Source organism: Bos javanicus, chromosome 22 (genome assembly GCF_032452875.1).
Source record: "Bos javanicus breed banteng chromosome 22, ARS-OSU_banteng_1.0, whole genome shotgun sequence".
Classification (NCBI taxonomy): domain Eukaryota; kingdom Metazoa; phylum Chordata; class Mammalia; order Artiodactyla; family Bovidae; genus Bos; species Bos javanicus.
This window is the reverse complement of record NC_083889.1, coordinates 57,754,343-58,036,392: the sequence shown is the minus strand read 5'-3', so window position 1 is coordinate 58,036,392 and position 282,050 is coordinate 57,754,343. Positions and strand designations below refer to the sequence as shown.

The window sequence follows — 282,050 nt, the reverse complement described above, 5'->3', positions numbered from 1 at the left end:
TCCACTGAATATGCAGGATTGATTCCCTTTAGGATTGACTGGTTTGATCTTGCTGAAGACTCTCAAGAGTCTTCTCCAGCACCACAGTTTGAAAGCATCAATTCTTTGATGGGGTTAGATTGGATTCCCCACAAAAAATACACTGAGGTCCTAACCCCAAGTACCTGTGAATGTGACCTAGTTTGGCAATAGAGTCTCTGCAGATTGAACTGGGTTAAGGTGAGGTCATTCGGCTGGGCCCTGATCCAATATGACTGTGGCCTTATAAAAAGGGGACATGTTGTTTTTTAATTTCAAAGAACACAATTCAGTGGGGTTTTTTTTAGCATATTTACAGGGTTAAGCAAACGTTGAGTGAGTGAGTGAAAGTGGCTCATTCGTGTCCGACTCTTTGTGACCCCGTGGACTACACAGTCCATGGAATTCTCCAGGCCAGAATACTGGAGTGGGTAGCCTTGCCCTTCTACAGGGGATCTTCCCAACCCAGGGATCGAACCCAGGTCTCCTGCATTGCAGGTGGATTCTTTACCAGCTGAGCCACAAGGGAAGCCCAACAATTACCACTATATATAATGCAACCTTTACCACTATATAATTTTAGAACATTTCATCACCGCAAAGAGATGTCCATTAGCAGTCACTCTCCATTTCCCCCTCCCCCAGGCAGATATTAATCTGCTTTCTGTCTCTGCGGATTTGTCTCATGCCTGACTTCTTCCACTCAGCATAATGTTTCCAAGGCTCACCCATGTTGAGCTTATATCAGCGCTTCATCCCTTTTTATGGCTGAGTGATAGCCCATTTCAGGGAAAGATCGCATTATCTTTATCAGCTGATGGGCTTTGGGGGTTTTGCCATACTTTGTCTAATGCTTGACAAAATAATGACTGTTATGAACATCTGTACACAGGTTTTTGCTTGGACACGTATTTCCAGTTCTCTTGGATAAGTAACAACTTTCAGTTGAAAGGTGATGCCGGCACATGGTGAACAAAACTACTGTGGCAGAAAGAAGTGTGTTAATACACAACTGAAAGCCAGACTCTCTCTCCCTGGTGGAGTCTCCCTCCCCAGAGAACACCGGTCTGTGTCCTTCCCATCCTCCCAGAGATGCTTTCTGCGTGCACACACTCAGGTAAGCGAATGTTTCCTTTCTTGAGCAAGAACGCACCCAGTGGTGTCAGGCCTTGTTCTTCCCGCCCGTCAGCACCTCCGGATCCTTCTCATCGTTGTGTAGGGCGGCACTTTGTTCTTTTAGCGCCTGCCTCACTCAACTGTCTGGACGTAGCTTTGAACATACCCTTTGTCATTAACCACCTGAAGGTCATTTAGGCGCTCTTAATCTTGGTCTTGTGCGCCCATGCAAAAGTTTCTGGGAGGTAGACTAGAAGGCCCAGTGGCGAACTTGCCAGAATCTAGAATGTGAGCTTATTATTATTTTTTTTATTTGAATAAGGAGATGGCCCTGAGTTTCTTAATATTGGGGCTGCGTCTTGGTCACTCTCCTGCCCCACAAAGACCCATGAACAGCTCAGACATGCACCTAGTGGGGAGATGGGCGGAGCTTGCCGTGGACCCATTTCTGCCCCTGAACCTATGTGTTCTGAGCCCTGTGGGGTGAGCAGGAAGTTATGCTGGACAATAACTGCTAAGTCATTAGCCGATTGGTGACTTCCTGTAGACGTTTCAGCCCGCCTGCAGAAATGTCAGATCCTTCGCAAGCCCACAAATGCTACAAACCAAGCTCAATTAATTCTCTTAAAAATAGTCACTTCTGAGAAAGTGGAAGATTGCAACCTTGAAACCAGCCAGACGAACAAAAATAATCTTTCTGAATTATGAACTTGGTGTGATGGTTGTTGTTCAGTCGCTCAGTCACTCTGCGACCCCATGGACTACAGCATGCCAGGCTTTCCTGTCCTACACTATCTCCCAGAATTTGCTTAAACTCATGTCCATTGAGTCAGTGATGCCATTCAACCCTCTCATCCTCTGCCGTCCCCTTCTCCTCCTGCCCCCAATCCTTCCCAGCATCAGGGTCTTTTCCAGTGAGTCAGTTCTTTGCATCAGGTGGCCAAAGTATTGGAGTTTCAGCTTCAGCATCAGGCCTCCTCTGAATATTCAGGACTGATTTCCTTTAGGATTTACTGGCTGGATCTCCTTGCAGTCCCAGGGACTCTCAAGCGTTTCCTCCAGCACCACAGTTCAAAACCCTCAGTTCTTCGACGCTTAGCCTTCTGTATGGTCCGTGATATCATGGTATAGAGAGGTTTTTTTTTTTTTTTTTTTTTAAACTCTTGCTAACTCAAAGATAGGCTTTGAAAGCAAGCCTCGCTGACTCTGCACCCAGAGTTGGTCAGTTCGACGTTTTTTTTCTTTGCAAATCTGGTTTCCTGTACAGTATACCTGAAAGGTGACAGTCCAGCGAGCCAGCCCCATCCCACGCCTGACCCTGAATCAGCCCGGTTGGCCTTGAAAGTGTCCCCTGTCTTCTCAAGGTGGCGGTGTACTTCACAAAAAAGTGAGGGGGTAGATAAGACGGAGGCTCTGGGATCTTAAACTTGGGGATCCAGCTCCTTTCTGCATTTTGAAAGCTCTCCTGTGCCCACAGGTGGATGTGAAACCTTACCCGCAGGTGAGGGGTTAATGTCAGATGGAGTCTCTTGGTAGAGCTTAAAGTGCGAACAAAGGGTTAACGGCACATCGGACCATCAGAACGGGCCCTTGAGGGGCCTTGTTCACCCAGAGAAGCACAGCACCAATCCTGTTAGCCCATGCAGGGACCTTTGGCAGAGGTTTCTGGGTGGAGATGGAACTGGGGAGTAGCCCGGGGCTCGTAGATGAATTAGCATTTCTTCCCTGGCTCATTACCGGAGGATAAAGGCTGCCTCCCGCAGCTCCCAGCAGGTTGGGAGCAGGAAGTTGGGTGGTTTGGACAGCAGGAATCTGGCTCCACAAAGCCTGCTGCAGAGCCATTGTTCTAGGGCTTAATGGGCCTCTTTCGGGGGCAGCTCCCTCACGTCTTCACCCAAATGCTGATAAGCAGCAGATGGATGCCAGAATAAGCTTTGAGACACTCCTGTGCCAGCCAGTCACTCCCCTGCTCAAGAACTGTCCATGACTCCCCTCTTCCCACCCACTCCCCGCTTGGCACTCCAAGTTGACAACAGTCCAGCCTGATCACCTGGCTGACCTTCGTGCCCACGCCTTCTCGGAGTTTCATTTTAGCCAGCATGCGTCCAGCATCCAGCCCGAGCCCGGCACTGTGCAGAGTGCTGTGCAGGCACCTCGTTTCATCTTGATGCACGTTCTTAAAGAAGGTCTTAGCGGGACTTTCCCGGGAGTCCGGTGGGTAGGACTCTGCGCTTCCACCACAGGTTTGATCCCTGGTCAGGGAACACGTGCCACGGACCAACCACACTCAAGTGCTGTGACTACAGAAGCTGCAGCTAGACAGTCCACGCGTCGCAGCGAAAGATCCAGTGGGACACAGGAAGCAACTGAGACCGACGCAGCCAATTAATCAAATTAATTAAAGCATTTCCTGAGCACCTACTATAACCGTATGTTATAACTGTACTTACTGAGCACTCAGCATGCCCCAGATCCTATGCCAAACCCTTGATCATAGGACTGCATTTAATCTTCAGTCAATAGAGATGAGAACTGCTAGTGGCCCCATTTGACAGGTGAGGAAACTGAGGCTCCTGCAGCTGAGCCTGGCCCCCTGCTGGCCTCCTCGTGATGCCCCTCCAGTCCCTCACCGTTCTTGCTCCTCTCAAACTGCAAAGCGGCAGCCGTGTGCCACCCAGCACAGGCACACCTGGTGCCCCCTTCCTTTGTCTTGGCCTGGGAAGCCAGGCCCAGGACACCATATTTCACTTCCTTCCCCCAGAAGGGACTGTTGCTGTGCCAGGTCCCAGGGCCCAGATTCCTGGCCCATCCGCTGTTGGCATGGTGACAATGTCACACGACCCAGGTCATGGCCCCTGACGGGCACCAGTGCCCAGGCAGACACCGTCCTCAGAAGGCGGCCATGCACCCGGCTTCTACAGCAGTTCCTGGATTACTGTGAAAACCCGTTGGAACTGGCTTGTGAAGTGAAAGTCGCTCAGTTGTGTCCAACTCTTTGCGACCCCATGGACTGTTGGAATTCTCCAGGCCAGAATACTGGAGTGGGTAGCCGTTCCCTTCTCCAGGGGATCTTCTCAACCCAGGGATGCAACCCAGGTCTCCCGCATTGCAGGCAGATTCTTTGCCAGCTGAACCACTGAGAATCCCAAGAATAATGGAGTGGTTAGCCTATCCCTTCCCCAGCAGATCTTCCCAACCCAGGAACCCAACAGGGCAGGTGGATTCTTTACCAACTGATCTATCAGGGGCTTAGCCCCAAAGTAGAGTTTAAGGCAATCACAGAATCCACGGGGGTGTTGAACCAAAACCTGGGATCAGGCACCCAGACCACCACAGCCCTCCGTGTATCAGTCCGTCTGCTTCTTGAGGACCATCGCAGGGCAGAGGTAGGCAGCTGTCTACCCAGTGTCCCCTCTCCTTTAAAACAGCCCTGGTTACGTTCAGCTCTGCGCTCAGCTAAACGCTCTTTCCCGGCTTCCTTTGCTGCAGCCACGTGAGACACAGTTTTGGTTAATGAGACATAGCAGACATCTGCTGTGGGTTCTGGAGAAGTTTCCGGGGGTTTTTTCTTGTTGTTGTTATAAAAGGCTTCCACTATAGCTGGCCTAGCCTTCCTCCCCTTCATCCTCCCTTGAATGCAGATATGATGCCTAGAGCTGCAGCAACCATCTCATAGCCAGGAGGGAAAGCCAAGGAAGTCACAAAACTCCAGCTCTGATCTCACTGAGTGAATCAATGCCTATGCTCACCTCCCTCTAGATTTCTCATCATATGAGAAAAATATAATTTGATCCACCAAGCCACTGGTGGCCAGACTGATTTTGACTTGCAGATGGAAACTGTCCTAGTGGAGACAATTATGGCCTTCACTACAGCTGCATAAGTGGAAACATAATCGCCCCAGCCCCTGAGTTTCACATTTTACAGCATCTGGACTTGACCTTCTGGGTCCCACATTCAAAAAAACATTCCTGGGTTGAGACTCATTGTCCCAAATAGATGGCTCATGCCTGGGCCAGTCAACCCTGACCAGGGAGGGCAGGCTGTGACTGGCCCAGTGGATGTGAACCCCTGGACCCCTCCACCATGGCCAGCTCAGCAGTGGGAACAGGACAGTAAGAAAGCCTCTGGGCAGCTTGACCCGTCACTGTCCGCTCCCTCAGCCGAGGGCCCTGACTGGGATCTCCCCTCACCCCGTCCAGCTTCATTCATTTCGCATTTAGGAGGCATTTGCTGTCTGCCGCAGGTGCTGGCCGCGGGGCAGGACAGGGAGCCGGTCCACAGCCTGGCCCGTTTCCACCGCTAGACCCCAGGGCCGCCTGGCTGTGTGCAGGCCCTGGGCTCAGTCTGCAGGCGTGGGTTCGGGCCTGGTCTCTGCCTCTCCCTGGCTGGTGCTGCCCGTTTCCTGGCTCAGCTCCGTATCAGGACACCCAGCTAAACCCCATCCTCTCCTGGCTTGAGGGAGCTCTGGAGTCAGCAGCTGGCTTTTATTGCTCCTCTGCCCCTTCCTGGCTGTGTGACCTCCGGGCACCTGCCTCGCTTCTCTGCCCGTGAGCCCCCATCTGTAAACCAAGGGACTAATCCTGACCTCCCGGGCCGTTGGAGTAAGAAGATTTATGAGAGAACTCTGGGTCACCCAGGAGGTGCTCAATAAATCCTAAAAATAAAATTTAACAGCCCCGAGGGAATGTATGACAAGTCAGAGTTCCCTGGGGCCAGCTGCCCAGGAAGAGGTTGGACTCTGGGCAGGGTCCAGCGCCTCACTGCACCCCCCTCACCCCTCGTCCAGAGACCCCACTGGGGCGGGCAGATAGCACAAGCGAGGGGCCGCCCAGACCCCCACCCTGGGCCTGCGCGTGCGTTTAGGATGGGTTGGCATTCACGGGTCAGCCGTGCATGCCAGTCCCCAGGGTGAGGGCGGCAGAAAGCTGCCCCGGTCCAAAGGAGGGCTGGCAGCCGCCAGGGCCACCTCCTCGTCCGAGGGAGACGAAGGGCAGCTCTCGGGGCCTGTCGGTGGCAGCTGCTGGCCACGCAAGGGAGGCTGACCTTCTCTGTCCTCCAGGAGCTGAGCAGGCTGGGCAGGCGGACAGAGGCTCCCATCCAGGCGTTTGGACAGCCTTCCCTGCGCTCTGGCCAGGCACTGAGCAGCGTGCAGAAAACAAAGCTTCCGGCCTCCTCCCGGACCAGGCCACGCACAGGCTTCAGAGGAGGGCTGCCCTGCCCTCGGGAGGCTCGCTGACTGATAGGCGAGGAAGCCACAGGCCAGGTGGAGACAGCTCCCGTTTTATCAGGGGTCTGCTAAGCGTCAGGCCCCATGACCCGCATGGTCAGGGAGTCGTCACTAGAGAACCCGCCTTTTTCTCTTTAAACGAACGTTTCTCGTGAACACTTCCAATCGGAAGCTTTAATGTGATGTATTTATCTGGGGCTGTGCCAGGTCTTCATTGCTGGCGGGCTTTTCTCTAGCTGGGATGCAGGGGCTCCTCGCTGTGGCAGCTTCTCCTGTGCGGAGCACGGGCTCAGTAGTTGTCAGGCTTAGTTGCTCTGATCTTCCGGGACCAGGGATCTTCAAATCCGTGTCTCCTGCACTGGCAGGCAGATTCTTTCCCACTGCGCCACCAGGGAAGCCCTGACATGCTACGTCATGCTAAGTCGCTTCAGTCGTGTCCGACTCTGTGCGACCCCATAGACGGCAGCCCACCAGGCTCTGCTGTCCCTGGGATTCTCCAGGCAAGAACACTGGAGTGGGTTGCCATTTCCTTCTCCAATGCATGGAAGTGAAAAGTGAAAGTGAAGTCGCTCAGTCCTGAGGACCTGCTCTTATCCCCATTTTACAGAAAAGGAAACCGAGGCCCAAAGGAGTGAGCTGGCTTGCCCCGGGTGGTATATTTGGGAAGCAGGAGCCAGAACTCCTGACCAAGAGCGGAACCCCAAAGAGTGATCTCTTTTCTCCAGCACGGTGGTCCAGGGAGCAAGCAGAAAGTCAGAGTGGCATCAGGGTGTCATGGGAAGCAGCTGGGCTGGGCATCAGAGGACAGCCCCTCATCCCGCTCATCCGCACAGCCAGGCCTGGCCATCTGCCTGAGCCGCCTTTCCCCTCCTCTCCGCAGCCAAGCTCTTCCCTCCACCTCCAGGTCTCCATTTAGATGCCGCCTCCTGTGGGAAGCCCTCCTTGATTCCGCAGGTTGGAGGTGCCCCCTCCAACCTGAACCTTTGGCTGAACCCATCTGTCTGCTGCAGGGGGCCAGACAGGGTCTGTCAAATCCCCGTAGTGTCTTCAGGGCGTAGCAAGGCGCCTGGCACACAGTAGGCCCTCAGTAACCGTATGTGGAATGCGTGGGGTAACGGACGCCCACCAGACCCTCTCCCCAGAGAGCGTGGACTCATTTCTGGGGGTGAGGACGGCATCTCTGGGCCCAGGGGAACAGGGCAGGAGGGGTCCAGGACTGCCTGTCAGGGCCCTCTCCTGCCCGCAGGCCGAGATGTCTCCCCAGGCCTGGCCCGTTGTGTTCTGTCCTGCCCACTCTGCCTGCGATTCATTCTCAGCCTCTGGCACACCGGGCCGACCCAGAGGCCACAGGCCCCCGTGCTAAGTTTAGTGACTACATAATGCGCCCGTGAAATTCCAGGCAGAGCCGGGGGCTGGCGGCACATTCCACCAGCTGCCTTAGGCCTCCCGCTTAGCGCCGGGGCCTGAAGGGAAACCAAGTGTCCTTCCAGTGAGTGGCTTGGAAGGACTGGGTCACCCCCCCCCGTCTTGGGCCTTGACTCACCACAGTGCTCAAGGACAAAGGTGTCCTGATCTCGGGTGGCCTCGGCCAGCAGCGGCTTGAAGCAGGATTTCAGTCCCTGGCCAGAGACCGAGGTCGGGCTCCGGCAGTGGGGGTGCTGAATCCTGGCCACTGGACCAGTGGCCGGTGACAAGGCCCTGGCCCTTCAGCTTTGCAGAAAGGAATTCCCACAGAGACGGAAAGTAATAAAACATGTCCAGTGTTTATTAGGAGGAAAAAGTGTACTTGTGGATAGACAGCCAGGCAGCCTGAGAGGGAGAGCCGTGCCCTCGTGGCGGCCTGAATCACTTACGGGGCATCTCTTCCGGGCTTCCTTTGGCCAGTCACCTTGCTTGGCCGGGTTCTGAGCCTGGATTCGGTCCACCCAGCGTCCTCCCGTTCGCGCCTGGGCTTCTCTGAGCCAAGAGGGATTCCAGGAAAGAGGCCGGTGGATGGGTTGACATCACTCTCCTTTTGACCTCCAAGGAGCTCTCCTATGCATGTACAGTTGGCAAGGTCTCCTTGACTTTGAGAATGAGAGCTGTGGGGTCCCTCTCTCTCACCTGGGCAGGGCTCAGGTCCTCCTCCTCCTCACCTGGAAGTATCTGTCCCCTGGGGACACACTGCTGCCGTTCAGCCTGGGGCGCCGCTGTCTCCTGCCTCCCGTTCACGGTCAGGGGAGATTGGTGTGGAAGGATGGGAGCCCGGGAGCCTTCAGATGATTGTATCCCGGGGAGAGGGCCCCGTCCAGGTTTGGGGCCAACCCCATGCCCTGGGAATCCCGACAGGTTAGACAATCCTAGAGTCAAACTTTTCATCCTGGGGCTGGGGTCTTCCTCCCCCGTGCCTACCTGGGGGATAAAAGTGTCCTGCCCTACCCTCTGCGCCTCAGACCCACCTTTCTCCTGCTCTTCTGAGGACAGGCCCCCCAGCCCCTTCCCTGTTCTGTAGCCCCCTCCAAGTGTTCCCGCTCCCGGAGACGAGTCAAAGAGCCCCACACAGGGTTGGACAGAGGAGAGGAATGGAAACAGGGGAGGGACTCCTGCATCTCTACCGGACACAGCAGAAACCGTGTGTACACCGTGCAGGCAGTGGATGAGGCCTTGCACGACCTTAAACCCTTGACTTGGGTTGAGCCTGTGGCCCACTGAGACCTTCAGATCGTGTTCACGTTAACATGCTCCCCGGGAAGGCCTCCCCAGACGGTGTTTCGGCAACTGGTTCCAATCAATTCATCCTCCATCTTGGATCTTTCCCAACAGGAGAAACCACATGCGCCTCGTCACAAGTCAGAAACCTAGGTGGCCTGGCGGGGCTGTCTGCTCGGGGCGTGGGAAGGGCTATTAGGTCACCGCTTTCTCCATGGCCCTGAGCACAGGGCCTCCACAGAAGAGGGACAGAGAGGGGGGTTCTTTTTTTTTTTTTTTTTAATACACATACAAAAGAGGAGTACACAATTTAAAGAATAATAATTTTTAAACGACAAAGCAAGGCATTAAGTCAAACCCATGGGGAAAGGAAAACACCTTTAACAAATGCGGAAATGGGATTTCAGAGTGGGGAGAAAAGAATCTCAACTGCTGCCTCACTTCCCAGACAAAAGTCAGTTTGAAAATGATAGTAATAGTAGAGGCAGGAGAAAGCTGGGAGGGGAGAGGTATGTCTATGGCCTTGATGATGGTGATGGTTTCATGCATGTGCACTTACCCTCGAATTCACCGAGTTGTATACATTATTACATGTTAAAAAAGAAATCAGTTTCAAGTGGATCATAGACCTAAGTGTAAAAAGGAGAACCAAGATTTCAGAGGACACAGAGCTGAGTGTCTTCCTGTATCAGGAAGGCGAAGGTTTTCTGGTCAGGATACAAAAAGCACTGACCTTAAAGAGAAAAAAACTGAAACTCCCTGATGTTTTAGGGGGAGAAGTTTTTAAAGTTGGGGTGAGGGCTGCGGGGTCTGTGACTTTCTTCTGATTGGTTGGTGATGTGGTCACAGGGCGGTGCTCCAAGGATCCTGGGCTCTAAAGTTACCATCCTTCACCTGGGTGAGGGCTTCACTCCTGGAGAAGCGCTCCAGGACATTGTTAAGTCACCAACTCGATGGACGTGAGTCTGAGCAAGCTCCGGGAAGTGGTGAAGGACAGGGAGGCCTGGCGTGCGGCAGTCCATGGGGTCGCAAAGAGTCGGACGCGACTGAGCGACTAAACGACAAGGTTGTTTCCTGACGGCTGCTCCCTTGCTTCTGTATTCCCTTACTTCCCTGGCGAGCAACTGTTTGAATCTGCCCTCTGGTACTCTGGGAAGGTCTAAGAGGGGAAGCCTTTATCCTGCAAATAAGAAATGGGAGGGACTTGAAAAGGTGTTTGCATCCAGGAGGGCCCCATGGGAGCCTGTTCGGTTTCAATTCCTTACATTTTAGGGGGCTGGGTGTGTCTGTTGGGGCGCACTAGATAAGTGGAATGGAGGATTGTCGTAGCTGTACCGCGTTCACTGTCATGTTCTAGGTGGGGCTCTGGGTGGTCTGTAGTACAGCATGTTTCTGGCTCTTGCTGATGGACACTGGGGCTTGGGTGTGTCCTCTCTGGCACATGTGTACAAGCTCCTCTACCGTATTGATTTTGGACACAGCAGCAGCAGCTGGAAGTGAGGCCTTCGTTCCCTGACCAGGAATCGAACCCTGGTTACCTGGGTGTAAACCAGAAGCCCTACTGCTGCCCACAAAGGCCAGTGGCTGGAGCCTAAATCCCCAGTCCGTGCCTGCCTTGACAAGAAAGTGCTGATAAGGAGGCGGAAGGTAAAGAGAATACAGCAACGATTGTTGGAAAAACAATACGTGCAGAAAGACGCACAAGCAAACTCAGCCAGAGAATCTCGAGAGCCGTGTTTGGGAAGTTGAAACCATTGACCAGGGGACAGTCTGGGTCTGGTCTGCCCTCTGGCCAGTCGTCTTGCTTTGCCCCCTCCCCCGGCTAGTTTGTCTTAAGACCCTCCCCTGGGTGTGCTGGCGCCCCCAGCCAAGACGGATTTCAGTGCAAGGGTTTCTGGGGAGGGAAATGGCAAGACTTATTATGGCCTGGCGTCCCCTGCCTTGTGACCCCGGAGGAGCCTTTCTGCACCTGAGTAGTGCCTCCCTTGCCCCACGGAGGGCAAACATGTCATCTCTTGATCTTTTTCTCAGAATTTAGCCTTTTTGTCCCGGCCATCAGAAGGTTAGTTGTGAGTGTCTGGGCTGAAACCTACCTTTCCTCTCCCAAGAACTGAGGAGGCCAGCTGCCTAACATGCCTAACCTCGAGCCCGCTTGTCTCCTGCCTCCGTATAAACCCAGGATAGGAATTGCAGGGTTATGGCAAATGCATGTCTTCAATCCACAAGATAACTCAAACTGTGCTAGAAATGACAGAATTCTTTGCAGAGTGACCCTGGACAGCTCTTTGCAGCTTGCACAGCCACAGCTGTGGATGAGAGCTCCGGTCACTGCACACCCTTACCAAGCCTGGGAATCAGCAGACCTTTAAGAACAAGCTCAGATGCCTTGTGGGCCATGAGAGTAGCCAGTGACTGGGCTGGGGGGCAGTAGGGAAAGGTGGGGCCTCTGGCAGACTGAGTCACATCTGAAAGAAATGGCCTCGACTCTGTGCGCTGACCGAGTGTGTATCCAGGACTGTCAGCGTTCTGGAATGTTCCAAAGAAGCCAGAAACCCAGGTGTGTTTTTTTTTGTTTTTTTTTTTTGTTTTTTTTTTTTAACCTGGACTCCAATTTTAAAACGTGAACGACTGTTTCAGTTGAATTTGTGGCTCTTAGAACTCATTGCGACTTTGGTAAGTGACCTCAGCTCTGCACGGCTTGTGCGCTTATGGGCTCTGTAGATTGCCATTGCTTGTCGGCAGGAGCCCTCTCTACTTCCCTCTTGTTTGCTATTCAGAAAGCTCAGTTTTCCAGAATCCCGTCGTCTCCGAGGAACAGGGTCATGCGCTGCTCTCGTTGGTGGTGAAGTTGATCGTTTCAAGCTACCGGGGGGAGTCTTTCCCTCCCCTGTCCCCGGGATCCCTTCCGTAACTGTTCTCCACTCAGCGGCCAGATGGGTTCTTTCAGAACAGAAATCAGATGCTGTCACCTCCCTGCTTGAACCCGCTAGTCCATCCCTGTCCTCCTCACAGACAGTTTAAGCTCCTGGCCCAGGGCCTTTCACGGCATCTTTGCCACACGCAGTCCTTCCCTCCAGCCCACCAACCCTGCGCGCTCAGCCTCCGCACAGCGGGTTTGCACGGCCTCTTCCATCTGCCTGAGTACGCCTTGCCTCTGATCCTCCCCTGGCCGGCTCCTTTTGAGCCTCCAGGACCAGCATGAACGTCTCCCTCCCTCAAGGCCTCCCCTGACCACTGGTCTACGTACCAAAGCCCTCCCCCAACCCTGCACTGTCCCTCTCGGGCCCTGTGGACGTCATCCTTTGGGCTCCACCATCACACAGCTGTGTTCGCGTTGCTGACCACCTCGCCCAGCACAGGGTCTGCCCCCGAAGGCCAGGGGCCTGGAGCCGCCGTGTTCCCAGCCCCTGCTGTGCCAGGGCCATGGGGGGCGAGGCAGCCCAGGCCTCAGGGAAACAAGGCATGGGAGAGGAGGCCCAGCCATACACAGAGAGCCATGGGGCAGGACAAGTGTCTCCCAGACAGGGTGCTGTCAACTGTCCCAACACGGCCAGCAGGCGTCCGTCCTGACTGCTGGGCTCTTCAGAGAGCTCGAGCTGAGATCAAAGTCCAGCAGAGCAGAAGGGACTTGGGGGGTGGATGACACGGGTCGGGATCCCAGCTGCGTGGCCGTGGGGAGCCCCAGTGAGGACGGGTGTGGGAAAGCACCATGGACCAGCGCCTGGTACAAAGTCAGGAGGTCAGAGTGCAGACTGGGGTCGGGGGACGCCTTCTGGTGGACAGAAGGAGGTGAGCAGGAGCCAGGCGACCAGGTGAGGGGGTGCTGAGACTCAGGCAGGCAGGACCTGGGGCGCCCAGGCCTCACACAGGCCTCGTGGGGTCCCGTCTGCCCTCTGACCCTCCTCTAGACCCTCGAGGTATTTCCTCTCTGAGCCTGAGAGGCTGCTGGCCGTGGGCTTCCTGAGCAAGACCGGGGTGCCCCTCACCTCGCAGTCTCCAGGGGCTCAGGTGGCCCCTTGGCAGGCTCAGTGACCTCCAGAGGCCGCCCTGCAGGCAGGGACCCCCACTTGCGGGAACACCCCCGAGGAGGCAGTAAAAGGACCACATTTATGGAGCGCCTGCTGGATCCCAAGCCACGAGAAACCAGATTTCGAAGTCAGGTTAGTTGCCCGGGGTCACACAGCGACGGCTCTGAAGAATTGCACTCTTCTGACCCTCAGCCCCGGGGTGGGTCTTGATAAAGAACACTGATTGCACGCCCGGTACTGTGTGGTCACTTATGAGAGCGGGAGTTAGCACGGCTAATCCTCATAGCAACCCCGAGAGGCAGGTAATTAGCCCGGTTTTCCAAAAGAGAGGTCTGAGGGTCAGACAGAGACAGGTGGGAAGTGGATGAAGCAGGATAGTGATAATACGTGTGGAATGGTGGCGGTGGTGGTGGCCAGCGCTTTCAGAGTGATGACTCTGTGCCCGGCCCTGTCCTGGGTGCCGCACACAGATTCACCTTTCCAGTTCTCATACCCTTCAGAAGTGCAAGTCAGAGTGTTAGTCGCCCAGACGTGTCTGATCCTTTGCGGCCCTGTGGACTGCAGCCCGCCAGGCTCCTCTGTCTGTGGATTCTCCAGACCAGAATACTGTAATGGGTTGCCATTCTCTTCTCCAAGGGATCTTCCGGACCCAGGGATGGAACCCAGTCTCCTGCATTGCAGGCAGATTCTTTATCATCCGAGCCACCAGGGAAGCCCCCACACCCTTCAGGATAGATGCTACTTTTCTTCTCACTTTAAAATCAGGAAAGTAAGAAAAAGCCGTTAAGTCCTTGAGCCCAGGTCTGTCTGATGCTGGAGCCTGGGCTGAAGGAGCCAGCTCCCGGCTCAGCCCTGTGTGCTCTGAGCCAGTCACCTCTGGCCTGTTATGCCCCTTGCGCACTGTGTATCCTCAGGCTAGTTTCTCCCACTCTGTGAAATGGGTCAACAGCTCGGCCTGTGCAGGGCATAGCTGTGAAAGTTCTGGGGACTGAGACCCTCTGCGGGGGCTTGCCCGAGATCGCCCGAGTGAGCCAACGCAGAGTCGGTGCTCAAAGAAGCCCTCTGGACTCTGTCTCCAGTGCTGTCCTCAAAACAGGCTCTCCAGGGGCAGCTTGGAGACAGCTGGTGAAGATCTCCACTTGGAAGTTTGAGGGACTTGAGACTGAATCCCAGCCGCCTCCCAGCTGGGCTGAGGTCAGCTCATTCCACACTTGCGAAGCTCAGTCTCTGCATCTGTAAATGGGGGTGGCAATCATGTTATCATTAGGGGGTCCGAGGCCCCAGGCCCTCGGGGCGGGAGCCGGAGAGGGGGCCGGCCATGGTGAGCATAGACGGAAGCCCAGGCTCTGGAGCCCGACTGCCTTGGTTCAGAGCCACGCTTCTTCCTTGCCAGCTGTGTGATTGTGGACAGGTTACTTAACCCTTCTGTGCCTCAGCTCCCCATCTGCTAAAACAAAGCACAGAACCTCTGCTTGTCAAGGAGTTAATAATTGGGAAGTGCTTGGAACGGGGCCTGGTACAAGGCTTACCAGCAAAAGAAAGTGAAGTGAGGTCATCCAGTCACGTTCCAACTCTTTGCAACCCCATGGACTGTAGCCTACCAGGTTCCTCCGTCCATGGGATTCTCCTGGCAAGGACACTGGAGTGGGTTGCCTTTTCCTTCTCCATGAGATTTTTCCGACCCAGCGATTGAACACGGGTCGCGTGGTAGGCAGATGCTTTACCGTCTGAGCCACCAGAAAATGCAAACATCGGCCCAGGCTTCTCCTGCAGGAGGCTGGAGGTTGGATGCCTTCCTGCCTCCAGGATTCACGGCCTGGTCCCAGAGCCCAAGGGAGGGGTCTGGGCCACCCGCCCCTGGCCTAGCCCCCTCAGCCGTCCCCCTGGGTGGAGGCTGAGCTCTGGACGGGGCAGGGAGAGCAAAGAAAAGATGGTAATGTTTGCGTACACTCATGATCCTTTGAAAACTTCCATTCTGAGGATGTGTTTTATGATGGATGGAATGTGCTAGTTCAGTAACATGTGTCTGTACTTTATAAATACACACACATCGACGGGGGCCATGCGCTCATTCAGGGCCGGAGACCGTCTGACCTAAAATAATCACCATCGGGACAGCACGCCCTCGGGCTCCTTGCCCAAGCACCTTACGTGCGCCTCCACTCGTCTGATCCCCCTGGGAGGTGACACTCTTGTGATCCCCACCTTCCAGATGAAGCGATGGAGGAAAGCAAGTGGCTCCCACGATCCCATAGCCGGGCGGCCCGGGTTCACGCCCCCACTGGCCCACACCCCGCGGGGGACCGCTGGGCTGAGCTAGCTGCGGGCTCCGGCCTGAGAGTGGAGAGTGAAGGACAGGAGTGCCGGCCGCCGTGTGGATTGATTTGTCTGCGTCCCCAGCACACACGCACACCAGCTGCCTGCACCGTCTGGCTTGTCTTGGGGAAACTGGAGGTCCTCCTGCTAGCGTGCCTTGGACCCTGTTTCCTGGAAACCAGGACCGGCTCTGTGAGCTGGGGGAGCCTCCTCCCCTGCGATGTCTGGGCCTCCCCTTACAGGGTTCTCCCGAGACCACCCTGAGGGAAGAGACTTTTGTTCACTGCACCAGGACAGGCAAAGAGGGTGTGGGTGACAAGCTGGGCACACAGTCGGTTTGTCTGTCTGTCTGTCTGTCTGTGAGAGGTGGTCTTACTCACCTCCCCAGCTCCCCTAAGTCAGAGGCAGGGCCCACTTGACTCAGCTTTACGGCCTCGATCAGGGCATCAGCAGCTCCTTCGAGGATGCCCCTCTCTGAAAATAAAAACTCCAGTCTAGTCTCCAGAAGCTGGTCAGGAGGCGGTTTGAGGTCCTGCTGCTGGCTGAATTCTGAATGAAGCTCCGGAGGAGATTCTTAGCATGTAAGAGGAAGCCAGAGGGACTTTGAGAGGCCAGTGCCACAACCTCAATCGATGAAGGAGAAACTGAGGCTCCAAGAGGCACCGGGAGGCGCCTGGAGTCTTCAAGCTCCGTATGATACTCTTCCTGATAGCCAAGGATGCTGAGGTCCAGAGAGGCAGGCACCCTTGGACAAAGTCACGCAGTGACTGGCAAAGCCAGGGTCTGAACTGACATGACTCACTGAGGTGCCTGGTCCCCTCAAGGACCCTCTTTTTGGGTTCTTGGCTCAACTTGGCAGAAGCTTTAGTACTACTTAGGCATTGGAATGCATTTTTAAGTTGTTCAAGAAAGATTATTGTTCTTTCCCCCCCAAATTGAGAGGAAGCAAAATGTTAACCATAGAGTTACCATGTTGCTGCTGCTGCTAAGTCGCTTCAGTCGTGTCCGACTCTGTGCGACCCCATAGACGGCACCCCACCAGGCTCCTCCGTCCGTGGGATTTTCCAGGTGAGAGTACTGGAGTGGGGTGCCACTGCCTTCTCTGTAGAGTTACCATATGAACCAGCAATTCTCCTCCTCCGTGGATACTCAAGAGACAGAAGAACATGTGTCCACACAGATCTGTACATGAGCGTTCATAGCAGCATTACTCAGAGTAGTAAAAAGTGGTTAAAAAGCCACATGTCCGTCAACTGATGCCTGGATAGACAGAATGCAGTCTGCCCACGCCATGGAATACTCTTGAGCCGTGAAATGTGCGTGTGCCACACAGGCCGCAGCGGATACACTGTGACCATCGTGCTCAGTGAAAGGAGCCAGTCACGAGCACCCTGACCCTGTCTGTACGAAATGCACGGAACAGGTGAAGCTGTAGAGACAGGAAGTGGATGAGTGATTGCCCCGGGCTGGGGGAGGGCGGGAGAGACGGGCAACCGCTGGAGCCGGCAGGGCTTCTGCTGGGGGATGAAATGTTTTATAGTTAGGTTGAATGGTGGCTGCGTGGCTCTAATCATGCTGGAAAATGCTGAACTGTGCATTTTAAATGGACCAATTTTATGGCGTATGATTATATCTCAGTAAAGCTGATTTTTAAAAAACTAAAAGCAAGCAACTGAATGTGGCGTGTGCTGGACAGGACACCCTCTCTGCGAGTCGGCACGGCCCCTCCAGGTGGGCCCAGGCCCCTTCCTGCCTGCGCTCCTAGCTGTTTGGACACATAACGAAGGTCATGGAAATGAACCTGGGGCCCAGGTGTCACCAACTGTGGCCTCATCAGGAGAGAGCTTTCTCGGCCACCTGCCTCCTTGTCCGTCTTTGTAGGCTGCAAAAATGAATGAAGTCTCTTCGGCTTCATTCATTCTTTCGTTTATTCATCAAGCATTTGCTGTTGTTCTCTCATTAAGTCGTGTCTGACTGTCTGCAGCCCCGTGGACTATAGCACGCCAGGCTCCTCTGTCCACCGTGTCCCAGAGTTTGCTCAAATTCATGGCCATTGAGTTGATGAAGCATTTCATCCTCCACCACCCCTTTCTGCTTTCACCTACAGCCTTACCCAGCTTCAGGGTCTTTTGCAATGAGTCAGTCCTTCAAATCAAGTGGTCAAAGTACCGGAGCTTCAGCTTCAGCATCGGTCCTTCCAATGAATATTCAGAGTTGATGTCGTTTAGGATTGATCTCCTTGCAGTTCAAGGGTCTCTCAAAACTCTTCTCTAGCACCACAGTGCAAAAGCATCAATTCTTCGGTGCTCAGCTTTCTTTATGGTCCAACTCTCACATCCATACATGACTACTGGAAAACCCATAGCTTTGACTAGACGGACCTTGGTCAGCAAAGTACTGTTTCCGCTTTTTAATGCCCTGTCTGGGTTTATCATAGCTCTTCCTCCAAGGAGCAAGCGTCTTTTAATCTCATGGCTGTACCTACCGGGTACCAAGTTCTGTGCTGGTCGTGACACAAACCTGGCCGAGTCCCTGACCTCAAGGAATGAACATCTTGTCAGGGAAAGAGACCAGGAGAGGTAAAGCGCCATCTTATATGACACATCCGCCCATGCATGTGATCAGTGTTTCTTGGGCACTGACTGCGTCTGGGCCCATGTTGGGGGAGGGGCCATGACCATGGCCGTGCTGCCCGGGTTCGGGCTGCTGCTCAGCCGCTGACCAGCTGTGTGATCCGCTCTGTAACGTGGGGACGGAAGTAGAATCTATGCTCTAGGGCTTCTGTGAAAATTCCACGTGAGCTGCTCGGAGCTGGAGCCGCCCGGTCTGTGTAGGGCAGCGATCATCATTGCTGGTGCAGTTCCACTAGATGGGACAGTCTGGGGGAAGCAGCTCAGCTGGGCAGCGGGCGTAACAAAAAGGGGGCAGCTTCCGCAGAGCACCGGGGAGGCGGGCCGCTGAGAAGAGGCGAGGTGGTCCTGGGTCTCCGGTTCTCCCTGCGCTGGGCCTGTGTCTGCCTCTCCCTGCAGGTCCCCAGGCAACCTCACAGCCCGGGGAGGCCTCCGGAGCCACCGCTCAGAGGCCAGGTTTCCCTCGCTCTGTTGTCACTACCTCCGGGAGGTGGGCGTGTCATTATCCCCATCATGCAGATGAGAGAACCGAGGCTCAGGGGTGGGGAGCGCCTGGCCGGGGTCACTCAGCCAGTGAGCAGAGGAGCCGAGGTTCACACCCACGTCGGTTCCACTGAACCCCACATCGTTAGCCACCAAAATGGAGGCTGGAGCCTTGGGGGAGGGTCAGGGTTAATGAGTCAGGCCTTTCGTTAGATGGGGGTTAGACTTCTGGTGAGGGCCTCCCACGGGCCTCAGTTTCCTCCTCTGCAGATGGAAGCAGGAACTTTGACACTGGGTAGTGGCCCAAGGCAGACGGGGAAGTGCCAAGCGCCCCCCAAATGACCAGGATGGACACCTTCTGCTTATGGGACCTCGGGCAAAGCTCCTACTGTCTAAGGCTCAGATTGCTGATGTGGAAAAGTAATCTCTAAAGTCACTCTCATCTGGAACTTTTCCTGACAGTTGCTTGCCTGGGCTTGTACTGGGGGAGCTGATAAGAATGATTTCAGGGTTACTGACAGCAGGCAAAGCATGCAGGCTGAGTGGGCGAACGGTTTCCAGATTTAGGAAGTAAAAGTAAAAGATACTCACCCAAGCGGGAATTTCAGATAAACAAATACTTTCTTAGTTTAAGTATGTCCCATGAAATATTTGGGACCCACTAATACTAAAAACATTTGCTTGTTTATCCGAAATTCCTCTGTAAGTGGGCATCCCACGTTTGACCTGCAGCCTTCGCAGGAGTAAGGTTGGCCGTTGGCTGGCGAGACAGTCTTGACCTCTTCCTCCGGAGAGGCATGGCCCCAGGACGCCAGAGCGGTTGGAAGGTCAGAGAGCAGACAGGCCCCTCCCACCCCTCCCAGCGTCCTCCCCGCTCTGTTCTTGTTCTGAAACTCACCCCTGCGGTTGGCTGAGCCCTGGCTCAGCACGTCACCTAGAGAGACGGACATGCTGTAAGACAAGCCTTTACCTGATGGGCAGGCTCGCAATGGCTGTTCGGGGTTCAGGACCGGTTCCTGACCCCAAAATACTTGTCACCCCCCACCCCGCTTGCTACTCTTCCACTATGACAGGCACCCCAAAAGCACTGGGTTTGAGGCCAGCCTGCCTCCTCCCAGGAAACGCCGCTTGTGCCCCGAGCTCTGGTCCACAGCTCAGCGGGACTCCCAGACCTCTTCGTGGGGAAGAAGCCCTTCTCTCCCCCGGCCCCGCTCTCCCCACCCCTGTGAGATAGGATTGACTCCCTCTGACCACTCCTGCCTGGGGAGAGGGTTTCTAAGCCCCCGGCCCAGGCCTGGCGCGCAGCGGCCTGCCCCCGGCCATCTCCTGTCCAGCCATAGCACCCGCCCCGAACTCCTCCGCGTTTTTCTGTCCCAGGACTGGCTGCTTGATCTGGTTGGGTCTCATACAAAGACAGGAATAAGGTATCACTCAAGGGACTGGGATATAAACTTTTCCATTCTTTCGCAGTCTCTGTCTCTATTTTCTTCACCCATCTCCCTCTCAACCCAACATGGTAATTTTTATTTGCTACTCAGTGGTGCTCTCTTGGGAACAAGGAGACTGATGGGGGAACCACACCCTTCCCTGGGGCCTCGCCTACAGCTCAGCCCCCACATGCCCACCAAGTCCCAGGTTCCCCCACCTGCAGGGTACCTGCCCGGCGTGCCAGGCCCCGGACGAGGACGGCTGACCAGGTATCTCACCTTCCCGGGCTCCCCTACCGACCGCTGGGTCCTGAACACTCCCTGCTGGGCAGTGTCCTCCCCGTGGGGTACCTGGCCCCCTGTGGAGTTGCCCCAGGTGCCTTCTGGGGCTGCCAGCTTGGGGCAAGAACACTGCTGCTCTGCCCTTCTCTGAGACACTTGCAGGCTTGTGACCCTGAGCCTCTCTGCCTGGGCCTGGCCCTGGGGAAAAGGCACCCGCGGTCACTGCACAGGGCCCGGGACGCAGGGGTAGGTCATGGGCAGGAACTTGGATGTCCCGGGAGGTGGCAGGAGGCTGCAAGTCTCAGTGCAAGCTCCACATCGGACTTCAGCAGCACAAGTGCAGATACAACCGCCGGGAATTTCAAGTCAGCACCTGGGAGCTTTCAACCCCAAGCATGGAGTTCTTCTGAGCGACTGCCCTGCCTGGATCTGCTCCCTCCTGCTTCACAGCGTTTGCAAAGGCTGTTCCCTCGGTCTGCAGTGCTGTGCCCGCCCCTCCTTTCCCAGTGAAACTCACCCACACCTCACTTCCCGGGAGGCCAGTGTCAGCACCCCCTGGGCTGGAAGATCCGGAGAGCAGGAGCCAGGGGTCTGCTCTTCAGTCCCAGGGTTCCCGGGGCCTGTCCACAGAAAGCGCTGGCTCCGTCTGGGGTGCTGAGCTACTGACCCAGCGAGGGGCCCAGGGGAGTGGGAGGAGGGTGTGGCCCAGGCAGTAGAGACAGCCAGGCAGGTGGAAGGCGACGAGCCTGCGTGTCTGGTAAGACAATGCACCGGGCCACTGGGCACGTGGAGGGCTGGTGGGCGAAGAGCTGCCTGCGATGTCCAGCTGAGCACTAATGCCGGGCTGTGCTGGAGAGAGTTGCTCCCCAGGGGAACCCTAGCCGTGGCGTCTTGTGGTGGAGCTGTGCTGAGGGCAGACTGGAGGCGGGGGGGTGGCCCTGGGGGGCTACAACAGTCATCCAGACTGGGGCAGTGATGGGGGGGTGGGATGGGGAACGGGGGGCAGAGCCGGTGAGCAGCCGCCCTGGCGCTGGGCCCGCGCGGCCTAATCCCTCCCCCTGGCATGGGGTTAGATGAGGTTCTTAGGAGTCACGTGGCAGCCCAGCCTGTGCTCCGGGATTACCGTGGCTCGGGTGCTTCCCAGGACCCTGAGGTGGACGGGCACGCACACGCAGGACCACAGCCACGTCTGAATCCCTCACTGAACCAGGGCCAGGGGTCAGCTCTGAGTTTGAAAGAGGCCCCCTCTGTGAGGTGGGGGGCATAGGAGACCTCAAGGCCCCAGACCAGGAAGGCTGGGCAGAGGATGGCGGGTGTCCACCCCAGATAGCAGGCATTGGTTTCCGGGGTTTCAAGGTTCAGGAGTCCTGTCAGGGGTGGAGGGACACCCTCGGAACCTAGGTACATCCTCGACAGGCAGATGCGCTGAGCAAGGAGATGCTGCGGGGGTGGGTGTGACTCTCATGGGAGGGCAGGGCTGATGAGTCAGAGAGCTCCTCGGCTCCTCCAAGAGACCCTGATGCAGGCAGAGGCACCAGGCAGGACCCCACACCGCGGGCTGGACCGTCCTGGCATCCCCCGCGGGGTACCGCTGGCCGCCTGTCCTTCCCGTCCACTGGAGTGCCCAGCGGTACTTGGGGGCACTTTGCCAGACGTTGGGGAGGAGCGAAGGGGTCAGAACGGCAAGTGAGGGGAAGAGCTCATTTAGTAAGAGTTAGTTTAGTAACCACATGCCTGAGATGGGAGAGAGACCCCCAGGTATGGCTTCTGCCCTCGAGGGGCTTCTGCTCTTAAAGTCACTGGGTTCCTTTCCAGGCCAAAGAGCTCACTGTCTCGAGAGAGAAGTCCAGCCATGGAGAGTCAGAGGAGGGAGGGCTGGAGCTCAGTACTCCCGCAGCCCACCCTGGGCTCTGTGTGAGCCAGGGGGAGGCTCCAGGTGTGCGTGTCCCCTGCGTCCCTGGAGCAGCAGGTGGGCCCGGAGGGAGCATGGAGGCTCTGGGGGCTTGTTCACACCCCGGCTGCGACCCCACCCCTGGAGCACCAACCACGAGGGGCAGGTGGACCCAGGAAGGAGGGTTTCCAACAAGGTTTGGCTGCTGCAGGGGGTGGTCTCAGAAATGCCCCTTGAGAGTGATGGACCGGCGTGTCTTTAAGCCTTGCTTCAGCCCCATAACCTGTCTTCCTGCGCTGAGAGCAACACCCCTTCGCTGCCGTGCTAACTGCCCATCTGTCCTTCCTCCTCCCTCGCACAGACGCGGGCTGAAGCAGCCCTGGGTCAGGCACCCCACGGGGTGGGGACCAACAGGGGGCCCTCTCTGGGCCCCCACTTCCCTGGGAAATGGGCTGTTCCCAGGAGTGAGCGAGAAGGAAGACGCTGCGGTGGGGGTGCAGGCAGCACTCCCTCCGTCTCTGGGCACCCGGCTTCTGGTGCTCGGAGCCAGGGATCCAGCCAGACCTAGCTCTCAATGCCCCAAGCCACAGGCGTCCGCCGCCCTCAGTGGGGAGGAGCAGGCCAGGGTTAATGCGGCCCTGGGCATCCCTGGCCACTGGCTTCAGGACAGGCCAGCCCCAGGGCCTCCCAGAGCAGCAGCTGCCTGGGGTCCACCTCTGTCTGCCCACAGCTTACAAAGCCCTGTGGCCGGGGGCTGCATGGAGTGGTAATGGGCGTTTTGTTACCTGAATTCTTCCCGAATAAAGAACCCCTGAGTTGGCCATGCCTGGAGGCTGCCAGGGCAGGAGGCTCAGCACCCGCCTCCCTCCTGCACCAGGTTGCTGAGAGGAGAGAGCTCTGGGGGCTTGGCTTTCTTCTCCGAGATCACCTTCCTCCAGGGAGCAGCTACCAAGAAGTTGCTGTCACTCCCGCTGCCACATCCTGGGCTTGGCATTTGAGGCCCTGGGCAGCCCATTCCTCTTCCCTCTCTCTCCTCCCTGCTCCCCCAGCTCGGCAGGGCGTCCACCACTGAGGACCTCATTCCCACCTCTTGCCTTTGCTGGGGCTGTCGGTGCCCGGGCTAGGGCAAACAGGGCAAGAGGGTCCTCCTGCTGCCCCACCCCTGTCCACACCCTATCCAGGCCCCGCACCCCCAGACGGAAGGGGACACACACATGGGATGGAGTAGAAATTCAGAGTCCAGCCAGTCTGAGGGGACCTTAGATTCCAGCCCTTGATTCATGGTCAGATGACCTCCTCTGGGCACAGGCTCGGTCCTCTGCTGCCCGTTGCCTCACCTCGTGGGGCCTATTTTATGGTGAAAAGCACAAGTCTTTGGGAAGCCAGAGGGACAGAGACTTGGCGAGGAGCGTGGGCGGCTGCGACCGGCGCACTAGAGCGCGGTCGAGAGGAGCTACCCCACATCCGAGGTCAGGGGCAGCAGCCGAGACAGCCAGGCTGCGACGGCGCAGGAACAGCCGAGAGGAGCTACCCAAGTCCGAGGTCACGGGCGGCGGCCGGGAGGAGCTACCCAAGTCCGAGGTTAGGGGCAACGGCCGGGAGGAGCTACCCAAGTCCAAGGTCAGGGGCGGCGGCCGGGAGGAGCTACCCAAGTCCGAGGTCAGGGGCGACGGCCGGGAGGAGCTACCCAAGTCCGAGGTCAGGGGCGACGGCCGGGAGGAGCTACCCAAGTCCGAGGTCAGGGGCGGTGGCCGGGAGGACCAACTCCCACGCCGTGGCTGCGCGGGCACAGGAGGGCCTAGAGGAACTATCCCACGGTGAAGGTCAGGAAGGGTGGCGGTGAGGAGATACCCCTCGTCCAAGGTAAGGAGCAGTGGCTGCGCTTTGCTGGAGCATCTGTGAAGAGATACCCCACGCCCAAGGTAAGAGAAACCCAAGTAAGATGGTAGGTATTGCAAGAGGGCATCAGAGGGCAGACACACTGAAACCATACTCACAGAAAACTAGTCAACCTAATCACATTAGGACCACAGCCTTGTCTAACTCAGTGAAACTAAGCCATGCGTGTGGGGCCACCCAAGACGGGCAGGTCATGGTGGAGAGGTCTGACAGAATGTGGTCCACTGGAGAAGGGAATGGCAAACCACTTCAGTATTCTTGCCTTGAGAACCCCATGAACAGTATGAAAAGGCAAAATGATAGGATACTGAAAGAAAAACTCCCCAGGTCAGTAGGTGCCCAATATGCCACTGGAGATCAGTGGAGAAATAACTCCAGAAAGAATGAAGGGATGGAGCCAAAGCAAAAACAATACCCAGCTGTGGATGTGACTGGTGATAGAAGCAAGGTCTGATGCTGTAAAGAGCAATATTGCATAGGAACCTGGAATGTCAGGTCCATGAATCAAGGCAAATTGGAAGTGGTCAAATAAGGGATGGCAAGAGTGAATGTCGACATTCTAGGAATCAGCGAACTGAAATGGGCTGGAATGGGTGAATTGAACTCAGATGACCATTATATCTACTACTGCGGGCAGGAATCCCTCAGAAGAAATGGAGTAGCCATCATGTCAACAAAAGAGTCCGAAATGCAGTACTTGGATGCAATCTCAAAAACGACAGAATGATCTCTGTTCGTTTCCAAGGCAAACCATTCAATATCACAGTAATCCAAGTCTATGCCCCAACCAGTAGCGCTGAAGAAGCTGAAGCTGAACGGTTCTATGAAGACCTACAAGACCTTTTAGAACTAACACCCAAAAAAGATGTCCTTTTCATTATAGGGGACTGGAATGCAAAAGTAGGAAGTCAAGAAACACCTGGAGTAACGGGCAAATTTGGCCTTGGAATACGGAATGAAGCAGGGCAAAGGCTAATAGAGTTTTGCCAAGAAAATGCACTGGTCATAACAAACACCCTCTTCCAACAACACAAGAGAAGACTCTACACATGGACATCATCAGATGGTCAACACCGAAATCAGATTGATTATATTCTTTGCAGCCAAAGATGGAGAAGCTCTATACAGTCAACAAAAACAAGACCAGAAGCTGACTGTGACTCAGATCATGAACTCCTTATTACCAAATTCAGACTTAAATTGAAGAAAGTAGGGAAAACCACTAGACCATTCAGGTATGACCTAAATCAAATCCCTTATGATTATACAGTGGAAGTGAGAAATAGATTTAAGGGACTAGAGGTGATAGACAGAGTGCCTGATGAACTATGGAATGAGGTTCTTGACATTGTACAGGAGACAGGGATCAAGACCATCCCCATGAAAAAGAAATGCAAAAAAGCAAAATGGCTGTCTGGGGAGGCCTTACAAATAGCTGTGAAAAGAAGACAAGCGAAAAGCAAAGGAGAAAAGGAAAGATATAAGCATCTGAATGCAGAGTTCCAAAGAAGAGCAAGAAGAGATGAGAAAGCCTTCTTCAGCGATCAATGCAAAGAAATAGAGGAAAACAACAGAATGGGAAAGACTAGAGATCTCTTCAAGGGAACATTTCATGCAAAGATGGGCTCGATAAAGGACAGAAATCGTATGGACCTAACAGAAGCAGAAGATATCAAGAAAAGGTGGCAAGAATACACAGAAGAACTGTACAAAAAAGATCTTCATGTCCCAGATAATCACAATGGTGTGATCACTGACCTAGAGCCAGACATCCTGGAATGTGAAGTCAAGTGGGCCTTAGAAAACCTCACTACGAACAAAGCTAGTGGAGGTGATGGAATTCCAGTTGAGCTATTCCAAATCCTGAAAGATGATGCTGTGAAAGTGCTGCACTCAATATGCCAGCAAATTTGGAAAACTCAGCAGTGGCCACAGGACTGGAACGGGTCCATTTTCATTCCAATCCCAAAGAAAGGCAATGCCAAAGAATGCTCAAACTACCTCACAATTGCACTCATCTCACATGCTAGTAAAGTAATGCTCAAAATTCTCCAAGCCAGGCTTCAGCAATATGTGAACCGTGAACTTCCTAATGTTCAAGCTGGTTTTAGAAAAGGCAGAGGAACCAGAGATCAAATTGCCAACATCTGCTGGATCATGGAAAAAGCAAGAGAGTTCTAGAAAAACATCTATTTCTGCTTTATTGACTATGCCAAAGCCTTTGACTGTGTGGATCACAATAAACTGTGGAAAATTCTGAAAGAGATGGGAATCCCAGACCACCTGACCTGCCTCTTGAGAAATCCGTATGCAGGTCAGGAAGCAACAGTTAGAACTGGACATTAAACAACAGACTGGTTCCAAATAGGGAAAGGAGTACATCAAGGCTGTATATTGTCACCCTGCTTATTTAACTTATATGCAGAGTACATCATGAGAAACGCTGGACTGGAAGAAGCACAAGCTGGAATCAAGATTGCCAGGAGAAATATCAATAACCTCAGATATGCAGATGACACCACCCTTATGGCAGAAAGTGAAGAGGAACTCAAAAGCCTCTTGATGAAAGTGAAAGTGGAGAGTGAAAAAGTTGGCTTAAAGCTCAACATTCAGAAAATGAAGATCATGGCATCCGGTCCCATCACTTCATGGGAAATAGATGGGGAAACAGTGGAAACAGTGTCAGACTTTATTTTCTTGGGCTTCAAAATCACTGCAGATGGTGACTGCAGCCATGAAATTAAAAGACGCTTACTCCTTGGAAGGAAAGTTATGTCCAACCTAGATAGCATATTGAAAAGCAGAGACATTACTTTGCCAACAAAGGTTCGTCTAGTCAAGGCTATGGTTTTTCCTGTGGTCATGTATGGATGTGAGAGTTGGACTGTGAAGAAGGCTGAGCGCCAAAGAATTGATGCCTTTGAACTGTGGTGTTGGAGAAGACTCTTGAGAGTCCCTTGGACTGCAAGGAGATCCAACCAGTCCATTCTGAAGGAGATCAGCCCTGGGATTTCTTTGGAAGGAATGATGCTAAAGCTGAAACTCCAGTAACTTTGGCCACCTTATGTGAAGAGTTGACTCATTGGAAAAGACTCTGATGCTGGGAGGGATTGGGGGCAGGAGGAGAAGGGGACGACAGAGGATGAGGTGGCTGGATGGCATCACTAACTCCATGGACGTGAGTCTGAGTGAACTCTGGGAGTTGGTGATGGACAGGGAGGCCTGGCGTGCTGCGATTCATGGGGTTGCAAAGAGTCGGACATGACTGAGCGACTGAACTGAACTGAACTGAACTGAGTGGCAGGGGTACAGAAGGAGCCTTCCTCTGCCCCGCCGCGGGTGGCCTCGGACAGGCCGCAGCCCGCCCTGAGTCCAGTGTCCTGTGACGTCAGGCTTATGATACTGTTCTTTTAGGGGCATCAGTGAACAGCAGATCGTTTTATTACGAGGTTCAGCCGGCAGCCTACGGCACACAGAGGGGCCAGAGTTCTGCAGCCCAGTGCCCTGTGCTCCCCAGGATGTGAGACGCGGGGCCCACCACCCAGGAGAGGTCTCCTCCCTGGGCCCGAGACCTCCCGGCAGGAGGAGCAGCAGGGTTGGGCTGACCCCTCACCTTCCAGAGCGGCCAGGGACGCTGAGGAGGCGACCTTTGGACTGAGACACAAAGATGGGGAGGGACCAAGATCTCGGAGGAGCGTTTCAGACCCCAGTGTGGGAACCAGCGGGATGCGGCCCAGGCCAACGGGGCGGCGTTAGGAGACAAGGTCAGGGAGCCCCGTGCAGATGTGTGAGTGACGCAGATGTGGGTCACGCGAGGTCGGGTGAGCCACCCAGGGCCACACAGCAAACTCAGGAATGCAAGGCTGCAGCGAGAGCCACGCACGTCTGGGTCGGGCCCTCAAAGCTGCCTGTGGGGCTCTGCAGCCTGGGCCCAGTGGAGGAGGCTGGTACCTGTGGCCAGGGGATGTCAGGGCCCAAGGCCTGACCACCCGTTGCCCTGCTCACCTGGGGCAGGGCGCCTGGATCTGACCCAGGATGGTGCAGCCTGGGGAAGGGGGCCGAGCAAGGAGGAGCAGAGCCCAGAGCCCGGAACAGGCAGGGCAGACGCCTCAGAAGGGCCGGCTGCACCGTAGGGCCTGGGCACCGGCTTCCACGTGTTTCTGAGTAACATGTGGCTTGTCAGCCAGGTGTGCCTCTGAGACTGAGGTCTGCTATGCCTGGGAGAAGGCACGGGGCCCAGTACCCCCCACCCACTCTCTCGCTCACTCCTGCATTCACTCATTCATGGGCTTATTAATTCATTCACTCACTCATTCATTCATTTAAAAAGTTTCATGGAGAGCCAGGTCCTGAGTCAGGAACCAGAGCCTATTTGTAGCCACAGAGCCTCAGATCCCATCAAGGCCCTTAAAAACATTTCCCAAGAGAGACTTGGCCCCAGGAAGGGGTCCCCTGAGGTGGTGATCCCATTTGAACTAAGTCTGCAGAAGGTCTCTTGGAGAAGAGGGAAAAGCATTCTGAGTATCGGATGCAGACCGCAAAGGCGCAGAGCTGTGTGCTAGAGTGGCTTTCAGGGTGGGAGTCAGGGCGTAACAGCACTACAGGGTGCAGGGGTGCGGAGGAGAGGGACGGGGAGATGGGGGCGTGACAGGGCAGCTTCGTCTCCTGGGCCTGGGGAGCCGCCGAGTGTTATGGCTCCTTGACTGATGTCCGAGCTGGCCGGAGCCCCTGGGATCTCACCCTCCTCTGCAGCTCCGCCACTTCTGTCTTCCCTTCCCACCCTCCTGTGAGCTCCAAGGCTGGGCGCACAGCGTCCCCACACCCCCCGCCCCACACCCACACTCACCCCAAGTTAGGGTTTTTCCAGGCCTCAGCCCGCCCATTTGCTGGAAGGAGACATCGAGGCCCAAAGCTCAGAGCTCTCCTATCAGACCTGCCCCAGCAGGGCTGTGGATGGCCCTATAGTTCGGTCTTTAAATATGTACCGAATAGGGGCTGGGCCCCTTGTGGGGCTCAGCGCCCATGGACAGCATCTAGAGGAAGGGAGAGGGCTCACCCTGTCCCCGGTTTATGGTTCACGTGAGTGAAGCACGCGCCGAGGGCCTCCCTCATCCGTTCAGGGGTTTGCTCTTAACACCCTCACGCTTCCTTATGACCCCCTCGTGCTCCCCTCCCAGTTCGGCTGGGTCTCAGCCTGGTGTGAGCCTACCTGTAAGATCTTGGCTGAAAGTTAGGATTGGCTAATGACCAAATATTAGCTGATCACTGAGGTGTTGGCTGAAACACTGCTCAGTTAACAGTTAACTAAGGTGATAGTTGCTAAGAAGTTCGCTGTCTCTCCACTGTGCGTGCGCTCAGTCGTGTCTGACTCTTTGCGACCCTGTGGGCTGTAGCCCACCAGGCTCCTCCATCCACAGCATTTCCCAGACAGGAATACTGGAGTGAGTTGTCGTTTCCTCCTCCAAGGGATCTTTCCGACCCAGCGATCGAACCCGAGTCTCTTGAGCCTCCTGCATTGGCAGGCGGATTCTTTACCACTAGCACCGCCTGGGAAGCCTGTCTCTCAACTATAGTTGGTAATTAACTGTTAATTCAAAAATAGGATTTCTATACCTCAATAATGAAATGGCTAACCATCTAACATAAATTCAGAGATATTTATATATTCATGTACTTCACAGCGTTATTCATTATTATAGGTGAACATGTCCATTGACAGGTGGCTGGATAAACAAAATGTGGTCATATGTCCAGTGTAATATTTAGTTCAGTTCAGTCCAGTTCAGTTGCTGAGTTGTGTCCGACTCTTTGTGACCCATGAACCGCAGCACGCCAGGCCTCCCTGTCCATCACCAACTGCCGGAGTTCACCCAAACTCATGTCCATCAAGTTGGTGATGCCATCCAGCCATCTCATCCTCTGTCGTCCCTTTCTCCTCTTGCCCCCAATCCATCCCAGCATCAGAGTCTTTCCCAGTGAGTCAACTCTTCGCATGAGGTGGCCAAAGTATTGGAGTTTCAGCTTTAGCATCATTCCTTCCAAAGAAATCCCAGGGCTGATCTCCGGAAGCAAGTTTTGACACCAGGTTAGATTGACATGGAGGATATCGTGCTAAATGAAATAAGCCAGTTATAAAAAGACAGATACTGTAGGAATCCACCTAGTTAACGTCCCTAGAGGAGTCAAATTCACAGAGACAGAAAGCAGAATGAATAAAATTGTAAGCTTTATGTTATATATCTCTTACCACAATTTTAAAAAGTCAACACAGTTTAAAAATGGGCAAAACAAAAGATATATGATGGCCAATAAACACATGGATGCTTTTGAACTGTGGTGTTGGAGAAGACTCGTGAGAGTCCCTTGGACAGCAAGGAAATCCAACCAGTCCATCCTAAAGAAAATCAGTCCTGAATATTCACTGGAAGAGCTGATGCTGAAGCTGCAGCTCCAATCCTTTGGCCATTTGATGTGAAGAACTGATTCATTTGAAAACACCCTGATGCTGGGAAAGACTGAAGGCAGGAGGAGAAGGGGACGACAGAGGATGAGATGGTTGGATGGCATCACCGACTCAATGGACACGAGTTTGAACAAACTCTGGGAGATAGTGATGGACAGGGAGGCCTGGCATGCTGCAGTCCACGGAGTCACAGAGTCAGACACGACTGAGCGACTGAACTGAACTGGAACACATGGAAAGATGTTCAACATCACTTGTCACGAATGCAAACTAAGCCCCAAGGAGGTACCAGTACTTTTGGAACTGAAGTGAGAAGACTAACCATGCCAAGCGCTGGCAAGGAGGCGAGCGACTGGAGTTCCCAAACAAGCTGGTGGGAGCGTGACCCGGCCCAGTCACTCTGAGACCAGGGCTCCGTTCATGACTGAGTCGAGGGGTAGGTCTACGAGCCGAACCAGGGCTTCGTCTGGGAACAAATCTAGGCCTTAGACTGTGACGAGGCTCAGGGCTCAGTCTGGAACCAGAACCAGAGCTCCATCTGGGAGTGGCTTCAAGGCCCAGGTCAGGAGCAGCATCACAGCTTGGCTTCTGTCTGAGGCGGTGCTGTGACCAGGCTGTGTCTGGGACCAGGAATCCTGCGAGAGTTGGAGCAGGACTCAGCCTGCGTCTATGCTCAGAAGCTCCCCCATGGGTGCCTGGTGAGGCGGAAGCCTGAACACAGCTTCCAGAACTGTTGAGCTCCCTCCCTCCCTGCAACCAACTGAAGCTGCCTCTACGCCTTCCATACCTAGCTTCTGTCTCCAGAGACTGTCCTGAAAACTGCCCACATGGCCAGAGGACCTGCCTCTGTGTCTGCTCCCAGACCCCAGCCTCCCGCCTCCCTGCCAAGGAGCCTCCTGGCTCCAGGGCTATTAAGGGAGGGACCTGTGGGAAGCCCCAGGCGAACAAAGTCCAAGCTGAGGAGCTGCCCTCCCCCGGCTCGGTGGGCTGGCTCCGAGAGAAGCCCGGAGTGCGGAGCGGGTGAGGTTGACAAGGGACTTAATGAAATCCAGAGGGAGGCGCCCTGGCAGGGCCCACCTGGACGGAAGCCCGGGACGGTAATTAAATTAATTCTGGGGTTTGTTCCAACAAGTGCAGAAGCAAGAACTGAGGCCAGGGCCCACTCGCTCGGGGCTCCAGGAGTTTGTCATAATTACAGGGAAAAATAAGTTTCGGAATTTATGTAACCGCAACGCTTCAGGCCCTGAAGGTTGGGCCCAAATTGCTTTCTTTTTCCAGGAAATGCACAATTGCACGGCTGCACCTGCACCCCAGGGTCACCTCTGCAGCTCCCAGGACGTGCCAGAGCACAGGGCAAGAGCTTGGTTCTTGTCCCCATTTCTCAGAAGAGGCCAAATGAGGCTCAGGGGCAGAAGGGTCTTGCGCAGGGTCATACGATCTGAACAGAGGACAGTCTTCCGGCCCCAGATCCCAGTCATCCTGCCCCAAAACCTCTCTGGTGGGGAGACTGAGGCTCTGGAAGCAGTGCCCTCCCTGAAGGATGAATGGGGTGGGCAACCAAGAAGGCAGAGGAGTGGACATACCAGGCGGAGGCAACAGCTTGGGGGCTGGAAAGAGCAGAGCGCAAAGAGAGGAAGGGGCGGACCCTTCGGGCTGGGGAGGGCGTTGAGGCAGGCTGAGCCCCAGAGCGGGGTGGCGGGGAGGTGCAGAAAGGCCCGCCCAGCTTATCTTATTCAGCCCTGTGAGGGAGGTGCCTCATTGTTCCCATTTGACAGATGAGTAAGTGGAGGCTCAGGGAATTTAGGACACACAGCCAGGAAGTGGTCCTGCTGGAGTTAGACCCCATGGCTGTAGGGCTAACACTGCCCCCTTAACCATGCTTCAATACCACTAACTCTCCTGGCTTCCTGGTTCAGCTCAGCCCGGGTGTCAAGGCATGAAGGTGCTCCAGGCTGGGGTGGAAGAGGGGAAAGGGAGGGAACTGTTTGCCAGGGGCGGGGCAGCGGCAGGGAGCTAACTGCTGACCCCAAGCCTCTGCAGGGCACTCCCCAGGGCGAGGAAGCCCAAGACCCTTCACGGCAAGGGAGGGTGAAGCCGGTTCCAGCTGAACTGTGTGTGGGCTTCCTGGCCAGGAAGTGAGCCTCCCATCCCGGGAGGTATGTAGGCAGACGATGGACAAAGGGGCACGAGGAGGCGGTCTTGGATTTGGTCGTGCCCATCGGAACTCTCGGGAGCCCCCACTGTCCTGGAAAAAACCCTTCCCGGCCACTGGCCGTTGAGGGATGCATCAAAGGAAGCTCTAGAAAGAGGCAAGGCCCCCCGCCCCCCTGCTCCCACCCTGAGGTATCTGTCTGCTTCCAGAGCGTTTCCCTCTCCTCAGATGTCTCCAGCACCTCGAAACACAGTCCCTGAACAGCATCTGGAGGAAAACATCTGTCTAGTGTGCGGAGACCTCTCTGTGGGGGCCTGTCTCCCTCGAGCAGCCCAGGCGGGCCTCCAGGACAAGGGATGTGGCCAGGCTCAGCCCTCCGGGTAAGGCCTCTCTTGGTTAGAGGGCTTGAGGGTCCTCACCATCGCCCTTAATCAGGGACGAGAGTGTTTGTTTTCCGGTGAACATTTCCTGACCGCGGACAAGACCAGACAGAACTGTATGCCCCAGATTTCTGGCAGCCTGAGACCCTGCACTGCGTGCCCTGCCTGCTCACCTCGCCTCTTCCCAGTGGCCTAGTACTCACCCCTGAAGCCTGAGGTCTGGCCGCCAGCTTCTAGGAGAGCCCTGCTTGTGGCATAAAGTGTTGGCAAAACTCCGTGCCTCTCCTTTTCCCGTCCTTCCAGTCTCCCTGGTCCCTCCCCTCAGATCTCATCTCCACAGCCCTTAACCTGGGTGGTTGGTGGTTGGCATCTCGTTAGACCCAGCAAGGACAAGCATCTCGGGCAGGGGAACCGCATGTGCGGTAGCCCAGAGGCATGACCACAGTGAGGGCTCCTCAGAACAGAACACGTGTGCTCTGTGGCTGAAGCCCAAGCTAGGACTTCATGCCTCCTGACTGCTGAATACTTGATCATGTGTCCCCAAAGAGCAAGGACCTTGCTCAACATAAGTACGTCACCATTAATACGAGAGAAAATTAAAACGATCTACTAATTCTCCATCCAGACTCAAGTTGCGCCCGGGTATTCCACGTGGCTGGGTCTTCCCTCTGTCCTCTTTTCTTTCCCAGAACCAGGATCCTCTTATTGATTTTATTTTATTTGGGCTGCACTGTGCAGCCTGTGGGATCTGTTTCCCGACGAGGGATTGAACCCACGCCCCCTGCACTGGAAGCACAGAGGCTCAACCACTGGGCCGCCGGGGAAGTTCCTGGAACCCAGGTCTAGAGAAGGGGTATATGTCGCACGTGATGACCAGGTCAGTCTCTTTAAGCTAGAACAGTCTCCCAACTGTTTTCCCCGACACATGACTTTGTGAGAAGTTTATTTATCAGATTCCCTTATGAGACTGAGGTCTGTTGCACATTACTGCTGCTGTCAAGTCAAGTGGACCTTAGGAAGCATCACTATGAACAAAGCTAGTGGAGGTGATGGAATTCCAGTTGAGCTATTTCAAATCCTAAAGGATGATGCTGTTAAAGTGCTGCATTCAATATGCCTGCAAATATGGAAAACTCAGCAGTGGCCACAGGACTGGAAAAGGTCAGTTTTCATTCTAATCCCAAAGAAGGGCAATGCCAAAGAATGTTCAAACTACCTCACAATTGCACTCATCTCACACGCTAGCAAAGTAACACTCAAAATTCTCCATGCGAGGCTTCAACAGTATGTGAACTGTGAACTTCCAGAGGTTCGAGCTGGATTTAGAAAAGCCAGAGGAACCAGAGATCAAATTACCAACGTCCGCTGGTGGGGAGGAGACAGAAGGGCAGGGGTGACCAGCTCCCCAAGGCCCAGAGCACAAGGACCTGGGTTTCATCCTGGAGCAATGGGGAGCCCCAGAATTTGAGCAGGGGACGCGCCACGTCAGAAATGTGTCCCAGAAAGCTCCCGACGGATTGGACAGGTGAAACCTTGGAAGCTGGGAGACTGGGGTGGTGGTGGGGGGACTGGACTGAGAGCCCAGCACAAGCAAGGACCAGAGAAACGGGCCAGACAAGCACTCCCAAACAAGGAAGGGAGGGCCGGGTGATGAACAGGTGGGGAGCCTGACACGTGGACACTAGGGCCCCCATTTTCCAGGAAGGGAAACTGAGGCGTAGAAGGAAGTGACTCAGTCACGCTCACTTGTCTAGGGAGTGATGGAGCCAGGTTCAGCAGCGTCTCTCTCCCCTGCAGCCTCCTTCGCCAAGGTCACCAGCTCGGTCTTGTGACTTGTGAGATGATTCACTCGCCCTGGCCAGGCCCCGGTGACCTCGGTGGCCTCGGCCCGCAGCGACTTGAAGCAGGGTTTCAGTTCCCGGCCAGAGACTGAGCCCAGGCAGTGGCAGGGGGTGCGTCGAATCCTGGCCACCAGACCCCCGGGGACCAGCGGCCAGTGATGAGGCCCAGCTTGTGGCCTGTGTGGAAGTGAGTCTCCACACAGAGGTGGACAGCGGGGAAGCGAGCCCAGTGTTTGTCAGGAGGAAGACGTGTGCGTGTGCATAGTCACATGGGCAGGTCAGAGAGAGTCACGCCCTCGTGGTGGCTTGGCTCGCCTTTCTGGGGCACTTCTTCCGGGTTTCCTGTGGGCAGTCCCCTTACTTCACCTGGTTCTGAGTCCGTGTTCGGTCTGTCTCGGCGTCTTCCTGTGTGCTTCTCTCTGAGCCAAGATGGATTCTAGCGAGAAGGCCGGTGGGTACGTTGACAGCACTTACTGTGAGGCAATACCCCCGCTCTTTTGACCTCCAAGGAGCCTTTCTGTGCGTGCGTAGTTAGGAGGATGTCCTTGACCTTGGGAATGAGGAATATGTGGTATTTTCTCTCTCATCTGGGCAGGGCTCAGCTCCTTTCTCGCTCCTGCTAGTTTGGCTGCCCAGCCTGGGACCCATCTATCTTCCGCCTCACGAGTGAACTCCTGTTCATCCCTTGATGCCCAGCTGAAAGCTGGGTGATGCCTCTCAGTCCCCTCCTCCTCAGGGAGGCCCTCTCAGTCTCTGTTTTCTCCAAATTCCAGGGAGATTGCTTGTTAGTCTGCCCCACTGCCTGGGATGGCCTTGGGGGCAGAGGGCCTGTCTCATCTCTGTCTCCCCGGCACCCAGACCAAGGCCAGGTTTACAGTAGATGCTCTAAAGTGTTGATGACACAGAGAGAGAGTGAATGAATAAATAAGTGAATGAAAGGATGAAGGAAGTTCTTGTTTTATTTTTATTGCAGTATAGTGGCTTCTCGGGGTTGCTTTAGTCTCTGCTGTACAGCAGAGTGAATATACATGGACTCTTTCTTTAAATTTTTTCCCATAAAGGTCATTACAGAATAATGAGAAGCGTTCCTTATGCTGTTTGGTAGATTAGACCTTTATGTAGAATCTAAAAATATGGAACAAATGAACTTATTTACAAAATAGAAATGGAGTTACACGTATCGAAAGCAAACACGACTGCTGGCGGGGAGAAGCAAGGGGCTGGGGGGCAAGGGATAAATGGGAGACTGGGACTGATATAGACACACACTGCATGTGAAATGGATAGCTAATCAAAGCCAGGCTTTGACGTCAGACAGGCCCGGTCCAGAGTCTGGCTGGCCTGTGGCCCTGGGGCTGCAAAGCCCCAGAGCTCAGCCTCCTCCTCTGTGGAGCCGCCTCTGTGCGCAGCCACCCTGATGGCGGACGGCTCAGGGAGCTCTCCGTGCTTCACGGAGCGGGCCGGCCTGGGCTCAGCCCTTGCCTCTGCCACTTACCGTGCATTGGTTTGCACAAGGTGCTTGCTTGACTGCTCTGCGCCTCGGTTTTCCCATCTGCAAAATGGAGCCTAAGGACGCTCACCTCATAAGGTAGTTTGGAGGAGCAAATGAGGCAAGGTATGCAAGGTGTTCACAACAGAATGTGGCGAGTGGAGAGCGCCAGACACGGCTTGTTTCGTCAAGGCACGTGGTGTGTGCATCACCCTGGCCAGGGCGGGGGCTGCTCTCCCAGCCCCTTCCTCCATCCTGCGACCCAGGAGGGGTGCTGCAGGCGCGGCAGGGCAGAGGGGGCTCTGACAAGCTGCCAGAGCCGCAGCCCTGCTCTGGGAAACATCCCTGGTCCCACACGGCAGGACCCGCTGATTCCAGACAGAAAGCCCACGTAGCCCTCGAATTCACCGCCCACGTCAGCGACACTGGCCTTCACTCCCGAATCCTCGAGGAGGAAGGCATCAAGCATGTCTGGCTGTGATGGGACTTCAGCGTAACGGTTCCAGCCTCCGAGCTCGGTTCCAGAAGTCCCTTTTTGACGTGCTCCTTTGAAATCCCGAGTCAGAGTGTCCCCTTCCACTCAGCAAGGTCGATGTTGCTGTGAGCAGGATGAATTTAGGTGCCTTTTTTTTTTTCTTTTGAGCTCTAAGTTCCAAGCTATGGACCCAAATCATATGCTTTAATCCCTTCAGGCCCATGACAAGAGTGTCCCTCCCAATAGAAGGAGGAGACAAGGCTCAGAGAGGTTGCCAAACGTGCCCAGGGTCACCCAGCACACAAGCAGAGTCCGGAGTTGAGCCCGCACACATGTGATCCCAAAGGCAACGCTCTTCACGGCTGTTCTCAGCGCCAGCCACGCGTCGGGATCAAATGAGGAACTTTGATGGTGCTGGCTCTGGCCTGCGGCCTGGGTGTCAGTTGTTGCCGCTGGGTTTTCTGATTTTTGTTGGCTGTGCAGGGTCTTGGTGGTAACACGTGGGATCCTCAGTCTTAGTTGCTGCATGTGGGGTCTAGTTCTCTGACCAGGGGTGGAACCAGGGTACCCCTGCCTTGGGAACACGGAGTCTTAGCCACCGGGCCGGCAGGGATGTCCCTGGGCGTTAGTTTTTATAAGGCTCCCCGGTAGATCCGCCAGGCAGCCAGGTTGGCAGGACAGATCTGGAGGATGGACACATGTGCCCAGGAGAGACAGAGCCTATGAGATGGTAACCCGTAGCCCCTGAAGCCCCCCAGGGACAAGGTCATTGTTCAAGCCCAGACCCTAGGCTGAGGACTTCCAGAAAGCTGCACCTCCATCCGCAGGCAGCACGGAGGCAACAGGGGCTGGGGCAGAGCCTCTTCCAGGAGCCGCTCCTGGGCCGGAGGCCTGGCTGCGACCCCCAGACCTGGCTTGGGCCCCTCACCCCGTCATAGCTCAGCACAGGCCTGACTCTCCAATCTTTTATTCCTGTGTGAGCAGTGGGAGGATTTCTTCAGACAAAATCTGGGAATTTGGCTTGAGTGGACTTTGACTCAGCCCATTCCTTCTGACATTCCAATGAGATGTCTCTGACCCCGCAGCCTCCGGCCCAAAGCTCCTCAGAAATCCGCAAATGCCAGACCTGGTGGCTCATCCCCAAGGCGGGTGGATTCCACAGCCTCCAGGAAGGTGCCGACGTCCAGTCCTGCTTCTGCGGTTTCCCAACTGAGAGGCCTTGGGATGGTGGCTTACCTTACCTGAGAGTCTCAGTTTCCTCATCTGTAAAATGGGCATCTACCTCATATTCATAGACGATTACAAGAGAGGATGCCACACTCTTCGCCAGTGTCTGGCGTGCAGGAGGCCCTTGGTAAGGACCGCTGTTGTTCCTGTCAGCCTGATGGTGGTGGGGGAGCCTGGGCTGCAGGCCTCTGGGATTCACACCCCACGTGGCCTGCCACTCTGACCCCGTCATGGCCCTGCTGCCGAAGACTGACCCCAGGCGGCCATCCTATAGGTCAGAGGCTGTTCCCTTCCCCCCAGCCGTCACACCAGCTGCAGTAATACAGTGAGCCTGGCCGAGAGACCCAGTGGTACCACCGCCCACAAAGCTCTCCCTCTATCCCCACTGCCACCACCCTAGTCCAGGCCCCCAGCGGGTCTCATTCTTCCCACCCGCCTGCAGGCTCAGCCCCTTGAGTGCACTGCCCACCCGGCTGAAGTTGCACAGCACTGCCATCATGTGTTACGCTTCTCCCCAGCTGCCCAGGCCCTCCCGCTCAGCCAGCCTCCAGAGTCCTCTTGGGCCCTGGCCACAGGCACTCCATCCCCTCCGGCCTCCGTGGCGTGCCCTGCCCCCCACCCTGCACCTCTTGGCACTGCCCAGGTGCGCCAAGCTCTCTCCTGCCTCTGAGCCTCTGCACATGCTGCTCCCCTTGTCTGCTGGGTACCCTTTCCCCGTCCCGCCTACTGGTCAACTCCAGGTCATCCTTCGGCTCAACTGGCAGAGCCTTTGAGCTTCCCCACATGGGTCTCCGCAGATTACCTGGGCTTCCTGACAGCTCTGCAGCTGGGTTCCAAGAGCAAGTGTCCCAGAAGAACCAGGGGGATGGTGCCTTGCTGCTATGACCTGCCCTGGAAGCTGCTCAGCATTGTTCTATCTTCGCCAAAGACTCAAGGGAAGAGAACACAGGGACTTTACCCCTCAAAGAGAGGAGTGTCAGGGTGATGTCATACGATGAGCCCGTGCAAGGGAAGGTGTTGTAGTTATTCTTGGAAAAACCAAGGGCAAAAAGAGGGCAAAGGAAAGTGACAGAGGTCAGCGGCTAACTGGGGCCACCCGTGTGGGGTCAGGAGTCCACAACCTCACTGACTTACAGCTGGTATTTCAGTTGGCAGTGCGGCTCTGACTCGGTCAGGAAAGCTTAGCGGTGTGAGTCTGCTCAGCAAAGCGCCTAAGGAGCCAGGGGAAGCTTTCTGTCCATACTGGAGATATCCCCAGTTCAAAGCTCTGGGTATTAGTGACCTCGAAAATCTCCCTGCAGGGCTGGAACAGGAGGAGGGGCCACAGGTGATTTCAAGAGGCTTGGGCAGGGAAGAGGGGGTAATGGTCCCAGTACTCCTGGCCCACTGGGGATTGCGTCCTCTGAGGGTTGTCAGGAGAAAAGGCTCCGCCTGGTACCCAAGGCCTGGAGTGTTCTGAGGGGGAGGTCTCATGGGTCCAGCCATGCACACCCTCCTTGCAGAGGCAACAGAAGGAAATTGTGGGGCGGGGCAGAGGGTGCTGGCGTGAGCAAAGCCAACATCAGATTTCCTCTTTTTCTTCACCCTGGGTTCTCGTTCCTCTTTCCTTTTGCCAGTTGGGCCCGGACAAATCAGGTGTCCAGAACATGAGGACTCTCAGGCCCCATGGTGTGGCCGCTGACACGCTGTTCCGGCCATCGCAGCCGTTGCTCCGTCACCCTTGAGCCGCGTCGCATGGATCTCCGGGCCTCCAGCGCTGACACCTGCTGCATCTTGGCGGCCATCGCAGGCGAAGACTTGTGACCCGGAGCGCAGACAAAAGGGCTTCATGAAGACAGTCTGGCGGGCTGGACGGTTGGCCCTGCTGCCTGACAGTAACGGAGCTCCATCCCTAGAGGAGAGCAAGCGTGAGCAAACCTTTCGCTGAGCATTTACTGAGCACCTCCTGTGTACCAGGGCCCAGGAAGCACCGTGGACACGCTCATGCTCGGGACATATGTGGGCCCTACCCTTGAGGGCTCACTATCTGGACTGTTCCAGAAACAGCAGGTGAGGTCTAAGCAGAGGAAGAGGAAGGAGAACTGGCCAGATGGGAGGGGGGAAGGGTTGCTTTCCTGACAGAGGGAACAGCGTACAGAGGGCTCAGGGGCCAGAGAGAGAAGGGACTTCAGGAGTATAGAGTCTGAGCACAGAGGGGAGGCTGGAGGGGGGTGGATAGTAAGCTGTTGTTCAGTCACTCAGTCGTGTCCGACTCTCTGCGACCCCACGGACTGCAGCACGCCAGGCCTCCCTGTCCATCACCAACTCCCGGAGCTTGCTCAGACTCGTGTCCATTGAGCTGCTGATGCCCTCTGACCATCTCATCTTCTGTTGTCCCCTTCTCCTCCCGCCTTCAATCTTTCCGGGCATCAGGGTCTTTTCCAATGAGTTGGCTCTTTGCATCAGGTGGACGAAGTACTGGGGCTTCTTCAGCTTCAGCATCAGTCCTTCCAGTGAATATTCAGGACTGATTTCCTCTAGGATTGACTGGTTGGATCTCTTTGCAGTCCAAGGAATTCTCAAGAGTCTTCTCCAACACCACAGTTCAAAACCTACCAGCCATGATCCCCACTCCTCAAGACTGAATCCTGAATGAGGTTGGAAAGACATCTGGTTCACCCAGGGATGGAAGCCACTATGCAGGACGTCCACTACATGCCTGGCACTAGCCAGTTGCTTTTATCTTTATTCATTATAATTTTTAAATTAACCATGTAATTAAGTTCCACCTTTCTTGAGATCTAATTGACGTACGCTGGCTGTTTTTCAAACTCTCTGATTTCAGAATTCCCATTTCACAGATGAGGAAACTGAGGCTCTGAGAGGCACAGAGACCGGCCCAGAATTTCCCAGTTAGGAAGCTGAGCCCCAGGGTTCAAACACAGCTGTCACTTATTCCATTACCACCACGCCCCCAGCCCCCCGACCTGACACCCCGCTCCCCACCCTGAGCAGGACTCACCCACCACACCTGGGCCTCCTGGCCGTGCCAGGCTCTACATTCCAGCAGGCTGGTGGAGACAGGTGTGGGCAGAGCACGCCTGCAGGCCTAGAGCCCCGCCTGCCAGCCCCCAGGCCCTCACTGGGCAGTGAGCATGGAGGGGTGCCTGTGACAACCTCGAGAGCCAGGCGCGGGCTGGGGGCCGGCCCCCGCCCTGCCAAGACGGTGTTGTCAGTCTCTGCTCTCCTCTGACGCACCTACAAGTTCAGGGCCAAGACTTATTAAGGAAAAGGTAGGGCTGCGGACGGCAGACACGGCGCGGTCAGTGCCTGGAGGTGACGCCAGCCTCCGGGAGGGGGGCTGGCTGCTGCCAGCTGAGCACCGTCTCCTCCAACGGGGACTCTTCCACGCAATTAGAGTTGGGGTGTGTGTGTCTGTCCTGGTGTACTGTCGCCTGGGAGGACAGAGAGACTCGATTCCACGGGGGCGGGGCTGCAGAGCTGGACAACCTGGGCTTGGCCACTAACCTCTGCAGGGCCTGGAGGCAGTGACTTTACCTCTCCGGGCCTCTTTCCAGGGAAAGAGGGAGGAGGATAGCGTTCAGCTCCCAAAGCTTGTGAGTATGCTGGGGAGTACTACAGGAGAAGTGTTCATCCCCGCAGGTACCCAGGACGGTGAGCCATTACTGCTAGTGGTACTGTTGAAAGTGAAAGCGTTAGGCACTCATCAGGTCCGACTCTTTGCGACCCCATGGACTGCAGCCCATGCTGCAGCGGAGAGGCTCCTCTGTCCATAGAATTCTCCAGGCAAGAATATTGGAGTGGGTTGTCATGCCCTCCTCCAGGGGATCTTCCTGACCCAGGGTTTGAACCGCGTCTCCTGTGTTTCAGGCAGATTATTTACCATCTGAATCACCAGGGAAGCCCAGCAATGCTATTAGTACTTCATCATCATCGTCATCATTCAGCCTTGAGTCTTTAAGATCCGCGCGGACCTGAGCAGGTGCCCTGTGATTCTGTGCAGTGACACAGTGACAGCCAACCTCCTTGAGGTGGAACCGGGGGCTGGGGCCTGAAGGGGTGAGGGAGCCGGCTGTGAGCCCGCGTCTGTCCCCACCTTGCTGTGTGACCCTGGCAAGTCCAGCACTCTCTCTGCACCTCGTCTGCCCTTTGTTCACGGGCAGATGTGCACGAAGTCCCTCCCAGCTCTGCGGCTCTGTGACTAGACTTGTTAAGGGCACCTGCTGGGGGCCCAGCCCAAGGCCAGGTGCTTGGTGGGGATTTGATATCAGATGTGGAGGGGGCTTGGGACCCCTGGGCCTCCCAGTCCCTTGGAGGGGTGCCTGTTTTCTGAGAAGGAGGGATTGGGTCTTGCTGGTTATTTGGTTCCCCCGTGTGCACCCTTCCACCCCCAACAGCCTGAGGTCCATGCTCTTTCCCTGCTCTGCAAAGCTCCAGCCTTTTGGGACCAAGCCAGCCCTTCCTCTTCCTTTCACGCTCAGGTCAGCGCCACCTCCTCCAGGAAGTCTTCCTTGATTCAGGACTGAGTTAGTTGCCTTCCTGGGCCAAGGTCCCGGCCTCCTCTCATAAGATGACAGCCCACCCCGACTGGGCAACCTAACCAACAAGCAACCAACTTGTTGGCAAGTAACCAACACCCCTGAGCCTTCGTTTGGTCAACTGTTACGTGGGGACGTTCAGTGCCATCTCAAAGATGAAAACAACCATGGACGCAGAACCAAGCAGGCCCTCGCGGAGGCTCGGCGCAGGGCGGGGCGTCCTGGACGCCTTTGCACTGGCTGTCCTGTCCTTCCAGCAAACCGAAAGTGTCCGGCAGTAGAGGATTTGAGCTCAGGAGCCCTGGGCCCTCAGTCCCGGTTCAGATCCCATCTCTGCCCCTCCGTTGCCCTGCCTTCAGGACCCCCGTCTGCCTGGGGGCTGTTATGAAGGTTGATGTGTGTGCAGTGCCCGGAGCCTGGCCCAGGGCGCGTTACCCCTTGCTGTGGAGACGGTTTAAAAAGGGAGTTGACGCAGAGCGTGCTTGGGGCTTGGCCTGGCGGCTGCAACCCTCACACCCAGCCTGCCTCCCTCCGCGGGGCTGCTGCTGCCTGCCAGCCTCCCTAGTGAGCCCCCGGCTGCATGGAGTTTAATCTCCCGGCCGGTAAACACGCAACCACGTTTCCCAGGCTTTGTCCTGTTACTTCCGGCCGTTCTCAGGCCCTGCGCACTCCTCCCACCCTGAGTCCCAAGCCCCCCCCGGTCCCCTCTGTCCCTCACCCACGCATCGATTTCCTCATCTGTGAGGGGGGGCGGGCAAGAGACCAGCTGTCACCCCAAAAACGGGCCTCACACTGTGCTGGGCGATGGTGCAAACCCTTGGTGGCGGGCCCCCAGAAGACGCCACTGAGCCCCGCACCCTCCTCTGCTCACTCCCCATCCCCCCACCTGGGACCCTCCCCCAGAACCCCCTCCCGCTCTCTGCTGTCCCTGCACCCCCCGGGTCTGACATCCCACACTGTGGAACCCGGGGATTCACCCGCCATGTGGCGGGTGGACTGGGGCCAGGAAGGCTGGCAGAGGCAGGCCAGACTGGGGGTTAGTCACTCACACGCCTCCGCCTGCCTCGGTTTCTGCATCTGTAAAATGGGAACAGTAGCGCTCGCCCCCTCTTGCCGCTGTCCTCGCGGGGCCCGGCGCCCCCTCGCGCTCCCGAGGCTGTGTTACTGGCATCGCCATCGGTGAGAGATGGGAGGTGGCCCTGCCTTCTGCAGGTGCTTTCTGGCACTGTGTTGCCTCTCGGCAGGGATGGAAATCTGCCTCCGTCGCTGCCTGCACGCAGCTACTTGGGCAGGGCGACGGGGTACCTCTCGTGTCTTGTCACCCCTCTCCACCGAGGCCAGAGCGTGGGAGCACGGCTTCCAGCCCCACCTCTGAGCGTCTCCTCACCGCCCCTGCCCTGCGCCTGGTGCCCTGGCCTATGGCTCCCCCCAGACCTGCTCCAGCTGGGGCTCCAGCCCCAGGCCTCCTGGGCCAGCCCGGCCTGTCACCTGCTGAGCTCTCCCTGCTCCTGCCCCAGCGCCTCGGGCTTTCTGGACAGGGCTGGAGGCCGGGAGTGGCCAGGCCTGGTGTGGACCCCATCTCCACCACCCACACCCTGCCCAGCCTTGGCCAAGCCGCCCGTCTTCTCATAGCCTCGGGCTCTCCCCGCCAGGAAAAACGGGGTCATGATGGAGATCAAGGAAGCATGATTTACGGAGCAATCCCCAGGCACCCAGCCAGCATTTCGCGTGCATGATCTTGTTTTCCCTTCCTGACGGCGCCGTGACATGGGCAACGCCTAGTGTTCATGGGCGATGGCGTTGCCAAGTGCTGTTCCCAGCGCGTGAATCCATTTAATCCTCGGGACAATGCCGTGCGCGAGGGCCTGGCGTCATCCCAGTCACGCATCAGGGGACTGAGGCAGGGGGGCGGACTGACAGATCCGGATGGGCGGGTGGGCTCCAAAGCGCACGCCCTGGGCCCACGTGGGTGACATGACCTCTCAGGAGACCCACAGAGGGGCAGTGACTTGTCCACACAGCTGGGACACAGCAGAACGGAGCTCAGGGTTGGGACAGTCCAAACCCTATGCCCATGAAGCCGGCACCTGGCTGAGCCTCTGCAGAGGGATTGACTGGGGGTCCCACTGACTGAGGGGAGGTCACTCCCCAGGAATCTGCAGGCTCCTCGTAAGGGCCCCGAGCCTTCCTGCTTGGGGTGGAAGTGAGCTGTGAGCAAAAGCCACCCCCCTACCCACTGGGGAGCTCCTTAACCATAGAGACTTGGGTTCATTCATCCATCCACTTACCTACCAGCTCATCCTTCCACCCATCCACACACACACCCCATCCACCCCTCCACGCATCCATCCATCACCCACCCATCCACCTATCCACCTGTCCACGCATCTGTCCATCACCCACCCATCCACCTATCCACCCGTCCACGCATCTGTCCATCACCCACCCATCCACCTATCCACCCGTCCACGCATCTGTCCATCACCCATCCACACACTTATCCATCTATTGCCCATCACCCACCCTTCCTTCCACCTGTCCACCTGTCCACACACCTAAGCTCCCATCTGCCACCCCTTGCCCACACTTCCTTCCATCTCTCCACCCATTCACACGTCCATCCACCTACTCATCACTCCACCTCTGTGCATCTACCCACCCGTGCTTCCACCTGTTCGTCCACTCTCCCTGCCTTCTTTCCTGCTTTCCTCCCATGGCGCATTCATCTATTCATCTTTCCAGCCAGCCAGTACCTCGTCTGTGCAAGACCCTGTGCTGGGCAGTGCTGAGAACTTGGGTAAATTGTCTATAGTCCCTAATGTGCAGAACTTACTCCCTAGGAAGGGAGTTTGACTTAAAATTCAGTGGAACATGGTGTGACAAATGCCATAACTGAGGCAGCATGAAGGGCCGAGATAGACCAGAAAAGCAGAGGACTCTGCTTAGGGATCAGGGAAGACTTGCTGGAAGAGGTGTCCTTTGAAGGATATTTGTATGAGTCAGAGCTCTCCAGAGGAACAGAATCAGTAGAAAGTAGGTATAGAGAGAAAGATTTATTTTAAGACATTGGCTCATGTGAGTATGGAAGCTGGCGAGCTCTCAATCTACAGTGTGGGCCAGTGGGCTGGAGTCCCAGGAAGAGCTAGTGTTACCGTTCAAGTGTGGAAACCATCCACTGGAGAATTCCCGCCTGCTCAGCAGAGGTCATTCTCTTTGTTCTCATCCGGTCTGCAACTGATGGGATGAGGCCCACCCACATAATGGAGGGCAATCTGCTTTACTCAAGGTCTGTTGATTTAAATATGAATCCCATCCGGAAACATCTAGAATAACAGTTGACCATATACTTGGGTACCGTGGCCCAGTCAAACTGACATAAAGTGAACCATCACAGCACTTGACATGCAAAGGCACTGGGGTTTGAAGCACTCTAGGCAGGGAAAACGATTCTTCCATTGGCCCAGGGGTGGGCTGTGGCTTTGGGACAGTGGGTTCCGCTCAGGGTCGAGAATGTGGGCAATGAGACCAGCGAGTAGGTGGTCCCATCCTGACACCTAGGAGGGGCAGTGGCTGAGTTCTGAAGCTGGAAAAGATTGAGGGCAGGAAGAGAAGGGGGTGACAGAGGATGAGATGGTTGGATGGCTTCACCGACTCAACGGACACTAGTCTGAGCAAACTCCGGGAGCCGGTGAAGGACAGGGAAGCCTGGCGGGCTGCAGTCCTTGGGGTCGCAGAGCTGGACATGACTGAGCGCCTGAACAACAAGAGGCAGATCTGGGGGATATAAGGCTGCTCAGATATAGGGGATATGCGGCAGGTTGCCCTGCCCCTCCATTCCTCTCCCCAACCCCATGCCCTGCCAGGCCCAAGCCAGATGTGGTGGGCAGGGCAGAGGGCCTGGCAGGCTGGGCTGCTCAGCGACCACTTCCAGCTGCTCCAGCTTGGGGCCCCTGTGCCTGCTGTCGGTGAGAGGCAGCCCCGGCCGGGCTCCCCTGTGCCCATCTCACTCTGATTGCTCTCACCCCCACCTCCGCGCCTCAACCCGTGGGCCTCCTCTGTTCTCTCTGCCTCCATGCCTGGCTGTGTCTGCCTCTCCTTCTCTCCTTCTCCCCATCCCTGAGATAAGCGGGGCAGACATCAGTGGCTCTCTGCCTCCCAGACATCCAAGCATCCCCAGGACAGAAACTAGCCAGCCGGAAGCATCTCAGAGACCACCTTGTCCAACAACTGGGACGACTGAGGCCTCTGAGTCCTGCCCAGAGTCGCTCACCAGTCTCGAGGGGGTAGGGAATGCCTCCCCAACCCCAACTAACCCCCTTCCCTCCAGCTCCCGCAGCAGCTAAACCTAGAAATGGCAGTTAAATCCCAGGCATGCAGGAGGGGCTGGTTGCCAAGGGCCAAGGACTCTGCTAAGGTGAAAACTGGGCTCCTTGCAAGTCTTAGAGCAAGAGAACCCGAGGCAACCCGGGAGAGGCAGTCGGGCCGCTGCAGCCTGTGGGCCTCTGTCTCTTGGCCTTTGTGACCCTGACCACCCTTGGAGGCCAGGGCTGGGGCCTCGCTGGGACATCGCGACCCAGCCCCTCTCTGACCTGCACCCTCAGAGGCCCCCCCACGCCCTGCACTTCTCTCCGCCTCGGACCCCCAGTCTGCGGTCCAGGACATGAAGCTCTAGCTGGGTGGCCCTGGGCGAGGCAGGCCCCCTCTTTGTAAGGATGGAGCCAAACCCCATCCTGGGCAAGACTCTGGGGGCCACCAGGTGCACGTTCCTGGCCTTATCCTCCGTGTGCCTCGCTTTTCCTCATCTGTAAAATGGGGAGACTGGCACGTGCTTCCTGCTTTCCTAGAGCGGCCGTGAAATCGAGGGAGTCATGGTAGGAGAACCTCGAACAGAGATGCTGAGCGCAGGGGCCACGGCTCTGGTGCTGCTGTATTCCTACTCCTTCCCGGCCCCGGTAGGGCGAGACACTGAAGACGCGGATCCCACGTGTGTCCGCTCTGGAGAAAGGTCTGCTGCTCTGATCGCACTACCAGGGCCTCCCCAGAGGGAAGGAGGCCTGGACGCTCGGCTCAGCTGTGGCTCGCTCCATGCCTCAGTTTCCTCCATCCGGGTCAGGATTGCACCCCAAAGCTTCTTCCAGCTATGACATGATTCATATCTGGAGATTTGGGCAGGAGTCTCAGCCCACCTATTAAACGAGCATTGTTGGCCCCAAGAATGGCAGCAGCGAGATCAGACCCAGGCTGTGTGACCCGATCGTCCCGGAGGTGGCAGTGGGGGGGGGGTGGGCCTTGAATCGCCTCTCAATGGGTCATTCTGAAGGCACTGGGGACCTGGGGGCGGAAGGAGATGGAGGCTTAAATAGATGAACCAACAGGATCGGGGTGGAGGGACCTTGGCACTTGGTGATGCTCCAGATGAAGTTCCCCGCGGGCCTGCTGCGGGCGGAGCCCTGAGCCGCCTCTGAGGGTGACCTGAATCGGCTCCTGGGCCCGGGTTTGTGTCGGTGGCCAGCCAGCGCCTCCTGCCTGAGTGACGACGTGAGGGTGGGCAGGCTCCCCTGGCAGAGGCCACCGCTGGCAGGATGCTGAGGGCTGAGGGTCTGTCGTGCGCAGGTGGGTGGAGGGCCGTGGAAACTCCGAGAAGCCGCTGCCTGCCCCTGGGCTTTGGAGGGCAGAGGCGGAAGGGGAGGGGTTTCTCTGCCCTCAGCCTTGGGGCAACGTGCCTGAGCATCTGGGGCCTGAGCTCACTGACCACTGATGGAGTCCACGGCCGCATCCCAGGGCCCGCCCAGTGTGGGGACTGTGCCAGCGGCCAGCAGCCCTGGGCACCAGTGTGCTCACTGAGGCCTGGGCAGGGCCGTGCCCTCTGCCCAGATCGGGGCGGGGAGAGGTGGTCCACCTTCCTGTGGGCACGCAAGGGTCAGGGGAGGAAACAGGTGCAGAGACAGCGGGGCGGCCCAGCGTGGCACCGCCAGCATGCACCGTCTGTGATGGAAGCCCTGTCTGCCGTGCCCTCTGCCCCTGTTCTCATCACCGCTGGGCCGTCACGGCTCCACCGAGCATCTGGCCCAGAGCAGGGGCCCCGCGCATGTTTGTGGAACGAATGAATGATGAACCAATTAATCAGTCTGGGCAAAACCGGAATAGAAGCACCTCGAGATCCTTCAAGATCAGACGCTCTGAACAAGGCTCAGGCCTCCCTCTGAGCACATGTCATGATGTCTGCGCAATCTCAGTGGAGATGGGGTCTGGGATGTTGGACTTGTGCTCTGAACCTGAAAGTCTTAGTTGCTCAGTCGTGTCCGACTCTTTGTGGCCCCACGGGCTGTAGCCCGCCAGACTCCTAGGTCCATGGAATTTTCCAGGTAAAAATACTGGAGTGGGTAGCTGTTTCCTTCTCCAGGGGATCTTCCCAACCGAGGGATCGAACTTGGATCTCCTGCATTGCAGGCAGATTCTTTACTGTCTGAACCACTAGGGAGCAGGTACCATGATTATCCCCAAATTACAGGCGAGAAAACCAAGGCTTCAGGTGGAGTCTGCCTCAGGGCTGGCTTCTTCGGCAGTGTGGGAAGGAGGGGTCTTATGCAGCCAAGCAGCGCCCCTGACTTGTGTGACTTGTGTGTTGTGGCCCTGGGCTCCACCTGGGGTGGAGGCGGGCCCATCAATGGGGTGGGGTTGGGGTGGTTCCCGACTCTCTTGCCATGGTCCCAGTGGGCGTCACATCAAGGTTCCCTCTTGGCCACCTCCTGAGGGCTGAGATTGCCCCAGGGCTTAGTCCGGCTGTGTGGTCTCTTCTTCTGCTCAGGGAATTTTATATAAAGGAATTGGTTGAGCGCCATCATTTGGGACTCAGCAGGGGAGTTTCTGCCCCTTAGAAACGGACTATTGCCAGACAAACCCCTTAATCTCACTGAGCCTGCTTTCTCACCTGTGACATGAGAACCAAAAATCACATCCGTCTGAAGCAGTGGGAGTGAAACAGGAACAGCTGTTTGAGTAAGAGCCTTTCCGCGGAGTACTATAGAGCAGAGAAGAAGGGTTGTCCTGAAGGTGCAGGTAGCAACTCGCTGAACCTCAGACACACACTGCAGAGGGAGAAGAGGCAAGCTCCAGAAGACAGAGCCCCTGCGGTCCTCTTTATATAAAAACAGAAGACACGAGCGACCTTTGGTGTGACACAGACGTTAAGTATTAACAGGAAAAGAGTAACAATACATTTGAACAAGAAACACCCAGTTCAAGACCCGGTTACCTCTGCAAAGACCGAGAGGCGCCCAGAGGTGTGTGTTCAGCTTGTCTAGGGTGCCCGGATGTCTCCGTGTCCGTTGTCCCGCCTGGGCCTCATGCAGGCGAGTGACCCAGGAGGACGGGCCAGCATGGTGGCCAAGGAGAGGGAGAGCGGGCTGCTTCCCCGCTGGATTTGGCAGGCGTTGCTTCATGGTCCCCTGAGCCTTTGGGCGCCTGGCCTGACCTCACTGAGCTCAGTCCTCTGGTCTGTGAAATGGGGACAGCCCCGCACGGAGGGTGGTGCGGACTCAGTGCAGTCATGCCCCTAAGACCCTCGGGACATTGCCTGCCTCGCCCAGGTGCCCGTTCAGCCCCAACGGCCTTGACCACTGCTTTCTCTGCGAGTAGGGGGCGCAGAAGAGGGGAAAGCCTGCAGAAGGTTGTGGGACTCAGGGCTCTGAAGCGGGGGCGGCCCCCCAGGAGCCCAGAGTCTCCGCGGCTCTCCCCGTGGAAGGAGGTCAGGCCTGGGGACATTTTGCTTCACTTCAATCCGCAAAAATCCCTTCCCATGTGACTCATGGGCCCCCGCTAATCGGTCATAAGGTTGACTGTGAGCACGGAGGCTGAGCCACACGACTCCATGCCACCCTCCTTCCACGGTGTGAAGCCCTGGGCATGGCGGGGGGTCTCCTGCCTGGTGGAGGACATGCAGACCAGCACACCCCAGAGAGCCAGGCCACGGGCACTGGGCCAGCACCTGCCTGGCCCTGGGCACCCACTTTCAAGGCTTGGGAGTAAGCCTGGTTCCCTGACCTTAGCCAGTCCTTCCAGCCCTGAGCCTCAGTTTCCTCATCTGTCAAATGGGGATATGGTTGTGTGCCCATGGCCATCAGATGATGGGTGGACATGGCTTGGCCAGAACCGAGTGACTTTACTGATCATTAGTAACAATCTCAAGGGCATCTCCAGGCCCTGTCCCTGACTCAGGACCATACTGTGAAGCACCAGGAGGTCCGTTTTGTCCACAGCTGGATCCCAGTGGCCAGCTCAGGCCGTGGCACAGAGCGCAGCATGTGAACCATTGTGCTGGGGGCTGGGTGTCTCCGGGGGTGTGGGTCTGAGCCCCACCCCTGCCCCGGCCCCTGTGTGACACTACGTATCCCCCATCTGCCCAGTTCTCCTAGACGTCAAAGCCAGCTCGCAAATGCCACCTGCTCCTGGAGCCCTCCCTGATTGCTGGGCCGGGAGCTTGCTCTCTCCTAGATCCTGCTGCCCTTCGTCCCAGGACTCCAGGCACGTCGGCCATGTACGTGAGGCCCTTTCCAAGGAGGTTCTGTGTAGGGTTGGTAGGTCATTCATCCTGCGTGGCCCACAGGGCTTTCCCACCTAACGGACACTCTGAATGGATGGAGGCCTTTCTCTGCCCACCTCGTCCCTGCACGCCCAGGCCTAGCAGAGGGCCTGGTGCGCACGGGTGTGACTGGACGGTGGACGTCTAGTTAGAGGTTCTGCCCCGTTCACGGCAATCGATCACGCACGTGCCTCCCAGGTGGGTTCCACGTTCTCCCCTCCTGACGGGAGCCTCTCCCACCACGCAGGACTGTGTAAGCTTGCAGCATATTGCAGAAGTGCCGGCGCGAGACTTCCGAGCTTGAGTCATCTGGCTTCTCCGGGGCCACTTCCTCCAGGGTCTACGGCCTGTGCAGAGGACCCGAGGCCTCCCGCCAGCGGCCGACACCGCCGGCCAGCCCTGTGAGTCGGCCACCAGGAGAGCAGGGCCTCCAGCCCCCGTCACGCCTCCTGGTGACAGTGAGCTCATGAGTGACAGCCTCCAAGGCCACCAGAAGCACGCGGCAGAGCCACTCCCGAATTCCTGGCGCACAGCAAACACGAGCTGTGACCCATATTTGTTGATGACGGGGGTAATGTGTAACAGTGATGGGTAACTAACCCAGGCAACCTCGGGCCAGAAGGATTCAGGAAGGCACCGCCCACAGGTCACGCAGGGGCCTGACCCTCACCCCCTGGGCCCCGGGGCCAGGGAGGGGGCTGTGGTGTGGGCCTAGGGACGGGGAGAACTGTCCGTCTCAGGCCCCAGCGGGAACTTTCCATCCCCAGGAGGCAGATCTGACCCTTGTCAACATGGTTTGTCCCTCTGGGGCGATGTGAGTGGAGCTCCCTGAAAGCAGGGAGGCCTCTCTGGTGATTCCTGGTGTCTGCAGGGAGGGACGGGAGTATTAACAGTCAGAACCGCTGGAAGGCCTTGCAGGGTAACCAGTTCAGACTCTTGTTCTGTTTTGTTTTTTTTGTTTGTTTGTTCTTTTATTTTGCAGCATCAAACCCCACAAGTCACTGTTGCCCCCAGTTCAGGCACACCCAGGTATGACTGGGACATCCTCTCTGCCAGGCCCCAGGCTGGGCACTGGGAGCTGGGAACGCAGAAATATGTGAGCCACAGCCCCTGCCCTCCGGGAGCTCAGCCCAGACTGGCCCACGTGGGAGGCAGGGCTGCCGGCACCCCCAGGCCCTCCACTCCCACCCTGCAGCGCTGCTCAGCGCTGGACTGTTGCCGTAGCCCCCTCCTCGGCCTCCCGATCCATCCTTGCCCCCTAGAGCCTCTTCTCCCGACAGAGCTCAGAGCTGTCCTTACAAACGGCGGATCAGACCACGTGACTCTCCTGCTCAAAACGCTCCACTGACCCTGGTCGGAAACTTGCCTTAGCAGTGGGAAGTCCCTGGGCCACTGCCCAACCACCTGAGATCACATACGGGGCACCGCCTGCCCTCCAGGGATTCTGGGTGCGACGTGATGCCAGGGGCAGCTGCGAAGCCCTGGCTGGGGGGGTGCTCAGCGTCTCGGCCACATGAGATCAGGACACATTAGCAGACACCGTGAGGAGCCCAGCACCACTGCTGCCCTGTACCCCTTACCCAGGGTCATCAGACACACCCCAAAAGCCCCCAGCAGGACGACAGGAACGTGTGTTCTGCCCGGGGCTGAGGCCCCAGCCACACGATACCTCCCGCAGGCACTAGGCTGAGCAGAAGCAGGCCTGCCTGGGAACCACGTGGTCTGGCCCCAGCTCCAGGGAGCTCCAGGACCCCCAAACCGCGTGGTTAGGAATGGACCCGTGGCCTCCTCGGGCGTCATGGGATCGCTTGAAAAGCGCGGGGGAGCCTTCTGGGAGGGTGGTAATGTTCTCCCTCTAGACGCGAACACAGCCCCCACGCCTCATCCTGGAGATTTGTTTATGAAGTGTGAGACAATGAACTTGGGCAAATTCCGGGACTTGGTGATGGACAGGGAGGCCTGGCGTGCTGCAGTCCATAAGGTCGCAAAGAGTCAGACACGACTGAGCAACTGAACAACAACAATAAGTTCATTCAGTCGCTTGGTTGTGTCTGACTCTGTGACCCCACGCACTGCAGCACGCCGGGCCACCCTGTCCATCACCAACTCCTGGAGTTTACTCAAACTCATGTCCATCAAGTCAGTGATGCCATCCATCTCATCCTCTGTCATCCCCTTCTCCTCCTGCCTTCAATCTTTCCCAGCATCAGGGTCTTTTCCAAAGAGTCAGTTCTTTGCATCTGGCCAAAGTATTGGAGTTTCAGCTTCAACATCAGTCCTTCCAAAGAACACCCAGGGCTGATCTCCTTTAGGATGGACTGGTTGGATCTCCTTGCAGTCCAAGGGACTCTCAAGAGTCTTCTCCAACACCACAGTTCAAAAACATCAATTCTTCGGCGCTCAGCTTTCTTCACAGTCCAATTCTCACATCCATACATGACTACTGGAAAAACCATAGCTTTGACTAGATGGACTTTTGTTGGCAAAGTCATGTCTCTACTTCTGAATATGCTGTCTAGGTTGGTCATAACTTTTCTTCCAAGGAGCAAGTGTCTTTTAATTTCATGGCTGCAGTCACCATCTGCAGTGATTTTGTAGCCCAAGAAGATAAAGTCTGTCACTGTTTCCATTGTTTCCCCATCTATTTGCCATGAAGTGATGGGACCGGATGCCATGATCTCGGGTTTTTGAATGTTGAGTTGTAAACCAGCTTTTTCACCCTCCTCTTTCACTTTCAAGAGACTCCTCAGTTCCTTTTCACTTTCTGCCATAAGGTTGGTGTCATCTGCGTATCTGAGATTTTTGATATTTCTCTCGGCAATCTTGATTCCAGCTTGTGCTTCATGCAGCCTGACATTTTTGCATGATGTACTCTGCATATAAGTTAAATAAGCAGGGTGACAATATACAGCCTTGACGTACTCCTTTCCCAATTTGGAACCAGTCTGTTGTTCCATGTCCGGTTCTAACTGTTGCTTCTGGACCTGGATACAGATTTCTCAGGAAACAGGTCAGGTGGTCTGGTATTCCCATTTCTTGAAAAAATTTCCACAGTTTGTTGTGATCTACACAGTCAAAGGATTTGGTGTAGTCAATAAAGCAGGAGTATATGTTTTTCTGGAATTCTCTTGCCTTTTCTATGATCCAGTGGTTGTCAGCAATTTGATCTCTGGTTCCTCTGTCTTTTCTAAATCCAGCTTGAACATCTGGAAGTTCTCAGTTCATGTACTGTTGAAGCCTGTCCTGGAGAAAGTTGAGCATTTACTTTGCTAGCATGTGAAGTGAAGTGAAGTGAAGTGAAGTGAAGTGAAGTTGCTCAGTCGTGTCTGACTCTTTGCAACCCCATGGACTGTAGGTTATCAGCTTCCTCTGTCCATGGGATTTTCCAGGCAAGAATACTGGAGTGGGTTGCCATTGCCTTCTCCAGGGATCTTCCCCACCCAGGGATCGAACCCAGGTCTCCTGCATTGTAGGCAGACACTTTTACCATCTGAGCCACCAGATGAATACAATTGTGAAGTAGTTTGAGCATTCTTTGGCATTGCCCTTCTTTGGGATTAGAATGAAAACTGACCTTTTCCGGTCCTGTGGCCACTGCTGAGTTTTCCATATTTGCAGGCATATTGAGTGCAGCACTTTAACAGCATCATCTTTTAGGATTTGAAATAGCTCAACTGGAATTCCATCACCTCCATTAGCTTTGTTCGTAGTGATGCTTCCTAAGGTCCACTTGACTTGAACAGCAGCAGTAATGTGCAACAGACCTCAGTCTTATAAGGGAATTTGATGAATAAACTTTTCACAAAGTCATGTGTCGGGGAAAACAGTTGGGAGACTGTTCTAGCTTAAAGAGACTGACCTGGTTGTCACATGCGACATATACCCCTTCTCTAGACCTGGGTTCCAGGAACTTCCCCGGCGGCCCAGTGGTTGAGCCTCTGTGCTTCCAGTGCAGGGGGCGTGGGTTCAATCCCTCGTCGGGAAACAGATCCCACAGGCTGCACAGTGTAGCCCACATAAAATAAAATCAATAAGAGGATCCTGGTTCTGGGAAGGAAAAGAGGACAGAGGGAAGACCCAGCCACGTGGAATACCTGGGGGCAACTTGAGTCTGGATGGAGAATTAGTGGATCGTTTTAATTTTCTCTCGTAATAGTGGTGACGTACTTATGTTGAGCAAGGTCCTTGCTCTTAGGGGACACATGATCAAGTATTCAGGGGCATGAAGTCCTCAACTTTCCTTCAAATTCTGAGCAGGAAAAAAAAAAGACATATGTATGTGAAGATAAGGAAAATATGCCAAAATATCAATAGTAGTTGAACTTAGGTGAAATATAGACAAGCATCTATTCCGTATTCTTTCAAGATGTCAAATTTTAGGACATTTTTATGATAAAAGTTAGGGGTGTGTGTATGTGTATGTGTTAATGACTCGGTCATGTCTGACTCTTTGCGACCCCATGAACTGTAGCCTCCAGGCTCCTCTGTCCTTGGGATCCTCCAGGCAAGAATACTGGAGTGGGTCACCATGCCCTCCTCCAGGGGATCTTCCCAACCCCAGGATCGAACCTGGGTCTCTCGCATTGCAGGCAGATTCTTTCCTGTCTGAGCCACCAGGGAAGCCCCAAAAGTTAAGGTTAGGATGAATAAAATCTAAAGCTCTGGCTGTGGTCCTGGGTCACCCAGCCCCTGCCATCCCTGACCTCACCCCGTCACTCTCCCCCTCACTGTCCCTACTCAAGCCGCACACACGTGTGCACACACACATATGCACACGTGCACACACACAGGCACACACACGCTCGCACGCACATGCACACTGGCCCAGGATACACCAGGCTCCTTCCTGCCTGGGCCTTTGCACCGGCCGTCCCTGTGCCTGGAACACCCCTCCCCTTGATTGCCACACGTCTGGCTCTTCTCACTCAGGTCTCAGCTCCGATGGACCCCAGGGGGCTTCGTAGCTCAGTCCCTGTCGCAGGGACGCCAGCACCTTCTGACTGCCCCCGCGGTGATGACACCGTCCTCGGCATGTCAGAGGTACCTTCCCTCGTGGACACAGAGGCGGCTGCGGCTCCGGATAGCAAAGTGCCCTGAGCAGCGAGAGGTGGGGCAGGGCCATGGCTGCCCCCTTGAACCATAAGGTGTCTCCCTCTCCACGAGGAAAACCTTTTCCCAGAGCCCCTCTGCAGCCTCTGTCTTACGTCTCATCGGCTGGAACCCGGTGGCTCACCCAGCCCAGACCCGACACTGGCCATGGGCAGAGGGAAGGCTGGGGCTTCCTCTCCCAAGAGCAGAGTCCTCCCGGCCAGAGCGGGTGGCTACCGTGAAGACCCCGCCGGGGTGACCTTCCCACACGTCTAGAACTTGGAGATGACAACACTCACCTCACATCGGTGCCTTCTGTTCATTCTTCCAGCCGAGGGAGCAGCTGGTGGTCTCACATCCCACTCTACAGATGGGCAGATGGGTCCTGGACCAAATTTGGGGTCCAACCCCAAATGCTCTGTAAGTGGAGAGGCTGCGAGGACAGGGTGGGCAAAACGTCCGGGACGTCCCGGGGGTGAGGGGTGAAATTCTATGGGGCTGGGAAACGCAGCAGACTGTCCAGAACGGGTGGCCCTCCCTGGCACCCAGAGAACGGAGGGGATTCAGCAGGGGCTGCATGAAGCGTCAGGTGGGGGACCAGCCAGGGCGAGGAGGATCTGAGCGCAGGCACACCTGGGCCCTGAGGATGGAGGGGACGGGCTGGGAGGGGTGGCTGGGTGTCAGGCTCCTGGAGGAGGACCTGTTCCTTGTTCTGCAGGCGGCAGAGGGCCACTGACGGTTCTGGGGGCCACGAGCGTAGCAGAGACAGCCTAGAGAGGACTGGAGGGGCGAGGGGGATGCCAGGAGACCACGAGGACGATCGGGACCACTGCAGGGAAGGTCTCGGCTTCCTGGGTGCTGGGGCCGCGTCTGCCAAGTGGCATCTGCAGTCCCCACACTCTGAGGGGCTCCTGTGAGGACTGAGGGCCTGGCAGCTCTCCGGGGCGCCCCCGCCCTGGGCCCTGTGCTGAGAAGGGCGCTTGCTTCACCTCGAACCGAGTTCTGCAACCTCCTGTGAAAGTGAAAGTGTTAGTCACGCAGTCGTGCGTGACTCTCTGTGACCCCCAGGACTGCAGTCTGCCAGGCTCCTCTGTCCAAGGGATTCTCCAGGCAAGGACACTGCAGTGGGTTGCCTTGCCCGCCTCCAGGGGATCTTCCCGACCAGGACTGAACTCGGGTCTCCTGAATTGCAGGCAGATTCTTTACCATCTGAGCCACCAGGGAAGCCCCCTGAGGGTCTCGTTATTTGGAAGGCCTCCTCCACAGCACACAGCTAGGGAGGGAGCCTGGCCGCCGCGTCCTAGAAATCAGAGCGTCTGTCCCAGCTGCCGTGTGACCTCTTGCCTGAAAGCCCCACTGAGTCCGGTAGCCCAGCTCAAGGGCTCCCGGGACCGCAGGGGCGTCCGATGACCTCACCTCCCCTCCAGCCCAGCTCCAGGCCGCCCCTCGTGTCCCCCAGCCTCATCTCCCGGCCTGGGCTCCCTCTTCACAATGCCACTGCCCCGGGGCCAGGCAGAGGGATCCGAGCCTCCTGGAGGCCAGGAAGCTGGGCTCAGTGCCAGGCACCACCTGCCAAGCCCCGGGCACCACAGTCCTGCCCTCAGGGCGACCTGCCCCTTGGAAGAAACACCTGGAGTCGGTGAGCAGCGGGGTTCTTTCCGCCGAGACTGCCATGGTGCTGCAAGTCGTGGGAACGGGCGCCGGGCGCCGCTTCTCAGGGCAGAGCCCGCGCGGGCAGCAGCGGCCTCAGGTAAGCCTCTGGCGGGCGTCTCCCGGGATGCGGCAGGTGCAGGATGCGGGGCTCCAGTTTCTGGGGTTCGCTCAGGGTCGGAGGGCCCCTGAGGCCTTAGGCACTCAGTCTCGGCTGCTTGACGGTCCCCAATGAACAGCGAATCCCCCGGGGGCTCGCTTCCTGTGGCTCCTTGGGCCGAAATCCCACTGCCATCCCGCCTTCCCTGTGAGGGGGTGCGGGGTTGCAGGGGCTACAGAGAGGGCCAGCCTCTACACCCACCCCCCCACCCCCCCGGCCTCAAGGACCTCGGGACTAAATGGTGCAAAATGCATGGTGGTGAGACAGGGTGCCGACCTCTGTTCCCTAATTCAGGAGGAGCCCTCTGCTTGGCCTGGGGAGCTGGGGGGCTGGCTGGACCCATGGAGGAGCTGCCCAAGCAGACACAACAGTGGGAAAAGCCAAAGGAAAGAGAATCCTTCCGTGTGACCGGTCGGAAGAGTCTAGTGCGGCTGGCGGGCTGTCCGGGGCGAGCGGTTAGGCTCTCTAGGTGAGTGAGACCTTGAGGGCTGGACTGAGGGATTGGAGGACAGCAGGGAGCTGCTGAAGATTGTTAGCAAGAAAGGGACTAGTGAGTTGGCTTTTTCCCTGGGGGCTCCGGGGAGCCAGTGAGGAGGCTTCCACAGAGGCCAGGCCTGAGTCAGGGACAGGCCTTGAGCACCGCACCTCCCGCGGACAGCATCTCTCAGGGCGTGCGGGCCTGCAGGCAGGGGCTGACTCGGGGCTCACTGCGCGGGTGTTGAAAGCCCCAGCAAAGATGAGGAAGAGGCCAAGGGAGGTGGGTGTTTCAGGACAGCCGGGCTCCGCCCCTCTCTGGTCCAGAGGCAACCAGGGTCCGTGAGAGTTCTGGGCTCCGACCAGAGGCTGGTCTGCTCAGACCGCCACCCCCTTTCCCGACTGCTCTGGGATCGGGCTGCCAGGATTCCCGTCCCGCCCTGCTCCCCGGGGCCTGTCACGCGGGGCGGATTGCTGGGCGGATTGCTTCATTTCCCTCTTGGCGCAGTGCCGATGACCACAGCACCTGCCTCGCCGGGCTGCCGTGGGGATTAAATGCACTGATGCCATCAGAGAGCCGCGAATGGGGGCTGCGCTGGGGGGAGGCGTCACTCTGGAGCCGCCCCCCTCCCTGTCCCTCCCACCCCACCTCCCTGTCTCCACCCCACACCCCACCCGGCCCCATTTTCTTCTTCCCTCCTTCAAAACCAAAAACAAAACCTACGAGCCACTGACCCAGTCAGGTGTGTTTCATGAGAACAAGAGAGATCAAACACAGCTCCCAGGAGCTCTGCCAGCCGGGAAGAGCCTCTCACAGCCACGTGCTGACCCCCGGGCCGCCCGTCCACCAGGCCCCCGGCTCCTCCTCCAGAGAGCCTGATGCCCGCCCCCCACTCCACAGCCAAGAGAGGTGCAACCACCTGCCCCAGGTCACACAGCTTGTCAGTACGGGAACTGGGGCCGTCCGACCCCAGAGGCTGTGTGCTGGACTCAGGGCTATGCTGTGGGGGGGGGAGGGGGGGCAGGGCTAGCCCTGGAGAGCGTTTTCCCGAGAAAGTTTCACCCATTCATCGGTTCATTCATTCACTCGTCCACGGTCTCCGTGTCTCCTCATGGACCTCGCGTTCCTTGAAGATGTAGACTGTGCTGTTTACTTCTGTGACCCCAGGTCCCCGGGGGTTGGAGGTGCTCCTCATGGAAGGGGCGAAATACATACATAAAGGAATATTTGGGAACATGACGTGTCCGTGCTACAGGCCTTCACTTGCCCACCAGCTCAGCCCCCGGGCCACTGCGTCCAGACTTCCGTTGCTTGCTCTCCATGGAATCCCGTCTCCAGGGCCGCCGGTGGCTGGTCTCCAGGTGGACATGTCCACTTGTCACTGTCAATCCTGGTCACTGGCTCCGTTAACCCCTCGTCCTTCATGGCTCACACGCTTCTCTCTGGGCTCCCAGAACGTGCCCTCTTCCCTTGATCCACCCGCTCATCTCGAGCCCCGCTTACGCGGTCCTCTTCCGAGAGCCGCCCCGTCAAGGCTGGGGTTCCCGTCTCTCTCAACACGCTCTCCGGGGTGTCCTGCTAGATTCCCTGGCATCTAAAACACGAGTCAGCGAGGGTATGAAGGGTACCTGTCGCCAAACAACCCACAGGAGCCCCTGTAACCGAGATATGGAGAAGGTGACCAGTCGCAGGTGAGATGAAATAGGTGATAAAAATCACCAAGTCCACAAGAGGCCGCCTCTTCTTTCTTTTATTGAATATTTTTGGCTCAGGAGCAGAAGACCAGAGCTTAGTGGGCATCATCTCCATGGTGGGCATGGTCCAAATTGTTCCTTGTTCCTCCCCAGGATTGGAACAGGGGGTAGTAGTTAGCTCTGGTTGCGTAACAAATATCCCCAAACTAAAGGGCTTAAAACACTAACAGCTTATTTGGCTCACAGTTTGGTGGGTTGGCAGTTTGGGCTCGGCTCAGCTGGGTGGTTTAGACTTAAACTGAAGAAAGTGGGGAAACCACCAGACTGTTCAGGTGTGACCTAAATCAAATCCCTTATAATTATACAGCGGAAGTGAGACATAGAATTAAGGGACTAGATCTGATAGAGTGCCTGATGAACTATGGATGGATTTTTCACGTGGTAGGGGAAAGGTTCTGAGACAGCAAGAGCAGAAGGTGCAAGGCCCCTCACGTGGTCACTCCACCTCATTCTGTTAGCACGAGCAAGTCCCAGGGCAGCCCCAGATCAGGCAGTAGCAGCAGATGCCACCTATTGATGGGCAGGACTTCAGAGAGTCAAGGGCATCGCCCAGTCTGCTGTGGAGACAGCCTTCGTTTTACAAAGGAGGCTGGTGGGGACGGAGCCGCAGAGTGGACTCCAGCCCGCTGACCCTTCTGCATACCCAGGCCCCCGCGCCTTTGAGCTCGGGAAAGGCAGGCCTTGCCGAAGAGAGTGCTCCGAGGGGTCCCAGGCAGGCCGGTGACAAGCAGGCGCTTGACTCAAGAGGAGGATTAAGGACACTAAATCCGTCCCCGCGGCTTGAAGGGTGGCCAAAGCAGCAGGGCACCGCTCCAGGGGCAGGCCTCCCCACCCGCTGCCTGGCTCCAGCCTTGGGGGCCCCTCCCTCTGGGAATCTGGGCAGCTGGCATGTGCCAAGCCTCCGATGACAGGGGCCATGGGGCCTGCCCAGACCAGCAGGGCACACAGGTGCCAGCAAGAGCTCCCGGTGCTCCCCGAGCATGTGTGTCCTGAGGGCCAAGGCACCAAGGGCTCCCGGTGCTCCCCGAGCGTGTGTGTCCTGAGGGCCAAGGCACCAAGGGCTCCCGGTGCTCCCCGAGCGTGTGTGTCCTGAGGGCCAAGGCACCAAGGGCTCCCGGTGCTCCCCGAGCGTGTGTGTCCTGAGGGCCAAGGCACCAAGAGCTCCCGGTGCTCCCCGAGCGTGTGTGTCCTGAGGGCCAAGGCACCAAGAGCTCCCGGTGCTCCCCGAGTGTGTGTGTCCTGAGGGCCAAGGCAGAGAAAAGCAGGGCTTCCGAGCCTGCCTGTGGGGAGTCCAGGGGGGTCAGGCCTTGGGCAGCTCCTGCGCTCTGGGCCCAGGTCCCTCCTCCCTAATGTGGGGTAAAAGGTACGCTTTCCTCACAGGGAGGGGACGAGGGTCGAAGAAGGCAAGCACGTCAGTACTTCTCCCCGGGCTGGGCAGCTGCAGTGGCGTCCAGAAATGTTAGCCATCCACAGATATAGCCCAGGGGCTTCCCTGGTGGCTTAGCGGTCAAGAATCTGCCTGCTGTGTAGGAGATGCAGGTGACGAAGGCTCGGTCCCTGGGTGGGGAAGGTCCCCTGGAGGAGGGAAGGGCTACCCACTCTGGTATCCTTGCCTGGAGAACTCCATGGGCAGAGGAGCCTGGTGGGCAGCAGTCCACTGGCTTGAAAAGAGTGCGCGACTGTGAGACTGAGCTCACACACACACAGCTCTAGCCCAGGGCGCTCAGTCCTGTCTCTAAGCCCAAGTCCAAAAGCGACTGGGGATATAAAAAGCCACGTGGTACCTACAGTACATAGCATCTCCCCTGGGAGCTGGAGCAGCCCCCCCCCCACCCCCAACCCATCAGATTGACTTTTCTCTACTAATGCCTGTCTATTCATAACACCTGGTTCAAGTATCCAGATAGTTTCATAGAATTTCAAGTTTTCCCATGAAAAAACAGCCTCCCCCCCCCACCCCATTTCACATTTCAAAACATTGTTGGCTATGAGAAGTACAGATGAGAGGTCCTCTGGATCAGGGTAACAATTACTCAGCAGTTCTGCCCTGACTGCGTGTTAGAATGAGGCGGGGAGCAGGTTTTCAAATGTTATTCTTGCGCCTCTCACCCGACCAAAGGAATCACATTTCAGGACTCTGATGCGTAGCCAGGCATGAAACATCCTCTAGAGATTATAAAACAGGGAAGGGCTTCGCCGGTTTAGGAGGGTCAGGGGAGACTTCTCTAAAGGCAGGACCAAGCTGATGGGGTAAGAAGCGGGGAGGAGATGGTTCCCAGCAGAGGGGACCGTGGGCGGCAGCGTCCCTCGGCAGGGAGACACTAGACAGCGAGTCTTCAGGGAATTAAGGGAGTGGAAAGGTCCCCAGGGGACTGGGGCAAGGTAGCTGCCTCCCTGGGTTCTTTGGTGGGGTTCAGGGGGGCGTTTTGAGACCAAGACCTTCCTGCAGGCGAAATCTGTGCAAAGAGGCTGTTTCTTCCCAGAGAAAAGGGAGCGACAAGGCCAGGAAAGGAGAATAAATTAATATCAGCATGCGTCAGGGGTCACACAGATCCAGTAACCACATGGTTTTTCAGCATTTTTACCTTTTAGGTTATTTTGGTGCCTTTTTGTTGAACTAAATACTTTGCCACTGTCCCTACAATGGTTGGAGCAAAGCGGTGGTCATGTAGGGAGTCTGGAGTCCTACCTCCTTTGACCCTTGGGACTCTGAGAAACCCAGTTGGAAAACCCCAGGGCTGGGGCAGGCCGCTGGGTCCCTGGCTTCGCTTCCTGTGCAGCTTTGACCTGGGCAGAGTTCCCCAAGCTTTGTCAGTTAGGTCTCCCTGTACAAGTTTTTCTTTGGCCACACAACTCATGGATTGAACTGTGTCCACAAAAAAGATATGTCGAAATCCTGACCCCAGTACCTTATTCAGAAATAGAGTCTGTGCAGATGTCATCAAATTAAGATGAAGTCATTAGGGTGGCACGCTTTAGGGTGGCCCTAATCCAAGTGACTGGGCTTCCCTGGTGGCTCAGCAGTAAAGAATCCGCCTGCCAGTGCGGGAGATGCAAGAGACACACGTTCCATCCCCGGGTCGGGAAGATCCCCTGGAGAAGGAAACGGCAACCCACTCCAGTATCCTTGCCTGGGAAATCCTATAGACAGAGGCGCCTGGCAGGCTACAGTCCATGGGGTCGCAAAGAGTCGGGCACGACTTAGCAGATAAGCAACAGCAGTCTGAGTGACCGGGGTCCTGATGAGAAGAGGGAAATTTGACCGCAGAGGAGGGTGGCCATGTGAACTCAGAGATGCACAGAGAGAAGGCCAGGTGACCTCAGAGGCAGAGGTCAGAGCGATTCAACTGCAAACCAAGATATGGCAAAGGTGGATGGAAACCACCAAAAGCTAGGAAGTGGCAAGGAAGAATTCTGCCCAGAGCCTCAGAGGGCGCACAGCCCTGCGGACACCTCGATCCCAGACTTCCGGCCTCCAGAAACAGGAGGGGAAACAGGTTAGTGGTTTGAAGCCATCCAGTGACTGGTGCTTCATGACGGGAGCCCGAGGTGCTAACATACTCCCTAACTCGTCGCTCAGTTAATTTTCCCCCTTCAAACAGACTCGCGTTTAAACAACTGGCACACAGTTTGTTAAAAAGTAAATCTCCCACTGCTGCTATAAACGCAAGGCCACACTCCTCTCCAGAAATAGAAGGCGCCTTAAAAGTAAAGACAATGAAAACCAGCTGGTGGAGCACTGTGCAGTTGCCTGAAGGCTCTGATCTGGGGGCATCCTGGTTGGAGAGGAAGATGACCAGGTGAGGAAGGGCGCTGAAGATATACAAGCACCCAGTGGAGGCCACTCGACGTGTGGGAGAGAGAGAAGGAGGACGGAAGAGGGCAAGCTCCCTCACTGCCCGAAAACGTCTCACCCTGAGTCGCCTCCCAACGCTCAGGATTCAGGGGTGGCCACCCATCGGCCCCCACCAAACCCACCCCCTCTTATGTCCTGAGCAGCTCGAGGCCCAGAAAGCTTCAGGGATTGGCCCAAGGTCGCACAGCAGTGGTGGCCAAGGCTGGACGTGAGCCAAACTCCTGGGTGTTTTCGTGAAAGCACACGGAAAATCACACACGGGAGACTCCGTGGTCCCATCCAGCGGCCTCAGGTCAGGCCTGGGCTGCCACAGACCGAGCACAGCGACGAAGAGCAGGGACAGTAAACTCCGAGGGCCAAGCAGACAGACTCAGCCCGCCCTAATCCCGCAGCAGTTGAAGCCGAGCGAAGGCCTTGCAGAATCATCACCGCTTCAAGGCCGTCAGACGCTAGCACAGCTCGGTTCACCCCGAGGGCTATAATTCAAGTGATGATCACAACATCTTTTACTTCTTGCTTCATGGGACTGTCCGTATGGAAAATCACGGTCGGTGCAGACAGCTTTCCCGCTCCACATGTGTGCGTGCTCAGTCGCTCAGTCGTGTCCAACTCTCTGTGACCCCACGGACTGTAGCCCGCCAGACTTCTCTGACCGTGGGATTCTCCAGGCAAGCATACTGGAGTGGGTTGCCATGCCTCTCTCTAGGGGAGTTTCCCGACCCAGGGATTGGACTGGCATCTCTTGGGTCTCCTGCATTGGCAGGCGGGTTCTTTACCGCTAGTGCCCCCTGGGAAGCCCTCTGTTCCACGCAGCCACATGCTGAACAACAGCAAGTGTGGGGCACATCCGCACGGGTCATCTTCCCTCTCATCTGGCCAGGTGACCACCCTCTTCCGTGTTCCCCGGCTACCGTTTGTCTCTTAGCTTCCACTGCCTGCTCTGGCCTGGGTAAGGGTTGGCAAGGCTTAGAACGTAGAGTCTGATGCCCTCGAGTTCACACCCCAGCTCCACGGTGCGGCCTTGCGTAGGTGGCTCAGCGTCTCCGAGCCTCGGTTTCCTCATCCGGGAAATGGGTCCCTTCCTCCGAGGTCGTGTCTGTGGGTGTTTGGCTCGACACCTGCCACGTGGCAGAAGCTCCGTAAACACTGACTGTCTCCACCTTCCAGGATGAGCCAGAGTCCTGCACGAGCCAAGGAGAGGCACACACAGGGCCGGCACGCTCCAGTACCCCAGGGTCCCCTCTCGGCCTCTCTCCTGTCCATCCACCTGAGGGTGGAGAGGCCCATGGTGTGCAGCAGGCCCAAGGCGGACAAGAGGGCTCTTTGAGGGGGTGCGGGTGTGGTTGAGCTGGAATGGGAGGTCGGGATGTCCACACAGGTCGTGTGCAAAGCTGCTCAAGGGCGAGGGTGGAGCCAGGGGTAGCAGGAGCGGGGGCAGTAGCCACGGCCGCAGGCGGAGGGTGGGTCCTCCCCTGCCCCCACTTGTGGGGTAGAACTCTGAGGAGACTGAGGAATTTTCACTCCAACCTGGCCCCTGGCTCACAGCTGGCAAGGCAAGAGAGCGGGCTGGCCTTTACTCAGCGGCACGGCAGCCTGGCGGGTAGCTTGTTGGGATCAGGACAGATGCTTGCGGGCCTCTGCAGGTGCGAGGGATGGCCTGGTGTCATCTGGGTTTGCGCAGCTCCTGACCCTAGACGACAGCACATTCATCAAGTTAAGGGATGTCCTGGGCCCAAGGCTTTCCATGGGCTTCCCAGGTATAAAGGACCCACCTGCCACTGCAGGCAGATGTAAGAGACGTGGGTTCGATCCCTGGGTCAGGAAGATTCCCTGGAGGAGGGCATGCCAACCCACACCAGTATTCTGGCCTGGAGAATCCCATGGACAGAGGAGCCTGGCGGGGCTACAGTCCATGGGGTCACAAAGAGTCAGGCACGACTGAAGCGACTTGGCACACAGGCTTTCTGTACACAAGTGGTGAAGACGAGGCTTAAAAGCAGCAAATAGTGTACAAGCCCAGGCAGTGATAACACTGCTGGAGACCAGGTTCAGGGCCCACGCAGCAGCCACCGCCGCCCTTGCCGCCTCGGGTTCCGCACTTGCATGAGGAGGGCACCAGCTTCTGTCCTCCTGCACGGCCTGGCTAGGATCCTCCTGGGTAACCCAGGCCTCTGTCCCCCTCCCACCCACCAAAACGAGCCTCTCACGCCCACATCAGGGACCAGAGATCTGACCGATAACCTCCTTTCTCACCATCCTCCACACGGTCTGCTCACTCGCTTACACCAGCTGGTTTTGTCATCTTGGCAAAAAAATGATCAGAATGAAGGAATCATCATAAGGACTCACCTTGACTTTGACCTTCACAGTAACCTTGGGAGGGGCCCCAGCGCCGCCCTCATTTTACAGATGGAGAAAAGTGCAGATGTCAGTCGCTCAGTTGTGTCCGACTCTGTGCGGCCCCACGGACTGTAGCCCACCAGGCTCCTCTGCCCATGGCATTCTCCAGGCAAGAATACTGGAGCGGGGTGCCATACCCTCCTCCCGAGGATCTTCCCGACCCAGAGACCAAACCCGGGTCTCCTGCATTGCAGGCAGATTCTTCACCATCTGAACCACCAGGGAGAAACCAAGGCTAGTTTGGGACTGGTCCTTTGCCTAAGGTCACGGCTGGTAAGGGGCAGAGCCTAGAACCGAACACACATCTCTCTGAACCCCAGAGCCCACACGCCTGCCCTCCGGCTGGAAACCACAGAGGAGAGAGGCCTTCTCAGCACTGCTGTTTGTCCTGGGACAAGCCGCTTGCCCTCTCTGAGCCTCCATCTCCCCAGAAGTGGCCACAGAGGGCGCCTGGGGTCACCTCAAGCTGGCGGGTTCTGAGATTCCAGGAGTGGAGCTGGGGCGGCCGGCACGCCGGGGGCCCATACCGGCTGGCTCAGACAACCAGTCCTGAGACCCAATCAGGACAGCCTTGGATCAGGCCATAAGTGGGAACAAAACAGTCAGGGAGCTTGCCTCCTCAGCTTTGTTTATTGTCTGGGAGCTGGGAATATTTTGAATTGTTGTGTTTGGGGAGGGAGGGAAAAATAACCAAATATAAGAAGGCAGTCAGTGAGCGGCCCGGGCAGGAATGCAGAGGAATTAGGCCTGCCTGGGTATGTCTGGGAGACGGGGATGCTCCCAGAGGCCCAGCACCCTCTGTGGCAAGAATTTTCGACTCTGACGAGACGTCCAGATTGCCTGGACAATGTCAGTTTAAAAAAAAATCTCGTTTCCAATTAAATTAGGATTTTGGAGGGTAGGAGCCAGACAAGAAGGTTTTTAAGCTTCCTGGGTGAATTGGGAGGATGGGCATGGAGGCTGAGAGCCAGGGCCGCCCACAGCACCACCCGTCCGAGGGCCGGGGGGTCACAATGGCCGGCCTGGCCTGGAATTTCAGGTTCGGGAGGGCTGGGCGTGGCCTGGGACTGGGCATTCCTCGCAAGCTCCCGGGCACCGCTCCTGGTCTAGGTGGGGAGGGTCACCCTTTGGAAGCCTCCCCGCTGTACTCATGACTCAAAGTGTGGTCTGGGGAGCTGGAGCATGTGGACTCATCAGAAATTCAGAACCTCGCCCTGCTAGCGAAACTGCCTGTGAACCCGTCCCCAGGAGAGACCGTGTGGACGCCGCAGTTGAGGGGCTGGCCGAGGTCACCGTGGCTAGCCCATGGTGCCGTAGACGGGGAAACCGAGGCACAGAGAAGCAGGCCATTAAGGATCCCTCAGGGGCTTGGATCTAGGTCTCTCTAGGGAGGATCTCCCGTGCAGGGTTGACTGCAGAGTCTTCAAGACGGGCGCAGCGAGGGGCTTTAGCCCCAGTTCCACAAACGATCAGTTTTACATTTGTGGGCCCGAATGTGTGGAAGGGTGGCCGCACAAGCGTGGCGGGGCATCTGGGGGTGGCTCCGCGCCCACTCACTTGCTCAGCAGAGGCCTAGGGGCACACCCTGAGGGCCGGGTCCCGCTCTAGGCCTGAGACTTGGCAGACTCAGCTCTGCCATGAGAGGCTGGCAGCCTAGACATGGAAGTGGATATGAGCAGATGGACATAAAAACCGTCGAGGGGCACCGACATGGTTCGCCAAGTTAGGGTGGACCTATGACCCGGTCTTGAGGGAGGAGACGCTGGACGAAAGGACAGGAAGGAGCCAGCTTGCGGAGGGCTGGGGCCAAAGCTCTCTGCGGGGAGGAACAGACAGCAAAGACCCTGAGCCTTCGCTTAGGGTTTGCAGGAGGCCTGGAGGGCTGTGTGGCTGGAGGGGGAGGAAGAGGCGCGAGACAGAGCTGGGGGTCTTAGAGGCCGCGGAGACTGTGGTGCTGGGCCAGCCGGCCACGCATGGGCTGCTTCGAGGGAGGAGGAACTCAGTGCATCAGTGGCTCTAACTTCTGATTTAAAAAAAATACATATTTAGATCAGTTCAGTGGCTCAGTTGTGTCCAACTCTTTGCAGCACTCCAGGCCTCCCTGTCCATCACCAACTCCTGGAGTTCACTCAAACTCATGTGCAGGGAGCTGGTGAAGTTATCTACTTATTTGTTTTTGCTGTGCTGGGTCCTCACTGCAGCGCGGGCGTTTCTCTCGTTGCGGGTTCACGGCTCGCGGGCTGCAGGGCACACCCTCGACAGTCGTGGCGCCCAGGCTCGCTGGCTCTGCTGCCAGTGGAATCTTCCCAGATCGGGGATCAAACTGGTGTCTCCTGCATCGGCGGGCGCGATTCTTCACCACCGAGCCACCAGGGAAGCCCTTCTTTTTGATTTTTATTGGAATATTCATCACACTGAGGGATAAATTCAGACCCTACATGTACAGCATGGGTGTCTGCAGAGGCACACGTCCCCTGGGGTGGGGGGAAGGGCATCACCAGATGGGGAGAGGGCAGCCTTCCAGCCCAGGAGGTGGTCTTTCTGGCCACCCCTCCCTCACTCCAAGGGCCACCACTGCTCCTATTTCCAAGACCACAGCTTCACAGCACTGACCTAGAGGCCACATGGGTGGCCATTTAAACAGTGGTCTGTGGTGCCCGGTGTCTCTGCGACGCCCCCTCTAGTCTGGGGGTGTCAGGAGGGCCCCAGCCAGGTTGTCCGTCTTGCATCCTCCTGTGCGTGTCCCAGCCTTCGGCTCTCTCGGAAATAACGCTGCCATTCACAGCTTGTACAGTCCTGTGCGGGCCTCTGTTTTCCTCTCTCTCTCCGGCCGGTGCCGCTGGCAGCACTGGCGGTTCAGTTAAATGGATGTTTCACCTTCTGAGACATCGCTGAACAGTTCTCCGCAGCCTCTGTGGCATTCCTGCTCCCCACCATGCAGCGAGGGGAGTCCCGGACCCCTCCGGCTGCTCAGCAGAGAAGGGCTGGGCGGGAGGGCGATGGGGGAGGAAGCCTGAAGTCACCAGCATGAGGGGGAAGGGTGGCCTGGCCTGGGGGGGCTGGACAGCCGAGCTGCCGGGTGAGCGAACAGGGGCGCACTGCCCCCTCCCCCGCAGGTCTGTCTGCCGCACCATCACCCTCCCCTCCCTGGGGCAGACCTGCTGTTCCCACCAAGGGAGACAAGGAAGGGTGCCCTGGAGGACTGCCACCCACAGCCCACAGCCCACAGCAAGGGCTTCCCGGGATGTGCCGGGCACGGCTGGGCACCTTTGCCTTCTTTCTGGGTGCTCCCAGTCTGGCTGAGATCCTGGCGGCGGGGAGGGCAAAGGGCAAAGCGCTCTGGGGGAAGGAACAGCATGGAGCAGGGAACTGCTTGGGCAAAGTCCAGGCTATAGAGAAGCCCAGAGCACGCAGGCGGGAGAGGGTCGGCGAGCGTCTGATTAACCAAAGGCTGGGCTCTGTGCCATCATCTCCCTGCACGCTCAAGTCTTCACTTACTCTTCAAGACAACCAGGCACAGGGGTTCTGCCCAGTCTGCTCTGACGGATCAGGAAGCTGAAGCAGAGAGGTGATACGATTCCTTTGGGGTCCTGCAGCCTGTGAGAGACGGAGCCGGGGATTGACTGTGGGCCGGAGGAGGGTGGGCGGGCGGGAAGCCAATTCCCGAGGCTGCGATGTGCTGAGGAAGCCTCCGTGGTGCCACCATCTGTCCATCCACATCCAGAGACGTGGACACGGCTGTGCCCGAGAGAGAGGGACCAGGTTGGGGGCCGCCCGGCTGCTCCCCCACCATCCCTTCCTCTCCTCCAGGAATGAGGGGCACGGCAGCCCACCACACAACCCTCGCGCCGGCCTGATGGCCCGGCATGGCTGGACCCCAGCAGTATCTCAACAACTCAGCCTGATACACGGATGAGACGGACCATTCCCTGGCCAGGGACGAAGGGTTTTGTTCAAAGGCCTGGATCGATTTGGCCTTATTATTGCCAGCTGCTGAGAGGGAAGCATTGGAGAACAGCCTTTTCAAAATCTCATCCAGTCCCTTGGAGTCCAGGGCCTTCCGTGAGCCCTCCCCAGTCGATTTCCTTCCGTTCCTGGAATAGGAAGTTACTCCCCAGGGAATTTCAGGCCAGAATGGGGCTTCCAAAGGGAACCTCTGCCCGGGTTTCCTTGAAGGTCCCTCCTCCTGCCAACACGTCCGCTTCCTTGGTGCTCACAGCCGGATCCCGGAGCCTCAGCCTCCCCCAAAGCCCCAGCCTCACACTCAGCCCTCCGCAGGGAACTGGCCGGGTGGGGACTGGCCCCCTGGGGAGCCACACCCCCTGTGAGGGGAAGGCAGACACCTCTGAGCTCCAAGCCACCGTAGATCAGGGGCCAGAGGTGGCTCCATCTTGCCACCATTTCCAGAGAAGGCAGATGTTCCAGTTCGTAAAACTCTTGCAATTTTTCGTTTACAGCAATTAACCCAAAATATTTTGAAGTCCAGTGGAGGCCAAGTCAGTGCAGACCTCCCCACCCCCAACCAAGTTTGAGACCTGTTGTCACAATGAGGCCAGACTCTGATCATCCACTCAGGCCCAGCAAGCAGTCCCGCAGGCCCGCAGGCCCAAGGCCCACAGAATGCGGTGGTGGGGTGAGGGGGGAACCTGAGGGGTGGACCCTGGGGGTCTCCAGGCTCCGGGTGGCTCTGTTTCGCCCTGGGTGGAGGTCGGAGCACTTCCCATCACCTTTCCGCCTCCGCTCTCCTCCCCCCTCTCCCCCTTCTGCCCTCTGGGGCTGGGTTTTGTCCAGCAGCCACTGAAGCAGCCCCCCCCCCCAAACCTTTCAGTTAAGAGTGTGGCCTCTGGAACTAGGTGGCCTGGGTTTGAATTCCAGCTCTGCCACTAGCCCCTTGGCAAGCGACTTCATTTCTCTGTGGCTCAGTTTTCCTTTCTGAAAAATGGGGGAGATCACTAATGCCACCCTGACAGTGTGGTCTCAGGAGTCGGCAAGTTAAGGCATTTAAATGTATCTACAGTGCCCCATGGGCAGCGGTGTAGCTCAGCGCCACTCAAGGGTTCCTTAGATAAACGCAACAAGCATTTGTTGAATGCACACTGTGCCGGGCCCAGGGCTTGACCAAGGCACACAGGACAAGGTCCTGTCCCTCGGGGAGCGGGTGGGCCGGAGGAAGAAAGCAGGCCGTTGAAAGCGCCCCATCCGCAGTCCTGTGCCCATACGGGCTGCGCTACACTGACCCGCCCAGAGGTCAGCTGTCCCAACAGCCTTTCCAAACTGAAGCCCCAGACAGGACACTGCCCAGCTCAGCGTCAATGGCCCCCCTAGCCCATGCTCGCTGGCTCAGTCCAAGCCTCCTTGCAGCTCAATCCTCAACGCCACAGTCACCTCCCCGCGTGGGGACCAGCTGCTCCGCGCTGTGTGCAGTGATGCACAGGACTGCAGGGAGGTTTTGCGGGGTGTCTGCTCCTTCCTTCAACTCAAGCCCCATGCGCCCCAGGAGGGGAGCAGGGTGGGGACTCAGCCGCCCAGCCTCCAGACTTTGGTCTCCTCACCTGTAAAAGGGGTACAGGTGCTCTGAACTCAAAGGAGAGAGCTGAGGGGGCCAAGAGTGGGCACCACCCAGGGCGGCTGCCATGCTGCAGGCACTGCCAGCCCCTGGGGGCTTCCTGGAGGAAGGGGCACCTGGGTCAGCAGAGGGGGTCAGGCAAGGCCTGGAGAAAGGTGCGGGAAGGCAGGGGCCAGGGGCTGGCTGGGCTGGAGCTGGGGGGTGGTGGCAGCCTCTAGAAACTCAAGATGGACAGCAGGGGCCTCAAAGAGCAGACCAGGGAGAGTTGGAGGGTCACTCCCACCGTCTGCTTTCTGGAGGGCGCTCCAGAGTGCTTCCAGGTGCTGGATTCGGGCTGGGCCAGGTCTGCCATCAGGGGTGGCTCTCTGCGGGGCCCCTGTTGGGTATCTCTTCTCTAAACCTCAGTCTAAAAGGTTCTCTGCACAGGGCTGCTCAGCTGAGGAGGCGGCCTGAGAGAAGGTGAGAGGTCAGCGCTGGGCTCAGAGAGAGGAAGGGCGGGCTGGAAGCCACACAGCGCGGCCCTCAGGCTGGGCACGTGGTCTCTGCAGCCCATCCATGCAAATAAGGACAAGAATAATGGCACATTCCCCATTTTCATTTAAAAATAGACACTTGCTTGGCACTTCAGTGCCAGGGAGCTGCTGTTCTGAGCTGTCTGCACTCTTCACCTCGGGGCTTCCTCGCAGCCAGGGAAAATTTATCCCCGTCCCTCTTCCCCGTGTTTCCATTTGAGAGCTGAGGAAACTGAGTCAAGGGAGGGAGCCCCAGCAGTGGCCTAAGGTCACCGAGCGGGGCAAAGCCCAGAAGCCAGGGCTCTCTGTCCCAGGGTCAGGCTAAGGCCCCCGGGGAGGATGTGGGAGGGCAAAGTGGTCGGGCGGGGCTTTACTGGGGAGTGGGGGGCATCCAGAGGCTCAGAGAACCTGGGAGGAAGCAGAGGCGTGGTTTGGACCCCACAGGTCTCGGGGAGCCCCGGCCGCACCCCCTGAGCCAGGTGGAGTGCTAGCTGTGGGCTTGGTGCCTCGCGCTGGGTTGGGCTCTCCCGCTCCCCATCGGAAGACCGGAGGAGGGGGCTGAAGACCCCCCTTCTTGGCCCTCCAACCCGCACCCCCGCCCCGCCCTCCTTGGCGCCAGGCGGTAACTGGGTGCCTCGAAAGGCGCGTGCCACTTGGGGGAGCGGGGACCGAGCGCTCGCCCGCCGCACGAGTGCGCGCGCTCGGCGAGCCCGGGGCTCTTTGTGTCCGAGCCCCAGCGCGCGTGCGTGTGCGGTGTGTGCCTGTGCGTGTGTGTGTGTGTGTGTGAGAGAGTGAGCGCGCGCGTGTCCCCCGTGGGGGCGTGGCCGGCGCCCCAGACCCGCCCCGGGCCCGCCCCCGGGCCCCGCCCCCGGCCCGGCCAAGCTGGTATTTTTCCACCCAGCAGGATGGGTGATGCTGAGAGCTGCCTGCTCAGACAACAGACACGCGAGGTCAGGAAGAAGCCGCTTATAAATTACTGCTTCCTCCGCGCCGCCACCAGCGCCGAGCTCCGGGTCCTGGCCGCAGCCCGGCTCACTAGTCAGCGCCGAGCCCCAAGGACCGCGAGCTCTGAGGTCGAGCCCCGCCGAGAGGGAGCCCGAAGCGCGGACCCCGCGGGCCAGAGATCGCGCCGGCGGGCAGTCCCTCGGCGCGCGGAACTGAGCGCGGTCGAGCGCAGCGCCGTGGCCGCCCCAGGTACCGAGGGAGACGGAGCCGGGCGCGCGGAGCCCCCGCCTAGTCCCCGCGCCCCCGCCAGCCCCAACCTCCTCCCCGCCCCGGGGGGCCCCCAGTTCCACCAAGGGCGGGACGGAGGGTCGTTCGCTCCGTCCCCCAGCGGGGCTGTTATTGTTCCCCTGGGAAAGGGCTGGGGCATCTCGAGCAAGGAGCCAGGTGTGTGTGTGTGCGAGTGTGTGTGTGTGCGAGTGTGTGTGTGTGTGCGAGTGTGTGTGTGTGTGTGTTCCGGTGTCTCCATCTCACTGGGGGTCTGCAGATATCTCCGTGTCCCCGGGGTGTCTGTGTGTTTCTAGGGGTGGCTGTTTCTCCCAGCACTCGGGTGTCCCCGTGTGTGTCTTCTGTTCTGTGCTCTGGGCAGTGCGTGTGAGGTTCTGGTGTGTGTGTCTGTGATACCTGTGTGTCCGTGTCTTGGGATGCGTGCCCTTGTGCCCCCTGGAGTGCATCTGTGTGAACCTCTGTGTGTGTGTGTGTGTGTGTGTGTGACTGTATCTCCGATTACCTGTCTGTGCACGTGTGTGTCCCCAAGTGGGGCTTCTGTCTCTGGCTCCCCGTTGCGGACACTCGCGTGTCCTCTACTGTACCTGAGGGAGTGTCCCCGGGTGCCTGAAGGACCAAGCGCCCAGAGCTGGTTCTCCAGGGCAGAGCTGAGCAGGTGGAGGTGACAGGGCGGCGCGGCTCTGAGGGTGCGGCGGGCAGGTGGCAGTGCCAACGTCCAGCCACCTGGAGCGGCAGGACGGAGGCCCCCAGGGACAGCCGGCAGGGACAGCGGGACACATCCTTCTCGAGATCTCTCCCTTCCTGCTGGGGGTTCCTCTTTTGCACTGGAGGCTCTGGTCCCCCTCCCACCTGGGGAAGTCAGAGAGAGGCTCGCAGGGGCCTCCGCCGGCGGCTGAGGCTTCGTCCTGGACCAGAGGGGAACCTGTGGGCTGCCCTCCCGGGCACTTGGAGGGAGGTGTGTGCTGGGCCGGGCTATTTTGGTCACTGCTCAGGCTCTGCCAGATCCTGGCCTCCCCCAGGACCAGCCCCAGAGGCTTGGGAGGTAGCCCTGGCCCCTGTTTCCTGCCTGGGGAAATAAATCAGCTCAGTAACTGCCCGGCCACTTGAACAGAGGGTCTCGGGGCTGAGGTTGAGTGGTGCGTGGCTCCCTTGGACTTGGGAGAATTGGCCCCTGCTTTGGTACTGCTGCCATTCAAATAAATGTCATGGGGGAGATCTTTTTTTAATTTCTTTTTAATTTTTTCTTGGCTGGAAAGGAGGGGAATCTCATCCAGAGACTCCCAGCCAGAAGGAGTTTATTTTTATGAGAGCGAGCGGGTGGTGAGCGCTTAGCAACCGCCTGCCTCCCTCTCGACCAGGGAGGCATCCGGGGAGTGTGGGGTGGGCACACGGCGAGCGGGGTGCTATGGGGGTGCAGTGGGGGAGGAATTCCATCAGAATGGCATGGAGGGGCTGGCGGGCCCTGGAGGAGAACCCCCCATAGGGTAAGAGTAGGGAACTGGCTGGAGGTCTTGGGCCTGGCTCAGCACCCCCTGCCCCCGTTGACCTTGGGCAGCCTTTTGGGGGGGCCTCAGTTTTCTCATCTGTAAAATGGGTGGAGTAAACTGGTTAAGGGGTTATTGGAGAATGAGAGGCAGGAGCTTGTCCCCAGGGAGCCAAGACCAAGGACTGCGCCTCTGTCTTAGCTGGCAGATGACCTTGGGTGATTTCCCCTGTCCACTCTGAACCTCAGCTTCGCAGTCCAGGCAGCAAGGACGCCAAGCCGGCCTCACGGCGTCCTTGAGGGGATTGAGGGAGATGAGGCTGAATAAGCCTGTGGTAAGCTGTAAAGCCGGGCTCGGCTTCGGAGCTGCCGATTAGAGGGTGTCACGAGGTCCCGGGTCACTGTGGTGTGGGCAAGGGCCAAGGCGCAGCCTCGGGCTCGTGTCCTCTGGGGCTGCCCTTGGACGACCTGTGGTGCAGCTGCGGGCGCCCTGCCCTGCCCCGTCCTGCCCATCTCACCCTCGGGAGACCCGGCACCAGCTGTGTAGTTGGCAGGCCCCAGTGAGCGGGTGGCGCCCATTTTACAGATGGGCAAACTGAGGGCTACCCAGAGGACTTGGCCTCGATTGGACAGCGCCAGGGTCAGGCTTCAGGAGCGTTGCCTCAGCCAGCCTTGAGTCTGGGCTCTGCGGAGCTTTCGTCACTGCAGAGTTGTAATTGTACCAGCACCTGGGGAGCATGAAGGACAAAGGTCCCCAGGGTTGGAGGGCGAGTGTGTGGGCCCCTCAGCACCTTGATTCTGCCCCTAGTCACTCATTCGGCCTTCTCTGTGCCTCTCCGGGGGCCCTGCCTACCCCAGTGTCAGCCCCCCCCTGCCCCCCTACCCCCGCTGGCAGGCTCTGAGGGTGGTGTTGGCTCACTCTCCACCTGTCAGCTTGTCAAGGGATTCAGGACCCTGTCAGGCTTTATCTGAAGGTCTTTCCAAAGGTCCCGAAATGATAAGACACTCGCAAGTCATTCAGCACGTTCCTGTATACAGGAAAGAGCTGGAAAATAAATGACTGAGGACACCTGGGGTGCAGCCAGGCTATAGCTGGGAGGGGTCTGAGTGGGAATTCAGGCTGGCCTTGGAACCCCAGGGTCAGCGGGCGGGTGTGGGCTGCCTCCCGACCTCTGCCAAAGGTCATCAGTGAGGGTCGGAACCCCAGGGTCAGCGGGCGGGTGTGGGCTGCCTCCCGACCTCTGCCAAAGGTCATCAGTGAGGGTCGGAACCCCAGGGTCAGCGGGCGGGTGTGGGCTGCCTCCCGACCTCTGCCAAAGGTCATCAGTGAGGGTTGGAACCTCAGGGTCAGCGGGCGGGTGTGGGCTGCCTCCTGACCTCTGCCAAAGGTCATCAATGAGGGTCTTCAGGGTCACGTCTCGCTCCTCCGTGATGGCCAACTTATCTCTGCCAAAGTGAATTTACAGGTTCTCTGGGGAGGAGCCCTGTGTGCGGAAATTCCCGGCGGGGGGCGGGGGGGATGCTTTCAAGTGTGAGTGGGAGCTCTTTTTTTTTCTTAAACGTGCCTCATTTCTTTGCTCTGGTCTGTTCTCACCGGGCTCTGGATTTGGAGTAGAATATTGGCCTTCAAAGAGTTCGCAGCCCAAAGAGAGGGAGGGAGCTTGGCAGGATGACTGCCCCTGGTGACCCCGCCGCCCGTGACTGCTCTCACTGGGTGTGAGATGCCAAGGGTGTAGGCAGGAGACGTTCCAGCTTCTCAGAGGAGGTGATGCTGGAGCTGGCAGAGGGACAGGGCGGGCTGGCATTCCAGGCAGGGGGGCATAGCGGGCGCAGAGGCACGGCGCAGGCAGTAGACAAGCCTGTGTGTCGAACAAGCCTCGCAGGGGACCCAGCTGGAGAGAGGAGTAGGAACCAGGTGGTGGAGCACTGGGCACATGGGCCGTGGAGATAGAAATAGCATCAGGCCGGGTTTAGGGGCAGCGGCGTAGAAGCCAGGTCAACCTGAGGGGGCAGGAGGCCCTCACGGGGAGTGGGGGGACCAGGCAGAGGTCCGGGATCCAAGGCGGCCAGGCTACTGCTCGTCAGGGCATAAAAGCATTTTCCATGCCAGCGAATCTTGCCCTGAGCTCTTGTAAACACGGGGTGAAGGCCCGGACATGCTGTTTAACAGATACACAGGCCATTAACCGTGCCTCTGGCCTCCCCAGAGCAGGTAGCCCTGGCACCTGAGCTGGAGTGCATCTGCCCTGGACAAGGCGTGGATCAGGGCGTCCCTGCCCACCTCACCTGCTCAGAGGCTTCGTTTGGAGACCACGGCTGAGGGGCAGGGGTGGGGGGGCAGGGAGAGGGCAGAGAGGATGGAAATTGCTCTTCTGTTTCTAAACACCGACTTGCAGATGAGAACTCACCCAACATAAGCAAAGGGGAGGGGGTGTGCAGGCAGTGGGGGCAGGTCACCCCAACCAGAGTCTGGTAGCAGAATTAACCTGAGTGACTTGGTACACATTCCGGTTCCCAGGCTTGGACTTACAGGACCCAAATCCCCAGGGGATGGAGCCTGGGCATCGGTATGTTTCCAAGTTTTCAACTGTGACTGTTTAAAAAAATATATTAAAATTGAGATATGATTTGCATTCAGTGAAATGCAAAGATTCTGTTACAGTTTGTTGAGTCTTGTCGGATCGCTACACCTGTGTAGCCACCATTCAGGTCAAGCTGGAGAACGTTTGCAGCTCCCCTGGAAAGTGGACGTGTGCTCTCCTGCTCCCAGAGACAACCGGTTTCTGATTTCTATCACCGTTAGGTTTGCCAGGCCTAGAACTGGGTGGATTTATATGGTACATACCCTTCTGTGTCTGGCTCCTTTCCGCTGGATGATTTAAGATCCATCCACGCTGTTGAGGGTGTCAGTGGTTGGTTCCTTTGATTGCTGAGGAGTGGACGGATGGGTGGACGCCCCTCGGTTTGCTGTGTCCACTCTCCTGTGGATGGACATTTGGCTTGTCTCCAGTCTGGGGTGGTTATGAATGAAGCTTTTATGGGCCCTTGTGTACAAGTCTCTTTGTGGGCATATATTTTCATTTCTCTAAGAGTGGAGCGGCTGGGGCGTAGGGTAGATATTTGTTAACTTTATGAGAAACTGTCAAGAGTGGCTTTTAATTACAGAAACAGTAGACCTCAAGCAATACAACACTGTACCAAGTAAAAGTGGTTCTTGAAGAGGATTTTTTAAGAAGCGCAGTCTGGGCTTCAGCCTGTGCGTCTGGCTGACATTCTGTTCTCTCGTCCCTGCCGTCTGCCCCTTCCTATAGTAACAGTGAGGCCTTTAAGAGTACACGTTGCCCTCTGCATGCAGCTTTGGCTCTACCCCTCAGATGTCTAGATGGACATGTATTCCTTCTAATTCCCTTTTAGATCAGTTTTCATTTCAGTTCTGGTTTCCCCTTGGACCCAGGGTTCGTTAGGATCTGTCCAGCGAGCGAGCTGTGGTTCTGTTTTGTTGTTAACGACAGGGGCGTCATCCTGTTCTCAGTTCTGCCAGTTTCACTGTTCAAAGAGCAGACCGCTGTGGAGCCGACGTTCATCAGAACGTACAGGTCTCCCAGCCATTCTGAACAGCTAGTCTGCATTTGGGAGTCATTGACTGAGCCTGGCCTGTCTTATTCACCCCGAGAGCCGCCAGCTCAATGAATGAAATGCCCCCACCCGACGGCTTTGAACTTACCCTGAAAGTGGGCAGAGAAGCCTCCGAGGGCCGGAACCGATGCTTATTCAGCCCCGACGGGTCTCTTAAATCCCTTCCTGCGTTTAAGCCCTGTGCCTGACTCGGGGGTTCTCACCTCCATCTTCTGGAAGACTTCGTCCACCCTCAGAAAAGAGCCTTCTCGCCCACCACATGTTGGTACCAGAAGGACAACCAGTGTCTCTGCCCCTCCTCCTCCTGCTGCATGTGCTTTTTTCACTGAGCGTCTTCAAGGCTTCTGGCCTAGGACAAAAGCCAGAGGGAGGGATGGTGGATAGACCAGCCCCTGGGCTGAAGGCGCTCCCAGTCTGGGGAAAGAAGATCTGTATCAGGAAGGAGTTAATGAACAATCCCAGGGCATCACGCCAGGGGCAGGGAACGCTAGGGAAGGTGGCTGGGGGTGTGCAGACTTTGGGGTCACGGAGTTAAGCGGACCCCACCCACCCATTTAATGGATGGGGAGACTGAGGTCTGAAGGAAGGCTCCATCGACAAGAGGCCCTTGTTCACAAACTTGTGGTTCTGCCCGCCCCCCTCACCAGCTCGGCCCTCAGCCCGCCCTCCCTGAGCGGAGGCTGGGACCACGTCTCTGCGGGCTCCCTGGTGGGGACATTCTGCGAGTCTTCCCCTTCCCACCACTCTCCCCTCCATACAGGACGGAAGAGCTGCAGCGGGGTCCGCGCAGAAAGTCCTTAACACCGCCAGGGTGCTGCTGCCCGCTGGGGGTGCAGGGTGCGGCTGGCCTTGGGTTTCAGCCGAGTCATGCTCCTTTGGGGCAGGGCTCAGGAAGGGGGCGGTCTTAAAGGCTCTGCCCTTCCGCCCCACGGCCAGTCAGCACCTGGAGACCCAGGGCCGCTCGTGCCTGGTGGTGGACTCAGGCCTTGGTCTTCAGAACAGCCGTTCTGTTACCCGATGGCACCTGGTGACTTCTCTCGGGGCGAATGCTATCCCAGCCCAAGACCACAGCCTGCTCACCCAGCCTCATGCCTCCTGGGCTTCGCTTTCGTTTGTGGGGTTGCCAGGAAAGAGGGGGCTGGGAAATGGGGGTGTTGGCTCTCAGCAGCTCGTCACTGTCTGGCTCCCAAGCCGGCAGGGGCTCCCTAATGCTTCGTGAAATCAGGTCCAAACTCCCCAGCCTGGTGTTCAGGGCCTCACCTGATCTGGCTCCCGCCCAGGGCATATTCTCTCCTGCTCCCACATCTCAGCGCCCCGCCCTATGATCCGGCTGGTTTCTGCTCCTAGGCCCAGCCTCCAGCTCTCAGCCCACCCCATACCTCAACCCAAAAGCCCCTTCCTTCCTTCCTTCCCTCCTAAGTCCCACTCCCCCAGGGCCAGCTTGAGGCCGCCTGCTTCATGAAGGCTTCTTGCAGCCCCTTAATGATGCTGGCACATCATAAGCCCCCCCAAAGATGATCTGCATCCAGGTGGGCTTAATCTCGCCTTCCTCTGAGCCCCGGAGGACCTCTTCTCTGCCTGGAACCCAGACCTGTGAGGTCTTGCCTTTTGTCCAGTCACCTGGCCGACGGCATGGCAGGCCGCAGTGGCCATCCGTGCTGCCTGAGTCCCTTTGTCCTGAAATAAGAGCCTGCAGTTTGACCGTCTGAGTAGGTCCTTGGAAATTACATCCACCCATCTCCATACATCCCTCCAACAAATGTTAGTTCCAGACCCTGTCCTGGGCCCCAGGCATGTGGCAGGTGGACAGGGCAGACCAGCTCGAGCCCTCATGGGGCTGACCACAAGAGTTAAAGGACTTGTTAAAGGGCACCACAGCATCAGGGTTTGGGAGCCCTTGGCCCTGGCTTGCTGTGTGACCTAGGCAAGCCCTTCCCCCTCTCTGGTCCTAACCTGTAAGGAAGCGTCACTTCCAAGGGAAATGCCTGCTGAGTGAAGCTGGGAAGGACCCTTTTTCTTTCTGTTGGGGAGCACACACCATCAGCACAGGGGTGATGGGCCTCTGGGGCCCCCTTTAAGGATTCAGCTGTGGTCCCGTCGGTTTTCAGCATGTCCGAGCCCTTGCTCTACAAGGGGCCACCTGATCTGGGAGTTAGAGTTCAGAGATGCTCTGTTCAGAGCTGTCGAACAGGTCTTTAATGAAAAACTCTTCCTTGGGGGAAGAAAGTGGGTTTTTATTCCATCATTGGTAGAAGGTATGTTGGTGTTCAGTTGCTAAGTCGTGTCCGACTCTTTGCAACCCCATGGACTGCAGCCCACCAGGCTTCCCTGTCCTTCACTGTCTCCGGGAGCTTGCTCAAACTCACGTCCACTGAGTCCACTGGATGGAGTGATGCCATCCAACCATCTCATCCTCTATCGTCCCCTTCTCCTCCTGCCCTCAATCTTTCCCAGCATCAGGGTCTCTTCCAACGAGTTGGCTCTTCGCATCAGGTGGCCAAAGTATTGGAGCTTCAGCTTCAGCATCAGTCTTGAGAGTCCGTTGGACAGCGAAGAGATCAAACCAGTCAATCCTAAAGGAAATCAACCCTCAGTATTCTTGGTAGAAGAATATAGCTTAGAATGAATCTTAAAAAAAAAAAAAAAAGACCTGCCCTTCCAGCCTCTGTCAGTGAGGACTGAGCAGAATTTGTTGCTGCTTCCACTTCTCATCGGTAGAAGTGGTGAGTTTGCAAAGATTGCATCCCAGGCCTGAATAAAAGGGTACAGTTCAGTTCAGTCGCTCAGTCGTGTCCGACTCTTTGCGACCCCATGAATCGCAGCACGCCAGGCCTCCCTGTCCATCACCAACTGCCGGAGTTCACTCAGACTCACGTCCATCGAGTCAGTGATGCCATCCAGCCATCTCATCCTCTGTCGTCCCCTTCTCCTCCTGCCCCCAATCCCTCCCAGCATCAGAGTCTTTTCCAATGAGTCAACTCTTCACATGAGGTGGCCAAAGTACTGGAGTTTCAGCTTTAGCATCATTCCTTCCAAAGAAATCCCAGGGCTGATCTCCTTCAGACTGGACTGGTTGGATCTCCTTGCAGTCCAAGGGACTTTCAAGAGTCTTCTCCAACACCACAGTTCAAAAGCATCAATTCTTCCGCGCTCAGCCTTCTTCACAGTCCAACTCTCACATCCATACATGATCACAGGAAAAACCATAGCCTTGACTAGATGGACCTTTGTTGGCAAAGTAATGTCTCTGCTTTTGAATATGCTATCTAGGTTGGTCATAACTTTCCTTCCAAGGAGTAAGCGTCTTTTAATTTCATGGCTGCAGTCACCATCTGCAGTGATTTTGGAGCCCCCAAAAATAAAGTCTGACACTGTTTCCACTGTTTCCCCATCTATTTCCCATGAAGTGATGGGACCGGATGCCATGATCTTCGTTTTCTGAATGTTGAGCTTTAAGCCAACTTTTTCACTCTCCACTTTCACTTTCATCAAGAAGCTTTTGAGTTCCTCTTCACTTTCTGCCATAAGGGTGGTGTCATCTGCATATCTGAGGTGATTGATATTTCTCCCGGCAATCTTGATTCCAGCTTGTGCTTCTTCCAGTCCAGCGTTTCTCATGATGTACTCTGCATATAAGTTAAATAAGCAGGGTGACAATATACAGCCTTGACGAACTCCTTTTCCTATCTGGAACCAGTCTGTTGTTCCATGTCCAGTTCTAACTGTGGCTTTCTGACCTGCATACAGATTTCTCAAGAGGCAGGTCAGGTGGTCTGGGATTCCCATCTCTTTCAGAATTTTCCACAGTTTATTGTGATCCACACAGTCAAAGGCTTTGGCATAGTCAATAAAGCAGAAATAGATATTTTTCTGGAACTCTTGCTTTTTCCATGATCCAGCAGATGTTGGCAATTTGATCTCTGGTTCCTCTGCCTTTTCTAAATCCAGCTTGAACATCAGGAAGTTCACGGTTCACGTATTGCTGAAGTCACTGCAAAATAGTCTCCAAGGGGCAGCTCTGGGCCGCCCGCGTATTTTAAGTTGTCCACTTGGTTTTATAAAATCGAGCCAGTATTTTTTTTCAAGGTGGATATGTTTTTATTACCTCTGGCAGCTCAGTTTCTCTGAAGAGCCCCTCCGCCTCACCCAGCACACCCCTGGGACTCTGAAGCCTGCCCAGCCCACCACCCCTTCTTAGGTATAGTCCAGCTGCTGGTGGATCCCAGGCGGGTGGGAGCCTTCCTGCTGGATTCCTTCAGCAGGCTGACAGGGTGGAAAGGGTAGAGGAACCCCCAGCCCTTTGAGGGGCCCCTTCGTGCTTTCAAGGGGGTGTTTCAAGGCTGGAACTGGAGGAATCCAGCCACCCCCACCCACCTGCCCACTTCCACCTGGGCCCCGCTCCATGGGCCCAGGGGGCAGGGCTGGGCCTGGCTGCAGTGGGCACCTCTCAGGGCAGCCCCCCTGCCAACCTCTGCTCTGACTGAGGCTGATCCGCCTCCTTAAATGTAAAAGGTTCAACCTGCAGAGAGGACCAGACAACCAGCCTCTGCTGAAAGCCCCCACGCTGAGACCTGGAATGTTGTTGCTGTTTTATTACCTAGGCTGAACCATGAGTTAAGGCCAGTGGTCCACTCACTAAGCCTCATGTCCCCTCCCCTCTCCTGAGCCATCCAGGGGCTTGTCGTTCGTTGGGAGGCTGGGAGAACCTGGAGGATTTTTCTCCCCTTGCTTACCCTTTCATGACCTCTGACCCCTGCCCACTGTCCCCCAGGCCTCTGGGGGTTGTCGCCTCTGCCCTGGGATGTTGCAACAACCGGGGGTGGTAGCTGAGCCCTGTGCCAACGCTCAGACCCGGAAGGCGGAGGCTTCACTTGGGATCTTGTTAGAACGCCCCTTCCCTGGCAGGAGGACGAAGGTGGGGCCTGAGAATCTGCATTTCTCACCAGCTCCCGGGTGCTGGCAAGGCTGCTGGTCTGGGGTGGGTGGGGTGGGCATGCTCTGTAAGCCAGGTCCTGAACCTTATGAGAATCCGTCTCCCTAATCACCAGAGGCAGCTTCTTCCCCTTTGCATTGGAAAGCGCAGGCCCCAGAGAGCGCAGGTAACTTGCCCGAGGTCCCGAAGCTGGGAGCTGTGAGCCAGGCCAGGCCCTCTGGGCCAGTGCCACCTTGGAAAGGCGGTTAGCGGGGAAGCCGTTTTCTGTTGAACGGTGTCCCTAGTCCAAAAGCCCCAGGAGGCTTTTCAAGGCAGCCAAGTCGGATGTAAGTCAGGGAGAGCCAGGGCCAGCTAGGCTGCGCGGGATGGGGTGCTGGCGTGTGGCCTGGTAGGGGGAGAAGCTGGAGACGGGGTGCTCACAGCTCCTGGCAGACCAGCGTGGGGCCTGCCTCCCCGCTGTTTAGATAAATCCCCGGGTGGAGAGCTGGCTGGAAGGGTCAGCAGTGGGACAGGCCGAAGCTGAGACCCGGTGTGTTGTTTAAAGGCTGGCCTCTCCTCATAGTCGCAAGGGCACTTTTCCTTAACTGGGAGTCTGCTTTGGGGACTGAAGGGCTATGTTCTCCCACCTGGCTGGGCCTTCACTTTTGCGCTGGGCACCTGCCCCAAACAACTGGGAAGAGTGGAATAGATTTAGGGTCTGGGTCCTCGAAATGTGGTCACTGGCGGGAGCAATCCGAATTTCGAGGGGAGCCTGTTAGAATGCAGAACCTGGGACCCTGCCCCAAGCATCTCCACCCCAGCCCTGCTGACTCAGACCCTGGCGGGAGTGCCCAGTCCTCTGGGTTTTAACAAACCCTCCAGGCTTCACTCAGGAGAAGGGCTGATTTCTCCATCTCCAGCCAAGTATCCAGGGGTGGGGGAGGGTCAGTTCTAACCTTTGCAACTGGCTAGAGTACCAAGGCTGCCAGGGGACCTCAGACGTCATTTCCTCTGTGGCTCCCTTTTCTGATGGCCCGGGTGGCAGAGAGAGAAAGGGACATGCATAAACTCACACTGCAGATTCAAGGCAGATGGGGTCTGGGGTCCTAGGGCTGCAAGTGGCAGGAATCAGTTCAAACATATTCTGACTCCGTTAAGGGAAGAGCCCAGAGTCGCACTTCAGGTGTGGCTGGATCGAGGTGCTGAGAGAGGTCTCGGGGCCCCGTTTCTTTCTTGTTCCTGTGCTCCGTGTCGCTCCTCTGGTGGCCCCACTCTCCCTGGGGTGCCCCCAGCTATACAGCGTGTTACCCACCCCCACCCCCAGCAGAGCCACCTCAGCCTAGAGAGAGCTTTCCTTTTTTCCCAGGATTTTGCACACAAGCGCCTGTCATCCTTCTCAGTCTCCAGTCTTGGTCACGTGCCTGTCCTGGAGCCAGTCATGACAGCCCTCTGATGGGCTCAGTCCAGCTTGCATGCCCACCCCTGGAAGTAGGAGATGGGCTTAGCCCACCCAGAACCCCGTGGGCTGAGAGGAGCGGGGGTGGTCTCCAGGGAGAACAGATGCGGGGAATAGCCCCAGAAAAAGGGGTCCAGGTGCCTGCACGCTAGCTTGATGCAAAGGGACTTGGTGCCATTTTTCCCTCTTCTCCGAGCTGGGCCGGCCTCATGTACCTGCTAAGGTCTCATTTTGGACCAAATTTTCTTCCCCCGTGTCTGGTTCCTTGAGCATTGCACCTGTAATTGTGCACTGAACATGCTAGCTTCCTCACCCTCTTTGTGTCTCTTCCCTGGGCGTGGTCCTGGATAACATCCATGCCGTTTCCACCGCCTGCACCCACTGCAGACATTACTAATCCACCCAGAGTTCACAGAGCCACGTGTCCACCCAGAGGAGGAAGCCTCCGCCACTGGATTCCAGGCTCCAGGAGAGCGAGGCCCTCAGCTGTCTTATTCACTACCGGGCTCCCAGGGCCTCCAACACTGCCTCCCATGTAGTCGATACTCGATAAATAACTGACTCAGCCTTCCTACGCCCAGCGCCCAGGACACAGCGGGTGGCCGTGTGAGCCTGCGGGGACGGGGGCCCCATAGACTGCTGGAACCCAGCTCTGAGTCTGGGGAAGAGGCCCTACAGGCAGGGCTGCAGGTACAAAGAGGAAGTAAGTGCCCAGTCCTGGAGGCCTCTCTGCTCTAACAACCCCTCCCCCCACCCACCGCCCCCACTAATCCATTTAACTGTTCATCCAAGTGTGACGCCTTCCTTGATAAGGAAGCACTTCCTGGTTTTCTGCATTTTTTTCAGGAAACCTGGAGAGCCTTTCAGGACAGCTCTGCAGGTGAAATGAGAGGCAGACGTGATCCACCCCCACTTGCCTTGTTTCTCAAACCAAGTCCCAAAGAACCGAAGTGGTCTATTTAAAAAACAAAAAAAAGGTTTTGAGGGTCAGTCACATCCGGGGACCACTTGACTCAGCCCAGTTCAACAGGTGTCCCTGGAGCACTGAAGCTTAGCCTCTAACCAGGAGATGAGTGTTATTAATACATTCTTCATCTAGACAGTCACTCACAGCCCTGGGCACATGGCTGAGCCAGGGGGCAGCTCATAGGAGCGTAGGTTTTGGGGTTCGAGCTGGGGGTGGGCGTCCCTTACCCCTTCTCAGACAGCAAGAAGAGGCTTTCCCCCTCCTGACTGCCCCTCCCAGCTCTGCTTCTCGCCCCTGACTATTTTAGGGACCCTGCACCCGGGCAGGGGGTGTGTGAGCATGTGCCCGTGCGTGAACATGTGGTGTGTGTGTGTGCACTCGTGTGTGAGTGTGTGTGTGCACTCGTGTGTGAGTGTGTGTGGAAGTATCAAGTGCCCCCCGGATGTGGACGGGTTCCCAGGGCCCAGAGCAGTGTCTGACATAGTAGATGCTCAATAAGGGACTGACTCAGCGTTGCTGCCCCCAGCGTTGCGGGCTGGGTGGTCACGTGGGGAACAGACCCCAGGGTCCTACGTGCCTCACAGCCGACCAGACCTCTTCTTCCCTTCTCTGCTGCCTCCCCTCACCACAGGTCCAGAGCAACAGCGCTTTGTGAGAAGCCTCCAAAACGTAAGTGGCGTCTGACCTCCCCGCGGTCGCGGTGTCTCGCCGTGGGTGGCAGGGACCCATGGGGGTGGGGGGGTGATGTGTTGCAAGATCCCAGATCGAAGTGCCAGGACGCTGTCTGCAGGTCACCTCCGGACGTCCAGGACCCTGTCCACAGGTTACCTGGGGATGGCGGGTCCATGGTCCGGCTTGGCCACCTGTGCGCGTTGGCGGCAGGGAGACAGCCCTGCAAAGCTGCGTACACTGATTCTGGAGTCCTGGCCCGGCTCCCCGCCTGGCTCTGCATTGGGCACGGAGGGGGCCCTCGCGGGGTCGATGCTGAGGTTCGGGGTCAGGCGCATGTGAAAGGGGCTCCCAGCTGATGGGATGCTCAAGGAATCGGGCTGCCATCCCAGTCATCTTTTCATTGCATTTTCTCTTTATTAAAAAAAGAGGAAAACCTTCAGGGAAGTTGCAAGACTGTTACTGTGAAGCCCTGTGTGTCCTTCCGTTGGATCTTCCCACTGGGAGCAGCGTCGTCCTTGGCTTCACGGCTTTACCACGAGCTGTGAAAACAGCCATGTTTGCGTTTACTGCGGTTGCCTCTGCGGGGAGTTTTGGGCGTGATGCCTTTTACCTCTAATCCTTCCACCTGCCCTTCGTGAGTGCAAGGACTTTCGTTCTCGTGCAAGCCCACAGTGACCAGCCCTGGGACATCTAACGTTGACACGGTTCTGTTATCTAATCGACATTAATAGCGTTTTGAGTTTTGCTGATTGTCTCGTGTGTGCAGAACTTCCCCCTGCCTCCACCCCAGTTTAGGATCACAATATGCTTTTTTTCTTTTTTTTATTGGAGGATGATTGCTTTACGGTGTTGTATTGGCCTCTGCCGCATTCCAGCATGAGTCAGCCACAGGTACACTTATGTCCCGTCCCTCCGGAGTCAGCCTCCCATCTCCCACCCCACCCCACCCCTCTCGTTGTCACAGAGTGCAGGCTTGAGCGCCCCGTGTCACGCAGGGCATTCCCACTTGCTGTTTATTTTGCATACGGTGGGGTGCATTTTCCATGCTATTCTCTCAATTTGTCCTACCCTCTCCTTCCTCTGGGCTTCCCCTGTGGCTCAGCTGGTGAAGAATCTGCCTGCAATGCGGGAGACCTGGGTTCGATCCCTGGGGTGGGAAGATCCCCTGGAGAAGGGAAAGGCTACCCACTCCAGTACTCTGGCCTGGAGAAAGCCTGGAGAATTCCTAGAGAATTCCATGGACTGTGTAGTCCATGGGGGTCACAGAGAGTCGGACACGACTTAGCGACTTTCACTTTCACTGTTTCTCCTTCCTCCACTGTTTCCACAAGTCTGTTTTCTATGCCTGCATCTCCATTGCTGTCCTGCAAAAGGTTCACCAGTACTGTCTTTCTAGATTCCACATGTGTGCATTAATGTACGATACTTGTCTTTCTCTTTCTGACTGACTTTAGTAGTGCTTTTAATGTGTTTGTTAAAAGGGTTTGGTGGGGGCAGGAACCTGACTCAAGCCACTTTTCTGCAGTTGCCTTCTAAGCCTTGATTTAAACATCCCCACTGTGTGTGTGTGTATGCTCAGCTGTGTCTGACTCGCTGTGACCCCACAGACTGGACCCCGCCAGCCTCCTCTGTCCATGGGATTCTCCAGGCAAGAATACTGGGGTGGGTTGCCATGCCCTTCTCCAGGGGATCTTCCCTACCCAGAACCCGGGTCTCCCACATTGCAGGCAGATTCTTTACCATCTAAGCCACCAGGGAAGCCCCTAGGGGTTTTCAAAGAAGTCTTTGAGTCGTGTGTTCAGTAAGAAGCACACTTCATGACAGGTTGCGGCGAGTACTTACACACGCATGAGACTGAAACCAAAGTTTCACAAAGTGATGCGCGCAGCCTTGTCGTCTGTAGGACTCTCTTCTCTCCTGTTCGCCTTCTTAACAACCATCACCCTGACCCCCTCGGTTGATTTCATGACCCACTAGTACATCTTTGTCTGGAATTTGAAAACCTGGCTTCCTAGGCAGAAATTTCTCCTGCGGTTCGAGCTTCCCAGGGCTGGGTTTGGTTGACTGGGGTCACCTGGGAAGCCAGGACTGGGAGAAATGCCCGAAGACCCTTGGTGGATCCGATTCCACCCCGCCATCAAGCCACCAGCCCTGAGTCTCTGTCACCAGCAGCCACGGGCCCTGGCCCCACCCAAGACCTGTCCTTCGTGGCTTGACTTCAGGTGCAGAGAGCCAGGCTGGCACATCCCGGGTGGCTCTGGACACCTCCCTGGCCAGCTGCCAAGTGGCACGGAGTTGCCCCCGCTCTGGGTCAGCCTCCGGAGTCATCACTGCCATAAATAGCGAGAGGAATCATCTCGAACATGGACGGAGCTCTTTAGCAACGTCCACTGTGCCTCCGAAGGTTTGCACGATAGTGGATTTTCTCCCGCTGTGGCCCTGGGACGGGCACGGTGCTGCCCTGTGTAGGGACGACCACCAAGCCCTGCATGCCGTCTCTGTGTCAGACTCCGCTGGCACCGCAGGTGCCTGCTGCCCTCGCAGTAACCATCCATGCCATGGTGGTGCTCCACCCCACAGATGCGGAAACTGAGGCTCAGAGTGGTGATGCGACCGCCCGTTCACCCCCGGGTCACACAGGACATGAACTCTGGTCAATCTGACTGGTGCCAACACCACCCAGCAGGGCCCTCCCCCGCCCGCTCCCCCAGGCTGGAGCAGACTCTGGTCCAGCCCTTCCCCCCGCCCCGAGGCCTCTCACTGGTTAATGAGTAGCCCAGGGCAGCCTGGAAGCCAGGTGCCTACCGCCCTGAAGCTGGAATGTGCATTCTGCTCCAGATAAAGACACTCTTGTGCAAGGGGCTTGGCCCTTAGAGGCAATCCACAGAGGCAGGCCACACGTTCCTCTCTTCCAAGGCTTGCTGATCCGTCCACACTTGGTGGGAGCCCATTTGACAAGAGAGGCTTATCTGACGCCTCCTCCAAGCAGCCCTTCAGGTTTAGTCTTCCTGCTGGGTCTCCCTGGCCGCGGACTGGCAGGGAACAGGGTCTGGAGGGCGGTGTCTTTAGAGAACAGTTGCCTTCTCTGACGTCTCGGCTCCGCTGGGTGTCTGGACTTAAGTTCCCACCTGAGAAAGGGCACGATGATCACTCAGGGGCCCCCACAGAGTCGAGGATCTGACCGATGTGTGTGTGTCTGTCAGCTGGTCAGCAGACCCTGGGTTACTAATGAACCCGCCAAAAGCAGTATTCCTGACCCGGAGGGCAACCCATGTGGTGGAAAGTCCATGGAGCTGGAGAGTCAGCCAGGCCGGGCTCAAATGCCAGCTCCAACCCTGGCCAGCTGTGTGACCTCGAGGGCGGTCACTGGCCGAGCCTCTCAAAGCTTCCTCTTCCCTACCCAGCTGTGAAATGGAGCAGTGAGAGCCCCGGGAGGGGGAGACAGTGGAGAGTCAGTGGTAATGACTGGTCCTCCCAGGGGGTTTGGGAGGGCTGGAGCTCGTAACAAAGTTGGTGCCAGAACCAAGTAGCATTTCTTATCTCCTCTCCCAGGTGGGATCCCTGAATAACAGCCCCCACCCCGCCGACCTGAAAATCAGATCCACCCTCTTGGGTGCCCCGGAATCTGAGGAAGGGGGAGTCTCTTTGGGCTTATCGTAAGAGTTCCTGTGGGCCTTCTCCATCTGCGCCTCCTCAACCATCCCCACCCACCCCGCCCCAGCTTGTAAACTCTGACGGAGGTAGGGGTGTCAGTACAGGCAACCGGCGACCACCCACCAAACTTGCTGCTTCGAAGGGCCTAGACAGAAATGTCTTTGTTCCCTGATTATGTTATACGATTTTTTAAAAACAGAGACACCTTTGACATACAACGGTAGTGTAAATTTAAGATGCGCAGTGTCTTGATTTTGTCCACTGCTGTTGCGGTACGAGCGTCACTGTAGCATTTACTTAACACCTCCACTCCATCACTGAATGATTTCTTCTGGTGTGGAGACGTTACACGCTTTTCATACAGAAGTTCGGAGAGCACAGAAAACTCGTAAGAAGAAAATCAAGTTCGTCTCTAGTCCTGCCATCCAGAGATAACCAACCTCAGTTCAGTTCAGTTCAGTCGCTCAGTCGTGTCTGACTCTTTGTGACCCCATGAATTGCAGCAAGCCAGGCCTCCCTGTCCATCACCAACTGCCGGAGTTCACTCAGACTCACGTCCATCGAGTCAGTGATGCCATCCAGCCATCTCATCCTCTGTCGTCCCCTTCTCCTCCTGCCCCCAATCCCTCCCAGCATCAGGGTCTTTTCCAATGAGTCAACTCTTCGCATGAGGTGGCCAAAGTACTGGAGTTTCAGCTTTAGCATCATTCCTTCCAAAGAAATCCCAGGGCTGATCTCCTTCAGACTGGACTGGTTGGATCTCCTTGCAGTCCAAGGGACTCTCAAGAGTCTTCTCCAACACCACAGTTCAAAAGCATCAATTCTTCCGCGCTCAGCCTTCTTCACAGTCCAACTCTCACATCCATACATACCACAGGAAAAACCATAGCCTTGACTAGATGGACCTTTGTTGGCAAAGTAATGTCTCTGCTTTTGAATATGCTATCTAGATTGGTCATAACTTTCCTTCCAAGGAGTAAGCGTCTTTTAATTTCATGCTGCAGTCACCATCTGCAGTGATTTTGGAGCCCCCCAAAATAAAGTCTGACACTGTTTCCACTGTTTCCCCATCTATTTCCCATGAAGTGATGGGACCGGATGCCATGATCTTCGTTTTCTGAATGTTGAGCTTTAAGCCAACTTTTTCACTCTCCACTTTCAATTTCATCAAGAGGCTTTTGAGTTCCTCTTCACTTTCTGCCATAAGGGTGGTGTCATCTGCATATCTGAGGTGATTGATATTTCTCCTGGCAATCTTGATTCCAGCTTGTGCTTCTTCCAGTCCAGCGTTTCTCATGATGTACTCTGCATATAAGTTAAATAAGCAGGGTGACATTATACAGCCTTGACGTACTCCTTTTCCTATCTGGAACCAGTCTGTTGTTCCATGTCCAGTTCTAATTGTGGCTTTCTGACCTGCATATAGATTTCTCAAGAGGCAGGTCAGGTGGTCAGGTATTCCCATCTCTTTCAGAATTTTCCACAGTTCATTGTGATCCACACAGTCAAAGGCTTTGGCATAGTCAATAAAGCAGAAATAGATGTTTTTCTGGAACTCTCTTGCTTTTTCCATGATCCGGCGGATGTTGGCAATTTGATCTCTGCTTCCTCTGCCTTTTCTAAAACCAGCTTGAAAATCTGGAAGTTCACGGTTCACATATTGCTGAAGCCTGGCTTGGAGAATTTTGAGCATTACTTTACTAGCATGTGAGATGAATGCAATTGTGCGGTAGTTTGAGCATTCTTTGGCATTGCCTTTCTTTGGGATTGGAATGAAAACTGACCTTTTCCAGTCCTGTGGCCACTGCTGAGTTTTCCAAATTTGCTGGCATATTGAGTGCGTGCATGTATCAGCGTTTGGGTAACGTGCCTTATTTAAAATTTTCCAAACCGAACTCATAACATGGCTTTTAGGAGCCAGTTTCTCCCACCACACACACACACACCCCAAACTATTTCTAGGAGTCTTTTGGGGTCTTGGATCTTCTATCTCCAGGGTTGGCAAACTTCTTAAAGGGTTGGCCAGTATGTACTGTGGGCTTGGGGGCCGTGTGCTCTCCCCTCTGCTGTTGCAGCTAGAACCCAGCCAACACAACAGGCACAGGATGGGTGGAGCTCTGTGCCAATAAAACTTTATTTACAAAAGCCGTGCTGAATCTGGCGGGGCAGGGGTGGTGCCGTTTGCACATCCCCTGTTCTAGTTTGTTTTCATTTGTTTGGGCAAACTACCATTTCTTTAAGTAACCCCCTCGTGAGGAGAGATGGGCCGTGTGCAGTTTCTTTCTTGAAAACTGCTCTGCTGTGAACATCTTTTTCTTTTCCTTCCATCTTTAATTGTGGTAAAATACACGTAACATAAAGCCTGCAGTCCTGACCGCTTTACGTCTTTACGTCTTTACGCTTTACGTCTACATCTCAGTCTGCTGAGTGTGTTCACGTTGTCGGGCAATCTCCGGAACTTTTCATCTCGCGAGACTGTAGGCAGCAGTGCACGTTGGTCTGGTCAGGAATCGGAATGTCTAGCCTGAAGGGGCCGTGCATTTTTAAGATGCTGGCACTCGATGCCAGATTACTGACCCTCCAGAAATTGCCCTGCTGTCATCAGTGACAGCCGCAGTCCCTGAGAGGTGGCGCGTCCCTGGGGAATGTACCTTCAGGGTCTCAGAGGGCAGAAGATTTAGACCAGTTCTTCCCAGAAGAGGGGGCTTCCCTGGTAGCTCAGCTGGTAAACAATCCACCTGCAATGCAGGAGACCCTGGTTCGATTCCTGGTTCAGGAAGATCCCCTGGAGAAGGGACAGGCTGCCTACTCCAGTACTCCCAGGCTTCCCTGCTGGCTCAGCTAGTAAAGAGTCTGCCTGCAATGTAGGAGACCTGGGTTCGACCCCTGGTTGGAAATCTCCCCTGGAGAAGGGACCGGCTACCCACTCCAGTATCCTGGCCTGGAGAATTCCATGGACTGTATAGTCCATGGGGTCCCAAAGAGTTGGATACAACTGAGCGACTTTCACTTACACTGTTTAATCCCAGAGGCACTGCTCCTTGTCTACCAGCCTTCCTTTTTGGGGGAAGAACATAAGAACTCAGGAAACAAAAATGCTGTGAATCCTAGACCTCCTCCTCCAAGGCTGATAAATACACTCTTTAGAGAGAGCAGAGGTATATTTAAGACCTATTCTCACAGTGAGGCTGAGTGTAAGTGTATTTATATATATGAGATGGCATTGTGGTAAGGGAATCCAACTCGTCCATCCTAAAGGAGCTCAGTCCTGAATATTCATTGGAAGGACTGGTGTTGACGCTGAAACTCTGGTACTTTGGTCACCTGATGCAAAGAACTGACTCATTGGAAAAGACCCTGATGCTGGAAAAGATTGAAGGCGGGAGAAGGGGACAACAGAGGAGGAGATGGTTGGATGGCATCACCGACTCAACAGACATGAGTTTGAGTAGACTCTGGACAGGGAAGCCTGGCGTGCTGCAGTCTATGGGGTCACAAAGAATTGGCCGTGACTGAGCGACTGAACTGAACTGAACTCAACTAGTGGTAAAGAACCTGCCTGCCAATGCTAGGAGACATAAGAACCATGGGTTCAGTCCCTGGGTTGGGAAGATGCCCTGGAGGAGGGCACAGCAGCCTATTCCAGTGTTCTTGCCTGGATTATCCCATGGACAGAGGAGCCTGGCAGGCTACCATCCATAAAGCTGCAAAGAGCGGACACGACTGAAGCGGCTTAGCACACATAGCACGCGTGTATTTTAAACTATTTGTTTTATTTGGCTGCATGGGTCTCAGTCATGGCGGTCAGGCTTAGGTGCACAGCAGCGTATGGAATTTTCCTGGATCAGGGATCTAACGCATGTCCACTGCATTGCAAGATGGATTCTTAACCACCGGAGCACTTGTAAATGTCTTTTGGCCTCTGCCTTGCTGTGTGTTACCCAGGGCCTGTCGTTTAACCTCTCTGGGCCCCAGGGTCTTCAGTCAAAATAGACGTGATGTAGAATCTCCCTTCTCCGGTTGTTGGGAGGATCAGGGGAGAAAAACTGTGAAAGTTCTCAGCAGCAGCCAGCGCAGGGCAGTGACTGCACATGGCACTTACTATAACTGGTCTTCCACTTGCTGTTATTGCTAATACTTTTGATGCCTCCATCAGGGTAGGCTGAGCACGTGGACAATCGCGTGTGCAGCCGTTTGCAGTTCTCAAAAAGGCCTCCCACCTGTAATACTCGCAGTGTCATACCGCGTAGTTCTTACTGTCCCCGTGCGGCAGGGGAGAGACGTGGGGCTGAAGGCGGCGGTGGCCAGCTTGAGGTCAGTGCATTTCGGGACGGAGCCTGGGGTGAGCCACGGCTTTCTAGTTGAAGTCAGAGCTGCTGGGAAGCCTCCGGACCTCGGGGTCTCAGGCTGAGAGGAGAGTCCTTGGATGCATCTTCCTGTCTCAGTTGTGAGCCCCACCAGGGATCACACCGGGATTTCTTCCAGGAGAGAGCTGATTCCTATAACGTGTGCGGTTCTTCCCCCGACAGCACCAAGCAGTTCAACACCAGCTGAGCGTCCCACAGCCTGAGTCAGTACTCACGCTGTTCCTGTGGTGCTGGTTCAGTCGCTCAGTCATGTCCGACTCTTTGTGGCCCCATGAACTGCAGCACGCCAGGCTCCCCTGTCCCTCACTGTCTCTTGGACTTTGCTCGAACTCCTGTGGTAGACGCTCAGACTCCCCAGGGGAAGGGCTCAGTCCCACCAGACGCGCCCCCCCCACCACACCCTTCAGCCTGAATGGCTAGGACTCCAAGGCTCCTATGACCCGTCCTTGAGTTGGGTTAATTGGCTCCAACAGCTCAGTGACCTCAGAGAATCACTGGTTTCAGATTGAAGGTGTAACACAGGAAGCAGATAAGGGAGACCCACAGGCAAGGAGTGGGGAAAGCTCGGGGCTTCCATGCCCTCTCCGTGCCCTCTCTGTGTCCCCGAATCTCCCTGAGTTCACCAACCAGAAGCTCCCCAAACCCTGTCCTTTTGGGATTTTCTGGAGGCTTCATCACCTAGGCCTGATTGATTCCACCTCCCCTCTCCCCTCCCCAGAGCTGGGGGGTCGTGGGACTGAAAATTCCAGCCCTCTAATCACAGGCGAGTTCTCCTGGCAACCAGGCCCCCTTCCTTAGCCGCCTCCAAAGTCGCCTCATTAACATAACAAAAGACACCTTGCTTGCTCTCGCCACTTAGGAAATTCCTAGGGTTTTAGGAAGTCTGCTGGAACCTGGGATGAAGACCAACTTTATCTTTCTGATTATACATCGCAAGATCACAGAAGCTGACGGGGCCTTTCAAACACCAGAGCCTCTCACCGCAGTAAAATCTGAGCGGTTTCTGGAAGACATTGTCATCTGTTAGTCTGTGCTCAGGCAGCAGACAGCAGGTCCAGAAACCCAGGCTCCTAAAGCAAAATGGGCACCTCCCAGCCCCTGGGCTGTCCCCTCCAGTACCTCCTTTATTTACCCATTTGCTGGGCACCTCAGACAAATCCCTCCCCTTCTCTGGGCCCTGGGCCTGCCCTGTAAGACTGGGGGTCTGGAATCACCTCCCTGGGGTGGCTGTGCTGAGCTTTGCCCGCGGAGGTCAGCTCTGCCGTTTCAGAGCGGTGTCCGAGTGTGAGGGGTCCCCCTCTGTGAGCGGGGTGTTCTCTGTGAGAGCTGAAAGCACGCTGCCCCTCGGGGTCTGCATCCTTAGGAAGGGGGCCGCCCCCATGGCAGCCTGGCCCAGCCTCCGTGGGGCCTCACGTGGGGACCCCTCCCCTCTTCACCCCCCAGGTCTCCCCCCACCCCCTTCCTCTCCCCCTCCCCTCTCCCCAGCTCTGAGAGTCCACCCGAGACTCAGGCTCCCTCTCTCAGTCCTGCCACAGTGAAGGGAATGTGGCTCTTAGGTCTGTTTTCAGAGTCAAGTACCGTGAGCTTCTGCTTGTCTCACCGCCACCCTTGTCTTTTCTGGGCACCTGCCCGCCCCTGACCACCTCCTTACCCCGTCTTTCTCTCCTCTGTTAAGTTCCTGAGGCCCAGAGACACCTGGTTCCGATGAGGAATCCCAGGCTGAGTCCTGCTCGGTGGGAAGGAGGCCGTGATGGGTTAGTAATGTCTGTCGGGGGCGGGGGAGGAGAAGGTGTGTGTGTGGGCCTTCCAGACCCGCTTTGGGAGCAGACACCTGCTTTGGAAAAACTAGGGGAAAAAATGGGAAGCTGCGAAGACTGGGAAAGGTCTCTGCAGCCACCAGACAAGAGGCTTCCTCTGGGCAGGGAGAAAGGGCCAGGACTAAGGAAGGTGGTGGCCGCTGAGTCCCGAGTGACGCCATTCATGTTTGGGTGGAGGTTTTCAGACCAGGCAGGCTCCCCTGGTGGCTCAGACAGTGAAGAATCCACCTGCAATGCAGGAGACCCAGGTTCGATCCCTGGGTCGGGAAGATCCCCTGGAGAAGGGAATGGCCACGCATTCCAGTATTCTTGCCTGGAGAAGCCCATGGACACAGGAGCCTGGCGGGCTACAGTCCACGGGATCACAAAGAGTCCGACACGACTGAACGACTCACATGTTCGCTTTTCACGTTTTCCGACCAGGCACCCAGAGTGTTTGATTCTGTATTTACTGGGTCTCATGTCCTGTGCTGCGTAATGAGTGGGGGCGGGCGATCATACATCAAGACCTTCCAGATGAGGTCGCCAGATAAAACGCAGGTGCATCTGAGAGGCGCGGCACCCTGCCCGAGGTCACACAGCATGTTGATGTTGGCATCTCCCCCGCACCCCGCTGCTTCCTGGCTGTGCGACCTCAGGAGTGTCCCATCCCCCTTGTGAGCCTCCGTTGCCCCATCTGTCAAATGGGGACTGAGGTGGGGATGCCCACTGGGTGAACCGGCGCACACAGGAGAAAGCAGCCTGGTGTGTTAAAAAGTTGAGGCGATGATTTCTTATCAGCGTGACTTCTGAATACCGGCTGTGATAGAGTGCTTTCAGGATGGGGTTAGTCACACTAAACGGAGCAGACACCCGGTGAAGTCTCTTGCTCTAAAAGAGACAGAAGTGGAAATGCTTGGAGTGTCTCAGGTGGCTGCTTCCAGGCACTGATTCCCAACACCCTGGACCCCCACGTGGCCGGGCCTGAGCGCGCCATGGCTGGGGACCCAGCCTGTAGGGCTTCTGGGGAGAAGGGTCCCCCTGACTTTATTAAATAAATTACTTTTATGTCATATTCATAAGCATCATGACAAGTGCTGGTGATACAAATATAAGGAAGACATAGCGTCAGTGTTTTAGAATTTTACAGTCTAGTAGATGAGCCTGTGTGAACATGTAAATTGCATTAAATTTGGGTGGGTTTTTCTCCCAGTTCTATTGAGACTAAATGACAGCGTATGAGTTTCAGACGTCCGGCGTCGTGGCTTGATTCACACGCATTATGAAACAATTACAAAGATTGGTTCTCTTAACGTCCGTTACTTTGTGTCATGCTGCTTATGAGTATCAGCTCCCAACTTAAGGGCTCAGAGGGGGCAGACCTTTGTCTTCTCTTTAGTCCTTCCCGTCCATTTAAGAAATTTGCATGCTTTGCAAACCCGTTCCAGCCCTGTCGAGTCAGGGGAAGGCCCAGGTAAGAACGTTTGATGTCAGGGAAAGTTTGGGGAAAACCTGTAAGCATCTGAAAACCGAGAATTGAAAGTCTGCTCGTTCAGTTGTCAGGAAGTGATGGACTTTTCCTGTGGGTCAGGGATCATGGTGGGCCTTGGGTCCCCAGAGATGAGCCTCGCTTTGTCTAGCTTAGGAACCGCCTGGCCAGCGGGGAGATGCTGCAAGTCGGGCGTCCATTGGTGGGGTCTCTTGAAGATGCTCGGGCACCCAAAGTTCAAAGCGCTTTCCCAGAGGCCTTGAGTGACAAAGCCATGCCAGGTGGGCACAAGACGGGAAGGGTGTGCCGGGTGAGGAAGCCTCCCATGGAAGGGCCGGCCAAGCGTGACATGGAATTTGGGCCCCCAGGGTCCTAGGGGGCTGGGCGGCTGGGCTGCGTGTTCGGGGGCGGGCAAGGAGCTGCATGGGTGATGGTCTCGCCTGGTGACCCCAAGGGCCCTGCTAGCTCTTTGCTCACTTTGGGGACCAGCCTGGATCCGAGTCCTTACTTAGTGTTCCCCGATGGCCCTTCAAGGTGGTGACTGTGGAGTTGTTTTCACAGCAGGCTTCTGCACAGGAAGAGAAACAGACAAGCCCAGCTCTCACCCAGACCCGCTTGTAGGAGCATCACGGGCATGGTCAGAGGTCCCAAGAGGAGACCACTCTGATGAGACGTCTAACCTCGTCCTGCTGACTCACGGGGTTTTGGGAGGGGATGGTGGTGCCAGGGGGGCTCGGCTGCTGGCTGGACGTAGGACACCAGATGGAGAAAGTGTTTATTTGGTATTTTCTCTGCCTGACAGACCAGCCCTGGGTGTTCACTTCTACCTTTCCCAGCATTTCACGGGATGATGCTAACGAGGGGTGCAGTCCGTGTTTGCTGATTAGCTGCGCGCAATGCAGGGACAGACTGTTTCTCCTGCGAGCACAGCCAGGCACACACTGAGGCACTTCCTGGTACCTGCCCTTGGGTAACGTGAGGTGGCCCATTTTACAGACCATACAGCTGAGGCCCTGAGGGGAAGAGATGCACCAGACTTGCAGCTGATAAGGGACAGAGTTAGGCTCCAGCTGAAGTCTCTGACAGTGGCTTACAATAGGCAGAAGTAGAACGAGGCAAAGGGTGTTTGGGGAACACAGTCTTATGGGCGGGGCTGGGGGAGGAGGCAGGAGGCTCACTTGCGGGGAATTCAGAGAACAAAGCTGGAGAGGCCAGGTAGGTCCTTCCTCTCCACTGACCTTATATACACCTCGGCCACCTGGGGGTCAATAGGAACCGACTGACCGAACAGAGAGATGAGTCAATGAAAGGGGTCAACAGGTTTCTCAGGTATTAATAGCTGTGGCCCTGATCTCGGGTATCCTTGCCCCTCCAGGAGGAAAAGGAGTCTTTGTCAGATGGCCCCTACACACCCTCCTCTTCCTCTCGTCAGTTCACTGAGATTAGCCCGTCCGCAGACCTTAGGTCGGGACAGTCTGAGTTTAAAGGGTTAAAAGCCGTTGCTGGCCTGAGGGGCTGGTATTTCCCCAGCCCAGCAGGTGTACAGGATTAAATGGGAAGGTCCAGGCTCAGCACCATGGTGCGAGGTTGTAGTCACTGCGGTCCTGTGGTTGAGGCCACTGGGTCCTAGTCGTGAAGACATGTGTGACCTGGGCCGGCTCAGGAGACCTGGATTTTAATCCTGTTGTTCGGTCGCTCAGTTGTGTCTGACTCTTTGTGACCCGTGGACTGCAGCACGCCAGGCTTCCCTGTCCTTCACTATCTCTCAGAGTTAGCTCAAACTCATGTCCATCCAGTTGGTGATGCCATCCAACCATCTCATCCTCTGTCGCCCCCTTTTCCTCCTGCCTTCAGTCTTTCCCAGCATCAGGGTCTTTTCCAATGAGTCAGCTCTTTGCATCAGGTGACCAAAGTATTGGAGCTTCAGCTTAAGCATCATTTCTTCCATTGAATATTCAGGTTCCTTTAGGATTGACTGGTTTGAGCTCCTTGCAGCCCAAGGGACTCTCAAGAGTCTAATCCTAGTTCTGATCCTAGCTGGTGAATTTTCAAAATGACATCCCTACCTCCTACTGGCCTCAGTTTCCTTCTGTGTCAGGTGAAGAGGGGTCCCTCCTAAAATTCAAGATCATGGCCAGGAGATGCCCCAGAGCCCTGTGGTTGAGGACTCGGGGCCCCCAGTCCTGCCTTTCCTGGCTGGGCAACCTGGTGAAATCGATCCATCTCTCTGAGCCACAGAGGTGGGTAAGATCCTTCATCCCATAGGGTGGTTGGTAAGGACCAGATAAAATATGGAACTCAGGTGCCAGGTGACACCCCAGGTACCCGTGAGCTCAGCCCAGGGAGCTGGTATTTCTCTCTGGAACTGACTGTGCAGCTGGAGGACTTTTTCCATACATTTGAGGCATTTCAACAGTGCATTTTCTTCTCTTAGGCTCTCTGAAAATGCTTTAAAGTCCCATTACCTTTGGACTGGCTATAGAAGAAAAGTGAGCAGCAATAATCAGTGAAAACTGATTTAAAGAAGTAAAATATTTAGCATGATTTTTTAAAGTTACTGTTAACTAGAATCATATCAAGTGCCTAACAGTGCCAGACACATAATCAGTTCAGTTCAGTTCAATCACTCAGTCGTGTCCGACTCTTTGTGACCCCATGGACTGCAGCACACCAGGCTTCCCTGTCCATCACCAAATCCCGGAGCTTGCTCAAACTCATGTCCATTGAGTCAGTGATGCCACCCAACCACCTCATCCTCTGTCATCCCCTTCTCCTCCTGCCTTCAGTCTTTCCCAGCATCAGGGTTTTTTCTAGTGAGTCAGTTCTTTGCATCAGGTGGCCAAAGTATTAGAGTTTCAGCTTCAACATCAGTCTTTCCAAAGAACACCCAGGACTGATCTCCTTTAGGATGGACTAGTTGGATCTCCTTGCAGTCCAAGGGACTCTCAAGAGTCTTCTCCAACACCACAGTTCAAAAGCATCAGTTCTTCGGCACTCAGTTTTCTTTAGTCCAACTCCCACATCCATACATGGTCACTGGAAAAACCATAGCTTTGACTGGACGGACCTTGTCAGCAAAGTCATGTCTCTGCTTTTGAATATGCTGTCTAGGTTGGTCATAGCTTTTCTTCCAAGGAGCAGGAGTCTTTTAATTTCATGGCTGCAGTCACCATCTGCAGTGATTTTGGAGCCCCCAAAATAAAGGCTCTCACTGTCTCCATTGTTTCTCCATCTATTTGCCATGAAGTGATGGGACCAGATGCCATGATTGTAGTTTTTGAATGTTGAGTTTTAAGGCAGCTTTTTCTCTCTCCTCTGTCATTTTCATTATGAGGCTTTTTAGTTCCTCTTCACTTTCTGCCATAAGGGTGGTGTCATCTGCATATCTGAGGTTATTGATATTTCTCCCGGCAATCTTGATTCCAGCTTGTGCTTCATCCAGCCCAAGGTTTCTCATGATGTATTCTGCATGTAAGTTAAATAAGCAGGGTGACAATATACAGCCTTGACATACTCCTTTCCCAATTTGGAACCAGTCTGTTGTTCCATGTCCGGTTCTAACTATTGCTTCTTGACTTGCATACAGATTTCTCAGGAGGCAGGTCAGGTGGTCTGATAGTCCCATCTCTTTCAGAATTTTCCACAGTTTGTTATGATCTACACAAAGGCTTTGGCATAGTCAATAAAGCAGAAATAGATGTTTTTCTGGAACTCTCTTGCTTTTTCCATGATCCAGCAGATGTTGGCAATTTGATCTCTGGTTCCTCTGCCTTTTCTAAATCCAGCTTGAACATCTGAAGTTCAGGGTTCACATACTATCGAAGCCTGGCTTGGAGCATTTTGAGCATTACTTTACTAGTGTGTGAGATGTGTGCAATTGTGTGGTAGTTTGAGCACTCTTTGGCATTGCCTTTCTTTGGGATTGGAATGAAAACTGCCCTTTTCCAGTCCTGTGGCCATTGCCACATTTTCCAAATTTGCTGGCATATAGAGTGCAGCACTTTCACAGCATCGTCTTTTAGGCTTTGAAATAGCTCAGCTGGAATTCCATCACCCCCACTAACTTTGTTCGTAGTGATGCTTCCTAAGGCCCAGTAGACTTTGCATTCCAGGATGTCTGGCTCTAGGTGAGTGATCACACCACTGTTGTTATCTGGGTCATGAAGATCTTTTTTGTATAGTTTTTCTGTGTGTTCTTGCCACCTCTTCTTAGTATGTCTGCTTCTATTAGGTCCATACAGTTTATGTCCTTTATCGAGCCCATCTTTGCATGAAATGTTCCCTTGGTATCTCTAATTCTCTTGAAGAGATCTCCAGTCTTTCCCATTCTATTGTTTTCCTTTATTTCTTTACATTGACCACTGAGGAAGCCTTTCTTATCTCTCCTTTCTATTCTTTGGAACTCTGCATTCAGATGGGTGTATCATTCCTTTTCTCCTTTGCCTTTAGCTTCTCTTCTTTTCTCAGCTATTTGTAAGGCCTCCTCAGACAACCATTTTGCCTTTTGCATTTCTTTTTCTTGGGGATGGTCTTGATCACTGCCTCCTGTACAATGTCACGGACCTCCGTCTATAGTTCTTCAGGCACTCGGTCTATCAGATCTAATCCCTTGAATCTATTTGTCACTTCCACTATATAACCGTAAGGGATTTGATTTAGGTTATACCTGAATGGTCTAGTGGTTTTCCCCACTTTCTTCAATTTAAGTCTGAATTTGGCAATACGGAGTTCATGATCTGAGCCACAATCAGCTCCCAGTCTTGTTTTTGCTAACTGTATAGAGCTTCTCTATCTTTGGCTGCAAAGAATATAATCAATCTGATTTTGGTATTGACCATCTGGTGAAGTCCATGTGTAGAGTCTTCTCTTGTGTCGTTGGAAGAGGGTGTTTGCTATGACCAGTGCGTTCTCTTGGCAAAACTTTGTTAGCCTTTGCCCTGCTTCATGTTGTACTCCAAGCCAAACTTGCCTGTTTCTCCAGGTATCTCTTGACTTCCTACTTCTGCATTCCAGTCCCCAAAATCTTTTGGGTGTGTTAGTTCTAGAAGGTCTTGTAGATCTTGACACATAATATCAGCCACAATTATTGTTTCCAGGATGTAATAACAGTTGGAATTAGCACAAAGGGTTGCTATGACAGTGCTTTTCCAGGGTCCTCATTCGCTGCTGCCTGGAAGGAGGCGGGTCACTTGCCCTAGAGCACCCAGAGGAGGGGAGGAAGAGGCCAGGATTACAGCTGAGGAATGACCACCTTATTCCACTGGAGATGGGCAGGGAGGGGATGGTCAGGGAAGTCTTCCCGGAGGAGGTGGCATTTTGAGGATGGAGAAGAAGCGGTGATGTGCGTTCCAGGGCCTGGAATGAGCTGTAGAAATGCACCAAGCTCTGACAGTCCAGGGCCTCGCAGGTGATGCTGTACAGAGATGGTGAGCGCTGGGAGAAAGGAGACCCCTCTGACCCTAGTTTTGCCAAGAGATGTTCCCAACTGGTGGCATTTTTCTGGAAGACATAGTCTCCGGGCACCTCGATGGTGCTGGAAGGGCCATTGTGACCTCACGAGCAGATATTCTGAGGCCCAGAGCCAAGGTGCCTGACATCTGTACCATCTCAGATCGCCGATGTGTCCCCTTTCCCAGTGCCTTGGGTGAGTCACCCACACGTTTCCGCCTGCGTCTCTGTTTGCTCACAGAGCCTCTGTCCCCGTAGAGCCACGCTGGGCTGCCTTCTGTGATCCAGGCTTGTGAGGGCTCCAGCAGCGGCGGTTGCCTCGGAGACGGTGTTCAGGGAGACTGCCTCGGAGGGGGAGCAAGGGACGAATGTGGGAGCCCTCCGGGTGCTTCCAGGTTCCAGCCCGGTGGTCCCACTGGGGGCCTGGTGGGAGCAGGGTCTTCCTCAGAGGCGTCCAGCTTGGAGCAGGCCATGGCTCCCCTGGCTGGGACTGCTCACCCAGGTCACCCACCCCAGACCACCAGTGGGACCCTCTGTTTACCCACTTCCTCAGCCCAAATCCTTGCCTGATGGAGCCTCTTGGCCCCTGAGCTGACCGCAGGTAGGTCGCTGGGTGAAGAAGCAGGGCCTTCCCCTGGGGTCAGGTGTCTCTGTGGGACTTGGGCTCTGAAATTCCTGAGCCTGGGAAAGGGGTCCCCGAATCAGTAAGGAGAGAAGCTGGTCCAGGTCCCCCAAACAGTAAGGGCTGGAGGGAAAGGGTGCTAGTCATGCAGAGCGCAGCGCTGAACCTGGGAGCCTGAAGCTGGTGCCTCCTGGGCCTCAGTTTCCCCACCTGTAAAATGGCACGCTGGGTCAGATGCTGCCGCTGAGTTTCACGAACTAGTACGTGCCAGGAGCCGGATTGGCACTAAGGATAGGAGTGGCCCACCCTCGGGCTAGCACACTTACTTCACTTCAGGGCAGTTCTGTGGAAATGACCATCTGCTCTCACCATAATGTTGTGAAAGAAACATGCTTTTAATCCCCACCTCCAGACAGCAAGGCTGTAGTGTCAGAAGGTACTGTGTCTGAGAGCGAGTCCTGGGTGCCTTCTGTTGCAAGCCTGGCCTCCCACCGTGCCATGGGCTGCAGGCGGCTCTGCCCCGGCTGCCTGGGCCCAGCATTGGTCAGCTCACAGTAGGAGCTCGGGACCGCACCCAGGCCCGCGCCCTGCCTCACCTTCCTGCTGCCGGGCCCTTCCTTGAGACCAGCCCCCTCCCCTTCTGGCCTCGGTCTCCTCATCTGTAATCTCTGGGCAGCGGCTCCCGGCTAACCTGTCACCCAATGTTGGCCAGAAGCAGGGTCTTGGATACCCAGGGACCTCCAGCTAGGACCCTTCAGGTTTCTAGGTTCTCAGGAGCTGAGGGATCACAGAATCTGATTTCTGCAGGTTCAGCCGTCCTGGGGAACATGGGCGAGGCCACCTCTCCCTTGAGAAGATTTTCTTCTCAGCTGCCCAGGGTCTCCGGCCGTGATCGGGGTGTGGAGGGGGCTGCTCGGCCCCCGTTTGAGTAGCTTGGTCTGCAGTTCCTGACGTGGTGGTCGGGTGACGCTGCAGCCCCTTTCTTTTCAGCAGCAAAGGCCGTGTCTGCTCTCCGTCAAGTTCAGACCCCTCCCCTGGAACGTCCGCCTCCCCTGCTTGGCCGGTGCCCCCACCCCAGGGTCCAAAGGGTGCCGCCTGAGATGCACTCCAATCCCACCCCAGTACTAGGCCAGGGAGGTGAGGAGGTGTCCACAGCCAAGCTCAGATCCCAGGGAGCACCCACACAGGGCCCCTCAGTCCCGCCTTCCACCTATGGAATGGGAGAAGAAGTTGAAGGCGGGGTGGTAGGTGATGCCCCGAGCCTCAGAGCTGGCTGGCGCTGGGCCTGGCTCCTCGGCGTATCTGTCAAATCCCCAGCAGGCCTGGGAGACAGCCCACAGGGCCCTGGCCGTGAGTCTAGGCTGCCTCGGGTCTCAGGGAGGCTGTAGATGACTCTGCTCACCGTCCTGACCACGCCCAGCAGGCACGTGGTCCAGGTGCTGCTCTAAGCGGTCTGTACATACCTGTTGTTCCATCTCAGCGGCCCTAACAGGCAGGCCCCGCCCCTGCCCCCGTTCTACATGTGGGTAAACTGAGGCACAGAGGGTGTGTTGACGCTGTCCACTTTCTACTTCCCTGAGGGCAATAGGGCTGTGTGTGTGCACGGGAGGGATAGGACACTGCCCCTCCGGGCGGGGTCTCCTGGTCAGAGGGTCTAAGCCACACCCTGGAGAGGGCAGGCCTTGCCTTGATCAAGCATCTGTCATAGGCCAGACTGGCCCCGCAAGGCTCTGGGCTTGATCGGGGGGAGAGGGGACAGGCACCTGAGGGACCCGGGTTTCTTTCAGGCGGGCCCCACCTGCTGCCTCCACCTTGGAAAACAGTGACTGGCCTGGCGACGGCCAGAGGGGTCCCCAAGTCCCAGGTGGTGTGCCTTGCACGCCCTATCCTCGGAGAAGCGGCCCGAGGTCTGCTTGGCTGGACCCTGCCCTTCACCAGGCTTCAAAGCCAGCTCCCAGCTTCCTGTGTGTGCCCCTCGCCCATGTGAGGGGCTCTCGGAGGCTCGTGCCCCCCAGGATCCCACGTGCCCACTCAGCTCCCTGCCCCAGAGGCCCCAGTGATGACCTCCGGCTCTCACCTGCAGCTCAGGCCCCTTTTCACTGAGCAAGCGGGTAACACGAAGCGCTGGCCTCGCCCTGGGCTCAGGCCCAGCCGCCTGCCACTCACTGGGTAATCTTGGGCCAGTCCTGGCTCCTCTCAGAGCCTCCGTTTCCTCCTCTGCAGAACGGGGCAGAAGTACCCGTCCCCCAGAACACAGTAAGGAGCAGTGACAGTACGAAATATCAGGTCTGGGCCAGATGGTTTTTGGGGGTGGCCCAGGGCTGGCAGAGATGAAACCCAGCCCCCCGCTGCTCAGTCGGGCAGAGGAGACCACATACGTGTGCAGAAACACACATGCTCATGTGCGTTGTCATCGCTGAGTCCATTTCATAGGCTGGTTTTCTTCTGCATTTTCCCAAGAGCCTCCCAATCCATTAGCTCCGCTGTCCCTGGCCTCACATGATGCTAAGATTCACCTGGGGGCTGCTTTACCAGCGTTGAAGGTTCAGTCACTAGGGGGGCCGGGGAGGTGCCTGCCTGTTCAGCCAGCGCTCCGGGTGATGCCGATGTTCAAACACCCATGAGGGTCTCGGGCATCTGCTAGCCCTGCCCAAGAGCCCAGAGACATCTCCCAGGGACGGCTGCACAGATTAGGAGGCCCATTTTACAGGAGAAGAAACTGAGGTTTCCCGAGAAGACCTTTGAACTTTGTCCACAGCTGCACAGCTCTGAACAAGAGCCCAGGGCCTGGGGAATGTGGGTGTGGGGGGCGGGGGAGGGTGACTCTGGCCAGAGGAGGGGAGGGAAAGAGTGGGACGGGCATGAACGGCTTCCTGGAGGAGGTGACACTTAAGCCAGGTCTTTCAAGGTAGGTGGGATCCACCTGAACACGAGGGAACCCACAAGCAAAGCACAGAGTGGAAGCGGGTATTGCTGGGGAGAACGAGGCGGCCCCAGGATCCATGCAGGACCAGAGAGGGGAAGGTGTCAGAGACTGGGGATGGGGCACGTATAACGGGCCTTGGGTCCCGGTGGGGAAGCGTGGATGACAGTGAGTCCCCTACGTTCCAACCTTCCGGCTGCAGACCTCCACAGAGGCAAACGTGCGTGTGCACGTCCAGCCGCGTGCGTTGAGTTCTCGCGTCTGGTGAACGCTGGCACGGGCGTGCTTCCTCCACAAGCGGATGGGCTCCTGTGCCCTTTACGGCCCTGCACAGACCAGGCCGCCTTCGCCCCCTCCCCCACCCATAGCTCTTCTCGCCTGCTGGCCCGGTGCCCACCACTCTGTGCCAGCTGTTGCCCTGGGCTACTGTGCCTTTCAGGGTGCTGTACCGTAAGATGAGAAACCTCTCCTTTACTTTTCGCGTTGTTTCTATGCAGTATTCGTGTGAAGAGTCTCACACGCCTGTTGCAGTGTAGTTCTGTATGGTCCATTATGTCAGCTGTGTTCCTAGGCTAACCTGGTGGGACTCAAGAACAAACTGGACTTGGGAATGCACTCTCGGAGCTGAACTCCTTCACAGGCAAGGGGACTTTGTTCTCCAAGCAGCTGGGAGCCACCAATGGTTCTTGAGCTGAGGGCGACATGGCAGGCCAGGTTGCAGGGGGTAGGGGTTGGTCTGCCAGAAACAAGCTTGGCTAAGCCGGTGGGAACAGAGCTCCGGATACACCTCTGGGGAGCCCCCAGTGGCCGGCGGGGGGCCTTGTCTTGGGGCGCTGTGTGAGCGGAGGCCTAAGGGGATCGCAGTGAAAAGGTTGGGGCTGTGGCAGCCATCTGTCCGGGCTGCCTGGGAGGTGGTCTGTGCATGTGGGAAGGCCACAGGGGAGGGTCAGGCCTCCCCGGAGCCCGCGCCGGAGTGGATTTTAATGCTGACCTTCTCTTGTAGCCCAGCAGTAGCTGCTCTTAGTCACCACCTTGTAGCCCTGGAAGCCGCCACTGCCGCCGCCGCTGCACCAACATTCGCCAACCTGACGGTGTTAGACACGAACGCGGTCCACCCAGGTTTGGAATAAGGCCCTCGCCCTCCGCCTCTGGCCTCCACTGGGTTGGGGGTGTGAGGAGCCCGTCTGTGTCTCCTGCGGCTGATCCGCTGTGGGTCCGGGGCCTCAGTTTTTCCATCTAGAAAGTGGGCTCGCGTTCACGCCTGCCACGACCCCTAAGGCCCCACCTGGAGCCTTCAACATGTGTGCAGGGTCCTCCCGTGGGACCCCCAGCACTGGGGCAGACCCTCAGGGGGACCAGGGAGAACTCACTTCAGATCCTCTTCAGAAGATGCTCAGAGAACATACCATTTAATGAAAATCGATATCCTGCAGGCTTGGGGCTCATCCCTCAGTGTAAGGCAAAGCTTTGTGGGGTTCTGACCCTTTGGGGGGTCCTGTGCTCAGACGCTGGGGACACACACCCCACTCTGTCCCTAGCGGAGGGTGCGTGTGGCCCGTCCTCCCCTATCCACGGCCCTGCCCATGTCCTGAACACCTGCTCCTTTTTTTTTTTAGCTTTTATTTATTTATTTTGGTCACGCTGGGTCTTCGTTGCCGTGTGGGCTTCTCTCCAGCCGTGGCGAGCGGGGACTACTCTCTGTTGCGGCTCCCGGGTTTCTCATCCTGGTGGCATCTCTGTCTGCAGAGCACGGGCTCTGGGAGCACGGGCTTGGGTAGAGGTGACACCCGGGCCTCTGTTGCTCCTGGGCGCGTGGGATCTTCCCGGACCGGGGATCGAACCCGTGTCCCTGCCTTGCCAGGCAGATTCCTGTCCACCTCACCACCAGGGATGTCCCTGAACGTCTGCTCTTGCCCTTTGCTCCGTCTTTGCTCCCTCGCCCTCGTCAAGGCGGCCACACAGCTGCAAGGTGGGAGAGCTTTACTCCCCCGCCGAGGGTCCCCCACGTCCTGAGCCCCAGATGTTCCATCTGACAGATATCCGTGTTTGTCGAGCCTCGTGCTGTGAGTTGGGGAGCAAGCCCAGGGAGTGTGGGGCAGAGGCGGTGTAGCCTGTGCCGTCCGGGAAAGCGCCAGGGGGAGACCGGGGATCCGCCAGGCCGCCGTCTAGGGAGGTTGCCTGTGGGTTACGCAGGGAAAAGTGTGCTGGGCCAAGGGAACAGCAGCAGCCAAGGTGTGGAAGTGTGGGAAGGCTTGGGCTGTGTGGTTCAGAGGCCCTGGGCATCTTGGTGGGGACTCTGGGTGTTGGAAAGTGAAGTGTCAGCTGCTCAGTCGTGTCCAACTCTTTGCAACCCCATGGATTGTATGAAGCCCACCAGGCTCCTCTGTCCATGGGCTTCTCCAGGCAAGGCATTCTGGAGTGGGTGGCCATTTCCTTCTCCAGGCGATCTTCCCGACCCAGGGTCCAAACTCAGGTCCCCTGCCCTGCAGGCAGATTCTTTACCATCTGAGCCCCCAGGGAAGCCCTGGGTGGCGGAGGATACTTGAAACATAACTTCCAGGCCCAGAAAGCGAAAGCGCAGGCAGCCAGCCCTTCCCTCTGCGGTGGGGGCGGCCGTGCTGGTGAGCACCCCCTCTGCTGTGCTGAATCGCGGGCTGTTTGATTCCCCAGGCAGCAACCTCTCCTCGAAGCGAGGCAGAGGTGAAATGTGGAGCTGGGTGAGGAGGAGAAACATGGTTAAAAGAGGAACAGTGAGGACCGGGAGCTTGTTTACAAACACGGGTGAGCTGGGAGTTGTCCTCCCCCGCAGACGGCACGTGGTGACGCCGAGGCTGACGGCCGTGACTTGCTTAAGGCCTTGCTGCAAACACACGGCCCCGGCGGGTGTTCCTGGGGCTGTGACTTCGGCAGAACCCCGGGGACAGGGTCGGAGTGGCCGGCTCCGAGCGGGCGGGGGGCCACAGGTGAGCCCTTAGCTGGCCCTGATCTGTCTGTCTGTCCCCGCATCTGTGCAGAGCCGGGGAGCGGCCGCCCTGTGTGCTCTCTTAGCCGGCAGGGCGAGATGCAGGCGGCTTTAGGGGTTCTTCCAGCTTGAAAGGGGAAGTTTTTTGAGAAAATGGAAGCCGAGCCTTTCTTTGTTTTCTGACATCTCCTTTTCCGTGGCCTCCAGCAAGGATGCCTGGTTCAGCAGCACCCATCTAGGGATCGTGGTTGATCCGCTACACCCCGACTTCCGGCAGAGCCTGGGGCGGGGTGGGGGGGGAGCCGGGGAGGCAGGCGGGGGAAAGAGTGACAGGCTTGTGGCGGGTGAGTCAGGGCCAGGAGGCCGTTGCCTGCTGACTCACCGCCCCCAGGCGCCAGGACAGGCCCCTGAGCCCCCGCAGCGGCAGCGCCCTCCGCTTCACCCGAGCGGCGGTCATGGCCCGTCCTGGCAGTCTCCAGGGTGGCACTGGGGCCCGAGCCCCGGCTCCCCCCCGAGACAGATCCCTGCAGCCTGGCTGTTCCTGGAGCCGCACCTTCCCCCAGGGGGTCCAGTCCGGCCGGCCGGCCGCGGGTCCTCGGAGGCTCACTCGTAGCAGACACCTGACTGTGTCCTCCTCCTGAACTGACGACTGTTTCTGCGACATCGTGACAAAATGAGCCCCCGCCTCCCTGGAGACTAGCATCCTGAGGGCAGGAGAGGTGGTCAGGCTCAGTCCAGGCGGGGCCCTTCCTGGAAGGGGTCCCGGGGAAGTGACATGTCCCTGGAACCTACAGATGGTGTAGGGTCCAGGCTAACCCTGGTTCTTGCCAGTCCTGTGGGCTTTACCTGCCACGGAGGGGACAGGGGTCCAGCCTCACAAGGGCGAGTTCTCCCCTGGGTCCCCCGCGTTACGGCCCTTGGCCACGGGGTGGCAGTTCCAGCCGCCCACCCTTGGTCAGCCCCTGTTTGCCGAAGACAGTGTCAGCCCGTCTCAGCGGTGCTCCACTCGCCCTGAGGATACTGGCGGCTCTGGGGCTTGAGGGCTCGGGACTCAGGGCCCCACTAGAAATTCCCTCCTGGGAGCATCTTACAGAGCAAAGCCCAGCACAAGCTCGAATCCCTCTCAGGGTGGAAGGGAGCCAGCCTGTGTCCCTAGGGCAGCCCAAGGCTCTCTGCCCCGGGCAGTTCCACATTCCGAGCTGGCCTTCGCCACAGCCCGTGTGGCCCTCTCCACACACACCGTCCCTGCCCAGAGAACCCCGCTCACTCCCCGGATGTTTGCCGTGCGGTGGGAAGCGCAAACCCTGAAGCCCGTAGCTGTGTGACTTTGGGCAAGCAATTCTCTCTGAGCCTCATACCTTCATCCAGGCTCGTAAGAGGAATAGATGCCTTGGTTCCAGAAAGGGCTTAGCACAGGGCCTGCCCAGAGAACGGCAGGCTTCAGGGAGCGTCTGCTGTTACAAAACCTTACCTACTCGGGGTTGGGGGGGGCAGGGGGAGGGGGGTGGGGGCAATCGGTGGGGCAGGGGGGCGGGCCCTGACTCCCCGTGTCCTCATCCTCCTGCTTATTTATCTTGTCTTCGGCAGCCCAGGTCCTGTGGTAAATATTTACTCATGTGTGTGTATGTGTGTGTTTAGCGTCTGGGTCCCCTTCTGGAATGTCAGCTCCAGGGCTCACCTCTGGGCCCGGGCCCTGAGCAGCGCCTGGCACCCAGTGGAGGAGGCGCTGGGTCAGTTTCCTCCCTGCTCGCCAGAGCTGCCCACGCTTCCCTCCTCCCCAGACACTGTTGGCCCGCAGAGCTGGACCTAGAACCAGCCCCAGCCCTCTTGACTCCTCGCCTACTGCCCTGCGCCCTGACTCAGCGGCCTCCAGGGCCAGCGCCTGAGGGCCCGTGTTTGCGGCATGTTGGGTGCCCAGCGGCCCTTCCCCTCGAGGGCAGCGCTGGCTGTCCCGCCCCCACCCGCCTGGCCACAGAGAGCAGCCTGCCCGCCGCGCCTTCCGCCCTGCCCCCAGCAGGCCTGGTGATGGGGAAGAAGGCTGTACCTCGGGCCCACATCCTGCCCCCCCACCACCCCCGCGTTGTCCTGGAGGCCAGCCCTCTGCAGAACCAGCTCACCCTCGCCCACTTTTTCCTCTGCAAAGCACAGGTGGAGAAACACTACCCGTTCTACCTACAGGCCTCTACTCTGTGCAGAGGCCGCCTTGTCCTGAGGTGGCACCGCCCGCCTGGAATCAGGGGCGAGTCTCGGCCTGGCCTGGTGGCCTGCGCCCCGGGCCACCTCCCCACCTCCTCCCCACCCCCCTGCCCTGTTCTGAGCCTCAGTTTCCCAATCTGTGAAATGGGGAGGCTCCGCGAGGCTGGGGGCGAAGTCAGCACTTCTGCAGGTTGAAGGCTGAGGCTGAGCCAGTCTTGGGGTGCTCTCAGCAGCGTGGGGGCTCTCCGGGGGGGTAGACGTGAGCCTCCATGGGGGGTGGGGAGGGCCGCGCCCACAGACGCTGAGCCCAGGAGGTCACAAACCCTGTCCCCGGGAGCTGCCGTGCGGAGAACAATTCTCCGGGCAGAACTCACTTTCACTAGGACCGCAGAGTCCTCGCTCATTGTTTCGACCTGGTTCCTGGCAGAACAATGCTGGGCTTCCTGGATGACCTCATGGGGGCGAGCCATCGGACCTCGGAGGCCGGGCCGGTCAGCGTCTCCAGCCGAGCCTGTCCTGCCCTTCGCCACGGCTGCCTTGGGTGACCAGGAACAGTGGTCTGACCAAAGAGGACAGGCTGGGCGCCTGGCCCACGACGGTGTGTTGTAGCCGTTGGGAGCTGTATGTGCACAAACGCCTCCGATTCACTACCTCTTGAGAATTTGGAGGGTCTGACCCCAGTGGCCTCAATCCCAAAGGCCTCGACCACGGTGGCTGGACTTGAGAACTGCCACCTGGAGCCCAGACTCCCATATTCTGCAGGCCCTTTCCCCCCGGACCCCGTCCCTGCCAGGTCCCCGGAGGCCTTTGAGCCCCTGTCATGCTCGAGTTAGCCTGAGTTAGGAATGGATAACCAAGACAGAAGGATCCAGACCACAGGCTTCAAACAAATGATTGGATCTTTAAAAGGTATACCTCTTCATGGAAAAGAATTTTTAAAAACCCTGTAAAATTAATTTTCGCTTTCTTTTCAAAAACAGCTATCCCTAGTATTAAAATAGTGCTCTCAGCACGCCTCTTCTTTGTTTGTTCTGGTGCTTAGTTGTAAACATTCTCCAGGGCCAGGATGGTATGTATGCTGTGTGCTGGGGCAGACAGTACTTTAACTGATCCTAGGCAGCCTCATCACTGAGCCCGTGGGGTCAGTGCTCAGAAGAGCCCCTTCAGAGCTTATCAGAGAAGTTCAGGAGACTCTTCCTGTCTGCCAGAGGAAGCCTGCAGTCCGTGGCTCCGCTCGCCCTGCCCCAGCCTTTGAGCCGAGCCCTGTGACCCTGGGCGCTGACTGTTGCCCCAGTCCCCAGGCCCAGCCCCTTCAGTCTCTGCCCTGTGGCCCTCACTTCCCCGTTTGTCTTCACCTACTTCCCTAATCTGTCAGCCTGGCCCAGTAGCTTGAAGCCGACCATAAAAGCACCAGACCTGATTTCCCTTGTGACCAATCTAGAGCGAGGGATCCGAAACAGCTGAGCGGTTGAGAACGTGGACTTGAGAGGCCAAAAGAGACCTGGGAGCCATGGGAGGCTCAGGCCGCCTTTCACTTGCTGTGTGACCCCAGGCAAGTAAGTTCACCACTCTGCGCCTGGTCAGCGAGAGGCACCCATGGATGGGGTTAACTCCGAAGATGCTGGGTGAGCGTGCATGCCGCCAGCACCGTCAGCGGAGCGCCCTCTCTTTTCCTTTCCTTTAAACACTCAGGGTGCCAGTAAGGGAATAATGTCCCAGTGTGGCCAGTGTTTTCTTCAATAATAGCTAATGTTTGTTAATCACTCGTATGTCCAGGCACCGTACGCCCACGTCTTACAGGCGTCGTTCTGTTTGATCGCTATGAGGCGACTTTTGGGTTTAACCCCGTGTTTTAACCAGTGTGGAAACTGAGGCACAGAGAAGGCTGTTAGTTGCCCCAGGTCACATGGCTGAGTCGCGGCCTCTGTGAGTCCAGAACACCGGCTCTGAAGCGGTCGATGGAACGAGGAAGGGAGAGAGGAGGCGGGACCCCTGCTCTGGAAAGGGCCGGCAAGGGGTCCAGTCGTGCGCTTCTTCCCATGGATTCCCAGTGGGCTGGGGGCCGTGCAGCTGGCAGGCTCCTGACCTGGGAGATGAGTGGCTCTGTGTCCAGCTCCCCAGCTCCCCACCTCGTTCTGGGATCCTGGGAGTCGCTGGCCTAACCCCCCAGAGGTCAGGCCCAGAGATCGATCGAATAGCCTGGCTGTGCGCTAGGCCCTTTTAGGGTGGGGGAAGTACCCCAAAAAGGAAACAGAAGAAGTCCCTGCCCTCTGACTTTAAAAACTTGTAGGGATTCCTGAGGGGTTAAGTCTGTGACAGCGGGGTCAGGTTTGTGACCTGGCTCACTGTCCTTGAGGAGAGAGCTGGGTGGGACACTGTTTACTTGAGAAGGTTCCGATTCTGCAGGGAAGGGCGAGGCAGAGAGCCCCCCAGCTTCTGAGCGCAGTTGAGGGGAGGGCCCACAGCAAGACCAGCTGGCTAGCGCAGGGGCACTCGCAGTCCCCAGCCCCCGCCAGCTCCGCAGACCTTTCCCCCTGGCTTCACTGTCCCCGTTGGCAAACCCTGCAGAGGCCCCCTTAACCTTCGCCCTGCTGCCTCTAGCACTGGGCACACCAGCTGGGCACTCTGCCGCCAGCCTCCTTCCACTCACTTCCCTGCTTGCGCCTCGACTCCCCGTTTGGAAAACGGCCCTAAAAATTCCTGCTGCAGTGCTGAGGGTGTTTGAGGAAGGAATAGAAAACTGTTTATAGGCAGCTCAGCCCAGATTTTAAGGACTCCAAACTCTGGTAGCTTGAAATTAGGAGGAAGCCAAGGAGCGTCTTGGAACCCCACAGCGTTGCTGGTGCAAGGTGAAATCTGAGTGCGTGCCTCAGCGGACGAGGTGACATGCAAATCCGTCTTCAGGTACAGCTGGTTCTGGCCTCCACCCAGGCAACGGGGCACTAGGAGCCTCGTGTGGGAGTCTGGTCCCAAAGCCTCTGTGTTCAAGTGGATTCTCTGATCACTTGTAACTGTAATAAGCAAAGAGGAAGTTCTTAAAATGGGGAATCATGTATCACGGTCGCTGCAGAGTAGCCCTGGGCCTGGTGCCAAGGGAAACAGCACTTGGCCGGCAAGGCGGCGGGCCGCTGGGCCGCCCGCAGGGCGGGCTCGCCCCCAAGGGCTTCCTGCAGCAGGGGGCGCGCGCTTGGCGGGTGATGGGCAGCAGCGAGCGAGCCGCACGGGGAGTCTGCCGAGATGGATGGGCCGCACCGGCCGAGGGACGCTGAGGGCAGAGCTGGGGGCCCCGGAACACCACGATCGCCGTCGCGCCCGGCTTCGTGACTTCAGGAGCGTCACTTGGCCTCTCTGGGCCCTGCTGATCTTGCCCTGTGTAGGACCAGGGCCCTCCCTACCCCAGGGGCAGAGTGGACCCTGTGATAGTTATAGTGGGGACGATGGCGGTAATACTGGCGCGCACGCTTGTGCTCAGTCACTCGGTGCTGTCTGCCGCTTTGCGGCCATGTGGACTGTAGCCCACCCGGCTCCTCTGTCCGTGGGGGGTCTCCAGGCAAGAATACTGGAGCAATTTGCCGTGTTCTCCTCTAGGGGCTCTTCCTGACCCAGGGATCAAACCTGCGTGTCTGATGTCTGCTGCGTTGGCAGGCAAATTCTTCACCACTGAGCCACCTGGGAAGCCCAGGAATACTGGCAGATAACCAGTGGAGGGGTGTCTGCCGCGGGCACCCCCACAGCATCCCTGTGAGGTGCCACGGTTATCCCTCTTCACACTTGAACACACTGACCCAGAGGGCTTGAGCAACTTGCCTAAGGTCACTCAGCTGGGAAATGGCCCTCAGCTTCCAGGCCGAGGCTCATGCTTTGATTCCTGCAGGGCCAGGCTGCCTGCAGAGGCCTGAGGCCTCCATGCAGGGAGTCTGAGGCTGAGGAGTGGGCTGAACACAAAGCGGTTCCGTGGGGCCAGTATCCCAAAGAAAGGCTGTGGTGGGGAACGTGTGTCTCCTGCTAGGAGAGACAGAGCGTTGGGTAGGAGGGCATTGGGATCTGAAAGTGCTTTGTGAGTTGCTTCCAGCTGCGTTTTGAGAACAGAGTGTAGGGGTGGGGTGGGCAGAGTAGCAGCAGGGGGGACCTGGGCAGAGGCTGCAGGGGATGCCCGTGGAGGGCTGTGGGGCCTGCGCCCACTGGTTGCCAGGGTGATGGAGACACGTGGGTGGATGCCAGGAACATACAGGAGGCCACATCTGCGGGTCGTGCTGCTGTGGGCTTCCACGGGCTCGGGGCTGGTCGGACGCTCCAGAGGGGCTTGGAGAGAGCCCCCCTCCGAGGGGGAGTCGGGGTTGCCTGCCCGCGGGTCTGACCTCATTCGGGCATGTGTGCGTCTCGAGTAGAGCATGGGCAGGGCTGGGCTGTGTGTTCCTGAAGGCCAGCGAGCTTGTGATGGGGGCAGCCACAGGCGGGGGGCGGTCCCTGAAGTACGTCTCCGGGGACACCTTAGAAATGAGGAGTGGGGGGACCCCAGAACGCCAGGACGTGACGGGCCTTTCCCCTGCTCCTGGCTCAGCTACAGGCGTCAGTAAGATGAGTTCCTGAGCGTGGAAAAGAGGGGTTGGAGTCTTATCTTACGTGGAACCAGAGAGCCTGGAGCCGAGTGGCTCAGGGAACTTGTTTTTTTGCCCCCTGCCTCACGTTTCAGGCCTTCCCAGGGGGCGCTAGCGGTAAAGAACCCGCCTGCCAATGCAGGAGACACCAGAGACGCGGGTTTGATCCCTGGGTCGGGAAGATCCCTGGAGGAGGGCACGGCAACCCACTCCAGTATTCTTGCCTGGGAAATCCCATGGACAGAGGAGCCTGGCGGGCTACGGGTCCAGAGGGTTGCAAAGAGTTGAACACGACTGAACCGACTTTGCACACACACGTTTCCCGAGGGTTCTCTAGAGCCAGAGGGGGCCCTGGGCCTGGGCCCAGAGCACAGAGCCAGGACTCAGGGTGGCTTTTGCAAGCGCCCACAGGCTGTATGAGCAGCCGCCGGTCACCACCCCCTCCGCCTGGCTGACCTGGTGAAGCGCCTTCCGGCCCCAAGATCCAAGGAGAGCCCAAAAGGGCGGCACCGGCCCGTCTTGATGAGGAGACTCCAGGGTCATTCCCTGGAAAACATGTCTACCAGGAGGGAGTGGAGTCCCACATCCTCCAATTATGCTGCCGTCCAGCCGGGCCACAATGGGCCCAGAGATAACCATCGGGGGCTGCAGAGCTCCGTGCTGAAACAATGCTGGCCGCTCGGGCTATTTTTACAGTAGCCGTGCGCTCGGCAGAACCCCGCGTCGCCCCAGGGGAGCAGGCGAAGAAAGGCCTGCGGATGCCCCACCGTCTGCGCTCCGGGAGACAGAGGAAGGCCCAGTGAGCCGCCCGGCGGCTCCAGGAAGCCTTTTCTCGGTCTGCTCACTGCCAGATAGCGAAACAATCGGGGTCCCCCACCCCGAGCCAGGGAGAGGAAGGAGGCATGGGGGAAGCGGGGATTCTGTTTTGCTTGCGTGCCTCTCCTCCTCCGAGCACGGCCCCGGAGGGCCTGGCTGCAGGGGCCGGGGCCAGGGGCAGGCCAGCGTGCCCTGCTCGCCTCCCCTGGTCCTTGGCAACTGTCACCTGGCCCGGCCGGACCTCCTTCAGACCCCGCGGTATCACAGGGTTGGAAAGCAGCAGAGTTGGGGGGTGGGGCCCTGGGCCCCAGCTACCTGCGTACCTACTCTGGGAGCCATCGACCCAGCCGTCCTTAGCTGACGACCTACTGTGCACCAGCTCGGGACACCCAGCCATGGGCCAGGCAGGTCCCGATGCCCTGCAGCCCCTGTTCTAGTTGAGAGGAGACTGTTAGCAAGGAAGCAACCGAGGCATTTTCAGCTAGTGCCACCCTAACTCAGTGCAGACTCAGATGCCCCTGGACAGGTCCAGGTGGCGAGCTGGCCCTGGAGCACCAGGGCGATGGCCCCCTCTGTCCAGCGGATGACCGTTGTAGGAGTGAGTCCAACTTGGGGTCCACCTTCCAGTTTTTCCAGGAAACCTAGAAATCTTGACTTTACCCCGGAATCTGAGAGTTCAGCACTGGCCACCCATTTGGCTTGTAAAGACAAGCAGCTGGCTCTGCGTCAACAGCCTCTGCCTTCCTTTTCATTCTGAAGTTGGGGAGACTGAGGCTCCCCGGTCTTCGTGGTCCTCTGGCACATGGGGGTGGGAGACGCCTTCTCCTGCTGGGCGGGACCCGGATGCTCTTGCCCTCAAGGTCAAGCTGCTGGGAACACTGAGGATTCGGGGACCAGACGCAGTACAGAGAGGGGGCTGCCGCACTGGCTGGTGGTAGACCTCCTCTGGGATGGGGTCCGAGCCAGGGGGTGCTGAGGGTGAGCGTGAGCAGCTTAGAGGTTTGATAACCCTGCAGCCCCCCCTTGCCGAACCCACAGGGCAGTCAGCGGGCCGGGGCCTGGATGGTCCAGGGGTCAGGGTGGACCCGAGCACTGATATCGAGGGCTGGAGTCGTGGGAACTACCAAGAGTCCTTCCAGAGTCCTGTGCCGGCGCAAATCCCTGTCCTGATGCTGCAGACATGCGACTGGCTAAGAAGCTGCCAGTGTATTTTATAAGTACCCGTGTTCTGTATTTGACGGAAGCCGTGTTTCCAAATATTGAAACACATACTTGGAAACACTGGAGCGTGAAAACATGCCAGCCTGAAGCTCTGTTCTTTAAAACCGTGAGGGATGAGCACCTCCGCTGGGCCAGGGCCTGCCCCGCAGCACCGGTTTCTCTGCAAACCTGAGATTCGGAGACGATTTCTAGAGGATACAGGCAGGCTGTGGTTTGGAAGCGGTGGTAGACCTGTGTGGAGGGTGTGTTCTGCGGAGGCGCTGCCAGGGCTGGGTGGTTTCGTGCTCATCTCCCTGCGGGTGCAGACTAGGGGGGTGGCATTCGGGGTTGGTGGATACGGTGCTTCTGTTGGACGGGTGCCTAGGGGATGGCAGCTGTCGGTCCCCAGGTCCTCAGGCCCTCGATCACCTGGGGTGGGGGGTCCGAGGAGTGGACGGACAAGGGGGTGGCCGGCCCTCTGCCTCAGGCCCGGCAGGTCAGAGGTGGCCCGCGGGGTCGTGCCAGGACGCACAGCCCGCCCCTTACCGACGCACGTCGGGGCCTGCTCTTTCCGCCATAGAAAGCGAGGAGGAGGACATGGCCACCAAGGAGAAGCTGCAGTGTCTGAAAGACTTCCACAAGGACATCCTGAAGCCGTCCCCCGGGAAGAGCCCGGGCACCCGGCCGGAGGACGAGGCCGAGGGAAAGCCCCCGCAGCGGGAGAAGTGGGCCAGCAGGATCGACTTCGTGCTCTCCGTGGCCGGTGGCTTCGTCGGCTTGGGCAACGTCTGGCGTTTCCCCTACCTCTGCTACAAAAACGGCGGAGGTGAGCCTGGGCTGGGCAGAGGGCAGGCTGGAGGGGTCGCAGGGGCAGAGCGAGGGGGCTGCCCACGCCCAGCGTTTCAGGCCTCGACCTCCCCCAGGTCAGCCCGCCTCCGCTCCCACCGCGATCCTCAGAGGCGGGAGAAGAGCATGACCGGGAACCCGATGGTGGTCTATCAGAGCCTTCCCGTGTGAGCTCGAGCGGATGCCTCACCCTCTCTGGTCCTCCAGTTGGCCTCTCTGAAGGCCGCCACAGGCCAGGCCTGAGCCTCCGAAGCCTTGTAGCTCCGCACCTCCCCGCCCTGCCTGACTTCAGAACGTTTCTACCCTTTCCTTTTGCTTTTCTAACTTAAACCAGTTGTGGTTCAAAGACAAGTCTCGTGTTTCCCACGTTAAATAGAAAACCAGTGTCTTTCGCGGTAATGGACGGGTATCCAGGACCCAAAAAAAAAAGCACAACGAGGATGTTTTTAATTTTAATTTTTTCAGTTTTATTGAGATAGAATTGACATATAGCATTGTTTTAGTTTAAGGCATACCAGATGATTGATGTCTTTACTGTGAAATGATCACGGTGAGTCTTGTCGACATCCATCACCTCATAGAGTCACATGTATTTTTTTCTTCTTGTGATCAGAACTGGTAAAGTTTGACACTTAGCAACTTCTTTTTTTTTTCCCCCCACCGCATGTGGGATCTTAGTTCACCAACCAGGCATCAAACCTATGCCCCTTGCATTGTGAGTACAGAGCCTTTGCCGCGGGACTGCCAGGGAAGCCCCTTAGCAACCTTCAAACACACCATCCAGTGCGTCGTGACTGGTGTGCAACCATGCTGTGCACGCCACGCCCAGGACGAATTTATCTTCTAATCGGAAGTTTGTGCCTTTTTGACCCTTTCGCTTAGCGATGGTATTTTCTAAAGTAAGTTCTCTGTTTCGTCAGTTGGTTAGTTGGTTGGTCTGTTCTCTCGGTTTTAGTTTGTTGGTTTTTTTTTTACTTGCTGGAGGCCCTGAATTAGCATCCTCTGACGTCAGAGGAGTTCAGGCTGGGCAGCACATCCCGGAGGCCTGCTGGTCAGTAGGAGCTCAGCAGTGAGAACTCCCTCCCTGCTCCTCGTGGCGGCCCATGATCCGGCTGGTAGCCAGCAGAGCCGGGCACGTGCGTGCCGCCCGCCTGCCCGCATCAGAACCGCCTTGCAGGAGGTCCTGCCCTTGAGCCTGGTTTGTTAACCTTTGGGAGGTCTCAGGTGCCTCTGGGACTCTGATGAGTGCCCTAGATGCTCCGGAACAAAGCACGTACCCATAGGCCCAAGTCACCCACACTTTCAAAGGGTGTCCGGACCCGCTGAAGCCAGTAGTGGACACCAGGTAGGAGCCCTCGCCCGACTCTTTGCCCCCCTCCCCACCCTGGCTCCCACCCCCGGCTGGAAAGGCCCTTCTCTCGCTTCCCAGCACCCTTCCCAGCTGGTTCTCAGCTTCCTGCCCTGGCCGGGCCATGGCAGGCCAGCTGAAGGCTGCAGTCAGGAGGCCCATCTGAGCCGGGTGTGAAGGGCTGGGCGGCCCTTCTTCAGAGGGACGGACCTGGGGAAGACAGGCAGGCACAGAGCTTCAGCAGAGGCTCGGAGGCTTCACGCAACCGGGTAGGTTGGAAGGAGACAAGATGGCACCCTGGAAGGGTGGTGCTGGCTGGACGAGACTTTTCAGCCAGGTCCAGGAGTCTGCCCTTCACCCTCGCATCCGCAGGTCGGGAAGATTCCCCTGGAGAAGGAAATGGCAACCCACTCTAGCATTCTTGCCTGAAGAATCCCATGGACAGAGACGCCCAGCAGGCTGGCTGGGAGGGTTTGGGACGGAGAATGTGCCGGCCTGGGCCAGCCTGAGCCTCACCCACTCTTCTCTCTCTGCAGGCGCATTTCTCATACCATACTTCATCTTCCTGTTTGGGGGCGGCCTGCCCGTGTTTTTCCTGGAGGTAATCATAGGCCAGTACACCTCTGAAGGGGGCATCACCTGCTGGGAAAAGATCTGCCCCTTGTTTGCCGGTGAGTACGGGACAGAGGTCAGCCGGGGCCTGGTGTTCCTCGGCTCAGCAAACGCTTATTGTGCACCTACTATTTGCCAGGTACACTGCAGCCTCACGCAGGCCAGCTTGGCACACGGCGGCGGCTGCTGCTTCTCACGCCTCCCTGGGTTGTCAAAGGATGGGAGGCCCAGTAGCCGCTGAGCAGTAGGGTGTAGAAGAGAAGGCTTTCAGGAGCCCGACTGTCTGGCTTCAAGTCCCACTCCCTCGTTATGCTAACTCTCGTGACTTGGGGGAAAGTCACGTCATCTCTCTGTGCCTCAGCTTCCCACTATACACATACTTCTAGGGAAACGACACAGCCTCATAAAAGTGCTTTGTACACAGAGGAAGCCCAAAGCAGTGGCTTCCCTGGGGGCTCAGATCGTAGAGAACCTGCCTGCAATGCGGGAGACCCAGGTTCGATCCCTGGGTCAGGAAGATCCCCTGGAGAAGGGAATGGCAACCCACTCCAGTATTCTTGCCTGGAGAATCCCCATGGACAGAGGAGCCTGGCGGACTACAGTCCATGGGGTCGCAAAGAGTCAGACACAGCTGAGCGATTAACACTTGTTATTGTTGTAGCATTTAGTCCTGTGCCTAGTTCCTACTATGTCCTCATAAGATAATACTGTCACGATTATAATTGGCAGGGGTGGGAGAATGTGCAAGTCTGTTCACTCAGTCATCCATGTAAACCTACCCATCTGTCTATCCATTAACCCTTTCTTTTATTAAACTAGTCAATAGTTACACAATCCATGTATCCATTCAACCATGCTCCATCTACTTATCCATCCATCCATCCATCTACCTAACCTTCCAATCAACCACGATCCATCCAACAAAGTGAGTGTCCATCCGTCATTCCAACATCCATCCATTCACTTGAGTCCATCCAGCCATCCGTCTAGGCATCCATCCATTCGTCCATTGATCTGTCCATCCCTCTATCCATCCATCCGTCTGTCCATCCATCCATTCGTCCATTGATCTGTCCATCCCTCTATCCATCCATCTGTCTATCCATCCGTCCATCCATCCATTCATCCATTGATCTGTCCATCCCTCTATCTATCCATCCTTCTATCCATCCGTTCATCCATTGATCTGTCCATCCCTCTATCCATCCATCCCTCCATCCATCCATCCATCTGTCCATCCATTCATCCAGTCATTGGTCTGTCCCTCCTCCATACATCCGTCAGTTTGTTCAGCTCTCTGACTCACCTGACCATCCATTATTTTACCTATCCGTCCATACGGCCATGCGTGCCTCCTGCACTTATTTGCTGGTCCCTGTTGAAGGGCCCCTCCTGGCCCCAGGCCTGCAGATCCCAGGGGTTTCTGGCTGAGGGTGTGGCCTGGCGGGTCTGGCCTCCCTCTGAGTCCCGTCTCGCTTGCCCCCACTCGTAGGCATCGGCTATGCCTCCATCGTGATCGTGTCCCTCCTGAACATTTACTACATCATCATCCTCGCCTGGGCCATGTACTACCTATTCCAGTCCTTCCAGTCGGAGCTCCCCTGGGCAAAATGCAACCACAGCTGGAACACGCCCCATTGCCTGGAGGACACCCTGCGGAGGAACCGGAGCCTCTGGATCTCCAACAGCACCACCAACTTCACCTCCCCCGTCACCGAGTTCTGGGAGTAAGACTGGCCTCGCGGAGGAAGGAGCGGGTGGGGGTGGGGGCAGAGGACACCCCTTGCCCTCGTCTTCTCCCGAGGGGTGTGGGAGCCACTCCCTTGGGGTGGGGTGGGTGGAAGAGGGGGTACAGATTTGGAGATAAATCCATGCCTTTGGTCTCAGACAGGCCTGGACTCGAATCTCAGTTCTGCCATTTTACTGGCTGTTTGACCTCCAGCAAGTCACTGTCCCTTTCTGAGCCTCAGTTCCCTTAACTGTCAAATGAGGGCAATGAATCGTTCCTACACCCATGGGACCTCTGTGAGGATTGTTTCCCAAAGGCAGGTATATGTACTTATGTTGTCTGAAAATGATATAGTTTTCTTAATGTATTTTAGAAAAAAATATATAGTTAGCACATCAAACCTGTTATTGCCCAGAGGGAGGGGAAAAAAGCATATAGAAGCTTGAAGTGGTTACTCAAGTGCACAGGTGAGTAGATAGAGTGAGACATATGTATCAGTTAGCATTTGCTGTGTGATACCCATCCCCAAATGGGAGCAGCCATTTGTTTTCTTTGGCTCGTGGTCCTTCTGCTTGGCAGTTGGGGGTGAAGCTTGGCTGGGCAGTTCTTCTGGGCTTTGCTGGGCTCCCACCTGGTAGGTCAGCTGTATGGCATGGGGGTCGCTCTTCTGGAGACTGGCTGGCTCTTGGCTGGGGTGCCACAGGCAGCTGGTCCCTATGGTCTCATCACCCTGCAGCGTAGCCTGGGCTTGTTCCTAGGCGGCTCAGCATCCCAAAACAACACACAGAAAGCCCCAGTGCGGGAGCACCAGCTGGAAAAGGTCCCGTTGGCCAAAAAGAGGCCTGAGACTAACCCAGACTCAAGAGGTGGGGGAATAGGCTCCGACTCGTTAGGAGAGGAAGGAGAATTACGGGCATGTTTTGAAGTTGCCCACACTACAGCCAGTGATGGCAGACACGTACGCAGGGGCCAGGCTTGGGGAGGGTGGAGTACAGAGACCTGCGGTCGGGTAGCTCTTTGCTGACATACAGGGTCGTCCTTCTAACCCAGTGCTGGGAACCCGTCAAAAATGGGTGAGTGCCTTGCTTTCCCTGATCTCCACGAGCTGTTAAACAGGTGCTCAGCAGCCCCTCCGACCCTGGAAGGAGCAGGCAAGGCCTTGTGTCGGGTGAGAGCCAGGGCAGGGAACAGTGTTAAGGGATGGCCTTGTCGCCGCCAGCCAAGACTCCCTCTCCTTCGTGTGTGTTATTTGCTGCATTGAGGAGCCTCTCCCTCTCTTAGAATCTGGCCCCGGCGCCGGCCCACAGAAGAGGGAGCTAAGCGCTGGCTGGTCCCAGCCGATCGTCAGGGCCAGTGTGGGGGACTCAGGCTGGAAAGGGTCACTCAGCCACTCGCCCAGGTAATCCACCTGCCCCTCCTGACCTCAGGCTTTCAGGATGTGCTCACGTCCCGGGACTCCTGCAAATGGGTTCTTTCCACAGAGGTGTTTTCTACTTGCAGACAAAGACCTCTACAGGCACATCCCCCCACCATCCCTTGCTCCTCACACCCTGGACAGCTGAGTTTACAGATAAAGAAATGCAGGCATTTCTTTCTTCTCACTTGAATGGGGCCAGAGGCCAGGACCCTGTCCATTTTCTGATGTGCCTGGCATAGCCTGACCACCAAAGGCCTGCCCCACCCAGGACGCCGGCACTCCACCCAGCCCCTCTGGTGCCCGCCAGGGCCTCGCTGCCTCAGGCACAGATTGGCCGCCTGGGAGGGAGCCCTCGCTCTGCCAGTACTGGCTCAGGCTGGTGCCTCTTCCTCTCTGTGCCTCAGTATCCTGAGCTGTACTTGGGGAGGTCATAATCTTGCCCTCCCAGGGTGGTAGGACACCCCCCCGCCCACCAACAGAATGAGACCCTGCATGGCCAGCCCTAAGAGCCTGCTTGATGAATGGGAGCCATCCCTGTCTACTTAGTGTCCCCATTGTGGATGAAACTGCCCCCCGCCCAGGGACACCTGAAGCTCAACTTCGGGGGTACTAAGACTGGCCCCTTCCCGATGCCCATGTGACCCCCCATCACAGAGGGGCTGTCCCCTCTGTCTCAGGCCTGAGCCCTTGTGAACCGTGAGGTCCTCTCCCGTGCCTTCTCCCCTGCCTGTCCCCCAGCCTGGGCCCTGCTGGGGGACTCCAGGGCTCCTGCCTTCCAGAACCCCCATCCTGAGCACCCTAGCTCCCTTCCCTGGCCCTCATGGTCCACAGAGAGCAGCTCTGTCCAGAGGCTGCCCGCCACCCACCAGGCTTCCCCGCCCTGCCGGCCTTTGCAGCCTCCCACGGGCCCTGGCCGAACGTCCACGGATACCCCAGGGAGGACTGTAGTCCCTGGAGGAGGAGGCTTGGCCGAGAGGACCTGCCTGCCACCGGAGGAGCCGAGGCTGCCTGCCTTCAAGGGCCTCCCCTTCTCTTGGGTGTGAAGAGGGCGAAGGAGAGAGAACGCCCGTGAGCATCGTCCCAGCGACTTGCTCTCGGCATTTTGTCCCCTCTTGGCCTTTTATGGAGGGAACACATCTAGGAGTCATCCCAAACTCCTTTCAGCTTCAGCCTCAGACCCCACCCTCGTCTGGTCCTCTAGGCTCTCTGGGTAAAGTATAACCAGATGGCCGTCCTCCCTGCCCCCTGGAAGACCCCCATCTTCCCTCCCCCGTTATGGGTGCATCTCTGCAGTCAGCTGTGAAGCAGACACGTCATCTCTCAGCTCAGAAGCCTCTCCTGGCTTTTCTGTGCTCGGAGGCTTGCCCCAGCCTCATTTCCCTGTCAGCAAACAGGGGCCAGGTGAGCTGGGCTTTGGGGGATGAGTAGGAGTTCACTAGGCCAAAAAAAGAGGAAAAGACAGCCTAGACAGAAGGAACAGCCATGCTGAGGCGCGGCAGTCGTAAAGCTCGTGAGTAGCAGCACGTCCTTGGTTTGGCCCGAATACAGGACGTGTGCAGCCAGGGAGAAGGATGGAGCCTTAGATGCTAGGCAGAGAAGGTTGGACTTCATTTTCTAGGAGGAGGAGCCACAGCAGCTAGAGGAGGGGCGGAGAATCACGTGATTGCATCTGCATTCTCTGGACTTGCTCAAGGAACATACTGGGGAGAGACAGGCTGGGACACATATATTAAGCACTGACTGTATACAGGGACTCAGGGGGCTCGGCCATCAGAAGATGGGTTTGTCTTTAGGGTGAAGCTCTGCTTGTACGATTTCCCCTCAGAATAGCCACCGGCCTTGTAGTGACTAGCTCTGGGGTGTTTACAGAGAGAGGCTTGCTGGGACGGGACTGAGGTGTCGCTGGCTGGTACCCACTGGGCTGCTGAGCCGTGAGCATCTTCTCAAGGCCGGTCTCCCGGTCCTTGGAGCCAAAGCCCAGCCCTGGCCTTAGCTTCCTTCACCCTCTCGGCTTCACCAGACACGTGGGACCCTGAGCTGGCCGCTCCTTCTGCACATGAGGCCTGACAGTGCTCGGGAGCCACCTGGGCTTCTAGATAACAAGGCGCCGTGGAGCCGAGCCTTCCTCCTGGCCCCGGACAGGGAAGAGCCTGGATGCTCATCCCTGCCAGGCCCCCCTCCCCCTCCGGTTTTCCATGAGGAGCTAGTGGACAGCCGCGGGCCATGCTGCTGTCCCCTTGATCCTAGAGCAGGGACCCTAATTCTAGCCCGGGGGCCCAGCTGCCTGGCCTCAGGGCGGTCACCCGTCTCCAGGGTTCTCAGAGGTAGCGAGGTCCCCATCACCTCATCGCCTGGCTGAGGGTTAAAGAGCACGGGCCTCAGGCCTGGTTTATTAGGTGGGACGCTGAGGATCAGAGTGGTTAAGCGACTTGCCCAAGGTCACACAGGCAGCTCGGTGTAGCAGAGAGCTCATCCCTGAACACCACCTCTCGTGACTGCGTCCCCACCGGCCGTGAGTCCAGGGCAAGTCACGGGCACAGGTAACGTTGTGCCGTGTGTGTGTGTGTGTGACGCCTGGGGTCTCCTCTTGGCCTAGATCCCTACGCCCACCCTGTCTGCAGCTCACTGTGGCACCAACCTCGGTGGGAGCCGATGAGATGCCCTCCTCCCTTGAAGGGTGCCTGGGACCCTGAGATGGTCATTTCACGCCAGCTTTAGAATTGAACTCTTGAGTCGCTCGGAGATAGGCAGGCAGAGCCTCTGCCTGCAGCCCGCCCCGTCCTGCTCGCCCCTGCGCTGAGGTCACCTCTGTCCCGGGGGTCCTGTTTGTTGCCCCCCGGCCCTGGAGGACAGGCGGGGTCAGATCTGGCCAGATGCCCTCCATCAGCCTGGAGCCATGCCTTCCTCCCCAGTTCCTCCAGGGTCCCCTGGGAGCTCAGCACATATCATTAGACTTTATTAGAATCAAAGAAATGAGTCATATTTGCAAACAAGCCCTGCTCAGCCAATCTCCCCCTGCAGCTGTCAGAAGGCGGAGGCGGCATGGAGAGAGCCCGGTGCGGCCTCCTTCTCGGGGCGGACGGGCTGTTTTATAATTGTTGCCTCCGCCAGTCTCCAGGGAAGAGCTATCGCCAATAAATGGCTGGCCGGCATTCAAAAGGAAACGATTTGGCCCACTCGGAGGACGTATTTACATCTCTGAGTGCCGGCTGGACGGCAGCGGGGCAGCCGACTCCAAACAGACGTCCAGGCGATTCTTTTTTGGATCCCACCCTGGAATGAATCAGTCCTATTCTCGGACAAGAATGCAGCTCACCTCCTCTCTGTGTGAGGGGTGCAGAGAAGCCTGGGGTGCTGAGGCCTCTCACCGAGGATAGCATCATACCCAGTGGTCCCCAGGGTGGCATCAGAGAAAAAGAACCAGGCCTAGGGTTGACTGTTTTTATTTTTTTTTAATCTGGGTAATTTCAGGTGAATTCCTGAACCTCTCTGAGCCTCAGTTTCCCCATCAACCAAATGGGTGTAATTAATCGACTCCACTCATGTCTGTTGAGCACTCACTATGTGCCAGGCGCTGTTCTGGATCCAGCAACGGTCAGGACAGACACAGGCCCTGCCTCCACGAAGATGACGCTTTAATAGGACAGATAGACATGGGACAGACAGACAGTGCAAGTAACATTGTAATAGACAAGCAATGATAAATGCAGGAAGATACAGCCTAGAGAGGGAGGGAAAGAGAGTGGCCAGGAGTGCTTTTTCCATCTGGTGGCCAGGAAAGGCTGCCTTGGTGAAGGGCTGGGGCGCAGCCAGTTCAAAGGTCCCGAGGCCGGGGGGGCTGGACCTGTTCAGGGCACACACCAGAAGCCAGTGCGGCTCAGGGAGGAGGGGCGGGGGCTCTGGGGATGAGGAGGTTGTGCCTGGAACGTGTCCTGGACGGGTTCCCTGTATGCCCGTGGTCCCAGCCTCTTCTTAACAGGCACCACCCTGTCTCTTTAAGATGTCTGCAGCTGTCTGTCAGAGTGTTTGGCCAGCCTGTTCAGGGAGGCAGGAAGGAATGGGGCAGGCAGGTGGGAGCCACGGGAGGTGTGGAGCAGAGGCCAATCGTCACCTGCCTTGGGTGTTGCCAGATTCTGTCTTGATAAGAACAGACTGGGCGAGAGTGGAGGCCGGAATGTCACCGACGAGGCTGCTGAAACAGCGCTCGGGAGCAGTGGGGGCCGGGACAGGGGTGGGGGCAGGGTTGGGGCGATACAGCCGGATTTGGGGGAACTTGTGCAGCCTCCGGGGAGGTTGGAGGCACTGGCGAGGGCCAGGGCACCACAGCAGGCCCTCCCTGCCCCTGGGGCCCGGCACTCTGCAGTTTACCGAGCAGTCCCGTGCACCAGAGCGGGAAGACCCAACAGATCCTGGGCCGTGCCTCGTGGGCGTCTGACAGGAAAAGGTCCTTCAAACTGTGTCACTTCAGGAGGGATTCCGATAGGCCTGCACGCTCTTCAGCCTCCCAGCTACCCCCGAGGTGACTTTGGAAAGGATGTTGGTTACTTTGGCCGGGAGCCCACACTGGGTTCTGTTATGACAACCCCTGATTGACAAGAGGACGTTCATTCCGTTCCTAGAACGTCTGCACAGCCGGCCCCTTCCAAGCCTTTGTAAGAACCTTAATTTTCGTGAAGGTGATATGCGCCCATTAACAGCATTCAGACGGTTTGAGAAACACATTCCCTGGTAAGGGAGCCCCCTCCCCTGCACCCCCGGGCCAGCGACTGCTCCATTGTCTCGTGTGTCCTGGTCACTTGGGTCACCCCTGGGACATCGCCCCTTATCAGCGCGCAGGGAGATTCCTGAGGCCTCGAAGGCTGCGTGACGCTCCTCCACGAGCCTGCTGCACGCCTGCTCGGGCCCCTCCCACGGCCCTCTGGGTGATTGCTTTCCTGTGTTTGCGCCTGCAGACAGAGCCGAGGTGAACAGCTTGAGGTGTGTGCTGAGTCATTTCAGTCGTGTCTAACTCTTTGGGACTCCATGGACTGTAGCCCTCCAGGCTCCTATGTCCATGGGATTCTCCAGGCAAGAATACTGGAGTGGGTTGCCATGCCCTCCTCCAGGGGATCTGCCCAGCCCAGGGATCGAACCCATGTCTCTTACATCTCTTGCATTGGCAGGCGGGGTCTAGGGCTACCTGGGAAGCCTGAACAGCTTGGGGTGGACCCTGTCATTGGTCATATCATCCAGGAGAGTCTTGAGATAGAATTGCTGGATCACAGGAAAGGTGCCTTCAACGCTTACTGCTGGCGCCTCGGAGGGGCTTTGCCACCAGCAGCGGAGAAGCAAGTGCGTGACTCGGTTTCCCCATTGTGGCCTCCGTGGCTGGGCGGCTGCCAAAGCAAGGCCACGCGGCCCCCTCCCATCCGTAGTGGGCACCACGGGTTTGCCCAGCACAGCGGTGAGAGCCAGCAGGAGGGTGCCTGTGACCTGAGAGGGGGGCGGGTGTGGTCAGGATTGGGGCTCTGAGGTCTCGGTCCCCTCGGTCAGCTCGCCCATGAGGAGAAAGGAAAGGCCTCTTTTGACTGGACACCCCGCGGCAGTGGCTGAGCACCTGCTGTGTGCCTCCTCTGCGGGGTGTCTGGGATCTGGTAGGCAAGACAGACTCCCCCGAGGGCAACGTCCAGGGTGAGGGGGCGGCCGGAGAGCCTGAAGGACACTAGGCATCCAGAGCATCGCGGGAGACCTCCCTGGAAGCCTGGCGGCGGAGAGGGGCCTCCCTGAGGCTGCCCATTCACATGGACTTTGGCCGCTGCCCAGCAGGCCCCGGCTTCATGGAAGGAGCCGAGCCCTGGAGGTCGCGCCGGGAAGGGCCTGGTTCTAAAGCCACCGCAGGGCCAGGCCTGTGTGCTTGTACTCGACCAGCTGCACAGCCTGCCTCGTGAGGAGGCCCCTGGCCCTGAGGGTCCAGTGAGCCCTGCTGAAGCAAGGCCTGGAGCGATTCTTGTTATAGTGAAGGCTCTGTTTTCTGTGTGGCACCGCGAGAGCGCGCGCTGAGGCTCGGACAGCCCCGTGTAGGGTGGCAGCTCTGCCACCTGTTGGCCGTGTGTCCGTGGGTGATTTGATCTCCAAGCCTCAGTTTTTCCCATCTGTAAAACGGGGCCAGTGACTTCCAGCCCTTGGACCAGATGAGATAAATTAGAGAAGCCTCGTTGATGTGACCTCGGTACCTGGGGGAGCCCCTGGATGTTGGGGTGACCCACAGAAAGGCCTCACCCAAGTGCTAGTTGAGGTGGGAACCTTGGATTTATTCAAGGTCCTCGCTTTGAAACATCTTTGGAAAAAACTTAGAAGCAGTGAGGATGTGTCCTGGGCCAGTGGGCCCTCTGAGCCCTGAGCCTGGGGATCGGCCTGCTTGCGGACTGGCTGAGAGCTGCGGGTGGTCTGGGGGCGGGAGCTTGTGTTCTGCAGAAGAGGAGACAGAGGGCGGCTTCAAACGCCCCTCTTGCCGCTCCTGCCCAAGACTGTGGCCCTTGAACAGGGAGCTGGGTCTCTGGGGGAGCCAGCTTCTCCTAGGGAACATGAGCCTGTGACAGCAGAGCCCTGGGGACCAGTGTCCCTGTGCTCAGCCTGGCTGCCCTGGGTCACTGCCACAGCAGTCAGAGCTCCGGGACCATGGGGTCAGTTTCTGGGAGTTAAGTTTCATGGTCTCTCAACAGCCTGGGGGCCCCAGCCCAATTCCAGGAGGTGTCTGCCCCTCGGGGCGTGTCTGAGTAGCACTGTGGGCGTCTCCCCTGGTCAGCAAGGCTCTGGACCGAGTAGGGCTGCTGGCTGTGATGACTGTCCTTCAGACGGTTCACTCACCTCCCAAGCCCGTCACAACCCCGGCCGGGGGCATGGGAGGAAGCAGCACTCCCTGGGTGCCCGGAGCTGCCCTGGGGTCTCAGCCCCGAGACAGCGATGGCCACCGCAGTCCGCTGGCTGCTGGCAGCGTCCAGGGCCAGTCGTCTGCACTTTGTGTGGCTTTCCTCCTCCCCTACGGAGAGGTGTGTGGGTGTCCTGCAGCCGCAGAGAGAACCAAAACCCTGGAGACGCATCCTTCAGTGAGAGACCCAGATAAGGAATGGGGGCAAATCCAAAAAAAGGGACAGGACAGAGCATGTGGGCTGGCGGGGTGGGGGCAGGCAGGTGGTTATTCCCATTTTAGAGACGAGGAGACTGAGGCAGGCAGTTGGGTAACTAGCCCCCAGTGGTTAAGTTAAGTGGTTAAGTCAGTGGTTACACGCTGGAGCCCAGTTGGAACCCAGTGTCTGCCCACGGGGAGCACTGCAAGGGTCTGTGAGAATCGATCACATGGGAATCAGTACCTAGTTCACAGATGAGGAAACTGAGGCTTAGGGGTTTAACGTAACTTGCCCAAGGCCTGGCTGGATAGAATCCCTGTGCACCTGACTCAGGAGTCCAGACCCATCCCCTGGGTGGCTTCCCCATGACTGGTGTTACCTAAGATTTCCCAAGACCAGCGGGATTCCGCAGCTTGGAGGCAGGGTTGAGCCTCAGCCTGCTGGAATCCCGGTGCCGGCTCTCCCAGCCCCAGGCCAGCCCGTCTGACTTGGGGCTCTGTTTGCTTGAAGGCGGAAGGTGCTGAGCTTGTCTTCTGGAATTGACGAACCGGGCGCTCTGAAGTGGGACCTTGCTCTCTGCCTCCTCCTCGTCTGGCTGGTCTGTTTCTTCTGCATCTGGAAGGGCGTCAAGTCCACGGGCAAAGTGAGTGGTGCTCCCCTCCCTCCCGCCTCGTGGAGCCAGTTGTGCTCCCCTCCCTCCCGCCTCGTGGAGCCAGTTGTGCTCCCCTCCCCTCCCGCCTCGTGGAGCCAGTGGTGCTCCCCTCCCCTCCCGCCTCGTGGAGCCAGTGGTGCTCCCCTCCCCTCCCGCCTCGTGGAGCCTGTTGTGCTCCCCTCCCCTCCCGCCTCGTGGAGCCAGTGGTGCTCCCCTCCCCTCCCGCCTCGTGGAGCCAGTGGTGCTCCCCTCCCCTCCCGCCTCGTGGAGCCAGTGGTGCTCCCCTCCCCTCCCGCCTCGTGGAGCCAGTTGTGCTCCCCTCCCTCCCGCCTCGTGGAGCCAGTGGTGCTCCCCTCCCCTCCCGCCTCGTGGAGCCAGTGGTGCTCCCCTCCCCTCCCGCCTCGTGGAGCCAGTGGTGCTCCCCCCCCTCCCGCCTCGTGGAGCCAGTGGTGCTCCCCTCCCCTCCCGCCTCGTGGAGCCAGTGGTGCTCCCCTCCCCTCCCGCCTCGTGGAGCCAGTGGTGCTCCCCTCCCCTCCCGCCTCGTGGAGCCTGGCCCTCTGCAGGGTCGGCTCGGCTCCCGCGCCCCCAGGGCCCTCCTGCTCGAAACTGGTCCTAATTAACCAGTTCTCCTAGCAAACCTGGAGCCCCCTTGGTTGTGGCGTTTGCCCATTTCGTGAAGCAAATCCGGCCCAGCGGGTCCAATTTCAGTTATTGATGGTTTGACAATCAGCCCGCAAGATTCCTGAAATGGAGTAGTCTGCTCTCCAAGCACCGACACACCACTGGTACCCCAGTAGGGAGTGGTGGGTTGTGTGGATGTTAGCGGATAACAAACCCTGAGATGCCACTGCAAAGTTAACTGGTAACGGTGTTGTTAGCTACCAGCTGCTCACCGGCCACAGGGACCCTTGCGACCTCAACATCCCCTATCGACTCTTTACAAATGTAGACCCACGGGCTGACCCCAGACCTGCAGAATCAGAAGCTGCATTTGAACACTTTTCCCCCAGATAATACAAATGTGCACCGAGGTTTGAGAAGCAAAACTTCTCAACTGGCATTTTTGCCGCTAAGCCAGATTAACTGAATTATTTTGGCCTTACATTTCAGCTGTTAACTAGGATGTTAGTTATTAAGGAGAGCTCTCACCGATCGTTAAGTCGTTTGCTCATAGCCGAAGTGCTGGCTGTCGCTGAAGTATCTGCTGCTGGTTAACATGTTACATAGTGACCAAGACGCTAGCTGTTGACAAAGGTGGAAGCTGAAAATTCGTGTTACCTTATTGATGCAGGTTTTAGGTGTAGCTGGTATATTGTCAATAATGAAACTGTTAGCCTGTAACTGAAATATTACCTGTTGTGAGAGCCGGGCGATGGATGACCTGGTAAGCAGAACACCGGCCAATATAATACCATAGTCGTCCTGGTGGCGAAAGACCCCACAGAGGGTTCCCTTGGGCTCGCCGGGGTGAACCCAGGGCACTAACTGAGCCACAGCGTAAGTGTTGGCTGGTCTACCCTCACGTGCCCCCCTGTCTGCCATCCCCCGACCCCCATCATTTGCATCTGCATCCGGGACAGTCTCTTTAAGAGAAGTCCTCAAAGGTCAAAAGAGTTGAGTTAAGGTGGCATTTGAAGGACAGTGATGGGCAGCGGGTGACGTCACTGGGAGAAGGGACAGTCCCTGCGAGTTCTCCCCGGATGAAGGGTGTCTTAGGTAAAGTCACGATCTAGAGACAAGAGCTAAAGGGGGCGCATAACATGGTGGAGGAAGACAGGCGCGTTGGGTTCGGTTTTAGGCAAGGCTCACCAAGAAGGGCTCTTAGAGGCGTAGATCTGTTGGAAGTGAGGGGTAGACCCCTGGGGAGCCCCTAGTCCAGTGGAGGAGCTGATGTCCGCCAGGAACCGTGGGCCTCCCTCCAGACACGTGCAGAGGCAGGAGCCCAGAGTCGAAACGAAATGGAGAGGACGCAGAGCTGTCCCTCGGCGGCTGACGGACGTGACTGGCTGGAGGTCCCCCTGCCGCCCCAGAGAAGAGGCTCTGGGCCCCCAGGGGCAGGCGTGGCCCCCAGAACAATAGCAGGGCTGGGGCCAGCCCCCGGGGAAGCCAGGACAAACACAGGGAGGATCCGAGGACTTCCTCGAGCTCCTCAGCGGCCGCCGCTGGCCGTGACTTCCAGCCCTGGCCATAGACCAGGTTTGTGGCCACCGTGGGGGCCGGATGGCCTCATCCTGGCTGTGGCCTTGCTCAGTGGCTGACCCCAGCGTGGCCGGGGTGGGGAGGAGGGAGCTCCCCGGCCTGGGAGGCTCAAGACCTGAGTTCAGGTCACTTGGCATCTCTGGATGTCAGTCCCCTTGGGTGTAACAGCATTCGTCCTTCTGAGGGTCTGACACTTGGCCCAGAGTTCACTGCTGCTCAATTCATCCAAGAAATTGCGATGGTGGTGCAAACGCTCTGCGCCTTGCTTGTGGGCCAGGCACCGTTCCCAGCTCTGATTATCAGCTCTGTTAATCTCCTGACGTCTGATGTATGCGTGGCTCCTACTCCGCTTTAAGTGGAGTAGTGGTAAGAGGAGATGTCTTGGGGGAAACGGCGGGGCAGAGAGGTTGACTTGTTCACGTCTACACAGCTTGTCGGTAGCCCGGGTGGCATTTGAGCTCTGGCAGCCCGGCGCCCAGCCTCGGGGCCCTGCGTTCTCCCGCCTCCTGTGGCTGCTGCTCTCACAGCACGTTAGGTTGCAGGGGGTGACAGGGATCCAGACCCTCCCATAGGAAGGGCGGCCCCATGAACCCCACCGGCAGTTCAAATCCCAGAAGTAAGCACAGGCCAGCCTCTCCAGACCTGGTGTGGGGTCTCGGCTCTGCGCCCATAGCCAGCATGACCAGGGGCCAGTCCCTTCCCCCAGGAGCCTCATTTTCCCCCTGTGTGAAATGAGTGGTGCCCCCCCCAAACACACACGAGGTGCTTGGGGCCTGCCAGGCCCTGGATGCAGACCCACGGCCCTGGGCCTCTGGGGTGAGCAACCCGCGCTGCCCAGACGACCTCCCCAGAGGAAGCCCAGGGCGGCAGAGACCAGCGTGTCCCCCTGGTGCCTGGCCGGCCACCCTCTCCCCGCCGTCACAGGGGCGGGGAGGAGGCGCTGGCTTTGTAAGTTTCCAGCGCACTTGGGCTGCAGGGCTTTTGGGTCGCGGGCTCAGAGCAGCCACGGAAGTTTGCCAGCAAGAGTGGAAAAATACCGCATCCTGGCACAGGGCCCCTGCCAGAGACCCACTGGTGGCGGCTGGCAGAGCCGCTCCCATGGGGATCCCGAGAGTCACCGGGAGGCTGAGAGGATGGCGCTCAGGGGCTGGGCCTCGGCAGATTCTGCAAAACAAGGGTGTCCTGCCAGAGAGGCCGCCACGGCGGCGTGAGCAGGTGGGCTGTGCTGCCCTGGGCGTGGGGAGAAAGCGTGCACACACAGACACACACAGAGACACACAGTCGGACACAGATGTACACACAGACACACACTCAGACACAGACATACACACAGACACACACAGACACACACTCAGACACAGACACACATACAGACACACTCGCACACGCCAGCCGGCCTGGCCCAAATCCCTCCTCTGCCGCCGGCTGGCCCTGGGCCCCTGATGCCTCTGTTTCCTCATCTAGAAAACGTAGGTGACAGTCTGCTCCTTGCAGTCATCAGGATGAGTGAGTTACACAGCGCCTGGCACACAGCAAGCGCTGCAGAAGGTGCTAGGGAAACGAACGTGTGGAAACAAGGGAACCCACCCCCACCCCCACCTCCACCCTGGGAGGCGTCCTGTGTCCCTGACACAAAGCCCCCCGGCCCCCGCCCGCCTGCCCAGCCCGGGGCCCCCGTGCGCTTTGAAGCGGCAGCCCCTGCCCTCCGCCCTCGCCCGCCGCTGTCGGCATCATTGTTCTCCGCGTGGGCCGGGGCCGGGGCCCGAGCAGCCTGCGGGCCGGCCATCTTTCTTTCGCCCCTTCTGTGGCTTCCTGGCTGGCCCCACCCTCCACGTATGCCCGCTGGTTCCCGGGACTTGGAGGGCTCTCCTGTCTTCTGGAGCGGCCTGTAGGGCAGTCAGGGAGAGGGGCGTGCAGGGAGGGCATGGTGGAGGCGGAAGGAGGGCGGCCCTTCTACCCCCGCTCCTCTGGGGGGCCCACCGCCGGGCGACCCAGGACGCGGAGGCCGAGCCGCCCCTCTGGGAGGGCCCCAGATACGGACTCCTCAGCAGAGCTGGAGGGAACTTCAGAGCCCGGCTGGTTCAGGTGGGGACGTGGAGCCCAGAGAGGGGCTGTAGCTTGCCCAGGGTCTGACATCCAGCCTGCCCCAGAGCCCGATCTCCGACCTGAGCCCTGGAGCCTCGGGATCCTGCTCTTGGGGAAGACCAGACAAACTGCAGACATCGAGGGGCTCTTTCCTGCTGTGCTCTTGCCGCTGAAGCAGGTTCTGGACCATCCAGCTCTGCCGCCTGAGTGCTGGGTGACCCGTGGGCAAGGGCTGGCTCTGTGGGCCGCGGTTTCCCCATCTACAGGACGGGGTCAGGGCAAGACCCACTGAGCGCAGTTACTGCACGGGCATCTGCAGCTGGCACACAGGAAGCGCTCGGTAAACCCTGGCTGCTGGCACTGGCCCAGGGCAGCTGAGCCCAGCGAGCCCTGAGAGCTTCCTTCGCGCCCTTTCAAAGCCCACTTCTAGTTGTTTCTACTCAAAGGGATGGCAGGTCCATCCGAGAACTGGCTCCACCCAGGCTTCCCGCGGCAGCTGGGCAAGGTTTGGGGCTCTGTCACCCTCCGCCTCTGTCTGTTATCTGGGTCCCGGGAGTGCCCCATACTGTCCTGGCACTGTCCTCTCCCCCAGCGCCGCGAACCTTCATCCTGTTCTCTGGGCCTCAGTTTCCACACCTGGAAAATGGGTGCATTGGCCATGCAGCGGCTCCTCCCTGGTCCCCCGGCCCCCTCAGAAGGAGTTGAGGGCTCCATGAGCTAGTCTCAGCATTTCTGATGGTCACTACGGACTTTCGCATGTCCTCCACCACACACCAAGATGCCCTGTGCGCAGTGGTGGTTTGAAGATGTCTGGGAGCCCCGCCCGGCTCCTGTTTGTCCTTCGTCAGCAAGGCGGCCAGCACACACTGATTTGGGGACGTGCTGAGCATGGAGTGGGCTGCTGCTCAGGAGACCTGGCTCAGCCAGCGCCCGGCTGAAATAGCAGGATTTCACTGTCCGTGCCCCTGGACACCTTTGAGCCCCGCTCAGGCACATGCTCCCTCCTGAGGACTTCTTGTGCTGGAGTGAAAGTTGGGAAAATCCAATCTGTAAACGGAGGCCACAGGAGGTTTGAAGGCCGGTGCTTTGGGGACAGGCCGGGAGAGGAAGTAGGGCAGGGCCCTCGGGGATGGAAAGGCGTGGCCTGGGTCATCTGTGGTCCCCGCCTGGTGTTGACCTCACCCTGCCGGGGACGTGAGGCACGACCCATCCTGGTTTCCTCTCCAGAAGTTCCCCGATGCTTCCTGCTCAACCACCCGGCCAACAAAAGACCCCCTTTTCTGCACGTCTAAGCAGCCACCTGCCTTGTGCTGTTCTGACCACGTTGTGAGTGCCGTTCCGTTGCATCCTCGCCTTGCCCATTAGTGAGGGCCTTTTGTTTCTCTCATCCCCATTTTACACACGAGGCCGCAGGCCCAGAGAGGGTAAGCGTCATGGCCGAGGTCACACAGCACACGAGGGGATGGAGCGAGGATTCGAACCCACACTTAGCTGGTTCTGAACCACAAGTCATACTAACGCTGCAAATGTTTCGTCGCTCATTCGTGCCGACTCTGAGACCCGGTGGACTGCAGCCCTCCAGGCCTCCCTGCGAACCTTAGCTGATGCGTACTCCACGCTGTGGGCCAACCCCTGGGCATTCACCCAGGATCGTTTACTGTCTTATTGTGCATTTCCCTTTTTCCACCCACTGGAATGTCAGTTCCATGAGGGCAGGGACTGGTTCTCTGTATTTCCAGGGCCCCGTAAATATTTGCAGGATTCGAGTGTCAGTAAGTCTGTGTGTGAGGTGGGTACTTGCTTTACACCTAGGTTGCCGGTGAGGGGCCTGCAGCCCAGAGAGGGTGAGCGTCACGCCCCAGGTCCCTCAGCAAGGGCGGACCGAGCCTGGCTCCGGAGCGCCTGCCTCGGAGCGGATGCTGGGGCTCGACCAGCAGCAGGAGGGTCTGCTGAGTGGCTGAATGGCTCCCGCCCCTTGCAGGTTGTCTACTTCACGGCCACGTTCCCATTCGCTATGCTGCTGGTGCTGCTGGTCCGTGGGCTGACGCTGCCCGGCGCGGGCGCAGGCATCAAGTTCTATCTGTACCCCGACATCAGCCGCCTGGAGGACCCACAGGTACCGCGGGGCAGTGTGGCATCCCTACCCCCACCCCCACCCCCGGGGCCGGCATGCCGGGAGGAAACTGAAGCCTGTGCTTCTGGCCCAGATGGAGCCGGGGAGCACTCAGCCGTGGTACTTTTCCACTGGGCCCCAGTGGGTTGTTCATGGTGCCCGCCGGCCGTCCCGGCGGTGTGTATCTTTTCGTGATGAGGCCTCCCGAGGCGGGCCAATTATAGAGGCTGCTTTAGGCACGGCGCCAGGTAAGGCAGAGACGTCTCCGGAAGCTGGTCTCCTCCTCTGCCCACGGCAGCCTTGAGGCTGCATCATGGGGGTGCCCTGGGCTGAGGGTGGAGTTCAGAGTTGTGACCTCTTAGAAGGTCAGGGGATAAACACTAACGGTCCCCCCCACCGAGGCACTCAGCCACGTGGCCGCAGGGGTCGGAGATCTCACTGGCCCATTTCGGGACCTTTTGTCCCCAGGGTTCTCAGCCTTTAGTTGTCCCCAAGGGCCTGTGCCACTTTGGGTCTCTTCCCCACGGTCCTCTCGCCCTGGGTGGGAGGTTGGGGGCAAGGGCTCAGCCATCATCAGAGGACAGCTGGGAGACGGCTGGGCGGCCGTCAGGGGCTGCCTGCCGAAGGTTCTGGAGAACGGCTTTGCCTGCATAATCCATCCGGGAATTCCTCCCACTTCCAACTTGGGCGGGGATCCCCAGACAATAGCAGTGACCATAAGGATAGCAGCCTTACCGTGTGTCTGGCGCTAGGCTAAATCTTAACTCTTTGAACCTCCAAAAAAAAAAAAAAAGCACTGTGGGGCAGAGGAGCGGAGCCCACAGTACAGGTGTGAAAACCGAGGCTCCGGGAGTCATATTTACTTGCCCACAATGATTCCGTGGTTGGACTCCAGGTGCCTCTGCTTCAAAAGCAGGGCCTCTTAACCCTGATGCTCAGTGAACTGGGGTTGGGGGGCTCTTAGACTTCTGGGGTTCTGCTTGCACCCTGGATTCCAGCACAGATGCTCCAATCGCGTGGAGAATCTGCACACCTCTAGGCGGAGTCCTTGGGACCCACGCCGCCGCCTCCAGGAAGCCGGCTCTGACGACGCTTCTTGTCTTTTCTTCGCCACCCTCCCCCGCCCCCGCACCCTTCCAGGTATGGATCGATGCTGGGACCCAAATATTCTTCTCCTACGCCATCTGCCTGGGGGCCATGACCTCGCTGGGGAGCTACAACGAGTACAAGTACAACTCATACAGGCAAGTGTTGCGCCGGCAGGCCTGGTGGGCCTTAGAAGTGATGATGTTTAAAGAAAAAAAAAGAGAAGTTAGGGAGCGTGGCTTCCTTGTGTTGTGAATTAACTTGCTCCCTGACATATGTGTAACATAGGGACTGTATGCTGCTGGGATGCCTGAACAGTGGTACCAGTTTTGTGTCTGGCTTCGCAATTTTTTCCATCCTGGGCTTCATGGCACAAGAGCAAGGGGTGGACATTGCTGATGTGGCTGAGTCAGGTATGGTGGTGTTGGTGGCAGTGGTGGTGGGCGCTGCCACCTAGTGTGTGAGCCGAGTACTGCAGGCATGAAGCCAGACCCCCGCCCAGGGGGCTTTGCGGGGGGGATGAACCTGGTTTCTGAAATGAACCCCCACCCCACCCCCTTCTCGCACCACGATGTCCCCCAGGTTTCAAAGAGTTCAAAAGCTAAATTGGGAACATCGTCACTGTGGTTTTGCCCCAGGGACGGCAGAAACACGGGGGCTGGTCAAGTTGGGGAATATTCAGCACTTCTCAAGTGGTCTCTCCCCTACACCGCCCACTCCCTGTCCTTCCCTATAGCAAACTCCTGGTTTCAGCAACAGAAAGCACTTTCCTAGCTCAGGGGCAGGGCAGCCACCCGTCGGCAGCCCGTCGCCACCTTCTCAGCTTGGGTTTCTGTATTTTGCACTTTGCCCTAAGCCACCTCTTCATTCATCCCACCACCGTCTCCTGTTTGACTGGGTCGGTCTCTGCCCTGTGTCAAGCACCCACCGTTTTTGCCCGGGCTGGGGAAGGACCGGGTGTGACAGGCCACCCTCTGGGACGGTGACAGATTCAGTCTGGGGGTAGGTTGTGGGGACCCCTCCACCCCTCGGGGGTGTGGGCTCCATGGGTGGGACACCCCCCGCCCCCGCAAGACAGCTGCAAGTGCAGATAGTCTTAGGGTCAGAGTCTGCAGAGCCTGGAGGCTGAGGCTGGGATCCTGGGGTTCCAGCAAGATAGTTCTGGAACCTGAGAACTGTGAGGGCTTCAGCTGCCAGGACCCCAGAGCCTCAGAAGCCCAGGTGCCCAGTTCTAAGAGGTGCCCCCCACGAGCTCCGGGTCCTGGGCCCGCGGCTTTGAGCTGCTGGGCTTCCATGTGGTGCTGAGAACCTCACTCCCAGGACCCCCGGGGTCCGCCTTTCCTGCTCCTCTGCCCTCCTCCCCTCCTGCCCAGGTCACCCAGAGGGCGGCTGTTGCTCTTGTGCCCAGCCTGACCTCCCGACTTGCCAGGACCCCTCAGGGGTCACCGAGGGGCAGGTGAGGGCCCTGGGCTGAGGCTTCCCCCAGGGCCAAGAGGAGACTGCGAGGTCCTGACTGTCAGGGCCCAGACTGGAGTCCCTGCCCTTGCTGGAAGCACAGGATGCTGTCCTGGTTCCCCAGCCGGAGCCCCTAGGACTGGGGCTTCGGGACCTCGCCATCGTGTATTCAGAGGTCAGCTTCACCCCTGCCACCAGCAGCTTGAGAGCAAGGGCTGCTCAAGGTCGGATCTGCGGTGTCCTGGGCAGGGTGCCCACCAGAGGCTGGACAGGCCCCTCTCATGTGAGGAGGTGCCCCCTCCGGCCTCCCCGTCCTACCCTGCATGTGTGTGACGGCCTCTGGCCCATGGTGTGTGAGCCTCTCAGAGCCCCAGGCCCCACGTCCCCCCACCCCGGCCCCCTCCTCCTACACCTGGTGCCACAGGGCAGTCCTGGCAAGCCCACGCTTTGGTCCCATGCTCCTCTGCCCTGCCCCGGGCCCCAGATCAGACCTTTAGACAGAGTTTCCTTCCCTGGGAGCCCCCAGAGGCAGGCCAGAGACTGAGGGACACAGGAAGTAGTTGCAGAAGTGCAGAAGCCATGCCTGTGTGGGAGTTTGGCAGAGTGACCGAGAGGAGACAGTTGACACCCCTTTGCACATGGCTTTTCTTCAACTGAGGGCTTGCCAACCAATTCTGATTGGTGGGGAATGGCCAGGAGCGTGGAGGGAGTTGAGTGGTGGGAGGTCATCTGTCGGTACATGAAACAGATCCTTGTCTGCGGACAGCTAGGTACTGTAACCTAGTCTTCACCGTCAAGCTGAGTTGTGTCTTATTCCCGTCCACTTCAAAGACCTTGTCGTTTATTCCCCACGGTGATGTCTGAACAGCCGACACATCAAGGGTGATTATTTCGCTAATAAGCTTTTTATCAAGCGCCACATTGAGCAAAGTGCATTGGAACAAGATAATCATTTAGCCATGAGGTGTGGACATTGCGAATGAAGCGTAGCGTGGGCGTCTCTGCTGCCCCAGGGGCTCCAGCGGCTGCCACATCCCCTGCCCTCTCTCTTCAGTCCCCTTGCTTTCCGAGAAGGGTGCTCACACCCTCTCCCCGAGGCTGGCTCGAGAAAGGCAACACACTGAGATACAGAAGTAGCTGTTGAGAAGCTTCGGGGCCCAGCGGGCGGGTGGGGGTGGGCTGGGGTGGGGGCCCCATTTTACATCTGTCTCGCTGCGGCTGGGTCGACCCCTCCCAGTGCCGCCTACGGTCAGGCCGGAGCTGACACGGGGGTCCCAGGGGGCCCCAGCCCCGTGGAGACGAGGGTCCTACTGCAGCTAGGGCTTTGGGGCTGGGACGAGCGCCCTCGCACCCCTCCTGGGGGTTTTCCACCATCGCCTCTGAGGACACGGTCATGATTATGGTTGGACTTTGCTTACATCGGGGTGGACTCTGGGTGTAAAGCGACTCACCCTCGCCGCCACGCGTGTGGTCAACGCCGTGCGATGTGGTTTCTGGCTGCAATTCATTTCAAAGTTGTTTTTTGTTTTTCTTTCTTAGACCATTCATTTTGTTCCCGACCCCGTTTTACTGTTTTAAATATCCTGTCCTCCAGCCCTGCTTGTTTCACATTTCTTGACTTTTTTTTTTTTTTTTTAGTTTTGGATTTTACTTTATATTTTTTCTTTAGCCCAAGCCCTTCTCTCTTTTGCGGCTCCCGACCCTCTGGGGGACCCCCAGGTCTCGGTTACAACTCAGCCCTTCCCCTGGTTGTCTTCTCTGAGGCCCAGCTGGAGGCGGGAGGGGATGTTTGCAATTGGAGTCACCCCCAGAGCTGGTAGGAATTCCCCCTGCATATATGTCAGAGCACCCCCTGGAGACCAGAGCCCTTTGCCAAGGAAGTGGCCCCAGCACCCGATAATCTGAGCAGGAGAAGCCTCCTTGGGGTTCACTTATGGGAGCCTGCCCCCCACCCCTGCGGGGAGACCGCCCCCTGAGGGCATGTGGTGATGTGGAGAGAGGAGGTGCTGGGCGGAGGACTGCACAGCGGCCAGGGGGCTGCCCGCCTGGCATCTTACCCTGCTTACCCCTCCCTCAGCTTTGGGCCTCGGCTGTCATGGTGCTCGGGTGGGTGCACAGATGCACCCTGAAGACACATGGGCCCCGCAGGGCGTGGTTCTGGCTTCTTTTTTCTGGCCACGTGTTCATTGATTCAGTGGAAAGCTTTTCTCTGCAAACCGGGATTGGTGGTCAGATAACCGGAGCGCTCCCTGGTTTTGCTTTCTTCCAGCAAACATTGGTGTGGGTATCTGGTTTTGGGGGGGGAGCCCCTCCTTTCCCCAGCTGGCAGACCGAGTGCCAGCTTGGTCCCGTCTCCCACCCCCATAACCGGTGTCCACTCGGAACGTGGCGCCTGAGAAGGCCAGCGGTGCTGCTGCGTAGGAGACAGATGCTAAAACGGGCCCCCGCCTGAGCCCCGGCGCGTCCCACCCCAAGTGAGAACAGGCCTGGTCTCTCACCCCAGGCGGGCCCCTGCATCGGGGACTGGGGAGACCCGCCCCAGACCCCGAGTGTCTTGTGTGGCTCCGGGGCTCGGGGCAACTCGGGCACTGATGACCCCTCTGCCCACCCCCCCCATCTTCTCTCCCCTTAGGTCCTGGCCTGGCCTTCATCGCCTACCCGAAAGCCGTGACGATGATGCCGCTGCCCACATTTTGGTCCATCCTTTTTTTCATTATGCTTCTCTTGCTTGGACTGGATAGCCAGGTATGTGCAGGGTGAGGGGATGGTCCCCAGGCGGGTCTGCCCCTGGGCGAGGGAGGAAAGGCCTCCCTCCTCGGACACCTGGTTCTGGCAGAGCCTCCCTCTGCGCTGTGATGAGCTGGTTGTAACCCCCAACACACACACACACACACATACACACACACACAGCACCTCACGTCGCGCCTGCAGCAGCTGCAGCCAGCGAGGGTTCCTGGACCCCGGGGGAGGGAACGGCCCAGGGCGGCAGCAGGATGTCATCTGCGCCAAAGCTCGAGCCTTTGACCTCAGTGGGGGAGAGACAGCCTCGGGTGCAGGCCCAGGGGTACAAGGAGAAGGTGAGACCACAGCTGGTGGCACGCGCCGCGGAGCACGGAGCCCCCGCGCAGACCCCGGCGGGACCCAGCACACGGGCCGTTCGGGCAGGCGCCCGACACCGCTGTCTGGGGTGCGAGTGGCCACTGACAGTCCTGAGTGTGGCCACGGAAGCTGGAACCGGGCTGTGCTTGCCACCTCCTGGGGCACGTGGGTCAGCGAGCTTGACCCCCACAGGGAAACCGAGCCCCCAGAGCCTCGCTTAACCACCCCCCCTGCCATCCCCACACAAGCAGGACCCCCCGCTACCCTGTCGTCATTCCCTGCACCTCTTAACCCCCATGTCCCAGCCCTCCAGGGCTTAAGCCTCCCCTCTCCCCGGGGTGTGTCTGTGTGTGTCAGCCGGGGCTGCGTCTGCCTTTGGAGTTACTCAGTCCCAGGCCCACTTGCCCCCATGGTGTTGCTTTGTTGAACACGTTTCTTCCACCCTCGCCTCAGTTTCCTCATCCAGTAAATGGGTATGATTGAATCTTCCTTGCCTTATGTGAAACGCCGGGCGCGTTTCCTGATAGGGAGCAGTCAGCCCGGAGAACATTAGAGCAAGCCCCTGGGACACCTTTCCCTGGAAATAGGCATGTTTTCGCTGAGGCCTTATCGAGAACACAGGTGTGGCTCCAAGAGGGGACGGTTGGGGTGTGCAGGGCAGGCTAGTCCTGTGCCCAGGGCCACCCAGGGGCCTCTATCCGAGGTCAGTCACTGACAGGCAGCCTCGTGTGCCAGCTGGGGGTCCGGATGCCTCACAAAAGTCTGGTCAGCTGGGACCCTGCGAGCAGTGGGGGCTGCACCCCTTCAGGAGAGAACCTTGCCCACCGTCCATCTCTCAGGCAGTGGCCTCGAAGCCAGTGAACAGATGGGCCCCCGGGGACTCAGGACCTGGGAGGTGGGAAGTCTCAGAAGGTCAGGCAGGGGAGAGAGGGCGGTCTGCTAGCAAGGTCCAGAGCAGAGCGGAGGGTTTGCCAGAAAGAAGACCAGGATTAGCAGATAAGACCGAAGGAAAACAACTGGGAGACGGGAACAAAAATAACTGGAGTGGTTGTTGATGAACTTGAGCTGTGTAAACAGCAAGAGGACTCCATCCATCACCCCTGGTTAATGAGCTTGGCCTTCGGAGGCCCCCGGCAGCCAGCTTTTATAACCTCTTCCAGAGCTCTCAGCAAAACCCAAAAAAGAAAACAGAAAGAGGTTAATAAATGACAAAGCAGGCCATCTCCAGACTGGCCTCTTGGGCGGTGGAAGGGGCATGGGTGGGTATTCATTAGCTTTCCCCTGGGAGGCAGGTAGGGCCTGGTGGAGGCTGTGCGCCTCGGAGCCGGGCCCCCCACGGCCCTTCACTTCGGGAAGCCTGAAGCTCTCCAGGGCAGCGTCGCCCTGAGCGAGCTCTTCTGGTTCAGAGCGTGGAGCTCGCAGCACCAGACGACCTGCCTAATTGACGCACCAGGAAGGGGCGTGGTGGGATTTGAGCCCTGGGATCCCTCCGCTGCGCCTGTGTGAACTCGGAGACGTGGGGGAAGGTTTTATAGATACACCAGCACCAGCCGTGATAAGGGCCCTACCCTGTGAGGTGTCCACTCGGACCAGGCTTCACGTGTCACGTGTGGGAAAATCCCATAACGTGAGACTGACCCTCTTAGCCATGTTTAGGGCTTCCCCAGCAGCTCAGAGGTAAAGAACTTACCTGTAAAGGAGGAGATGCTGGTTTGATCCCCGTGTCGGGAAGATTGTCTGAAGAAGGGAATGGCAAACCCCTCCAGTATTCTTGCCTGGAAAAATCCCACTGGACAGAGGAGGCTGGTGGGCTACAGTCCATAGGGTCGAAAAGATTCAGACACGACTGAGCGACTGAGCACCCATTTCTAAGTGTTTGCTCAGTGCATTAAGGACACTCATGTTGTCGTAGCCATCACCAGCATCATCTCCAGAGCTTTCTCATCTTCCCAAACGGAAGTCTGTCCCCACCAAAACCCCCTTTTCCTCCCGCCGCCACCCGGCTTTTAAGCATCAGCAGGATGCTCTCACGTTATAGTGAAGGAAGCGGAGGCTCTGAGAAGGCAGGGCTGTGTCCCTATTAAGTGAGTCAGGTCTGGAGAGGTTGGTGGAGGGGCCGTGGTGCCCCCCAGGGCCGCAGCGGACTCGGCAATGAGGGGCTTATGCCGGTATTGGCCCTGACTCTCAGTGACCCTGGATCTGCCGTCTTTGATTTTCAAATCTCAAAAAGGGAAAGAACCTTTGTCTCTGACTCCTTTACAAGGTTAATGTCAAAGCTGCCGGTCTGCTCTAGTTCACTGGCAGTTTAGACTCAGCACCCCTTTGGCTGAGGCATCAATCAGAGGTCTAAGCCCCTGCCCCCTGTTCTCTTGGGACCCCTTCCAAGAGCTTCTTGGTCATTGTTTCTCTGAACTCCCGGCCCCTTTGAGCTCACGGGAGGGACCTGCTCCCACGTGTGTGTGTTCCCTGATCCTCCCTTGATGCTTCCAGAGAAGTCGGCGGTTGGCCATGTCTTGCAGGAAGGCTGTGGAAGCAAACCTCCCAGTGTCTGCCCCAGAGGGAAGAGCCGACGGGTTGAGGTTTTAGCGTTTGGATGTCGAGTGGACTCTGATGGCCTCAGAGGGCGTGTTGCCTGGCTGAGCCGTTTGGCTGTGGCCACTCCAATTAAAAAGCGTCAGCATGCCCTTTCACCCCAAACTGTACCTCTAGACTGCTGGGCTGCGGATGGCGGTGCCTACAGACAGACATGGTCCTGCCCAGGTCGGCCGCCACGGGGGCTGGAATCCGTCTGCGGGGCACCTTCACTTGAGGTCATGAAACCATAAAGATCCTTGTGATCTACATCCACAGGATGGGGTTAATGCCCCTGTCTGAGAGCCGAGGCGGCTCTGTGGACCGATGTGGAACGTCCCCCACCCCGGGATAAATCGCTGGGTGCAACGATGGGAAGGTTTAGAAAGACCGAGGGTCACCCTCGAAGGTTACCTATGGACTGGCCTTTCCATCACCTCTGGGAGCCCAGGGATGAGTTGCGGGGGTCGTGGGCAACCCTGGACTCACACACATGGGCCTGTGGGCGCGCACACAACGTGTACAGAATCCCCCCGTGGAGCCCACGGGCCCCGCAGGGTTAAAGACCACTGAGTGTCTTCAGTCTGGGAACTGAAGCCCAGACCTGCCTGGGTCACCACTCACAGGTCACGTGCTGCTGTGTACCTGGCCCGGCTGGGTGCCCAAGGCCCACAAATGGGGGTGCACACCTTCGGCTTCCAGGAAAAGCCAGACCAAGCGGGAGGTTGCCCTCGCTGACACACCGGTCAGCAAGTGTGCCGGGCGGAGGGGCCTCAGGCGCGTGGACAGAGCCGTGCGGAGCCCGCCAGGCCCCGCCCAGGGGCAGGACGCAGCACGCGGAGCCCCTCCTCGGCCTGGACGCGACCCCGCCCCTCTCTGAGCCGAGGGATGCTGGCCTGCTGCTCATGGCTCTCCTTCCCTCCCCAGTTTGTGGAAGTGGAAGGACAGATCACGTCCTTGGTTGACCTGCACCCGTCCTTGCTAAGGAAGGGCTTTCACCGGGAGATCTTCATCGCCTCCATATGCTGCGTCAGCTACCTGCTGGGGCTGACCATGGTGACGGAGGTAGGTGGCTCCCGCCTGGCACGAGGGGACCACACCGCCTCCCTGCCGCCCCCCTGCCGCCCCACCCAGCGGCTGCGTGAGAGGGCCCGGCCGACTGAGGTCGTCCCTCCTTTGGGGGTCCCACCCCACCCAGGGGCAGCAGGCGGTGACTCATGACCCCGCCCTCCAGCCAGACGCCCCGCACCACTGCCCTGTTACCCTGGCAACACCGTGGCCACCTGCTGCCCCCCGGCCCTCCTCCTCCCTAGAAGGGAAGGGGCGCTCCGGCTGAAATCCCCTTTGACAGCAGCTCTGTCCCCACTGCTGTGGGCAGTGGCCCTTCTCCCACCGGCCTGCAGGGGAGCCGAGCGTGTGAGCCTAGCTGGGGCCGCGGGCTCATCTCCCCAGCGCTCACCACCCATCTCTCCTTACTCTCCAGCACAGGGTTGCATTCGACCCCCAGATCAGGTTTTCACGTCCCCAGTCTTCCTTCCCGGAACTCAAAACAAATGCGTTTCTCTAAGTGTCTGTAAGAAACACCCCCTGAAAGGCAGATCACAGGTTCACACGCCGAGCAGCTCAGTCTCACTGAAGTCTTCTCTGTCAGCCACCGGGGGTTTTAAAGCCCCTCCGTTGGAAACAGGCTTCAGCGAACCCATTTGTTTTTATGCTAGGAAAGACATGTTTTGCTTCCGTTTCTTTCTGTGTGTGTTTTTAAATTAAGTTTTTACTTTTGAATTAAATTTGTCATGCCTGGAAAATCCCATAGATGAAGGAGCCTGGTAGGCTACAGTCTATGGGGTCGCAAAGAGTCGGACACGACTGAGTGACTTCACTTTCTGGCATCTTTTAACACAGTTATCTGGTCCTCACGGCCTCTGCCCAATTTCTACCCCCCACCTTGGGCTTTCTATTTCTTGTTGACAGACCAGAACTCTTTATATATGGAGGGACTTAGAGGCCAAGTAGCAAGTTCTCCTCTGGCTTTCTCTCCGCAGGGTGGCATGTACGTGTTTCAGCTCTTTGACTACTACGCAGCTAGCGGTGTCTGCCTTTTGTGGGTGGCGTTCTTTGAATGTTTTGCTATTGCCTGGATATATGGTGAGTAGAGACGTTTGCCTACTTTTCTTGAGTCTCCCCTTTGGGCTTCTTTCTTTAGAAGCTCCAGAAACAGAATTCTCGTGGGAATTTCATTTTGAGTCAAACACAAAGGCTGTTCCCTGCCTGGACCCTTCCTCTCCAGGCTCCCCTTTCACCACAAATATGACCGTAGCCATGTGGAAGCTTCTCCCCAGGCTGAAGGTTCAAGGTGTGACCGGATGCCTTGACAGACACAGAGCTTGGCCTTTGAGGGGTCTGTCTTTGATGAAGCACCCCTGGAGTCCAGGAATGGTCCATTCTGACCTTCTTGAGTCCTTGGGATGGCCACAGCAGGATTTGGGACTCTGCCTGAGGTGGCCGGTATCTACCCAGTGACCCATGAATATCAGATCCTTTCAGATAAATATGTGCTGGGTCTGTGCGGTGTGGAGGTGCACACACCTGGGTGAGGCCCTGGAGACACCCCCTCCTCGCCCCACGCTGACCCCACGGCCCTTGAGCCCCTGCCGTGAGGTTCCCAGGGCGGATGCTGTGTCTGGGATGCCGGATCACCGTCCGTCTGCCTCTGACTCTTGCAGGCAGCGATAACTTCTACGATGGTATTGAGGACATGATCGGCTACCGGCCGGGGCCCTGGATGAAGTACTGCTGGGCCGTGGTCACCCCGCTTCTCTGTACTGTGAGTGTCCTTCCACACAGCCGTGGGCAGCCGTCCCTACCCCAGGGCTCGACGGTTTCCCCCGCCCGCCCATCGGGAACTCGGCGTCAGTTCAGTGCTGGCCTCCGACAAACCCGTGTCAGCAGGGCCTCAGGGCCAGGGCCGGGCTGCCACTGTCCACTCAGACCATGGGGAGCTCAGGGGGCAGACTGTCCCCCGTGGGGCCGGGCCGCCACTGTCCGCTCAGACCACGGGGAGCTCAGGGGGCAGACTGTCCCCCGTGTTTAGGAACCGGGTGCCGGGGGATCCCCCCCAGGGATCTCTGTCTCCAGGCCACTGTGTCCCTTTTTGTGGGGCCCCCGTGTCCCCATTTGTTAAACAAGGAGGCCGACCGATGTGGGGCTGAGAAGCGGTGACTGTGTAGGCCGTCACTTTACCCCCGAGAGCGGCTGTGCCCTCTTTTCATCTGAGCTACAAACTGCCCCTCACAAAATGCCAGCCACTGTAGCAGCCAGCGGGATTCCCAGATGGCGCCAGTGGTAAAGAACCCGCCTGCCGACGCAGGAGACGTAAGAGAGGTGGGTTCGATTTTCCCCTGGGTCGGGAAAATCCCCTGGAGGAGGGCACAGCCACCACTCCAGCATCCTTGCCTGCAGAGTCCCCGTGGACGGAGGAGCCTGGCGGGCTGCAGCCCGTGGGGTCGCACAGGGTCGGTGCAAGTGAAGCGACTTGGCACCTGGGCATACGCACACGTGTGCATGTTTGTGGTTCATCCTAGGGGCACCCTGAGGGTCCTGCCCAGCTCCGCCCGGGTGGTCAGGGGCACGGCAGGCGGTCTCTCTACCACTCGAGCCATGTGGGCAGACGGGATGCAGAGAAGATGCGGGAAGGTGGTTCCATGGGCGGGAGCAGCCTGCCCAGAGGTCCCAGGGGGCACAGGGTGGGGGGGGCTGAGATGCTGGGAGGAATCAGGGGAGCCGGAGCGTAGCCGTGCAGGAGGGGGCAGTGGGCAGGGGGCCAGGCATTGCTGGCCAGAGGAGGGGCTTGCGTCCAGAAGGCCCTGGGGAGCGGCAGGGGGTTCTGAGCAGGGCAACCGCTCCGTCAGCAGACGGGGAAGAGTGTGGGCCCTCGGGTGGGCCCCGCCCTGGCCCCAGAAGCCCCTGACCGCCGCTTGTCTCCCCACAGGGATGTTTTATCTTCTCTCTTGTCAAGTACGTACCCCTGACCTACAACAAAGTCTACACGTACCCTACCTGGGCCATCGGGCTGGGCTGGTGCCTGGCCCTCTCCTCCATGGTGTGTGTCCCATTGGTCATGGTCATCCGTCTCGCCCAGACCGAAGGGCCGTTCCTCGTGGTAAGCACCCAGGGCCCCCCAGCCTGGGGGATTTGGGCCAGGGGCAGGATGATGAAGGCCAGACAGCTGTCGGTTTGCTATGTGCCCTGGGGTGCCGCGCTGGCCCTCTCTGAGCCCCAGGCCCCTCCCTGGCCCTACGGCGTGGCTGAAGCTGCGGGCAGGAGATTGCGTGGTGGGAAGATGGGGCAGCAGCGGCACCTTTGCGGGCCAGGCAGCAGGCCAGGGGGCAGCGGCTTCAGATGCCAAGATGAGAGCCAGGGCTTCACCCCCAGGGCAGGGTGCCGGGCTGTTTCTGAGACAGGAGCTGCGGGGAGGGCTGAGCCCAGCCCACGGTGGTGTCCCCCTTCCCAGACCGGTGGCCCTGATTGCTGCCGGACCCTCGGAAAGAAGCCCCCTCTGCACCGCGCAGAAGCTCTGGCTCCGGGGTCTCTGCCCCCGCGGGTCTCCTCCCCCCACTCCCCCGCCCACCCCCCCGGATCCTGCCGCCATCCTCTCTGAAATTCCTCCAATAGTCCTGGAGATTGCAGGCCCTGGCTCTTTCCAAGAAATCCTTTTCTTAGACTTTCCCTTAACCTTTGGGCTTGGGCTGGCTCCAGGACGGCCCTGTTTTGTTCTGGGCTGTTTTTATTGTTATTCTCTTAAAAATCTGGAGCCAGGATGTCCGGGGGCCCTGGCTCCCTCCTGGGCTGGGCAGTTTCCTCGTGGGCAGGGGACTGGTTGTGGGGGAGATGTCGTTGGTTGGGGGTTGGCGGGGGCCGGGGCGGGGGGTGGAGGAGGGGACAGGCCTTCCCGAGACAGAGGAAGTAGGCAGGGGTGTGCCAGGGAGGAAGCCATGAGGCTGGGGTCTGTCTGGGCCAGGAAAGCCTCTGGGGTGTTCCTGCCGCACTGGGTCCATTGTGTTTCCTCAGAGGCCACAAGGAAGGACCCCAGGATTCAGCCAGAATGCTGAATAGCCCTCTCATTTATCAAAGCACCGACATAATGTGCCTGGGACAGATCCAGCCCCTCCCCCAGGAATTTCCAGGAATTTCTCTTGCCACCCAGAGGCTGAGGGTTATTTGGAGGCATTGGATGGCAGTGCTGAGTGCTCAGCACTCACAGCCGCCCCAAGAGATCACTGCCTTCTGTCCCTTGGAAGCCTAATTTTAAAATCCTGCATTCGAGGCCACCCCCCAGGTCACATCCAATCCTCATGCCCCAGACCCGACCTGACTGTTCCCCGAAGCCCCCTCCTCTGAAGGCAGCCGTCCCAGCTGGGGTGTCGGGGGACCAGGGGTGGGGTCTCAGGCACCATCCCAGGAGGTGGTCAGGCTCCCAATTCTGGTGCACCCCCCACCCTGGGTTATCAAAGAGATGTGGGCCTTGGCTTGCCAGATCTTGTGGTTTTTAAAGAGCAGGTAGAAATCTGGATTTTCAAATGAAATAGTGTAGCTTTTACCAAGCAGCTTTGGAGCCTTGTTGTAAACCTGAAGTGAACGTGGATGCCGAGACAGAGGGTTTCCTGTTAACCCTGCTTCCTCTTGAAGCCTCTGAATGGCCACCTGGCAGGAGGTGGGCTGGGTGGTGGGAGCCCTGGGTCAAGTCTCAGCTCTGCTTTGGTTTTCTGGGTGCCCTGAGAGGGGCTTTTTTTCCCCCTCACCCATCCTGTGATCAGGCAACCTGGGGAAGGACCAGCTGCCCTGCGTCAGGTGGGGGTCCAGCCTCTGGCCTCTCTGATGGGCAGGGCAGCGCAAATACAGGCAGCGTGGTCTCCAGGCCCCCAGCGGGGACGTGGAGAGGGCAGGACCTGTAGCTTGTGGAGATGGGGGAATTTGGGAAGGAGCCGTGGGAGGTTCAAGAGAGTCACCCAGCCTCGGGCATACAAACTGCAGAAACTCAGCTGCTTTGCAAGTCAGGGAGACAGCGGGGCCAGAATCCCGAGGAGACGTGCTTCAGCTCTGTGGGGGAAAGAGTGTGGAGGCATGAGTCCCCTGGCGCTCAGCTGTGTAAAGCAGGACTTGGCCAAGGAAGCTACCCGCCGGGAGCTCTGCCCTCGTTCAGGGCCTGGGGCGCCTTGGTTCAAGGCCTCTGTTTGCCAGTGGATGAAAAACGGGAGGTGCAGAGAGCGCAGGGGTTTGGCGGAGGTCAAGCACACCGGCGGGACGCGGGGTGAAGAGGGGAACCGAGGGCCTGGCCCGCCTCCCCACACCTGCCCCTTCCTTCTGCAGAGACTCAAGTACCTGCTGACCCCGAGGGAACCCAACCGCTGGGCCGTGGAGCGCGAGGGGGCCATGCCCTACAGCTCCCGCATGGCCATCAACAACACGCTCAGGAAACCCACGCACATCATCGTGGAGACCATGATGTGAGCTCTCTCCGTGGACAGGCTGCTCTCCTGCTGTTTACTAACATTAGATTCTCGTAGGACCAGGTTTACAGAGCTTTATATTTGCACTAGGGTTTTGTTTATTTTTTCAATTGTCACAGAAAATGTTACTCTGTGTGTGTGTGTGTGTGTGAGCGTGTGCACGTGTGTGTGTGCGTGTGCGGTGTTGGGTGTATGGGTATTTCCTTTTGATTTGGGGATGTTTTGTACAAAAAAAGCAAACCCACGGGCAGCTGTCCGGGGCAAGGCAGAACTTTCATACGGAATTAGATGTATTTTATGGGGACTTGGTAAAATTTTCTTTGTATTTTTTTTTTTATGTAGACACATAGAGATTGTCAAACACTTTTACCACTTGAATAGATCTTGCCAGCAATAGATCTCATTTTTAAAAGCAGTTCTTTGGTGCTTGTGCAGCTGGCAGAAAGTTCTGCCCCCCACACCCCACCAGAACACTGGGTGGGATTTTAAAGGTGTCGTACCCACAGACCTGGTTCAAGTGAAGCGAACAGCTGTCTGGCCAGACCCCGGGGGGCTGGACAGAGGAAGGTGCCTAGTGACGCTTATCGTAGCCAACAAGAGAGGTGCCCAAACCGTAAACCAACCCCTCAAGTAAAGGGACTCAGAGTCCACAGAAGGGGCCCAGAGGCGAACGTCTGATGCTGAGAGTGCCGGGAGCCCCTGCGTCAGGAGGGTCCCTTCTATTTCAGGATTGAGGGTGGACAGTCAGGGCGAGAGGGAGAGGCATCCTTCCCCGGGGCGTCCCCTGGAGCGAGTGGAGGCTGGCCCCGCAGGAACTGGGGGTCTCAAGGCTCCAGACCTCACACGGATGGGTCTGTTGCCTTAGAAGGGGGCTCCTATCAGCTTCCGGCTGACCCCCCAGCTGGCATCTCTCAAAGCTGCCTGTAGGAGAAGCGTGATTGGTGAGGGGTGCGGGGTGAGCCAGCGGACCGAAGGATGTGCGCCCAGGTGCCCGGGAGGGGGCCTGGTGTCGGGGGAGGGAGTGCTCCTCCCCTCCTCTCTCCACCCTCAGCTCGTCCTCGTCTCCCAGAGGCTCTTGTTAGAGACCCCGGCCCGGGGCCACCCTGGCGCCTAGCAGGGAGCACTGGGAGCAAGCTGTCATCGGGGCTAGGTGCTCCCCACACTCTCCTGCGAGCTCAGGCACAGGTGCAGCCCACGCGGATCACCTGTGTGAGGAAGCGCCAACGCAGCGCTTTCTCCCCTCCCCTGCAGAAGCCGGGGTCAGGCGTGCAGTGGGTGGGACCGCGGCAGAAGCTGAGTCAGGGCAGGCACCCTCAGGCAGGCAGCCCACTCTGAACCAGGACGAAAGGCACCCCACCTTTAGAATCCCGCCCAGCTCGCATCTGGACCTAAGCTGTGCCATTTAAACAGACACTTCCAAGCCCAGAGTCTAAAGTAAACCGGAACAGCGTCACGCACGAGGGCAGTGATCGCCTCGGGGGCCGTGGAGCGCGGTCTGGGTCAGCGTTCAGAGCAGGGCTCTATGAGTCCTGGGACCCCCCTCCCCAACCCCGGGCAGGGCTGGGGCCTCAGGTGCCACCCTCCCAGGGGGCAGAGGGGACTCTGAACCTCCCATCTTTGGCGTGTGGTCGCAGTCCCCTGTCTGCACGGCGTATACTCTGCCAAACAGCACCCCATCCTGTTCCAAACCGTAGGCAAGTCTGTGTTCCCATCTCACTGTGTACTTATGGTTGCCACCGTGTCTAAGTTGATGGTGTGGTTTTTGTTTTTTCCTGGTTTTATCGAGTAGCAATGTGACCTCTTCTTTGTCTTATGGAACCTTAGTAAACTAACCACTGTCAGAGACTGGGGACAGGTCATGTGCAGGGGCTTGGGGGCCTCGGACCCCGGTGAAAGGCCACAGCGTTTCGGGATGGTTGGCAAATCGCAACATTCTGGAAATGGCCTGAAAAAGGCCCCTTCTTCTACGATTCCCAGACCAAATTCTAGACCAAAGACACACGCAGACCAAGTCCCCAGGCCCCGCCTGGAAGGAAGGTCAGCCACTCTCCCAAACCAGGTCCGGGGCACCTGGCCCCAGCCTCGAGCCTCCTGCCTGACCGCCTAGCTCTTGTGTTCCCGTAGAACTCAGCTCTGTGAGTACCTGGTGTAATGATGCGTGCCTCTGACGTCTCCGCATAAAGGAAACTTGTCGTGGGGCTCACGAGTCTGGTTCGCCTGTCTCTGGGCAGCCCCCCTTCACCGCCAGCCGTGCTCTACCTGGGACGGAATTCTGATGTTTGCAGCCAGATCTGGAAGGCAGGCAAGAGGGAGGCTTAAAGGATGTTTCTAGGGGTGCAGAAATGGGGAAGGGCCCCAGGACAGTCTCACCCGGGGAGATGCTCCGTGGAACTGGGCCTGCCTGGGCCCTGTTCATTGCTGTGGTCCCCAGTGATGGAGGGGCTTCCTGGGTCCCCCAGTCAGCGCCCTCATTGGCAAAGGGGCACGTTCGCCTTGAAGACCAAAGACCAGCCTTACGGCAAAGGGCATGCTCCGTCCCCAGAGTCCGGGGACCCTGTGAGCGTCCTCAGGGGCCAGCTGGACCCCAAGCTGCAGTTCAGTGGGACAGGCAGCCCCGGCCTCCTTGGCCCCCCACCCAGCAGGCCTCTAGGAGCCAGGCTTTGGGAGCCTGGGAGATCCTGCTGGAGATGGCAGGATCTAGCCTGAGGCCACGTGGGACATTCGTAGCCATCACAGAGCCTTGGATAGTTTCTGGGCCCTGGGCAGCTCCCTCTGCAAAGCCTCTGGTCCCCCATTCTCACCCCAGGTCCCCCAGACGGTGGAGGAGGGCAGTGTAAGGGGAGAGGGGGTTCTTCTCAGCCTGACCCAGACTGCCCCATGTCCCCAGGTGCCACACAGCGGTCAGCGGCACAGCCAGCATCTCCCAGCCCTCCCCACACCCCCCATCCCTCCCCATCCCCAGGCCTCAGAGACTGGCCAGGAAAGAATCCAAGGGAACCCCCTCGAGGTGGCCAGAGGTCCCATCCAGCTCTCAGACCCAAGGTCGGGGGGCCAGGCCGTCCACGTGGACGCCGTGAATATCACTGTGCAAAAAACCCAACAAGCACAATACAACAAAGCTCAGGCATCAAAACTCGGAGAGCGGCGTGGACACCAGCAGCCAGGAGCAGCCCTGGTCCCCGGAGGGGCGCCCTCTCCAGGGGTGTTGCTGCAGACACCTTCTGCTGCGTTCCCTGGGCGGGGGGCTGCTGAAGCATCTTATTATATATGTGACTTCAAATTGAGATGTCCGCTTCATTTTTTTTTTTACCCAATTAATTTTCAAATCCCTAGCAACTGTGACTGTATTTAGCACAAGAGAAAGCTGAGAATGTGGGTCCTTGCCTCCTTCCAGAAATGTCTGGTTCATCAGGACTTTTTTTGAAACTTCAAACTATTTTTAAGATATTTTAAACTTTTGTAAAAGAAAAAAAATATATCAAGCAACAAGAGACTCTTCTGAGGAGCATTTGTATTTGAATGAGATCCTTGGTGTGTAATTCAGTCTCGCTGTATACAAGCTTTTGTGTATAAATGTTTTCTGATACGAACCCCTGTATTTTGCAGGGTGTTTCTTTTCCTCTTTGGCTTTTTAGATAAATATGTATATCAATATTTTAAATTCATCTTTGCTTTTTTTTTTTTAGAGGAGTTTGTAATCACCTTATAACATGAAAATAAAATTTCCTTTTAAAATCTGAAATGTGTGGTTTCCATTCTGACACAGCCGTTTCTCTGTATGTTTAGCAAGCTCTTTACCGTTTGCAGAGGGCTTTCAGCCCTGCCCCGGGGACATTCCTCAGAGCGCCGTGTTATTCGCTCAGATTGGAGACACTGAGGTGAATGTCGTGGAGTCCCAGCTCTGGTTGGAAAAGAATTTCCAGACACGGAGTATTTCAGAAAGGAGTGGGTTTATTAAGAACAGACAGCAGAGATAATGAAGGCGCCGCAAGCACCCGCAGAGGGCTGACCCCCCAGCAGACCAGGGAGAGCCTGTGCAAGGTTAGCAGCCAATTCTTAGTCTCAAGACAGAAAATTCCTGGCATTAGGTGATTAGTTGGGGCTTCCCTGGTGGCTCAGACGGTACAGACTGCCTGTGATGCAGAAGATGCGGGTTCTATCCCTGGGTTGGGAAGATCCCCTGGAGGAGGGCAGGGCTACCCACTCCAGTGTTCTTGCCTGGAGAATCCCATGGATGGAGGAGCCTGGGGGCTACAGTCCATGGGGTCACAGAAGAGTCAGACACGACTGAGCGACAAACCCTTTAGAGCAACACAGGCTGAGTGCCAGGGTGAGTGTTTCTGCCTAGTTTGCACTCAGGGGGCCTGCTGGTGATACCCAGGGGGGCTTTTGGCAATTGTGACGAAGGGGCTCCGCCCACTTCGGAGGTGACCTTGGTTCTGGGCTCTGCTTCTGTGGCCGTGGGGCAAGATTCCGCAGTAAAGAGTCAAGAGGGGACAGTTTGCCTCAGGACGCAGAAGTCCCTGAAAGTGTGGGCAGTGGAACTCAAGTCCCTGAATCCCTGGTCGGCTTCAGCAGCTTCTAATAATAGGGCTCGGCCAATCACCTGGGCCCGGGCGGGGTCATCTGATCGAAAGCGCCGCGGGCCCATCGGAGGTGCTGCCCACCACGCGCTGGCACCAGGCACCACCCCACACTAACACCCTGGTCGGGCTCTGATCGCCACGGCCCGGGGGCGCTGAACACAGGGCGGCTGGTGAGAGACCAGCCCCGCCAGGAAGGGCCCCGGACACTGGGCCCTCAGAAGGGACAGCCGTCAGGACCCCGAGGTCAGGGTTGGCGCCGCTGCGTTTGGGCTGAGGAACTGTGAGCCCAGCCCGCTGGTACAGATGGGAGAACTGAGACAGGGAGACCGGCTGGCTGCCCTGGGGTCACGGGGCAGGGGACGTCTGGGCAGCATTCACGCCCACTGGCCCAGCCACCTTTGTGAGTGTGCGAGGTCAGGGGGCTTGAGGGGTCTTTCCTCCCACTCGTGAGACCAAAACAAAAAGCGAAACCCAAAAAACAGCCCTTCTCCCTAACTCCTGACACAGACACGAGGCTGGAGTAAAACCTCCCTCCCCGCCCCTTCTGGGCACCTAACCACGTGGCCTGTGTTTGTGTCCTGGTCCATCCCTGACTACCTGTGTAAACTCCGTAACCTCTCTGCCTCCAATCACCCCTTTCTGTTGCTGGCGTGACGATGCAGCCGCCTCCAAGGCCGTTGGGAGAATCTGGAAGGGAATTTTTTGTTTTCTTTAGGTGGTTCAGTGGTATGGTAAAGAGTCCATCTGCAATGCAGGAGACAGAGGTTCCATCCCTGGGTGGGGAGGATCCCCTGGAGGAGGACATGGCAACCCGCTCCAGTATTCTTGCCTGGGAAATCCCACGGACAGAGGTGTCGCAAAAGAGTTGGACACGACTTAGCGACTCAACAACAACAAATCGTTAATTTGCAGCGTTGTGTGTCAAGTATAAAGCAATGTGATTCAGTTATGCACACGTGCTTGCTTTTTCTGATTCTTTTCCATTGCAGGTTATTAGAAGGTACTGAGTACAGCTCCCTGTGCTATGCAATTCGTGTTAGTCATTCAGGCGTGTCGGACTCTCCATGGCCCCATGGACTGCAGCTCGTCAGGCTCCCCCGTCCCTGGGATTCTCCAGGCAAGAATACTGGGGTGGGTAGCCATTCCCTTCTCCAGTTCTATACAGTAGGTCCTTGTTTATTTTATATATTGGTGTGTATGTTATTTGTTAATCTCAAACTCCTAATTCATCCCCTCATCCCCTTTTGTAAGCATTCACTTTGTTTTCTGCGTCTGAGTGGATTTCCGTCCTGTAAATAACTTCATTTGTATGCTCATTATTCCACAAGTAAGTGATATCATCGGCTGTTTGTCTTTCTCTGGTCTCTAGGTCCATTCACGTTGTCGCCAATGATACTATTTCATTCTTTTTATGGAAGGTTCCCTTTTCTCCACACACTTTCCCGCATTTATTATCTGTAGACTTTAAAAAAACAAACCTTTTTTGGGAGTCTTAGTTGCATCCTGTGGGATCTTTCTTTGCGGTGCGTGGGCTGCAGAGCCTGCAGGCCCGGTGCTTGGCGGGACACAGGCACGGAGGCTGAGGCACGTGGGGTCCACACTGCACAAGCTCCGTAGTTGGCTGGTCGCACAGGCTCTGGAGTTGCGTGGGCTCAGGTGCCCTGTGGCCTGCGGGGTCTTAGTTTCCTGATCAGGGATGGAACCTGCATCCGCTGCATTGCAAGGCAGATTCCCAGTCACTGAACCACCAGGGAAGTCCCTGGACTTTTGAACGACCGCCACTTTGATTGGTGTAAGGTGATAGCTCACTGTAGTTTGGATTTGCATTTCTGTCTGACAATTAAGGATGTGGACCATCTTTTCATATGCCTGTTGGCCATCTGTCTTCTTTGGAGAAATAACTATGCTTTATGCTAAGATTGATTGGATGTGTTTTTTCCCCCATATTAAACTGTATGAGCTGTTTGTATATTTTGGAAATTAATTAATTAATTCCTTGTCAGTCACATCGTTTGCAAATATTTTCTCCCGGTCCATAGGTTGTCTTTGTTTGTTTGTTTGCAATTTCCTTTGCCGTACGAAAGCTCTTAAATTGGATTCGGTCTCGTTATTTATGTTCGTTTTTATCTGTATTACGCTAGGAGATGGATCCAAAACTACACTGCTGCGGTTTATGTCAGAGTGTTAGGCTGATGTTTTCCTCTAGGAGTTTTATAGTTTATGGTCTTATTTTTAGGTCTTTACTCCATTTTGAGTTTATTTCTATATATGATGTTAGAGAATGCTCTAACTCTATGCGTTCTTGCCTCCTCTGGTGTGCGTTGGCTGGCCGCAAGTGTGTGGGTTTATCGCTGGGCTTTCCAGCCTGTCCCAGCCTGTCCCCAGCCTGTCCCAGCCTGTCCCGTTGATCGTCAGGCGTGTTTTCTGTGCCAGTGCTCTTGTGCTTTGAGACTGTAGCTTTGTAGAACTGCCTGAGGTCAGAGAGCTTGATTCCTCCCTCCTGACCCGTGCTTTCCCGAGATTGCTCTGGCTAACTTTTGTGGGTCTTTTGTGTTTCTATACAAACTGGAAAAAAAGGAAAAAAAGCGGTTGTTCTTGTTCTGTGAAAAACGCCACTGGGAATTTGAAAGGGATTGCCCTAACTCTTTTGAACGGTGGCGTTGGAGAAAACTCTTGCGAGTCCCTTGGACTGCAAGGAGATCCAACCAGTCCATCTTAAAGGAGATCAGTCCTGGGTGTTCATTGGAAGGACTGATGTTGAAGCTGAAACTCCAATACTTTGGGCACCTGATGCAAAGAGCTGACTCATTTGAAAAGACCCTGATGCTGGGAAAGATTGAGGGCAGGAGGAGAAGGGGACGACAGAGGATGAGATGGTTGGATGGCATCACCAACTCAATGGACATGGGTTTGGGTGGACTCTGGGTATTGGTGATGGACAGGCAGGCCTGACGTGCTGCAGTCCATGGGGTCACAAAGAGTCAGACACGACTGAGCAACTGAACTGAACCGCCCTGCCTCTGCAGATTGCCCTGGGCGGTGTGGTCATCTTAACAAAACTGAGTCTTCCAGTCCGAGAACAAGGTAGACCTCTCCATCTGTTAGAAGGAGGCTTGCAGAGCACTCAGACGGTGCTGGGCTCACAGCCAGGCTGTAGGACCAGTGCCCCCTCTGCGTCTTGCCGGTCCAATCCACACCTCCTTCCCATCTCAGATGTGCCCCTCGCCTGTCCCCCCCCCCCAGCACTAAGGAGAACAGCAGTGCTCTGAGCACACGTCCGGCCCCCCAGCCACGCCGGTCCAGCCACACAAACGCGCCTGATGTGACCCAGGGCCTGCCTGCACCCCTCCCAGAGATGGGGCTCACGCCATCCTGCGGAGCCGATGGCATGGCGGCACTTGCTCTGCCCACACAGAGCCGTGGTTCCCCCAGCCAGGTCCACACTGCCCCCTGGGCTCCTCCTGCCCTGGAGGCCCAGGAGAGACTCAGGGGCGTCCCTGGGCCCCCACCCCCAGGCGAAAGGAGCTCCGTACAGCAGACCCACTGCTCACCCACATCAGTGGCTCCCCCTGCACCCAGGGTAAAATCCGCAGTCCCCAGCCAAGCCTCACTACCGCGCCCTGCCACCTCCAGCCCCGCACCCCTCCCTGGCCTGCTTTCTCTTCCTGGCCCACCGGGCTCCGTCCACCTGGGGGTCCTTGCACTTGCTGTGTCCTCTGCCTGGACACTGTTCCTCCAGATCTGAGCATAAGTGTCACCTTCCTGCCCCCTGAGCTAAAACCCCCCTGGTCACTTTACCCTTGACCCTCTGTTGTTCCAGCCTCCAGGGCCCCCTGTCCCTCTTGGAATCATTGGTGGCCCACTCACTGGTAAACTGTCTTCCGTGAGGATATGAGCCCCCGCATGCACACAGGCCTTCATCTGTCTCGTCTGTGCTGTCCGCCCAGGTGGGAGAATGAGGCTGTGTGTGTAAGCTTAGTTGCTATCTGTGTCTGAGTCTTTGTGACCCCATGGACTGTAGCCCACCAGGCTCCTCTGTCCATGGGATTCTCCAGGCAAGAATAGGTTGCCATGCCTGCCTCCAGGGGATCTTCCAGACCCAGGGATCGAACCCAGGTCTCCTGTGTCTCCTGCATTGCAGGCAGACTCCTCACCTGCTAAGCCACCAAGGAAGCCCAAGTACTTTACTACTTTTTGAGTTCATGAATTACTCAAGAGCAGGTGAGCTGTGACAAGATCCAAAATAAAGATGACTCTTGCCAGGCTGGGATGTTCCTTCTTCATTTTTTTCTTGAAGATTTTTTTTTTTGATGTGGACCATTTTTAAAGTCTTTACTGAGTTTGTTACAATATTGTTTCCGTTTTATGTTTTGCTCCTTTGGCTGTGAGCCCTGTGGGATCTTACCTCCACGACCACGGACAGAACTGGCAGGCCCTACACCGGAAGGTGGAGTCTTAACCACCGGACCGCCAGGTGAGTCCCTCTTATTTAAGCCGATGTATACTTCGCTTACAACATTATGTGAGTTTCTGAGGTACACAGACTAATTCAGATATATATACAATAGATACAGATATTCTTTAGATTCATTTCATTATAGGTTATTACATGATACTGAATTTAATTCCTAGAGTTATTTACTAGAACACTGTTGATTATCTGTTATATGTATAGTGTTGGTGTTCAGTCGCTCAGTCGGGCCCGACTCTTTGTTACCCCATGGACGGCAGCACGCCAGGCTTCCCTGTCCTTTACTATCTCCTAAAGTTCACTCAAACTCAAGTCCATTGAGTCAGTGATGCCATCCAACCATCTCATCCTCTGTCGTCCCCTTCTCCTCCTGCCTTCAATCTTTCCCAGCATCAGAGTCTTTTCCGTTGAGTTGGCTCTTTGCATCAGGTGGCCAAAGGGTTGGAGCTTCAACTTCAGCGTCAGTCCTTCCGGTGAATATTCAGGGTTGATGATCTTGCAGTCCAAGGGACTCTCAAGAGTCTTCTCCAACACCACAGTTAAACAGCATCAATTCTTTGGCTCTCAGCCTTCTTTATGGTCCAACTCTCACATCCATACATGACCACTGGAAAAACCATAGCTTTCACTAGATGGACCTTTTTTGGCAAAGTAACGTCTCTGCTTTTTAATATGCTGTCTAGCTTGATCATAGCTTTTCTTCCAAGGAGCAAACATCTTAATTTCATGGCTCTAGTTACCATCTGTAGTGATTTTGGAGCCCCCAAAATAGTCTGTCACTATTTCCATTGTGTCCCCATCTATTTGCAATCAAGTGATGGGACTGGATGCCATGCTCTTAGTTTTTTGAATGCTGAGTTTTAAGCCAGCTTTTTCACTCTCCTTTTTCACCTTCACCAAGAGACTCCTTAATTCTTTGCTTTCTGCCATTAGGATGGTATCATCTGCATATCCGAGGTTATTGCTATTTCTCATTGCAATCTTGATTCCAACTTGTGCTTCATCCAGCCCAGCATTTTGCATGATGTACTCTGTGTACCATGTATGCAGGTCAGGAGCCAACAGTTAGAACTGGACATGGAACAACAGACTGGTTCCAAATCAGAAAAGGAATACGTCAAGGCTGTATATTGTCACCCTGCTTATTTAACTTATATGCAGAGTACATCATGTGAAACGCTGGGCTGGAGGAAGCACAAGCTGGAATCAAGATTGCCGGGAGAAGTATTAATAACCTCAGATATGCAGATGACACCACCCTTATGGCAGAAAGTGAAGAGGAACTCAAAAGCCTCTTGATGAAAGTGAAAGAGGAGAGTGAAAAAGTTGGCTTAAAGTTCAACATTCAGAAAACTAAGATCATGGCATCCGGTCCCATCACTTCATGGGAAATAGATGCAGAAACGATGGAAACAGTGAGAGACTTTATTTTCTTGGGCTCCAAAATCACTGAAGATGGTGACTGCGGCCATGAAATTAAAAGACACTTGCTCCTTGGAAGAAAAGTTATGACCAACCTAAACAGCATATTAAAAAGCAGAGATATGACTTTGCCAACAAAGGTCCGTCTAGTCAAAGCTATGGTTTTTCCAGTAGTCACGTATGGATGTGAGAGTTGGACCATAAAGAAGGCTGGGGGCTGAAGAATTGATGCTTTTGAACTGTGGTGTTGGAGAAGACTCTTGAGAGTCCCTTGGACAGCAAGAAGATCAAACCAGTCCATCCTAAAGGAAATCAGTCCTGAATATTCATTGGAAGGACTGATGCTGAAGCTGAAACTGCAGTACTTTGGCCACCTGATGCACAGAACTGACTCATTTGAAAAGACCCTTCTGCTGGGAAAGATTGAGGGCAGGAGGAGAAGGGGACGACAGAGGATGAGATGGTTGGATGGTATCACTGACTCAGCGGACATGAGTTTGAGTAAACTCTGGTAGTTGGTGATGGACAGGGAGGCCTGGCGTGCTGCACTCCATGGGGTCACAAAGAGTTGGACACGACTGAGTGACTGAACTTGAACAGAACTCTGCATATAAGTTAAATAAGCAGGGTGACAATATACAGCCTTGACGTACTCCCTTTCCTATTTGGAACCAGTCCGTTGTTCCATGTCCAGTTCAAATTATTGCTTCTTGATTTGCATACGGGTTTCTCAGGAAGCAGGTTAAGTGGTCTGGATTCCCATCTCTTGAAGAAATTTCCACGGTCTGTTGTGATCCACAGCCAAAGTCTTTAGCGTAGTCCATGAATCAGATGTTTTTCTGGCTCTTCTGTTAATCCCAAGCTCCTATTTTATCCCTTCACCCCATATTTCTCCCTTGGTGATCGTAAGTTTGTTGCCTATTTCTGTTTCGTAAATAAGTTCATTTGTATCAATTTTTCTAGATTTTACATTTAATTGATACCACATAATATTTGTCTTTGTCTGACTTACTTCACCTAGCATAGTAATCCACAGGTCCGTGCATGCTGCCGCAAGCGGCATCATTTCATTCTTTTCTGGCTAGTAATATTCAACTGTGTGTGTGTGTGTGCGCGCGTGCGTGGCGTCTTCCTTGCCATTCAGCTGTCAGTGGACACTTAGGAGGCATTTGGGTCTTGGCTATTTGTAGGTAGTGTTGCAATGCATGTTGGGGAGCAAGTGTCTTTTCAAATTACGGTTTTCTCTGGTTATATGCCCAAGAGTGGGGTTGCCAGATCATAGGGTAGATGTCTTTTTAGTTTTTCCATAAAAACCCAAATACTTTGCTCCAAAGTGGTGGTTACCAGTGCACATTCCCACCAACAGTATAGGAGGGTTCCCTTTTATCCAGGTCCTCACTCACAACTATTGTTTGTAGACATTTATAAAAATTATTTTTATTGCAGTATAGCCGCTTTATAATGCTATGTCAGTCTCTGCTGCATAGGAGAGTGAATTGGCCATATATGCCCTATTTTTGGATTTCCTTCCCAGTTATGCCACCAGAACAGATTGAGTAGACTTCACGGTGCTATACAGTAGGTTCTCATTAGTTACCTGTGTTATAAGATCCCCTGGAGAAGGAAATAGCAACCCAACCAGTATTCTTGCCTGGAAAATCCCATGGCTGGAGGCGCCTGGCAGGCTACTGTCCATGGCCTTGCTGTGAAGAGTTGGACACGACTGAGCAACTTCACTTTCATTCCACTTTCATACATAGCAGTGTATATCTTTAGTATACAGTCCACGGGATTCTCCAGGCCAGAACACTGGAGTGGGTAGCCTTTCCCTTCTCCAGGGGATCTCCCCAACCCAGGGATCGAACCCTGGTCTCCTGCACTGCAGGTGGATTTTTCTGTAGCTCAAACGGTGAAGAATCTGCCTGCAACACAGGAGACCCGGGTTTGATTCCTGGGACGGGAAGATCCTTTGGAGAAGGGAATGGCTACCCACTCCAGTATCCTTGCCTGGAGAATCCCATGGACAGAAGAGCCTGGCGGGCTACAGTCCACAGGGTTGCAAAGAGTCGGACACGACCGAGCGACTTCACTCCTGCGAGTGTATGTCTTTAAGTGCCAATGCCCCAGTTCCCTCAGCCCCAGCCTTGCACATGTTCTCTCTGTCTGTGTCTCTATTTCTCCTTAACATAAAAGCTCATCTTTATCATTTTGGGGGGTTCCACATAGGAACAACATTATGCAATGTAGGTTTTACTCTTTCTGAGTGACTATACTCTGTTTGACAGTCTCTGAGCCCATTCACAACTCTGCAGAAGGCACGATTTGGTTCATCTTAGGAACAATATTCCACTGTACGTATGACACACGTCGTGTTTGTCCATCACTCTGTTGCTGAATATCTAGGCTGCTTCCGTGTCCTGGTTATTTTAAATAGAGTTATGTGAACGTTGCAGCGCCTCTATCTTTTGGAATCACGGTTTTTACAGGTATATGTAGTAGACATTATTATGAAACCCATTCTGACTGCTGCCAACTGATACCTTATTTTAGATCTGACTTCAATGACTCTGATCATTTGCAGTGTTGAGCATATTGTCATGGACTTTCTACTTATACAAAAAGAGTGAGCCAACTACCTCCTGAAATTGACGCCCGGAACCGTGGAGCTTCCAAGCTCCTCGAGACCAGGGGTTTGGACCAGCACCCTTTAGGTGCCCTGGGGACTCTGGTCCCAGCCAGAGCCAACCAGGCTGTACAGGTTTAAGAGGGGACTCAACTGAGGGCACCCTGCCCGGCTGTCTGGACCCCACCCCAATCCAGCTGTGGCAACAAACCCTGGCCAGGGCCAAGGACAGGACAGGATCTCGAGTCAAAAGGCCGAGGCTGTGAGGCAGCCACTGCTTGTCTTCGCTTGCCTTTCATTCCCTGATGCCAGTGCTCCATCAGAGGACAGCCGACTTGCAGAGCTGTGCTCCTTGTCAGTGCAGAGCCGCCTGACTGAGGTATTACGTATCCATGAGTATATCGATTCTGTTCTTGTTTGGATTCTTTTACCACAGAGATCATTGCAGAAAGTGGGGCAGAGTGCTGGCCACAGGTCCTTGTAGAGCGCTACAGAAACGGAGGGGACGGAAGGAAGGAATGAGCTAATCCCGCGGATTATCTCTTAGAGTTTCAGATTTCTGTTTGTTAGAGACACAGATGTCTGTGTATACATGGAAGGAAGGAGATAATCCTTTTGATTATCTATTACGATTGCAGACTGCTGTGTCTACGTTGTTGCGACACCCTGATTAATATCGGACCCTTCAATTTTGGGGGGGAGCTCTTTGGATTCTCAGGGACTCTTTTTGGTTGTAAATTACATGTTTTTGGTTGTAAATTACATGTCTCCCCAAAGGGACATGATGCGGTCTTGTCACCCTCTGTCTCGCTGACTTCACTTCGAGCCTTCAGACTCCATCCAGAGGTTAGCATTTCACAGTTTCAGGGGCATTTCTCGTGGCTGAGTGATCGTTCACCACACACGTGTGCCACGGCGTCCCAAAGCTTTATCTGTCGATGCGTATTCTGCGTTTCTCTGTCGTGGCTATTGTAAGCAGTGCTGCAGTGAGTGTTGGGGTGCGTGTGTATTTTTGAATGATGGATTTTGGGGGGTACAGGCCCCGCTGTGGGTGTGTCACATCCTAGGCTTAGCCTCTCTTGATATTTTTTTCAGGCATTGGGAAACTGTCCATTAGACTGGCGTTGCCCGTGTACATTCCCGCCAAGAGTGGAGGGGGAGTTCCCCTTCCTCCAGACTCTCTTCCCCATTTACTGATGGCCATTCTGACTGGTGGGATTTGACTTCTCATCGTTTTGATTGGCTCGCCTGCACGGATTAAGGATACTGAGCACCTGGCCCTGTGGTGGAGTTTTCGGTTGATTTTTTTTTTTTTTCCTTCAAGTGTGTGAAGAAAATTTACCTGTGCCAGTTGGTGTCTTGAGTCCCTTGTGTTTGGAAATTATTTCTGCAGTACTCACGCCAGGGCATGTCCTGAGGGCAGCTGTGATTAAGGGCACCCCGTCATCTCTATGCACCTCCGTCCTTTAAGCTTTAATCTGTCAGAGAATTTGCTGATTCTGTGTTTTCATTCTGTATGTAGTGTGAGTGTGAAGGATCGGGGGCAAGTGTCTTTTTGAATGACAGTTTCTCAAGATACAGGCCCATGTATGGGAAGGTCAGATCCTAAGGTTAGCCTCTCTTAATAGTATTTCTGTGTGTGTGGCATTTCGATGCTGTCCATTACAATGGACCTGGCCAATGTACACTGTTACCCACAGCTTAGGGAAGTTCCCTTTCCTCCCGGCTGTCTCCCGCATTTAATGTTTGTAGGTTTTGAGGATGTCCGTTATCACAGGTGGGATGTGATTTCTCTTTGTTCTTTGATTGACATTCCTACAGTAATTAGGGATGCTGAGATCTTGTTCTGTGGTGGATGTTTGGGGTATTTTATTCCCTAAAGGCTGTGAGGATAACTGACCACTGGCATTGGGCTTTTTGAAAGTCAGGTGCTTTGGAAATTTTTTTTCCATTACTTAGGCAGGATGTATTCTCAGGGCAACTGTCCTTAACAGTCCCCCCAGGCCTTGTGAGTGAGACGGGCAAGTAGACACACGTAGTCAGCTGGTGGCTACAGGAAATGTCGACAAGGCGGAGGAAATTTTCGGTGCCCACCTTTGTTCCTGAGGCAACTAGAGCTTTAGGGAAAGAGGTCAGCTGTTATAAGAGCCCCCCAGGCCTTGTGCTGAGCGCCAAAGAATTGGTGCTTTTGAACTCTGGTGTTGGAGAAGACTCCTGAGAGTCCCTTGGACTGCAAGGAGATCCAACCAGTCCATTCTGAAGGAGATCAGCCCTGGGCGTTCTTTGGAAGGAATGATGCTAAAGCTGAAACTCCAGTACTTTGGCCACCTCATGCGAAGAGTTGACTCATTGGAAAAGACTCTGATGCTGGGAGGGATTGGGGGCAGGAGGAGAAGGGGACGACAGAGGATGAGATGGCTGGATGGCATCACAGACTTCATGAATGTGGGTTTGGGTGAACTCCGGGAGATGGTGATGGACAGGGAGGCCTGGAGTGCTGCGATTCATGGGGTCGCAAAGAGTCGGACACAACTGAGCAACTGAACTGAACTGAACTGAACAGGCCTTGTGGGTGAGAGGACCAGGAGGCACCAGAGCGCAAGATGTAGTTACAGAAAGTGTCCACAAGATGGCAGCGCCGCCCATGCCCAACTCTGATTCCTGGGCCAACTAGAGCCGAAGGCAAAGGGGACTCCCAGGACTGAATGAGAGTGGGATGTGCCCGGGGGACGCACTTAAGGCCTTCATTCTCATTAATTCTTCTCCTAATGAGTCACACCTCCCATCTCAGAACTACCTGCTGAGGGCTTTGGTGGTTGCACACACAGGAAGGAGGCTTGGGGTGCGAGCCCAGGTCAAGTGCAGGCTCGGTGACTCTCCCGCCACAGTCCCAGTGGAGACTCTGGTCTCAGCCCAAGCAGAGGACACACCGGAAGTTAAAGCGGCTGCTCACCGAGGCGACTCTGCCAGCCCGTCGGCCTAGCTGCAGTGCAGACAGGGCACTCCAGCAGGCTCAGGCGCCAGGGACAGCGGAGCAGCCCAAGGCAGGGAGGCTGGAGGGGTTAGAAGAGGCATTTCCCTCCCCTTTCATGTCACCCACATGCTGTGGTTTGAAGCTCCCGCCAGCATCTGTTGGAGGCGAGTTGATCTGAACAGGGGCGCGTGCTCTGAGTGCACACCAGCCTGATGCAGGTCTCGGGTCTCCGGGACGATATCGCTCCTATACTCCTGGGGAGTCTTTGGCCACAGAGCTTATTTGAGAAGGCCCAGCAATGTGCTCAGGTCCTTGTAGTTTCTGTCTTCCTGATACAGGTCTCTGCATATGAGGGAAAACGGATGGAAAGAACCCCCCTCCTTCCTTCCTCATACACACAGAAATCTCTGTCTAACCTCTAACAGAGACCTGTGATCAATACTGCAGAGAGGATCTGCTTCCTTCTGGATACACAGTGAAAATCGGGGGCTAGATAACAGATCAGCACCTGATGCTCAGCTCGGTGCTCGACCTTCTGCAACGAGCTCTGTCCAAAACAGACTAGACTAGACACACTCTGTGGCAAAGTCATACCCGAGTCAGGCGGCTGGACACTGAGGACAAGTGCACCACTGCAAACCGACCACTGCAGGAGCGCATCGGCCGACGCGAGCGGGAAGGAAGGAAGGAAGGAAGGAAAGGGAGGGAAGGGAACCACGCCTCCTTTCTTTCCTCCCACCTCCCTGACTTGGGCTGTGAAACCCATCCTTGGGGCCCAGGGCTGGGCCGAGTGAGGGTCCACACAGCCTAGCAACCCCTGAGGACACCTCTACTGCCTGCTCGGCTCTGGCTCGGCGCAGAGTTCTGATGGCATCCAGGCAGCGAGGATCTTGGAGGCTGGAGTCACTTGGCCTCCACCTCTCCAGTGCTGGGCTTCCCAGCGCGAGCCTCCTTTCTGACAGTCCAGCTTCCTGGGCAGTGAGCAGTCTCAGCAGCGTACAGGGGCCCTCATCGTGATCAGTCTTGAAGGGGCCCGGTGGTGACGTCTTAGGGGGAGTAATGAAATGCCCTTGGGCGTTCGCTAAGGCACATCCCATGCTCACTCCCAGCCCAGGAAGCTGCCTTTCCCTCTAGCTTGGTGGCCCTAAGAACCAGAGGTGGGCATGAAGAAGTGCTGCCACCTTTTGGACGTTTCCTCTAACAACAACTTTTCCACAAGTTTGTTTTCCCTTCTGATTCACAAGGCCTGGGTTGTGTCAATAACCCTATTCTCAGGAAAAAGCCTGCAGTAGATAATGCTAAAAAAAATTTGAATCTCAGCTGACTTTCAGGAAGTCAATTTGAAGAAGTAAATATACTCACACTGGGGATAGAGAAATAAGTAAATAAACCATACCCCAAGATGCTCAAGATAAATAAACCATACCCCAAGATGCTCTAGATAAATAAACTGTACCCCAAGATGCTCAAGATAAACTGTACCCCAAGATGCTCTAGATAAATAAACTGTACCCCAAGATGCTCAAGATAAATAAACTGTACCCCAAGATGCTCAAGATCCCTAATATTTAGGAGAATGCCAAGCAAACCTACAAAAGACGGTCACTCCTCCAGGCAGGAGGAAGTCTACAAACAGTACCTGCTGGAGCGACCGAGGAGGAAAGGAGCCCTCCTGCACTGTTGCTGGGAATGTACATTGCTAAGAGCCACCACAGAACACTCTCCGACATCCTGAACAACGCTTACAGCAGAACAGGCCCCTGATTTGCCATTTTCTCTCCCGGATGTATGTCCAGAGAAAGCTCTAACTGGAAAAGAATGCACCCCAACATTCACGGCAGCAATGTTTCCCTGTGCCCACACAGAGCAACCAGGAGACTGTCCACCCGGAAACGAGTGGAAAAGGAAGCTGTGCTAGAAATAGACGACGGACTATTAGCCAGAAAAAGGGATGAGATGCGCCACTGGCTGCAAAACGGACGCCCCCATGGAGACCCTCCACCAGCTGAACTGCTTCACACAGAGGAGGGCAGGTAAGACCCGCCATCACACGTGGATGGGGTTGAAGCACAGATGGAAGAGACCGACTTTGCAAATGACAGTGTGGCTCAGAGACTTCAGCCAGAGAAGGAGGGTTACAGAAACAGAGGAGATGGTGGGGCGGCAAGTAAAGAGGCCTGGATTGACATACGCAGAAATATGTGTGTGTGTGTGTGTGTGTGTGTGTGTGTGTGACAGATAATATAGAAGGGCCTGAGACTGAGGAGGTCTGTATTGACATACACAGAAATACATGTGTGTGTGTGTGTAACAGATAATATAGAGGACCTGAGATTCAGCACATGGAACGCTCCTCAAACTTCTGGAATTCTCAACTGCAAAAGATCCAAAAGTGAAGAGATGTGCTCTATGTATAAATCAAGGAGAGCAAACCAGTCCATCCTAAAGGAAATCAGTCCTGAATATTCATTGGAAGGACTGATGCTGAAGCTGAAACTCCAGTACTTTGGCCACCTGATGCAAAGAACTGACTCACTGGAAAAGACCCTGATGCTGGAAAAGACTGAAGGCAGGAAGAGAAGGGGACGACAGAGGATGAGATGGTTGGATGGCATCACCGACTCGATGGACATGAGTTTGAGCAAGCTCTGGGAGATGGTGATGGACAGGGAGGCCTGGCGCGCTGCAGTCCATGGGGTTGCAAAGAGCAGGACACAACTGAGCGACTGAACTGAGCCGATAAGTCGAGTCAAGCTGCTGTACATGGAAAACAAACAACAGTGTAAACCAACTACACTCCAGCATGTCATAAAAATGGAACTGGAAACAAAAAGTAATGAAAGGAAAGGCTTTTCATAATGCTCTGTCCTCCTCGTCTTGGGCTGCTTGGTATTACATCCCTGGAGCCTGAGCCAGCTTGGGTCCCATGGCTGAACTGCCCTGGGGCTGAGAGGCCTGGCGTGTGTGTGCTTGAGACCGAGCCCCACTTTGCTCCTGGAACACATCTGTTTTGCTCCGGATACCACCGCAGTCTCCAGACCTAGGCAGACCGTCCTACAGCTAAAGCAAGCCTGGTACCCCTGAGCGACAGTGGACCTTCTGGCCAGGAGGAGTTTAAAAAACCTCACGTAGCCTCTGCGTGCCCTGGCGTCGGGTCCCCACCTCAGCCTGCCTGCTCCGAGTTACCCCTTCTATGAACCGCCGGCCACTGAGGCGGCCATTTGTGCAAGGCTCGGGATGTTTTTTTGTCTCGGTTGAATCTTAAGGGGGCATCAGTGGTGAGACACAGGCCCGGAGTTCTTTGCTCAGGCGCATTCTTCATGAAGAACACGTCCCCTAAGGCTCTAGCTCCCCCAGTAAGCACAAGGAGATGTAAAGAAGGGCTACTCCCTCATGGATGTTGCCCGTAACAACTTTAGTGTGTAAAAGTATCGGGATTACAGTATCTTCTTCCTGTGTATTTCTGTCTCCTTTGTCGAAGACTAATTGGTCAGATGCTTGTGGGTTTATCTGTGAGCCCCGTATTCCCTTCTATGGATCTATACGTCATCTCTCTGACAGCGGCATGCCGCTTTGATGACCGTTGCTTTGCAGTGCTGTGTAAAGTTTGGGAGGCTTATGCCTCGCCATACGTTCTTTCTCTTCGGGATTGCTTTTTACAATTCTGGGTCTTTTGCAGTTCCATAAAAATTTTAACATTACTTTCCGTTGTGTTGTGAAAACCATCATCAGTAATTGGGAGAGGTATCACAAGCCGATGATTTATTTTTTACAGCAGGCACCCTAATCCAGGTGGTTGTAAATAGTTTTATTTTTTAAAAAAATCACCCCAACAGCAATCTCCCACCCAACCTCCAAGTCATTGCAACTTGGGGGGGTCTGTACACGTGTCCCCAGACAGACCCCAAACGGCCTTTACGATCTGGCACCCCTTGTCACGTTGTGCTTCCCGAGAGCCCTAAGAAAACCCCTTGTAGAAAAATACTTTACAAGGAATATGCTCTAATCTCAGCCAGAGAAAAATACAGCTTTTAGGGGGTGGGAGGGGCACGTCGCGGGGGGCTGTACTGAAAATGCATAGGCAGGCAGGATGCTCGCTGGGGAGACGGGTGTCAGGAAACGTGGATTCTGCGGGTGACCAGTCCCCGTGAGAAGACAGAGGAATGTTGCATATGAGAAGGCCGGCCGCAGCCAGGAGGCTGAGGCTCACCCGCAGGGCCCGGCTGCAGACGTGTGGGGGAGTGGCAGAGGCCTCAGCCCGAGGATGGGGGGGCTGGCCAGGTTCAGGGCGCATCTTCCTCCCACAGGCAGAGCCGGCTCTGAGACTGTCCCCGCCCTAATCGTGCAGAGGGGTCAGCCCGCAGGGGGCACGTGGCAACGTGCAGTGACCCAGTGTGCAAACAACACAGCTCTGGGGTCCTCACCAAGCCCCTTGAGGGGAAGAGTGTTACTCTGGGGCACAAGGGTGCGAGGAGGAAGGTGCGGGCGGGCGGCGCCTCCATTTTCCTGGGACCCTGTTAAGAGCTGGGCAGGGTCCAAGCACGGCCGGAGAACTGGCTGAATGCTTTCTGCCCACCTCCAACCCTGGGGTGGGGTGGGGGGCCCAGTCCTGACCTCCAGGTAGATGTCCCGGGCCCTTCTCCAAACCCAAAGGTAGCAGAACATGAGGAAAACCATTTTAAGCGATGCTGGTGCTTCCAGATTTTCTAGCAAGAATCCACTTCCCTCCATGACCCCTTTGGACACTGTTGCCCCCAGGAGTGAGGAGGAATGGCCTGTCTCCCCCGACCCCTCCAGTCTCTCCATCTGCTTCTGCCCCCTCCTCTGCCGGCCTGGTGAGGAGCTGGATCCCCTCACACGAATCCTGTTTCCACGGTTCCCCATCTTCACGGTCACAGCAGCAGAAGGGAATGCCCCTGGCTCTTCGGTCCAAGAACGACTCCCTCCCGCCCTGAGGGGCCTGGGCTGAGAAGGGTGCACTCGTACCGGGCAATGGCCACACGTCCGATGAAAGCAGAGGGAGAGATGGACAGCCTGAAGCCCGCTTTGTGAAGCTCACCCAACGGGCCCAGAAATGCGATCACAAGTCACAGAGGCTTCGACCAGAGTCTCAGAAATGGAAGAACTGCTCAGAGGGCCTGGGATTCGAGACGCCCTGGGGCTCCAAGTCTCCTGAGTGCGGCATGGGAGGGTGTGCCAGTGAGCCCTGGACCCAGATTCTGGAGAGAAGGGAGTTGGCCCCCTTCCATCTTTCCTGGCGGGAGGCCGTCCAGATCAAGTAGCTCCCAGCCTCACCCTAGGTGCTCCCCTGAGGGGAAACTAACCATCCCCGAGAAGCTGCACATCCCTGCCTGCGACCACGCAGCTGGGATCGGCTCCTCTTGCTCACCTCCTGAGACAGGGAGCTCACTCCTGCCCTGCAGTCACTCGGCTCCACAGCTCTGCTGGGCGATCGCTCCCTGCGTGGCGCTGAGCTGTGCCCGCATTGGACGCTCTTCCCAGGGGCCCTGCAGGGACCTGGAGTAGCCCCTTAACTCCTGGCTGAGCAACCTGCCTTCACCTCTATTGGGTGCCCCGCCCCACCCTGGCACATCTCAGAGGTCCAGTTGGAGAAAGACCTCGATGTCACTGGAACAGGCCCAGACCCCTGCCACCACAGATCCGGAGGACAAAGTCCGGTCCGAGCCTGCCTGATGACAGACGGACAAGCGAGTGGCCACTTCTCCAGTCCGGCTGCAGGCGTGGGAGCCAGGATCTTCCTGGATGTCCAGATCACGGGCCAACTTCAGAGCATCCGTGGGCCGCTGGGGCCGGGTGCTCGCGGGGACCGGCTGGTCTGGGCCAGCGGGTTGCGGCTGATGATCAGCTCCACGACATCGCCTGCGTCAGCCAGGAGCGGCACGGTCAGGCAGCAGTCAAGGTCCCGCGTGCGGACGTGGTTGACCTGCACACACGCACAGCCACGGGGCAGACGGCGTCCACTCAGCCTGGGCTCAAGTGGGTGAGGACTTCCCGACACACAGACCCTGCCCGGCCCGGGCACGTGTCAGTCTGAACACTGGCCCAGAGGCGGGCACTCCCATTTAACTCTCTTAGCCCTTCCACGCATCCTTCACCCTCCAACACCCCCACCTTCTCTCTGTTTGTTAACATCACAAGCAGACCACACGCTGAGCCTCCTGCCCAGCAGGGGCACGAGCAAGGGTGTGCCCACTCACAGTGCCCAGGCTCCCTTGCTGTGAGGTTGCACGACTTAGCTGCCATGGAGTCTGGGGCATTTCCTAGAGGGTGGACCCTCCCAAGCCCAGGTGGAATAAGACCCGCGGTGGACATATAGGAGAGGTGATAGATAAATGTTCATGTGCGTTAAATCATTGAGGTTTGGTGACTTCTCTGTTGATCCAGTGGTTAAGAATCTGCCCGCCGATGCAGGGGACCTGGGTTCAATCCCTGGTCCAGGAAGATCCCACATGCCGCAGGGCAACTAAGCCGTGTACCACAACCACTGAGCCAGCACTCTAGAGCCTGCACACCCCAACTACTAAAGCCACCAGCACACCTAGAGCCTGGGCTCTGCAGAGAGGAGCCACCGCAGTGAGAAGCCCAGGCACCCCACTAGAGAAAGCCTGAGCACAGCCAAGAGCTAGCACAGCCAAAACTAAAATAAAAATATTTTAGGAAAGACATACTTAAAACCACTGAGATGTGGGGTTGTTACTGCAGCATAACTTAGCCTAACCTCACTGATATAACTGTGCGGTCAGCCCCTTCTCTCAGATGAAGCAGCTGGCTCTCAGAGACGGGAAGCCACCTGCCGAAGGCCACTCAGCCAGGGTAGACGTTGGGCTTTCTCCCCACCCTGGGGCTAGGGAAGACCACTCTATCACAGTATCCCCACCCTGGTATTACCTGGAGAAGCCGGTCAAAGGGCCGGAGACCCCCACGCTGGGCTGGCCCGTCAGGCCGCACGGTGTGCACGTAGACGCCCTTCTCCAGGAGGCCGTCTGAGACGCTGAAACCGAAGTCACTCCGCACGGGGTCCTTGTGCAGCGTCACCTGGGAGCAGCAGGAGGAGGGGCCCTCTGGAGCCCTGACCTTCCCCCAGCGTCCAACAGTTGCCCAAGTCCCTTGGGCTGGCATCGGATGCCTCTCGGAGTCAGCCCCAGCCCACCTGGATGCCCCCCTGACCTCTGGGGACCCTCAGTCTGCAGCACTCGGTCAGCGCGGAAGCCATGGGAACAGAGTTCCTTTCCATTCCTTTTCAGTCTTCCCGCTTCCATTCCAGAACAACGTCTCCGTAGGGTGGCCATGTGCGCTCACCAGCCTCCGACACTTCCCATTGCCCTGCCCACCAAAGAGCTCAGAATCTCCTGAAGACTATTATGGGGCCAGAGGTCTCTTTGCTCCTGTGTATCTTATTTTCCTAGACTGTAGCCTACAGTTGACAAAAACGCTGGCCTTTCCTTGAAGGTAGCGACACGCATGCGTACACACACATGGGCTTCCCTGGTGGCGGCAGCGGTAACAAAATCCGCCTGCCAATGCAGGAGACGCAATCCCTGGGTCGGGAAGATCCCCTGGAATAGGAAGTGGCAACCCACTCCAGTACTCTTGCCTGGAGAATGCCACGGACAGAGGGGCCTGGCGGGCTACAGTCCACGGGGTCACAGAGAGTTGGACTCGACTGAGCGACTAAACCAGCACTGCCATACATATACACACACACACATACGACAAGCTTATATATCGTATATACTCACACGCACAATCACTTCAGTGGGATAAAAGTGAGTCCACTTAAAGAAAAGCATCGCGCGTGTGTGTGTGCGTGTGTGTGTGTGTGCGTGTGTGTGTGTGCGTGTGCGCTCACAAGTGCACGAATGTATATGTGTATGTTTCACTCAAATGGCAGGAGTTTTGGAAAACTCTCCCTTCCACCTACTCTTGTGTTTTACTGGTGGAGGAGAATGAAGCCTGGAGAGGACTGGGGCCCAGCGGGGGCCGCATCGGGACATGCGCCCCGGCCTCCCGCGCACCCTGAGCCCCACTGCCCACCTTGTGCATCTCCACGGGCGTTGGCAGCAGCAGCTCCTGCATCTCTTCGGGAGAGGCTCGCAGCTCCCGGCTCCTCCTCCAGGGCCGGTGGCCGGGCCTGCCCTCCGGGGCCACGCTCTGCACGGTGCCTGTCATGATGGACGCCTGAGGGGACACAGCCCTCCATTCAGACGCTTCCCGCTCTGTCTGCCATCAGCAAACTTTTGCAAACGTATCCAAAACGGTTACTAAAGCTGATCACGTCCTTGGCCACCAAGAAAGAAGTCTTACAAAAACTCCCAAGAGTTAGTATCAATTTGAATGCAGTTTCACAACCCAGTGTGAATGGGTTTTAAAGTTGGCATCAAAAAATAAAACCAAACATATGCAGTTCCAAAATCAAACACCCCGCTTCTAGAAGTGTAATTAAAGGGCTTCAGCAAAAATCACAATGGAAATTTTTTAAATATTAGGAATTGAATAGACCATAAAAGTACCACAACTTAGAGTTTATGGGATGCAGTCAAGCAAGGGCTGTAAGTACAGGTAAATTTGTATCTTTAAATGTTAGGGAACAAGAAAGATTGAATATTAAGGAGTTGAGAAACCAGGAAAAGTATCAGGACTTAAAACACAAGTAAAGTAGAAGGAAGGGAATATGGAAGCAAAATGTGAAGAAGGGTAAACAAAAAACCAAAGAAATGTGAGAGAGAATGAACAAAACTTGACTCTCTGATGAGCCAAGTACTTGGCAAGACTAATAGAGAAAAAAAGCTCAATCCAAAATCCAAAGAGCAAAAACAGGGCATAAGCACAGATAAAGAGAGTGTGGATTACTGATCTCGGAGCGGGAAGGCGCTCCAGGAGTGACCCGTAGGACCCCCAGCCCGGGTCTCCCCACGCAGCCTGCCCCATCATGGGGGACGTGGAGCTCACTGCAGCCACACTCACCTCCCGGCCCCGCATTTCCTGCTGTTACCGATGCTGACATCCAGAAGCTTCCCAGGGCATGCGTACAACCATGCCAGACCACTGTACTGCACACACACACACACAACTGCCCTTATGCATTGACATGTGCACACCCGGACACGTGTTGTGATGATACACTGCACTGTGCATGCCTGAGCGTGCTCACACGCATGCACACACATGCTCCAAACATGCTTGCAGCTGCACATGCCCAGTCGCACATGTGTCCATCCGTGCATGTGTGCAGCACCTTCCCCCGGAGGATGCCGGTGCGTGCACTTGCACACATTACACGGGAGCACAGCCCCACCACCGTGCTGCCTCCCACGGGCACACGCACCGCGGTGCCCAAGCCCGTACCTCCAGCTCCCTCAGCAGCTCTGACTGACCACACGACTCCAGGTCTTCGAGGGCTTCCCCGAACGTGCGCCAGAAGCCCTCCTCGCGGCTGGGGCCAGGGGCTGGGCTGCAACGTAGGAACCAGAAAGCGTCAACTCCCGGCGGGCGGGCAGGCGGGCAGGGGTCTGAGGCGTCTTCCAGGCCCTGGGGACCCTGCGCTGGGCTCAGGGGGGGCCAGAGGGTGGGCGGGCGGGCGGGCTGGAAGGCAGCTGTCCTCGGCGGCAGTGCTGGGGCCCCGGGGCAGTGGCTGGTGACACGGAATGGGGGGGAGACGCAGTGAGGGGCCACCGGGACTGGCGGTGAGCGGCTAGAACAGGGGCAGATGAGACGGGGCGGACAGCGGTGACACAGGACGCCTGGGGAGAGAGACAGACGGACAGACAGACGGACAGAGAGACAGACAAGAGAGGAGATCCATGGTGCAGCCCCGGAGGACAGCCCCTGGCCTCCCCTCCCCGCCCAGACACGAGGCATCGCAGGACAGTGACAGACACAGCTGGAGCCGGCGTGGACATGGACGGATGAGGATGAGGGTCTGGGCTGGGGGAAGGGCCGCCCCCCCGCCCTCAATTTCCATCACAGGAGGTCAGGCCCCTTCTCGCTCTAGACTCGGGTCCCATCAGAACGCAACAGGCCACATTTTCACGCTTCACCGCCTGCAACGCCCTTCTCTGTCAACACAGCCCCGGCCGTTATTGAGCGTGCCGTGGTGTGCAAAGCACTCTCTCTCTCTCTCCGGAAGGCACCCAGGCTTTCATCTCCTAGGCAGCCTGAAGGATGATGATACAAATGAGGCGGCCCCCTCGCCTTCCCACTTCAGAGATGGGAAGACGGAGAAGGCCATGGGCTGCGTTCAAGTCCATTCTACAGACGCACTGAGCCAGGCCTTCTCCTGGGCGCAGGGCCGTGGAGGGGACTAAGGTGAGGGCCCTGATCTCACGGCGTGTGTGCGTGAGCAGCTACTGGGTGCCAGGCTGAGCTAGGGGTGCCACGCAGAAGACTCGACAGCCAGGTCGTTAACAGGCAGACCCAAGGCGGCCAGAGCCACCAGGGGACTCGTGTGCACGGCCGTGGGTTCCAGCGGAGGGAGGCAGGCCTTCCTTAGGAGACTCAGGGAAGCCTGCCGCGGGGAGGGGACTTTGAGCCTGGTCTGGAGGGGACAGCACTCTCGGCAGCAGGCACGGTCGGGTTGAAGCACGGAGGTGGGAAGAGGGTGGCTGGGACTCCTTGGGATTGCTCCTCGCAGGAGCCGTGGGCAGCCGAATCCCTCTGAAGACGCCACCACAAACACTATCACACCCATAGCCCAGGGCTGGCGCTTGTGACCACAGCCACCCCGGGGCAGGGGGGGTGGTCCCCGCAGGAGGGCCACTGCCATCTGGGCCAAGTCGGGAGGGTCCGGGTTCAACGTCTCAGGTTCTGAGAAGAGCCGATCACCAGACACAGGGTGGGGTGGGGTAGGGTGGGGTGGGGGAGTCAACCAGGCTGCCTCGCTGCCCCCTACCTGAGCCTCCTGAAATGGAGACGGCTCTGCCCCACGCTTGCTCTCCTCTCCCGGGAGGTGCCTCTCCTGGGGGCCACACGAGACTCATCCATCACGCCCACCGCCCTGGTACAGGGACCAGCTCCCTAAGCCCATCCCAGCCGAGAGGCCAAGCCTGCTTCCTCCCCTGGGGTGCCCCCCGCCCCCCACAGACCTAGTGGGTGGCTCCCAGTCCTCCTCCTCCTCCTCCTCCTCCGGGACGCTCTCATCAGCAGGGCCTGGGGTATAGCTCGTCCTCCGGGGCTCGGTCAGCGGGGGACTGCTTCTCAGCCGGCTGGACCGCCACTCCTGGGGGGTCATGGCCCGAGCTGCCGTCTGTGCAGTGTAGGAACCTGGAGGTGGGAGAAAGAGGGTGTCGAACATCCTCTCCGTGTGTTCTGCTGGCCCTCCTTCCTGCCCCACCTCCAGCCTGGCTGGGTGGCCTGGGAGAGAGGTCTTTCCCTCCTCTAGGCTTGCCGGACCACCCGGACCACCCAGGCCCCTACCCCAGAACCCCGTGACCATCAGCAGAGTGAATGCCAGGCCTCCAGGACCCTGTCCCAGCTCCATGGGGCTCAGCGTGGCCAAGCCTGAGAAGGGGTCCACTCTTAACCATCCCCTTCCCCTCCCCTGAAGGTCCTGCCCTGCGGGGTGATGCTGACCCAGGGCTGCAGGTGGGGAAGCTGAAACCGAGCGGGCAGACACGCAGTGAGGGATGACCAGGGCCAAGGGCCCCTGAGACTGCCTCGAGGCCTCACCCCATTTCTCCCTGAGCTGGGCCTTGGGGAGTTCCCTGCGGTTCTGGGTCACAGAGATCAAAGATTCGGACGTCCCCCAAGGCTGCCCATGGGTCTCCACTTGCAGTGGGCAGGGGGGCGTGTGTCCTGGGGAGTGGCCTCCCAAGTGGGTCTCGTAGGAGGGACGGCAGGGGGCTTTCTGCCTTCCTGTCTTTGATGGGATACAATCAGCATTGAACACTTGCTGCGTGCCGGCCATCGGGCTGGGAATGGAGGAGGCAGAAGTCAGACCCCTTAGTCTCAAGCCTCATGGGGGAGATCTGAATGGGCAGCTTTGTGCCATGGATGCCAATCAAAGTCCAAGAAGGCCTGCGGTCCACGCTCTGAGGGTGAGGGGCTGTCAGAATGGCTGACCGGGCCCAATCAGCTCTGCCGTCAGGAAGTGTCCCTAAGGGATGGAACCAGCAGAGGAGGAGCAAGGAGGGGGGGACAGGGGGAGGGCACGGCCCTGCAAAGGCTCAGAGACAGCACAGCGCTTGTCCAGGGCTCCGAGGTGATACCTGGGCCCCCAAAGCCACCCTCTGTGGCCGAGCCGCCCCAGGACTCCACGGCACTGTCCACGCTGGGCACAGTGGGCGAGGATCGGGCTGCCAGCAGACCACCTTTCAGCGCCTCTGGCGGGTCTTCATCCGCATCACTGGCTTCGCTGAGGCTGCCCGACTTGCGGGGTGTGAGGGGGCCTAGAAGGAAGAGCGGGTGTCACCACCACTGGCTTCTGACCTTGGAGACAGAGATGTCCACCCAGTCTGTTTCCCTGCTTCGGCCCGGTTTGGGGAATCAAAGGCCCCTGGGTGACCAAGTGGACACACGAGGTGGGAGGCAGGCTAGTGGGCAAACCCATTTCACAGACGGGAACACTGAGGCTTTGGGAAGGCTGCACCACACACCCAAGGTCACATGGTGGGCAACAGTGGAGCCCAGATTCAAAGGAGAGCTCCAAAGTCTGGACTCGTGTCCACTCCCTACCAAAGCGTGGGGGATAAACACAGGGGAACTGAGGAACGTATAAGTGACAGCCAGAAGGGAAAACAAGCAGGCTCCTTAAGAGGCAGGAGGCCGAGGTGGGAGGTGATGACGAGCATGGCTCAGGCCCAGAGAGCTCCACAGTGGCTGTGTGACCTTGGGCGCATCACTCCGAGCCTTGTCTCCTCATTGTCCCAGGGACCTCCTCGGGGTGAGCAATCAAATCATCTTGTGAGGCTGGGCCCAAGAAGCGGGCCACAGTGCCCGAGGGATCTCTGTCCCTAAGTGGGCTGGACGGCCCCCAGGGTGCGGGGTGAGGCTCACGGTCTAGCTGCTTCTTGATCTTCAGGGTGACTGTCTCGCCAGCCACCTGCAGGAGGTGGATGGCCTCGCTCAGGGGCCGGCCCTTGAGGCTAACACTGTTGATGGCCAGGATACGGTCCCCAACGTGGATGGCGCCAGTCCTGGGGAGGAGGCACAGGGTACAGGATGGGAGTTAGGGACTTGAAGTGGGGGGGTGGTCTGCCCTCTGGGAACTCAGGAAACCCAAAGCACAAGCCTGGATGACCCCAGGCAAACCCACCTGTGGGGGATAAAAAACAAAACAAAACAGTGTGATTGTGTTAATAGAGGTGTCAAGTCTTTTATCTGGGAGGGGTTTTTCCTGCTCAACTCTAAAGTTAGGTTCTGGAACCAGTGTTCAGCATGAATTTTGAGGATGTTTGGAATGCCTCTTATTAGCTACCAAATACTAATGTGGTCTTTTCAAGCTGAGTGCTGAAAAATTGATGCTTTTGAACTGTGGTGTTGGAGAAGACTCTTGAGAGTCCCTTGGACTGCAAGGAGATTCAACTTGTCAATCCTAAAGGAAATCAGTCCTGAATATTCATTGGAAGGACTGATGCTGAAGCTGAAACTCCAATATTTTGGCCACCTGATGAGAAGAGCTGACTCATTTGAAAAGACCCTGATGCTGGGAAAGATTGAAGGCAGGAGGAGAAGGGGATGACAGAGAATGAGATGGTTGGATGGTATCCTGCGTCTCCTGGATTGCAGGCAGATTCTTTACCCACTGAGCTGCCCGGGAGGGATTTATCCAGCACTTACCTGAAATCGGGATGGCTGCCAGGGGCTAGCCCCCATCTAAGGAACTGAGGTTTAGAGAGGGATAGGACAGGCCCCAGACCATCGATACTGGAACAAAGCTAAGAGCCAGTTTTGACTGACCCCAAAGCTCGGCTCCTGCCCCATGAGGTCCCTGGCTCACCTCTCAGCCAGGCCACGCTTGGTGAGGCCCGAGATGACGATGGGATCAAAAGGCTCCTCTGTGCCTGAGATGGTGATGCCCAGGGGGCCCCCATAGCGTTTCAGCTCCACCGTGTAGCTGATGGCACCTGTGGTCTCCTGTTCATCTGTGGAGGGTGGGTATGCACCAGAGGTTCGGGGCACGTATCAGGGGCCGGGGCATAGGAATGGGCACGCCCAGAACCCCGCAAAGCTTTAATGCACCACACTCATCATGCTGCTGCTGCTGCCGCTGTCACTTCAGTCGTGTCCGACTCTGTGCAACCCCATAGACAGCATCCCACCAGGCTCCCCCGTCCCTGGGATTCTCCAGGCAAGAATACTGGAGTGGGTTGCCAGTTCCTTCTCCAACACTCATCATATGCTTCCATTAATACACCCACTCCCTCAGTCAAAATAAAGTTACCCATTCCCTACACCACAGATATCCCCAATTCCTCTGCCATTAATACACACATTCCCTCAGTCACTGATACACTCATCCCCTTATTCCCTTAATACACCTATTCCCTCAGTCTTTCCTTGTGTTAATTCAGCCGTTCCCTCAGCCATTCATTCAGGCATTCCATCAGCCATTAATTCAACCATTCCCTCACCCATTCATTCAGCCATAATTTCAAACATTCCCTTAGCCATTAATTCAAGTCCTTCATACCATTATTATACCTATTCCCTCAGCCATTAATACACCCATTCTCTCAGCCCCAATACACAAATTCCCTCAGCTATTAATTCACCAATTTCTTCAGCCATTAATTAATCCATTTTTTTAGCTACTGATTCACCCATTCCCTCAGTCATTCATTCACCCATACCATTTACCATTAATTCACCAGGAATTCATCCATGCACTCATTCCATTAATACACCCATAACCTCATGCCTTGGTTCCACCCATTCCCTGAACCATTAAATCACCTACACCCTCAGCCAGTAATTGATTCATTCCCTCTGGCATTAGCTCACCCATTCCTTTAGATTCTACTGTTCCCATTCACTCAGCCATTAACCCACCCTCTGCCTGAGCCATTTATTGCAGCCATTGTTTCACCCACTAACACACCCATTCTCTCATCCACTAACACACCCATGGACTCAGCATTTAGTTCACGCATTCTCTCAGCTTTAACTGACAGATTTCCTCTGCTCCTAATTCATCAATTCTCTCCACCATTAAATCAGCCTTTTCTCATACATTAGTTCACCCACTCTTTCAGCTACTAACACACCTATTTCCGCAGCTATTTCATTCATCCATTCCCTCAGCCATTAATTCACTGATTCCCTTAGGAATTACTTCCCCATATCCTCAAGTATTAATTCACCTATCCACTGAGACATCAGATCACCCACTCCCAGAGCCCTTGATTCAGCCAAACCCTCGGCTGTTGTTTCACACGGCGTGCACGCTACTCGCTCAGTCGTGTCGACTCTTTGAGACGCTGTGAAGTGTAGCCTGCCAGGCTCCCCCGTCCCTGGGATTCTCCAGGCAAGAATACTGGAGTCAGTTGCCATGCCCTCCTCCAGGGGATCGTCCCGACCCAGGGAGCAAACCCAGGTCTCCCACATTGCAGGCAGATTCCTTACCATCTGAGCAGCCAGGGAAGCCCCTGTTTCACACGTTATCTGCTGTTTATTCAACTATTCCCTCAGCCATTATCACCCATTGCCTCAGTCATTAATACACCAATTCTTTCATGGCTAACATACCCATTCGCTCAGAGATTAGTTCATCCATATCCTCAGCCATTAGTTCACTGATTCCCTTAAGAATTAGTTCAACTTCTCCCTCAGCTTCCCTGGTGGCTCACAGGGGTAAAGTGTTTGCCTGCAATGCAAGTAGACCTGGGTTCGATCCCTGGGTCAGGAAGATCCTCTGGAGAAGGAAATGGCAACCCACTCCAGTACCTTTGCAAGGAAAATCCCATGGACGGAGGAGCCCGGTATGCTACAGTCCATGGGGTCGCAAAGAGTCAGACACAACTGACCGACTTCACTTTCCCTTTTCCCTCCCTCAGCCATTAATTAATCCATTCCACACCCACTAGTTCACCCATTCCCTCAGCCTTTAATACACCATTCCCTCAGTCATTAATATACAATTCCTACGTCCATTAATTCACCCATCCTGCCTCCAGTAGTTCACGCTTTTCCTTAGCTATTAAATCAGGCATTCCTTCGGCTATTAACTCAGCCAATACCTGAGCCATTAATTCACCCAGTCAGCCATTAGTTTGCTATACCTTCAAACATTAATACACCAATTCCCCCAGCCTTAATACCCTCATCCACGTAGCGATAAGTTTACCCAGTTGCTCAGCCATTAATTCACCTTTTTCCACAAAAATTAGTGGGCCTATTCCTTCGGCCACTATATACTCATTCTATCAGCACTTAATTCAGCCATTCCCTCAGCCTTCAATACACCATTTCCTCAGTCATTAATGGACTCAACTGCCTCCATTAATTCACCCATTCCCTCAGCTATTAAATCAGGAATTCCTCAGTTATTAACTCATCTAATACCTGAGCCATTAATCACTCATTCCCTCAGTCATTCACTTAAACCCTCAGCCATAAATTTATCTGTATCTGTTCAGTTCAGTCGTTCAGTTGTGCCCGACTCTCTGCAACCCCATGAACCACAGCACACCAGGCCTCCCTGTCCATCACCAACTCTCAGAGTTCACCCAAACCCATGTCCATTGAGTCAGTGATGCCATCTAACCATCTCATCCTGTTGTCCCCTTCTCCTGCCCTCAATCTTTCCCAGCATCAGGGTCTTTTCAAATGAGTCAGCTCTTCCCATCAGGTGGCCAAAGTATTGGAGTTTCAGCCTCAGCATCAGTCCTTCCAATGAATATTCAGGACTGATTTCCTTTAGGATGGACTGGTTGGATCTCCTTGCAGTCCAAGGGACTCTCAAGAGTCTTCTCCAACACCACAGTTCAAAAGCATCAATTCTTTGGCGCTCAGCTTTCTTTACAGTCCAACTCTCACATCCATACATGACTACTGGAAAAACCATAGCCTTGACTAGAAGGATCTTTGTTGATAAAGTAATGTCTCTGCTTTTCAATATGCTACCTAGGTTGGTCATAACTTTCCTTTCAAGGAGTAAGCATCTTAATTTCATGCTGCAATCACCATATGCAGTGATTTTGGAGCCCAGAAAAATAAAGTCAGCCACTGTTTCCACTGTTTCCCCATCTATTTGCCATGAAGTGATGGGAACGGATGCCATGATCTTAGTTTTCTGAATGTTGAGCTTTAAGCCAATTTTTTCACTCTCCTCTTTCACCTTCATCAAGAGGCTCTTTAGTTCTTCTTCACTTTCTGCCATAAGGGTGGTGTCATCTGCATATCTGAGGTTATTGATATTTCTCCTGGCAATCTTGATTCCAGCTTGTGCTTCTTCTAGTCCAGCGTTTCTCATGATGTACTCTGCATAGAAGTTAAATAAGCAGGGTGACAATATACAGCCTTGACGTACTCCTTTTCCTATTTGGAACCAGTCTGTTGTTCCATGTCCAGTTCTAACTGTTGCTTCCTGACCTGCATACAGGTTTCTCAAGAGGCAGGTCAGGTGGTCTGGTATTCCCATCTCTTAGAATTTTCCACAGTTTATTGTGATCCACAGAGTCAAAGGCTTTGGCATAGTCAATAAAGCAGAAATAGATGTTTTTTCTGGAACTCTCTTGCTTTTTCCATGATCCAGAGGATGTTGGCAATTTGACCTCTGGTTCCTCTGCCTTTTCTAAAACCAACTTGAACATCTGGAAGTTCACGGTTCACATATTGCTGAAGCCTGGCTTGGAGAATTTTGAGCATTACTTTACTAGCATGTGAGATGAGTGCAATTGTGAGGTAGTTTGAGCATTCTTTGGCATTGCCTTTCTTTGGGATTGGAATGAACACTGACCTTTTCCAGTCCTGTGGCCACTGCTGAGTTTTCCAAATTTGCTGGCATATTGAGTGCAGCACTTTCACAGCATCATCTTTCAGGATTTGGAATAGCCCCACTGGAATTCCATCACCTCCACTAGCTTTGTTCATAGTGATGCTTTCTAAGGCCCACTTGACTTCACATTCCAGGATGTCTGGCTCTAGGTCATTGATCACACCATCATGATTATCTTGGTCGTGAACATCTTTTTTGTACAGTTCTTCTGTATATTCTTGCCACCTCTTCTTAATATCTTCTGCTTCTGTTAGGTCCATACCATTTCTGTCCTTTATTGAGCCCATTTTTGCAAGGTGGCTGTGACGGCGCACATGGCAGGCCGAGAGGAGCTGCCCCACGTCCAAGGTCACCCAGGCAGTTAGTCATCAATTAGGCCAATCCCAGAGCCATGACTTCACCCATTCCTTCAGCCACCAATTCACCTATATGCTCAGAAATCCATCAATTCTGCCAGGCCTAATACACCAATCTCTCAGGAAATAGTACACCCATTTGCTCAACATTATTTTCCTCACAGCCATATGACATTATTTCACCAATTCCTTCAGCTGTTATTCCAACCATTCCCTTAACCATTAATTCAGTTAATCTCTCAGTCATTAACTCAGCCAATTCCTCAGCCTTTAAGTTACCCATTCCCTCTGCCATTAATTCACCTATTCCCTCAACCATTAGATCATCTGTTCCATCAGGCACATTCCCCCATTTCCTAAGACATTTGTTTATCCATTCCTCATTAGCTGACCCTTTCCATCAGCCATTTAATTCAGACATTCCCTCAGCCATTAATACAACCATTCTTTCATCCATTAATACACCCATTCCCTCATGCCATGGATTCGCACATTTCCCCATCACTGATATACCTGTTCCCTTCTCATTTATCAGTAATTTACCAGTTCCCTCGGTTTACAATTTACTCATTTCCTCATCCATTATTTCACCCATTCCTGCAGTCTCTAATACATCTATTCCTGCAGCTATTCATTCATTCATTCCCTCAGCCATCAATTAATTAATTTCCTTTGGAATTAGTTCACCTACTACCCACCTAATTTACCCATCCCCTCAACCATTAATTCACCTATTCCTTTGGCCATTAATACATCCATTCTCTGAACCATTAATATACCTATTCCTTTATCTATAACATACTCATCCCCTCATGGCATTTCATACCCATTCTTTCAGCCATTAATTCATCTATTCCCTCAATCACTGATATATCCATTCTTTTTGTCCATTACCATATCCATTCCCTTATACCACTAATTCACCCATTTTCACATCACTAATACATCTATTCCTTTCATATTTAATTCACCAAATTCCTCAATTCGTAATTTACTCATTCCGTCACCCATTAATTCACTCATCCCATCAGCCATTAATAAAGCCATTATTTCAGCCATTCCCACAGCCTTGATACATCAATTTCATCAATCATTAATACACACATTTCCCCATCCATTAATCACTCATTTCTGTCTCCGTTAATTCACCCATTCAGTTTGGCATTAACTTAGGCACTCCACCAGCCTATACCCTCACCCATTACTACACCAATTCCCCCAGGTCTAACACCTAATCCCTCGGGAATTAATTCATCCATTCACTCAATCGTTATTTTACTCATAACCTCAGGATATTGATTGATAACCAGTCAATCCTAAAGGAAATCAATCCTGAATATTCATTGGAAGGACTGATGCTGAAGCTGAAACTCCAATACTTTGGCCACCTGATGCGAAGAACTGACTCATTGGAAAAGACCTTGATGCTGGGAAAGATTGAAGGTGGGAGAAGAAGGGGATGACAGAGGATGAGATGGTTGGAAGGCATCACCAACTCAATGGACATGAGTCTGAGTTAACTCCGGGAGTTGGTGATGGACAGGGAGGCCTGGCGTGCTGCAGTCCACAGGGTCACAAGGAGTTGGACACGACTGAGCGACTGAACTGTTCTTCCATTCCTTCAGCTGTTATTTCCACCATTCCCTCAGCCATTAATTCAAGCAGTCCCTCAGCATTATTTCTGTCATTCCCACAGTCTTTGATACACCAATTCCTTCAATCTATAATACCACATACCCGCATGCATTAATTCATCCATTTCAACAGCCATTAATTCAGGCATTCTCTCAGCCCTAATTCACCCATTCCCTCAGCCATTAATCTATTCCCACACCCATTAATATAGCCATATCCTCATGCCATATGAAAAGATCCTCACCCATTTCCTCCACTCTAAGTCACACATTCCCGAAGCCATTAATTCCCCCCTTCCCTCAGCCATTCATTCCCCCATTCCTTCAGCCACTAATTCACCTATACCCTCAGCCACTAATTCATCTGTTCTTCCAGCCATTAATTCAGGCATAATACGACAACTCTGCCAGGCCTAATACATCCAATCCCTCAGGAACTGTTCCACCCACTTGCTCAACCATTATTTTCCTCATAACCTCATGTTCACCAATTCCTTCAGGTATTATTTCAACCATTCTTTCAGCCATAAATTCAGACATTCCCTCAGCCTATTTTTTGTTTGACAGGTAAGAAGTGGATTTATTTAGTTACACATTCCATAGACAGGGTGTGGTCCATCTTGAAAAGTGGGAGCGACTTTGGCAGAAACACTCCACAGCGGGTGGGCCATCTCAGAAGGCAAGAGGCCTCCCTTAATCTTTGATACACTAATTCCCTCCGTCATTAAGACACACATTCCTATATCCATTACTTCAACCATTCCCTCAGCCATATTTCAGGCATTCCTTCAGCCAACCAATCCCTCAGTCATTAACACACATTTCCTCATGCTATTAATTCACACATTCCCTCAGGCCTAATACAAACTTTCCATCGGCTATTAATTCACCCATTCTCTCAGCTATTAGTTTCACATTATCTCAGCCACTAACCCATTTACTTAAGTTGTTAAATCACCCGCTCCTTCTGCTGCTGAGTTCAGTCATAAGCCCCCAGTTCACCCAGTCCTGCCATCATTAAATCACCTTGTACCTTGGCCATTAGTTCATTCATTCCATCAGTCACATCCACCTCTTTCCTTTGAAATCTCTCACCCATTAATTCAGCCAACCCAAGACGTTTTTACACATTCTCTCGGCCATTAAACTATTTCTTCAGGTAGTAAATCCCGCATTCTCTCAGCCATTAATATAGCCTCAGCCACTAATGCACATATTCTCTCAGACATTAATTCACCCATTCCATCAGGCATTAATTAAACCAATCCCTTAGCCATTATTTCACCAGCCCTAATACACCAGTTCTCTCATTTTAATACAGGTTCCTTAAGTGATGAGTTCACCCATTCCCTCAGCCATTAATACAGCCAGTCCCTTAGTCATGAATTCAACCAATCCTGCAGCTATTAACTCAGCCAATTCCTCAGTGATTATCGGAGCCATTTCCACAGCCTTTGATACACCAATTCCTCCATTAACATACACATTCCCCCATCCATTAATTCACCCATTCCCTGGCCATTAATTCAGTCAATCCCTCAGCCATGAATTCACAAATTTCCTCAGCCACTAATACATCAATGCCCTAATGCCTAACACCCTGACTTTCTAGTTAGCAGTTCACCCATGTCCTCATGCCATGAATACGCTCATTCCCTATGTCACTTATAAACCCATTCACTCAACCATAAGTTCAGTTACCTCAATCTTTAGTCACAGATCACCGAACCCATAGTTTAATCCACTCCTTCAGCCACTAATTCACCCATCATTTCAGCCACTAATTCTCTACCACTTATTCAGCCAATCCATCAATCATTAATTTACCCAAACCCTGAATCATTCACTCACCTATTCCTTCAGCCATTAATTCGCCATTCCCTCAGCCACCAATACACAAATTTTCTCATGCCTAAACAGCCTGTTCTCTTAGTGACTAGGTCACCCATTCCCTTGTGCCAGCATAGAGCCACTGCCTCAGCCATTACGCCACCCACTCCCCCTCAGCCATTTTTCAAACACTCCCTCAGCTGTCAGTTCACCCATTCCCTCTGCCACTCACATACCGATTCTCTCAGCTCTAGTACAGATTCCTTCAGCCACTAATTCAGCCATTCCCCCAGCCACCAAGTCACCCACTCCCTCATGCCATTAATTCGCCCATTCTCTCATGCCACTAATTCACCCATGCCGTCACGCCATTAACATAACCATTCCCTAGGCCACTACTTTCAGAGAAGGCAATGGCACCCCACTCCAGCACTCTTGCCTGGAAAATCCCATGGACGGAGGAGCCTGGTAGGCTGCAGTCCATGGCGTTGCTAAGAGTCGGACACGACTGAGCGACTTCACTTTCACTTTTCACTTTCATGCATTGGAGAAGGCAATGGCAACCCACTCCAGTGTTCTTGCCTGGAGAATCCCAGGGACAGGGGAGCCTGGTAGGCTGCCGTCTATGGGGTCACACAGAGTCGGACACGACTGAAGTGACTTAGCATAGCATAGCATGGGCCACTACTTCGCCCATTTCCTCTCCATTAATTCACCCTCCTCCCAGGCATTATTTCACTATTCCTCCAGCCATTACTACACTCGTTGCTTCATGCCTTTAATACACCTGTTCTCTCAGCCATGAATTCACCCATTCCTTAATCCCATTCATTACACCCATTCCCCCAGCCATTAATGCAGCCATTCACTCTGCCTTTATATCATCCGTTCACTCTGCCATGAATACACCCATTGTTTCATGCTGTTAATACACCTATTTCCTCAGCCATTAATTCAAACATTCCGTCAGTCATTAATCCACCCATTCCCTCAGCCATGAATACACCCATTTCCCCCATGGGAGGACTTCAGATGGCACCACTTGAGGCCATCTTCTGCTGCCAACAATGTTTCATTTCACCCAAACAGCCATTTCAGTAAGAGCAGAAACCCTGAACCAGCATTTTTATAATAAAGATTTCACATACCACGCAGAACAAGAATAATGATGGTGATGATGATATTGGCTATAAGACGACACCAGATTTCCTGTTTTTCTTAAAAAAACTCTGAAATCTGCCCATAAGTGATCCTCCTGCCCAGGGTGGGAGTTGGTGGCAGCCCTTCTAAACAAGATTCTCACCAGTGGCCACAGTCCTCTCCTTCTGTCTACCCAGACTGAATCATTTTTCTCAGCTTCGGCCCAATTCCCTCACTCTGTCACCTGTCCAGCCTCAGATGTGCCTGAGTTTGCAGCCTCAGCTCATTCACAGCCACCCATGCCGTGGTACATCCCCCACCCCCACCCATTCATCGTCACACCCAGTCATCTGCGCCCAGCAGCTGTGGGCAAGGCCTGTTGGGTCCAGGTCTCGCTCAAACTCTAGTAGACCTCACAAGGGCCTTTGGAGAAGGCCAGATCTGGGGACAGGGACACATCTGCCATCTTCCCCCCCGCCACCCCACATCTTCATTCAAGGGCTCTCCACCAGCAGCCCCTGGGTGGCATCCTTGGCTGGAGGGAGCACCAGATTGCCAGCTGGGCACCGTCTGTTGGCATGGGTGGGCAGGGATCAGGGCCCTCACCCGAGTTGTCCTCATCCTTGCGGATCTTTAGCTTCACCAGGTCCTCACACTGGCGCAGGATTTGCACAGCGTCCTCCATGGGACAGTTGTCCAGGCGGATGTTGTCAATGGCCAGCAGCTTGTCCCCTGGCTCGAGGGTGCCGGTCCTGCAGGAGCAGGGAGGGGACATGGAGGATTGGGCACATGCAGGCGCCCAGCCCACCCCCGTGGGCCAGCCCCCCGCCCTGCCAGGGGCCCCGCTACCTGTGCGCCACGCTGCCTTTCTTGATGTCGGAGATGACCAGGGGCTCCCCTCGCTTCCTGCTGGCCGCTAGGGGAAAGAAGCCAAAAGCCCATCCTTGGCCACCTTGGCCTCAGGGGCCCAGGAGTTGGGCGTGGACTCGGAGCCCCATGCCCCGCTTCCCATGCCTCCCGGGCTGGGTGGACTGTGAGCAAACCAGCTCCCCTCTCTGTGCCTCAGTTTCCCCTCTGTAATATGGGGATGAGGCCACAGAGTTCACAGGGACATCCAAGATTAACTAGACGAAGCAGGACAACACCTCCCACACTCAGCTCATTCTCCAGCACATGGAGCTCCCTGAGGGGCTGTGTCTGGCTGGTGTCTGTGTTCCCAGCAATGGGCAGACAGGCCCAGGTTCCAGAACCAAGTGACTCTTAACAGCTGAGTTCTTCCTTGCCCGCTGCAGGGAATGCTGGCTGCGAACACTGCAGCAGGATCCTGCTGGGGAATGGCCTTTAGCTGAGGGAGCAGCCTCACCCAAAACAATGTCTACATCCATCAACCGGTCCACTCAGCAGTGCCAAGGCCCAGCTCCCAGCCTCTATGCAGGACAACTCCCACAGAAAGTGAAAGTATTAGTCGCTCAGTCATGTCCAACTCTGTGACCCCATGGACTGTAGCCCACCAGGCTCTTCTGTCCATGAATTCTCCAGGCAAGAATACCAGAGTGGGTAGCCATTCCCTTCTCCCAGGGATCTTCCTGATACTTGGATTGAACTCACATTTTCTGTATTGGCAGGCAGATTCTTTACTGTCTGAGCCACCATGGAAGCCTCAGCTCCCGCAGCCTCCCCAGCAAAGAAGACTGGGGGAGCCCTCTACTGACTACATCACAGCCTAGCTCCTCCCACTGCCTGGTCCTACAGTCGCCTCCACCCACAGGTGTTCATCCTAAGAGCCCGCCTCAATAAGGCCCCTCTACATCATTCCTTGTGGGAGAGGCTATTTCCCAGGGAACACGATCTAAGACAACGAGGGGCTGAGTTTTCCTGCAGAAAGAATCCATTTGGGTTAATGGGTTTTCCCATGACTGATCAGGTGTAAAGCGGTCCCTCTAGCCCAAACAGCACCTTTGCAAATGAGACAAAGGGGCCCCATCTAATTAGTCTGTTGAGAAAATGTCAGAAAGTCTAAGTCTACCTTGAATGGGCACCTTGTGTCATGTACAACCTGCGCACTGCACCTGGTGGCCCTGCCCAGAGGTTCCTGGGCTGGAAGCACCTTCTCCCCAGCGACTGCTTCAACTTCCAGCACCACTGGCTGCAGGCCCTGGGGCCAGAAGGAGCTGCAGCACCAGCCCTTCCGGACAGCTGCTCCTCCAGGTGTGATGGGGAGATGGCAGGAGAGGAAGTCAGCGGGGGCTTCCCCAGTGGCTCAGTGGTAAAGAATCTGCCTGCAATGCAGGAGCCACAGGAGATGCGGGTTTGATCCCTGGGTCGGGAAGATCCCCTGAAGATGGGCATAGCAATCCACTCCAGCATTCTTGCCTGGAGAATCCCAAGTACAGAGGAGTCTGGTAGACTACAAGCCATAGGGTCGCAAAGAGCTGGACATGACTGAAGCGACTTCGCATGCACGCGCGCACAAAGTCAGAGGACTTCGGCTTTTCCGGAGTGAGATGAGGGCTGGGGGAGGGTCTGTGACCGTTCCTCTACCTTCTTTCCATTCTGCAGTCCCTCACTTTCACTCCTTTGACAAACATGAATTAAGCACTGACTATGTTCCAGGCCTTTCCTGGGCCCTGGGAATACAGAGGCAACAGGAAACCAAACCTGGGCCACGTGACTGGTGCCTCATAAAACCACTTAACCACCCCTGGAGACTAAATAGGCCAGGAGACTCCCACTGTGCAGAAAAGAAAACCGAGGCTTCCAGAAGCCTTGCCTGAGGACACGCACTGCAGACAGAGGGAAGTCAGGTCAGCCAGCCCCCTCTCCCACCCAGAGTCTTCCCCTGACCGCCTCGTGCTGGGCGGACTCGGGGCAGGCTGGAGGGCGCACAGGACGGGGACTCACAGCTGATGGTGATGCCCAGCTCCACGCCTCGCCTCTTGGGCAGCTTCACGTGGAAGGTGCCGCTGCTCGGGATGACGGACTCTGGGTGCAAACAGACACAAATCTGGGAGACTCAAGCGAATAGCCTCAGGGAATCCGCGCCCCACACTCATTCTGGTCCAGTGGAGAGGGATGCTAAACACAACCCCATCCTGCTTCCTCCACCCACAGAAGAAACTGAGGCACGGTGCACCGATTTGTCCCAGAAAAGCACCCACCGGGTCAGAGCAGAGTCAGGATTGGTACCCCGACCTACAGCTGCCACTGGGGCCCCCTAGCCTGGCCCAGGCCATTTGGATCCAGCAAGGACTTAAAGGGCACCTCTCACATGACAGACCTCAGCTGGTGCTTCCAGGAGCTTCATCTCAACAACACCCCTTGAGATAGAGGATTCTATCCACTTTACACTGTTTTTACACTGGGGAAAACTGAGGATGGAGGAGGACAAGCCCTGTCCGAAGTTACACGGTGTCCAAATCAGGAACCAGAATTCTAACCGAGTTGTTTGGGGATCTTTGCATAAACCCTCACCTCCCCCACCCGCGGCTCCTGTTCCCTTGCAAAAACCCTCATTCACACTGGCGTGTGCAATTCCTTCACTCCCGCCCCGTGCCTTTCTCCCAGCGTTCTGGGGACACGCTGCAAACGCGGAAAGAAGCGGGGTGGGAGGAGCAGGGTGGAGAAAGGGGTCGCGAAGGAAACGAGGAAGCCGCAGGTACCCACTCACCAGCCACATCAAACTCCACCTCCAGCACGACCTTGTGGGCCAGCGCCGCGTCCCGCAACAGCTGGTTGGCCTCCTCCATCGTCCCGTCCTCGGTGGCGATGCCGTTGATGGCTAGGACGCGGTCCCCTACCTGCAGCAGTCCACACCTGAATCGGAGAGAGAAGCGGCCCCTTTAGAAGCCAGAAACATGCTGCGCAGGAGCAGTGCCAGGCCCCGCCCACATCCCGGGCGGGGGCGGGGTTTGGGCGGGGCGGGGACGGGGCGGAGAGAGGAGCGGCCCCTTTGGAAGTCAGGAACTGGCGGCGATGGAGCAGGGCCAGGCCCCGCCCACATCCCGGGCGAGGGCGGGGCCTGAGCGGGGCTCCGCCAGCAGGGCCAGCGCCCCGCCCCGTACCCGCGCCAGCGGCAGCTCCTCAGGCCATTTACCCGGGACACTGGCTATAAGGGATGCCCTCGCTGGGCCTCAGTTTCTCTGTCCCGTGGGGATGATGCCATGCCTCAGGAGATGTATATACAGGACTCGGACTTCAGACCACACTGGGGTTCGTGTCATGGGTCACTCCCAAGCTGTGTGACCCTGGGCAGGTGAATCAGCTTCTCTGAGCCTCAGACTCCTCGTCTACAAAACGGGGCCGGCGACGGGGTGGACCGTGATGGATGGTAAGATACACCTGTGCAGCCAGGCTAAGCGTGTGACTGGACTTCCCCGGCTGTCCGTGAGGCCCCACCCCACCGAATCGGAGAGTGGCAGGCCCACGGCGAGGGGGCAGTAGGCTCACCTCTCCGCCGGGCTGTCAGGCTCAATAAAACGCACGAGGGGTGGGGAGGACAAGGTCTCGGTGGCGAAGATGCCGCCCTGGAGCTGGAGGCCGAAGCCGCTGAGGGGGTCTCCGCAGAGCACGACCTCCGTGGTCTCCGTGTGCACAATCTGTCCGCCTGGCCCCACCGTGCTGGAGGCCAGCGACACTGCGGGGCAGGCGGGCACGGCGCTCAGGGCACTGTCCCGGGGGTTACTTCCTGCCAGAGCCCACCCACCCTCGGCGGGACCACCTGGAGTCGGAGAGGGCGCGTGAGTGGGAGGCCCGCCCCGCCCCGGGGCGGGGCCAAGTCGCGGCCCATTCTGAACCTTGGGGTCATGGGTTCCACCTGGCTGAGCGGCGCCCAGGATCCAGGAAGACAGCTCCTGGAATGCCATGTTATAAAACAGGCTCTGAGGGTCCATGATATGACGTCCTGTGATGCTGTGTGATGTTATGCCGTGCTCAGTCGCTAAGTCGTGTCCTACGCCTTGCAACTCCGGGCTGTAGCCCTCCAGGCTCCTCTGTCCATGGGATTTCCCAGGCAACAATACTGGAATGGGTTGCCATGCCCTTCTCCAGGGGATCTTCCCGACCCAAGGATCAAACCCGTGTCTCCTGTGTTAGCAGATGGATGCTTTACCCCTGAGCCACCACGGAAGCCCTGTGTGATGTTATACTTCAACTTATTTTATTATTGTATCATATATCAAATATCATATTGTATTACTATTAGATGCAATAGTATATATTATGCCATTTTTGGCAACAGCTTTATTGAGATATGGTTCAGCTTCCACAGTATTCACCCACAGAGTGTACAATTCAATCGGTTTTAGTAAATATATTGATCATTTAGTATATTCAAGTTGTACAACCATTCCCTCAATTAATTTTAGCATTTTCAATCCCTCAAAGAAACCCTGTTTCCATTAGTCACTCAAATCCTCCCGTTTCTCCCAGCCCTGAGCATACTTTCTGTGTCTATAGATTTGCCTGTTCTGGACATCTCATATCAATGGAATCATACTATAAATGGTCTTTTGTATGTGTTTTCTTTCACTTAGCATGTTTTCAGGGTTCATCCATGTAGCATAGATCAAGATGTCCTCCTTCTTGAGGCTAATATCCCACTGTATGATGGTACCACATTTTTTAAAATTCATCCATCGATGGACATCTGGGTTATTCCCACCTTTTGGATATTATGAATGACACTGTATAAACATTCATAAATATGTTTTAGGGTGAATATGACATATGTTCTCATTTCTCCTGGGTATTTACTTAAGAGTGGAATTTCTGTGTCACATGATAACTCCATGTTTCACTATTTAATGTGTTATTTAACATATTGTATTTTATATTCCACATATAAAATACATTTGTATTATTAATATGGATATTGGATATCATTTATTAAATAAAACTTATATGTCATTCTATTAGTTATACCATTGTGTCTTTATATATTATTTTCTTATATTATTATATATCACACATTATAATATGTGTAACCTACTTTATTGTTGGATATATTGTATTATTATATTTCTATTCATTATTTTTTTCACAATTACATCACCAATGATAAAAGTGGTATTTGGAACACTGGAAGTATTCAAAATTTTTTATTTAACTAACTAGTCATTATCATCAAGGAAGGAGACAGGTAAGGGGTCCCAAGAGTCTCCAGGCTCCATAAGCTCCTGCCTGTGAAAAATATTTCTGAATCTCTTCACCTACATACCCGCTGCTTCAGTGGGTGACAATGGTGGCTGGTAAAGTTGTATTTTATCTATCACCTGACTCTGAATTCTGTTTCTCTTTTCGCCTTGGCTGCCAGGAAGCTCATAACCATGTTTAGCGCCTTTCAGTGCCAAACTGACTTATATTTCTCTCTTCCCTCACCTGGTTCAATCCTAAATGGCCCAGTTTGACCCTCCATTCTTCCTGGAGGCCTCTGCAATTCACATGGAAAGAGGCTGGGAACCCTCTCTACGTCAACAAAGGAAAGATTCTTCCCAGGCAAGATTTCAAAATTCAGGGCCCTGGACTTCGCTGGTGGTCCAATGGCTAAGACTCAGCACTCTCAATGCAAGGGGCCTGGGTTTGATCCCTGGTCAGGGAACTAGATCCCACATGGTGCAACTAAGACCTGGCGTGGCCAAATAAATAAATATTAAAGAAAAAGATTCTGGGCAATCTTATGACTTTTTGCTACTTCCACATGTCTCCTGCATTATCGTTCATTACTATTCATTTTAAAAAACACTTAAGGGACTTCCCTGGTGGTCCAGTGGTTAAAAGTCTGCCTTGTGATGCAAGGGACACAATCTCTGGTCAGGGAACTAAGACCCCACATGCTGCAAAGCAACCGGGTCTGTGCACCACAACGGCTGAGCCCACCCGCCACAACTAGAGAGGATCTGTATGCCACAACACAAGATCCCAGGTGCTGAAACCAAGACCCAGTGCAGCCAAATAAATAAAAACTAAATAATTTTTTAAATTGTTAAATAAAAAATTCTTAAATGCCTTCATTTCAAAAGGAACTATATGTATTGATCACAAATAAAGAAAAGTGTCAACAAGCAAAGGTTGAGTAGAAATATATACCTAATAAAACTAAAAATTACTATATTCTGGATGGCTAGTTTCAGGCCTGGATGGCTAGTTTTCACTGCCTTAGGGAGAATTAACAAATGTCAGAACGGTGGTAAAGACAAAATAACACCACCCCCTGGAATGGATCAGAGGGTTGAAGAAGAGAAAAATGAAAGGAAGTTACTCTGAGACCGTCACACAAATCTGGAAAAGGCAGCCTTTCCTCAAGACACTTTGCCACCACCTGCTGGGAATTTTTTCATAATAAAGGCTTCCCTTGTGGCTCAGCTGGTAAAGAATCCGCCTGCAATGCAGGAGACCTGGGTTCAATCCCTGGGTTGGGAACATCCTCTGGAGAAAGGAAAGGCTACCCACTCCAGTATTCTGGCCTGGAGAATTCCATGGACTGTATAGTCCCTGGAGTGGCAAAGAGTTAGACACAACTGAGCACCTGTTGGGAATTTTTCATAATAAAATTACAAGACAAAGTGTACAAATTCACTGTCACTCCTCAGGAGAGCCCTTGTGCAGTGTGCAACCTGCCCAACCATCCTCAGCAACCTGGTGTACCACATACTCTATGTAATGCCACCTCCCCACACCCGGCCCTGCCCCAAATACCCCACACGTTGGCAAATCTCTCTCTCAGGCATACTGGCAGCCCAGAGGGGAGAGAAGAGACCACGGCTTACATGAGCTCTTGTGTTCCCTTCTCCGCGGCCGCCTCCGCCCCATTGTGGTCCAGGGGCTCATGGGCTGGGATCCACGAGGCAGAGTGCTGGGGTTGGTGCAAGAAAAGGTGTGGTTCACGGTCGGCGAGGAGAAGGGAGATGAGGATAAGGCTGGGGAGATGAGAGCAGACCCATGAGCCCAGCAGAGCCCTCCACCCCACCCCAGGGAGACACAGGGGTGCCTCCTCCACCCCCGACCATGCTCGCTGTGTGACCTCAGGCCTGTCTCTCCCTCTCTGGGCCTCAAAGCTTACAGGCTTTTCACAGACCTGGTGAAACTCAGCTGCCAGACAGGGGCCCCTCACTTCTCTGAGTCTCAGCTTCCTTCCCTATAAAACAGGCTCCAGCCCCTCCCCAGGGACAGAGAAGAGTGACCGCGGGGAGGGCACTTTACAGCGGTTCTGGTCCTGGCCAGCAGGGGTGGCCCAGGTGGGCGTCCTGCAGCGGCCGGGCCGGGGGCTGTGGCAGGAGGGCACGCAGGGGTCCCAGCGATGCGGCTGCTCGCTCCTCTGCACCTTCACTGCGGTGGAGGAAGAGGAGAGACAGGCGTTAGGGGCTGGGCGGGTCTGGACTCCATGCCCCCGAAGGGTGAGCTCCGTCTGCCCAGCAAGGGGAGGAGAGCGGGAACAGAAGGTCTGGAGTTTCTGAGCCAGGCTGGGCATTCCAGACTTTGCCCACATGTCCCGGACGCCCACTGTGTGCTGGGCCCTGTGCTCAGGGCTCAGCTACGCAGCAGCCTGAGAGGCAGGGATCCGAGAGGGAAAGCCGTACCAGCCCACAGGTGGGAGGGCTGGAGGAGCAGGATGTGAACCAGGCCAACCGGCCGGTCAGCTCCAAGGAGTGCAGCTGGCAGACAGTGACCAGCTGGAGCACCTCCGGGGACTGCGGTCATGCTGTAGCCTGGGCAGCCTTGGCCTGGGGCTGGGTAAGCAGGCACTGGGGCCGGGCATTTCTGCCCCACGCTGAGCTCTCGGGGGCCACATGGGTCCCTGTTGGATTGGCCCAGGCTTGCAAGGACCCGCATCGCAGTCTAAGGCTGTCCCCCCTCAACCTTTCATGGGCCTTGACTTCAGTGAACTCTTGACTCCAGCTAAGCATCCGCTTCCCAGGGGAGTCCACGGACCCTGCCTCTCTCACCTCCCTGACCTGGTCCTCCTCCCCGCAGCCCCAGACCCCGTTCTGGCTCTTCCTTCTGCTGCAGGACTTTGTGGGGAGTCGGGGCGGGGGATGTCCAGCCTGGGGCAGCATGCTCTTGGATGGACGGACGAGGTCCCTGTGATCTCAGCCCATTGATTCTGCCTCCCTGTGCGGCGTTCCCACCGCCACCCAGGGGCTGGGCCGACTCTGGGGCCAGGAGCTGAGTCCAATCCCGGCTCCATGGCTGACGAGCTGTGGGACTGGGACAAGTCCCTGCACCCCGCCCTGTGCCTCGTTGTCATAACTGTAAAATGGGACAAGGCGGCTACTTCCCAGGGAAGCTGGGAGGATAGAAGGAGTTACCACATGGGCTTGGCAGACGTTTATTTAGGGAGAGCCAAGGGGACTGTCGGCAGCCAACTGTCATCAGAAGGACCTGCACTGCTCAGACCCTCAGAGCCTCCATACTGACCTTGTAGACGTGTCACGGGGGTGTACCCAGATGACCCCTGGGAAGCCCCAGCAGCACAGCAGCGGGTGGGAGAACAGATGCTGGGACATCTGAGGGACTCACAGGGGTTGCTCTAGGCCCTCCTGACTGCCTGGCTGCCTCCTCTGGACCTGCTGAGGGCCCTGGGGTGAGCCCACGGGTCCAAATTCTGAGTAGCACAGGGCACAGAAGGACTATCCCCTCCCTTGTTCCAGCCCTCATACTTCTATTAATGCGACCAGTGATGGATCTAGCTTTGGGGGTATCCACGCCAGCAAACTGTCAGATCAGAAAGTATGAAAGTGTTCGTTGCTCAATCCTGTCTGACTCTTTGTGACCCCATGGACTGTAGCCCACCAGGCTCCTCCATCCATGGGATTTTCCAGGCAAGAATACTGGAGTGGGTTGCCATTTAAACACCCAAGTTATTTATCTGCCCTATCTCCCCACCCTTAGCTGCTGCACTTGACACTTTGAGCGTCCCTGTGGGACTGGACATTTGTTCCGCTAAATGCTAGCCTGCCCCTTGCCCTTAGGGTTGAGCCCTGAGGTCTGCACGGGACTCACCTGCCTCTGACGGCTTGAGGGGCCGCCGGCTCTGGGGCGCAGGCAGGATCTCCAGCCGCACTTTCTCCGACACGCTGGCCAGGAGCTTGGTGGCTTCAAGCAGCGAGCAGTGTTCAGTGCTGGTACCGTCGATGGACAGGATGTGGTCTCCGGCATGCAGGGCCCCGCTCCTGGCCAGGTCAGGGAGCAAAGGGGAAAGGGTACAGCCAGACAGCTCCAGACGATTCTCCCCCTGCACCCCCCCAACACACACCACGGCAGCTCCCAGCAGGTGCCCCACCTGTCCACCACGCTGGCCGGCTTGATGCGGTCGATGGTGATGACGGGCTTGTTCCGGTGGGAGCCGGTGGTGAGGGAGATCCCCAAGGCTGACCCTGGAGTCTTGGTGATTTCCACTATTAAGGGCCCTGAAGCGTTGGCCACCGTATCTGATACATGGAAGGAAAGAAGAGTTTGAGATGCAAATAATTCAGCACCTTCCTCCGTCTCAGCTTAATTCTCACTGTCAGGGAGGGATCACTGCATCCACTTTACAAACAAGAAAACTGAGGCGCCTGGAAGCAAAGGCCTCGTCCAAGTTCACATGGCCTCTCGGTGGCAGAGGAGGGGCAGGAATTCAGGTTTCAGAGAGGCTCTGACCCCAAGGCTTTGCTGAACAGTACTAATTTGCTCACATATATTTAGAGCCTGGGCTTCCCAGATGGTGCTAGTGGTAAAGAATCCGCCTGCCAATGCAGGAGACATAAAGAGACGTGGGTTTGATCCCTGGGTCAGGAAGATCCCCTGCAGGAGGGCATGACAACCCACTCCGGTATTCTTGCCTGGAGAATCCCATGGACAGAGGAGCCTGGCGGGCTACCGTCCATGGAGTCACAAAGAGTCAGACATGATGGCAGCGACTGAGCACTCAAGCATCAAGAGCCTACTGTATACACTGAACTGTGGGATTTCACTACCAGCCTTCCCCATCTCAGAAAACAGCACCCCGTGTACCCACCCAGTGGCTGGAAAACAAAACCCGGCTTTTTCCACTCTTTTTCCCACCCACGTGTCGAAACCTCAGCAAACCAGGCCAGCAGAGCTTCATCATCTTTCCCAGATCTAACTCCTCTCTACACCCCCACTCAGCCCCTGGTCCAGCCACCATCACTTTTCGCCCACCTGCACGGCCACAGGTTACAAAGTATCTCCTAGCCTTCCCCATCTCTCTCCCTGATTTTTTTTTTTTTTTTTTTTTTTGCACACTTATTATCCTCTGTGAGTATAGTTTCAGTGTGTCTGCCCTCTGACGACCTCTTGCAATACCTACCGTCTTATTTGGGTTTCTCTCACCTTGGGCGTGGGGTATCTCTTCACCGCCGCCCTTCCTGACCTTCAACATGGGATAGCTCCTCTAGGCCCTCCTACCCCACGTCCGAGGTCAGGGGCAGAAGCCGGGAGGACCCCATGCCCAAAGGGCGGCGGCCAAGAGGAGTTACCCCATGTCCGAGGTCAGGGGCAGCAGCCAAGAGTGCCAGGCTGCAACAGCGCAGGAATGGCTGAGAAGAGCTACCCAAGTCCGAGGTCAGGGGCAGCAGCCGAGAGGAGCTACCCTGCGTCCGAGGTCAGGGGCGGCGGCCGGGAGGACCAACCCCACATCCAAGGAGCTGTAGCTGTGCGATGGTGTGATCACTGACCTAGAGCTGGACATCCTGGAATGTGAAGTCAAGTGGGCCTTAGAAAGTATCACTACAAACAAAGCTAGTGGAGGTGATGGAATTCCAGTTGAGCTATTTCAAATCCTGAAAGATGATGCTGTGAAAGTGCTGCACTCAATATGCCAGCAAATTTGGAAAACTCAGCAGTGGCCACAGGACTGGAAAAGGTCAGTGTTCATTCCAATCCCAAAGAAAGGCAATGCCAAAGAATGCTCAAACTACCGCACAATTGCACTCATCTCACACGCTAGTAAAGTAATGCTCAAAATTCTCCAAGCCAGGCTTCAGCAATACGTGAACCGTGAACTTCCTGATGTTCAAGCTGGTTTTAGAAAAGGCAGAGGAACCAGAGGTCAAATTGCCAACATCCGCTGGATCATGGAAAAAGCAAGAGAGTTCCAGAAAAACATCTATTTCTGCTTTATTGACTATGCCAAAGCCTTTGACTGTGTGGATCACAATAAACTGTGGAAAATTCTGAAAGAGATGGGAATCCCAGACCACCTGACCTGCCTCTTGAGAAATCCGTATGCAGGTCAGGAAGCAACAGTTAGAACTGGACATGGAACAACAGACTGGTTCCAGATAGGAAAAGGAGTACGTCAAGGCTGTATATTGTCACCCTGCTTATTTAACTTCTATGCAGAGTACATCATGAGAAACGCTGGACTGGAAGAAGCACAAGCTGGAATCAAGATTGCCAGGAGAAATATCAATAACCTCAGATATGCAGATGACACCACCCTTATGGCAGAAAGTGAAGAGGAATTCAAAAGCCTCTTGATGAAAGTGAAAGTGGAGAGTGAAAAAGTTGGCTTAAAGCTCAATATTCAGAAAACGAAGATCATGGCATCTGGTCCCCTCACTTCATGGCAAATAGATGGAGAAACAGTGGAAACAGTGTCAGACTTTATTTTTGGGGGCTCCAAAATCACTGCAGATGGTGACTGCAGCCATGAAATTAAAAGACGCTTACTCCTTGGAAGGAAAGTTATGACCAACCTAAATAGCATATTCAAAAGCAGAGACATTACTTTGCCAACAAAGGTCTGTCTAGTCAAGGCTATGGTTTTTCCAGTGGTCATGTATGGATGTGAGAGTTGTACTGTGAAGAAAGCTGAGCGCCGAAGAATTGATGCTTTTGAACTGTGGTGTTGGAGAAGACTCTTGAGAGTCCCTTGGATTGCAAGGAGATCCAACCAGTCCATTCTGAAGGAGATCAGCCCTGGGATTTCTTTGGAAGGAATGATGCTAAAGCTGAAACTCCAGTACTTTGGCCACCTCATGCGAAGAGTTGACTCATTGGAAAAGACTCTGATGCTGGGAGGGATTGGGGGCAGGAGGAGAAGGGGACGACAGAGGATGAGATGGCTGGATGGCATCACCGATTCAATGGACGTGAGTCTGAGTGAACTCCGGCAGTTGGTGATGGACAGGGAGGCCTGGCGTGCTGCGATTCATGGGGTCGCAAAGAGTCAGACACGACTGAGCGACTGAACTGAACTGAACTAAACTGATCATCCTCTGACACACTCTATATATGACTTATCCCATCCATGATCCATTTCTCCCCACCAGAATGTCAGCCCCATGGGAACAGAGACCTCATCTGTGTTGTTCTCAGATGGATCCCTGGTGCCTGGCAGAACGTGTACCACCCAGAGGGGCCCAGAGAGGCTGCGACCGGGCCAGGGTCACACAGCCCTTGCAGTGATGGGAATGTGTGCCCCCCACTCCCTGCCCTCCACCCCGGGGCCTCTTCTCGCTGCAGCCCGAGCCCTCAGGCCACAACTCACCCGGAATGGTCACGTCGTACTCCACCTGGAAGAGCGCCTCGTGGCTGCACTGCCGCAGCGTGGCCAGGGCAGTGGCATGGCTGGCCCCCTGCAGCGAGATCCCGTCAACGCTGAGCAGTCTGTCCCCCACCTTCAAGGAGCCCTCCCTGTGGGGAAGGGCCAGGTCATGCCGCCTCGTCCAGCGAGCGAGAGAACAGAGGGAGGGCAGGGATCGGAGGAAGGAGACAGGGGCAGAACGGATGAGGGACAGCACGCGTGGGTGAACAAACCAGGGAGGGCATGTGGAAGAAGCCGAAGAACTGATGGAGATCGGGTCAGCGACGACACCCCCCGCCCCAATTCAGTTCAGGTCAGTTCAGTCACTCAGTCGTGTCCGACTCTTTGTCGGACTGCAGCACACCAGGCCTCCCTGTCCATCACCAACTCCCAGAGTTTACCCAAACTCTTGTCTATCGAGTCGGTGATACTGTCCAACCATCTCATCCTCTGTCGTCCCCTTCTCCTCCCGCCTTCAGTCTTTCCCAGCACCAATTAGTGCTTAGGAAATTCACAGTCCCAGGTCAGCCCTCCAGCGGCTGAGCTGGAGATGCCCTTTGAGGTCACCTCCAGGGCCTTACCGGGGTCCCAGCCCTGCCAGGGCCGCCCAGCACCAGGGGCGGGCCGTCTGGAGGCTTGGAGCTGTCTGCACACAGGGCGCCCGCCAGGGCCCCTCCCTGGGTCTCAGCAGTGACTCTGGCCTGGTGACAAACATGCCTGGGAAGGAATTCCGCTGGGTCCCAGGGGTACGGCCCAAGGGGGTTCGCCTTGGCCTGGGTCATATCCCAGCTCTGGAATGCCTGCCCCAACAGGTGGCCAAGGCTATTCTGGGTGGTTCTATGAATAGCTCATCACAGGCCCCAAGGACGGGTTTAGATTTCTGACGAGGCCATTCCAGGCTTTTCTTAAAATGGCCAGGAATTGACCTTCGGGAGGTCGGGGGGCCACGAGCTGGGAGCTGGGCGTGTTCCTCCCTCACCTTCTCTTCTCCTGGAGCTTCTGAGCAGGCCCCGGGCAGGGCCAGCCGGCAGTGTGGCCAGGACTGGGGAGGCTGTGTCACTGAGGGCCACAGTGACGCCCGTCACCAAGCCCCACAGCCCTCACATCAGCTCTTCGGGGCTCCACTATTGGGTCCATTCCACAGATGGGAAAACGAAGGCCAGGGAAGAGGCAACAACACCACACCAAAGCTCTCCACCCCGCAGACAGCAGGATCTTGGGAAGAAAGAGCTCGGGGCCCCCCTCATGTGGGACTTAGGGCTGGCTCCACCAACAAGCTGCTGAGTGACACTGGCCGGGGGTGTCCCCCGTCTGGACCTTCGTCCCAGGGGAGCTGGGCGAGGGTGGTGCAGGCCGAGGCTGTAAGCTCCCCCCAGCTCAGGCTCACCTGTCGGCAGGGCCGCCGGGCCGCACGTAGGTCAGGACAAGTGGGCGGGACTTGTGCCCATCTTCATGGGCACCTCCTGGACAGAATTTGACAAGAGACTGCAGTCATCCACCCATCGCTGCCTGGTGCCCGGAGGCCCCAACCCAGACCTTCAGCAGGCTTCCTTCATCCCCTCTGCTCCAGGACTCTGTCCCTGCTGTTCCCTGCCCCTCCTATGAGACATGGGCTCTAAATCCCATCCAGAAGTGGGACGGAAAGTAGGGAATAAAACCAAAGTCCTTCTTGGTTAAACAGCTTGCTTTCTCTCCTGCAATCTCATCCAATTTCCCTTTTCTCCCTGGTTGCTAGGGAGCTCCGAACTTAACTTTCTGTTACAACTTTTCCCTTTCACTTCCTCAATCATGCACACTTGGTTGGCCAAGTTTTCCATCTAATACTTGATTTAATGATCCTGGTTCTTAAAGTTCAGAAAAAGATTATATAAATATAAATATATATTTATATAAACATATAAATATAAATGCAAATAAATATATAAATATAGACATTATTATATATAGTTATATAAATATAAGCTATATTTAAAATATAAATTATAGTTGATAAATATAATATAGATATATCATAAAGATATATCAATTACATATTTGTAAATATATTTAAATATAAATCTAAATATAAATTATATTAATATATAATTATAAAATGTAAATATATTAATAGATATAAATTTATTTAATTATAAATATAAATTTAAGTATAAATATAAATTTATTTAAATATAAAATATATGTATTTACTTAAATATAAAAATGAATTTAGTTTAATAAACTTATGTTTATTTTAATATAAACATGTTTATTTATTTAAATTTAAGTTTATTTAAATTTAAATATATATTTATTTATCTAAATTTAAATATAAATATATTATAATTCATCAGAGCAAAGCAAAACGCACAGCATTGGCATTAGCCTTCCCGTCCCTTGACCCCAAAGGTGACTCTTACACTGACCTCTGAGGACAAAGCCAAAGGTATTGCCTTCCTTGTAGAGGGAGACATCCACTGTCTTTGAAACGATCCCTGGGTTGTTCTCGGGGGCTGGGGAGAAATGGAGACCCTCCTGAGTCCTTGGGTCGCATCACCGAGCTGGCAGCCGTCCCCAGAGTTCGTTCCAGGACAGGCGGGTCACCAGTCGCAGATACTACAGGAAAGGCCAACCCCCCCACCCCACCCCATTTGACAGGCAGGACAAGTGAGGCTTAGAGGCACCCTCCCCCCTGAAGCCCACTCAGTCCTCCACTTAGAGAAGGGAGAGGGCCGGCCCGGGCTCTCACAGAGACAACAGCAGGACCCAAGCCTGAGTCCAGGGCTGGCAGTCTTAGGCCCGAGCTCAATTCCAGACAGTTATTCAGATTTCAAGACTTCAGACCAACTTTGGAAATTCAGAGCTGAGCTAAAGCACCCCAGGCCACTGTACTCGGTGCAGCAGGGGAAGGGCGGGGACCTATGTACTCAGAGACATTCCTAAAACCTTCCCCCCAAAGGAGAAGCATCTGGAAACCAAGTACGACCAGGGTGTTACAAGCAGGCCCTGCCGCCTCCTGACAGCGCACTGCATTTGCAGCAAAGCCCCGGGTGCGGCCTGGCGGTCTGTGGCCAGTCCCCAGGTCCTGCCCACCCAGGTGCTGGCGGGGAGGCAGCCGCGTCCCCCCGCGACCAAGGCAGTGGAGGGGGTTCCCGGCCCGAGGGCACCCACCGGGCGGGGGTAGCTCAAACTCCACCTCCAGCACCACGCGCTCGCCCACGTTCTTCAGTAGGGTGATGATCTCATCGTGGCGGAGCCTGGTCAGGTGGATCCCATTCACTGACCGGATGTAGTCGCCCACGTTCAGCAGGTCACTCCTGGGAGAGAGAAGGCCAGTGCATGCGCCGGCTGACACACGCTGGCATGCACATCCTCCCCGCCCACTGATTCCTGGGGGTCTCTGCGGCCCCATCTTACAGGTGTGGAAACTGAGGTTCAGAGAGGGCAGGCCTGGTCCAGGGCCACACGGCGGGTGAGCAGGAAAGTGCGGATCCTACCCTGGATCTGGGGCACACGCAGGCCTGGCCTTCTCCCCACCACCCCCCATCGATGCTAGCCGGCCTGCTTTCCCTCCTGCGGGGGCGTCACCCTCACAGAGCTCTACAGAGTGGCCAGATGTCAGTGCTTGCTATCCCTTAACGCTCTTCCGGGGCCCAGAGGGGCAGTAATACAGAGGCTAACTCCCAGTTTTCATGGACCTGAATCTGCCTGCAACGCAGGAGACCCTGGTTCGATTCCTGGGTCAGAAAGATCCACTGGAAAAGGGATAAGCTACTCACTCCAGTGTTCTTGCTTCCCTTGTGACTCAACAGGTAAAGAATCCACCTGCAATGTGGGAGACCTGGGTTCGATCCCTGGGTTGGGAAGATCCCCTGGAGAAGGGAAAGGCTACCCACTCCAGTATTCTGGCCTGGAGAATTCCATGGACTGTATAGTCCATGGAGTCGCAAAGAGTTGGACACGACTGATCGACTTTTACTTCCATGGTCCAGGGAGCCCCCGAGGTAAAGTAAATAGTACGAAAATGCAGGCAGTGTGGGCGGAAGTGCCAGCCAAGCAGAGTGGCGCTTCAGCCTGGGGCCTGGGGAGGGCTTGCCAGAGGCAGTGAGGAGGGAGGAATAGGAATTTGCCAGGAGGGTCTCTGGGCTTCCCTGGTGGCTCAGCGGTAAGGAATCTGCCTGCCTGTGTAAGAGACCCGGGTTCAGTCCCTGGGTCGGGTGGAGCCCCTGGAGGAGGGCATAGCAACCCGCTCCAGTATCTTTCCCTGGAGAATCCCATGAACAGAGGAGCCTGGTGGGCTGCAGTCCATGGGGTTGCACAGAGTTGGACACACAATGAGAGGAGGAGGGTGTCTAGGGAAGGGGCCTTCTGGGCAGAGGGTTCTGCGCGTGAAAAGGCCTGGAGGGCCCAGTGAGCGTGGGGTGCTGGGGTCGGGTTGGCTCCGGAGGAAAGGGAATGAAGTGGCCTCTAGCCCTTCCTCCACAGACACCCAGCCCTTACTGCTCTGCAGAAGCCCCAGGACCCCCACCCCTCCGCCCGGCCCCCTTCCTGCCCATCCCCTACCCACTGAGCCCAGGCTTCTCACCTGGCCGCAAGCCCCCCAGGCCTCAGGTTGGAGACCCTGGGCTTCCCATCCTTGTCGGTGCCCCCAGAGATGGTCAGGCCCAGCGTGCTGCCCTCCTTCTTGGTCAGCTCCACCGTGGTGACCCCTCGGAACTCCTCTGCCAACAGAGAGGGGGTGAGCGGGCAGTGTGGGGCAAATTCTGAGTCCCCGGCTCCAGGACAAACCAAACAGATGCTTGGTAAGCAGCACGCATGATGCTGGGTGAACTCATCTCCTTTTTACGGATCAGAGAGGCTAAGGGACTAGTCTAAGGTCACAGAGCCAACTCATTGGAAAAGACCCTGATGCTGGGAAAGATTGAGGCGGGGAGGAGAAGGGGACGACAGAGGATGAGATGGTTGGATGGCATCACCGACTCAATGGACAGGAGTCTGACAAGCTCCAAGAGGTGGTGAAGGACAGGGGAACGTGGCGTGGCACAGTCCAGGGGACAGCAAAGAGTTGGCACGACGGAGCGACTGAACAACAAGGTCACCGAGCGAGTTAGCGGCAGAGCTGAGGCGGTCTGACCCCCGCCCGGAGCTCTCTGTGCCTCCAGAGAGAAAGGGGAAGGCGGGAGGCTGTTTACCTGGGATGCTCTGCCGGCGGCACGCCAGAGCCCCGTCGGCCGCTCCGGTGTCCTTGCCTCCTTTGGTGTAAGGCCCATTGTCTGCAGGCGGCAAACAGAGGGAAGGCCCTGAGCCGCGCGGTCATTTCCATCAGGCAAACCCCTCCTGCCTCGGCAAGCTTCTGCTTGGTGGATGCGGCCCCTGAGTGGTTCCTTCTTGCCTCCAGCCCCACCCGGGACGTGCTGGGGGAGCCTCATGGCTTCTCCCCGCAAGGGCAATGCTGTCTCATCTCTCAAGTAACACGCTTTGGGGCGCCCACCACAGTCTGGGCGGTTCTCTGCCACGCAGCAACTCGCCATCTCTACAGCCATCATACCACGTGCAGAGAAGGAAGCTGAGGCTCAGAGAGGGACGACTCGTGCCCACGGTCACAAAGCCCTCGGCCAAGGTAGCTTCTGCAAAAAGCCAGATGCCTGGCTCTGTTGTCCAGCCCACCCCGTGTTCCAGGTTCCCTGGACTGGGTTCTTCTTTTTTTTTTTTCCCACACTCCCTCTCCAAGTCCCTTCTTAGTCCTGCAAGAGCTGGGTCAGGTCAACTGGTAAACCCTCAAGCAGGGTGGCTCTCCCACACTGCCCCTGGGGCCGCCCCTCCCCACCTTCAGGCACCAGTACAACCCCCCAGGCTTTTGCTAAAGAGCCTGCCTGCCAGTGCAGGAGACACAGGAGATGCACATTCGATCCCTGGGTCAGGAAGAGCCCCTGGAGTAGGAAGTGGCAGCCCACTCCAGTATTCTTGCCTGGAGAATCCCCATGGACAGAGGAGCCTGGCGGGCTACAGTCCACGGGGATGCAAAGAGCTGAACATGACTGAGCACATAGGCTTCACCCAAGTCTGCACACGCCCCCGCTGCCCCTCAGGAGCCCCCTGTGCGGCACCCGCCTTCACCACTCACCAGTTGTGGGAAGGCCACTCCCTCCCCGGCCCCCTGACCTCCGCAAGGCCTCACTCACAGGACCGTCCCCCTTCCCACACTTCAGAAGGGGGGATGAGAGAGGGCTGGGGCAGGGGCAGAAACATCCCATCCCATCCCAGCCACATCCTTTTCACAAGGGAGAGGCTCAGGTTAGTGTTCAGCCAGAGATGGGGTCAACCGGGGTCAAGATCAGGACACAGTCTGGCCAGGGCTCCGGGCTCAGTCAGAGGCAAACAATGGGGTTCAATAAACGGCAGGTTTCTCAACAACACTCCTGATGCTTTTTCTGCCTGATGCTGTACCAATGTCTGGGCTTCCCTGGTGGCTCAGATGATAAAGAATCTACCTGCCAACGCAGGAGACCTGGGTTCAATCCCTGGGTCAGGAAGATCCCCCGGAGAAGGGAATGGCGACCCACTCCAGTATTCTTACCTGGAGAATGTCCACATTCAGCAGCATCCCTGCCCTCTAGCCGCTAGAGGACAGCAGCATTCCATGCCATCATCACAGCCAGAAATGACTAGACACCCGCCTTGTCCTGTAGGCGAGCAACACTGCCTCCCGACCCCCACTCAGCCCCTCACTGAGAATCAAACTTTAGATCAGGGGTGAAGCTCAGGCTGGGTCCGGGTCAAGTTCAGCCTGGGGTCAGGGCTCAACCCAGGACTAAGGAAGCCTGAGAACCTTCACCACCTGCAGCTCTAACCACTGAGAAGCGGTTTCTCCAGACCAGGGACAGGCTTCTTTGGCTTTGCCAGAAGGTGGGAAGTAACAAATCAAACCGCAGTTAAGCCCAGAGTCGTTTCCAGGGCCCCTGGAGCGAGCCCCCAGCCGCTTTGCTCACCACAACGCAACCCCAGGCCCCGTGTTCACATTCTCAGCCACGGATTCAGGCAACACCCCATTAAGTATAATGCCTCGTATTACGGTTCCCTCATTCGCACTTCATTTAGATTCAACAAGACGTTTCTGAGCTAATCAAATGAAAAAGACCGGGTTCTATCAACTGCGTGACAGTGAGCGTCTCTGATATTTCAATGTGGGCAATTCTGGAATTAAAATGTCTTGTTCCGTGCAAATTAGATTCCATCACTGGAAAATCCTTCTCTCCTGGGCTGCCCCGGGAAGACCTGAGGTAAGCTTGCTTCCCAGGGGGTGCTCATGGTAAAAGAACTCGCCTGCCTAATGCAGGAGACTTAAGAGATGCGGGTCTGATTCCTGGAAGGAAGGCATGGCAACCCACTCCAGTCTTCTTGCCTGGAGAATCCCATGGACAGAGGAGCCTGACGGGCTATAGTCCACGGGGTCGCAAAGACTCAGACACGACTCAACGACAAACACTTTCACTTTGCTTCAAGTTTGCTGGCTCCAAGTTTGGGAGTCTGGAGACAGGGGAAGGGGGAGATCTCCTAAGGACAAGAAAGCAGAGAGTCAAGTTTGCCAAATTCAGAGCCGGAGAATCTCAAACAATGGAGAGGAATGGCAGCGGGTTCTGGCTGATCCTGGGGCACAGGATCTGTTTCCTGGGGTGTCTCTGTGGTTTGTCAACACAACCTCACTGAGCTTTCCTCACCCCAATATTCAAATTCTGCTCCAGTGAACGACGTGGTGCCTGCGATGTCACCAACTGGGCTGTGACGGCACGCTTGTCACGGCTTAGGCCGGGCGGGTGTGGGGAGGGGGCGTCTGCTGGCTTTGGGCTAACTGTCAGGCATCTGACCCCGCGATGCAAACGAGACGCATACAACTATGTGCGGACAGAGTCAGCAGGCGATAAGCGAGGACGAGAGTCTTCTTCAGGGAAAGCACATGCATTTTAGGGTGTGGCCTTGATGAGTTCTCCAGGAAGCTGAGGCCACTCAGGACAGCTGGCTGCCAGGTAAGGGGCTTCTGGATATCTCGGACCCCTGCCACTTTCAGAAAGGCACCCACAAGGAACGCTATGATGTTCACTGATGCTTGCTCGGAGGGGACCGTCCCCCACTTTCACAAGTTTCCCCCCTCAGGTCAGGGGGAAACAGGCGGCATTTACAGCAAAAACCAAGACAGGGCCAGAATTACTAGTTAACCGTGTGACCCGAGTCTCTATTTCTCTGTGAAATGGGGGTGTCTCCCCCATCACAGGCAGGAGAATTTGAGGGAATTATTTTATTTATGGAAAACCCTCAGAGGGCTCAGACCCCAGTCCTGCTCCCTCAGAGAACACGCCTGCTCTCTTTGGCTCTCTCTCTTTTTTGTTCCGGGACCTGGTAATTATATGCTTAGAGATGAAAGCTTTTCAAAAACATCTTTCCCACCAATTTTCAGCTGGAAACGTGCATAAAAAACAGAGATATTTTTATCTGGGTGTTTTTTTTTTTTCCCCTGTCTCCTCCTTCCAGCAATGGGCAATTATGAGCTCTTGCCTTCAGTCAATCTGTCCTGTAAGAACTCGCTTCAGAGAGAAATTCATTTCCACAGTGATGCCAACCCATTCAGCAAGCGGGCTGGGCAAGTGGCGGGGGACAGGAGGGAGAGACGCCTGGCGGAACACAGACTTTACACGTGGTCCCCAGGCTCCAGGCTGCAGTCCGGGTGGGTGGGCTTCTCTTCTATTTCATTTCTCTTGAAAGCAGTGCTCATTTGCCTTCATTATCTCCGTTTCTCTGAGGCCCCAGGGAGCTATTGAGCTTTGACAAAGGGGAAAGGAAGTCAGCCCCCGGCCAGGCTGCCTTTGCCAGGGTCCCGCCTAAGCGGGGGAGAGGGGCTGGGCAGGGGGGCTGTGGATGGGGCATGGCTGACCTTTGGCTCTGCAGGCCTCGAGGAGGGAGCACTCAGCATCTGAGAGGGGCCACTGGGAAATAGAGGCCCTGGTGGGAGGTTCAGCTTGGGCCGGACAGAAAATGACCGCTTGACTGCAAGCCACCAGCAGGGCCAGCCCGGCCCGAGTGCCGATGGAGAGAAGCGGGGCTCCCAGTCGCCTCTGGGTCCAACCACAACAGTGCACAGAGTGACCCGCTGTGGCTTGCTCCCTGCCAAGTGATCTGCCGAACCTGGCTGGCTTGGCCCCACCTCGGAAGCCATTGCCAGCTCGATGCAAAGGATGGACCCTGGAGCCTCAACCTGCTGCCGACTGGCTAAGCGGTCTGGAACGTGCCGCTTCGCCTCTCCAAGTCTTGGCACAGTCCTGGTGCCCACCCCGCGGGCTGGTGGGAGGAATCAGTGCGGTTATGGGGTGCCTGGAGCCAGGACGCATGTGAAGTTCTCTCCGTGGCCCTTCCTCTCGCCTCAGTAGAAAGATTTTCCTATTAATAATGGTAACAGTCCCTACTGATTAAGTGCCAGTGCTGTGCTAGAGGCTTCACGAGTTTTATGTCATGTATCCTCATCACCTTCTGAGGTGGGATAATCGCCATTCCCATTTGACAGATGGGTGGGGGGTGGTGGGCTGAGGCACGACAGCTTAGGTGACTTCCCACAGCAAGGGGCAGGGCCAGGATTGGAATCCAGGCTGTAGTCTAAGAAACTGCAACTTGTTACCACTTTATCCTCACATGGGGCTTCCCAGGTGGCACTTGTAATAAAGAAGCTGCCTGCCAATGGCCGAGACCTATGAGACGTGAGAGTTCGATCCCTAGGTCGGGAAGATCCATTGGAGAAGGGCATGGCAACCCCTCCAGTATCATCGCCTGGAGAATCCCATGGACAGAGGGGCCTGGCGGGCTACGGTCCGTGGGGTCACCGAGAGTCGGACACGACTGAATGTCTGAGCAAGTATCCGCAGGTGGGTGGGTGCCATGATCATTCCTACGCTATCAAAGAGGAAACCAAGGCACAGAGAGGTTATGGAACTGCCTAAGGCCATACAGCTGCTGGGTCGCATAGCCATGGGCCGCTCCTGCCTCCTCCCCTCGCTCCATGACGGTCTTGAGGGGACTCAACTCGGGGGTGATGCCTGCGGCCCTCCTGCCAGCAGCCTCGGCTCCTTTGGGCACTCCTGACCCACCGAGTGATCACCCCCTGGCCCCGGCGGGCTGGACCAGGGCAGACAGCCGGATGGAGGAGCAGCAAAACCAGCTGCGGGCTGACCTCAGAGGACAGCCCCAACCCTCGCAGCTCACAGGGCTCCCCAGAAGCCGTGGAGAGGTCACTGGCTCAGCCACGAGTGACCCTTGCTCTGTTCAGCGCATGTTTTTAAGGGAAACAAAAAGAAATTTATTAATAGATTTAAAAGGCAGACACCTGTTTCACTTGGAGCCAAGGACTGAAAAAAATAAAAACCTGACAAAGGAAGCCGGAGCTGATCAGCCCGGCGCCTGGCCCGCTCCAAGCTCTTGGCCACTGACGCATTCAACTCCTCCGAGAGCTCGCGAGCATCCCCCTCTGCGGACAAGGGGACTGAAGCCCAGAGGGACCACTCAGCTGGGGAGCTGCAGAGGACAGACTGGAATTGGTCTGTCTGGCCCCCAGCAGACCACATCCTTAATCACCAGCTCTGCCCTTTCCCGCCAAACACGAGGGCAACGGACCCCAGAAGAGGGGTGCCTGGGGAGGCAGCGCCCGCCCCCAAGAGCCCCCTGTCAGGGCTCGGGCACCCACAGGCTGGACATGACCAGAGAGGTTGCCAGCCCCGCAATCTCCCTTCCACAAGGCATGTGGGGCCCCCGGCACTCGACCCTGAGCCCACACTCTGGCTCATGTTCCCCCTCTAGGGGACCACGATGACCCCGGCATCACGTGGGGCTGAGCACAGGCTCAAGAGGGGCCGTGGCCTTCTGGATCTGTGCTGTCCCACGTCCCTCTGAAACCCACCACATCGGAGTGCATGACCCCCAGACCAGCTCACCAATAGGAGCCGTGAAGACTCAGTTCACCCAGCAGAGAATCAAAGCAAAAGATCTGCCCACAACTGACCGACCTGGGCCTCCCTGACCTCACCTGCTGAAGCTCTGTCCTGGGCCAACTCCACTCCGTGCAATGGTCGTCCCACACTCAGCTTCCACAGCACCCCAGGGCCTTTGCACTGGCTGTTCCCTCTGCCCAGAATGCTCCTTCCCCAACATCCACAAAACCCCCTTCCTCACCTCCTTCAGGACTTGTGGAATCTTTACCTTCTCATCTTCCCCAAGCAGCTTGTTTGAATTCACACCTGAACCACTGCTATTTCCAGTATGGAGAGTCTGGCACACAGGAAATGCTCAGTAAATCATTCGAAACGCAATTCCCACTTACAGATTAGATGAATGGGGATCAAAGAGGTGGAATGAGTTGTCCAAGGTCATGGAGTCAGGAAGAGACAGAGGCAGGAGGCAAGCCCAAGTCTCCCTGGGTCTGGAGGCCTCGGCCTCTGTGGTCTGGCGCCGGGGGTTCCCCCCCATGACCAGGGCTCTGCTAAGAAGCAGGAGGTCAGGCCTGCCCGAGGTCAGGCTGGGCTAAGACGAGGTCAGGCCTGCCCGAGGATCCAGGTGGTTCTGGTGAGGGCCCCCCCCGCCAGCCTGGAGGAGTGGGCAGCTCAGGCCGTGGCAGAAGGACCCTCCCACCACCCCGACGCACACGCACCCTATCTGAGCCTCCCAGCTGGGACAAAGTCCGCTTTGTGGCTGGCCGGCAGTCAGAGGAGAGTGCACACTATGGGGCGTGGGGCTTCCTGCCCAAATCTGCTTTCAAGCCTAACTGCACACCCCAGTCCGGGACACACCCCTTCCTGCAGGGCTCGGGGTCCGTGGGGTGAACAAGGCTCCCAGCACCAAGACGGCAGCAGCAGGGTATGGGCCTGAGAAAGGACTTGTGCTGGCAAAGTCCATCGGGGAAGAGAAATGGCCCTGGGCACTGTGCCCCACAGGCCCCAAGCCCCAGCCTGGCTCTCCCAGAGGAGCCTGCCTGAGCACAGCCTGCCCGGTCAGGGCCCCAGCCGGCTCTGAGAAATGCCGAGGGTGCATGGACTGGCCACCTGTTGGCTGCCTTTGGCCCCAGGCTCCAGAGAGGCCATGTGGCCAGAGGCCCAGTGGGTGGTCACGTGATCCAAGCTGGGTTGATGGGAACCAGCCCTGGGACGTTTGCTGGAAATACCCTTAACCTCAAAGGCACTAGGGGTCCCCTGGGCACCTCAAGGAGAGGAGTCTGCCTGGAAATAAAGCCTGCCTAAAAAGAGGCAGAGAAGAGGCAGAGACCTGGGGTCCTAATCATGTTAACTGAGCACCTGGATCACACTGTGCCTGAAGCCACATCTTGGACTTTTCCTTTTAAGAAGTCTGAGTGCCAACACCAAGTGAGACAGGGGTGATCGTGAAGCGATGTGACCCGGGGAGGAGACCACGGTGGGGTCCGCAGGCGTAAGGGAGGGGGTGTCAAGGAAGCCAAATATTCAGAGAGGAAAAAGCCAGGGAGATCATGAAAGGCCTTGAATGCCAGGATAAGAAGCTGTGACCACATCTGAGTTTCAGCAAAAAGAACCGTCCCAGAGCAGCATGGAGAGGGTGGGAGAGGGGAGGCCCAGGAGGCCAGTGAGGAGCCTGGGGCTAAGGTCAGGCAGGTCAAGGGCAGAGACCACAGTACGGAGAAGAGCGGGAAGACATCTCCCCAGCGTTGCTCCAGGTGAGGTCTCCAGGGCACTGCCGCCCTTGTGGCTCCGACCACTGCAGGACGAAGTAATTCCCACTTCTTGGGCCTGATGTCGAGAAGACAGATATGCCCAAGCCAAGAGAGGGGTGGAGTTGCCAGGAGGGGGCAAGGGCAGATCACAGGGGGTCAAATCCCAGCCATAGCCCTGGACAAGTCACTTAACACCGCCCTGCCTTTGTTTCCCCAACTATAAAATGGGGAGATTAACTGTGGTGTGAGGACGCCATGAGAAAAAGCACAGACAGCGCTGAAAAGAATCTGGCACAGAGTCCAATCTCAACAGCTGTCAGCTACTGTTATTATTTGCATTATTATTATCATCTGGGGGCCTGGGGGTAACTCCGCCACCTGTGGGGGGCGGGGTGGGGGGAGGCGAGAGCTTCAGTTCCCGGCCCTCGGAAGCACGGTGCAGGGAGCTCTGCTATAAGAGAGATCTGGGTGCCAAGCCCGCCTCGGCCCTGTGGGTCTTGGGGGCAGCCGAGGGCCCCTCTGACCCTCAGCTTCCCCACTGGGACCACAGTCCCTACCCTGGGAGCTGTTGTACAGAGATGACACCAGGAGTATGCCAAATATGGGAAGGCATCGCTGGGGCTGCTCAGGACACGAGCTGAAGGGTGAGCTAGTGGCTCCCGAGCCCCGCCCAGGGTTCCAGCCCTGGGGCCACCCAGGAGTGTGACAGCTGAGCGATACCTGCCGCCCCCCCACCTCCTTCCCACCAACCAGTCGCTCCCGCAGGTCAGGGGCGCCTTGAGCCAGGGCAGGAGTTCTCCAACAGCACCCGCGGGGCACACGGGCGGGACATGCCCCACTGGTGCACCCCGGAGGCCGGAGCGCTGGGGCAGGACAGCCCAGCAGACTCGGGCCCCCAGGGCCGGGTCAGACAGACAGCCTTGCCACCTGCCCACCAGCTGGGTGTCCGGCCCCCGCCCACCCTCCCCGCGCGGGGTCTGGAAGTGGCCGTCCCAGGCCTGGCCCCTCTCTGGACAGCGGTTCCAGAGGACTCCGTGGGTTCAGGCCCCCTCACCCCTCCTGCCGTCCGTTACTCACCCGCCTCTCCAGGGGTCTCCCGGCTGAACCCACACAGCATGACTGCTATTGTCTCCCCGGTGCCACCACCGGCTCCCTCCCTCGCCCTCCCCAGGGAGGGGCCGTGGGAGGGGAGCTCCTGGCTCCCACTGGCTGGGCACGTGTCCACCCACTGCAGCGGGCGGCCCTCTGCTTAAAGGGGACACGGCTGTCGTCACGGCTGACTCCTGGACGGGGCTCAACACCCCTCCCCACCCCTCAGCCCCCTGCCACCCAGTCCAAGTCTGGGCAGGGGGTCTCTGGAGATGGCAGTCCGCCCCCAGGGCCCTCAGGCAGACAGATCCCTGGGCCAACTCTGCCCCTGACGCGTCCCGGGACTTTGGGGAGTGACTGCTGCCCGCCCCAGACTCAGTGTTTCCACCCGGAAAAGGGGAACAGTGCCTGCCAAACTTTTTTTTTTTAAGTAGCAGATGCTAGTGGAATCTTGCACGGGATTCCCAGGACACAAGGCAGAGGAAAAGCAGTCGTTGAACGAGGCCAGGGCGAGTCTGCAGGGCGTGTCTCAGTATAGAAACCCTCACCCTCGGAGCCCCTTGGCCCTTCCACGGACATTCCAGCTTCTTCTCCCAGGCCTCCGTCTCCTCTGCCCAAAGGTGGGACTTGGGAAAGACAAGCCCAGCACCCTGTTAGCCGGAGCATCCCCCAGCTATGTGGGAAGACAGAGCAAGCCCGGAGCAAGTTCCGGCTTGATGAGCAGGGGCAGCTGGTCACAACTCCAGCCCCCATTGGGCCTCGGGCCAGCACCCTCCTGGCTTCCTCTGCACCAGCCTAGGATGGCCCTGACGACCCTGATGGCCCCCTGGGGCCCCCCTCCAGGGCTCCAGCTGTTCCTGCTCCCCACCCACCAACACTGGTACCGGCAGACAGCCATACACCGCAGAGGTGCTGGGAGAAGGATAGGGGATGGGGACTCGGGGTGTCAACAGCCTGGAACAGAACAGCATGTTGCAGCCAGCTGAATGAGCAGAGAAAGAGATGGACAAGGTCTGAGCTCCCTGGAAGCGCTCCAATGCATGGGAACAACGGGGCTCAAGTGTCCCCAGGTCCTGCAGCAAATGGGAGGGTACAGCCCGTGGCCGGGAGCCCGGGGCTTTATCTGAGGTTCCTCCCCAGCAGGGACGCCCACCACAGAACCCAGCCCACAATTCCTGGGCTGCCCGTGCTGGCTCTTGCCAGCCCCACCCTACTGGCACCTTCAGGACAAACTGGGACGCTGAGTGTGTGTGGGGGTGTCTCTTGCACCCCTGGATCCACAGGTCACGTTCCTTGCCTGATGCCCACCTCCCGAGGGTGCCTTCCTGTTTGGGTGACTTCAGGTACGTCCCAGGGTGCAGGGTGCCTTGGGCCTGCGGTGAGGTCAAAGGTCAAACAGAGATACCAAGGTCTCAGCCATGGGAGGGAGGGTGAGCACCGAGTCGGAGAGGGAACCTGATTTGGGAGGCGTTTGCTGGGAGAGGGCCTGTGGGCTCTCTGTGTGGTCCGCGATGCCCTGCAGCCGTCACGATAAGGCCCTCGATGAAGAGCCTGACAATCCCCAGGGCACCGAGAGCCATCTTGGAGCAGCCCAGCTGCACACCAGGCAGGAAGGGGCACAGCTCTTCACAGACCCTCATCCTCTTCCCCCTCCACCGCCCCGACTTACAGCCCCTTCAGGGAGGAGGGCGCTATGGTGCCCAAGGCTTTGGAGTTCCATTTACCCGCTTTCATAAGAAAATATTTGCTCTCCGAACACATGCATTTAAATGAGCGATTAAGACTGAGGGTCTGAAGCCTTGCCGTGTTTCTCTCGCGGCTCCTTTGGAATTTACTCTCGTGGACGAGGAGCGGCCGGAAAGGTCACACCACGGGTTATGGGAGAGCAAGCGAGGGCCAGCATCTTCCCACTGCCCTCTGTCCCTGCCAGCCCACCAAGCACGTTTCACTCCACTTTATCCAAAAAGTGGGTTTGAAAGCAACTGTCGGTCCATTCTGGAACAAGGCAGGGTTTCAGTGAATATTTGGCACAGAGAGGTTAGCTGACTTGCCCGAGGCCACCCAGCTGTAACAGCAGAGCCAGGCATACACCTAAGAGGGCTGTTCTTTTTTTTTTTTTTTTCAGAAGACTGCTTTTTTTGTTTGCTTTTCCTTTAACATAGAGATGCAGTACTTTTATTTTTTATTTTATTTGGCTGCGCTGGGTCTTAGCTGCAGTATGTGGGATCTAGCTCCCCGACCAGGGACCGAACCTGGGGCCCCCTGTATGGGGAGCAACAAGTCTCAACCATTGGGCCACCAGGGAAGTCCCAGAGGTGTGTTCTTAAAGGCACGGCTAGATGCCTCTCAAGGTGAAGAGGTTTGGGGGTGAGATGAGGGGGGTCCTCCAAGAAGGCGTCTTTGAGCCTGAACGTGCAGGATGGGAAGGACGGTGCCGTGAACACAGTGCCACGGGACAAGGGAGGAGGAGACCAGGCGGGAGACACAGATGGAGCCAGACCACAGAGGGCTAGTGGCAGCCACTCCTCTGGGTGTGGGCTGAGGACCAGCAGCATCAGTATCTCTGGCCCCACCAGGAGCCCCCCAAGAAAGGCAGACGCTCAGGGCTCCCCAGGGCTGCTTACCCGGCATTTCAACCGGCTCCCCAGAAGATGCGGAAGAAGTTTAAGAAGTGCTATATTACGAGCCAGGCTTTCACCCTGCAGACAGTGGGAGCCATAGATGGTTGAAGAGCAAGCGTGCGAGAGGCTCTGCGAGGACCTGAGACACAGAACACCGGCCCCCGAGGGAGGAGGTGGGAGGGCCTGGGATGAGCAGCAAGGGCCCCTTCTGGGACCTGGGAGCGGGGGAAACTGCGGCGGGGCCCTGCCCCAGAGATGAACCCTCTCGTCCACTGCGGCCGAAGCTCGGGGAAGCAGAGGAAAAGAGGCACAGATTGCTGGGCGTGCGTGCGGCTAGAAGCCAGGTCTGCAGGGGCCCGGGCCGCCAGTCGCTCGTGGGCACAGGGTTTGAGTGTTCTACATTTCCATCACTGCGGATGACCCGGGAGGGGCACTGGGCAGCCTGGGGAAGGAGGCAGGGCCACTGAGCTGACGAGCGGTCCCTCCATGGCCAGGAGAGGTCCTGACACCTCCGCGTCCTCAGCTCTTACGGGACAAAGAATCGACTGCTGTGTGACCTGGGGCATGTGTCCAAAGCTCTCTGGGCCTCAGCTTCCTTAGCTGCACAAGGGGAATAATAACAGCACCCACCCTCCAGGGTTAGGAGTCCAGATATAGACTCAGGAAGCATTTATGAACCCACTTTTCTTGCAAGGGTCTCATCCCAATGCCTTGGATGAATGAGGCCAGAGAAGGGGAACTTCAAGGTAGCTGAGCACACAGGCCAGGCGCACCCAGGTTCAAACCCCAGCTCCGCCACCCAAGGACCTTGTCATTCCGGGCAAATCACTTCTGTGCAAACTGCGTCCCCACTGGTGACAAGCGAGGGCACAGAGGCCTTAGGAGGTCGGCCCAGTGCCCTGACCTCCTCCCTGCAGGGCATTCTCGAAGCCTCTGAGGGTGCCATGCGGTGTAGGACCCTGGCATCACTGACCCCCACCTACCCAGGGACAGTGACCCCCTCATCTCCATGAGTGGGAACTGACCCCACGCTGCACAAATGGGAAAACAGAGACCCAGAGAAGGTAATGTCGGAGCCCCCCCAATCCCCCTCCCCCAGAGCAGAGTGGGGCTTGGACCCCAGCCTCTGTCCCTCCTCTCAGACCCCAGGGCTGGTTCGTCATCACCACGCAGACAGATCATGTCCTGAGCTGCCAGACACCCTGAATGACGGCCGGAAATGAAGTCTGGGTGGGAAGGATGCAGAGATGGCGATCCGAGGACAAGAGATAAACCATTTATTGCTGTTCTGTTGCTTCTTCCTCCTGGTCTCCCTCCCTCCCTCCTCACACTACCCCGAGGGCCAGGCCAAGACAATCACTCCCCTCTCCTCTCTCAGACATTCTGTAAGTGGGCACTATCGTCCCCATCTCACAGATGAGGACACTAAGATCTGGGGTAAAGCCACACCTGGGCTGTGCCTGGGAGTGTGCCCCCGGGCTGACACCTGCCGGTCCCCAGTGCCCTTCACCCCAGCCTCCTTCCAGCCCTGGAGGGCAAGGTGGTCTCCGGCGGCTTTGAGAGCAAAGCACGACAGGCTGTGTGCAGAGACGGGGAAGGGTGAGGCTCGGGAGGCGAGAGGAACTGCAGCGGGCTCTTCACGGAGAAGCTCTGCGCCCGGCCGCATTCTCAGCATTTTACACCTGTCTTCTCGTTTCATCCATATTCCTCGGACGTGAGGAAACTGGGGCCCAAAGAGATGAAGCCACTTGCTCTGAGTCACACAGAGTCCGAGGACCAAGTGGGATTTACACCCAGGCCCTGTTGATGCTATCTACACAAATATCCCACTTGCAGGCCCCCCTGAGAAATGCACACTCACGGACACAGGAAGAAAGAGAAATGGGTGGGGGGGTCCCCAAGCTGCTGCTCCTGGAGGATCTCTCTGTCCTTTGACTAGAGCAGGCCAAGGGGCCATTGTCCAGGCCCGGACACAAACGGGGAAGCTCCTTGGGGCTCCATCTCGGCCTCCATGCAAGATACCGGCAATGGCTTCTCTCCAGGAGGAGAAACACGGGGTGATGACCGTGTAGGGTCCCTGGAGCCTTGGGCTCCTCCTCTGAATGATGAAGCTGTCTGTCCTCATGGGGTTTTGTTGAGAAACTCAGTGACTAAACAAAACGCCTGGAAAACTGTGATGCGCAGGCCCCATGGAGGTGGTCAGGGTGAACATGGCCCTGCCCTGCCTCTCTGGTCACTCGGCACCCGAAAGCACCCACTGCCTTCCAGACACTGAGCTAGGCGCCAGGTTTCCAAGAGGCCAAAGCAGGTGTGGAGCCTGCCTCTCGGGCTGCTGCTCTGGGGGAAGGACAGAGCTCAAAGGAGTAGAAGTGTAGTCGCTCAGTCGTGTCTGACTCTCTGCGACCCCATGGACTGTAGCCCGCCAGGCCCCTCGGCCCATGGGATTCTCCAGGCAAGAATACTGGAGCAGGTTGCCATTCCCTTCTACCAGGGGATCTTCCCGGCCCAGGGATTGAATCTGGGTCTCCCGCATTGTAGGCAGATTCTTTACCGTCTGAGCCACCAGGTAAGCATCCAAAGGAGAGAAACACACAAATACAGGTAAGTGATGGAGTCAGTGCTAAGGGCTGAGGGGCCAGGATAACAGGCGGCGGGCGGGGGTCAGGGAGGCCCTGGAGGAGGTGCCTCCAGGCTGAGACAGGTTGGGAAGGAGCCAGGGTGGCTGCGGGGGTGAGCGTGGGCTGTCTGGGGAGCAGGAGGAGGAGAGGAGCCGGGATTCTGCTCCGAGTGCGGTGCCAAGGGAGGCACCAGCAGGTTTAAACAGGGTCCTGAGTGATCTGACTTGTGTCCAAAAAGCAGCCGGAGGGGCTGGGCTGCCAGGGTGCAGATGGCATGGGGGGACCAGAGCAGGAAGGGCCAGGCGCCTCAGGGGCAGGAGACCGGGAAGCCAATTTTCTCCGTGCCTCGGGCCAGTCCCTTCCTGCTCTGAGCCCGCTTCCCTCCTCGTGACCAGCAGTGTGAGTCTGGGGACCTGCCAGGGGGTGAGGGCAGAGGGGAGAGGTCAAAGCCTGGAGTCAGGATGCATTGTGATGCAAAACAGGAAGAAAACGGAAAGGGGGCCGAGCTTAAAGGAAACATCCCAAATGTGTGCAAGGAAACGCAAATGCGTGCGAGAGCCGCCAGACTCACTGGCAAGCAGAGAGGTGAGGGGGAGGCAGTGCTTCTCCCACTGGACTCCTCAGGGCGGTGGACATGAGACATGCAGGCGAGAGCAGGCGCTGCTCACCGGGAGGCGGACGGGGCAGGGACACTGCAGCGGGATAAACTGAGGCAGCCAGGAGAGACCCAGACCCTCCCCCCTGGTAGGCAACCTCCGCAGTCAAAGGAAGAACGCTGAGCGCCAAAGAATTGATGCTTTTGAACTGTGGTGCTGGAGAAGACTCTTGAGAGTCCCTTGGACCAGGCAATCCTAAAGGAAATCAGTCCTGAATATTCACTGGACGGACTGATGCTGAAGCTGAAGCTCCAATACTTCGGCCATCTGACACAAAGAGCCGACTCACTGGAAAAGACTCTGATGCTGGGAAACATTGAGGGCAGGAGGAGAAGGGGACGACAGAGGATGAGATGGTTGGATGGCGTCATCGACTCGATGGACATGAGTTTGGGTAAACTCCGGGAGATGGTGAAGGACAGGGGAACCTGGAATGCTGCCGTCCACGGGGTCACAAAGAGTCGGACGCGACGGAGCGACTGGACAACAACCCTGAGGGGCAGCAGTAAACGCCATTTGTGGAGATGACCTGCATCTCCATTCTGGGGGAGGGGGCGCGTAACACGACGGCCACACCCCGGGCACAGCCACGGGGATGGGTTTAGAAATATAGTGTCGAGTTCACGGGAGCAAGGAGAGGAGGAAATGGCAGGAGGAGAAGGGAAGGAGGACAGAGGGGAAGAAAAGAGGCCGGGAGAAGGCAGGAAAGATCATGAGATTTCCCTGTGACATCATTTATAAACTACAAACACACATAAAGTGCAACGTGTGCCCAAGGGCACATACGCAGTACAGATCTACTTCACAGAGTGAAGGTTTCCAGGACGGTAACTGGGAAGAGAGGCAGGGCACGAGGGAGGGAAAAATAAAGCAACCAGAGCGGGTGCCAGGCTGGCCCAGGACCAAGCGCGCTATGAACTGAAGAATCTAGCTCAACCGCTGAAGCCTGGGATTAAAAGTAAAAAATAAACAGATGCCTCGAATGGCTTGTTAAGAAGCTGAAGCTCTCTCCTGAGGATACCGGGGAGCCACGGAAGGTTTTAGAGGGAGGGAGGGATGGGGTCAGCCCAGTTCCTTAGAAAAGCAACCAAACTGGGAGCTGAGAGAGCCCTGGGTGAGGGTGGAGCCTTGGCTGACCTCAGTCACCCTCCCCACCAGGACCACGCAGACTGCCCACCTGCCCACTCGCTGCCTGAACAAAACCAGAAAACAAATGGGTAGGCAACACGCATCCTCATCTCGGAGTGCCAAGGACACCACGGCAGTGCCCTCCCCAAACCCATGCGTGTCCAGCCTTGCAGAGAGCCCTGGGCTGGGAGTCAAGAGATGCAGGTTCGAGGCCCAGCTGCCGCCCACAGGGGACCAACTCTGTGCTGAGAATATCACAGGTAATGCAGAACACCAGGGTGTCTTGTGGAAGGGACCACCCTCAATGAGGACCCGCCAGGAGCCCAAATATAACAAAAGGGGGCCAAAGAGTCAGGCCGCTCAGGGAGGCACCAGGGAAGGCTGCCTGGTGGAGCCGGTGTCCAGGCTAAGCCTTAAGGGACGCAGGAACCAAACCCTCCGAGATGCTCCAGGAAGGGCATTGCAGGCAGAGGGACAGCCTGGGCAAAGGGTGGGAGGGGGAGGCACGCAGTATCGTAGGGAGAGGCACCAGCCCACGTGGCTGAGGTCGGAGGTCCCCCAGGAGCAGGTGGGCTGGACAGGCGAGGGGCTGAGTCCTGATAGCCGGAGACCTGCTTTAGGGAGAGAATGAATTGAATGGAGCATCCTGGTACCTTGTGGATAACACCTGAGGAAGGAGGGCTCTCCTCAGCTCCCTCCACGAGATGCTGGCAGGAGGACACGTGGAGGGCCTTCCCACGTGACCGAGCTGTTGGGAGCAGGGCGAGCGTGGAGAGAACTGGACCCAGAGGACCGCGACGTCCCTTGGGGCTGGTGACCCATGAGGCTGTGGAGGGGCAGGCGCAGCTCTCCTCCTGTGCCCTCAGCCACCAAGAGGAGAGGCAGGTGGGTTCAGCCTGTGGCTAACTCTGGACTCCCACCATCCCACTCTGGATTAAGCCATGCCCTCTGTGTCCTTGTGTAAACGCCCCAGAGAAAGGGCATCTACACACAACTTTGCCATTTTGAGTGCAGGGTCTCACGGAACCCCTCAGGAGCCCTTGGACGTGGGCACTCCTGCTCCGCTCTTACAGAGAGGAAACTGAGGTTCAGAGAGGGGAAGGGACTTGACCAAGGCCCCCTGCTAGGACAGGCCGAGGGTCAGAGCATCAGAGTCAGGTGCTCCCGCCCGGGGTCCTTTACATGGGCTCTTCCTTCTGCCTGGAACTCCCTTACCCCTGCATCCCTAGAGCCCAACCTAAATGCCACCTCCACCAAGAAGTCCGCCCTGACCACACCAGGTGGGTCCTCTTTTCCCTCTCCCAGCCTTTCCTTCAGTGCATTTGCTCACCTGACCCTGGACTGTCTTGCTTATTGATTTTGACCCTGTGCTCCGGGCTGGGCTTCATACAAAGTAAGAGCTAAATAAGGGTTTACTGGATGAATGACTAAGAAATAAGTAACCTCTGGATTGCTCTATTGGAAAGAAACCCATCATTCATCCCTCTTCAATCTCATGCGGAAAACCTTTCTGTTGTCTGGTAGAGCTTGCATACCTCCACGAACAGGGAGCTCACCACCACACAGGCAGCCCTCCCTATTTCTGAATGGCTGTCAGGATGGGAGTCCTTCTGTTATCCTGAGCTGGAGCCTATTTCCCTATGGCTTCTCTGGGCCCTGCCCCGGGCCAGCCTGCAGAGACTCATAGGTCGTGCCTGGAGCCAGGTCACCCTGGCAAGAGAAGTCAGAGCTCAGAGTCTGGATGTGGTTCCAGTGGGGACCCACCAGCTTCCCTCCCACCCTGAGGGTCTCTCCTGGGTGTGTGGCTGGAAAGAGTGGGCGGCCATCGACACCCCACACCACCAGGAAGTCTGGGGCCAGGCTCTTCAATCCCCTGTGAGTGTCACTGTGCTTCTAACGTCCAGTGGCTTCAGGCCCACGAGGCTGGCACGATCACCTCTTTTTACAGATGAGGAAACTGGAGTCCAGAGGGGCAGGAGACAGGGGCAGGTGTCTGACTTCAAAGCCTTAATCTCAGCCCAACACATTCTCAAAAGGGCTTTGTGTGATGGTCTTATTTTGTGTCCTCCTGGTGGACTATTTGAAAGAGAATCCTGCTGTTGTGGACTCATTAGTGGTACAAGCTCATGCAGGGAGAGACTTTGGGAAGGCAAATTTTGGAGAAGGGAATGGCAAACCACTTCACTATTCTTGCCTTGAAAACCCCATGAACAGTACGGAAAGGCAAAAAGATATGAAACTGGAAGATAAGCTCCCCCCCCCAGGTCAGTAGGTTTCCAGTATGCTCAAACGGTGGTGCTGGAGAAGACTCTTGAGAGTCCCTTGAACACCAAGGAGTTCCAACCAGTCAATCCTAAAGGAAGTCAACCCTGAATATTTATTGGAAGGACTGATGCTGAAGCTGAAACTCCAGTACTTTGACCACTTGATTCGAAGAGTCGACTCATTGGAAAAGACCCCGATGCTGGGAAAGATTGAAGGCAGGAGGAGAAGGGGACGACAGAGGATGAGATGGTTGGATGGCATCACCAACTCAATGGACATGAATTTGAGCAAACTCTGGGAGATAGTAAAGGACTGGGAGGCCTGGCGTGCTGCAGTTCGTGGGGTCTCAAAGAGTCAGACATGACTTAGTGACTGAACACCGCCACCACCAAGGAGGTCGCACAGCCAGCTGAGAATACACCTGTGAGATCCAGGCAGCAGGACTCCCTGGTGGAGGTGCAGGGCAGGGGTGGCCCCTAGCACAGGCCACTTATTTGAGGACAAGGCTTGACGCTGAGATTTCTGGGTCAGTGCCTGCTCCCGGCCAGTTGAGGCTCCCCACGTTCCCTGGCTCCCTCAGTGCTGTTTAGGAAGAATCCTTGGGAGGTTGCCAACTGGTGTCAAGAACCCGCCCAACCCTGCAGCCTGGCCTCCCTCCATTCCCACCATCAAGCCTTCACGCTCTTGGTCCCCCAGGAATGAGCTGGCCCTAAGGCCTCCTCTGCCTGGCAAAATATGCTCCCCAGGGTTGCCCCGCTGTCGCTTCCTGGGGGCCGCTCCAGCTGGTTGGTGTCCCGCCTGGGCCTCCAAAGCCCTGGGGCATCCCTCAGTGCCACTGTCAACTCACCGGATGCCCCCCTCTTCCTCGCCCATCTACTCTGGACAAGCCTGACCCCTGAGGGGTGGCAAACATTCCACCCCTGCCAGCACCCCCTTCTCCAGCAGCAGCAGCGTGGGGGCCTGTGAGGGGACTCTGGGCTCGGCTAGGTGACTGTGAGCAAAACTGGCCTCAACCTTTCCATGTGTAAAATGGGGGTACATGTGTGGGCTGGTGCAGGAGCCATGGCCTGTGGCCTCTGGGGGCTGCTCCAGCTCCTACCTCGCCAGCCTGGGACCCCTTCGCCTCAGTCCCCAGCTTGGACTCAACAACTCTGTGTGCTCTGTCGCTGAGTCGGGTCTGACTCTTTGGGACCCCACGGACTGTGGCCCGCCAGGCTCCTCTCTGTCCATGGGATTTCCCAGGCAAGAATACTGGAGTGGGTTGCCATTTCCTTCTCCAGTAGGAAAGCTTCTGGACCCAGGGAACGAACCTGCGTCTCCTGCATCTCCTAGACTGGCAGGCAGATTCTTTACACTGAGCCATCTTGGCTGTCTCCAAACCTCAAACAAGCATTCCTTGACGGACTGTTTTGCAACCAGGGGACCGAGCCTTGGTAACGAGCAAGGACTGTCCCCAAGGTCACCTGCAGGGACCCCAGCGGCCCCGGTTGTGTGGCTCTAAGAGGCTGCCGGGTGGGTGCCCGCCCCCCTTCCCACACATGCACTTATGAGTCACCATCACCTGGGCCGAGTCAGTGAAAGGCGGGGGCTGGAGGGACAAGGTCAGCCCAAGGAGAGCCATGGGCGGATGGGAAGCAGGGTGACGAGACTTCCAGCCCCAGGGGAGCCGAGTGGGGGCACAGAGGGAAACTGCGGCCAGGGGGAGCAGGGAAGGGCTCCAGGGCCACAGGCAGCGGGGTCTCCTGTGTGATGGCCATTCTTTCTGCTCCATCCCGTCTCCCCAGCGAGGAGACAGGGGCCGGCAGCCTTCACAATCATCGGGGCGATTAGCAGGCAGATGGTCCTGCTGGACTAAACGTTCAAGCCGACAAACGGAGACAACGCTGGGACACGGGCTGACCCGATCAGCATTGGTGCTCGGTCTGGAGGGGGAGCCATGGGGGACCCCGTCACTGTCTCTGCAGGGCCGTCCTGGGGCGGGGGGGAGCAGAGGAAGTGGGGAGAACCTGGGGGAGAGCCTGAGGAAGACAGACTAGTAGCTGTACGCTGAGGGGTCCTCTGATCCTGGCTGAGAGGCCAGATAACTGACCACTGAGAAAAACGCCCGTGGCGAGATGTTTGGGCTTGGAAGTCAGACTGCCTGGGGGTGGGGATGGGGGTGGGGGTAGGGGGTTACACAGACACTACCATTTCCTTCCCAGCTGTGTGACCTTGGAAAGTTGGCAAGTCACATCCTCCCCGAGCCTCAGTTTCCTCACCTGTAAAATGGGGCAATTTAGTTCACAGCTCACAGGATTGTCGCGAGGATGAGAAAGTACACAGGAAGCACTTAACACAATGCCTAGCAAACATCAAGTGCTCAATAAAGGCCTGGAGAACATAGAACAGGTCCAGAGGTTCACTCCTGGCTGCGGGGGCTCCAGGAATTATTCCCGGCTGAGAGTTCATCCTTGGCCCTCTCTGCCCCCAGGGAGGGAGAAATCCCCGGGGACTCGGGACACCCTGGCTAGTCTGAACTTGGCTGGGTGGGGCGGGGCAGGGGCGTGGGGGTGTGGGCTGCTGTCTGGGCACTGGAGGCGGGAGGCCTGTTCCCACACTGAGAGTCAGATCCGAGACCCCCAGCGCAGCTGCTGCAGCGTGAGAAGCGCCGGGAGCCGGATGTGGAGGCGAGAGGCAGACAGAGGAGAGACTCATTACGGAGGGAGAGGAAGCAGTGAATAATTCATCACAGATGTGCGCCACGGAGGGGGCGAGGGCAGACAGAGCTCGGGAGGGCACGCGCGCGGGAGAGGCCCCGCTCGGCCGGCGGGGGGCACTGCTATCCTTGATAACCTCGTCATCCCTGAGCTGCCCCTGGCTCCCCCAGCACCGCAGGGGCCACACCAGAGGGTCCTCCTCACCATCCGCCCTGACCGCCCCTGCTCCAGCCTCACCAGCCTGGGGACACGCAAGCCGTCCGCACCCCAGGCCCTTTGGCCTGGCTGCGGCCTCTGCCAGCCACTCTTCCCCTGGACGGTCCCCTTGCTCCCTCCCACCCCTGCGTCAGGGCTTTGTCCCAGGGTCACCTTCGCCCCACACCCTTTGTGAAAGTGTACCCTGCTAGCCACTGACCCTCATGCCCTTTCCCTGCCTCGTCTTTCTTTCCAGCACGTGGCACCACCATATATCTCCCTCATCTGTCTTGTTCCTTAGCTGCCCCTCCTCCTAGAAACATCAGCTCCACGAGGGCAGGGATTTCTGTTAGTCTTCCTGTTTTACCCCCAGGGCCTAGAACAGTATGTGGCACGGAATAGGGGCTCAGCAGGTATCCCGTGAATGAGTGAATTGCTCGGGGTATTCTCCTGCCTCGACAACCATCAACTCCCCCTCCACCCCCTCCACCCCCAGCTCTCTCCCCACATCCCCGCCTGTGGTTTGCTCAGTACCCAGAGCCCGTCCTAACACTCACAGTTGGCCTCTATTCCTTGCTGCTCATGCACCCTCCATGGCATCTCCTGCGCCCAGGACAGAGTCCAAGCTCCACGGTCTCCCACCTGCTCTGCCCCAGCTCCCTTCCGTCCCAAACCCTTCATGCTGACCAAAGTCTCCTGACCGATTCTCTGAGGCAGATCTTTGTACAAACTGTTCTCTTTGCCCAAATTCTCTCTTCTTCCCTTAGCTGTCTGGAAAACTCCTACTCATCCTTAAAAACCCCACTCTGTGACCTTCCTCCCCTCTCACAAGAAAATCACTGCTTCCTTCTCCAGGCATGAGCAGGACCCTGTCCGTCCCCACATCAAGCCACCCCCACCCCCACCATGCTCCGACATCATCTACACGTCGTTTCTCCCTGGGCCTGAGCCCCGAGTCAGGAACTGCAAGTGACACCTAGCACTTTGAAAGTATGACCTTACTGGTCCTTGCAGCCACTCAGAGAGGAAGGTTCCAATATTAATCCCATTTCACAGATGGGAAAACGGAGGCCCAGAGAGGTAAAGACACTTGCCCTGGTGGCACGCCTGAGACTTAAACCTGGCCCATGGCTCCAAGACTTGTGTCTCCTGCCTCCCTTACATCAGCACACATCAAACTACATCTCTTTGAATTGAATGTAACCATTTTATGCCTCTAGAGGCTCAAGCTCCGCTCAGAGTCCAGCACTCAGGTCAGAGTGCAGCTCTGCAGGCCCCCGGCCCCCACTGTCCAGATGTACCAGCCAAGGCTACTGTGAGGACTGAGGCGGGCGGGGAGGACACTAAGCATCCAGCATCCTGGAGGTGTTCCCAACGCTGGGTGCACACAGCAGGGGCTCCCCTGGCCTCTCAGGCTGCAACAGAGATGGGGTGCCAGCCGGGTCTGAACCCCATCTTTCCCCAGTCCCAGCCCCGGCAGGAAGCATGGCTCCTCAATTTAAGCCAAGCCTCAAATCCCATTCTGGGAGACACAGGAGCGGTTGCAGATGGCACGAGGCCCAGGGACCGCCCCCCTTAAGCAATCACAGGGTGAGGAGCTTGGGGGTCTTACCCAGGAAAGATGGGAAATAGGTTTATCTATGTTAAAAAAAAAAAAAAAAGGGCTGGAGGTGGAGAGACGTGTCCTCACACATTTAAAACAATGTTTTGGAAAAAAAGAGAAACGCCTTCCCTCCCCCCACAACCTCTTGAATCCCTCTTCCCCAAGAATTCCTGTTTTAAATGGATGTGCAGGCTCATAACACCGGCGAGCAAGGTCCCTAGGCCTCCTTCGAGCACCCCCAAAGGCGTGGGGAGATGCCACAAAGCCTGGCACCCATCAGCGCAATCTGTCCTCCAGCAATTAGGCCATGCTTCCCTCTGCCTTTTTTGCTTCTTTCCCGTTAAGGGCTTGCTGGTCCCAGACACAACCACCCTGGGGTCCCTGTGTTTGTGGGGTGGGGGCAAGGGGGGAGGGGGAGGAGGAAGTTGGGCCGCAGATGGCAAGATGAAATTCAAGATTACCAGGGGGGTCTCCTGGGTGCCAAGCCCCACCCCAGTCTTTTCTAATCGTCACTGCAGTCTCGGAAGGGCGGGCTTTCCTTGGGTGCCTTTTATCGACAGGGAAACTGAGGTTCTGAGCCAGCCATGCAGAAGTAAGAGCTGGGTCTGTCGGGGACAATTCAAGCACTTTCTGCACCTCCAGGACCCAGAACTGGATCCGCAGCATGAAGCTGGCTGTTCTCCAAATCCTGGGGACACTCAGATCAGATGCAGGTCAGGCTGGGTCTGTCCTTCCTTCCAGCCTGGGTGGAGCCCCCTGGGTTCTCGGGGTGGGGGTGGCTGTGGTACCGAACAAGATGACAAAAGCCTTGATGGGGGAGGGATTCTCCCCTGGGGACCAGCGTCTGGGAAGCCCCAGGGGAGGTCCTGTCCCTATCAAGGCTGCTCTGCCCCCACAGAAGGGGATTTCAGGGGCCTCTGGGATGTCAGACCGCCAGCGAGCCACCCACAGGCCAGTGCAGGACCCACTCTGCCAACCCACGGACCCTGCCACCTCTTGGCCACTCCTGAGGCAGCCCCTCCCCCCATGGAGGCCCCTTAGCATCTGGAAAAAGATGCTGCTGACAGTTTTCAGAGCTGGCTTGAGAAACCCTCCGCATGTCGGCTGTGTGGCCACGGGCAAGTTACTTAACCTCTCTGGGCCTCAGTTTCCCCCTGTGCACCTCAGGGTGAGGATAGGGCCGACTGTGCAGGGCCACAGGGAGGAATTAAAGGGTTAGCCCGATGCCTGGCACACAGTCAGCTCCTTCTGAAAAGTACTATTATCCTGAGTTCTGAGGCCAGGAGCACAGAGGCTGCAAACCCACGCCCTCCACCCCATCCCACGTCCATGACGAGGCCTGGGGTCACAGGGCCTGGAGGGCTGGACTCCCTGCTCCAGACGCTCCTCCGCGCCCGCCCTGCCAGAGCCACTTCTGGAGCTCAGCCTCGTTCGGGTCCCAGTCCTGCATTTGCCCACAGCCCCCAGCCCCAACTCCCCCCACACAGCCCCTCACCCTACACACACACACACACACACACACACACACACACTCTCTCTGCTGGTCCACCTCCACCCGCAGCCCCATGCCCCGAATCAGGAGAAAAGCCAAAGTCACCAGGGACATGGCTGATGAAGGGGAAGAAAAGTGGAGCAAGGTGGACAGTCACAGAAAGGCCAGGAGAGAACCCAGAGACGCGGGGACAGAGCAGGAGAGAGGACAGGAGGCCAGAGGGGGGTCAGAGAGACGCAGGGAGGAGACAGGACCAGACCAAGAGGGACTGCGAGAGACCCGGAAGAGACAGAGGCGGAGAGAAGAGCGGACACTCAGACAAAGACGTGGAGAGGTGGAGACTCGGGGAGCCAGCCAGGGCAGGGCGCCGAGTCACACAGCGCAGATTCCCGGACGAGACCCCAGAGCCGAGAGCAAGGCGGAGCCGGGGGACGGGGTGGGGAGGGGGCCCCTCAGCCGCCGCCCTCCAGCTGGACCCAGGGCCAGCCCTAGCCCCGGGGCCACGTACCTTTGGGCCGTCGCCTCACCACGCCCAGCCGCCACTTGAGCGACACGGCCAGCATCGCGCTGCCTGCCCTGGGCCCGGGGCCCCGCTGCCCGGCCGCCCGGCGGCTCCGCGCTCCTCCGCGCTTCTCCGCGCGGCTTGCGCTTCTGGCAAAGGCTGGGCACTCCCTGCTCCTCCCTCCCCGGTTGCTAAAATAGATAATCCTCCCCGGAGCCGGCAGCGGTGCCATCAGTGAGGTCCTTCCTCCCCCGCAGCCCGGCCTGGAGAGTGTGGCTCCTGGGGGGGCGGGGGGCGGAGTGGCGGGGAGACCCTCGACATCGGAGCAAACCTTCACCGGCCCACCGGCTCCTCTATCCTCCCAAAGCGCTGACCTTGCCTGCTCACCCCATCTTTTGCCCAAATCTACCAATCCCCTTCCCTCTTTCCCCAGGTGGAGGGTCTGTTTGATGCCCCCAGGCCTTTGCACTCCCTGGAATGTTCCTCCACTCCTAGATGTCTCTGCCCAGGGAGGTTTGCTCAGAGATCCCCACCCGCCTGCTGGGCTCCAGTAATGCTTTGCATACTAGGTTGAGATTGTCTACCCCCTCCAAGCCTGGGAGCCCCTCCAGACAAGGACAGGGTCCTCTCATCCTGCATCCCCTGAGGTCAGCACAGGCATCTCACAGCCATGGGTGTCGAATGCTGAGTCTGAGGCCCCACCGCCTCACTCCCAGCTTCTACCTTAGCCAGGTTTGTAACACTGAGCAATAAGAGAATCCCCACCGAACTGGCTGGGGTGAGGGCGGCGCGCGTGGTGCTGATGGAGACCTGTGAGAGCTCCAGGCATTCAGCAAGAGCTCAACAGATGCATCTGGTGTCCCTTCCTGTCTCATACAGCTAGCCTCCTCGCTAACCACCCCAGCACTACACTTGGAGCCAGGCAGAAGGGCAGCAGGGGGCTCAGGGTCACAGAACAGATGCGTGGCAGAGATGGGATGGACGCCAGGTGGGGCCCCTCCCCATCAGGGCGGCTCCTGCTTCCTCCATCCTTTCTGCAAACCACTGAGGCCGCCACGATGAATCAGGCCACAGAACACCTTCACAGGGAGGGCCAGATGCCCTCTTGGGAATCACGAGCTAAGTTGCTTCAGTCCTGTCCGACTCTTTGCAGCCCCACGGACTGGAGCCCGCTAGGCTCCTCTGTCCATGGATTTCCCAGGCAAGAATACTGGCATGGGTAGTCATTCCCTTCTCCAGGGGATCTTCCTGACCTGGGGATCAAACCTGCTTCTCTGGCGTCTCCTGCACTGGCAGGCGGATTCTTAACCACTAGAGCCTCCTGGGAAGCCCCCACTATGGATGGAGCGCAGGGCAATTATTCTGAGTCAACAGACCCTGCAGCTAACAGAGGTGACTCACCCAGTGAGACACTGATGCCCTCCTCAGTGATCCCCCCGTCCTTCAGATTCCACCCAGGAGTCTCCACTCGGCTCTGTCACGCCTTAATGCCTCCCTGAAGCTTAGAGATCAGCCAGTTTTGACAGAGAGCAGGCCGCAGACTCAGAGCGTGCCCCCTCCTCCCCCAGTGTGGGTTCCAGCCCAGTGCACTGGGAGGCTCTTGCTGGTGGTCTCGGGGAAGCCCTGTGGGGGCAACTCAGCGAGGCCAGCGTGCCTGGGTCCTTTCTACTGCATCTGGTGGGGTCTCCCTCCCTTCATCCTGAAGGCGAGGGTGGTAGGGGCCGCTCAGGGCAGCCCGGCAAGATGGAAGCAAGCATGTGAGGGGATCACACAGCTGCTTCCTGAGACACAGGGCAGGGTGTAGGGCGCCCCCATCTCAGATCGACCCACTCCACCGCAAGGCTGCCCACAGGCAGGGAGGCCCAGCCTCCAGCCAAACAGCAAGTCTCTGGCAGAGCTGTGCAGAGTCAGGTGAGAAAAGAGAGCTCCAGCCTCAGAGGATGGGCAGGCCCAGGTTCGAATCCTGACTCAGGGTGCACCCCACTGAGAGCCTCAGTGGGCTTATCTCCCAACTCACCCCAAGCTCAAAGTACCGTGGGTTGCCCCCATCGAGAGGGGCATGGACTCCACTCAGAAGTCACTGGGGCCCAGCCACTCGCAGGCGATTGGGAGGCAACTCCCTGGGTGTCAGAGGGCCCAGGTCCTGGAGCCGTGTCAGGTGTCACCCCAGGAGCTGATCGAGGAGCACGTGGTCCCTGCCCTCTGAGACCACCCAACCCAGGAAGACGCTCTTCACCCGGAGTCTGCCTATCGGAACCCTGGGGACAGGACTCTGCTCTGTGTGGTGATCCCACAAGTTGGAGCATCTGTACACGGCAGATGCTCAACACCTCTCACCACGCACAGTCCAACTTCTCCTCTAGACCACAAGCTCTCGGAGAGCTGGTGTCAGCCTGGACTCCGGCTCTTTCTGCTTCCTGCTCCTTCTTCCTCCAGCAGCGTCACCCCACTTTTCTGGGGGGGCTGCTCCTCCCCTGCACTCAGCCTGGGTGGAGGTTGCCCCCCTACCCACCGCAAGCTCCTGGAGGGACCTTGACCCAGAGCCCGCTAACCAGCACTCTCCTAGCCCGGCCACAGTGATGGGCTCAGGGGTGAGCACACGACCCAAGTCCTGGGACCTGATCAAAGTCCTGGGAAGGGGAATTCTGTCCATTGCAGGGTGTGCGGGGAAGTGGAGTCATGCTGGAGTCTCTGGTGGCCACTGTGACGCCAAAATGGAAATGGGAGCCGTGAAACTGATCCAACCCTGATGATGACCTGCCTGACGTCAGTAATATCGCTTTTCTGTTACTTTAGCCAATACATTCCCTTCTTGGCTTAAGCGAGTTTGGGTTGAATCTTTGGTGACTTGGACTCCACCCAGTGCCTTCCTCATTCAGCTTCCAGGGCAGAACAGGGACTTGGCCAACACTGAATGAATGAATGAACAAGTGAACAGAACACAGATTGACATGCTCCCCAAACTCTGCCTTCAGTGGTCGCCCTGAAACCTAGACTTGAGCTGAAGGAGGTCGAAACTGGATGATGGGTTCCTCGCTGGCTCAGGAGTCCCCAGACTGGCAGGAGTGGAAAAGAGACACTGGGGCGTTCTGGTTTCTGGCCGTCGAGAACTTGTGTGTTATCTGAGCGGCTCCTGTCAGGTGCCCCCTCCCCCAAATTTTCACAGGGCTCCTTCTGCAGAAACGGTAGCTTGAGGGAGAGTGTGGGAGAGCGCAGGAGCCCCTAAAGGAGATGAGACCAACGGTGAAAGGGCAGATCAGAGGGCTTCCTGGTGGCTCGGTGGTAAAGAATCGGCCTGCCAATGCAAGGGACACAGGTTTGATCCCTGGTCCGGGAAGATCCCACATGCCTCAGAGCACCTACGCCCACGCGCCACAACCACTGAGTCTGTGCGCCTCAGCTACTGAAGCCTACACGCTATACAGCCCGTGCTCTGCAACAGGAGAAGCCACCGCAAAGAGAAGCCCGCACACCCCAACTAGAGAAGAGCCTGCACAGCAACGAAGACCTGGCCCAGCCAAAAACAACTAACTAAATAAATTTCTAAAAAAAATTAGCAGATCAGCCCAGGTGGGGAGCCAGGGGGCCTGAGTCCAGGTTCCAGCCATCTGGGGCTACAGGGTGGCCCCAAGCAAGTCCCTCCTGTTCTCTGGCCTCTTGGGCTGAAGTCCACGGTCCTCCCTGGGCTCACCCTCCCTGTGAGTCCCACTTCCTCTCCCCTAAAGCCCAGAGACGTTCCTCCCATCACCTAAGGTCACACAGCCACTGAGGCAGCCAGGTCAGGATTTGAACACAGGGCCACCTGATTTCCCTTAAAAATGAGCTAACAGACCCCCAAGAGATGGGCTCAGAGAAGGAAACCAACCGCAGAGGGATCCAGGCTGGGCTCCACCCTGGATTCTGCTTTTTCATCCCTGCCTCAGCCTCACGAAGCCCCAGAGGCAGCGGGTTGCTGTCACCCCCACCTGCTTTACCCCCACCCGCTTCCCTGAGCAAATTAACATCTCATCAGATATGCCTTTAATCTTCTCAGCCCGGCCCTTTCTTCCCCGTGGGCCAAGTGGTGTGACATTTCTGCTGCCCAGCTCTGCTGATCTAAATAAGACAGAGGCCCCCAGGCTCTGTATGGCAATGTTGTGGGGGGTGGGGGGAGGGGGGCGGTGGCCAGAACCCTCTTAACCGCTTCTCCAGGCTGGTGGAGGGAGGAAGTGAAGTGAAAAGTGAAACTGTTGGTTGTTCAGTCATGTCCAACTCTTTGAGATCCCATGGAGTATAACCCACCAGGCTCCTCTGTCCATGGGATTCTCCAGGCAAGAATACTGGAGTGGGTTGCCGTGCCCTCCTCCAGGGGATCTTCCCAACCCACGGGTTGAACCCAGGTCTCCCACACTGCAGGCAGATTCTTTACCATCTGAGTCACCAGGGCGGAGGGAGAGGACAGTGGCTATCCATCCATCCATCCATTCACTCTTTCAACCAGCGTTCTATTAAGCACCTTCTGAATGCCAAGCCGGGAGGTCCAGCCACCATCAGAACCAGTCTTCACCGCACTATCATTCTAGCGGGAAGGCAGAGTAAACGTCCCAGGATGTTAGAATAGAAGGCGAAAAATGCTAGAAATGAATGGAGCAGGGTGAGGGGTATGTGAGCACAGAGGGAGACGTTGCCAGTTCTAAAGAGAGTGGTCTCTTCAGAACCCAGACTGTGGTCTCTAAATACCTTCTCCCAGGAAAAGGGTCCCCAGGGCTCCTCAGAGAGAGGCTGATTCCAGGACCGGTGCAAGACGAGCCCGGCACATCTCGTGTTGCTGTAAAGTAAGGACGGGCTTGTGGCAGCGTTAGTGGTAAAGAACCTGCCTGCCAGTGGAGGAGACATAAGAGATACAGCCTGGAACCCTGGGTCGGGGCAGATCCCCTGGAGGAGGGCACAGCAACCCACTCCAGTATTCTTGCCTGGAGAATCCCATGCACAGGGGAACCTGGCGGGCTACGGTCACAGGTTCACAAGGAGTTGGACACGACTGAAGCGACTTCACACACACACACATGGCCATGCTTGAAGGCTAATAGGGAGGGCTGAAAGGACACAGGAGCCGGTTTGAAGGGCTCCCACCAGCCACATGTGGGCCAAGCTGAGCATCGGAAAGAACAATGACTGCAAAACTGCAAAAATCCGTGTGTTCACGCTTCTCAAAAGAAAGAAAAGCCTCCTCAGTTCCTTTCGAGGGACTCAAGGCAACAACTGATTATCCTATGAACAGAAGATGCAGGTAAAGAATGAAGCATTTATCCCTTCTTTCTGTATGAACGGTACTCGAAAGGAACCAAATGAGGGACGTCATTCTTTACAGAAGAACTGCTGCAAATGGGTGCAGAAGAGACACAGAGCCGGAAAGCCGCCTTTTTGCAGCCCTAACGAAATCAGGGATCCGGCGCTGGGCATCAAGGGAGGGCAGAGCAGGACCGGTGACAGCAGGGCCAGGCAGACACCGCCTGCACCCCTGAAGTGATCTTAGCGTCACCAAAAGTGGAACATTCTGGCATGCGGGCCTCTTGATAGCATGTGGAAGGAAGCCCACAGCACCACCTGCTTTGCCTGCAAAATCAGACCTGAAAGAGGAGAGTGAAAAAGCTGGCTTAAAACTCCACATTCAAAAAAGCGAAGATCACGGCATCTGGTCCCATCTCTTCACGACAAATAGAAGGGGTAAAAGTAGAAACAGTGACAGATTTTATTTTCTTGAGCTCCAAAATCACTGCGGATGGTGACTGCAGAAATGAAAGTAAAAGACACTTGCTCCCTGGAAGGAAAGCTATGGCAAACCTAGACAGCGTATTAAAAAGCAAAGACATCACTTTGCTGACAAAGGTCCATATAGTCACTATGGCTTTTCCAGTAGTCATGTACGGATGTGAGAGCTGGACCAAAAGTCTGAGTGCCGAAGAATTGATGCTTTTGAACTGTGGTGTTGGAGAAGACTCTTGAGAGTCCCTTGGACTGCAAGGAGATCCAACCTGTCCATCCTAAAGGAGATCAGTCCTGAATATTCATTGGAAGGACTGATGCTGAAGCTGAAGCTCCAATCTTTTGGCCACCTGATGCAAAGAGCCGACTCACTGGAAAAGACCATGAAGCTGGGAAGATTGAGGAGGGCAAGAGGAGAAGGGAACGACAGAGGATGAGATGGTTGGATGGCCTCACCGACTCAACAGACATGAGTTTGAGCAAACTCCAGGAGATAGTGGGGAACAGGGAAGCCTGGCATGCTGCCGTGCCTGGGGTCGCAAAGAGCTGGACATGACTGAGCAACTGAACAACAAGATCCAAATCTCAGTCGATAGAAAGTACAAAGACTGAAGAATGTATTAATGACACCATGAGGCCGTTCCACAGGACAAATGACCCAGTTTTGCCAACACATAATTACAGTGAAAAAAAAAAAAAAGACGGAAAGGCACTGTGAAAGATTAAAAGAGACTTGAGAGATTGACAACCAAATGAGATTCGAAGATCCTGGTTGGACCCTGATTTGAATAAACCAAGTGTGAAAAGACACTTGGGAGGTGAAGAGGGGAAATAGCACAAGGACTGAACAGGAGACGATGTGAAGAAATTCTGTTGGGTTGATGCTGTTATTTTAATTATATATAAGAAAAGGACTTTGTTGGAGATACATATGAAACAAACAAACAAAAAAAGCTGAAGATCTGCCCCTAAAATGCCTCGGGGGTATTCCTGTGCTATCAGTGCCATTTAGAAGTAAATGAAACGCTGAAATGTAAAATAAAAAGAAGTGGGGGGTTCACAAGGGCTTCCCTGGTGGCTCAGATGGTAAAGAATCTGCCTGCAAGGCGGAAGACACAGATTGGATCCCTGGGTCGGGAAGATCCCCTGGAGAAGGAAATGGCGATCCACTCCAGCACTCTTGCCTGGAAAATCCCATGGACGGAGGAGCCTGATAGGCTACAGTCCATGGGGTCGCAAAGAGTCGGACATGACTGAGCGACTTCACTTTCACTTTTCACTTTAGTCAGGGCACGGATTTTCAGAGAGGGACAGTGACTGTTCCAGCATCACACAGCTTCCAAGTAGCAGGGGAGAGGCTCCACCATGACCCAGCCGACGACCTTCTCCCCCGACCCTCTGCCGTCCACCCTCATCAGACCCACTCTGGGCCAGAAGCAGCCCCACGGGGGACTCAAAGCCCACCAGGCGAGCAGCTTATCCATCTGATGGCTCCTCAACTTTCCTGAGTCAAGGAAGAGAGTGCCATCAAGCATTTTCTGGGTAGGGCCGGGGCGGCTGTCCGACAGGTGTGCCAACAGGGCCACCTGCCAGGAAACAGGTGGCATGCCTGTTAATAGTCCTGGCACTGCCCTCACAGCGCAATGATTAGGAGCAGACGCCTGGGCAGGACATTAACGAGCATGCAGATTAAGTCCTGGGGTGCTTGGGCAGAGGTGATGGAGATGCTGCATTTATGGTCGGTCCCGTGAGCCACCAGGGCTCCCCCACCAGCACCCATGCCTTCCCCAGCCTGACCTCCAGGGCTCCTCCCCAGGCTTGTCCACCGAGTCCCCGGGAGGGGACAGCCTGGGGGCAGCTTTAGCGGCCAAAGCACCGGGTTCAAATCCCGCCCTCCCCTCATCCATGTAGTGGGAATCCCATCATCCAAGTACACGGCCTCAGGAAATAACGCGGGTCTGGGGCCAGTCAGGGCTTCCCTGGTGGCTCAGACGGTAAAGAATCCGCCTGTAATGCAGGAGACCTGGGTTCGATCCCTGGGTCGGGAAGATCCCCTGGAGAAGGAAATGGCAACACACTCCAGTATTCTTGTCTGAAGAATCCCATGGACAGAGGAGCCTGGCGGGCTACAGTCCATAAGGTCACAAAGAGTCGGACATGACTGCAGCAACTTAGCCTGGGCCAGTCAGGGCGCTGTGAAAGGGACCTCCCTTATTATTACCTGCCAGGTGTCTGCTTTCAGACTATACCTTGTTTGAAAAATCTGAATAAAACCAAAGTTTTAATTGGACTCTGCACAAGATACTCCCCTTGGATGGCAAGATCAAGCCAGTCAATCCTAACGGAAATCAAGCCTGAATACTCATCGGAAGGACTGATGCTGAAACTCCAATACTTTGGCCACCTGATACAAAGAACTGACTCCTTGGAAAAGACTCTGATGCTCGGAGAGATTGAAAGCAAAAGGAGAAGAAGGCGGCAGAGGATGAGATGGTTGGATGGCATCACCGATTCAGTGGACATAAACTTGGTTGAACTCCGGGAGGTAGCGAAGGACAGGGCAGCCTGGCGTGCTGCAGTCCATGGGGTCGCGAAGTTGGACACGACTGAGAGACTGAACAACAGCAGCCAAGACCTCCCCAGCCTTTGCACACAGCAACCCTCCCCACGAGCCCATGATGTGCGGCTAAGATTAGTCCCAGATACCCGGTGGAGAGCTAGGCAAAGGGCTGGCGGGGGGTGCAGCTCTGAGCCTGAACCCCACAAGCAGGCTCCAAGCCAACCCTCTTCCAAACACAGACGCCTCTGTCGTGGTCCCTGCGGGAGCGTGTGGGCAGGTGTGATTAAAGACAGCGAATGTGGCAAAATGAGGGCTCCCAGCCTCGTTGCCCTTCCCACCGTGTGCCCCTCCCTGTGACCGTGCCTTCAGGCGCGCAGCCCAGGGCGGGGCCCTCCGGGGTTGTGAAAGCCCTGCATCTCCTTGGCCACTGCGGGGGCAGCACCTGGCATTTTGGGAGGGTGGGGAGGTTCATCCGGGTCTGTGTGTCTGCTTTCAGTGGCCCCGAGCCTGCAGGTGGATGACATCATGGCCTGGGGGAGCCCGTGGGAGGCCCCAGGAGGCAGCCACATCCAGGCATCACCCTTCCTGGGGCGGCCTGCAGGTCTGTATCCCCCAGCCTGGCACACAGAAGACCAGGAGCCCCCACGGAGGGGTACAGGGGCTTGTACCCATCCACCCATCACTGGCATGGTCTGTGAGTTTCACCCCAAACCCCCGACCTCAAGCACACAGGAAGGAGGGGGCTGGAGGTCACAGAGCTCATTAGTGGCAGCTTCAGACCGAATGCTTGCGCTACACGCTCAGTCTCTCGGCAGCATCGGACTCTGTGGCCCCCACGGACTGTAGCCCGCCGGGCTCCTCTGTCCATGAATTCAGGCAAGGATACTGCAGTGGGTTGCCATTCCCTTCTCCAGGGGATCTTCGTGATCCAGAGATCCGAACCCACATCTCCTGCATTGGCAGGCGGATTCTTTACCACTGAGCCACCTGGGAAGACTGAATGCTTGTATTCCCCCCAAATTCTTACGTTAAATACCTAACACCCAGGGTGACGGTATTAGGAAGTGGGGCCTTCAGGAGGTGATTGTGGTCAATGGGATCAATGCTCTTATAAAAGAGACTCCAGGGACTCGCCTGGTGTCCGGTGGCTGAGAGTCTGGGCTTGCAATGCAGGGGGCACAGGTTTCATCCCAGGTTGGGGAACGAACATCCCACATGGCATGCAGTACGGCTAATAAATAAATAACATTTTAAAATAAATAAGTAAAAGAGATCCCAGAGAGTCCCTTGTTCCTCCCCCGACATGAGGACATGGCAAGAAGGTGCTGGCTATGGAAGCGGGCCCTCCCTGGAACCTGATCTTGGACTTCCGACCTCTAGAACCGTGAGAAATACATTTCTGTTGTTCGTAAGCTACCCAGGCAGCGTATTTCATTACAGCAGCCAGAATGGACTAAGACAGTGGGGCCAGAAATACCAAGCCCTGTTACCCACGCCCACCCCAACCCCATGCAGGCAGTAACCACACACTCCAGCAACACCCAGGGATGGCCCTGGTGGGGGGCGGGGTGCCAGATAAAGAAAGGGGGAGTGCGTCCCAAGGGAGCCCTCTGGGCTGTCCACAGAGAGACTGGCCCAGCCAGGGTGACCTCTCTCTGCCCACTTTTCCTCAGGGCAGAGGTATCAGTAATCTGAGCAAAGTCTTGGGGCTCTGGCCACTCGAACAAGCCACCACCGCGTGGGAAACAGGGCCCAGGACGGTAGGAAGCCGGGTGATGGCCCACGGGGGCACAGAGCTGCCCCCAGGACAGGGACACGGAGCCACGCAACACGGGGGACGGGGTAATCAGCCACAAGGGCACACAAGATTGGAACCCTGGAGCTCCAGCGTGCTGGGTCCAGGGCCACAAAGCACTCACCGTGGGACCACGCCTCGCTGGGACCTGACCACAGGCCACCGGCCAGCAAGGGACCGCGTCCGAGTGACAGGCACAGAAACCACGGCGGCGAGGGAACCCCAAGCCACAGGTCATCAGACTTAGGGCGAGGACAAGGCCAAGGAGGGCCCCGTGGGCCCCGGGCCAGGTCGAAAGGCACAGCGGGAATGACTGGTTTCTCGCCAAGCAGTCTGTGTCTCCCAGAAGTTCCCTTCCATAGCCCTGAGTCTCCCACGCTTGCCCTCAGTCCCACCAGACTCGTCTTCCCAAGGCAGTCCTGTGGCTACCATGTGACCCAGGACAAGTTCCTGTCTGCCCTGGGCCTGTTTCCCCACGGTAAAGTTAGGGGGATGGCCCTTTCTGAGGATCTGTTCGCCACCAATAATCTATGAAATGACCATCACTCGTCTGTCCTTCCTGAGAAGCTTCCGTGGTTCCCAAAGGACCTCACTTGAATGAATGGACAAGGCACCCTCCTGAAGTCTGACCATCCCGCTTCTCTGGGCTCCCCTCCTGTGCCCCTCCTCATCCCGGCCTCTGCTCTCTGTCCTCCAGCTTTTGTCCTTCGTTAACTGCACAGCCCCCTCCTCGGAAGGCCCCCTCTCCACCTCCCGACGTCCCCTATTCATGGATCACCTCCCCCAGGAAGCCCTCCCTGGCTCCTCCAGCCCTGGATAACGTCTCTCTTCACCCTGCTGGACCAACCGGACAGTCCTCGGCACCCCGTTACTCCCTCCCCCATCCCTGTGCAGCTGCCAGCGTTGCTCCTCAGACAGCAGTGGCAGCCTCCTCCCTGGTCCCCCTGCCTTCCCTTCCCTATCCTTCCTAACCCGCCTTCTACCTGCCCACCTTGAGGCAGTCAGAAATCAGATCTCATCTTTCCCCTGTTTATATCCTCCCATGACTCCCAGGGTGCTAGATGAAACCCAAATTCCTCCACAGGCCAAGGCCCCCTGTGACCTCTGGCCTCATCTCCTTCCACTCTTCACACTGACTCTAACGCCCACCCAGGCCCTCAACCACAGGGCCTTTGCACTCACTGCAAAGTGCCCTCTGCCGGAATATCCCCCCACCCACATCCACGCCTGCTGTCTGCACAGCTCCATCCCTCCCTCTCCCCTTTAGGTCCTTATTCAAAAATCACCTCCTCCATCTCCTGAAGGGGCTTCCTGGGTGGTTCAGATGGTAAAGAATCTGCCTGCAATGAGGGAGACCCAGGTTTGATCCTTGGGTCAGGAAGATCCCCTGGAGGAGGGCATGGCAACCCACTCCAGTATTCTTGCCTGGAGAATCCCATGGTCAGAGGAGCCTGGCGGGCTGCAGTCCACAGGGTTGGACTGAGAGTCCAGAGAGTTGGACATGACCGAGCGATTCACATGTTCACTTTCATCTACTGAAAGGTGCAGATCTCACCCCCCGGCATCCCTACTCCCTTCCTTGTTTTCTTCCCTCAGCATTTATCATCTGACAAGCCACTCTGTACTGGTATTTCTTATTTATCGTCTGTCTCCCACACTAGAATGGCAGCTCCACTAGGGCAGGGTGCATGTCCCAGCACACAGTAGGCGCTCAACGATAACCTGTTCAGTGAGGGACTCGAGGCACGCCCGGCCCGGAGGCGCTTTCCTGCTCTCTGCCAACCCGAGGCCCCCTGGGCTCCCAGGGACTGGATTGGGGGCGATGCATCCTCTCAGTCCCTCTCCTAGGCTGCTGCGGGTATTTGCACAAGATCACCGAGCCATGAGGACAGAGCTGGGATTCGAACCCAGAACCCTCAGTTCCAAGCTCTCTTTTGATCTGTTCCTGGGCACTGAAAAACTCTGCAAGGAGGAAGAAGGAGGCACCCCGAGAGGAATCCTGGAGCCAGTGATTCAGAGTCCCCTGCCTCCGCATGGGTTCCAGCCGAGGGAGGCAGCCAGCCGCCGCGAGGACATTAAGTGCCAGGCCCCTCCCTGGGGACATGCCAGCCTCGGGGCTGCAGATCACGTGGTGTCCTGGGAATGCGGGCAGAGAGCAAGAGGTTAGGAGTGAGGGCACCTCACTCCTGGAGCTGCCGGGGCCTCTTCTCTGCCTGAGGCTCAGGCAGAGAAGGAAGAATAAGGAGGACGACAGCAGTGATAACCCAGTGGCACTTCTGCCCAGACCTCATGCGTTCCCAGCAGTCATTCACTCCCTTGCTGAAGACATGCTGAGCCGCGCTCATGCTCAGGCAATGAATAAAGCTTGTATGCACTAGGAGACACATACAAGAAGGCGGATAGAGATGCAGTCTAACGTAGGTGGAAAGAAGCACATCGAAGAAAAATGAGAGTCGGGTGAGCGGCCTGTGTAGGGGAGGCGGCCTCTCTGAGCAAGTCTTCACACGCAGGAAGGAAGCAGGGGACCCAGCCGGGCCGATCACCGAGGGAGGCAGAGGCGGCAGTCAGTGCAAAGGCCCTGCGGCAGAGTGGCACCTGGCGTGTCTGTGGACCAGGAAGGGAACCCATGCGGTTGGAAGCTGAGTGAGCGAGGAACTAGCTGTCTCAGGATGTCAGAGGTCACAGGGCAGACCACAGAAGGCTGAGTCTGTGGAGGGGGAAGTAGGGGCCATGGGAACAGGCACTGTGGCAATGGGGTGAAGGCGGGGAGGAGGCTTTAAGGACAAAGGTGTCTGATGTTCGACTGGGAGACGTGTGAGTTTGTGCGATGAAACCCTCTCCATTGCCTCTTCCTGGCCAGCATCTTAGTCAAGCCTGCCACCCTGCATCAGTCTCCAGGGCTTACTGTGTCCCAGCCTGAACTCAGATGGGCCTCATGGGGGCAGAGACCACCCCTGTGGGCAGGGATGTGATCCCTACCCTGAGGCAGCAGTAGCCGAAGGTCAGAACCAGGACCTGGGGGGTCGGTGTGGCCCCCCTGGGTGTACGGAAAGCTTGAGGGTATTTGGACCACCCGGGGTCAGGAATGGAGGTGTTGTGGCAATTGCAGCCTCAGCCAGACCGAGAGTGGAGCCATGTAAAGTGCAGCCTGTGGACCCAGGCCTGCCCTTGAATGAATTCTCGATGGACAACAACAGAAAAGTTCGGAAACAATAAATGGTTAGCAGCTCAATGCTGCTACAACACCCAAAGCACCTGATCAGGGGCTGTCTTTTCCGTGTGCTGTTTTCTTTCACTTTTCAAGAATTCATTGCTAATGTACTTTTTAAAGGGCTTCCCTAGTGGCTCAGATGGTAAAGAATCCACCTGCAGTGCAGGAGACCTGGGTTCAAGCCCTGGGTTGGGAAGATCCCCTGGAGGAGGGCATGGCTACCCGCTCCAGTATTCTTGCCTGGAGAATCCCCATGGACAGAGGAGCCTGGGGGGCTACAGTCCAGAGGGTCACACAGAGTCGGACACAACTGAAGCAACTTAGCACGCACGCACACATGTACTTTTTAAATGTATCAATATCCCATAGATTAAAAAGAAGAAGAAGAAGAAGAAGAAGAAAATGCTGGCCCTTCACCAGACAATCAGAGAAGCACCGCTTTGGAGGAACTAACCAATGACAAAAAGCTGGTGCCCAGCCTGAGGTGTAACTTAGCATAAAGTCATGCTGCAAAATAAATGTTTAGCTTTTGAAATGACACAAAATTGTTATGTATGCTGAGATGGAGATAGCTTTGTCAGATCAGGGTTTCTCAAGCCCTGGCACAACTAACATTTTGAATAGGATGATTCTTTATGATGCGGGCTGTCTTATGCATCCCAGGATGTTTGGCAGCCTTGATGTACTCCTTCCCCAATTTGGAACCAGTCCATTGTTCCATGTCTGGTTCTAACTGTTGCTTCCTGATCTGCATACAGGTTTCTCAGGAGGCAGGTAAGGTGATCTGGTATTCCATCTATTGAAGAATTGTCCACAGTTTGCTGTGATCCACACAGTCAAAGGCTTTAGCATCGTTCGTGAAGCAGAAGTTTTTCTGGAATTCTTTTGCTTTTTCTATGATCCGGCGGATGTTGGCAATTTGATCTCTGGTTCCGCTGCCTTTTCTAAATCCAGCTTGAACATCTCAGTTCAAATACTGTTGACATCTGGCTTGGAGAATTTTGAGCTTTGCTTTGCTAGCATGTGAGGTGAGTGCAATTGTGCGGTAGTTTGAACATTCCTTGGCATGGCCTTTCTTTGGGATTGGAACGAAACCTGTAGGCATATGAGTTTGCAAACCCTGGTGTCACCCGAAGGGGTGACCTGTCGGATCCTACCTCCCTAAAGTTGGCCCATGGAAGAGGCACAGCGACCACTGAGGACCGGTCTGAAAAGGTCACCCTGGGAACCAGGAGAGCCTCAGAGACGCTGTCCACACAGCGGTAAAGCTTCCTTCAATGCCTCCCAGAGCCCAGGGGCAGTAGACCAGCAGCTGGACAGAAGCCACAGCCTTCAGCCAGAGATTGAGGCCGAGAGAGGGGTCTTCGTGAACGGCTGGTCAATAAGCTGGACGACAGCCTGGAGAAGGGGAGCTGGTGGAGGGGACGCTCCTAAAGACGCCTTGGGAAGCTCGACTTTCAAACCGCCCGTGTCTGTGCTCCAGTGGGGGGCGGGAGTCGGGGGCAGCGCAGATTCAGAGGGACTGGATGCCTGTGCTCTAACCTGGGGGGCTCCGATTCACAGTGATCCAGCAGGGGTCTCAGGGTCTGCCTTTTTAAAGCTCACCAGGTGATTTTCATGCACACCAAGCGTTGAGACCTCCCTCCGAGGGCCTCAGAATCTCCTGGGAAGGTTGATAAGAAATAAAGGTTCAGGCAGGAAGGTAAGAAAAGAGGGAGGGAGGGAGGAACAGACGGAAGGGAGGAAGGAAGGAAGGAAGTCTGACGACAACAAGTGTTGCTGAGGATGTGGAACCACTGGAACTCACATGTGGCTTGTGGCGATGTAAAGCAGTACAACTTTGGGAAGGAGTTTGGCCGTCTCTCTCTAAATATGCATATCCTAAAACATACCTCGATAAAGCCGTTAAGAATATGCTTACCCTACGGGCTGGCAGCTGAACTTGAAGGTGTGTAACCAACAGAAATGTGTGCACCAGGCTATCAGGAGGCAGGGTCAAGAATACGCAGGGCAGAAGTTTCTCATAAAAGTCAAAAATTGGAAACAATCTGGCAGTCGAGCAAAGGAATACTACACACACTGCTGCTACCCGGGCCGCAGTGAAGGAGCTCCAAAACCTGGTGCTGAGGGAGAGGAGCTGGACAGAATACACACTCAGTTTATGTGAAGTTCAAGAACAAACAATAACAAACTTCATCATGGAATGATATTTACAAGGGGTAATGCTGCAAGGAAAACGAACAGAACGATCGTCCAGAAAGTCAGGAATGTGCATACCTCTGGGTGGAGTGAGGGAGATGCAGCTTGAGATGAACCCACAGAGAAAGAAATAGAAATTTCTTAACCAGGGTGGTTACAAGGGTGTTCACTTTTCATCATCTTTTCCTCCTCTTCTGTGTTACAATCGCATGCATATTTTACAATTTTCTTTATTTTAACATTTTTTATGCATCTATTCCCAGGTGGCGCTAGTGGTAAAGAACCCACCTGCCAATGCAGGAGACACAAGAGATGCAAGAGACACACTTTCGATCCCTGGGTCGGGAAGATCCCCTGGAATAGGAAATGGCAACCCACTCCAGTATTCTTGCCTGGAGAACCCCAGGGACAGAGAAGCCTGGAGGGCTATTGTCCACAGGGTCTCAAGGAGCCGGATACAACTGAAGCGACTTAGCACACACACACCTATTTATTGGCTGTGCTGGGTCTTGGTTGCAGCAGGTGGGATCTAGTTCCCTGACTGGGGATCGAACCTGGGCTCCCTGCATTGGGAGTGTGGGGTCTTAGCCACTGCACCACCAGGGAAGTCTCTACAATGTTAAGTTTCCCTTCTAGTTCCAGCAATGCTGATTCCTCAGGCTTGGGTTGGGGCCCTGGGATGAGCATTTTAAACATGCCCCCGCCAGCCCTGCACCCTGAAGATTCTGATTCCCAAGGTCCTGAGGCCACACCAACCTCTAAAACACCCATGTGTTGGGAAGAGGAGCCTAGAAAGCCAGCCCCCAGTTGGCAAGCTGGGCCATCGATGGTTAAAAGTGCCCAGGGGACCCCCGGCACTGTGGCCGGCCCACAGCAAATCCAGTCCGAGTCGGTGCACTAAAGGATGACCTTGGGGGTTTAAGGAAGGAAGTCCTGCCGGCGGGTGCCACTCTGGATGCGGGTGATACTGGAGGGGAGCGTGACACAGAGTGGGTGAGTCGGTGAAATCCCATCGCAGAGGGGCTGGCGGCCCAGTGTGTCCACTCTGGAGGCCAGGCTCGGTGACTGCCCTTTAAGGAAAACAGAAAGGATGAGGAGGAAGCAGTTAAGAGGCTGCCATCAGGAAGGCGTCTGCTCGGGCTTCTGCCGAGGCGTGTTCGGTCTCCCCAGAGTCCAGGTGGGGATGGAGGAGACGGGAGCGGGGCAGCTTCAAGCCCACCCTCGGCACGAGGCCATGGAAGACAGAGCCGCGTGGATGCCGCCAATCCGTGTCAGTTGCTACCCCGTCACCACGGGAGGGAGTGGGCTACCCCCACAGTAGCTCCTGAATTGCTGATCGCCTGCTAAGCGCCAGGCCCTGGGGCAATGCTGGGAAGAAAAAGACGGCAGTCCCAGCCCTCTGCTGTGGGACTCAGGGCATGAGAGGGGGCAAAGGGAGGCTTTCCTGGAGAGAGGATGCTGGGCCAGGTCCACAGGATTAGTGCGAGTTCCCCAGGGAAGCCCCCTGTGCCCCAGAGGCAGAGAGAAGTGCATGGGCAAGGGTCTGGGGTGAGAGTAAGGATGAACACGCCTGGGTGCTCCCCAGGCTTGGCTCTGGGGCTTTATGCATCCACGTGGATTATCGCATGATGACACTTTCATGCAGGTGCTGCTATTCCCATTTGACAGATGAAAAGACAGGGCCACAGAGAGGTTAGGTAGCCCACACAAGGTCACACAGGAGGCCTGCGTGGCTGGAGCCCAGAGAGGGCAGAGGGAAGCGGGGATGGGAGAATGGAGGGGGCAGAAGTGCCGGGCCTCGAGAGAGGATGCTGACCTGCAGCAGCCAGGAGCCACTGAAGGAAGGAGGAAGTCAGGGCATCAGACACGTTTCAAAGGTGCCCTACGGCCAGGGTACGGCCAAAGTTGAGCACCAGTAGACGGAGGACAGACACCTCTCTTGTTTTGCACTGACGGAGCCTCAGTGCACCATGGTCTTTCCTGCAGACAGCACGGTCCATACCGACTCCTGACAAGGCCATCTTGGACACAAAAGCACAAATTTTACCATGTGATGAACATAAGGAAGTGCTTCCTGGCACGAGCCTCGAAGACCCCACTTAAACCTTTGATTAATCCTCTACAAAGCGCAGTTAAGCCACTTCCACGGTTTCTGTTGCCGTTTTTGCTTTACTGAGGTCGATTTCATCAAGACGGAGTCTTTCTTAATTAAAACCTGTAATGAAGATTTGACTCATCAATCAGTTCCTTTGCCCACAGCACACACCACTTGATCACAGCATCTTCTGCCGCCTCAGATTCCCCGTTCCGGCCGTGATTTCTGTCCATTTCAATTCTATCGGGTCAGAATTTTGCAGATCTTAATGTTGGCATGGAGATTTGATTCTTCTGTCAATTTTTAGATCAATAACTACTTTTTTTTTTTTTTTACTGTGCACAGTTTTAGCCAATGTCAGTTTTATTTTGTGTCAGTTATTTCTACTGGCAATGTTCATGACAGATTGGACTGGAGACGAATGGTCCGTGATTTTTTTCTCCGGGAATCTGTGACAAATGGAAATATGCTTGCAAACCAGAAAAAGCACAGGGCTCTGAAGACGGGGAGAGAGAGCCAGACCCAGTCAGAGACCACAGATAGAGGCTACCAGGGAGACACAGAAAGACACGGAGGCGGGGAGACACACAGGGAGAGGGAGACCCGTGAAACGGCAGTGCAGCTCCTGATGGCTCCTCAGAGTCACATGGCGCTGTTCGAGCGAGTGGGCCGCCCTGCCCTGCTTCCTCTCCAGCCCCTTAAGGGACGGCCCCACCTGCAGGCCGGGGTCCTGCCTGGAAGGAGAAGAGGTTCTCGGAGTCCTTCCCGGCTCCGCCTCGCGTTCGCGCCAGGGGAGGGCCTTCCGCCAGGCGGACCTGGACTCTGAGACGGGCCGGGGCCAGGGCTGGTTTTGGTAGGTCTCCTCTCGCCTGCCAACCCCGATCCATCAGGAGTGGCTGCATGGAGATGGGTTTAAAAAGCCTCCGAGGTTAAGTCAGCAGGAAGCAGCGCGGCAGTCAGCTGGCAGTGGGCCGGGGGGCGGGTCTGGCGTTCCCTGCGTCTCCAGTTGGGGCAGTGAAAGGCGAGGGCCCAGAGATCTGAGTTTGAGTCTCAGCCACAGCACCATCTCTCTGGGCCTCCGTCCATCTGGGAAATGAGAATGTTTCTATGATCTGGCCTCAGGAATTGTCGGGAGGATTAAGTGAAATAAATGGGGCGCATGTGTGTGTGCGCTCAGTTGCTAAGTCTTGTCCAACTCTTTGCAACCACAGACTGCAGCCCGCCAGGCTCCTCTGACCACGGGATTTCCCAGACAAGAACAGCGGTAGGTTGCCATTTCCTCCTCCAGGGGATCTCCCCGACACAGGGGCTGAACCCGAGTCTCCGGCGTCTCCTGCACTGACAGGCAGATTTTTTACCGCTGGAAGCCCAAAGGGTGTATTACGCAGGTGCCAATAAATATTATGAATGAAGGGAAATTTGTTGGGTGAGTGGATGATGAGGTAAGAAGCCCCGGGCTGGACTGTCTCACACGGGGTGTGCCAGGTCAGCTGCTTTCTCTCTCTGGCCCTCAGTTTACTCATCCATAAGATGGGTCTGCTTCTTATAAGCAGCTGAACACACACTTGGCATGTAGCCCACTGGTCCCACTCTTGGGTGTTTAGCCAAGAGAGACGGAAACGTGTGTTCACACAAACCCTGGCCTAGAAGGGCTCCTGGCAGCTTAAGTCATAGTAACCCCAAACTAGGAACCACCCAAATGCCCACGAACAAAAGACTGAGTTAAGACACCCTTTTTCTTACACTCGGCAAGAAAAAGAAAGAGGTTCCGTCACACAGCAGCACTGGGGGAATCTCAAGACATGACTGTGCAAAACTATATGTGTATGATCCCATTTCTACGAAACTCTAAAAAACACAAATCAATTGATATTGATGAAAAGCAGATGGGTGCTTGCCTGGGTCTAGCAGGAACGATTTGGGACGGGCACAAGAAAGCTTTCATGGGTGATGGGAAGGCTCTATGCATGGATCGGGGCAGTGGTTACACAAGTCCATACGTTTGTCAAAACTTTCAAACTGTACACTGAAGACGGGTGCATTTTATCATACGTAAATTATACTTCAATACGGTTCATTTTTAAATGGGTCCTGAGACAACCTTCTTGCAAAGTTTCCTGGGTCGGTCTATGATCAGATGGTATATACCGATGGACAGGCCAGACCTTGTCACCCTGGAACAAACTCTACAAGCGGGAGGGGTGGGGGCCATTTCTTTAGGTGGTACCGGAAAAAGGAGCCCACGGCACCAGCTGTGTTGAGATTCCCCTGTGAGGGTGACCCAGCTCTGGGGTCAGGCTGACCCGGGCAGGAACCCTGCCTCTCGCCTTCACCAACTCGCTGTGACACTTGGGGCAAAGCAGTTTCCCTGCCAGAGTCTCAGTTTCTAGAACAGTCCTGTTTGTTAGCTCCTAGCTCTGGGCTGAACACCAGGCCATGCTATCAGCCCTCATCAAAATTGGGAGACCAGTACGGACATGAAGCGCGTCTCTGGGGCTCCCAGCTCTGCAGAGGTGGCCAGAAGCTCTTGCATGCCGCTCCACCGGGCAGTGAGGCGGGCCTGCCCATCTAACGCGTGACGGTCTATCTGCCGCTAATTACTGTGATTCTCCCATCAGCCTCACAGCATCTCCCTTCCTCCAGCAAAGGGGCTGATGGTGAAACCACCTCATGTCAGAGTATTCAGACAGCTGCTGACCCCACCATGGGACTGCATGATGGACGCAGGAGGTGTCCCCAGCTGCCCCGACAGCTTGGGGGGCCTCAGAGGGTAAACCACCCTCTCCCTGACCACCAGGAAGCCTGGGAAGACCCTGCAGGTCTGGCCGCCCCGCAGTCCAGAACCCAGAGCAGATGAGAACCAACACTCGTCAATGAGCTCGGGATGAAATCTGCACCCAGCTGCCCCTCTGACCCCAGAAGGTTCTCCTCTTCTCTCTGCTGAGGTCATCGGCCTCTCCTGTACTTCCCTGAGTGGTTTCTCCCAGTCTTAAGTGAGAAGGGGACAAATGCACCTTGACGTTGCCACGTGGGGCTTATTTCAACAAACACCATGGTTGCTCTGTGACGGTTCCCTTTATGTGTCAACTTGGCTGCTCGGTCAAACCCCAGTCTAGACGTTGCTGTGAAGATATTTTCTAGACGTGATCGACATTTACAATCAGTTATTTAGTGAAGCAGATGACCCTCCATCACGTGGGTGGGCCTCACGCTGTCAACTAAATGTCTTAAGAGCAAAGACCGAGACTCCCCCCATAAGAAATCTGTCTCAAGGCTGCTGCACAGAAACCCTGCCTGGGGCTCCAGCCTGCCTGAGATGCCCTATGGATTTCTGTATGCAAGCCCCAGCATCACTTCCATCAATTCTTTAAAGCAAATATCTTCTTTTTTGATAGCTATAAAGATAGATAGATCTCTTATCCCTCCTGTTTCTCCAGAGAACCCTGACTGATACACTCTGAGCCCACGCTCCTCATTTAAATGAACTGAGGCCCCCACCACAGCAGCAGTTGTTTCTACCCCTCCATCATCCAGACTCAGGTCTTCTGGTAACAACACTCTGATTTTGCTCTGGGGAGACCCCCACCCCCACCCGCTGTCCATGCGATTCATGGGGCTGACCTTCCTTCCAAGGTGGGCATAGCTGATTAGAGTAGCTCACTCTCTCTGCCACCTGGACCCAGCTGTGCATTCTTGCCCCACGAGACTGTGGGATGGTATGAGTCTGGAGCAAAGCCAGCAGCACAGAGAAAGAAAGATAAGGAACGGGAGGACGGAGCGCTGATATCATCCTTCGAGTCCCTGGATTCAGCCCTTCCTGAAGCTGTCGTGAGCATGTCAGGCCTCTTCCTTGGGGTGCCACTTGGAGTTGGGTTTCTGTCGTTTCTAACCTGCAGCTTCCTGCCTGACACCACCTCCTCTTCAGGCCTGAGAGTGAGCAGGTGGCCATGGCTCACGGAAAGGGCCCAGTTTGTTTTGGATCCTGGTGTGTGCAAGCCGGAAGCAGAGCTGATGAGCAGAGTGGTGGAGGGGAGGCTGAGGAGGGAGAAGAAGTGGGAGGAGGCACCCAGCACGGGGCTGCCAGTGGGCACAGGCTGGGGGAGAGCAGGGAGAGGTGGGCCAGGTGAATTCACCTGGCACTACTGTGGGTGTCATACACTGGCCTCTCGTCTCTCCAGGAAGCCTGCAGCAATGGGGGGGGGGGCGGCTGCCAGAGGGGACAGGCTGGGGGAGAGCAGGGAGTGGCGGGTCAGGGGAATTCACCCCGTACTGCTGTGGGTATCATACACCTGCCCCTCGTCTCTCCAGGGAGCCTGCAGCAAAGCGAGGTCTCCGCTCCCACCCTCAGCACGTGATGCCCCGCTGTGCCACCTCCACACAAATACTCAGCAGTTTCAGCCTTTTCAACGTGGGCCCTCTGCTGGGGATCTCTCTGTGCTTTGTTTTTTTTTTTTTAAATTACTTATTTATATCTGGCTGCATCAGGCCTTATTTGCGGCGTGACGGATCTTCATTTTGGCACGCGGGCTTACCTGCCCCGTGACATGTGGGATCTTAGTTCCTCAACCAGGGATAGAACCAGGGTCCCCTGCCTTGGAAAGTGGATCCTCAACCACTGGACCACCAGGGAAGCCCCTCTCCGTGGCTTACTTTCCAGTCCCTCTGTGAGATGCTGCCAAGCACTTCCGCACACACTTAACTGGCCGTTTGGGTCTCCTCTGTGAACTGCCTGCTTGGGAATCTTGGTCAGTTCGCTTTGGGGTTGCCTGTCCTTTTCCTGTTGATCTTTATGTATTCTGGATGAGCCCTTTGTCTGTCAGCAATATAGGCTACATATGAAGCCGTCTGGACCTGGGCTTTTGTTTGCTGGAAGACTTCTGATTACAGTTTCAATTTCTGTGCTTGTGATGGGTCTGTTAAGATTTTCTATTTGTTCCTGGTTCAGTTTTGGAAAGTTGTACTTTTTGAAGAATTTGTCCATTTCTTCCAAGTTGTCCATTTCATTGGCATATAATTGCTGATAGTAGTCTCTTATGATCCTTTGTATTTCTGTGTTGTCTGTTGTGAACTCTCCATTTTCATTTCTAATTTTATTGATTTGATTTTTCTCCCTGTTTCTTGATGAGTCTGGCTAATGGTTTGTCAATTTTATTTATCCTCTCAAAGAACCAGCTTTTGGCTTTGTTGGGTTTTGCTATGGTCTCTTTTGTTTCTTTTGCATTTATTTCTAGGCTACATATGACTGCAAGGCGGGCCCAGAGAGAAACCACAGGCCACTCGTGGGGCTCACGCTTATTCAGGATGGGTCTTTGTTGTTCAGTCGCTCAGTAGTGTCCGACTCTTTGCGACCCCATGAACCGCAGCACGCCAGGCCTCCCTGTCCATCACCAACTCCCAAAGCTTGTTCAAACTCATGTCCAGTCCATGATCCCATCCAACCATCTCATCCTCTGTTGTTCCCTTCTCCCCCCACCTTCAATCTTTCCCAGCATCAGGGTCTTTTTCAATGAGTCAGTTCTTCGCATCAGGTAGCCAAAGTATTGGAGCTTCAGCCTCAGCATCAGTCCCTCCGATGAATATTCAGGATTGATCTCCTTTAGGATGGACTGGTTGGATCTCCTTGCAGTCCAAGGGACTCTCAACAGTCTTCTCCAGCACCAGAGTTCAAAAATATCAATTCTTTGGCACTCAGCCTTCTTTATGGTCCAACTCTCACATCCGTACATGACTACAGGAAAAATCATAGCTTTAACTATACAAGTCTTTGTCAGCAAAGTGATGTCTCTGCTCTTTAATACACTGGTCTGGGTCATAGGCAGGATGGGTCTAAAAAAAGTCAAGTTGTGAAGCTTAGATATTTTAAAAATCTCTGACCATTACACCATGAGTACAGGAAGACTCAAGCACAGGCCAAGCACAGGAGGGCAGGGGAAGGAGGAAGAAGTCCAGTGAGTGTCTGCCCTGTGCCAGGCCCTGTGCCAGAGTGCCACCTGCTTCATCTCAAGTGCTTGTGTGGCCCTGGCGTTCCCAGAACATGCAGACCTGCCTGCACCTCGGGGCCACCGCACTGGCTGTTCCCTCTGCCCATGCAGTTCCCTGCAGATCGGGCTTCTTCTCATCGTCCCAGTGTGTGCTTGACCATCCCCATCTCGGAGACACCTTCCTGAGGACCACAGGTGAGGGGAGCCTCCCGCTGTTTGGCCTGCCTGGATTACGTTCAATCTCATGCTCATCCACCAGTTGACAAGGCACTCGGCTGGCTAGCACAGTGGCATGGAAGATCCATCAGGCACAGTCCCATCTGTCTCATTCACACTCTACCCCCAGGGCCTAAGGCAGTGTCTTCACATAACAGCTGCTCAGCCAACAGCTGTCAAACAAATGGACGAACAAGTCTCACGACAACCCTGTCAGGCAAATACCAACGGTGTGCCCATTTCACAGATGAAGAAACTGAGACTCCAAGGAGTTGGGTAATGTGTTGAAGGTCTCAGAGAGAGTGAGGGGAATCCTAGTCCTTGCAAAGTCTGCAGGCTGCGCCTGCCCCCTGCCCGTCTCCAGGTTTCTTTCAGCCCTGGAGGGTGGCAGATCCCGTGAACTGTTAATCCTGTCTTAGAACTGGATTTTGTGGCTCCAGATGAGCTGGGCAAGGGGGACAGAAGAACTGAATGGGGAGTGGGGAAAATGCGAGGCTGGGCCCCCTGCCAAGAGGCCAGTGCATGAACAGAAGCAGGTCAAGTTTGCAAAAGCTGGGCCCACCAGCGTGTCCAAGGCATCTCCAGACACACCCTGAGTCCCGCAGCCCAAACCCCACCCAGGACAGAGGCCCTTCTGGCAGCAGCCTGAATGGGGCACTCAATGCCTCCTAGGGCAGTCTGGTTCAGTCTGGCCCAGCCCAGGGAAGCAAGAGCTGTGGGAGTTGTCCTCAACCTGAGCTTGGCTGGGAGGCCTGGAGGGGATGCCCAGCACCTCTGGAACTGGGAATTTCGAGAACTGCGGGATATCTGGCTAGAAATTAGGTTAAAGCAGGAATAATCAGCTCATTAACCCCCTTGCTAGACTCCACACACACCCAGCCTGTCTCAGAGTGACGCTGCCTACTGTCGCTGTCTGCCTAGATCCGAGGAGAGCGGTACAAGTGAGATATTTTATTTATGCATTGTGCATATTTATTAGGAAGAAGTAAATAAATTAGCTGCCTGCCATCTGCAACCACCAGCCCACACTAAGTTCCCTCCGTCCTCGTCTGCCTCAGCTGGGGCCACACCAGAGAAGCTCAGGCCCAGTAAAGAAGGGGTTCCTTTCTAGAAGGATTTTTTTTTTTTTCTCCAGGGTTTGAGCAGCGCTAGGATTACCATTTTTCTGAAAAGAAATCGATATCAGGTACTATTCTAGGCCATTTGCCGACAGCTGCTCCTCCCATCAAGCCTGGGAGGTAGGCATATTGCCATCCTCATTTTAAAGATGAAGATGCGGAGACTCAGAGAGGTCAGGTCACTTGCTCAGGGACACACAGCAAATGAGTGGAGAAGCTGAGCTCAAGTCAGGGGAGGCTGAAAGACTTCTGCGATGTGTTGAGGAGAAAGGTTGGGCCAAGAGGCAGTTATATTCCCATTCTGGTGCTAGTTGCTGTGAGGTCCAGGCTGGTCCCATAACTTTCTTGGCCCTTCTCTGTTGAATGGGAAAATAAAAACCATAGTACAGACTTCATACGATGGAAAAGCAAATCACCACCCGTCCAAAACCTGAGTGGCCTTCAAGCACACCCCGGAGGCTCCTGACTCCCCCCTGGTAAAGGGGCCAAACAGCGCCCCCCACACCTGCCCCAGACCTGCTGTGTAATTCCGGGCACATCAGTGAACCCCTCAGAGCCTCAGTGTTCTCCTCTGTAAAATGGGAAAACAGCTGGCTTGGGGAGGGCACGGGCTGTGGGGAAGAGGATCTCATGGGTGTGGGAAGCCTCTTAGGTCTGGTGGAGGCAGGCGGCAGGTGGGGCCAAGGACAGAGGAGCTGGAGGGAGCCCAGAATACCCGGTGGTGCTCCAGAGCCCAGAGAAGGGCGGTGACTTGCCTAGAGCCACACAGCAATCACAGCCACCTGGAGTCTCATACCATCTGCCTCCCAGGGCGCTGAGCCCAGCACCGTCCAAGCTCAGCCTGGATCTGAATCTTTTATGAAGCGCCATAAATCTCCCCAGAATCACTCCTGCCCACAGCCTGCAAGCCCTGCCTCCCTGCCTCTGCCTCCCTGCAGGCCCTTCTCATTAAATGAAGTGCAGAATCCAAAGGAATTGCTTTTGATTTTCCCCGAGGGGACACCTGCCACCTCCCTCCAGGGTGCCTGCAGGGCGCTGACACTCAGACAGTGCGGAGATTTCTAGATAAAGTGTTATTGTTTAAGATATTTGGTTTAGCATCTCAGAGCCAACATGGGTGAGCCCCCTCTAGGTGCCAGCACAGCCCCCTGAAAGCCCTGGGAGGTAGAATTGGCCCAGTTCACACAGAGGACAGTTCAGAGCAAACGCAGGCCCACCGGGTCCCCTAATTCCTGGGCCAGGGGAGCTGGCGGGAGAGGAGCTGCCGATGCATAAAACCAGCTTGTCCTCAGGCCACCGTCAGAGAGAGACAGGGGTGAGCTGCAGCAGGAACGGGACAGGTCAGACTCGAAGGAGACCAGACAGTGCAAGCCCGGCGCACTCGGCATCGAGCGAGTCTCAGCCCTCCATCTCCCACACGACGAGGGTTAGACCCGGCATCTTCCGTGGGCCAGGACCTGCAATGGTTTCCCAGGATGCTCAGAAGAAATTTGGACTCCTCCGCTCAGCCTGCAGGGCCTGGTTGAGCTCTCCGCCTCACCCCACAAACACGCCAGGGGCACCCCTGCCCCAGGATCTCTGCCCCTGCCCTTCCCTCCACCTGCTGCGCTTCTCTCCTGGGTCTTCCCTCCGCTGGTCCACACACAAACATCACCTCCTCCAGGAGGCCTTCCCTGACCACCTGGTCACCCTTTATCATCTCATCCCATTTCTTTACTTAAATAGTTTTATTTATTCACCTACTTTTGGCTGTTCTCGGTCTTTGCTGCTGGGTGGGCTTTACTCTAGTCGCGGGGAGTCGGGGCTACTCTCTAATTGCGGCTCCTCTCACATTGCGGAGCACAGGCTCTGAGGCACGTGGGCCTCAGTAGCTGCAGTTCCAGGGCTCTAGGGCACAGACTCAGTAGTTGTGACGCACGGGCTCAGTTGCTCCATGGCCTGTGGGCTATTCCCAGATCCGGGATCAAATGGGCAGGTGTATTCTTTACTGCTGAGCCACCAAGGAAGGTCCCCGTTAAAAAAAGATATTTATTTGGCTGTGTTGGGTCTTAGTTGTGATGCACAGATCTGTGATCTTTGTTGAGGCATGCAGGATTTTTTTTTTTTAAGTTGTGGCCTGCAGGATCTCTTTCAGCTTCGGCATGTGAATTCCTAGTCGTGGCATGTGGGATCTATTCCCTGGCCAGGGTTTGAACCACCGGACCACCTGGGAAGTCCCTCATCCCATTTCCTTGTTTTCCTTTGTTTCCATGAACTCTTATTTATTTGTTCGCCTGTTTATGGCCCAACTCCCCTGTTCCATAAGGACAAAGACTGTCTCGTTGGCTGCTCCAGGCCTAGTTCTTAGAGCAGTGACTAGAACCTGGAGGGCCGTAGAATGGATGAACGCGAGGAAGGAAGGAGTCAGTCCACTAGGGGCCATGCCAGGCAGGAGGGAGGCAGCAAATGTTTGGGGTCCCACATATGATGACAGTCCCCTCCTGGCCTCTCCCACCCCCTCTCCCCCTGACCACCCAAGGCCAGTTCCCTGAAGCAAAGGTGTTAGGGGAGGGGGAGGCTTCCTGGGGCAGTAGGGAGACCTCATGGGATACAGAGGGTTTCCCTCATGGCTCAGTTGGTAAAAAATCTGCCTGCAATGCAGGAGACCCGGGTTTAATTCCTGGGTGGGGAAGATCCCCTGGAGAAGGAAATGGCAACCCACTGCAGTATTCTTGCCTGGAGAATCCCATGGACAGAGGAGCCTGGCGGGTTACAGTCCATGGGGTCACAAAGAATCAGACACGACTGAGCGACTGACCTACGGCTGCTACGGGATACAGAGAGCGAGAAATGGTTTAGAACATGAGGAACAGCAACACTCGAGGAGATTATGTAGCCATTAAAGATGACAAGTGTGAGAAATAACATCTGCAAGGGAAAAGCCCAAGCAGAATTGCCTTACAGGCTGATGACAACCACGAGGAAGCTGCGGCCTTCTTTGCAACAGCAGAACGCAGGAGACGCCTTGTGAGCCAGCTCGCGGGGGAGGGGAGCAGGTGAATGAATGGTGCCCCACACCGACACTCGGCAAGGCACCTGCAGCCACAATAACCCGGGGGGGATGCTGACCCAGTGAAGCCAAGTGAAGAAAAAAACAAAAGCAAAACGCAGAAGGGCATGTCATATGACACCAGCAAAAACAGACAGTGGAAAGGAGACTCGGAGGGAGCGCATCAAAGCGCCCCTGGATGGCGAGTTGACAGAGGATGATTTTAGTTTTGTTCTTGGTCTTCATGTTTCTTTCCAAAATGGTCTGCTTTTAACAAAAAACGCACGCTCAGTCAGATAGAAACTTAATTTTTTCTTTCTTTTGGCTGCTCTGTGCAGCACGCAGGATCTTAGTTCCCCAACCAAGGATCAAACAGGCGCCCTCTGCATTGGAAGGGTGGAGTCCTAACCACTGGATAATCAGGGAGGTCACAGAAAGTAACTTAATTGAAAAGGATACTGTTGTTAATTTTTAATGATGGCAAAAAGCCAGAGGAATGTGCCCACATCAGTGTTACACGGAGAAGGAGGGGGCATTGGAATGCCTTTTTAAAAATCGATATTGCTGTGCCTAATTATTTTAGTTTAAATGCCCAACAAACGTTTTATAAGATTTCTTTGTTGCAAACAGACAAAGGAACAGACAAAACAGACAAAGGAAGAACCAGGAAACTGGTCAACAGGAGGGTCAGAAGACCAATTTCAGCTCAGGGACCAGGTGAGGCCTTTTCCCCTCGGGGCCTCAGTCTCCTGGTCTGTAGAATGGGATTAATCCTTTGCTTCCCAATCTTGCTGCAGAATCCAGGCCTCTAGAGAAGGGGTGTGCCCATGCCCAACACTTGGTGGAAGCTCAGTAAATGCTGGTGCCCTCTGCTCTCCAAGCAAGGGACATCCCAGTAGGGTCCTCCCTAATGCTACGCTCCCATCAGGTAGGCAGGAAGTGGTCCCCAAATGCTTTGGATCTCGCACTCCCATCTACAGAAAAATGTTTGTACGCTCGCTTGCAGCAACATATGCACATCGTTTATGGACTATCCATGCTTGACCGCATCTGTGTATCACGGCATACAACATGCAAAAACAGAAATAGTTAAATAGCGAGAAAACGCCACCATAAACTGAAACTCGATGTTTTTTTCCATCTTCCTCTTCAAGAGACGTCCTGGGTGTGGCAGCTGCACCCCGCTGTGGGGGACCACTAGCTGAGCCGCAAGCTTCTGGAGGGCAGAGGTCACCAGAGGGCTCGAACAGCCAACCGTCCCAGCAAACTGCTGACGTTCAGGGGGGTGACAGAGGATGAGGTGGCTGGGTGGCATCATTGACTCAATGGATGTGAGTTTGAGCAAACTCCGGGAGATGGTGAAGGACAGGGAAGCCTGGTATGCTGCAGTCCATGGGGTCACAAAGAGTCTGACACCACTGAGTCACTGAACAAGGGCAGTTTGGAGGGATGTCTGTGGTTCAGGCCGGTTTACATTTGAAAGAAATGAAACAATTGCAGAAGGTCAACCGCTCAAACCAGAGCCTGACTCCTCCGATCTGAAGGAACTCTGGGCTCCTCAGAGGCACTGGGCCACACTCTCCCTCTCCCGGGGCAGTGTCCCCACCGAGGACCCGAGAGAACTGGACCGAGTGATCTTGGAGGGAGGGTCCTTCCTGCAGACCCCAGGCATCACCGCCCCCCAGTCCCTTCCCACCCACTCGAGGGAGGCGGCCTCTCTCCAGAGGCTGATAGGTCCGTGATTAACATCCTCCTGGGGTCCAGCCTCACTGTAAAATACAGCCGTCCCCATCCTGCCAGCCCTCCAGGACTCCTGCCAACCCAGAGCCAGCTGCCCGTAAACCTCCAGACGTAAATCTTGAGACCCAGTTCCATCAGGACAGAAGGCAGGCAGTAAATTCATGGCTCCAGGGTCTCGGGCAGCAGCGCCTCCTGGGAGAATTCATTTTTCACCCTAGGATGAATCACCCTTGCCGGATGGGAGAGGGGAAGAATTTGTTCATTCAGTTGAAAAATGATTGTTTGAAGGGCATCCCCCTTCCGTGGGGTTCCCCAGCTGGGCTGCCAGCTCCCAGAGCTCTGCCGCCAGCCAGGTGCCTCTAGCACAGAAGTCTCTTGGCAGGCCCCTCCCATTCAGCCCCCTAAAACCCACTCCTGCACATCCCCCAGCGAAAGATACCAGTGTAACTCCCCAGGCCCTGAGGAATCCTGATTAGGAAACTCCGCGCGTCACTAGGTCAGCTGGGTCCCCTGCATGGCCCGCTGCCTGCCTCCCTCCGGAGGCTCTGGGCTTCGGCTTCCACCCTGCTGGGCAGACAGACCTGAAGCCCAACCAAAGTCACTACCTGCCTAGCTTGGGGACCCCGAACAAGTAAAACCACTGCTTTATCTTTTTTTTTCTGTAAAACTACACAAATCCCCAAAGGGAGTATACGTCAGAACAGCAGTTTTGGAGAGTCGTGTGGCCTTGGGGCGGGGCGGGATTTATTTCTCACCCCAGGTGGGATGCATTGGTGATTGCTTTATGTTGATCTTTAAAAGTACCCATGCTTGAAGAGCTCTTCTTTGTGTCCAGTATATCTTTTAATGGAAGCTCAACGTGCAGAATCGAAGGGTAGCGGGCCACCACTTAAGTGAGGGGAAAGAATAGGAATGCAGAGTTGTTTATTACACACAGAAGAAATTTCTAGAGGCGTGCACTAGGAAGGGATGATGGTTTTACCTACTGCGGGAGAGGAGGGGCTTGGTAAACAGAAGACAGACACTGGGGAGAGACTCTTCAGGGAAGTATTTTGAGGTTTTCTGTCTGCACCACGTGACCCTTGAGCTCTCAGGCCAGCTGCCTGCCAGCGGACAGTTGCTTTATGCTCTTTAGTTTTTTTTCACTAACATTACGATGAATGTCCTTATCCATGTTGCCTTATGCATCTATGTTAGATTTTTCCTGAGCATAGATACTTAGAAAAGGGAGGGGTGGGACTTCCATGGTGGTACGGCGGTTAGGAATCCGCCTGCTAACGCAAGGAACACAGGTTCCATCCCTGGTCGGGGAAGATCCCACATGTCGTGGGGCAACTTAAGCCCACAGGCTGCCACTACTGAAGCCCGCTGGCCTAGGGCCCGTGATCCGGAGTAACAGAAGCCATCGCAATGACAAGCCTGCACACGGCAACTAGAGAAAGCCTGTGCGTAGCAACGAAGACCTATCGCAGCCAAAATAAAAAGGTTTTACAAAGAAAAGGGATGGCTGAGTCACAGGATGTGAGCACTTTCCATAACTGTCAAACTGTCCCCCGAAAACGGTCCTACCCGCTGGCTGCATTCATCAGTCTCTGCTCGCTCACGGTCTCACCAGCAGTAGACGCTACTAATGTTTTCATTTCCCCTCAAAACTGGTAGTGTGCTACTGTTTCTATGAGCATTTTTCCTGACGCTAATACAGCAATCCCCCGAGATGGTGAGGCTGACCATCTTCTCATTCGCTTTCTGGTCATTTGTGTGTCTTCATCTAGTAACTTCCTGCTCAAATCCATTACACTCCTCCTAAATGGCTTTCTTTTCTTATTGATTTGCAGACTTCCTTACACTCTAGATATTATTCTTTTTTTCAGTTTAGTCACTCAGTAATGTCTGACCCTTTGCAGCCCATGGACTGCAGCATGCCGGGCCTCCCTGCCCATCACCAACTCCCAGAGCTTACCCAAACTCATGTCCATAGACTTGGTGATGCCACCCAACCATCTCACCCTCTGTCGTCCCCTTCTCCTCCTGCCTTCAATCTTTCCCAGCATCAGGGTCTTTTCCAGTGAGTCAGATCTTCGCCTGAGGTGGCCAGAGTATTGAAGCTTCAGCTTCAGCATCAGTCTTTCCAGTGAATACTTAGGACTGAGCTCCTTCAGGATGGACTGGTTGGATTCTTTGGTAATACTGATCTGTTTCTGGCTGTCTCGGGGCTTCGCTGCGGCACGCGGGATCTTCGGTTGCCGTGCACAGGCTGTTCCCTCGCTGTTGCACACGCTCCAGAGCACACGGCCTCCGTGGTTGCAGCTCACAGGCTCAGCTGCCTTGTGGCACGTGGGATCCTAGTTACCCGACCAGGGATCGAACCCACGTCCCCTGCGTTGGAAGGCGGATTCTTAACCACTGGCCCACCAGGGAAGTCCCTGGAGTAGGTATGTTTTAAAGACTTTTCCTCCCGGCCTGTGGCTTGTCTTTGGACCTTGCGAATGGTTTCCTTGCTCATACAAAACGACATTTTTTGGTGGTCCAATCTCTCCATTCTTTCTTTCGTGGCATCTGCTTTTGGAATTTCCATTCCCTCATCTGATAACCGGAGAAGGCACTGGCACCCCACTCCAGTACTCTCGCCTGGAAAATCCCATGGACGGAGGAGCCTGGTGGGCTGCAGTCCATGGGGTCACACAGAGTCAGACATGACTGAGTGACTTCACTTTCACTTTTCACTTTCATGCATTGGAGGAGGAAATGGCAGCCCACTCCAGTGTTCTTGCCTGGAGAATCCCAGGGACGGGGAGCCTGGTGGGCTGCCGTCTCTGGGGTCGCACAGAGTCGGACACGACTGAAGCGACTTAGCAGCAGCAGCATCTGACAACCTGGCCTTGCAGGGTTAATACGAGGAGTGAATACGGCATGTAGTAGGGCTGAGCAAATAGGCCTAAAAATGACAAGGACAGTCGCTGGAGAGGGGGTGGGTCTTCCTGCCTCACCCTGCCTCTCAGTCCCCTGGCAGCCAGCAGGAGCTTTCTGAAGATAATCACTCTCCGCCTGAAAACCTTTCAGCTGCCTCAAGAAATGACGCATAAACTGCTTTCGTAGTTGAGTTCAAGGTCTCCCGCACCAGGCAAGTGCGTGAATGCGTCATGGGTTGGATGGGGGTGGGGGGTGGTAACCACACTCCACAGGGCACAGCAGCAGGGTGAGCCCAGGGTCGCGAGGTCCTCTGAAGAGAGCTGCACATCCTGCAGTTTTCTAATGTGAAAGCTCCCCGCCTCCTCCCACCTACCCTTAAAATTTAACAGCAACTAATTTGTTTGAGTTACTGTCAGTGCCAAGCAAGGTGTATTCATGGGCTGGGTACGGTCGTCTCTGCCCTGCCAATCTGGCCAGACCCACCTTTCCAGAACAGAGCCCCACTCCCCAACCCCAGCCACTTCATGCAAGCCCACACTACACAGCTGTGGACACGGAACGCTTTTCTGAGCTTTTTCACCTGCTAATCTGTGGGTCTAAAGTGCCTTTCCCTGATCCTTTCCTTCCTGGCCAACTCACCATTGCTCTTTGAAACCCCAGTCAGAAAGTGAAAGTCGCCCAGTTGTGTCAGACTCTTTGTGACCCCCATGGGCTATACAGTCCATGGAAGAATTCTCCAGGCCAGAAGACTGGAGTGGGTAGCCTTTCCCTTCTCCAGGGGATCTTCCCAACCCAGGGATTGAACCCAGGTCTCTCGCATTGCAGGAGGTTTCTTTACCAGCGGAGCCACAAGGGAAGCCCACTCAGGCCAGATGTCAACACCAGTTCCCCAACCCAGACAGAGTTCCATGCTCCTTCCCTGAGTGCCCCATCACTCGTGACTCTTGGGACTGGAATTCCAAAGGAAGCAGCCTGGGGTCACAGAAGGAGCCCCGGCTTGGGAGAAAGACACCCCCTGAGGTGAAATTCCTGCTGTGCTGCAACCCAGCAGTACATTCTCAGACAAATGACTTAACCTCCCTGCGCCTCACGTTCCCAAGGGTTAGACGGAGATACTGAGCTCTGAACTCAGGCTGGGGTTCTGAAATGGTATAAGCCGAAGAACTGATGCTTTCGATTTGTGGTGTTCGAGGAGACTCTTGAGAGTCCCTTGGACCTCAAGGAGATCAAACCAGTCAATCCTAAAGGAAACCAACCCTGAACATTCATTGGAAGGACTGATGCTGAAGCTCTGATACTTTGGCCACCTGATGCCAAGAGCCGACTCATTGCAAAAGACCCTAAGGCTGGGTAAGACTGAAGGCAGGAGGAGAAGGGGACGACAGAGGATGAGATGGTTGGATGGCATCACCGACTCGATGGACATAAGTTTGGGTAAGCTCTGGGAGAGGGTGAAGGACAGCGAGGCCTGGTGTGCTGCATGCAATCCACGGGGTTGCAAAGAGTCACACATGACTTAGCGAGTGACTGAACAACAAATAAGAGAAGGGACTGGCACTTAGTAGGGGCTTAGTAAGAGTTTGCAGAATGAAAGGACAAACTTTAAAAACAAACAAATATTTTCTCAGAATGCTCTGAACACCCCACATGGAAAAGTTAGCTAATTTTCTGGAAGGGAGCCCAGGGGTTCCCTACACTCCTGAGCAACCTGTCCTCTACTGCCATCTCCTGATTTCAAAGAAGGCCACGGACTATCTGCCCCTCCGTGGCATGCACTCTGAGGAGCCATTCAAGGCTGAGGACTGGGGAGGAGTCCCTGGAGGGTAAACTGAGGCAGACCAGCCAAAGGAAGAAGAGTGGGCAGATCCAAGCCCCTGGCGTTTGGGAAGCACCACCAGAGGCAGCAGCCCACAGGGCTCAGCCGCACACGCGCACGCTCTGTGAGAGCTCGGCCTCCTTGGTCTTCAGCACTGCGTGCCCACGTCTGGCACGCAACAGGAGCTCAAAAAACCATCCGCTGATTGAGTGGGCTGCTAATTAAATAATACCAATAAGGATGTTTTGCAGGGACTTCCCTGGTGGTCCAGTGGTTAAGAATCTGCCTGCCAACATAGGTTCGATCCCTGTTTGGGGAAGCAAGATTCCACATCTGAGCCCGAGCACCCTAGAGCCTGTGGAAATCAACAAGAGAGCCCGCTGCAAAAGAAGCCCACACCCTGCAACTAGAGACTAGCCCCCACTCACTGCCGTTAGAGAAAGCCCGTGTACAGCAATGAAGACCCAGCACCAGCAAAACACAAACACTGAACTCCTAAAAGGGCGATATGGCTAATAAACCAATCGGATCAGATCAGATCAGTCGCTCAGTCGTGTCCGACTCTTTGCGACCCCATGAATTGCAGCACGCCAGGCCTCCCCGTCCATCACCAACTCCCGGAGTTCACTCAGACTCATGTCCATCGAGTCAGTGATGCCATCCAGCCATCTCATCCTCTGTCGTCCCTTTCTTCTCCTGCCCCCAATCCCTCCCAGCATCAGAGTCTTTTCCAATGAGAAACCAATAACATTAAAAAAGGCAGCGGGATGTTCTGCAAAGCATAAACTGCCATAAAAATGCAGTTCCCCATGAAGGGGTTTGCTGCCCCCTCCACACTCAGATCTGTCCTGGCCGGCTCTGGAGCTGGGGCCCCAGGGCGGGACACTGAAAAGATGGATGGGACAGGGTTCCTGCCCTATGGAGCCCAAATCCAGCAGAGAAGAGAGATGAGCAGACACATGGTTATGTTCCAGTAGAAGAGGAGCTGGAATACAAATGTGGTGTGAGAGGCCAATTCTACCATGTTGGGGGGAAGGGACAACAGGAAGCCGCACCCTGCCCTGGTCTAAGGCAGGAACCCGAGGAGACACTAATTTGCTGGGTGAGAAGAGGGTGGGAGAAGAGGTGGCAGCCTGAGCGAAGGCTCAGAGGTGGGGCAGAACAAGGTCTATGCACGATTCTGGAGCAAAGAGAGGTTACTGCAGCCAGATCCCAAAGGGCTGGGAATATCAGAGGCCTCCAGCTTCAAAGGCAGCGTCATCTGACCCCTCAGAGTTCGTTTAAATTGATGCTCAGCATTTTAAAGTTGGCCGGTAGCACTTAAAACTGGATTTTTAGCTTCTCTAGGAAAAAAGAAAACACAGCAACAACAAAAAAGATCAGAATATCTGGTGGGCTGAGCCAGGGCTCCTATAAAGCCTAACTCTCTGTTTCAACTCTGTCCTCCAGGCTCATTTTGCTCCCTTCAAATATTTATTGAGCAAGTACTATGGTTGTTCCTGTTGTGTTTCCCCCCTCAAGCCTACCTGGGCTTCTGCTGTAGAAAGTCAACAGCAATCTAAAGAGAAATGAGGCAAATAAACTTATTTAAAAAACAGAGACAGATTCAGACTTAGAGAACGATATCATGGTTACCAAGGGGGATGGCCAGAGGGGAGGGATAGTTAGGGAGTTTGGGACAGACACATAGACACTGCTATATTTAAAATGGACAATCAGCGAGGACCTACTGTGTAGCACATGGGACTCTGTTCAAGGTTATGTGACAGCCTGGATGGGAGGGGGTTTGGGGAAGAATGGATACCTGTGTACGAATGGCTGAGTCCCTTTGCTCCCCATCTGAAACTACCACAACACTGCTAGTCAACTATACTCCAATACAAAATAAAAAGTTTAAAAAAAAGAGTAAAAAGTCAACAGCGAAGGAAATACTTGGATGAGGTTTTTGCTTGTTTGTTTCCCCGCTCCCTTTATAAGCAAAATTAATGTGCAGATCTCTTGTCCTTTTGCCCACCAAGTGAAAGAAAAAGAGATACTATTTTTTAAAAAAAGGAGAGGAGAGAAACACCAGATCTACAATGTTATACCATCCTCGGCTGGGCGGGGGAAGCAGGCGATTCTGCACACTGACATCACAGTCTGCATCACGGGACACAACTTCCGCCACTCAAAGCTTGCTGTGCGTTTCTGGAGGTACAGGGAGACGTTTAAAGTCGGCTTCAGTGTTGACACCGCAGTTATTAAAACCAAACAAAAGATCCTTTCTCAAGTCTGGCTGGCTCTTCTGAAATTTCTCTGAGCCCCCACTACCTGATTTAAGGAAACGAGCAGATGTTTCACAGCAGGAAGCACATTAGCTCCAGATGCCGCCGCTTTGTTCAAGACGTGCACACAGACGCACTGGCAGACACACACACACACACACACACACACACACACACACACAGAGGACTTGGGGCAGCGAACGTTCGCGGCTCCCCTTCCAGCACTTGGCATGCTCACATGGACCATTTGTAACCTCTGCCTGCAAGTCTGACAGAAAGATGAGCAGCGGGAATAAGTAGCCAATCAGATCCCACCCCATCGTCTTCCCGCTGTCTCCTAGGTAACCAGCAAAGGGACACATCAGCTAGCTGGGTACCACAGGGACGGACACACACACGATCCCCTAAAAGTCCATAATTGCAGACCCGCTGGATGAGCCTGTCAGAACCCTGGACAGTTCCCCAGCGCGCTTTCAGTGCCCTTGGTTCCTGCTCATCCGGCAGTCTTAGCTCCTACAGCTTTCCCACCTCCGCCCCTATACCCATGCCTGGCGTGCCTCTCCCACTGCCATCTCCATCAGTCAAAACCTTGCTCATCTTCAGAGCCAACCCAAGTCCTTGGTCAAGACTTCCAATGCCTCCCATCGGAGAATAAAACCCACCCTCCTCTCCTATGGTGATCTGGCCTTCCGTGACCTGGCTCCTCCAGCCTCTTCACTCATCACCCTCCTCCCTCGCTTCTTTCTCTTCCTCCAATAGGTCAAACCCGTCCTCCCCACACTAACCCTTGGAAGCCAGGGCTTTTGACACTTGCTGTTCCCTCTACCTACACAGGAGAAGGAAACGGCAACCCACTTCAGTATTCTTGCCTGAAGAATCCCCTGGGAAGAGGAGCCTGGCAGGCGACAGTCCACGGGGTCACAAGAGTCGGACATGACTTAGCGACTAAACCACCAACAACCCTACCTAGACAGCTCTGCCTTCTGCTCTTGGCATGGCTGAGCTTTCTTGTTCTTCAGTCTTGGCTCAAAAGTCACCTTCTCAGAGAGGCCCTCCCTGACACCCTCCTTGGCCAGCCTCTCTAAAGAAGTCTCCTCCTCTGGGACTCTCCACTACATCACCATGTTCCTGTGTTGTCTTCCTTTCACCGTTGATGCTGAGACAATCCCATTCCTATTTACTTGCTTACTTGCTCCCTGTCTCTCCCCAGAATGTAAAGTCCCTTACAGAAGGGTCTCTGGTTCATGCCGGTATCCCCAGCCCCCAGAACAGGGCCCAGGAAATATCTGGTGAGTGACTAAAAAGTCATTTCCTCCTGACTGCTTCTGTATTTCGCCCTCTCTCTACTAAGAGTCGGGCGTGATGAGTTCTATTAACCCTCCTGGCTAACATTCCAAAAGTCCATTAGAGAGCAGAAAGGACTGGCATAAGGAGGAAAATTAATCAGGCCACACCACGGGAAGAGCTTGCCGGTGGAGATCCGACTGTCTCCACTGGGTCGCAGGGCCCTCCTCCTCTGAGCAGCCTCTCTCTGACCGGGAATTGGCTGCTGCTTTCAACTCCACGTTCCCCAGGCACTGGGCACCTTGAACTTTTGTTATCTGAGGGACTGGGGGGCAACCTGAGGCTGAGGACTGGTGTTTATTTTTCTGATCCCACACAGAGATCAGCAGGAGCCTGGAGGAGAGAGGCGAGTGTCCTCTAGAAGGGTTTATTGTGGCGAAGAGAAGGGAATCTGTTGCTGTCTATGGGGCCACAAAACTCAAGGTGATGGTTCATTAGAACACAAGTTTCTCTCTCTCCGTCTCCCATCACACACACACACACACACAAACACACCCCTCAAAAGCATCATGAAGAGTCGCAGAGTTCCCCAATTCCTGTGGCCGTGTGTGTTTCTCTTCAAGAGACATGACTACTACATGAGGTGCTAAGTACTGTGCAGTGACCCAGACACACACACTGGGTAAGTGTGTGCTGAGCACAACCACACTTTTGGCCAACCTCACTGGGCAAGGCTGGCCGATGGGTCCAAGTATCCACACAGCAGACACAACCCAGACTGGATTCCCCCAAACCCTAGGACTTCAGAGCCTCAAGATGACTGCTCATAATCCAGAAACCCACCCTGAGTCTTGAGTGCTCCACTGACCAGAACACTAGATCACTTCCCCAAATCTAAGCACGCGTGCATGCTCACTCAGCTGTGTCCGACTCTTTGCAACCCCACGGACTGTAGCCCGCCAGGTTTCTCTGTCCATGGGATTTCCCAGGCAAGCATACTGGAGTGGGTGGCCATTCCTTCCTCCAGGGGATCTTCCTGACCCAGGGATCAAACCAGTGTCTCCTGTGTCTCCTGCATTGCAGGTGGATTCTTTACCTGCCGAGCCATCCGGGAAGCCCCGTCTTCACCCCACCAAACGTGAAGTGGATATAAAGATCAGGAAAGGAAGATGGGGATTAATATTTCTTGAGCACCGACCACTTGCCAAGCCATGTTAACACTGACTCTCCAAGACCACATGCAAGGGTACCTTTCCCACTTCACGGATGGAAAACCGGAAGCTCAGAAGAACTAAGCACTGGGCCCAAGGTCACACAGCTGGCCAGCAGAGACGCTAAGCTGGGGCCCTGGGTCTGGTCTCCAAGCCCACTCTCCTTTCCCTGGGGCCTTAACTTACGCCGCCCAACAAGCAGACAAGCTGGTCTTGTTCAGAATGTCCCTCTTGCTGGCTGAAGCTCTTCTTTGAGGATGCCAGGCCTGCAGCCCCATCTCTGCAGCCATCTCTCTCCCTCACTCAAGCTCGGCTGACCTCCCACAGGGCTCCTGTCCAGCTGGGCCCACATCGCAGAGTTTCTCATCTGAGACCTGGCCCACGGGAAACCATTTTCCCATGGCCCAGAGTCAGCTGGGGATTTTTGTCTTTTTAAAATAGCAATTTCCTGCCAGGCAAGGGTGGAGACACCAGTCACCCTCCGATTCAGTGCCGAGCTCAGAGATCAGTCTTAGGTAAGATTTCCCAAGGAAAACTCAGACGCTGGGTATCTCATGGCATTGAGGCAGGGGACGGGGGCTCCTCTTCAAGACGGTGGCCAGCGGCAGGTGAAAGGTCTGCAGGCGTCACAAGACGCCCGCACCTCGTACAGGTCACCCGTGAGCCTTGGGCAAGCCCACGTGCATCTCAAACATGCCACCCGCGTGCCGGCATGCACACCTCACACACACACACACACACCACCCGCGTGCCTCACCCATGGCGAGTGGGAATCCAGGAGCGAGGCAGCAACACCCTCCGTCTCAGGACATCACGGCCTCCCACTTGCCAGTCTGCCCTGGGCTGTGCGCAGTGCCCAGGGGCCAAGATCTCACATTTTTCTCCCTAGGCAGGCCCTCCCCTTAGGGACACAGAAAGTGAGCCTCGCAGAGCCGGAAGGACGGGTCCAAGACCACGGAGCAGGCCTCTGGCTGAGCTGCGCTGTTTTCTGAAGGCACTGGGCCCCTGGCTCTGAAGATGCACTTCTTAATTTATTCCTCTCCTTTGGGGCAGCTCCATGGTGCCCGCTCTACCCACCTGCCCCCTCCCTCCACCGAAAGGAAGGAAGCCTGGGCACCTGCCCCGCCCCCACCTTTGCCCGTTTTCCAGAACTGACCTAGCGTTGGGGACAGGACAGGAGGGGCAGGGACCTGCTCTCAGCTGTCCCTCTCCCCGCTTGCCTCATGCCCCATTCAAGAGCATCCTGGGCTGGACTGGACACGAATCCTTTCCCAGGAACTGAGCCTGGTCCGACTCTGGGCGGGCAGAAACGGGAAGGAGTCGGGGCAGGGGGCTGGCACGACCGAATTCTCGCCAGTAACGCAGACCTGGGTTCGTTCACCTCCAGCTTTTCCACTCAGCGGTGTCGTGACCTTGGGCGAGAGGCATCCTCCCTGGAGCTCAATGCCCTCCCTGGCCAGGAGGAAAGAACAGCGCCCTCCCCAGGGGTGGCCGCGAAGGTGAAAGGCAGAGGCGGAAGTGTGGGCCCGGATGCACAGTGCCCGCTGCCTGTAAGCCCGCCTTCGTGCCCCCCGAAGTGAGCCGAAGGTGGGCACTGCCATCCCTGCCTGGCTCTGCCCCCTCGACACCGTTCTGGCAATTCACCGAAGCCGAACTTCCCTCGGCGGTGGCCAGACCCGGGCGCGGGTCCTCCTTAACCTCCAGCCCGCGCGGCCAGCGGCCCCGGCCACAGGTAAGCTGCGGGGCAGCCCGGGGGGCGGCCGGCGGAGGCGGCTGCGCCGCTGCGCTGCGGCAGGGCCCGGCCGGCTCCCCGCTCTCCGCGCACCCCTTCCCGCCTCCGGCCTCTCTGCAACTTTGAGGAACTGCAGACTCTGGGGTCGTCGCGGGGCGGCTGCCGGGCGCGCGGAGCAAAGTTGAGTCCCAGCGACGGCAGCCTCGGGATCCCCAGGCCCCAGCCGCGGTGAGCGCGCGCACACCGGACCCCCCCACCCCGGGCCAACTCGCGGGGACGCACGTGGTCGCTGCGCCGGCCTCGGCCGCTCCAAGGACCAGACTCGCGCGCCGGTCGCGGGCTGCGCCCTGGGGCGTCCAGAGCCCTTCGCCTCCGACCCCCAGCCCCAAGCGGTCGCCCGGGCCCCGGTCCCACCTCCGCGCGCCCGGTGCAGCCGCCCGCTGTGTCCCCCCCGGCCCGGCTGCGCTCCAAGCCGCATGTCCTGCGGTGACCCTTCGGGCTCGGCGCTTCAGGCGCTTCCCTCCCGCGCCTGGGAAGCAGACGGCCGTCCGCCCCTCGCCTCCCGCGGGGACCCCCAGCGGACGCCCCCCGATCAGCCCCGCGCTGGGCCCGCCCTCCTCGCCCCGCGCCGCGCCGGTGCTCACCGGCCTGGGCGGCGGCCGCGTCCTACCTTCGTCCGGCAGCCGCTGCAGGCAGAAGGCGAGGTTCCTCCGCCAGCCCCGCATCCCGGCGGCCGCCCTGCGGCCCGGCCCGGCCTCGCCAGCCCGGCCCCGCCCCCGCCGGGCCCGGCGGCGCAGCGCAGCGCTGGGGAGGGCCGTGCGCCCAGGGCGCGGCGGGCATGGGCGGCCGCCGAGGGTCGAGGGTCTCGAGCGGCCGCCAAGCGCTCGGCTCAGCTCCGGAGCCCGCCGCTGAGCAGAGGCGCCCCGAGAGCGCGCGCTTTCCCGGGCGCGGGGGCGCGGCGGCCGGGGCTGGCGGGGGCGGCGCGGAGCGCGGCCGGAGGGGCCCCCGCAGCGGCCTGAGCCGGCTTGCCGCGCCAGCCTCCCGCGAATCCGCACTTAGCACGTCCCAGGAACGCTCATCACCGCGAATCAGACCGTGAATGAATGAGTGCAAACAATGAATGCAGGAATAAATGGGTGAATAAGGGAGGGAATCAGTGAGTGAACACATGGGTGTATGGATGAGTGCGAAAACGGTGACGGAATGAGTTAATGAATTAGTGAATGGGTGTATGATTTATGTAAATTAGCGAGTGAATAAATGGGGGGTGGGGAGGAATACATCAATAAGTGGCTGAATAAATGAAAGAACGAGTGAATCAGCGAGTGTCCCCGGGCTTCAGGCTTGTAAAAGGCAAACGACAGAGCCCTCACCTCTGCCCTGCGCGTGGGGTCTTCGAGTTGTATCTTGGGGTAAAGGAGGCTCAGAGAGGGCAGGCCCTGCCCGTGGACCCAGCAAAAAGCTGGAGGCCAGCGGTCAGAAGGTCTGTCTATCTGCAGGCTTTGTCCACTGAAGCCCACCAGAGCTCGCTTCCATCAGCCCAGCAGCCACTAAGCTCCCCAGGGCGCAGTGTTTCTGAGGAAGAACAGCCAGGGAAGGGGCACTGGGAGTCCTAGCCTTGGAAATCAGACTCGCTTCTTCCTTTAGAATGCGGGGAAGGAGGTGTGTGAGCAATCCAGACAAAGGAATACCACACAGCCATTAAAAAAAGGAGGAAAGGTCTCTTTGGAAGAGGGCAAAGTGGAGTACATGTTTATAAAATGTGCAGGGAAAAAAGTGAAGGCTCTGCCTTCATGTTTGCTCGAGCATGTGGAAAATTCTCTCTTGTGGACACACAGATCCTCTTGACAGAGTGGCTGGGGGCAGATGCGGGAGACTCTCTTCTCATTGCATCCTTGTTTGTGCTTCTTGAAAATTTTAAGTGACTTTATTTGTTATTTAAAATTATTTTAAATCGTTTTGTTTATTTTGGGTTGTGCTGGGTCTTCTTTGCTGCAGGGGCTTTTCTCTAGTTGCGGTGGCTCCTCCTGTTGCGGAGCACAGGCTCTAGGGGCACTGGCTTCAGTAGTCGCGTCTCCCAGGCTTTAGAGCACAGGCTCAGTAGTACTCAGAGGCGCGTGGGCTGAGTTGCTCTGCCGCATGTGGGATCTTCCCGGACTAGGGATCGAACTGGTGTCTCCAGCATTGGCCGGCAGATTCTTGACCACTGAGCCACCAGGAAAGCCTTTGAAATTTTGAACTCTGGAAATGCGTTAAGGAGTTCATCCTCAGTCATGTCTGACTCTTTTTTTGACCCCCATGGACTTGTAGCCCACCAGGCTCCTCTGTCCGTGGAATTCTTCAGGCAAGAATACTGGAGTGGGTTGCCATTTCCTCCCACAGAGGAACGTCCCTGCCCGGGATTGAACCTGCGTCTCCTGCACTGGCAGACGGCTTCTTTACCACTGCGGATTACCTATCTAAGAAAATTACTTAAGGTTCTTAAATAAATAAAATTTTATGACAGCAAGAAAAAGCATTTGTAACTCAGTAAAGGCTGCCTCCCCCCTGCCCAATCAAGTCACCATGTTTGCGTAGCTGCCTCCCTCCCCGCTCCTGCTCTGAGAGGGAGGGGGTCTTGCTAGTCAACAGCAGAGTAAAGTACGAACGCGGGGCTCAGCAGAAAACACTGCCCTCCACGAGCACTGGGGGAAGACAAGTGGCCTCTGCTTGCATCTTGGGTTAGTCTGTGTTTAGCCAGGTGTCCTTGGGCAAATGACCTTATCTCTTTGAGCCACAGATTCCCCACCTGGAAACGAGGAACCATCATAAGTGTCCTTACAGAGTCCAGGAAAGCTGGAGCCAGGTGCTTGTATTCCAAAAGGCAATCCCAGGTGTCTTGATCCTATCAGTGAAGCCAACCTAACCTTTGGCCTTCAGAAGTACCCCTTTTGTAAGGTAAGCGTGGGCTTTTATGGGATCTTAGACCCCCAATACTTCTGCAAAGTTGGTGTAATTAACCCATGTTACAAAGGAGGGCAGTGTGGCCCAGAGAGGTTGTGTCTTTCTCAAGGTCACACAGCCAGAAGTTGGCAGAACTGGTCGTCAAACCCAGATCTGCCCAGCTCCAAGCACCCCCAGACAGTGCCACACACTCAGTCTATCTGATCCACCTATCACCTATTTGTGCTCCTAAGACCCTCAAATGGGTCACACCCCAGCCCCGTATTCATCGTGAATCATTAATCACTTCAGTATGTCGGGAGCAGGCCCAGGGGGTTGGGGTGAGGCCGGGGCAGATCAGCACAAAGGCCCGAGTCCACAGAGTGCTGACTCTACAACTTGTCTTATTGGCCAAGAGCTTTTGACGAGGAAGTAAGTCTTTCCCGGCTGCAGAATCGTGAATCACTGCTGTCTGTACCCAGATGGATGGCCTCATGCATGGCCCAGATGCCCGCAGCCCAGAGGGTGACGGGGCTGGGATGGCTGATGGGAAAGGCAGTGCTTCCAGTGCCAAGGTCAGGAGGCTCTGGCAGAAGAAGGCAGTTAGCAGGGCAGGGCAGAGTCCTGGGCCTCTCCAGGATGGGCCGTGTGGGTGAGGGGAAAGTCTTTCAACTCCTGCTGCTGCAGAGTATGCCACCCTAAAGTCAAGTGGTGTAAAGCGGTCAAGTTATTATGGCTGTGAATTCTAGGGTCGGGAATCTGGACAGGGCAGAGGGCATGTCTCAGTTCCATGATATCTGGGCGCTCAGCAGGGAAGGCTGGAGGCTGGCACCATCCAGAGGCCTCTTGCCTCACTGGTTCCTGAGCTGGATGGTGGCCTCAGGGCAGCTGAACTGCTCACATTGGGCTCAGAGGTCCCAGAGTAAGCCTTTCAAACAGCACAGGTGGAGCCTGCTCCACTTTCACGACCCTGCATCAGACGGCACAAGCCTCACATCCTGTTTATTCTTTTTTTTTTTTTTTTTTAGTTTTAAAGCATCTCTTTATTTAAAAATGTTATAAATGCAATATGTATTGTTGGGAATAAAATAAACTCAAATAATACAGATGTATCCTTAAAGCAGCCACCAGCCTCCCAAATTCCAAGCACAGACTCCCCCTCTTATGGGAGGAGTGTCGAAGGATTTGCACATATATTTGAATCCCACAGAAGGGAAAAAAAAAATGTCAGAGGAAAGAAGAGGAGGAAGAATAACAGAAGAAATCCTATTCGCTGAAGGAGAAGAAAGAGAAAAAGTTATAGAGATGACGAAGGGTCAGAGAAGAAATCATTTGCCAGGAGGAGCGATCAGAGAAGTAGCAGTGATGAGAAGAGTGGTGCCTGGACAGGTAACGCTAAGGACAGGAACAAGGAAATAGTAGCCGCCTGAATCTGAGGAACTGCAGAAGGAATCTGCTGTTGTTCAGTCCCTGAGGCGTGCCCGACTCTTTTGACCCCGTGGACCGCAGCATGCCAAACTTCCCTGTCCTCCACTATCTCCCTGAGCTTGCTCAAACTCACATCCATCGAGTCAGTGATGCCATCCACCCATCTCATCCTCTGTTGTCCCCTTCTCCTCCTGCCCTCAATATTTCCCAGCATCAGGGTCTTTTCTAATGAGTCAGGTCTTCATATGAGGTGGCCAAAGGATTGGAGTTTCAGCTTCAACATCAGTCCTTCCAATGAACACCCAGGACTGATCTCCTCTAGGATGGACTGGCTGGATCTCCTTGCAGTCCAAGGGACTCTCAGGAGTCTTCTCCAACACCACAGTTCAAAAGCATCCATTCTTTGGCACTCAGCTTTCTTTATGGTCCAACTCTCACATCCACGCATGACTACTGGAAAAACCATGGCTTGGACTAGATGGACCTTTGTGGGCAGTAGGAATGGGAGGGTTAAAATATGAGAGGCTGTTCTATGGGAGGGAGCGGAGAAACAGAAGTGTGCAAACACCAAGGCAGTCTGTGCAGGGTAATGCTGGGGAAATAGCAACCAGAACGGCAGCAAGTGAGTAAGCTTGCAGTGTGATAGGATCAGGGGAGAAAGTAGTAGGGATGGAATGTTGTAAGCAGAGGAGCAGAAGCGGGAAGAGGAGCCAAGAGTGTGGGAGAAATGAGTTCTTGATGAGGGCAGAAGCAGCAGAAACGAGAGGTGGTGTGGCAGAGAGATTCAGGATCCAGGAGGCTCCGGAAACAGGGAGTAAGGACCACGTTTCCAAACCAAAGAAACAAACAGCTGGAAGGA

General features: G+C 56.0%; 2 protein-coding genes and 1 long non-coding RNA gene across 7 annotated transcripts; 2 read left to right on the top strand and 1 right to left on the bottom strand.

The window, feature by feature from the left end:
• The first annotated feature begins 34,012 nt into the window (after positions 1–34,012).
• Positions 34,013–40,819, top strand: LOC133235568 (uncharacterized). Its single transcript, XR_009732596.1, has 2 exons — positions 34,013–35,299; positions 39,652–40,819. It is a non-coding gene; the product is annotated as an uncharacterized LOC133235568 (long non-coding RNA).
• Positions 40,820–73,730: 32,911 nt separating this feature from the next.
• Positions 73,731–157,608, top strand: SLC6A6 (solute carrier family 6 member 6). Its single transcript, XM_061397237.1, has 14 exons — positions 73,731–73,809; positions 119,623–119,868; positions 121,773–121,907; positions 123,341–123,575; positions 132,611–132,743; positions 139,018–139,152; positions 140,290–140,393; positions 140,524–140,648; positions 144,323–144,435; positions 148,288–148,425; positions 149,403–149,505; positions 150,084–150,184; positions 151,349–151,519; positions 153,727–157,608. Exons 2-14 carry the CDS (start codon positions 119,640–119,642, stop codon positions 153,865–153,867), a joined length of 1,863 nt encoding a protein of 620 aa, XP_061253221.1. The 5' UTR covers positions 73,731–73,809; positions 119,623–119,639; the 3' UTR covers positions 153,868–157,608.
• Positions 157,609–173,729: 16,121 nt separating this feature from the next.
• GRIP2 (glutamate receptor interacting protein 2) lies at positions 173,730–277,598 on the bottom strand. 5 transcript variants are annotated; one of them, XM_061397234.1, is made up of 24 exons: positions 277,512–277,598; positions 211,549–211,629; positions 210,942–211,077; positions 209,528–209,673; positions 208,783–208,869; positions 207,768–207,843; positions 206,345–206,490; positions 203,132–203,279; positions 202,852–203,021; positions 201,052–201,177; positions 200,619–200,768; positions 197,302–197,488; positions 196,523–196,668; positions 195,757–195,837; positions 193,705–193,771; positions 193,462–193,607; positions 183,897–184,041; positions 182,954–183,093; positions 182,167–182,346; positions 181,045–181,222; positions 179,309–179,414; positions 177,998–178,141; positions 176,852–176,998; positions 173,730–175,886 (listed from the first exon to the last, which is right to left on the bottom strand). In XM_061397234.1, the coding sequence occupies exons 1-24, from the start codon at positions 277,564–277,566 to the stop codon at positions 175,728–175,730; spliced, it is 3,147 nt and encodes a 1,048-aa protein (XP_061253218.1). In that variant the 5' UTR covers positions 277,567–277,598; the 3' UTR covers positions 173,730–175,727. The 5 variants fall into 5 exon arrangements, with proteins under 5 accessions (XP_061253218.1, XP_061253216.1, XP_061253219.1 ...); XM_061397232.1 differs by lacking the exon at positions 277,512–277,598 and adding an exon at positions 235,943–236,221; XM_061397235.1 differs by lacking the exon at positions 277,512–277,598 and adding an exon at positions 220,149–220,501.
• Between the last annotated feature and the right edge of the window lie 4,452 nt (positions 277,599–282,050).

Coding starts and splice junctions, on each gene's coding strand:
- GRIP2 (XM_061397232.1), bottom strand. CDS start 236,168: ATGGCACCGCTGCCGGCTCCGGGGAGGATTATCTATTTTAGCAACCGG. Junction 201,178..202,851: donor CCTCAAGCCGTCAGAGGCAG/GTGAGTCCCGTG, acceptor CCTCCACCGCAG/TGAAGGTGCAGAGGAGCGAG. Junction 193,608..193,704: donor AAAGGCAGCGTGGCGCACAG/GTAGCGGGGCCC, acceptor CTGCTCCTGCAG/GACCGGCACCCTCGAGCCAG.
- SLC6A6 (XM_061397237.1), top strand. CDS start 119,640: ATGGCCACCAAGGAGAAGCTGCAGTGTCTGAAAGACTTCCACAAGGAC. Junction 139,153..140,289: donor GCCGCCTGGAGGACCCACAG/GTACCGCGGGGC, acceptor GCACCCTTCCAG/GTATGGATCGATGCTGGGAC. Junction 140,649..144,322: donor TGCTGATGTGGCTGAGTCAG/GTATGGTGGTGT, acceptor CTCTCCCCTTAG/GTCCTGGCCTGGCCTTCATC.